Source organism: Enhydra lutris, unplaced genomic scaffold, assembly GCF_002288905.1.
Source record: "Enhydra lutris kenyoni isolate GAN:26980312 unplaced genomic scaffold, ASM228890v2 scaffoldscaffold80, whole genome shotgun sequence".
In the NCBI taxonomy this organism is placed as follows: Eukaryota; Metazoa; Chordata; class Mammalia; order Carnivora; family Mustelidae; genus Enhydra; species Enhydra lutris.
This window is the reverse complement of record NW_019154164.1, coordinates 4309405-4597762: the sequence shown is the minus strand read 5'-3', so window position 1 is coordinate 4597762 and position 288358 is coordinate 4309405. Positions and strand designations below refer to the sequence as shown.

The following is a 288358-nucleotide window of genomic DNA, read 5'->3' as shown; positions in this document are numbered from 1 at the left end:
GAATTAACCTATTGGCCACATTTCAATATAGAACCTAACACTTTTCTCATGCTAAATCTTAGAAGATCAATCTTTTCCCCAATGAAGATATCACAGATAAGGTAGAGAGATCTGTGAGCCAATGTTAGAGCCATAGTTTCAGGTTAGAAATTAGCACATCCAAGGAAGTTTCCAGGAGAAATCAGTCCAGGGACCCACCCAGTTAGGAGTCAGAGTTCTTTAGGCCATGATCTAAAACTCAATCTGAGAACCCAAAGTCAGTAAAGGGGTCAAAGCCAAGTGAAGGCTGCCATAGAATCAGTCACCAGAACAGCTCTGAGGATGGTCATTGAATAGAAAATGACAAACAAATTTTTCCTGACCAGTGAGTCCAGAAGGTAAAGGGTTGACTCTCCTTGAGGAAATCTGAAGACCAGCCATAATATGGAGGAGCCATGACGTATCAACCAAGAGATAGACATTTGCCTGTTTATCCCAACCACATGTTACAGGCCATGCCCCAATTCTGACCCTACGCCAATATGACAGAGTGAAATTACAACTACAAATATAATTTACACTAATAGACTAGAACTCTCTTTGATTAAAGTCACCAGTTTGTAATTGATATCGAAGTAATTAATTATCAAAATTAATGTCTGAAAACTGGTTACCCATTCTGATTTGTTAGTTTTTTGACAGAGGGAAGAAGTAGAAAGAGAAGAAGGAAGAGAGGATGTTCATTTTGACTTAAAATGCAGACCTTATGGTAAATTGTCATTGAATTGGTTCTTATCATTAAATACTTTTTACTTTAGGTCATTTCAATGTGCAAACAGTACTACAAGTTAAATCTCAATTAGCAGGTAGAAGAGACCTAAATTGTTTCTGGTCAGTTCAATTGAAACAGTTGACTATTTTTGTGGATATGGTCTTGTGTAAGAAGAGCCATATTTGAAATACAGTTTATAATGTAAACAAGCATGCCTCTGATTGTGCAAACAAGCTTGCAGTAGATGGAGTCTCTTTAGAATGAGGACAAATCTGCAGGCGCATGATCAAGCTGAGTGTATTTGAAAAGGTTCAGTTTCTAAATTGTCCCATCTTAATCAGATGGCCCCATAAACCAAGAGAGCAGAATTTCTGGGTCTCTGCCACAGAGGGGTCATGGTCCTGGGTTAATGAATTGGAGTCACTGATTTTCCATCATGTCTGATTCATGAGTTCTGTCTAGATTCTGTTTCAAGACTTATTCACCAAGGAGACTGTCTTCTGCTCCCACAACAAAAGAGAGAAAACCTAATGAGAACTAAGTGGAAAATAAAGAGTTGTTTCTTCTTCAGATTCATTTTGGCTCTAGAGTGAACGCACATGCTTGAGGGTGTGTTTTTGTAAACCACCCTTCCCCCCTTCTCCGAAGTTACTTAGTTGGCTTACCCCATGCTTGTGACTAAGTTGGAACAGTCTTCCTGGGTGTGCCTTTCTCTTTCTGGAGGGAGTTCAGAAGAAGCAGGATCAGATCATTTTGACCTGGAGCAGACTACGGTTGGGGTTGTTATCCCATTGTAACCTTTTGTCCTTGGGATAACAAATCTTTTGTCTTCTAAGTGCCCTCACCTTTAAGTGTCTGTAAGGATGTCAGAAGACACAGTAAGAAACAGACCTTTTTTGTTCCTGTGGGAATTATTGTTGGCTTCTCCAAAATTTGGCTATGTGTCTAGGATCCGGTTGTTATTTGCAGGGCACAGTTGAGAAAAATGTCCCAATAGACTATCTCTAAGCATATGTATATGTTGCTTCACCCACATATATCTATTTTAAGTGTAGTTCAGAGTTGGTTCCCACACTTGTTGGTCCCTGAGAGTCCTGAAGGACAGAGTATAACACTTGTACATTCAGAAAAGTTTAAGGTTCAATTCAGACTTCAAGAAGAGTTCTTTTAATGACTGTTAGTTACTCCTTTAACTGCTAGAACTGTGACCTGCTTTTTCAAATCTCTCTATAGGACTAAAAGCTCTATGCCAGGATCCCAGGCACTCTCAGACTTTTCCTTGCCTGAGTTGTTTCAATGAGAAGTCAGACTTCTTTGTTTCCAAGTTCCCATGAGCTCACTTTCTTCCTTCACTTCGCTTTGGTTTACCTTCTTTTCCTTTCTAGAAGTGGCCACGTGAACAAGTAGAGGATGGAGTTGTGTATTGTGATTGAGAGGTACCATGGGAGGTGCTACTAGAGAAAACCACACAAGGAATTCCACCGCTCAGCATTAGTGTCTCATCTACTTGCCAGGTCTGCCTTCTGAGATCCTGTCTTTCCTTGCAGTAGCTGGGCCCGACGTCCTTGTTTCTTTGCCCAACGTGGACTCTTTCTCCCTAAACCTGGTTGCAGAGTTGATAGCGATCTCCCTTGGCCCCTTGTCCCTGTGGATGTTTCTAATGATAAGCCCAATGGTTCATTGAGGGTCTAGAGCAGCCTACAGTGGGGGTTGGCAAACTCTACTTCACTGCCCAAACCTGGGCTCCTGTCTGTTTCTGTAAGCACAGTTTTTTTTGGAAGCCAGCCATACCCACTGGTTTGCATATTGTCTATGACAGCTTTTGCACTCTAATGGCAGAGGTGAGTGGTTATTATAAGAGTCAATATATAGCCTGTAGTGTCTGAGATATTTACTATCTGGTATTTTGTAGAAAAAAGTTCTCTGACCCCTACTCTAGGGGTTTAAAGGCTGATCACTACAGGAGAATGAGCACAAATAGCAAATATGGAGCCAAGTTGTAAAATTTATGACTTCTTATGTAATGGCTTCTGGTCAATTGTTTCTGACTCCTAATGTGAAAAATCCAAATCCAGATAGGCCTCAGGTGATTGTTTTTAACTTTGTGGGTGGACATTACCCTCTGCTTCATGCCTTCCCTTTCTGCTACAGAGATAGGCAGGTGCATTCAACTCTATGAAGGTCTATCTTCTTAGCCTATAGTCTCAAAATGCAATCCAGGTGAAAAATTCAGGTGCCTCCTTCATACAAAAGAGGCAATTTTTATCTCTGGGACCCCTAGACTGGGTGACACTTAGGTACACTAGGTTTCTTCTTGTTCTCTACACCTGTACCCCCAACTCCACCCAGAAACATATCTACATGGACACTCGGCTTATTTCTTAGTTGGGATTAAGATGTAAATGTGTTCTGGAAAAGATTGATGCAGCCAATAAAAATCTTGGTTTAATTCTTCTTACTAGTTTCCTACCAGAGGGCAGGACTCTAAATATCAAATGGCTGTCTGCTTCTGAGCCTAGATATTCTTTTCCCAGAGCTGAAGCTACTTAATTCCCTTTGCAGGCTTCAGCTACCTCTACTCTCAAGGACCAAAGCTAGCCTTGGTCAAGTAAGATGAATAGTCTCCTTGTCTCATACTCTGGGAAAAGACATTAGGTTAACCATGTTTTTTTTTTTTTAAAGATTTTATTTATTTATTTGACAGACAGAGATCACAATTAGGCAGAGAGGCAGGCAGAGAGAGAGGAAGGGAAGCAGGCTCCCTGCAGAGCAGAGAGCCCGACATGGGGCTCGATCCCAGGAACCTGGGATCATGACCTGAGTCAAAGGCAGAGGCTTTAACCCACTGAGCCACCCAGGCGCCCCGGTTAACCATGTTTTAAGGAAGCCCTGACCTTGTGTTCTAGCTCTTACAGCCCTGTGGCCTTATTTCCCAATTATTCATTTTGTCTTGCTTTATAATCTCATACCTCCAGTTCTACTTTGTCTGTATCTTCATGGGACAGGAATTCTGTCATAAACCCCAAACCCAATGGTTGGGGCCCTGATATCTGCCAACATATTTCCTGGATATTGACTTCTTATCTGGAATTCTAAGTGTTACCTACTTTTGGATAACAGTTGTTATATTCCATTCAGTCTGGGGGTAAACATTATTTCATTTTAGATTCCCCCAGTACCTACTGTTGGACCATTAAACAAATAATTACTGCATCCATGCTGAAGATTCCCTTTCCTATTCTTAGAAACCAATATTGATTCAATTTGGGAGTTTCTACCTCCATGATGGTTCCCCTGGTGGCTTAGAGCCTTGGAGGTCCAAGAACACCAACCTTGGCTGGGAAAAGTAGTATCATATAGTCAATGAAAGCTCATGGAAAATTTGACTGATCTGACCTTTTTGAGGCTAATGTGATTTTTATGGCTATTTTTCGTTCTCCCTTGTTTACATTCTTAGTATCATTTTCATGTACTTTTCCCAATTTGTTTTTAGCCTGTGTCTTTTTCATAAATTTGTGCACCTTGCCTCTGATGACTGAGAAATTGTGTGAAGACTGCAGTGTAATGATTTACCCTCTAGGATGTGTTACCCTGGCATGAATTGTAAGGTTTTGACTTAGAGGCCCAAGGAGGTTAAACTACAGCCCTAACCTCCCCCAGCATTTCATCATGGCATCTGGCAGAGACAGTTTGAATTAGAGAGAGAGTCCTGGATGGAGATGGATGAAAGAACACTACTTTGTTTCCTTCTCAAGAAGGACTTAGAATAATTCCTGATGGAGTATCTACTCATGAAAGCATTTGTTAAATGAATAACAGTGTGAGTTTTTAAAATGTTGGCTCAACCCATTCATTCAGTTAACATTGTCTGTAGGTTGTTAATAGTGGTTTTCCCGTGTGTGTATGTGTGTGTGTGTGTGTATACTCTTCTCTGACCAAAGTAATTCATCGTCATCCCTCTGTTTCCTCAGCACATAAACAGTGATAAAACACAGTTTGTGCAATTGAAGAGCATCTGAATTTTTCCCTAAAAGAGAAGTGTTTTAAGCAACACCAAACCTGAAAGCTCTGAGGTGGGGTAAGAGCTCATATTTATGACATTCAATAAAAGTCCTTGCTTGAAAAGAACATACCCTTCCATGAGACTTGGATGACATGAGGGTGAACTGAAGATAGTGGGAAGTTAAACACTGGCTTGGGTTTCAACACAGCTTGGGTTCATAAGTCATGGTGTGCCTGGCTTTGTCAGATGAATGAACCCTATGGCAGCAGACTGTTCCTGATGCCTATCAGCTGGGCTCTAGCTGTGGTGCAGCCAGAACTGGTGGAGGAATTTTCCTGCTGTATGCTCAGACCATGTCTCAGCTAGTTTTAGGATGCAGTGATTCTTTCTCATCTTACAGCCTTTTTGAGCTATTGATCATATTTTTATAGATGAGGAAACTCAGAATCAAAGAGATGAAGTGGCCAATTCATCAATTGCCCAGGTAAGACTTGGGACTAAACTTGAACTTGGGTTTCCTGATTCCTCAGTTCAGGGTTGTTTTTTTTTTTTTTTTTTTTTTTTGAGCTCCCCCACTTTATCATCTTGACTGTGGTGACACTAATCATTCTTCTTGGATATCTTGGCTCTATGGTCAAACCACTGGGATTAAAAGTGTCTGATGTTATAACCACTGGTTGAAAATCAGGAAATAATGGTCCATAAACCCCAATCACTTAGTTAATTATCTGACCAAAATGACTACATGTACGTGTGGACAAACAAAACAGAAGTCTTCACCTTCCTTCAAAGTATCTACCTCTCTACAAATTCTCCATGTAGGGTGAACCAATTTAGCTAATTGTGCTAGAATGTGATTTATTAGTGATAGAAGCAATCTGTTATGTTTTGTTTCCTTCAGTTTTCCTCAGAACAATTCTGAGGCCTTTGTTCTCATTAAGAGCCTACCTACCTTCTTAAGATTCTCCAATGACCTCTACTGGCACATGGATAATTAATATTTACTGTCTGCTATGTACAAGATGCTCCTCTGGGCACTGTGTGTGTATAGAAGGGAAAGTAGTTTATGAGCAACAAGATCTTACAATCCAGTTAGGGAGGCAAGGTTAATACTTAAGAGACAGACATAGAGCAATACAAGAGGTGTATAGCCAAATGCTGGTGTGGGTGCTACTGATTATGAAGAGGGACAGATATCCTTAGTCTGTGCAGTGAAAAATTTTCTGAGAATATGGGACTTGATCTAGACCTCAAAAACTTATTAGGATTTTGAATTTTTAAAAAGATTTTATTTAATTATTTGACAGAGAGAGAAAAAGAGGAGGGAGAACAAGCAGGCAGAGCAGCAGGCAGAAGGAGGGAGAAGCAGGCTCCCCACTGAGCAGAGAGCCGAACTTGGGACTCGATCCCAGGACTCAGGGATCATGACTTGAGCCAAAGGCAGATGCTTAACCGACTGAGCCACCCAGATGCCCCTTATTAGGATTTTGATAGGCAAAAATTTCCAGGTAGAGAAATAGCCTAGAAAATATAAGGGTGAGAAACATTGGAGTTGGGGCAACAATGAGATAATCAGTATAAATGGAGTAGAGAGTATGTCTGGAAGGGTAAACTCAGCCCAAACTCCTCTGCCTAATCCTCAAACCCTACATCATCTGCCCTCATGCAGTCATGCTACAATCCAATGACATTTCTTCTTCCCAAAGAATAGCCTAAAAGAACATTATCTTGATAAAGTCTAATGCCCTAGTAGTGTTACCTTCCTCCACACCCAATTGGTACCAAAACTAATTGCATTTCAAAAACTGAGTAGCAACTCCACCAAAGCCTATTAAACCAGTGTGAGCACCCAAAGAGCAGATGTAGGACATTGCTCCTTAAATGAATGTTTTGTCCTAGAATGAGCAATGTTGTTAGGGATGATAGGGAAGGTCATGGAAACAGTTTTGGGAACTTTGTATGCTGGAATTAATCGCCTTCAGTTTTGAAAGGGCCCATTTATCTTTCTCATTTACAGTAAAAATTCGGTTAAAGGGAAACGTTCCTTCTAAATAATGGCAGGAAAATACCCAGTGTTTTAGAAAATTAGCTGGCTCTTGGTAGAATTGATCCACCTCTTGAGCAAGCTGTGTGGTGTAAGGTCTGAGACATTCCCTAGTGCTCCCATTACTGTTTCAGATCTTTGTCATGCCAACTGCTTGGGGGTTTCTTCAAACAAGCCTCCTGTGCTTACTCATGAATAAGCCCTAACTCAGCTGCATGGTCTTTCACCTCAAGGTGACACATCTCACCTGTGTGTAAATGTATTTTCCCATAATTACCCCAACAGCTGCATTTTGATGATATCCCTGGGGAATAATTGTCAATGGCTAAAACAAAGTCAGCTCATCTCACCAGTGAATAATGTGCTTCCTGGATTCCACCAAGTTAAAATGAACCTCTCAGATCCTTCGTGTCTGGAATGATTTCTAGGGAAGAACGAGTGACTCAGACTGCTGACACTTTTCAGAACAAACACTTGATGACTTTGACACTTGCTCCAATGTACTTGTCTTGGGATAATCTTGTACACCATGTAAGGTGATCCAACTGTTTCCTTGTCCTTCTGTTTGCACACATCAGTGTTTGTGTTTGAATGAAAGCTCCTAGCAGGCAAGGACCATGCTCCTCAGAACTCTGCTCTTTAGAGCTCCCAAGACAGAACAAAATATCTTCCCTCATTTAAAAATGTCTGTAAAGTTGCTTGGAGAGAGATTTGGGGCAATGTGGTTGGCTGTGTCAGGCTCCAAGTTCCAGGCAGATATTGGAGTGGGTTAGCTAAATAAGAGATGAGGTCAAATGAGTAGCAAATGTCCAGATATTTCTTTTTATTAGTTTATTTGCCTAATTCTACCCATGACCAATTAGGGAAATGGTGACCTTTCTTGATGCAATTAGATGTGGATTTGGAGAGCAGTTGTGTTTCAAACACAAGTAGTCCTTATATCCAATGGCAAAATGGTATTTATGTATTTAGGCATAGGAGTTAAGCTTGCTTTTCCTCTAAAATAAGGATTCACGACTTCTTTCAGAGGAGGAATTACATGGATAGAATCTTTAATCTCTTCTGTGCCTATAGGAGTGTTGAAGATGTCCTTCTCAGGGTTCTTATCGGGTAGATATTTTGGAAACAAGTCATACGTGGGACATGTCCCTGGGAAATCCATTTTTGAAACTCTGAGACATGCATATATTATATCAATTCAATTTCACTTATTCAGGGAGGAAGTTCATTGCTGACTGGCTGAGGCAGCTTGGAAAGAATCCTTCTCTTGTCCTTTCCTGGTTACAAATTACTCAGTTGATCTGTTCATTACAACCATTCTCTTCCATTTCTGTAATTGACCTCTGGGAGTTGTGGTGTAGTAAGGCACCTAATTTGTTCATATCTTCCTGTTGCATGACCTCATAAAATCTCCTTCCACACTCACTCTGGGGTTGGTTGTGTGATTTGCTTTGGCCATTTGGGCAGTAGCACATGCAGTACAAGCAGAGACTTGAAAATTCTTCCCATGTGGGGGCTTGCTTGCTTTCACTGCCTATAAGAATCTATCAAGAACACTAGATGAAGAAGCTTGTGCCAGCCTGCTGAATAAAGTTGTATATGGAAGCCCAGTACACCCACAGCTTTGCCCCAGTCATGAGCTTACAAAATGTTAGACACATGAGTGAGGTTGTCCTTGATCATTAAGCTGTTAGTTGACTCATGACCTCATCACTATAGCATAACATAAAAGAACACAACAGAGATCACCCCAATTGCTTAGTTCAGAAGAATCATCAAAACTAGCACCAGGATGAGGCAAGTGAAGTGCCTAGGACATAAAATTTAAGGAGGCACTCACTCTCAGAATCATACAAGTACAGGGTTGACAGTTGCATGATCCCAAGAGTGAGTGGCTCCTTAAATTTTGTGCCCTAGGCACCTTGCTTGCCTTAATCTAATCCCAGTCCAGTGAGCCACCAGTAGACCCACAGAATTATGAGCCAAATAAATGCTGGTGGTTTTAAATCATGAAGGTTTTGTATGATTTGTTACACAGCAATAGATAACTGGTATATGTTGACTATTTCCAACATTCTTTTCCCCCCCTTTGTTTAGAACGACAGAATGAGCCTGCTGGGAACTGAACTGCAAATCCAATCAGGTCATTTAGCTCCTCCAGAGAAGATCCCTTGATGCAGTGGATGAACAAAAAGCTTTCCACATGAGCTATGGATCCAAGTTGTCACTTGTTCTTAGGATCCTTAGTCTAGGGGTTGATGGTGCACCATTTTCATAAAGCTGGTGTCCACTGACCTAATGGCAGGATGTAGCTCGTTCTTTTTTTTTTTTTTTTAAGATTTTACTTATTTATTTGACAGACAGAGATCACAAGTAGGCAGAAAGGCAGGCAGAGAGAGAGGAGGAAGCAGGCTCCCCGCTGGGCAGGGAGCCCGATGTGGGGCTCGATCCCAGCACCCTGGGATCATGACCTGAGCTGAAGGCAGAGGCTTTAACCCGCTGAGCCACCCAGGCGGCCCGTAGCTCGTTCTTTTTTCTTTTTTTTTTTTCTATACCTAGCTATGTCTAATGAGCCCACACCCACACCCTTAGTCTCCTCAGTAACAATCATTAACCTAAGCCATCTTGAAGGCTTTGTGCATTTAGACCCTCCCCACAGTCATCTTCTGAGGTGAAACTAAAAGAAGCTAGATTAACATGACCTAACCTCTCTTTATCCTATGAAAGAAAACCCTTTTTTGAAATAACAGCATCAATTGTTGTCTTTCAATATTTTGTCTCCTCTTAAGAAGAGGTAATATGAAGTAAGGTTTAAGGAAACATACATTCAGAGATATATTCAGTTCCTTTTATCACAATAAACTGCAAATAATCTACCCTAGATAGTACTTACTCTGTGTTATACAGAATCTTCCTCACACACATCAAATGTCAAAGAGCTGACCCCCCAGTTCCCTGTTTGTGTATTTCAAGCAGTTTGAGCAACTTCTGTGCTCTAATGGTTTTGTCCTGCTGGCAATTCATCAAGTGCTTTGCTTTTATTTCTAATTGCATTAGTGGAAGTTTCTAGTGCGTGACCACATCATACTAATTTCTGGAACTTAACATTTTCTCACCTTTTTTTTCTTAAGAAAAGGAAAATTGTGCTCTTTTCACATGGCTTTCTTCATCTTTTCCTCCTTTAGGAACTTCCCTATATCTTATAATTTCTAGATCTAACTAAAGTGCTTAAGAAATCAGGATATGTGGGGCACCTGGGTGGCTCAGTGGGTTAAGCCTCTGCCTTCAGCTCAGGTCATGATCTCAGGGTCCTGGGATCGAGTCCCGCATCAGGCCTTCTGCTCAGCAGGGAGCCTGCTTCGCCCCCCCTGCCCGCTTTCCTCTCTGCCTACTTGTGATCTCTCTCTGTCAAATAAATAAATAAAATCTTTTTTAAAAAAGAAATCAGAATCTGTGACAGACCTTTAGACATGTTGAGATGGTCTCTTTCCAATCAAGTCTTCTCTGGACCTAAAACAGCTGTCTTCCCTTGCTGCCGGTCAGGACTGGGGTTTTCTCATACATGCTCCCAAGCATCCGTGGCTCCCGGTGTATATTATGTTGTCCTGCTACATTACACTCATGGCCGCTTATTTATATCCTACAATGTAATGTAAGTTTCTCAAGGATGAGAATGCTATCTCATTTTTCTCTATCTTCAGCACAGTGCCTTACACATACTAGGTGCTCAGTAAATTCGGTAGGATTATTCTATGAAATAATGGATGAATCAAGAAATAAATAGGACCAAGAGCTGAAGCTCGAGAACCACTTTGGCCCTTTAGGGCATATAACAAAGAGTTTAAGAACAAAGGGCTTTTGAATCAGACTGGTTTCAGTCTCTAGCTCCAAATCATACTAGCCTTGTGGCCTTAGGCAACTTACTTAAGATCTTGGTGAGATGATTTTGTTGCCATCTGACAACAAAACTATGTTGCCTGGCACATAGTAAAGAGGCACTCAAAAATGGTGTCCTCTCTCAGTAGTGGGGGTAGTAGAAACAGGCATGACAGCATCTTTTGAGCTTTCCATATGAGGTCAATTTTCACTGTGCAGGGCTTAGGACCCTGAGATTGCAGGTACCAACGGGATAACTCTGCATTATGTCACCAGAAACAGTTGAAGCCATTCCCTTCAAGGTGGAGATAAACGTACAAATATCCAGGGTTAGGTATTTATTGCACTGAGAAGAATTGGTGTGCCCATAAAATGAGAATGCATTTAGTGCTTTTTATATCAAGACAGCAGAACACTTTAACACCAACAGATGAGAACGACTTTGAAGTGGTTGAGTATTGGCCTTTTAAGTCATGACCTTACTTGGTCACCCACCTACACCAGAGTAGCTGCTACTGTTCAAACATTTTAGACTTCCTTTTTGGGAAATGTCATTAGAGTTGGTTTTGAGACACATAAGAAACCAGTTTTTGTGTGTGTGTGTGGTTTTTTTTTTTTATCATTCAGTTGTAGTCACACAACCCGTGCCATGAACATACACCCTGTCATCTGTCCATGGACATTAGCACTGGCCTTTGACCTGGATTCCACAACATAGTTTCCCAAGAGCCCAGCTTCCACTGTGACAGACTTTCTAATCAGTGGGGAGAAAGGATTCTTTCTCTTGGATTTGCACAGAATGGTTCTAAGAGTGGGAAAGTGCCATCTGTTGTTTCCTAATAGACCTTGGGGTATTAAATGTGGAACAAGCCTTTAAGTATTTTTAATTTCTGCTGACCAAAAAAAGGTGATATTTCCTCCATATTAAATAGAAACACTGATTTTCTTTTTACTTCAAAAACACAATATGTTTCATCGTAACAAAAAGTAAAGTGGTGTATGAGGGGAAAAAAGAGTTATTTCCCATCTTCTTCTTCCTCCAATTTTATCCTCCTAATGTGGTCAGTATTATCAGCTTGATGTGTGCATTTCCATACTGTTCTACCTGCACAAACACATAAACACACAGGCTTCCCCCATTTTGTGGTTTGCAAAAATGAGACCACAATATATACATTATTCTAACAATCAATGTCTACTTGCCAATACCTTATGGACATTTCTCCTCTGGTCAGTACTATAGATCTAATGCATTAAAAAAAAATCTACAGAGTATTCTGTTAAATGGATGTACTTTACTTTATTTTACCATCACCTTATTGATGGATATTATGTTGTTTCTATCTTTTATGCCATTATACATAATGCTGCTTTATAGTCCATATAAGCTTGTACTTCCAATTCTACAAATTATATTCCCTGCCATGAAAATGCTGAGCTGAAGGGCATGTGTATTTAAGATTTTTTATGAACCACTGCCAGAATACAAAAAGTTTGATCAATTCACATTCCCACCAACAGTGTGTGAGGGTACTCACCAATATTGAATACTAACAATCTCTTAAGTTTTTATTTTTATACTCAAAAGTAAAAAGTATTTCCTTGCAATATTAAGTGAAGGTACTTTGCATTGTCACATGTGGCTTTGCCATATGCATTCTGGTACACTTTCTGTTGGGAATCTGAATAAGCAAGTTGAGATTTTTCTGCTATGATTCACCTGTTCATAATCTTTGCTCCTTTTCTATTACATGAGTCATCTTTTTCATATCAAGTTGTAAAAGCCTTTAAAAATAGTAGGGATATCAACTCAGCCTGTTTATGCATTGCAAATATTTTTCTCCCAGTTTGTTTCTCTACTGAAAATTTTCCATTGTCTTCTGCTTGTGAAATTCCTTTCAAGGAGCCATTTGGACATCTCTTTATGGTTGAAAAACTTTCCCTTTTAACCTAATTCTTTGTGTTGCAATTCACCTCTCTTTCCCTGGGTTCTGTGCCTCATTATTGCTCTTCATCTCCCCAAAGACAACTGAGCTGTGTCTTTTGGAGCTTTTCTCCTGACAGAATGCAGTGAATTGACTGGCCAGTTTAGTCAAGTACATCCTTTGACTTACTTTTTTTCTTTCCGTTAAGTTGACTGGTTGACTGAATTGACCTTGTTAGCCAGTCTTTTTGGCATTGTGTGTGCATGGGTACGTGTGTGCACACATGCAATAGCAGAATCACTACACAGTGGTTCCAGTTGTTGCCTTCATTTGAACTGGCCTCCCTTGGTCCATTTCCCCGGCATTGCAATCATCAGCCTCATGGTGGATATATTCTACTCCGGTTACCTCAGTGGGTAGAGAGAAGATGAGTTTGATTGAGAATTGTGTTATGATTCTTCCTCTGAGCATATAGAGCAAAACTGTGAAAAAGGTCTATTTGGTTGTTGATATCCCCCTGTCTTATCTTTCAGGGCTGTGTCTCTGGTTACTTTCCTGGCACCGTGTTCATGCTCTCTACACCTTTCTTTCTCTCCCTGTAGCCAAATATCTGTCTTATTTTCCAGCTAGGTTCTTGGCACAGTGACCGAGAGTACCACTTTTTCTGGGTGATTCTGGGTGTTGAGAGCTGAGGCAATAAGAATAAGGTGAGGTTATGGTTAAGAGATTGGTGAATGGGGAAATTACATTCCCCAGATGGATTCTTCAAGAGGCTAGTTCTGTGGGCGTGTAAAGAGGGCTTGTGGGGAGAAAATTTCAGTAGATAAATATTGCATAGAGTCAGACAGCTGGATTTAAGAGCTTCCTTGGTTGTGTGTCTACTATGTAAACTTCAGAAAGTCATTTTATCTCCCTGGGCTTCGGTCTCATCATTGATAAAATGGGGACAAGCACAACACAAAGATCGTAAGAATGGTTAGTGGATAGAATAAGCTACTGTTGGTAAGTAGTATCAGCATGAGGCCTGATATTGTAAATACTCAATTAATGTGCGCTCTTCTTATTCATAAATACGTTTTAGAAACCCTGGGTTATATAGATCACATCTCTGAATCTCTAATATGCTGATGTTCCTAGTGTATCAACATAAAAGAAGTAGAAAAAGAAGTAAATGCTTTATTAGATCATAGAACCCTATTTCTACTAACATAATTCTCAATCAACTTGTGCTCTGTGGAGAATGTTTTGGGAAATACCAATGTAGAAAGAAGGCATGATTTTGAGAAAGAACACTTGAGTTCCAGACAGCTCTCTTGTTTGTGTGATTTTGAGCAAGTCATTTAATTTCTCTGGGCCACAGGTTACCTACTTGTACAATGAGGAGTATAAGACTGTCTGTTTTTACCTGCCTTACAAGTTACAAGGAGGGAGCTTTATAAGCTCTCACCCACTATACCAACCTCAGGGACCAGGAGCAGGAGTGATTGTCCTGAAGCCAGGTGCAGAAAGAGATAAATGGAGGACTCCTTGTGTGTCAAGTTCAAGGGCATGATTAGTGAGACCTTTTGATGGCAGTGATTAGGAGTGAGGTGTGCACACAGCCTAGCTTCCTGGAACTTGCAATATGAATTGATAGACCCTCTGGAAATCAAATATATACCCAATACATACTAAGATTTTAGGGGCTGGAAACAGTCTCCAGTATTTTCTCTTCAGGGCTTTTTAAAAGGCAGGCTTTAAGAAAGGCGATACTTACCTGAAATAGCAGCCTGAGGAGGAAGATCATCTGGGGCAGAAGATCCTCCTCAGTACCCCTCAAATCAGATCTCAGAGGCAACGGTCTCCTTCCTCTACAAAGTGGAGCAGGCACAGGTTCAAATTAATTTTTCCTTTGCCTGTTGTTCCCAGACTCATGCAACCCAATGGAAAGACTATACAAGAAAACATGTGACTGACCCTTTTCTGTAACATTTTGGCTGGATGTTAAGCTTCCCTTCCTTGGATCCACCCACTCTTTCTTAATCAGTAAGTTTCAGCATTCTCCCAACTGGTCTGAAGTCTTGATGAGTATTCTGGAAAGAGCACTGGGCTGGGAGTTGAGACCTGGAGGTCCTATCTGTGCTACTGACTCACTCTGTGACATAAGGCAAGCCATGACCCCTCCTTGAACCTCAGTTTTCTCATCTGTTACACAAGGCATTTGAACCGGGGTGATCTTAAAGTTCCCTTGCAGTTCAGTCTATAGTTTCACTTGTTTGTCTATACCCTCAGATCAGAGTCACTTGCATTCCATCTTCCTGTGTGGAGCATATCCATTTAAGGCTAATTGCAGGATGTTGGAGAGCTGTCCAGGAACATATGAAGCATTGGAATATTCATTTGAAATTAATCAGACACAACCAAACATGCAGGTGGCTGCTCTTCCCCTTCGACTCCTGGCTCTTGGGATCTATCCTCCTGGAAGGTGTTCATGGTTTACAGCTGCAGAGGATAGCCTATGGATTATTGCCCAGAAGAGCAACTTCTGTGAATAGGAGGGGTGAAGGCAAGACCATTCACTGGGCTTCTTCTCTGGTGGATAGGGGTAAGAATGTTGCAGGATGGGGTACAGAACAGGAGTCAAGAAATCCAGTCCTACCAATAATAAGAACTGAGGTTACAGCCCTCATTTCTTGGCCCTTTGTCTTTCTATCTGGGAATTGGCTGGGACTGGTATCATGAAGGAGACTATCTCATGCTGGCCCACTCCAAACCTTTTCAAATATACTGATGCCTGGTATCACATAGGTCACATAGTGGTCTGGCATTTTTTCATATCTCACCAGTGCTTGAATCCCTATGGATCTCCCCCAACCCTTTTGCCTTCTGCTCTTCAGCTATATTCTACTTGAGTTTTCTCATTTGGGGGGCCTTTGCATATACTGCCTTCAAGGTGACTCACTATCTCTTGTGGGGAATCTTTTTCCCCTTCAGTACTCATCTCGAATGTTATAGTCTATGTGATATCTTCTGCTATTATTCATGACCAAGTTGATCATTCTTTCTTCTGTTTCCCTAGGACTCTGGACATTCCTCTGTTGTATACCCACTAGGCTGCAAGCTCCCTGGAGGCAAAAACTTGGGAATTGATATAATGCTAGTTTCAGTAAGAGAAAAATCCCCAAATCTCAGTCTCAATAGTTTAAGGAAGTAGTCTATTTCTCATTCATATAAAGTCCAGTTGATGTTGGTAGGGTGGGTACTAGTATTATGTATTCTGTTTCATGAAATCATTCAGGACCCAGGCTGACAGAGGTGCTAGCATCTTTAACATGTGGCTTCCAATGTCCTCTTGAGAGTCCATAACCAGCCCACTAATGGTGGAGGAGAAAGAAGAAAGAAGATCATGCACCTCGGATGCTTTTTATAGGTTAAGTTGGTTAAGTGGCACATATTAACTTCTGTTCACTTTCTGTTTGCTGGAACTCAATCATATCACCACCTCTAACTATAAAGAAGGGGAGTGTAGTCTAGTTATGTGCATGAGAAAAAGAAGGAAAGGCTTTTGGCAAACACATGGCTATCTTTAGAGACCATAATACTTTATTCACTGCGAAATCCCCAGGACTAAGCACAGTGACTGGGAGTTGGTGACTACATTGGATTGTGATTGAAATTCCACCTCTGGATCATGACTTCATGGTCTAGTGTCTTATTACCCCAATCAAGCATGGACATATAGTAGGAGCTCAATAAATATTGGCTGGTCATTATTTAAATTGCAGTATCCCAGGGGTATTTCTGCTCTAGAAGAATTTTTGTATAATTCACCTCCTAAGGACAACTCATGCTGTAGAAGATTGTGCCTCATCAGGTTGGTTATTTTGCACTTGGTCTTTGAGCCAACATTCTCCAATCACCGAATTCATCTGTTACTCAAACTTTTTGGAACCTAGGTGTCAATTCCTATCTAGCAAAAGGCAATGTCTTAAGTCCTGAGCCTCTTCCTATTTGATGGCCTGTTATTCTCTCTATTTTTTTCCCCTTTTCCACAAACATACACTCTATTTTTGCATCTTAGCTTTTTCTTGGCCAGCTCCAAGTATATTTTAGCTACTTTCTGCCCATTATTTTCATAATTGGAGGGACAGAGGTGAATGAAATGAAGGAGATGATGATATCCTAGCCAGCGTTAGTGTTATGAACACCTTATAATGCTTATCTCTGCTCTAGTCTAATCTAATCCAGCCCAGCCCAGCCCAGTCCAGAGTAGTCATTGTGCTTCAACCATCAGCACTTGGAGACACATTTTTGTGTCTCCAACAATAAATTTCTGTGTCTTCCAGCAATAAAGAGGATATTGACTAATGGTGACTGGGAAATGTGTTCTTGTCTTTCAAAATGTCCTGGCAGTTAAAGGTCCACTCAATCACATATTGTTGTTCCATAGAGACCTCTTCTCTGTGATAGAAATAGTATCTATAGTAGTCATGTAGGCCAGGAAATACCAGTACTTCTAAACAGGTCTGGAGAACCAGGGGTGCCTGGGTGGCTCAGATGTTAAGCGTCTGCCTTTGGCTCAGGTCATGATCCCAGAGTCCTGGGATCAAGCCCCATGTCAGGCTTCTTGCTCCATGGGAGCCTGCTTCTCTCTCTCCCACTCCCCCTCCCCCTGCTAGTGTTCTCTCTCTTGTTATCTTTAAAAAAAAAAAAAACAGGTCTGGAGAATCACCTGTACATGGCAAGCAGTAGCATTTGGCCAAGGAGGACACAATATTTGGGATTAGAGACTGCCTAAGGTAAGCCTGAATCAATTTTGTAATATGGTCACAGTAGCCTTTGAAAGGCCTCAGGCTCCCTTCCTTGAGTTCTTCCTCTTGCTACAAGGTGATTTTTGATGGATCCCTTGCAGGGGCTCAAAAACCTGTGTCCCTAGGATCTCTCCCCTACTCCCCTTGGCCATACCTGCTCAGGTCATTTCCACTCCTAGGAAAATGACAGTCAATGTGCTTTTCCATTTCCCCCAGATTTCCTTGTCCACCCTTTGTGACTGAGAGAAAAAAGAATCTAAAGTCTGACTCAGTGAGTAAGTAGGAGAAAAAGGGATCTAAATTCTGACTCGATGAGTAAGTAGGAGAGGTGGTTATTAGTCTCTGAAAGGCAGCTCTTTGCTTTGCCAATGCTTAATGGTAGCTCTGGCTTTCCCCAATTATTTTTTCCAGAAAAGGGTCCTTTTTCTTCCACAGAATTTGGATCACAGACAACTGGATACTGGAGCGTGATTTATTTATTTTTCTTACTTCTGCTTTAGGTAAACATATGGTAGCTTATTCAAATGACTAAGGCCCTCAGATGCAAATTTTCCTTGGCCCTCAGATAGTTCAAGGAAAATCTCTCAGGCTTTGGGCTTACTGAAGGGAAAAACCAAAAAATGACCCCCTTCTCTGACCCTTGAAGGTGAAATGACCACATACTGCTATTGAATTGGTGGAGGTCAGAGCTTTTGAGGAGAAGGAAGGTAAGTACAAAATTTTAATCTACTGAGCAATATAGCACAAATCATAGTCATTAGAGGCATTTTGGGGAGAAGAAGAACTGGAGAAGCTGAAATGTGGCTTTCTCTGAAATTTCTATCTAAAAGTTAAAAAGAAAATCCCTCTGAGTTAGGGAAGCAGAACTTGTGAGATTCAGGAGGTAGGGGTCAGAGGTTGGGAAAAGAGAGAAAAAAGAGAAGGAGAGGGAGTGGGAAGGAGAAAGAGAGAATGAGATTGAAAGAGACAGAGAGAAAGATTGAGAGAGAGAATCTAAAAACGTTGGCCCCAGACACTTTTTTCCTTTAAAAGAGGAGAGAAATGTTTATTTGGATTAACCAAGAAAACAAAAGGAAATCTAATAAACACTGTAAATTCTGTTCCCAAAGTGTTTGTGTCAAATGCCTTTCTTGTCTGTGGTATAGTAATAACGAGATTAGAGAAAAAAAAATCCTGGGGTTGTTTACTCAAAAAAAAAAAAAAAAAGAAAAGAAAAAGAAAAAAAAACCAACAACAGGGAAAGATGTTTAATTTAATCATTTGGAGAAAGAAATTGCATGAAGTTGCTTTTCTTACTCTGCTGTGAAAATCCCGTCTGAGTCACCAGAGAGTCCATAAGTCACTAAAGGAGAATGTCAGATGGATTTTGCATACACATTAATACTTTTAAGGGCAGCTTGATAGGCAGTATCATTTCTGGAGTGGGAGGCTCTGACAGCCACCCTTACAATGCTGATCTTGGAACTTAGAAAAATTGGGCGTAATCATTATATCTTCTGCTACCCTCACCCACCCCATGGTTCCCAAGAAGGCATTTCTAAGAGCTTTGGCCCCGATTCAACACTAGTTTTGATGACTTCCAGAAAAAAGAACATTGTTCAAATTTAAAAACAGGAAAGGAGAGAGAGGATCCTTATCTTAAAAGCCTACTTAGTATAGTCAAGTTCTCCTGCTTATTTACACAATGGTGGAAGCTCATATGCTAAGGAATTTCTGATCAACACCTATAGGGAGGCGAGCAGACTGAGAATACAGAAGAAATCGTATGACCCAGTCATGGGTTCAATTCCCCAATTTGCCCCAAGTCATTTAACCTCTCTGAGCTTATTTTTCCATGTTTACAATCAGGCTGATAGTAATAGTATCTGTTCCACATGACTATTGCAAGGTTTAAATGAGATAAGGATGTAAGTGTTCAATAGCTATTAGGCATAATAATTATAAAATAACTACATTCAAAATCAATCTGTACAATCCACCATGTCAACAACCTAAAGAAGAAAAATCATACGATCTTGCCAATTGATGCAGAAAAAGCATTTGACAGAATCCAACACATTTTATGGCAAAAACTTTCAGCAAGTTAAGAATAAAAGAGAATTACCTCAGCCTGATAAGGAGCATCCATGAAACAAAGCAAAACAAAAACAAATAAAGAAAGCTACACATACACATAAAAACTACAACTAACATCATAATGGTGAAAGATTGAATGCTTTCTTTCTACGATTGGAAACAAAGCAAGGATTTCTAGTATCAGCATGAAATTGCTATAGAAATATAAACATGGATGGAAATTAAGATGAACACACTAATGTTTTAGCAAGCCTTAACTTTAAACAACAAATTTTTCTTTTTCTCATTCTTGAAGCTCTCCCTTCCCTTCATTTGTTCTTCTGCAGAGTCTTTTGTTCCAAGAACTCAGTACCGATATCGATATCTTGCTGACCTCAAGGTATACTTAGTAACAAGGCTCAGATGGCTGGTGCCTGTGCCAGTCATGGGAATACCTTGAAGACATGACATACTCAGTTGGCAACAAATACCAGATTCTTGTTGAAACTGTCCAGATACTATATTGTACTGTAAAACCATTTAGCTTTTTACCCTAGTCCAGCTTGCAGTCTTGGAGATACTAGCCTGCTGTAGTAATACAGCAAAGTAATAAACTACCTTTCTTCCCTATACCAAAACTCTGTATTGGCATTATGTATTTTGGCTCTGGAGAACAGAAGTTAGTTTTCCACAATAAGCACTCTTGTTCACCATCACACTGGAAGTTCTAGCCACTGCAATAAAACAAGAAATAAAAAGCATACATATTGGGAAGGAAGAAATAAAATTGCCCTTATTTATAGATGACAGAATTGTCTTTGCAGAAAATCCCAAGTCTGCAAAAAAAACTCCATAGAACTAATAAGTGAGTTTGGAAAGGTTTCAGGATACAAAATCAACACCTATATATCAATTGCATTTCTATATACTAACAAATGAATGTGTAGAAAGTTAAATTAAAAATAAAAACTATTGGGACGCCTGGGTGGCTCAGTTGGTTAAGCGGCTGCCTTCAGCTCAGGTCATGATCCCAGCATCCTGGGATCGAGTACCACATCGGGCTCCTTGCTTATCAGGGAGCCTGCTTCTCCCTCTGCCTCTGCCTGCCATTCTGTCTGCCTGTGCTTGCTCTCTCTCCCTCTCTCTCTCTCTGACAAATAAATAAATAAAATCATAAAAAAAAATAAATAAATAAAATAAAAACTATTTACAGTCACTCCAAATAAAATTAAATACTTAGCATAAACTTAACAAAACATGTACAAATTCATATGCTAAAATTACAAAACAGTAATGAAAAAAATAAAGAAGACCTGCATAAATAGACATAGTATATTCAGGGATTGAAAGACTCAACAGAGTAAAAATGTCAATCCTCTTCAGATTTATCCATATGTTTTATGCAAATCTCATCAAAATTCCAACAAGATTTTTTTGTAGACGTAAACAAGCTTATTTTAAAATTTATATAGAAAGGTAGAGGCCCTGGAGTGGTTAAAACAATTTTTTAAAAGTGGAATAAAGTTGGAGGAATTATTCTATCCAAAATTAAGACTTTCCATATGGCCATAATAATCAAGATAGTGTGGTGCCAATGCATAGATATGTGGAATACAGACGAATGGAACAGAATAAGCAACCAACACAATTAAGCTGAATATACTGTTAACAAAGGTGCAAAAGTAGTTCATCTGAAGAATAGTCTTTTCGGCAAATGGTGCCAGAGCAACTGGACATCCATAGGCCAAAAAAACAAAAAAACAAAACAAAACAAAACAAAAAAACAAACAAAAAAAACCCACCTTGACCTAAAACTTACTCCTTATACAAAAATTAACTTAAAATGGATCATAGTCTTAAAAATAAAACATAAAACTTTTAGTGGAAAAATGGGGAAAAAATCTTTAGGATCTATGGCTAGGCAAAGTGTTCTCAGACTTGACACCAAAACATGATCCATAAAAGGGAAAATTGATTAATTGGACCTCATCAAAATTAAAAGCGTTTGTTCTATGGAAGTACACATGAAGAGAATGAAAAGACAAGGAACAGACTGGAAGAAAATAATTGTAAACCACAGTTGCCACAAAGGACTAGTGTCTAGAATATATAAAGTAGTCTTAAAAACTCAACATTAAAAAGCAGGCAATCCAATTGGAAAATGGGCAAAAGACTTGAAGAAACATTTCACCAAAGAAGAAATACAGATGTCAACTAAGTACATTAAAATATGTTCAATATCATTAGTCATAGGGCAATGCCAATTAGAACCACAATGAGATGTCACTACAAAAACCTACAAGAATTAAAAAAAAAAAACAGTGAAAAAAATAGGGGGAGGATGTGGAGAAACTGGAGCATTTGTACAGCACTGGTGAAAATGAAAAATGGTACAGCCACTCTTGAAAGCAGTTTGAAAGTTTCTTACAAAACCAAACATAAAATTACCAATGACTTACCAATTTCACTATTAGGCATTTATTCCAGGGAAATAAAAAAATTGTGTGAATATAAAAACCTGTACAAGAACCTTAATAGAACTTTTGTTTTTAGTCACCAAAAACTGAAATAATCTCAAAGGTGTTTAATTAGGTGAACGATTAAGCAAACTGTGGTGTATTCATACCATGGACTACTACTACTCAGCAATATAAAGGAATGAACTATGTGCAACAACTTGGATGAATCTCCAGGGAATTGTGCTGAATGAATAAAGCCAACCCCCCAGAGTTACATAGTATGTGATTCCATTTACATAATATTTTGAGGTGACAACTTTTAAAATGGAGGACAAATAGGAGGTTTCTGGGGGTTGAGAATATGGGGAGTGTTGAAGATAGGTATTGGGCATGGTTGTAAATAGGTACCGGGAGGGATCCTTGAAGTGTTAAAACTTGCAGTATCTCAACCCTTATACGTACGCTGAAATTGTATAGAACTTAATGCACCTGCATACACACATATACAAATATGAATGAGGGGAAATATGAATAATATTGGCTGATTGTATCAATGTCAATATCCTGGTTTTGATTTTATACTATAGGTTTTCAAGATGTTAACACTCAGGAAAACTGGGTAAAATGTACATGGGATCTCTCCACATTATTTCTTATAACTGCCTTATAACTGTAAGTCTACATTTATCTCAAAAATTTCAATTAAAAAAATTAACATTTATGAATCTTAACGTTATTATTTATTCTCTAGGATATAGTGTCACCCAAAACCACATTGCTCATTTGTTGCAGTGCTGAGGGTTGAGAGCCGATTTAAATTGGACTGTAAGTATAAAACTTAACCGTTTTATGGATGCCCATTGGGGAACTCCATAATGAAATTGTGGAGTCAAAACACTGGGTCTCAGGTTTGCCACTTATTAACTGGTGTGACCGCTAGCCAATCTGTCTCTTTTTCCTCATCATTAAAATGGAAGTTACAATTTTTTCCTTCCCAAAGAAAGAATAGGGAGGCCAAGTGTAAACAGAGAAGGATTGGCTGCCCTCTGGCACCAATTAGCTCTTGAGAGCAATAATGGAATATTCACGTCAGAATACTCCCTATGCCCCAGCCTGGCACAGTGTTTCTCCCTGGGAGTACTATGGACATTTTATGTAGTATAGTTCCATTGTGTGGGATCAGCTCACACATTGCAGAATATTTAGCATTCCTGGTTCCCACCCACTAAATTCCAGTAGTGTCATTACCATCCCCCTTCCTTGCACCAAATGTCTATATGTTTCTGGTTGCCCTTTGGGGGACATGCTCGCTCCCTAGTTGAGAACCGCAAGCAGGTATCTCACTAGTATACAGTAGGTGCCCAATAAATATTTGACTAACAGCTTGATTGATGGATTTTTTTTCTCTTGGCTATACCTTGGGCTCATCTTATCGTTGGTCTCTAGAGCTAATGTAGGTTTGTTTGCTGTGCCCTGCCCAGCACCCAGACAATTATTTGCATGGGCATAATTTCACTAAGATCTTAGCTGTGGAAATGAGTGGGTGGTTCCCAAGCCTGGACCCCCTGGGAGATGTAACTGGAAGGTGAAGGTGAGGCATTCTCCCCTGTGCATTTTAGAGTCTATGTGGGTAAATCTTGCAGAGGGCTACAAGCCCTTCACCACATTGTTGCAGGTATAGTCAACTCTCAGTTACCCTCAGATGGAATATCCAAATGACAGTGAAATAATTAGGTACAGTTAGTAGATAATGAAGCACTTCAGGTGCCCTGTTTACTAGTTTTTGCTTTTCTTTAGTGTCTCATGAGGACTAAATCTAGCCCAAAATGCTTATTTACCTCTTTCAACCCCACAAAGATATAAACTAGAAACTAAATAAGTTGAGAGAAAGAAGGACGGTTTTTTAAGAAGTTCCTGCCCTAGCCAACGCAACCTCTCCTTGTAGCCCCAAATGCTAACAAACTTCCTTAGTTGCCTTGCAGGAAAAGGAGCATATCTAGGTGGACAACAAATACACATCCAAACCACTCTCAAATCCCTCTCCTTCCTACTCCCTCACCATTTTCATTGTCTCCACCCTAACCCAAACCACAAATCTCTCTTGCTTGGACTGTTGCAGTAACCTCTGACAAGGTAAATAAGTACTCTGCTCAGTGCCTTTCAGCATTCTGACTGCAACTTTATTATTATTGTCTAATATTTGCCGTTTTTCAACTTAAAACGTCCAATGTAATACGGGTAAGGAGTGGCTAAGATTAGGAAAAGTTTAGAGAATATTCTGGACAGTTGAGATGCATTAATTATTTGTATAAAAATTGTTGTCATTAAATGTGTTATTTTCCTAATGCCTGAAACTCCTCTTATATTTTCCATATACTACTCATTAGCTTAGAAAAATCTGTGATTTTTACGTATTGCATGGAGCACTGGGTATGGTGCATAAACAATGAATGCTGGAACACTGAAAAGAAATAAAGTAAAATAAAATGGAAAAAAAAGTTGTGATTTTTAGATGGGGGAAAGAGTAACCTACAATTTCTTCAAAAAGCTAGTGTTTCTTATCTCTTTTTGTGATAGAGCATCTTTTAAGAATGTAAATGTATTCTCCCATCCTACCTGCCTTCTGGGCTATCACACTTGCTGTGTTCTTTACCTCTACAATGGACTGAATGTTTGTGCCTCCCCCCTTCTGATTTGTATGTTGAAATTTAATGTCTGAGGTGATGTATTAAGAGGTGGAGTTTTGGAACATACTTTGATCATGAGGGTGGAGCTCCTATGAGCAGGACTGGTGCTTTTATAAAAGAGACCCCACAGAGCTCCCTTGGTCCTTCCACCATAAAAGGACCTGGCAAAAAGTTGTTCAGGGAACACCTCCTCACCAGACAACAAATTTGCCAGTGCCTTTGATCTTGTACTTCCCAGCCTCCAGAACCATGGGAAATAAGTGTTTTCTGTTTATAAGCCACGCAATTTATCATATTTTTGTTATAGCAGCCTGAACAGGGTAAGACAGCTTGCAATTCACTGTGTTGAGTGCTGGAGATACAGTGGTGGTTCAGGCTGCTGAGGCCATTATGAAGTTTACAGTCTTACAGAGCAGTTAGCAAACAGTCAATCACTAATAAATATCTAATTACAAATTATCTTAAGTACCCTAAGAAAAAGGAAGAATGTTATAAGTAAGAAGGTTCTTAACCCCACTGTACATGGTTGGCTCCTTATTTTCTTTTTTTAGCTTTTCATTTGAAAATAATTTCAGATTTATGGAATATTATGCCCTTTATTCAGATTCCCCTCATGTTGCCATTTTGCCCCATTTTATCATTTGCTTCCTTTATGTTTAATTAAAAAAAATCATTGGAAACTAAGTTGTATACTTTATAGCTCTTTACCCCTAAACACTTTAGCATGTAGTTCCAAATTATTGGGATATTCTCTTATATAATCACATTACAGTTATTTTTTTAATGTGATTTCTTTCTTTCTTTCTTTGAGAGAGAGAGGGAGAGAGACAGTGCAGGAGTGGGAGGGGCAGAGAGAGAAGGAGAGAGAGAATCTCAAGCAGACTCCATGCTGAGTGTGGACCCTGATGTGGCGCTTGGTCTCAGGACCCTGAGATCACAACCTGAGCCAAAACCAAGAGTCGGGTGCTCAACCCCACAGATGACCCCACATTACAGTTAATAATCACAAGGATTTAACGTTGATGCTATTCGTTAATCTGCTCTCTGTACTCAAATTTGTCAGTTAATCCAAAAATGTCCTTTATAGGATTTTCCCTCCTTCAGTACTAGATCCAGTCTACAATCACACATTGAATTCATTGCCATGCCTCTTTGATACTCTGAAATCATTTCTCAACCTTTCTCTGTCTTTTATGATACTGACAATTTTAAAGAATGTAGGCCTCCTGTCATGGACTGAATTGTGCCCCACCCTCAACAAATTCATATATACTGAAGCCCAAACCACCAATGTGATTGTATTTGAAGATATCCTATAACAAGGTAATTAAGATTAAATGAGAGCACAAAGGCACAGCCCTAGTCCAATAGAATTAGTGTACTTATGAGAAGAGGAAGAGAATGTTCATATATGTACAATGAGTACAACAGTACTCATTGTAAGTAGTACTTACAATAGCCAAAATATGGAAACAACTTAGGTGTCCATAGATGGAAAAATGGATAAAGAAGATAGAACACACACACACACATGCACACACACAGAGGAATATTACTCAGCCACAAAAAAGAACAGAATCTTGCCATTTACAACAACATGGATGGCCCTTGGAGAACTAAGTAAAATAAGTCAGACAGAGAGAGACAAATGCCATATGATTTCACTCATATGGGGAATCTAAAAGCAAAACAAACAAATTAAAACAAAACAAACAAAATACCAAGTTCACAAATACAGAGAAAAGATTGGTGGTTCCCAGAGGGGAGTGGAGAGTGGAGCAGGGTGAAATGGGTGAAGGGGATCAAAAGGTACAAATTTCCAGGTGTAAATAAATAAGTCATGGGGACTAGAGTTAACAATACTGTATTGCATATTTGAAAGTTGCTAAAAGAACAGATCTTAAAAGTTCTCATCAAAAGAAAAGAATTTGGAACTATGTATGGTGATAATGGTCCCTAGACTTATTGTGGTGATCATTTCACAGTCTATACAAATATCAAATCATTTTGCCATACAACTGAAGTTAATATATATAATTGATTACATTATACCTCAATTTTTTAAAAAGAAGAGCCAAGATGACCTTCAACACACGAATGGATAAAGAAGATGTGGTCCATATATACAATGGAATATTACTCAGTTATCAGAAAGGATGAATACCCAACTTTTGCATCAACATGGATGGGACTGGAGAAGATTATGCTGAGTGAAATAAGTCAAGCAGAGAGAGTCAATTATCATATGGTTTCACTTATTTGTGTAGCATAAAGAATAGCATGGAGGACATTAGGAGAAGGAGGGGAAAAATGAAGGGGGAGAAACAGGAGTGGGAGACAAACCATGAGAGATTCTGGACTCCAGGAAACAAACGGAGGGTTTTAGAAGGGAGGGCAGTTGGAGGGATGGGTGAGCCTAGTGATGGGTATCAAGGAGGGCACAGATTGCATGGAGCACTGGGTGTTACATGCAAACAATGAGTCATGGAACACTACATCAAAAACTAATGTTGTACTGTATGGTGACTAACATAATATAATAAAAAAAAAAAAGAGACACCAGAGAGTTCTGTCTCTATATGAGCACAGAAGAAAGCCCAGGTGAGGTCATAGCAAGAAAGTGGCCATCTATAAGCCAGGGAGAAAGGTCTCATCAGAAATCAACCCTGATGACACCTTGATCTTGAACTTCTAGCCTCTAGATCTGTGAGGAAATAAGTGTCTGCTGTTTAAGCTGCTAAGTCTTCCTGAAGAGACTAATATACCCCCTTTCAAAAATAACATGTGCCTCATCTGGAGCCTGTTGGATATTTCCTCATAATCAAATTCAGATGTGCCAGAATACTACATAAATGATGTTGTGTCTTTAGGATACCACATATGGGGACACACAATGTTAACCTGCTCCTCATTGGTGATGATGATTTTATCACCTGATCAAAATAATGTCTGGTTTCTCCACTGTAAAGTTACTACCTTTTCCTTAGCAACAAATATGCAATCTGTGGAGACATAATTTTTTTAAGATTTTATTTATTTATTTGAGAGAGGGAGAGTTTGCATGTGAGAAAGAGCACAAGTTGGGGGGCAGAGGGAGAGGGAAAAACAGGCTCCCCGCTGACCAAGGAGTCTGACGTGGGGCTCGATTCCAGGACCCTGGGATCATGACCTGAGCTGAACGCAGATGCTTAGCTGGCTGTACCACCCTGGCACCCCTAGGGAGAGATATTTTAAGGCCACATAAATATCTTATTATTTATCATGTTTGTTCTTTCATATCCTTCAAGTCTCTACCTAATGTTAGCTCCTCAAAGATGCCTTCTTTGACCACCCTTATCTAAATTGAACCCTCCCCTTTGGCTCTCATATCACCTCTGTTTTCTTCACAGCACTCACCCTAACTTGTGATTATGTATCACTTGTGTGTTTGTTAATGGCTGTCCTCCACCACCTCGATAATTGTGTGGGTCAAGTCTTTTTGTGCTGGGAATGCAGTAGGTGCTCAATAAATATATGTCACATGAATGAATAAATGGAAGCATGCATGGTGTGGGATTTGTTAAACAGCTTAATATATCTCACTGGTGCTGCCCTTTGGAGAGAAATTCTCCTCTTGATCTTTACTAACTTTACAATCCATGTTGGGTGTGTGTGTGTGTGTGTGTGTGTGTGTGTGTGCGCGTGCGTGCGCGCGCGTGCATGCACTCACACACCAGAATCAGATGTGCACTACCTTTATGGCTCTTAGACATCATTTTCTTACTGACTTATCAGCTATTCAGCACACAAAGCTAAAAGTCAGCCCGTGTAATACATCCTGGCAGGATTTATAATTCAATAAATCCATAATCAAAGGGTGCCAGTAGCCCGTGGCAGGAGGCTGATTGATTAGCAGGCCAGATTGCACTAATAGGTGTCTTCTAGAAGAAACCTCTCCAGCTCCCAGGACATGGCTCTGGGAAACCAGATTGTTTCCTCCCCTCATTTAGAAGAATACCACCCAATCTCAGGTGCAGAATAATAAAGAGTTGACTCAAGGAATAATTGTTAAGTAGGTCAAACCTGTGGTTGGGATTTCTTTTTTGGGTAGATTTCTCCTGTCCTGTGGGGTACAAACCATCCCTTCATCCCAAGCACCAGGTGTCCTGCTGTTGTCCCCCTTCATTGTCCTCTCCAGGTGGCACCCTAAGTTCTGGACCTTCCCCCAGCACTCATTATCACTTTCTAGACAAACAGTTATGACCTTTGGCATTATCTTTAAACTGCTATATGCATAGCAACAAAGTGAGATATAGTGTGTTAAAGAGCCTGGCATAGTGCCTGCCATATAGGAGGTATTAAATAAAATGCCTCAGGACTCTGGTGCTCCCTGCTTCCAATAATAACAGCTTGCTGTGGTACAACTAATCTGAACACTATATTAATTTGATAGAAATCAATGTGCTGTCCCACCTCAGGCATTTGCACTTTGACCACCCTGTGATTCCTGGAACTGTAATACTTTAACCCCAAGGAATGAGTCTTGAGTGATAGATTCCAAGGCCCAGTGGCCAGCTGGGGCAGTAGATAATTTCATGACAGCTACCAATACCTTTGTGTTCAGAGAGTACCTTTTATGCAGTCTATTCAAAGATTAACACATATTTATTGTGGCTTCTCTGGTAGAATCTCATATTGCACACCTGTATTTGGTGTCCCTCCCAGCACTCTCTCTACCTACAGAAGAATTATGTTTCCCCCAAGCCTTTAAAATCAGGCATAAAATATGAACATTAGGGGTATGTGTTACGTGGAGAACCAGTCACTTTCCCTTTTCCATATGATGTATTGATTGGCACCGTCTAACATGGCTCCTTCTCTATCAGCTGGGATCCCAGAGTGAGGACAACTAAGATCTGCTAATGAGTAGAATTCTCCCCACTGCTCTCCCAACCTGTTTGGGACATGTAGTGTGAGCAAGAAAGAAATGTTTACTATAAGTCATTAACATTTTGAGATCGCTTCTTACTGCAGTATAATCTAGCTTATCCTAGCTTGTTTCACTGCCAGAGATGCTGGAAGAGGGACAATAAACAACTCATCCACCTTTGGTACATAACAATTGTTGAACTTGGGCTGAGAGACCAATTTGCTTTTTGCTTCAGTTCTGGTATAAATATTGAAAAAATCCAAGTCACAGAGCTCAAGGAGTGCAGGTGTGAGAGGTGGCATTCTTAAAGACAAAGCCTGTTCTGTGACTAAACACTCTCTCCCTTTGCCCTCTCTCCCTGGATAATGAGGTAGAACCTTTGAGCTGCCCCCCCAGATGTCCCAGCTCAATGGCTGTCAAGATGTTATAAAAACATATTATAAATTTTCACTTTCTCTCATCATAAACCAGTATGAGAGTGGGCATCTGTGTTGCAAGTGGAGTTTTCTGCTTTTAGTGACTTGACACTTTAGCCCTTTTGTTACAAACCCAGTTTTAATTTTTTTGAACATAGTCCAGGCACCACACATAAACCTCTGTACCCAGGGGAGGCCTATGTGGTCAGTTCCATTAGGGGCCCAAGCTTTTGATTTTTCTTTATTTTGCTTGAATTGATTACAAATGTTCCAACAAGTAGTCAGGTGATTTCCTTGTCTGGGCAGTTCAAGGGCAAGGGGGAAACCAAGCTGTTGAGGCACACATAGTAATTGATGAACTTGGAGAAAGCATATTAGTGACCACATGAGTGAAAACAGGGCACTGGTGGTCAGTGCTTTTTCTAGTTTTCAGGTTTGATATTTGCAGAGTCCTTTGGGTCCAGAAAACTGCAAGTGAAAACTAGATATTCAATAAATATTCAATGGGCACTTGTCAGTCCTCATATTACTTGATCTCTCAGTCTTTGGCATTTCACACAGTTGACCTCCCCTCCTTGAAATACCCTCTTCTCTTGGTTTCTGACACTCCTCCTGGTTCTCACCATATCTCTCTAGTTCTTCCTTGATCTCTTTTGCTGGATATTCCACCTCTGCCTAGTTGCTGAATGTTGGTATCACAGTGGTTCTATCTTTGTACCTATTCTGAATCTTCACACTGTCCCAGAACAATTTCACCCATTTCTATTACTCTATCTACTACCTCAATATCTCCAACCAAAATCGCCTCCTAGAATAACACATCTATATATCCAAATGCCTACTGAACATACTTATTTGGATGTCCCATGGGTATCTGAAAATCAACATGTCCAAAAGACTATATGATCTCCTGCTCACTCTGCTCCTTCTCCTATATGTTACTTACCTCACTGAAGGCACCATTATCTACCCAGTTGCCCAAAGAAGAACATAAATATTATTCATGATCACTCTCTCTCTCCCATCATATCTAGCTAATACCTGTATACTGATGACTGTCAAATCTCTCTATATTTATGTTCCCATTGGTTTATAACATTCAAAGAGAAGTTTCATAGGCATCTTAAAGTCAATAGTTTCCAAATATAATTCATTACTCCCCCTTCTTAGTCTATTTCATTCGCTTTAGTTCCGACCAAGCCTAAATATTATTTTCACTATACATGCCATGTGATTTTATGTCTCCATGAATTTACTTATAGGGTTTCCTCTGTCTAAAATACTCTTCTTTTCTCCATCTCATTCCATGTCCAGCACTAATGTTGTTTCTCTGTGAGGTCTTTCATAACATCCCTTAGAATACATTATCTATTCATCTGTGTTCCTTTGCCATATCATATCTGTCCCCAAACACCCACCATATTATAACACATTTATTTTTCATGTTTGTCTTTCTATTAGACTTCAAGTTTCTTGGTGGCAGAAACCATGCTTTACTAATCTTTGTTCCCCTAGTGCCTCGTAGTGTGCCTGACACAAAGTCAGCCCTCAATTCATGTTTGTGAAATAAGGGAATTTATTAAATAATATTTTACTGATATCATCTTTATTAAATAATATTTTACCAATCTGCACATTTTCTGAGGAATATGGACAAGGTTAGAGACTAAGTTGGCTTGAATGGAGACAGTGAAGAGATAGTTTCATATATTTCTTCAAGTAACTATGAATCCCTTACATTTATAAAGCCCTTTAAGCAATCAAACAATAATAAGGCACATCATTTTATGCAATCCTTATAGCAATCTTGGGAGGTGGGTAGGTAGGGTAAGAATTATCCTCTTTCAGAAGACACAAATTACTAAAAAAAATTACTAAAGGACACCTAGCCCACTTTTCTTGAGGCATTAGTACAAGGATGGTAAACTTGTTCCTCAGTTCTGTGATGGTCCAAGCTAGAGTAAATAGGCTTCATCATTATAAAGAGAAAGCATTGAATTGGATAAGAAACTAGATCCTGGATTAAGTTACCAGGAGAAGTTGTAGTTCTAGGTCCTTGAACTATTTGAGGACACATTTAGTTCCATAGGTCTCTGATGATAACAATAACTGCTAATATAGCTATGTGCAGATGCCATCTTATTTAATTCTTGCAGAAACCCTATGAGATATCTTCATTTACAAAATAAGAAAACTGAAGCTCAAGGAACTTAAGCAAATTGTCCAAGGTTACACAGCTAGTATTTAACATAGCTGGAATTCTAGGCCTATCTGATTTGAATGTTGTTCATTCTTTTCTCTGTATTTTTAATTTTTTTAAAAAATAGACTTTATTTTTTAGAGCAACTTTAGGTTCACACCAAAATTGAGTGTTAGGAACAGAGAGTTCCCATATATCTCCTTCTCCCACATACACATAGCTTCTTTCAGTATTAACTTTTTCCACCAGAGTGGTATATTTGTTATGATCAATAACTCTACATTGATGTATCATTATCACCCAAAGTCCATACTCTGTGACTTGGATTCTATGACTCTATGGCTTTGTTGTACATTCTGTGGGTTTGGATAAATGCATAATGTTATGAACACACCATTATAATATTATACAGAATAGTTCTACTGCCCAAAGAATACTCTATTCTATACCAGTTCATCCTTCACTCTCTACAGCCACTGGCAATCATGGATCCTTTTACTGTGACCACAGTTTTGCCTTTTCTAGAATGTGATATAGTTAGAATCACATGGTATGTAGTCTTTTCAGATTGGCTTCTTTCATTTAGTAATGTGCATTTGAGGCTTATCCATGTCTTTTCATGGGTTGGTCGCTCATTTCTTTTTAGTGCTAAATAATATTCTATTGTCTGGGTGTACCAGAGTTTATTTATCCGCACCATACTGAAGGGCATCTTGGTTGCTTCCTTATTTTGGTAATTATGAATAAAGTTGCTATAAGCATCTATGTGTAGGTTTTTGTGTGGATATAAGCTTTCAACCCATTTGGATAAATACCAAGAAGAATGACCAGATTGTATTGTAAGAGTATGTTTAGTTTTGTAAGAAACTGACACACTGTCTTCCAAAATGGCTGCATCATTTTGTATTCCTTTCAGCAATGGATGAGTGTTCCTGTTGATTCACATTGTTACCAGCATAAACATTTTCCAGGTTTCAACAACAACAACAACAACAACAACAACAAATTATGAAGCATGCAAAGAAACAAGAAAATATGCCCATTCATAGGAAAAATAAAGAAAATAATAGAAACTGTCCCAGAGGAGGCCCAGGCAAAAAGACTTAATAGACAAAGACCTCAAATCAACTTTTTTAAGTTTAAAGTTTGATTAAGTTTAAAGAGCTAGAGGAAATAAAAGAAAAAGCACTAAAGAAAACCAGGAGAACAATGTCTCACCAAATAGAGAATATAGATAAAGAGATAGAAATTATATAGACATGGGGAGATGGAGAGGAGAAGGGAGTTCAGGGAAATTGGAGGGGAGATGAACCATGAGAGACTATGGACTCTGAAAAACTATCTGAGGGTTTTGAAGGGGCAGGGGGTGGGAAGTTGGGTCAGCCTGGTCATGAGTATTATGGAGGGCATGTATTGCATGGAGCACTGGGTGTGGTGCATAAACAATGACTTCTGGTACACTGAAAAGAAATGAAAAATGTAGACCAAAAATTCTCATTAAAAAATAAAAAAAAAATAAAACAACCAAATCAACATTTAAGAGCTAAAAGGCTCAATAAAAGACATGAAAATTTTATTACAGGATTTCAACAGAAATTTTGAAAATACAGAAGGAATCAGCCAACTTGAAGATAGGCCAATTACGATTATCCAGTCTGAGGAAAAAATGAAGAATGACTAGAGCCTAAGAGACCTCTGGAATGCTATAAAGTATACCATGCATAATAAAAGCCCTAGAACGAAAAGATATAGAGAAATAGGCAGAAAGAATATTTAAAGAAATAAAGGCCAAAAACTTCCCAGATTTCATCAAATACATGAAGACATATATGGAAGAGTTCAGTGAACTCCAGACAGGGTAAATTCAAAGAGATCCACACTAAGATGGATTATACTCAAATATATTAGTCCCACCCCTTACCTGTGGTTTTGCTTCCTGTGGTTTTAGTTACCCATGGTCAAGTTTACTAAGGTAACAGGGAGATGATCCCCTTTCTGATGTGTTGTCAGAAGGTCAATAGTAGCCTAATGCTGTATCACAATGCCTATGCCATTCACTTCTCTCATCACATAGGCGTGTTACCATCTCATATCAACACAAGAAGGATAAGTACAGTACAATAAGATATTTTGAGAGAGAGAGAGACCACATGTGCATAACTTTTACTATAGTATATTGTTATAGTTGTTACATTTCATATCAGTAATTGTTTTTTGCACAAATGATGCTGTGACAATTGGATATCCACATGCAAAATAATGAAATTGGATCCCTACATCAAAATACATACAAAAGTAACTCAGCATAGCAGCTTAAGTACAAGAACTAAAACTTGAAAACTGTTAGAAGAAAACAAAATTTTATGACCTTAGATTTGGCAATGGATTATTAGATTATTAGATTATTAGATGACCTCCAAAGTACAAACAACAGAAGATATGAAGAAAAAGTAGATAAATTTTACTTGATAAAATTAAACATTTTTGTGCATCAAAGAACATTATCAAGAAAGTAAAAAGAGCTGATATCCAAGATCTATCAAGAACTTCTCAAACTCAATACTCAAAAAACAAATAATCCAGTCAAAAAATGGGCAGAAGACATGAACAAACACTTCTCCAAAGAAGACATACAAATGGTTAACAGACACAAGAAAAAATGCTCAACAACACTGGCCATCAGGGAAACACAAATCAAAACCATAATGAGATACCACATTACACCAGTTAGAATGGCGAAAATTAACAAAACAGAAAACAAATGTTGGTGAGGATGTGGAGAAAGGGTAACTCTCTTACACTCTTACACTGCTGGTGGGAATGCAAGCTGGTACAGCCACTCTGGAAAACAGTATGGAGGTTCCTCAAGATGTTAAAAATAGAGCTACCATATGACCCAGCAATTGCACTACTGGGTATTTACACCGAAGATAGAACTGTAGTGATCTGAAGGGGCACATGAACCCAATGTTCATAGCATCAATGTCCACAAGAGCCAAACTGTGGAAGGAGCTGAGATGCCCTTCAGCAGATGAAAAGATAAAGAAGATGTGGTATATATATACAAGGGACTATTATTCAGCCATCAGAAAGGTGCACCATTTGCATCAACATGGATGGAACTGGAAGGGATTATGCTAAGTGAAGTAAGTCAAGTAGAGAAAGACAATTACCATATGGTTTCACTCGTATGTGGAACATAGCAATAGCATGGAGGACTATAAGAGAAAGGAGTGAAATCTGAAGGGGAAGAAATCAGAGAGGGAGACAAACCATGAGAGACTATGGACCTGGGGAAACTGAGGGTTTCTGAAGAGAGTGGGTGCTGGGGTGGGGTAACATGGTGATGGGTATTAAGGAGGGCATGTGTTGTGATGAGCACTGGGTATTATACTCAACTAATGAATCGTTGAACAGTACATCAAAAACTAATGATGTGCTATACGGTGGCTAACTGAGCATTAAAAAAAACATGAAAAGACAATCTATGGAATGTTAGAAAATTTTCTAAGTCATATATCTGATGAGGGTTTAAGATCTAGAATATATGAAGAAACATATTCGAGCAACAACAAATATCCCAAACAACTCACTTAAAAACTGGGTAAAGGACTTGAATAGACATTTCTCCAAAGAAGATATACAAATGGCCAAAAACCACATGAAAAGTTAATATCATTAGCCATTAGAAAAATACAAATTGAAAACACTATGAGCTTTCTCTTCACACCTACTGAAGTCTATAATAAGAAAAAAGGAGGGAGGAATAGCAAGTGTTAACAAGACTTTGGAGAAAACTGGAACACTTTCATATTGCTAGTGGGAATGCAAAATGGTGCATCCACTGTGGAAATCAGTTTGGTTCCTTACAAAGTCCAACACAGAATTACCACATGATCCAGCAATTCCATTCCTAGGTATATATTGAAAAGAATTTATAATAGGTGTTCAAACAGTTGTACAGTTATGAATGTTCGTAAGAGCACTATTTGAAGTAGCCCAAAGGTGGAAACAACCTAAATAACCATCAACTAATGAATGGATAAGCAAAAGTGGTATACCTACACAATGCAATAGTATTCATCCATAAAAAGGAATCAAATTGATACATGCTATACCATGGATGAACCTTGAAAACATTATGTGGATTGAAAGAAGCTAGACATAAAATATCATAGATTATATGATTCCATATATATGAAATGTCCAGAATAGACAAATACATGGAGTTAGAAAGTCAATAAGTGGTTCTCAGGGGTCTGGTGGGAATAAGAGTGACTGCTTAATGGGTATGGGGTTCCCTTTAGGGTTATGAAAATATTTTGGAGCTAGAATGAGCTTATAATTGCACAACTTTGAGAATATACTAAATGTTATTTGTACACTTAAAACTGATTGGTTTTGGGCCCCTGGGTCACTCAGTTGGTTAAATATCTGCCTCAGTGTTCTGGGATCAAGCCCTGTGTCAGGCTCCCTGCTCAGTGGGGAGCCTGCTTCTTCCTCTCTCTGCCACTTCCCCTGCTCATGCTGTCTCTCTCTCTCTCTCACATAAACACATAACATCTTTTTTAAAATGATTGTTTTATGTTATGTATATTTTACCTTAAAATTTAAAAAAATACTGTAATTGACATAATAGTGATAATGTTAGTTTCTACACTATGTTTTTGAGATGTGTACACATCGATATACACAGATCTAACTCATTCATTTTATTGTATGACTATACCACAATTCATACATGTATTCCTATATTGATATATGATAAGGTTTTTTCCTTATTTTTCACTATTAAAAAATGTGCTGAAGTATACATCCTTTTACATTTTTTTCTGGTGCATATGTACCAGAGTTTCTCTAGGTTATGTATGCAGAAAAGGAATTGCTGATTTATATGGCATGCATATTTTAAAATTTTACTAGACAATGCCAAGTTGTACTTCAAAGTGGCTATACTGCCTTACATTCTCATCTTCTTTATATTACTAGATTTTTAGTATATGTGCTGCCAAAGCGAGCACTATATTACCAGATTTTTAAAGCTTTATTAATCTGGTAGGTGTTAAATGACATTCAATTTATGCTTTTTTAAAGTTTATTTTATCTGATTACAAATAAATTTGAATCTCTCTCTTCTTTCTTGCCAGATTTTCTCTCATGTGAACTACCTATTCATAACATTTGTTCATCCTTTCTTTCTATTGTGATACTTGTATTTTTCTTGTTGATCAGAAATTCTTTATATATTATGGATACTAATTTGTTTATTACATATGTTGCAGATACCTTTTCCTGTTTTTTGCTTTCCTGTTTGTTCCTGTTTTTTACATTTTATTTAGTATGCACTATTACTATATAGAAGTTTTAAATTTGATTGGTCAAATCTATCAATATTTCCTTAATCTTTGGAGTTTTTTTGTGTTTTAAGTAATCCTGAGGTCATAACAATATTCATCTTTTCATCCACTCATATTTTATTTTAATAAATTAAAATTTGTTTTTCTTTTTTAAAAGTTTTTATTTTAGTCCCAGTTAGTTAACATTAAAATTTTGTCTTTCATATGTGGATTTTAAATATATCTAGAAATTACTTCCCTGTATGGTGAAAGGAGTCTAGTTGACTTTTTCCATATGTAAAGCCAATTATCTGAATCCCATTTACAGTTTGTCCTTTCTCAGGTCTGTAAAGCCATCTGTATCATACAGAAAATTCTGGTATACACATGAATGTATTACTGGACTTTCTTTTCTGTCCTATTGATCTATTTGACTAATTCTGTGCCAAACTACTTTGGTTTTACAAAAATTCATGCTATTTTGTTGACAATGTCTTTGGTAGTCTAGGATTTTCTTGGCTGTTTTTGGACATTTATCTTTCCATACACATTTTAGAATAAATTTGTCAAGTGATACCAAAAAGTACTGTTGGAATTTTGTTTGGCATTGATTTATATTCATGGATGAGTCTTGAGAGAACTGTCATGTATCCCCTGATTTATTTAGATCCTTTATGTCTTTCAAAAAAGTTTTTTAAGATTTTGCATAGAGATGTTGTACATACATACTGTGATATATTTATTGCTAAGGTATCTATGCCCAGCATCTGATGGGCGCAAGCTGAAGGAGGAGTAATGACACAATCCTGGTTGTTGACATAAGGGTCTGCTCTGCCTGCTAATGAAGCTTAATTGTATCCTCTGATCTTGTTTTGTCTCCATCCCAGAATACAATTTTTGTCTTATGATGGATGACTGCTGGATCTTACGGACTTTATGACTTGGTGAACATGACAGAACTCAGTCAGCTTCTGAGCAGTTCTGAATACATTGTCACTTAATGTCCCATAGTTTAGCATTCCATCTCTACCAGGCTCCAGCAAAATTCTAACAGATGTTTCTCAAAATATTTAATTAATGCAGGTAGTGTGGTCTTCCTCCAGAACCTTAGAGCCATGCACTGTGGTTTTGCCATTGGAATTTGCCATAAACTTTTCCCACCATTGACAGCTCCAGTAACATAGCGTCTTTTAGCCTTGACCTGTTGCAGAGCCCAATTTTTTTTCCTAGCTCCCCTCAAAGCTAGCAGCCTTTTATGTCACCAACTGTATGGGCCACTGTGGAATGTGTTAGCTCTAGAGCTCCCCCCCAAAAAAACTATCAAGTGTTGTGCTTCCATTTCTATGATAAAGAAGGCAAGGTGCTACACATTCTCTTTTGCTATGGTGTCGTGGCCCGTGCAACAAATCGACCAGGAAACGTGAGGGTAAGAGGATGGCGAAAAGAAATTAAGAGAAAAGGGATGGGGGCAGGAGGAACACTGAGGATGATGTCCAACAGTACCAATTTTATTCCACATCTTACAAGCATTTATAAGGCAGACCACAATAGGAGGAGTAATACATCAGTACCTAGTCAGATGACCGCAAGTTTCTGTAACAAGTTTACATTAACTACAATCAAACGTCGTGATGCCAGGTAGTCTCAGCTAATGCCATTAGCAAGACAATCAACCAGGGAGTGGGTTATGGGAAGTACAGGAACAACAAGGACCAACTAAGAATTCATGACCCTGACCACATTGTTCCCTTCTGTAGGGAGAGCGTGTGGGAAGTCACGTAGGTGAGCGGACGACAGATAGCACAGACCCTTTCTCAGTGTTATTCAACTTTCCTGTCCTTAACCCCTTATCAAGGTGTCTGGACTTTAAAGGAGACACAAGTCAGGGCCTGGTTTGATCCACGACTCCAACCGTGCCGTGGCCTCCAACACTATGGAAGGGATGTCTTGGCATGTTCTTTACCACTGAACCCCTAAAAACTGTAACAAATTGACAAGTCTCCGAATCTCTCTAGGATTTGTCTTTCACAGAATGCAGTACATGTGTCCTGACAAGTCCTTGAGTGTATTAGTCTCCTCTTTGTTTATCTTGCCTAATCAGCATGATGTCCACAATGCCATATTTCTATGTGATGTCCTGAAAGGTGCGTACACTCCAAGTATCTTCAGATTGTCTTAGGACAGAGAGCAAAAGAGTTCACATAAACCTGTAAATATATATGTTTTATAAATATATGTTTTTGTCCATTCTACGTGAGTGTAATCTGTTTCTGATACTCTTTTCTGAATGGAACAGGAAAAAAAAAACACATTTTCTAAATCATTGGCCATATAATTTATACCCTGAGGCCACATTAATCTGCTCTACTAGAGATAGCTGACCAACATAGGAACTGCAATGGTAAGTGCTCAGTGCATTTGTTAATGCAGAGACTTGATAGGTTTGCTAATGTCAAATTATCCTTGTATTCCTGGATAAACCTTGTCACGATGATTGTTGTTGTGTGTTGCTACTGGGAGATTTGATTTGTACATTTTTTTTAAAATTAAGATTTTGCTTTTTTTACTTCTGTTCATGAGACTGCTCTACACTTTCCTTACTCATTTTTGTTCATTTTTGGTATCAAGGTTATACCAACTAATAAAATGAGATGGGTATCTTTCCCTCTTTTTCTATTCCATAATAGAGTTTCTAAAAGATGGGATTATCAGTTCCTTAAGGATTTAGTAAAACTCACCTACAAAAACTGTCTAGACAGATTTTTTTTTTCTGAGATATATTTTCAATTACAACTACAATTGCTTTCATGATTGTTGGTGTATTTATATTTTTCGTTTATATTTTTTATTTCTTCTTGAGTCAGTTGTGTTAGATTATATTTGTCTAGAAAAATTATCCATTCCTTCTAATCATTGGCATAAATCATTAGCATACATAGTATTATTTAATGATTAAAAACTCTCTATATGTATACATTTGTCCAATTTTACATTCCTAATATTGTCTATTTGTACCTTTTCTTTTTTCTTTATCAGTCTTACCAAATACTTGACCATTGAGGTGCCTGGGTGGCTCAGTTGTTAAGCATCTGCCTTCGGCTCAGGTCATGATCCCAAGGTCCTGGGTTTTGGCCTACATCGGGCTCCCTGCTCAGTGGGAAACCTGCTTCTCCTTCTCCCATCCCCTCTGCTTGTGTTCCCCCTCTTGCTGTGTTTCTTTCTGTCAAATGAATAAAATCTTAAAAAAAATTTTGACTATTACTTTAACCTTTGCCAAGAACCAGCTTTTTGTTTTGTTAATCATCTCGATAGTTTGTCTATTTGATATTTTATTAATTTCTGCTTTCACCTTCATTATTTTTTTCCTTCTACATTCTTTGAATTTACCAGTGGTGTGCAGGAGCAGCTCATATCAGCTAATGAGAACTAATTGTTACATTTTCAGGAAATTTGCTATCTGGTTGTTAAAAACAGCCATTTAAAAAAATTAAATTATATAAAATTACAATTAAATAAATTATATTAAAATAAAGTTAATAAACATTCAAAACTTGTCACTTCTTAATTTTACCACATTTTACTATTATTTATGCTCTTGAGATTATTTACTTCTATCATATGGGAATGAAGGAAATGCTGTATAATGGTGTGCTACTACTATGCATCTTTTCCCAGTGATGTTATATTGCCAGTTTGAAATTGGCCACAATTTAAACCACAGAAATTTGTATATGCTGTAAATCAGGGTTTGACTTACTGTGTTGGTGATCGTCTAGACTGAAAAAAAGTAATGAAGAAAATATTAATAATGCAGGTTGAAATTAAATTTGTGCTGTGTCTGTAGCTATTGCATTTCTGAATTGCACAAAATATGATGGAAATATTCTTCCAGTATTAGAAAACTATTCTCTGAGTCAGCAAATAAGTTACTCATATTACTGACGAGTGAGTGAGGTTCCTACATCAGTTTCTGTTGTTTCATTTTTGTCTTACTAACAACAGATGAAAATATCAACCAACATTCATGGTGGAACCACTCTAAAAAATCTGATTGATTAACATTTATCAGTACAGGCCTGCTTTATTCTCTTATTCTTTAACCTTCCTGAGTTGAACATTTTACTTGTTAATTTTCAGGGTTTCTTGTTTTTGTATCTTTATATTTCTTTCTAATTACCACTTTAGCCAGTGGTGTGCTGGTAAATAGACTCTGGAAAAAAAAAAAAAAGAGAGAAAGAAAAAAAAAGAGAGAAGCCCTGATTTGTAACATTTGCTGATTTTCATAGTATAAATGCTCCCACCATGGTTGATTTCAAGCAATGTAACAACTGTCTGGCAAAATTCCTGAATACTTAAAATCAAGGTTTAGGAGCTCGTATAAAGCAGTTTTAGTCAACTGCTAATAAGCTATTTGCAATAGCTTCTGATACATGGTATTTCTTCTATCAATCACTTATAAATATTGATAATTTTCAAAAATGTTTATTTGCTAACATATGAAAATTTAGAAGTGCATATTTATAGTTTTGAAGTCTATGCCTTTTTGAGGGGTTTCTTCTGGTTATTGATTTCTCATTTTATTGCATTATGGTTGATGAATGAGGTATGATATTCATATTTTGGTTTTTGATATTTTTTTGGCCTAGAATGTGTTGTTTTTGCAAGTTTCCCTTATGTGCTTAAATAGTATTTGTTTTTCATTTGGTAGATGCAGGATTTTTTTTAAAATATAGCTTTTATGTTTTATAGAAGTTTTAGGTTCACAGCAATTTAAGTAGAATGTACAGCGAGTTCCCATATACTGCCTCCTGCTGACACACACAGCCTCCCCCAACATCAACAACCTGCACCAGAGTGTTAAATTTGTTACAATCAGTGAATCAACTTTGACGCATTAGCACCCAAAGTCCATAGTTTATATTAGCGGTCACTCTTGGTGTTGCAGGTTCTATGGGTTTTGACAATGTATAATGACATGTGTTCACCATTATAGTATTGTACAGAAAAGGTTTCCTGTAATAAAAATCCCTTGAGCTCCACCTATTCATTCCTCCTTTTCCTCAATCCCCTGGCAACCACCGATCTTTTTACGGTCTCCAGAGTTTTGTCTTTTCTAGGACATTATGGTTGAAATCATACAGTATGTGGCCTTATCAGACTGGCCAATGTTTTTTATATATCTACCTAATAGCTGAATTTTACTGTGTTATTTAAATTTTATGTTCAGATCCCTGGTAACTTTTGTCTACTTTGTCAGTTCCTAAATGAGATGTGTTAAAATCTCTCATGATGATTGTAGATTTGGTTATTTCTCATTTGAGTTCTGTCAACTTTCACTTCATACATTTTGGAGCTTTATTTTTAGATGCACTGAAATTGTTTTCTTTTAGTGGATGACTATTTGTTAATCATTAAGTAATGTGTCTCTTGTCTTCATTAATGCTTTTCATCTTAAATTCCATTTTGCATATTGTGTCCTTTTCCATCCCCCCATTTTTATTTTAACTTCTCCAATTCATGATGTTTTAGTTGCATTTCGTATAGACAACATATAGCTGAATCTTTAGTATCTAATCTAAGTGTCTCTGTCCTCAAATAGGTGTTTCTAATCCATTTATATTTATTGTGACTATTGATACACTACTTTTGTGTTTTCTGGTTTCCATATCTTTCCTTCGCTTTTTCCCTTCTCTTTCATGTCACATTGTCCAAGGACATTGAGTTTTTCAGGTTAACTTTTTTTTCTATTTTTTTCTATGAGTTGGAACAGGGACCACATAATTGCTATCCTCAGGCCAGTGATTAGGTTTTCTTTCAAAGAATGTACTTTTTCCATTTCTCTGCTTTTCATCTTCCCCAGTATTATATCACATCTAACTCAGCTATACCCAGAACTTGCAACCCTGACTTTTACCTTCTTTTGAGTATTAAAATTCCAGAGTCTAAGAACTATATCTGGTTCCCTCATCCCTTTGAGACAAAAGTCTTCAAATCCTACCTACCACTTTGGGTGTTTTCTTTGTTTCTGATACAAAGATCTTGAGGTGGTGATTTCCTTTCTTCTTTTCAAGATCATGTATGTGTTTATAGTTTCATATCTGGCATTTTTACATATCTGAAATTTATTAGTTTGTAGTGCACGTGTGTATGTCTGTGTCTGTGTGTATTGGTGAGATATTGGATTACTTCCTCCATCAGCCTAGGCTTTGATCTTGACTGAAAAACAAGCCTATGCTCTTAACCACTAGACTCTACTGCCTCCCAGTGTTGTTTTTCCTCTGAGGCTTCCAGTATTATCCTTAATGCTTCTTTACATTTTATAAATAGAGACACAATTTGTGAGATGCACTTTCTCCATATAATATAAATAGACATATCTGTCACATTTGAAGTTATCAAGTATGGAAAACAAGTTAGCAAATTAATTAACCTTTGTTTATTTTCCAAATGAGCCAATTATTTCCTTCATTAGCTAACACTTTGGTTTTTTATTCAGGACCTTAATAAATGAAGACATTTCTCTCTTTTAGTTCTAAATCACCTTTCACTGGACACCAGGGGGCCAAATTGAGACAATTCCTTCTTACAAAAATAAGACCTAAAGTTTGATAAAGAAACTAAAATTTGGCTCTTAAAATTGTAGTGTAAGCAGGATTCTATATAGATATGCTGACTGTTTTTTCCTGCTATGGACATTTTGCTTTGACTAATATATTTAGAAGATTGAAGATCAACACCTGTTCCTCTAGTGGTTCTCTTTTGTACAGTGACCTTTGCCTCACCCATATAAATACACACATGGTGATTAAGCTGTCAGATATCATAGGGGACTTTTTCAGGGGTGAGGACAATGAATCACTCCTGGAATTTCTCACTTATGGTCCCCCAGATGTCTGCCATCTACCTTGCCAGCTATTTCTTTGCCCACTCTTTTATTAAGCCAGAGTCTCCAAATGGGCCACTAATAATGTGATATTTGAGGATTCTCTATCACATATAGGCTTAGACTAGATGATCTCTTACTAAGAGCCCTCCCAATTCTGGCATTTTATGGGCTCATATTTCACTGCCAGTTTCCATGATTGAGGGCAGATATCACATGATATTAAGTTTGTGCTTAAGAAAATATCAATGCTCATGTTTATTGCTACAACAGGACTTAACACAGAGCTATTTATCAGTAGAGAACTCACAGTGCCCCAGAGCTTTTCCTATTGGTGGAAGAAAAGGGAAGGAAGCTAACATTTACTGAGTTATCACATAACATGTATTGTCTCAGTTAAAACTTACTACTTATCGGGATGCCTGGGTGGCTCAGAGGATTAAAGCCTCTGCCTTCAGCTCAGGCCATGATCTCAGGGTCCTGGGCTCAAACCCCTCATCGGGCTCTCTGCTCAGTAGGGAGCCTGCTTTCCCCTCTCTCTCTGTCTGCCTCTCTGCCTACTTGTGATCTCTGTCTGTCAAATAAATAAATAAAATCTTTAAAAAAAACAAAAAAACTTACTACTTATCAAGAAGATGCTATTTCTCCCTTTTATAAGAAAATGAGATTGATAGAATGAAGATGACTTGCTCAATACTGCTTATCTAGTAAGCAGTGGAGATGAGATTTGAATCAAAGTCTTTCTGGTTTCCAAGTTCTTCCACAGCTCATGCTACCCATCTATCCATCCATCAATTTATTTCTCATAATATAGTTATTGAGCACCTACTATGTGTCAGGTAGGCACTGTGGATACAATGGGGAATAGTATAGACAAGATCCTTTCTCTCTACCAGGTTTTTTTTTTTTACAGTATTAAATTTTCTTGAATATGGTAGACCACAGGACAATAAGCAAGGCTACAGTAAGATTGAAACACATGACTTGATTGTAAAGATCCTGGAGAGCAGAAGGCAAGATCTGATTAACATTGGTCAGGAGAAGAACTAATCCTTTGATCTGTTCATCCTCTTGTTAGGACTCCCAAAATACTCCATCACATTTTGACCAAAACTAACATCAAAGTGTTATGGGAAGAGCTTAACCCTTCCCACGTATTCATGCCTTTAAGAAAATCCTAATTGTGGTATAATATACATACCATAAAATTCACCCATTTAAAATATATAACCCAATGGTTTTTAGTATATTTCCAGGGTTGCACAACTATCACCACAACCCAATTTCAGAACACTTCCATCACCTCTGAAAGAAACCATATAAACATTATCAGTCACTCTCTGTTCCTGTTGTTTTCCCCTTTCTGCTCCAGCCCCAGGAAACTATTCATCTATTGTCTGTCTCTATGGATGTGCCTATTCTGGACCTTTTACATAAATGGAATCATGCAATATGCTTTGTGACTAGCTAGTTTGACTTAGCATAATGCTTTCAACATTTGTCCACACTGTAGCATATATCAGTACTTCATTCTGTTTTATGGCCAAATAAAATTCCACTGTCTGAGTGACCACATTTTATCTATCCATTCATCAGCTGATAGACATGGGGTTATTTCCACCTATTGTGAATAATGCTGTTGTGAGCATTTGTGTACCAGTTTTGTTGGGAGAGTATTTTAATTTACAGTTTTGAGTATATGTTTAGGAGAGGAATTACTTGATTCTATATTAATTTTATGCTGAAAATATTAATGAACATCAGACTCCTTTTCCAGGGGCTCCACCATTTTACATTCCCATCCACCATGTATGAAGGTTCAAGTTCCTCCACATGCTCACCATTTCATAAGCCCATTTCAAGTAGCCTTTATAGCACTTTAAGAACAACAATGGCATTAGTAGCCAACACCTACTTTGTGTCAGATACTCTTCCAAGCACTTTACATAAATGAATTTACTGACTCTTCATAGGAACACTATGACATAGGAACTCTTATTTCAGATGAATAAATTGAGACCCAGAGAAGATAAGTAAATTGCCTAAGTTCACACAATTAAAAAGTGTCAGAGCCAAGACTTGAATCCAGGAATTTTGACCCCAAATTTGTACTCTTGACACAGAGACAACAGTCCTCTTTAGTAATAGATAATAGGTCACATTCTAAGGGTTTTATACCCATTTTCTCACTTCGTCTCACAAAATGCCAAAGAATTAGGTACTATTTTTTCACCTTCTATCCCATAGATGAAGTGACTAAGCCATAGAGAGGTTAAGTACTTACTCAAGGTCACATGGCTCATATTTGTGAAACGAAGATGTAAATCCAGATCAAGCATGCTTTGCCCCTTTGTTCTTTGGAACAGAGCTGAAGCTCAAGCAACTTTAGTGGTAAATGTAGAAAGGAAAACAATACTTATAAGTAGTCTGCACACTTAGAGATAAAAGGTGCAGGAAACAGAATCACCTTGACCCTACCGAATTCTCAGCGATGCTGGCAGATATTTGCAATTAAAAAGTAAAATTAGCTGAGAGGTTTAGGTGGAACTCAGTGACATGGGGGGTGGGCTTTTTTGGTAGATAAGTAGAACATTGTCCAAATAGGAATGCATTTCCACTGGATTGTCATCAGCTGTCGCTGGTGTTAAAGCAGAAGGAATGGTTCCCTTTGAAAATGGTTTCCAATTACACTATTGTTTTTAAAAAACTAACAGTTACAGGGGTGCCTGGATGGCTCAGTCAGTCAAGCATCCGACTCTTGATTCGGCTCAGGTCATGATCTCAGGGTCCTGAGTCCATGCCCTGCATAGAGTCTGCTTGGGATTCTTTCTTTCTCCCACTCCCTCTGCCCCTCTCCCTCCAAAAAACATTTAAAAAATCAACAGTTACATTTGATATTTTGTATTTTTCAGGTAAAAAATAAATGAAAGACTCCTTGGATAATGCGCTTGCTTTGATTAATGAAATGGTGAGAATGGATTTAGAAAAAAATTGGGAAATACTTTACAACTACAGCTGTAGACTAGAACTTTAAATCTTAACATTGATTTTTGCTTTATCAAATTAACAAAGTCTATGTGGTGGTTAAGATTATAGGCTATCATCTTTATGGATTCATTCTGGACCTTGCCACTTGTTAGCTTTAATCAAGTTACTTAATTTTTCTATCTCAGTTTCCCCATTTGTAAAATGGGCATCATAATACCTAGCACATAGACTTGTACGGAGGATTGTAATGGGTGAATATATATAAAATGCTTAAAACTGTTTCTGGCATGTAGTAAGATCTAAATAAGTGCTTCCTGCTTGTCTAGTAGTAGCTGTAGTAATAATAAAAATCATGATACAGTAATACTGAATGTTGTCAGGGAAGAGATAACATCATAAGTATTAAAATGTACCTACCCTGAATCCCCACTTTTAGATAATTATCTTAAATAAACAATTACATTTTCAATTACAAGTATGTTCACTGCAACTATGTTTACATAACGAAAAACTGGAAGCCATAAATACTGTTGGCCTGCATGTCTCAACAAGGAATAATCCGTACAACGTATGGTTGTGTGAAAAAATTCAGGCCATAAAATAGTACATTATAATTTCTTGTTTTGAAAAAGATGTGTATATTCATGCTTGAAGAAAGGCCTGGAATATCAGTTTATGAACATTAGCTTTCTCTGGGTTGTTGATCATTTTTATGCCCTCCTGGTTATTTATATTCTATTCATTTTGTTCTCAATGAGCAGGTATTATTTGTGTAATTTTAAACAGTCATTTTAAACTGTCAAAGCCTGCCAGTGTCTGATCGGCCTCACCTGGCAGTGAGCTTGGACACTAATGGTTTCAGCCCAGACTGTATATGAGGCACTTTACATTCTCCACAGCCCTCCAAGGGACAGAATCTCAATTAAAACATCAAGGTCTGCCTTCTATGACCCCTTGCTGTGTTGGTTCCACCTATGAGCTGCTGTTGATTTGCATAGATTAAAGCTCGCAGGATAGTGGCCATTGTCTTGAAAAATGGAATGTGATCAGCATGGGGGAGGGAAAGAAAGGGAAAATTTGCATTTGTTTTATCGCACCCTCTTCTTGTTAATGCTCATTCAAGACTGCTTTGACCACAGCTCAGTTGTGGTTTGGTAATTTCCATGTTTTGTTTTGTTTTGTTTTTGTTGTGATGGAGAAAACAATTTGAGCAGCAGCTTCTTTCATGAGAGAAAATCCTTAGGAAAAGAGATGTCATATAGCCGGATCACGTGCCGTTGGATGTGCCTAGGCTTAGAATGGCAGAATTTTCAAGAAAGAGCTGCCCAAGGGACACTCAGGTATTGCCTGCAACCATTATAAATCCATGCTGACATTTTGAGTGTCAGGAAGACCTTCCTCTGCCCTTCAAGGTCCTTCTAGATGGACTAAGAATCAAATAGATATGAGACAGATTAACAGGAGAACATCAGATTTAATGGTGTACTTACAGGGAATCCACACAGACAGGAAAGTCCAAAGATGGTGAGGCAACAGGAAGTTCTATGTGAGCTAAGGAGAGGGGTAAGGGTCTGAGGATACAAAAGGGTGGAGGGTGAAAGGAGTCTCTGTTAATAGCTCTCTTCCTAGCATAGACATTCCTTTCTAATGTGAATTTGAGGACCAGGAAAAGAGGTTTTCCTGCACACACTGGGTTTTGATTACTTTTAACTCAAAATAATGTTCATGCTGGAGTTCATGCCCATCTTGGGGCAACCTGTCTTCAGCTCCTCCTACACAAGAAACCAAAAGTACATGTCCTTTTTGTATTTTGCATCATTAAACCATCTTTTTTTTTCTTGTTTTCTCTTTGTAATTTTCTGGGGTTTTTTAAAGATCTTATTTGTTTATTTGTCAGAGAGAGAACACAAGCAGGAGGAGAAGCAGGCTTCCCACTGATCCGGGACCCCAATGTGGGACTGGATCCCAGGACCCCAGAATCATGACCTGAGCAGAAGGCAGATGCTTAACTGACTGAACCACACAAGCATTCTTCTTTGTAATTTTCTAAAATTTGTACATGATTTTAAAACTTGAACCCCATATTCATAATGTTAAAAGTGCTTCACCTTGGTGTATGTGCTCAGGGATTGTCCACAGTGCCATCACATGTAACAGGAATCATTGGTTTAAGCCATGCCTCCTTTCCCATAGCCATCCCTCTCATTCAGTTCATTATTTAGTCACTACCATGTTCCAGGGAACAACAGAACAACATTTTAAAACCATCTAGACTAGAGACTTTTAAAAGCCTGCTCCAGGAAAGTTGCCAGGGCATTGAAGGAACACCTAAAGGAGAGGATGGGAGGAGCAAAGCAGAAGGCCATTTCTACTCTTGAGAGCCAAGGCACAAGCCAATGGTGGGGAGAAAGGGAGAGAAACTAGGTAAAACCAGGGAAGATAGTACTAAGATAGAACTAGCTTTGAGTAAACAGGTATGTCAACAGTGGCTCTGTTTGTAACCTCCCATCTTTCCTTATGGTACCCCCTTTGTTTCTGGCACCCCTGATTTAGCTTCCACCCAGGTGCTTAGTTTTTTCTTAATCAAAGGTCTACTAATCTCACCAGAAAGAGTAACTTAAAACATCTCTAAGCACTGCATTGTAAACTGAGTTTCCCAGAGTCGCAGGGTTCTGAGATGGTACTTTGGGGGCCACTGTGGAAGATGAGTAGGGAAGGCTAAGCAGGTGGGCTTTGGGCTCCCTGGTTTTGCTAAACAGATAAATTCTATTCCTATCTGTTATACACACAGGCTGCTATGAAAAGCTCTAGCTTCTTTATTTTTTAAAGATTTATTTATTTATTTTAGAGAGAGATGGAGAGAGAGAGAGAGCATGAGAGTGAGGGCAGGGAGGGGCAGAGGGAGAAGGAGAGTGAAACTTCAGCAGCTCCTCACTGAGCTCCCAGCTTGACATGGGTCTCAATCTCACGACCCTGAGATCACGACCTGAGCTGAAATTAAGAGTCGATGCCTAACCAACTGAGCCACCCAGGGCCCTGGCCCAGCTTCTTAGGAAAAAAAAAAAAACACAACACAAAAATTAAACTAAAACTGTCACCCTAAGGTGTCACTCCTTCTGGGAGTGAATGGAGTCTAAGAGCTACAAGTTAGGATCCGGGATGAGGCAGCCTGCGTATAATTCCAATTTCATCACAGCAGTGGCCTTGGGCAGATGGCTTCGTATTCTCTGGATTTGAGATTTCAGCAATTTTCAAATACAAGAAAATCCTCGTTGCCTCCTAAGGCTGTCATGAGGATCAAATTCAGTGGTAGTATATGAAGGGCTTTGTACTATGCCTGCCATATAAAAAGGACAAGGTTAATGTTAGTTCTTACTAGCTACATTTATTAAGGTCTTCTAGAACCTTGCTACTCAAAGTGTGGTCCAGTGCTTGCTTCAGCAGCATGTGTACTAAAACTAGACCAATACAGGGAGGATCAGCACGGCTTCTGTGTAAGGATGACATTCAAATTCGTGAAGTACTCCATATGTAGAAAAAAACTAAAAAAAAGTATATAAATTGTGTGTGGTCCATAGACCAACACCACCAGCATTCTCTGGGAGCATGTTAGAAATGCAGAATCCCAGGCCCAGCTACAGACTGACATCATCAGAATCTGTACCTTCATGACATTCACAGGTGATTCTTATCCACATGACAGTTTGAGAAACACTGCTTTGGAAGACACGCCAGACTAAAAGAATCGATCTTTAATAGTGGTATTCTAGAAGCTGTTTGCAAGGTGCTGGATGTGTTTCCTGGTACCCCTTGTGTGGAAAACTTGTTCATCTGTCAAGGAGCAGCTCAAGCATTTCCTCAGTGCAGCCTGCCTGACCCACCTATCCCACCACCCACGCCCTCCTGGAACTGAACACTTCTCCCTTTGTCCTCTCCTTGACTCCGAACTGATTCTATCTCATAGTGCCAAAACACATACAGCAGAGTTGGAATGCATACCCAGCAACTCAGATGTGCAAAAATGTTCTCTAGAACTGAGCTAAACTACCCCCAGGAGCTTCCCATCCTGCTGGGTGGGGTGGGGGGGAGTGCAGACACACAATTCATTGTGTCAGTTGAAAGAATCTGCCTCTGGATGAATGCTGAGTCTTGCATATTTTAACTTCATTTTCCCTCCTCTTATAAAACTCACGGTGTCTGGGAGCAGTGGGGCTGAGGAGAATAGAGCCTTGGATCCATGCTCATTCTTGTGTGTGCTTGGTGTTTTCTGCTACAGAGTGGCTCGTCTGGAACAGTCCCTACACCCCTGTGCTCATATGTCTACTGAAGTGCAGTGGGTCCCTTCTGGTCTTTTAGGGACTTCATTGGTTGTACCTGTTGTTAAATCCAGAGTCCTAGCTGTTTGCCCCCCTTTAGTTTTGTAACCTCTTCCTTCCCAACACGGGTCCTCTGGTGGCCCACGAGGCCTCTTGGCTCCTTCAAATCTTGGATGTTCTACACACCACATGCAGGCTCTGAACAAACAGAAATGGTACATCAGGCCCCTGAACTGAGAGATCTCCCTCCCCTGTGGCTGTCCTCCCATCAGGAGGCCAGCTTGTTCCAGCACCAAGGGAAATGCAGGTCTTCTCTGAGGGGATCCACATCTTTCCAGTTTGCTCCAGCTGAGGAACACCAACCCCCCCGCCCCCACTGCTCACTGCTTTGGTGGTTTCTAACAGGTCCTTCTGGTATCTGCCCACTTGCTCCTCTCCTTGCCTACTTTAACAGTTCTATATCTCTTCATTTCCCAGGCAGGTGGAAATGTCCCTTGCATCCCAGACTGCATTCTCTTTACTCACTGTGGCTTATAGCATAATCCCATGCTTTGCTTTGAATATGTAAAGGGAGCTGCTGGTATTTGAAACTTCTTTTCTTCCCTGTAGAAACCTCACCCTCAAGATGATTATCAGTCAGAGCTTCTCCACCGTTTTGTGACCTGGCAACCCTCATTAGCTGTCTGATGGCCCCTTATGGACCCCTTCTCAGAATAATATGCTTCAGTAGATAAAATAAACTACAAAGGATTCCAATGAAAGCCAACCATACTGCAACATAGTTACAAAAATATTCTTTTAAATATTTTATTTACTTATTTGACAGACAGAGATCACAAGTAGGCAGAGAGGCAGGCAGAGGGAGAGGGGGAAGCAGGCTCCCTGCTGAGCAGAGAGCCCAACTCGGGGCTCGATCCCAGGAACCTGAGACCATGACCAGAGCTGAAGGCAGAGGCTTAAGCCACTGAACCACCCAGGTGCCCCTACAAAAATATTTTTTAAAAATCATGACAGAATAGTACCTATGCCTCTTTGTTAATGGCTTAAATGATAAGGTCTTGCGGCAGATCAAGTAACTACCACAATTTCAAACTAATCATGAGGGTAAATAATGTTTTGAGAGAACTGTGGCAGCATTATTGTGACAGGAATATGTCCGTGATAGCTACTGACAGCCAAGTCACAGGTCTGGCTAATATCAGTGTGGTCTGTTGCTGGCATCCATAATGAAAGTTAAAGCTATTTTTTGGCAGGAGATTAGTAAAAATTAAGATAGACTTTGTCCTTTGGGTACTTTATTTAGCTGGGGATCTCATGTTTAAAAAAAAAAAAAAAAGCCTTATCTATAGCCTGAAAATCCAAAGCCTAACCTGACAGTCAGAACTAAATAACGACTTCTTGTTCCAGCTGGTATCCCCCTCACCCACAGATTTGGTGACCCACAGGGCATCAAGATTTACAGAGAATGAAAGATATGTCTGGGCAACACTTTTAAAATGGCTATAGCCTTTACCCTATTTTATTGGCACGGATTTGTTTTCATATCTCCTTCACCAGGACCGTAAGTCCTGTGACAGTGGGGACTGTGTTTTAGTCATTGTTGTCTCTTAGGAGCTCACCTGACACATGGCTGGAGATCACTGTCTAACAGACTAACTAGCTTTGCTGGCAAATCTGCAGGACCTAGCAGCCTGTTTAGCCATTCTTCATTCACACTCTAACTGTTGCAAGCTCACCATCAAAGACTTGGTCACTCATCTCAATCCCAGTGCACTCCCAATACTCAGCTCTTGGTCCGTCTTCCCTTCAACGCTCATGCACAGGCAGGCACACACATCACAGGAGCTGGATGAGTCCCTTAACCAACAGCAGTTGTCACAAGACTGGTATCTCCTATTCATTCCACATATGATTATGATACCCTTACTATGCACCAGGCACAGAACACAGAGCTGGGGGATAGAGAGGCAAGTAAGCCAGACATGGTCCACACTCCTCCACCATGGAGCTTACAGTTAAGCACGGTGACCTTTGAATTGTGTTCTTCACCCTCTTGGGTTCATGGGTAATCCTCAGAGTCTGAGGTAGAGAGACAAAGCTGTCAGAGCTTCTATCTAGGTCCCCCTTCCTACTTTATCCAGAGTGACTATACTTTCTATTTTATATATTGAGGTTCACTTTTAGAAACCATTTCACAGCTAAGAAATATTTAAAAACCACTGCCCTAGTAAAGTTTTTCTCATCCTTAAAGTCTTCAGGGAAGGAGATTCTAGAAGACGAGTCCCTGTCCCCTTGGATATCCGGGCATCAGTACGTTTCTGCCTTTGATAAGGTAGGGAGAGGGGCTAAAAGGAAAGGGGCTGTGTGGCCTCTGTCCCTCTTTGTGGGCCCCAGCCACAAGACCTATAGGAAGGAGATGTAGATTTTGCGGAGAATGGAATTTCTGGAGTATTCATGCCACAGAAGCCAAGCTGATGCCTTCTCCCTGGCACCCCACTTCCTTTCTCAGCCTTTATAAGTGAGATGGCAGAGAGAATCAGGAATGCAACCTTTCCAAGGCCAAAATGTGGTTAATTCCATTGATGGCTGAAAATCAAGACCAAAATTTTTAATACAGAATGGTGCCCTTTTTAGGCTGCCTTGCTTGGATGGGGAGTGCAAATTGCAAAACATATGGGGCCAGTGGAGACTGTGTTTGGAAACATTTGAGACACGTGGTGGGAAAACATTTTCCCAAGAGCTGCTTCCTCCAGGATTGCATTATCTTGTTCTCTCCACAAGGCAAATGCGGGAACAAAGAATTTGAATTCAATTTTAAGCAATTCAAATTCTAAGCAACCTCTTCCTTCCACTGCCATCCCACCCTAAGCCTTAAAAGGTCAGACAGGGATGGTGGCCCAGTTTGAGTGGTGAGGGATGAGAGGGGTGAGGACCGGACAGAGGTGAATCATGATGGCTTACATGTTGTGTGACAAGAAGCTATTGTTTGCTCATTTTTTTCATTCATTCAACTACTTCCTGAACATCAGCTGTGTGTCAGGTACCCTGTGAGTGCTGGAGATGCAGAGACACAGACAAAGTCTGCCTTACTGGAGCAGGGGCAAGTTATAGTAGCTCTGTAAGTAAGTATTAGTTCACTCCTTTATAAAGCCAGGTTAATCGGAGTAGCTCCCTCATGGGGATGGTACAAGGAACAAAAGGAGTTAAAGCCCGGGTATGCTCAACTTAAATATTTTGTGGATTTCATATTAAAGAGAGATTTTTCTCTGTTCACTTACCTGCTTAAAAGTTTATAAATGTTCTAGGAAAAGACAGAATTTGGAATCTATCCATAGGAATTTACCTGTGAATTCGGTCAGCTACTGACCAAAGATTTACTGCCCAGCTTTGTTAGAGGGACTGAATTTCACAACTACAGCTACTTTTTCACAGTTAGTTGTTTGTTTCCTGATTAACTTTGGTCCTTGGGGGCATCCTGTCTACCCAGAAACTCAGGTCCTGGCCTTCCCCAGAAGTTACAATATTAGTGGTATTTTTCCTAAGAGTATGGATATTCTGATCCTAAGGCCTATGGGTCTTTCCTTAGAGTTCAATTTTAGGGTCTGCCTGATGAGCATTCTTGCTTTAGAGTCCCCTTTTTCTTGAGTATAAATAGGACACACCCTGAAGTCAGGCTTAGGTGAGCCCATGCAGTTGGGGGCTTATTTCTAGCCTTGGAAAGGGGAAAATTAGATTACATGCTGTGCTTAATTCGAAGACTGGCAGCGATTTTTATAAATATAAATATATATTTATATATATGTTATATATATAATAAGTATATTATATATATATGCCATATATATATATGTCATGTCATATATGTCATATATATATGTCATAGCCTTTGGTATAGCTTAATAACCTATTGAAAACAGCCACTTTGGGCTAGGGCTAAAGAGGAGTGCCCATGGGTTTGGTGAGAAGCCCAATGTAAATGCAGTAGTATGGTGTTTAAAAGCAAAGGCTCTGGAGTTGGACTGGCTGAGTTCTAAATCCCAACTTGGCTACTACTCAACTGTGTGACCTTCAAGAAAGCCATGAACTCTGAGCCTCCATTTCTTCATCTCTAAAATGGGGTAATTATAGTACCTACCTTATAAGGTTGTAAACGTAGATAAAAAGAGCCTTGCACATAGTAAGCATGGTAGATTATAGTACTGTTCGCCTATATTTCTTACCCCTTCTTGAAGTACCTCTCTCTGTGGAATGATTATACCCAGTTGAATTCGGGCATGGCCATATGGCTTACTTTGGATGATAAAAATATGAGTAAAAACAGCATGAGTCACATACAGGCAGGTATTTGAAGAGCCAGGATACGCTTTATCATATTGCCTTTACCCTGTGCTGTCAACTGCAATGCTCCAGATAGAGGCTGATCTATTAGCTTGGGTCCCAAGAGTGAAAATAATATGGAGCAGACACTCAACTGAGCCGTAATGGACACATAGCATGAATGAAAAATAACCCTTTGTGGTTAACAACTAAGATTGTGGAATTATCTGTTACTGCAACAAACCTCCTCTATTCTGACTGATGTAAGAAGGGCTAAATAAATGTTAACTCTTATTATTAAGCAGAATCTCCCTCTCTTTCATTTACATAAAATCTCAACACATTATGATACTGACAAATTTAGTAATTCAACTAGCTACCTCATTTCCACCAATGGTTTTCAAGCCTGTTTATTAACGAAGCTTTCCCTCTGAAACCAAATTAAAAATTAGTTAAATTAATTAAATTGAAATTAAATAATTTTTTTAAAAAGGAAGCTACCTTTACAAATAAAATTTTATACAGGTCTTCAATATGTTAAAACAGATAAAAGCATATTTTATTAATATAAATGTATTTGATAACCCAAACACACACTTACTTTTTATAAGGAAAAATTAATCAAGCTAACACTGTTTTGATAAACACAAACATTTGAAATTGAGAGTTGTGATGCAGTTGTATCAATCCATATCTGTAATTGGTTTTGGTTGCACAGTAGTAAGAATATTTTGACCCACAAAGATAAGTATTTGCAAACGGTAGTAGTATTTTTTTAAAGAGTTGATTTTTAGCTAATCTCCATACCCAATGTGGGGCTCAAACTCAACAACCCCAAGATCAAGAGTTGCATGCTCCACTGACTGAGCCAGCCAAGTGCCTACAAATGGTAATAGTTTTTATTCTCTTATCCAACCACATGCTGTTGAGTTACGTTATATTCTTTGATTAAACTGAATGACAAACGAAGTTTGTCTTGACTTGTACATGAAAAGTTCATTTGTACATGAAAAATCAATCTATGGAGCAGCTCAAGTTAATGCATCGTTGGCCTTCAATGTGTAAAAATTTGGCCTGTATAACATTCTTTAGTGTATGCATTGTTTTTAGTTACTTTTTTTAGTTATAAATTTTAAGCCATTTCCAAGTATCTTTAAATAATAATCAAATTAGCTGTAGAAGTCTTGGGTCATTTCTTAAGAAATGACCTTGGGAAGGAAACAAAAACATCTAATTACATCAGTATTTTCCAAGTATTGCTCATTTACATATGACCATCACTATTTTTGCTATGTGTGCAAACCACCTGTCCTATTCACTTAATACTTGTCACCTAATATTTTTCATCAAATTGACTCACTTTTTCATTAAATTGACTCATCCTAAGCAATGATATTTCTGAAATAATGAATCTGATATAATAGTTACATTTTTCTAACATGTGTTAAAATAAATACATAATTTTAGAAAAAGATTTTATTTATTTGATAGAGAGAGCACAAGTAGGGGGAGAAGCAGAGGGAGAGAGAGAAGCAGGGTCTCCTCTAAGCAGAAAGCCCAATGCAGGGCTAGATCCTAGGACCCTGGGGGCGTGACCTGAGCCAAAGGCAGACGCTTAACCGACTGAGCCATCCAGACACCACTAAATACATACATTTTTTAAACAAAAAATTTAAAGTGAGTTTGTTTACCAGCTCTAATTTTGCATTTGTTGTTCATAATAAACATCACACTTATGAGAATTGTTGAACACAGTCCAGTAATCCCTTTCAACCATGGGTTTTTTTTGTATGATTATGTGACAATTTTTACAAACAATACTTGATTTTGTATCATGTAGAAACAGCTTAACTTTCTCTGAAAAAGAACTGGACTGTGGAGCGGGAATCAGATTTTGTGTGTGGAATGGGGCATGTAACTTGTTAGGGTAACTGAGGATGCCTGCTTGGTTTCAGGCTACATACCTACAAGGAATTCACAGAGAAAGTATGTAGGTAGCAGTAATGTGACTTATTAACAGGTAGTACTTAATCCAAGAACGTAAAGATGTCTGTAAGAGTTTAAATTGTAGGTTTTTCAGATGCATATGTTGTATCCAGGGATCCAGGGATGCCATATGTAGACAAAAGAATTGTGGTGGTTCTTTGGGTTTTTATGGACAATGGCATCACTTATGAAATAATGGGTGTCATGAACAGAGGTTCAGACATGGTCCATGCTTCTCTGCCATGGAGCTTACAGGTAAGGGCAAACAGAACATGAACAGAGGCAAAAGGGCAGAAAGTATCTCTATTATATCCTGATAATAAAGTGATAATATCAATTGATGTTTCAAAACTCTTTTTCCCTGTTTCTATCAGACCCTGACAATTGACAGTCTCTATGAGCAGCTCTATGAAGGGAGTAAATGTGAACACACTGAGGAACAGAAAATCTTCAGGAAATGTTCTATGAAAGAAAAACAACAACAATCCACATTAATGTCAAAACTGTTGAGATTCTCACTGACTTATAATGTGAGTCCTTTTGGTAGAAAACCATAAACATCAGATACTTTTTTGTCCAGCTCTGTGGAGCAACAGCAGGAAACACCTGGAGAACAACTTGGAAATCCAGGGGGTGGCTGGCTATTCAGTTACCTTCTGCCTTTGTACCCTAAGACATTCTAGGTTTGACTCCACAATCTGGAAGCCTCCTGCCACATGTGATACTTGACAGAATGACATTGCAACCCAATTCTTCTTGGCCACTGAAGTCTCCCTCCATCATGGACACACGTGAATCCAGGCCGGAAGAGTCTGTGACCAAACAAAAATATTTTGCTTTGACACTCCAGATCCAAGATTCTGAACTGAGAGTCAAAGGAGAAGGTGACCTTGACCTTGTCACTTTTGCTTCTCCTGGCTTGGTCATTTTGATTTAAGTTGAAACTCTTTACCCAACTGCAGTGAGATAAGAGGTTCAGAAGGCCTTTTCATGTTTTGGTTCCAGAGGGCACTTTATCTTTCTACATATGCCATTGTTACATAGAATGAGGTTCCATGGACATTGTGGGGAGAACTCAGAAAAATAACAGCACTTCATCTCTCAAATATGGTATCAGGAGATTAATCTAAAATGTTCACTGCAGCATTTTTTGAAATAGTATAAAACTGGAGTCAGCCTAAGAAATCATTGATGGGCGAATGGTATATTCTTACAATAGAAGAGTTTAACTTAGTGCCAATGAATGCACTTTAAGTGTATGTATCAATTATGGATCAAACTTGAAAACGTATTTACACTATTATATCACTGATACAAAAGTAGTCAGCATTCAAGGCAATACTATATATTGTTTAGGGATGCATTCATATGTATACATTCATAAATTGGAAACCTTTAACAATTTATAACTGGATTAGGTAGTCACCTGGCAGGGCCCTGAGAAGAATAGGACCTGGGCTGTGTTAGTTGCCTTGTGGGGGGACAGAAGACAATTCTAGAGCAGTGGCCAGTAACATTTTCTCCCAAGGTCCTAAGGGTAAATTCAGGAAAAATTAAAATGCTTACAAATCACCTTTCCTTCCCCTTATTTGAAGTGAAGGAAGTTTTGAGTTCCAACTTAGATTAGTCCCTTTACAGAGTAAAAAAAATGCCAATGAGACCATTGGTTCTGCCAGTAAAACATTAATATACAGCCATATTTGAGAGATAGCCCCCCAGATATACCTCTCCGATATTTCATCCTGAAGTTTGATTGTAAGCATGTTACAAGGTTGAGTGGGCAAGTGAGACCTGTATTTTTGTGGGTAGCTCTTCACAGGTCTAGGGCAGGGGATTACAAACTACAGCTCATGGGCCAAAGCAGGTCATGGGCTGCTTTTGAAAATAGGATTTTATTGGGCTACAGCCATACTCATTGACATACATATTGTCTATGAGTGCTTTTGCATTGCAGTGGCAGAGTTGAGTAAGTACAGTGGTGCCCAACTGGCTCTCAAAGCCTAAAATCTTTACTCTCTGCATCTTTACAGAAAACTTATCATCCCCAAGACTAGACATGAGGGACTGACCAAGCAGGATGGAGCTGAGTGAGCCTGTGGAGGCACCAGATTCCAGGCAGGAGAAGGGAGAGGCGGAAGAAGAGCAGCTCGTGTACACTGGGTCCACTTCCCCAAATCTCCACCAACTAGCTCTACCTGAAGCTATACTGAGGTTTGTTTCAATCCATTTTTCACTGTGACTCATCCAGTTTGTCTGCCAGTGGCTACTTTTTTTCTAGTACCTTTAGATCTGTGCAAACTCAAGTCTGTTAATTAACAAACTCAGATGTTCTTTCACCTCTCAAATCTGTTCCTCTACTTGTCCATCCCATCTTGTTGATGACAATTTAATCCTTCCAATGGGTTAGGTCAAAATCCTTGCAGTCCTTCTTGACCTCTAACTTTCTTTCTTTACATCACCCATATCCAATCCATCAGCAAATTCAGTCAGCTCTACTTTTTAAGTAAATCAGTGTTTAACCACTTCTCATCTTTCTACCACTGCCTCACTGGCCCAAATCACCATACTCTCTTGCCCAGATGACTACAATTCCTTTCTAAAGGTCTTCCCACTTCCATCCTTCCTTCCTTATAGTCTATCCTTCGAACAGCAGCCAGAATGAATTTTTTTAACCAGAAATAAGATTGTGTTACTTCTTTACTGAAAACCTTCTAATGACCTCCCATCTCACCCATAATAAAATTAAAATCCTTAATTTACAAGGCACTCCACTATTTGGCCCTGCTATCTCTTCAACCACAGCTCTTATCATTTCATTCCTCCCTTGTATCAGTTCAACCACACTAGCCTCCTTGTTATTCTTCAGCTATGCCAGACCTCATAGAGCACATGATCTTCCCTCTGCCTGGAACAATCTTCCCACAGATATTCTCATGAATCTTTCTTTCACTTCCTTTAAGAAAATTTTTTTATTTAAATTCAATTTAGCTAACATATAGTGTAATACTTTTAGGGATAGAATTTAGTGATTTATCAGTTGCATATAAGACCCAGTGCTCATCACATCATGTGCCCTCCTTAGTGCCCATCACCCAATTTCCCTGTCCCCCCAACTCCCCTCCAGCAACCCTCAGTTTGTTTCCTAGAGTTGAGGGTCTCTTATGGCTTGTCTCCCTCTCTGTTTTCATCTTGTTTTATTTTTCCTTCCCTTCCCCTATGTTCATCTGTTTTGTTTCTTAAATTCCACATATGAATGAAACTGTATGATAATTGTCTTTCTCTGACTGACTTATTTTGCTTAGGATAATACCCTCTGGTTCTATTCGTATCATTGCAAATGGCAAGATCTCAGTTTTTTGATGGTTGAGTAATATTCCATTATCACATCTTCTTTATCCATTCATCTGTTGATGGACATATCTTTCCATAGTTTGGCTATTGTGGAAATTACTGCTATAAACACTGGGAGTGCATGTGCTCCTTCCAATTACTATGTATCTTTTGGATAAATACCTAATACTGTAATTGCTGAGTCATAGGGTAGCTCTATTTTTAACTTTTTGAGGAACGTCCATACTGTCTTCCAGAGTGGCTGCACCAGTTTGCATTCCCACCAACAGTGTTCCCCTTTTTCCGTGTCCTCACCAACATCTGTTGTTTCCTGTCTTGTCAATTTTAGCCATTCTGACTGGTGTGAGGTGGTATCTCATTGTGGTTTTGATTTGTATTTCCCTGATTCGAGTGATGTGGAGCATTTTTTCATTTGTCTGTTGGCCATTTGCATGTCTTCTTTGGAGAAATGTTGTTCATGTCTTCTGCCTATTTCTTAACTGAAATTTTTTTGGTTTTTTGGGTGTTGAGTTTGTAAGTTCTTTATAGATTTTGGATACTAGCCCTTTATTTGATATGTCCTATGTGAATATCTTCTCCCATCCCATATGTTGCCTTTTAGTTTTGTTGACTGTTTCCTTTGGTGTGCAAAAGGTTTGTATCCCGATCCTTCACTTTAAGCCTCTGCTCGAATATCCCCATCTCCATGAGATCTTCCCTGACCTATTAAATTTCTGAATCCCTACCACCAAGCCTGTACTTCCCATCCTTTCCAACTCTGATTTTCTTTTCTTCATAGCATTCATCATCATTTGACACTATTTAATAAATTATCTCTTTTATGGTCTATCACCCTTTATTAGGGTATAAGCTCTGTGAGGGTAAAGATGTCTGTCTGATTTGTTCACTGTTACATCTAATTGGTCTAGGACAGCTCCTGGGATATAGTAGACATTCAGAGAATTATTGCCAAATGACTTATTAGAAGCTAGGTTCTAGTGGTGACCAATGGTCCTTGAAAATCTCTTTGAAGCCTCACTGATGTAATTAACCACGTTTTTTCCAAGGTAGCTACTTGTTCTACACACCTCTAAAAATGAGCATCTAAGAAGAAAAACCTAGGACTTTACGTCTCTCAGCATAAGGCATGGTGTTCTCCTGGTCAAATGTGACGCTTTGCTCACCTTTATTCTGGAATGATCCATTAGCCCCTAGAGGGGCCCTGTCTTTCTCACTCTCCACTCTTCTTCCCTCCAAACAAGGAGGTTAGGGCATAGTTTTCTTACTTCACCTTACTCAGAGTAGTAAGGGCACTTGTTTTCTTTTTGATTCCATGGGAGAATGCCCCATCCAGTCAGCTGCCTGAGAACAGGAGCGGCAGTCAGTGACAACAGCACCACAGGCAGCTCATTAGGCTTATTAGGCCCAACAAACCCTTCAATCCCCTCCCCCCTCAAAGCTCATCTCTCATCCCCAGGCCCTCCTCCCTCTAAAGGAGCAGCCTCTTTTGTTCAGCCCAAGCCACAGTTCCTGGGGGATAAAAGAATCTGTGGCAGCTTGAATTTGAGGCCAGCATCAAGCAATGGAACAGGCTTAAAATAGCTCCATGAAGCCATAAACTCTTAATGATCCCATCTCTCAGCAGCTCTGGGACACTGGAGAAAATCCAGCTCCAAGCCCCTGTTCATTGGTTGCCAACCCCACCGACAGTGGTCTCTTTGTTCCTTATCAGCCTGGAAAATTATGCTGTGGCAAGTGGGCCCTTTCACTATTTCCTCCTTTTATAAGGCTCCTCAGAGAATGAGTAGGCCAGATGGGCACAAAGTTTACACTTGCTCTTTTCTACCTCAGAGCTGGCCTTGCTCTTCAGGGATGATTGATTTCCAGGAGGCTCTGCTCAGGAGATTCTCCAGAGGCACTTGTCTCTCTCCACTGAGCTTTTCTACCTCCGGCCTCATCGCTGCCACTTGCCTCAGAGACAGGTTAAGAAGACTGCTATCTTAGAACCCCAGGAACCAAAGGAGACATCAAGATGCCATGCTGACCGGTGTGAAGTGGTATCTCATTGTGGTTTTGATTTGCATTTTCCTGATGCCAAATGATGTGGAACATTTTTTCATGTGTCTGTAGGCCATTTGCATGTCTTCTTTGGAGAAATGTTGTTCCTGTCTTCTGCCCATTTCTTGACTGGATTATTTGCCTTTTGAGTGTTGACTTTGATAAATTTTTTATAGATTTTGGATAAAAGGTCTTTATCTAATATGTCATTTGCAAATATCTTCTCCCATTCTGTAGGTTACCTTTTAGTATTGTTGAGTGTTTCCTTTGCTGTGCAGAAGTTTTTATCTTGATGAAGTCCCAATAGTTCATTTTTGCTTTTGTTTCTCTTGCTTTTGGAGATGTGTCTAGCAAGAAGTTGCTACGACCAAGGTCAAAAACATTGCTGCTTATATTCTCCTCTAGGATTTTGATGGATTCTTGTCTCAGATTTAGGTCTTTCTTTCATTTCGAGGTTTTTTTGTGTGTATGCTATAAGAAAATGGTCCAGTTTCATTCTTCTACATGTGGCTGTCCAATTTTCCAAGATGCCACCTCACACCAATCAGAATGGCTAAAATTAGCAAGATAGGAAACAAGTGTTGAAGATGCAGAGAAAGGGGAACCCTCTTACACTGTTGGTGAGAATGCAAGCTGGTACAGCAACTCTGGAAAACAGTATGGAATTTCCTCAAGAAGTTAAAAATAGAGCTACCCTCTAACCCAGCAACTGCACTACTAGGTATTTACACCAAGGATACAGATGTAGTGACTTGAAGGGGCACCTGTACCTCAATGTTCATAGCAGCAATGTCCACAATAGCCAAATTGTGGAAAAAGCCCAGATGTCCATTGACAGATGCATGGATAAAGAAAATGTGGTTCATATATACAATAAAATATTACTCATCCATCAGAAGTGATGGATACTTACCATTTAAATCCATGTGGTTGGAACTGGAGGGTATTATGCTGAGCGAAATAAGTCCATCAGAGAAAGACAGTTACCATATGGCTTCACTCATATGTGGAATATAAGAAACAGGGAAGAGGAACATAGGGGAAGGGAGGGAAAACAGAATGGGAAGTCATCATAGAGGAGAAAAACCATGAGAGGCTCTTAACTATAAGAAACGAACTGAGGGTTGCTGGAGCAGAGGTGGGTGGGGAGAAGGGGTAATTCGGTGATGGGCATTAAGGAGGACATGTGATGTGATGAGCAATGGCTGTTATATGAAACTGATAAATTATTGAATGCTGTATCTTTTAAATTGGTTAATTGGATTTAAATTTTAAAAAAAGATGCCACGCTGACCATTCTCCTGCTTCTAGACCAAAGCAAGACAGAGGGGGTAAGAATGTTTGCTACCTAGTATTAAAAAGAAAATGTTTCAAAAATAGTGATTGGGGCACCTGGGTGGCTCAGTGGGTTAAGCCTCTGCATTTGGCTCAGGTCATGATCTCAGGGTCCTGGGATCGAACCCTGTGTTGGGCTCTCTGCTCATTGGAGAGCCTGCTTCCCCCTCTCTCTCTGCCTGCCTCCCTGCCTACTTGTGATCTCCCTCTTTCTGTGTCAAATAATAAATAAAATCTTTAAAAAAATAGAGCTTGTATAACTTACACCTGTGTTGAGCATCAAAATGATGTTTCTCTCCATGAACAAGAATTTCAAGTTCATTAGATAAGGTTGTCAATTTCACTGTCCACACTTCACAAACAAAGTCAAGTATAACGTCACTTTCAAGCATGTGAACACCTTTTTCTTTTCCCTAATGAAATTTATTATTTATTTATTTCTCCCAGCTTAATTGAGATAGAATGGACATGTAACATTGTACAAGTTTAAGGTGTACACCATAGTTATTTGATATACTTATATATTACAAAATGATCACCACAATAAATTTAGTTAACATGCATCGCCTCACAGGATTACACATTTTTTCTTCTATTTTTCTTCTATTTTATATTTTTCTTCTATTTTAAAGATCTATTTTCTCAGCAACTTTCAAATATGTAATCTAGTATTTGTTCACCGTAGTCACCATGGTGTACATTATATCCTCAGAGCTTATATTCTCTAACTGAAAGTTTTTACCCTTTGACCAACTTCACCTATTTCCTTTTGCCACCTCTGGCAACCACTAATCTCTTCTCTTTTTTGATAAGTTTGGTTTTTTTGAGATTCTACATATAACTGAGATCACACAGTATTTGTCTTTCTCTGTCTGACTTGTTTCATTTAGCATGATGCTCCCAGAGTTCATCCATGTTGTAACAAATGGCAAGATCCCCTTCTTCCTATGGTTGAATAATATTCATATGTAGATACTATATACATCACATACATGTCACATTTTGTTTATCCATCCATCTGTTGATGGGCACTTAGGTTGTTTCTATATCTTGGCTCTTGTACATCATGCTAATATGAACATCGAGGTGCAGGTATCTCTTTAGGGTAGTGATTTCATTTCCTTTAGATATATACCCAGAAATGGAATTGCCAGATCACATTGTAGTTCTATTTTTAATATTTTTTGAGGATCCTCCATACTGTTGCTCAGAGAGGCTGCACCCATTTACATTCCCACCAATGCTGCTTAAGAGTTCTCTTTTCTCCACATCCTTGCCAACACTTGTCTCTTGTCTTTTGATGACAGCCATTTGAACAGGGGTGAGGCGATACCTCATTGTTTTGATGTGCATTTCCTTGATGATGAGTGATGCAGAGCACCTTTTCAGATATCTGTTGGCCATCTGGATGTCCACTTTGGAAAAATGTCTATTCAGATCATTTGCCCATTTTAAAATTGGGTTATTTGTTTTTTGCTACTGAGTTGTATGGCTTCCTCATATATTTTGGCTATAAATCTCTTGTCAGATATATGACTTGTGAATATTTTCTCACATTCTAATTGTTGTCTCATGAGGGACCCCAAGCCAGAATCACCCAGATAAGCTTCTCCTGGACTCCTGACCCCCAGAGATTGTGATGCAATACATGTTTTTTTGCAGCCCCTAAGTTTTGGAATAATGTGTTACCTAGCAATAGATAACTAATACAGGAGTTGAACAGGCAAGGTCTCATATAGGTAATGATAAGAAGTTGTTATCTAGAGATAAGGTTGTAAGTATTGCCTCTGGTTCCTAAGTAGGGAATGTCCAAATTTGGCTGATAGTAAGGTGGGGGTATCATCCGTGTTCTGGCTCCACTTGACTTTAGGTTGGTATAGTAAATATTTGTAGTATCAATAGGAAGTCATATGGTCAAGAGGCAATAGCTTGTCTAGGCACAGGAAACTTGGAATGTGTGTGTTAGGTTTGGGGGGGCAGCACATTGTTCCAAATTTCTCAGACTTTTTTTTTAAATTCTTTTTTTCTTTATTTGAGAGAGAGAGCGCACAAGAGGGGAGAGGGTCAGAGGGAGAAGTATACACCCTGCTGAGCAGGGAGCCCAATGCGGGACTCAGGGATCATGACCTGAGCCGAAGGCAGTCGCTTAGCCAACTGAGCCACACAGGCTCCCACTTCTTAGACTTTTCAACTATTCCTTCTGGATAGTACTCAAGGCTTTGTAGATGTCTTCATCAGATAAGGCAAACATATCATCTTTTCAATAAACACATGGTTATTTTATTTCCTTTTATTTCAATTAAATAAGATGATTAAATTAATAAGAACTATGTCATTAGTAAAGCATTTCTATGAAATCTGTGTATAGCCATATAGCTCTACATCTCATATCAAGGTTCTTGCTTTAGGCCATTCTGAGATAACTTTAACATCCTTTGGGTCTGAGGGGAGATGAAAACCAAGGCACAGAACATGCAAATTACTTGCAAAGGGACACAGACCACATCCATAACCATATTGCAGAACTGAAATTCTCTCTCTACCCAGAACTCTGTTCTTATTTTCATCATTGTTATTTTCTCTGCTTCTTCTAAATTCTTTACCAAAGAGTATACTTTAAGACATGCGGATGGCCAAAAAAACACATGAAGATTCTCACCTTCACTCATCATCAGGGAAATAAGAATCAAAATGACAATAAGATAGCACCTCACACCTGTCAGAATGGCTAATATCAAAAAGACAAAACAACAAGTGTTAGTGAGGATGTGAGGAAAGGAAATCCTTTCCTTTTGGGAATGTAAATTGCTGCAGCCACTCTGCAACCTCTCTCTATTGATAAATGGATGGATAAAGAAAATGTGTTCTATCTATATCTATATCTATCACTTAGTACTCAGCTGTAAAAAAAAAAAAGAAATCTTGCCATTTGTGACAACAAGGATAGACCTAGTGAGTATTATGGTTAAGTGAAATCTATCAGATAGCAAAAGAAAAATACCATATGATTTCATTTATGTGTGAAAGGTAAAAAATAAAACAAAAGGCAAACAAAAAAGAAACAGACTCATAAAAGCAAAGAACAAACCGGTGGTTACCAGAAAGTGGGGTGTTGGGGAGGTGGGTGGAATAGGTAAAGTGGATTAAGAAATGCAAACTTCCAGTTATAAAATAAGTCACAGCAGTATAAAGTACAGCATATATAGTCAATATATATACATATATACAATAGTCAGTATATATACAGAATATAGTCAATGATATTGTAATAGTTTTGTATGATGACAGGTGGTAACTACACTTATTGCAAGCACTGCATAATGTATATAAATGTCAAATCACTATGTTGTACACCTGAAACTAATATAATATTGTATGTTAGCTATACTTCAATTAAAAGTAAATAAAGGGCGCCTGGATGGCTCAGTGGATTGAGCCACTGCCTTTGGCTCAGGTCATGATCTCAGGGTCCTGGGATCGAGTCCCGCATCGGGCTCTCTGCTCAGCGGGGAGCCTGCTTCCCTCTCTCTCTCTGCCTGCCTCTCTGTCTACTTGTGACCTCCCTCTGTCAAATAAAAAAAAAAAATTTTAAAAAAAAAAAAGTAAATAAAAAAATTCTACGTGTACCATAAACTAGTAGCAAATAAAACACAAGGTTGGTTTAATAATATAAAATCACTGTTAAAAATGATTTTAAAAATACTTTCTTCAAAAGCAATCTAAAGATTCAATGCAATCCCAACAATATTGTATGTGTGTCCATAAATAGAAAATCCCATCCTAAAATTTATATAGAATCTCAAAAGATCCCAAACAGTCAAAATAATTTTTAAAAAGACAAAGTTGGATGTCTCATACTTGATTTCAAAACTTACTACAAAGCTATGGTGATTTATCAATGTGGTACTAGAACAAGAATGGACATACAGACAAATAGCATCTAATAGCTCAGAAGTAAACCTTGGGATATGTGATCAAATGATTTTTGACAAAGGTATGAAGACCATTTAATGGGGAAAGGTTGGTCTCTTCAACTAATGGTGCTGCTAAAACTGGACATCCATATGCTGAAAAATGAAGATGAAGGTTTACCTTACACCATATACAAAAACTGAAATGTATCAAAAAACTAAACTTAAGAGCTAAAACTAGAAAACTCTTAGAAGAATACATAGGGAAAAAGCTTCATGACATTGGATATGACAATGATTTCTTGGCTATAACATCAAAAGCACAGACAACAAAAGAAAAACTAGATAAATTGGATTTCACCAAATTAAAAATTTTGTGCTACAAAGTATACTAAACAGAATAAGAAAGTAACCTATGAATAGAGAGAAAATATTTGCATATTCTATATCTGAAAAGGTGTTATTATTCAGAACATATAAAGAACATCCCCAACTTGACAACAAAAAATAAGGAACCCAACTCAAAAACAGGCAAAGGAGGGGTGCCTGGGTGGCTCCATTGGTTAAATGTCTGACTCTTGGTTTCAGCTCAGGTCATGAGATTGAGCCCTGCATCAGGCTCCACACTCAGTGTGGGGTCTGCTTGAGACTCTCCCTCCCTCTCTGTCTCCCTCTCCTGCTTGTTCTCTCTCTCCTCCTTCTCTCTTATAAATAAAACAAATCTTGGGTGCTTGGGTGGCTCAGTGGGTTAAGCCTCTGCCTTCAGCTCAGGTCATGATCTCAGGGTCCTGGGATCGAGTCCCGCATCAGGCTCTCTGCTTGACAGGGAGCCTCCTTCCTCCTCTTTCTCTCTACCTGCCTCTCTGCCTACTTGTGATCTCTGTCTGTCAAATAAATAAAATCTTTTTTAAAAAAATAAATAAAACAAATCTTAAAAAAAAACAGGAAAGGAATTCAATGGGTATTTCTCTAAAGAATTTATACAGATGTCCAATAAGCACATGAAAAGATTCCCAATATCACTAATCATTAGGGAAATGTGAGCCAAATCATAATGAGATTCCACTTCACATTTATTAGAATGGCTACTTAAAAGAAAAAAAAAAACAGAAAATGACAAGTGTTGGCAAGGATGTGGAGAGAGTGGAACCACTGTGTACTGGTGGTGAAAATGTAAAATGGCAGCCATTGTGGAAAATAGTATAGTGGTTCCTCAAAAAAAAATAGTATTATTGTATGATTCCACAATTCCACTTCTACGTATGTACCCCAAAGAATTGAAAGCAAGAATCTGATCAGATATCTGTACATCAATGTTCACAGCAGGCAAAATGTGGAAAGTGCTCAAGTGTCAATCAGTGGATGAGTGGATAAGTAAAATGTGGTAGATACATACAATGGGATTTTGTTTTCAGCCTTAAAAGAGAATGAGAATTGGACACATGTTATGAAATGGATGAACCTTGAAGACATTATACTGAGTGAAATAAACAAGACACAAAAAGACAAACGTTATTTGATTCCACTTATGTGAGGTTCCTAGAATAGTCAAATTCATAGATACCGAAAGTACGATAGTGGTTTTCAGAGGCAGGGGAGAGGAGGCAATGAAGAGTTAATTGTTTAATGAATACAGGGTTTCAGTTTAGGATAATGAAAAAGTTCTGCAGTTGGATATTGGTGATGGTTACCCAGCAATGTGAATGTACTTAATGCCACTGAAATGTATACTTAAAAAATGGCTAAAATGGTAAAATTTATGTTATGTATACTTTACCACAATAAAAAATTGTTTAAATGCTCTCTGTCTGCAAAAATATTTCCCAGCCTGCCACATTTACATTGGCTCCAGCCCAATTTCCCACTGCCCGCGATTAGACAGACTTCCTCCAAATCCCCTACTTTTGGCTCAAGTCAGTTAAATCGCCATGACACCAAGCCACTGGAAATAATTTCTTTGTAGGGATAAGTTTCCCAGAAATTGGAAAGTCCCTGGGTGATGCCACCATGAATCAGACAAAGCTCTGTACTTTCTCTTCAGGCCAAAGAATTCCTGAATGTCCCCTGACAACTCTCCCCTCCTCCTTACATTTATTTTGTTCCCCATGAAAATACTTATTACCATTTTGGGGGGGGGATTATGAATATATTTCTTCATTAAGATGCTCACAAGAATGACACGCTAGCACTGTTCTTCTGATGTGATAAAGAATATATACATCTGACGCATATCGTGGCAGGAAACAGGGTTAAGGGCTCTCAGAGCTGATACCAAGTATCTGCTGAAGACATCTCCATTCACCAGAGAGGATGTCTTCTCAGATTCCGGCATCTCTGCCCTCGCTTCCAGTCAGGTCTCCATGACTTGCCCAGACTTCTTCATTCCATCATCAGTTGACCCTCTTTTTTCTTGCCACTCTGGACTACTTCAAGACCTAGGTCAACAACCTCATGTCTAACTCGTCCAGACAGCCTCTAGAATTGTACAGCACATCCCTTTGCTGCGGAACTGCCCTGCCCCCCTCAGAGGCATGGTTGGGACTTGGGATTGTGGGGGGAATAACATCCCATCACCAAAGCAAACAGCAGGGGTATAATGGCAAATGACCCTTGGACATACACCTCACAACCTTACTGAATACCTGCTTTCTCCCTCAGTGATACATAATCCCCTGGCCAGTAGACACGTATGGAATGAATTTGGAGGGGAGGCATAATGGCTACAAAGTGAATGTTGCTGACTCCCTTCATGCCCTCTGCAAAACAGGAAGTTAGTGCCTGAAAGCTGGAACTTGATCTCCATCCTGGCTGGCTCTCCCCTGCCTTTGAATGGTGTCACCATTCAACAGGCCTCCACCTGTTGGGGCCTGAATTCATTGTTTCAAAAGAGAGATAAGATGGCTGAGGGAGAGGAGAATGGGAGGTTGGGGTAGGGTCGGGGAGTACTATATGGGTAACAGTCTGTAAAACCAAATGAAAACAATACAAACATGCAGAAACCAGATTCAGTACTAGAATCTATGCAGAGGCAGTAGCTGAAGAAACTACATGCCAATAATATCATACACAACCCAGGGGGAGAACTCAAGGCCACGTTGGCAGAGGTCACCTGGTTAGCCTAAGAACCTTTCAATGGACTGCTGAGTGGATGGTATCTGCTGCTTCAGGTGGGGGCCTTCTCTGATGGCGCAGAATGATCTCCAGGGGCTCATCACCTGCAGCCGTCATCACCAACTCAGAGATGCCTCCGTTGGGGATTTTGGTGGCCTCACTGGTTCCTTTCCGAAGGTGCTTGTAATTGCATGACTGCTGGACGAGGTCCAGTGGTTTCTTGGTGAGGTGGGTATCTGTTGGGGGTAGGCCTTTGGATTTAGAGCAGCTTCAGTCACGTCTGCAATGGCACGGGTCTCACCATCCTTCAGGGAGTGCAGCTGAGGTCAGAGCCAGAGCTCAAACCTCTGCCGACAAGAAGCAGGGCAGGACCTGAGGAGTGGAAATGGTGGAGCACATTCTTTTTATGATTTATGTGGCATTTTAGAATGTCCATACCACTTTCTGGCACAAATTCTTATATTTGATGTGAACCAACAACATGATGAAGCTGAATATTTTTAGCGCATTTTACAGATGAGAAAACAGGCTCACGGAGGTGGAACTGCTAAGCAGTGGAACTGGGACTTCTTGAACTGCAGACCTCTTTCCTGCAAGTCCTCCCAACTTGACTCTTTCAGGAGGCTGGGGCAATCCACATATTTAGAAATGAGTTCATCAGATTCTCCCCGAAACTGCTTCTCCTCCTGTGATTCCCATCTCAGTGGATGGCACTGACCTTCAGTCCAAGGCAGAAATCTTGGAGTCATCGCTGATGCCTTTCACTCTCTCACCAACCCCTCAGAAGGTGGATTCTATCTCCCAAATATTTTGTTAAGAATATTCACTTCTCTCCATCCTCACTGCCACCTGTCTAGCTCTTCTCTCATCTGGATTCCTGCAGTATCTTCCAAAGTTATTTCTTTCCCTCCAATCTTTCCTGTTGACAATCCAGTCTCTGGATCTAGAGCAATCTTTCTAAAATCAAGTCCAATCATGATTCATCCAGGGTTTTTGTTCATTTTTGTTGTCATTGCTAGTGAAGCCTTGTTTTAAAAATGGAATATTTAAATAAACCCTAATAAAGGATGGATAAAAGCAAAAGTGTCTTATTTAAGTGAGGGTCAAAGGCTGGATCCCTGAATATTCTGTCTCTTATCTTCCCTGAGGCATCAAGAGTTCTGCAGAACAGGGAAAAACAACCACTCATGCCACAAGATAAACTTCTTAGCATGGCTTAAGAAGCAAATCATGATTAGGCCTGTGTTTACCTCCATGGCGCCATTCCTCACTCCTGCTATCCTTCCCTTCTGTATTAGTCAGGATAGGCTATGTTATGTTGTGATAACAAACTAACCCCAAATCTTAGTGATATACAGTAACAGAAGTTTATTTCTCACTCAGCTACTTGCCAGTTGCAAGTCAGCAGAAACTCGGTGCCACTTCATCTTCATTCACAGACAAAGATTCATGGAGTCTCCATCACCTGGACCACTGCCTATCACCATGGCAGAGGAAGGATAGCCCAGTGGCTCTTACTCTGGCTGTGAAATGATCATACTGGAAATGACAGGCATCACTGCTGTTCACAATTCATTGACCATCCTTGGGTGCAAGGAGGGGGCAGGATTTGCTATCTTACAATGGACTCAGAACAATGGGGTGACCTGAGAACTGGAATAATTGGCAAAAATGGCTACTGTCTACCATACCTTTCTCCCCTCATTTTAAGCCACAGTGAACTACCTGTGAGTTTTTGGAATGTGCATATACTGTTCTTTTTGAGTCTCACCCACCTAATCCTTCTGGTAAGCTTCTACTTGATCTTCTAGTTTCAGTTCTAACTTATCCGCTCCTGTTTCTCCTTTCCTGTACCAGGTCAAGTGACCTTCTGTTGTGGACTCCAGCACCCTGTTCTTCCTTCCAGCATAAACCTTATCACAGTCTCTGAATGTAATTGCTTATACAATGTGACTCTTGGCCCACAAGATTGCACATTGCCTGAGGTCAGAGACTGGATCCCCAGGGCCTAGACCGCTCTCTGGCACATTGCAGAGTCTTAATAAAGGTGAAACAAGTGAACGTTTAGAACTTTGTCTCCTTGACCCTAAGCCTTGGCCCATTTGGCACACCAAGCTGCTTAGACCAGAGAAAAAAAATGAAGCTAAAACCTGCTCTCCACTGTGGGCTGAGAGAATCTGGAACAGACTGAGAAAGGAGGGTATGGCATTTGCAAGTTGAGCTTCATATATGAATTAATCCTGGGATACCACTTCCTTGGGTGTGAATGAGAGAAAAAAAATGGCTATCCCAACAGTTTTATGTTCATTAAGTGAAGCTTGCCATGGAATTTTGACTTCTTCCACAGGTTCTATTGATGAGAATCCAGCAGCAAAAAGATCCATGATTTGGGACGTAGAGTTGAAATTGATGTTCCAGATGCTTGCTGTTTGGGGTTTTAGAGTGCTCTTTGCAAATTGGATGTTAAACATCCTGACTGTGCTTGCTTTTAGTTAAGGATATAGGTGCAGAGCTCAGGGGATTTCCCTAGGAATCTTTACTAGTACTTGATTTGCCTCTTTAGTAACAGGGAGCTTACTACCAAAGGCAGCGCATAGATAGAATGACACCCATGAGAAAGTGCTAAAGCTCAATTATAATTACAGAAACACAAGTTTCAGTAAGCAGCTCTCAGATGAGTAAAAATTAAAAAGTTGATAATGTGCTGATGAGGATATGGGGATATAAGAAACCTTACATTCTGCATGATGTAGATGGGATCAGCTGTTCTGGAGAACAATTTGACACTACTCCATTCACTCAGTGAATATTTATGGCACACCATTCATGCATCAAGAACTGTTCTAGGTGCTTGGGATATAAACAGTGAATGAAGCAGACACAAATCTGTTGGACTTTTCTTGTGATAATTATAATAAGATAACAAAGATAATATACAGATATTTCATTTATTCGATAGTGATAAGTACTAAATAGAGAAACTAAAGCAGGAAAGGGAACTATAAAATGCGCCATAGGGGTTGAAATTGAAGAACGAGTGGCCTACGGAAGCTTAACATAATCACATTAAATATACACATGTCCTTTCATCCAATGGTTCTGCTCCTGAATGTGTGGGAATATCCGAAAACAAGTCCATAGGGGGTATGTATGAAGATGTTCATGGAAGTGTTATTTGTGCTGGTAGAAGTTTAGCAGAATTCCAGTGGTAATCCTTGACTTGAGAGATTGGCTAGATAAAATGTGGTGGATGTGTGCCATAGAGTATTATCCAACAGTTGGAAGTAACAGATTAAATATACACACAGCAACATGGAGTGATCTCAAAATATAATGCGGAATGAAAAAAGTAAGAAACAGAATGAAATACACAGTGTAGTACTATTTATATGGATTGAGGATATATGCACACAAAACAACAATACAGAGTTTGAAAACACAGTTTAAGAAAAAAAGTTACATGTTAAACACACTAGAATGGCCTTGGGGATGTGGCGTAAGATGAAATAAACACAACCCAACATATGGATTTGATGTTCTGAAAATCCAGATTTCTATAGCCTGAGAGTCAAGCGTCTCTAACACTATGCAATTGTGCAGACTTATCCAATTCACTTGACAGATCTGGGCTTCAGTTTCCTCTGCTATATGAGAATAATATATCCAGTGTTAGCTCCCTTCAAGGATTGTTGCAAGGCTCTGGTGTGTTAATGAACAGAAAAGGACTTCCAAAAGTTTAAAGTGAAAACACTTATCTAATATAAGCAATAGTTATTGTTGCACAGAGTGGGTGTATATTGTTTGCCTTCCCGCTATGCATTTTCATTTTGTCCCTTCCCACCTGTCCTGGGGGATTGGGGATACATGCAGTTTTGAGGCAGCAGACTATCCAGGGGAGAACACATGACCTAGGCTAAGTCACCCATTTCATCCCCTGTCCACAGTGATTATTTTGGGGTGGAGACATGATCCAAGCTGTTCTGATTGGACCTAAATCTCAAGGCATTGGCTAGGAGAACTGAGGAAAGTAAGCTACTTTCTTGTTTGATGTGAATGGGGTAGTAGATAACTCTGGAAATAGCAGCTAAGTCCCTCTTTGGACTGAGAAGGGAGACTGTACCTGAAAATAGAGCTCTAACCAAGGAAGTGGAGCTGAGAAATGGAGAGAGGGGAGCGAGAAAGCAATTGAGCAGAAAAATCTCACCCAAAGCTGGGTTTACCCTTGAACTGTACAGTGACATTGACCAATGCTTTCTCTTTTTGGGGGGTTCAGACCATTCAGATTGCGTCTTCAGTGGTTTGCAAACAGAGTCCAGTCCTAACTGATGTTGTTATTTATTTTTATCTGTTTATTTTTTTAACAAGTAGACACCAAAACCTCTTAAAATACTGCAAAGCTGTAAGCACAATGGGTGGGTCCTGAGGTTGGATGGGTACAATCTATATACCGGATGGAAATGGATTGTTCAAGGTTTTCAACAGTTCCAGACTGCAAATGATGTCAGCTGCTCCACTTTTGGATGAGGAAAAAAGATATCTGCTTTCATACATTTGTTTCCTGATCTGTCGTTGACAAGAGAAAGAATCCTGGAAATAAAATTGTTGCAGGTGCCTGATGACTCCGATTCTGTAGCCACATGTGATAAAATGGAGACTTCAGTTTGTAAAGAACGCCCCCCCGCCCCCAGAGGATCGTAGGCTTCAGAACTGAACACCACAGGGAAGCAAGAGGAGCCTCAGCCTACAATCTCCTCTGATCAGCACAACTACTTAGATTCCCAGGGCTGAGTCTGTGGAGCAAATGCTTGGGAAATAATACAGCAGCCAAAATGCTAACAAACAGAGTCTGCATTCGTCATTCAAACTGCTGCTTCCCTTCAGTACCTTTGTCTTCTTTCTAGAAAGACTGTCTTAACAACCTCCCCTCCAAACATTCTTTGCACAGTTGGTTTGTGAAGATTTTCCCAGATTGGAGGGGGCCGAGCAGGAGGGAAGAATAAGCCTCCAGAATGGCAGCACTTGTTTGTCACAAACATTATCAGACTTGTGTGCGCCGATCATGCTTACCGGGCATGATGGAGACTGTGGAAGTTTGAGACTTGGGTCACGCCCTCCTCAAACAGAGTACTTAGCAAGACAGGAAGCAGAATCACTCATCACCCTCCTCCAAAAATATGGTTCTTGCCTAATTTACTCCTACTTATCCTCAGGTCAGATATCATCTCCTCAGAGATGCCTTCTCTGGTCAAATCCCATAAAGCAAATGGTCACAGCTCCATGTAAGTCTCCTTTGTAGTTTACATTTACTTGCATGCTTTTTGGGTTAAAGTCAGTTCTCCCACTGGACTCTAGGTTCCTTAGGGCTAGAGATGGTCAAAGTCTTTAAACACATATATAACTTTCACTATGCCTCAGGCAATTTTCTCAGTAGTTTACGAATATTAAGTCATCTAATTCTCACAGCAATTCCATGAGGCATTATTATTGCCATTCACCTAGAAGAAAGTGAGACCCAGAGAGACAGAATAGCTTGCTCAAGCTCACAAAACTAAAACATGGCTTAGTCAGGATTCAAACCCAGAGAGGCTGGTTCCAGGCCATGCTGTCAACCATTACGCTCTGAGGTTTTGTTCACCATTGTGTCTCCAGAATGTACCACAATGCCTGACACGTAATCTATGCTCACTAAACATTTTTCGGATGAATTAATGGATCTTGTCACTTCTAATGCTAAGTCAGACAAACAAAAAGTTAATGTAATAATCGCACTTTGACTTATAAATCATATTCATTAAATTTACACATCATTTATAATAAAATCGTTATAATCTTTGTTTTTTTTTACATTCTTGTAGGTTTTTTTTCACTGCCTTCTACTTTAACTTTTTAAATTGAGATATAATCGACTTACAACATTATATTAGTGTCAGTGTACAGCAAAATGATTATATATATATTTATATTATATATATATATTCATTACAGTAAATCTAGTTAATGTCCATCACCAAAAATATTATAATTCGGTATTATTAACTATAGTCACCATGCTGTATATTTCTTCCTCACGACTTAATTATCTTATAACTGAAAGTTTGTACCTTTTGACCACTTTGACCCATGTCACCCACACCCACCCCCACTTTAAATTTTATTAATTTGAATCTCTTTCTATTTAGACAATTAACATGGAATTATCCTAAAATGAATTTGCTAGTACAGAAAATATTTTATAGAAAATTTCAGCTACTGGTGTAGCCAAGTAAGCTCGTGTTAGATTTGACCCTCTTGCAAATAATAGGCTAGGGTCTGGCAAACTATGGCCCATAGTCCAAGTCTAGCCAGCCACCTGTCTTTGTAGATAAAGTTTATTGGAACACAGCCACTGCAATTTGCTTATATGGTCTCTATTTCTGCTTTCAGGCTATAATGGCAGAATTGATTAGTTGTGATGAGCTATATGATCTGCAAAGCTCAAAATAGTTATTATCTGGCCCTTTATAGAAAAAGCTTGCCATCATCTGCTCTAGACAAAAAATGATGACACCAAGGCATTGGCGAGTAAACAAAGGATGTTGGCACTTGGAAAAAAGAAAAGTAGGGGATGTGTTTCCTACTTTTTATTCCTTTTAACTTGAGGGTAGGCCAAAGATGAGAGTGTGTGAGGCAGTTAATGTCCTTTTTCTAATTTTTATTTTATTTAAAAAAATTTTGAACTCCAGTAGAGTTAACATGCAGTGTTAAGTTAGTTTCAGGTGTACAATATAGTGATTCAACTATTCTATACATTACTTAGTGCTCATCATGATAATTGTACTCTTAATTCCCAACATCTATTTTACCCATCTCCAGTCCCCTTCCCTTCTGGCAACCATCAGTTCGTTCTCTATAATTAAGAGTATGTTTCTTACTTTGTCTCTTTTTTCCTTTGTTCATTTGTTTTGTTTATTAAATTCCACATATGAATGAAATTGTATGGTATTTCTCTTTCTCTGACAGACTTATTTCACTTAGCATTATACCCTCCAGATCTATCCCTGTTGTTGCAAAAGGCAGGATTTCAGTCTTTCCTATGGCTAATACTCCATATATATATATGGGATATTATAATTATACATATAATACATATATATAGATATATACATATATATGTATATGTATATCACCATCTCCTTATGCATTCACCTATTGAAGGACATTGGGACTGCTTCCATAATTTGGCTCTTATAAATAATATTGGATTTATTATTCCATAAATTGGTTATTGTAAATAATCCTGCAATAAACATAGGGGTGCATATATCCCTTTGAACTAGTGCTTTTGTATTCTTTGAGTGAATACCCAGCAGTAGAATTATTGGATTATATGGTAGCTCTATTTTTTATTTTTTGAGGAACCTCTCTACTGTTTTCCAGGGTGGCTGTACCAGTTTCCTTCCCACCAACAGTGTAAGAGGGTTCCTTTTTCTCCACATCCTTGCCAACACTTGTCGTTTCTTGTGTTGTTGATTTTAGCCATTCTAACAAGTGTAAGTTGATATTTTATTGTGGTTTTGATCTGCATTTCCCCGATGATGAATGATGTTGTACATCTTCTCATGTGTCTGTTGGCCATCTGGATGTCTTCTTTGGAGAGATGTCTATTTATCTCTTCTGCCAGTATTTTGATTGTATTATTTGGGTGGGGTGTGTGTGTGTGTGTGTGTGTGTGTGTGTGTGTGTGTTGAGCTGCATAAGTGTTTTCCTTTTTTTTTTCTTTAGAAAGAGAGAGAGAGGATCTTAAGCAGACTCCATGCCTGGATCAGAGCCTGACATAGGGCTTGATCTCACAACCATGATATAATGACCCAAGCTGAATCAGTAGTCAGACACTTAACTGACTGAGCCACCCGGGCGCCCCAGCATAAGTTTTTTTCCCCATATTTTGGATACTAACCCTTTATCAGAGATATGTCATTTGCAGCTTCTTCTCCTATTCAGTAGGTTGTCTTTTAGTTTTGTTGAATGTTTCCTTTCCTGTGGAGAAGCTTTTATTTTGATGAGGTCCCAATCGTTTATTTTTGTTTTTGTTTCCCTTGCCTCAGGAGACATTGTTAGAAAAAAGTTTCTATGGCTGATGTCAGGGAAATGACTGCCTGTGCTCTCTTCTAGGACGTTTATGGTTTCGTCTCTCACATAGAGCTCATTAAACCATTTGGGGTTTATTTTTATATATGGTGTAAGAAAGTGGTCCAGTTTCATTCTTTTGCATGTAGCTGTTCGGTTTTCCCAACATCATTTGTTGAAAAGACTGTCTTTTCCCCATTGCATATTCTTACCTCCTTTGTGGAAGGTTAATGGACCATATAATCATGGGTTTATTTCTGAGTTCTCTATTCTGTTTTATTGATCTCTGTGTCTATTCTTGTGCCAGTACCATACTGGTTTGAGTACTACAGCTTTGTAGTATATCTTAAAATCTGGGATTGCCATACCTCTAGTTTTGTTCTTTTTCATCATTGCTTTGGCTATTTGGGGTCTTTTATGGTTCTATACAAATTTAAGGGTCATTTGTTCTAGTTCTGTGAAAAACACTATTTGTATTTTGATAGGGATTGCATTAACTCTGAAGATTGCTTTGGGTAGTATGGATATTTTAACTATATTTGTTCCTCCAATCCATGAGCATGGACTATCTTTCCATTTGCTTGTGTTGTCTTCAATTTCTTTCATCAGTGTTTTATAGTATTCAGAGTTTAGGTCTCTCATCTCCTTGTTTAAGTTTATTCCTGGGTATTTTATTATTTTTGGTGCAATTGTAAATAGGATTGTTTTCTCTTTCTGCTGCTTCATTATTAGTGTATAGAAATGCAATGGATTTCTGCATATTGATTTTGTATTCTGTAACCTTACAGAATTCATTATCAGTTCTACTAGTTTTTTTGTGGAGTCTTTCATGTTTTCTCTATGTATTATCATGTCATCTTCAAATAGTGAAAGTTTTACTTTTCCTAACCAGTTGGATGCCTTCTATTACTTTTTGTTGTCTGATTGCTGTGGCTAGGACTTCCAGTACTGTGTTGAATAAAAGTGGTGGGAGTGGACATTCTATCTTGTTGCTGATCTTCGAAGAAAAGCTCCCAGTTTGTCACCATGGAGTATGATGTTAGCTGTGATATTTTCATAAATGGCCTTTGTGATGTTGAGGTATGTTCCCTCTGAACCTACTTTGTTGAGGTTTTTATCATAAATGGATGTCGTACTTTGTCAAATTCTTTTTGCGTCTATTGAAAGGATCATATAGTAATTATCCTTTCATTTATTAACATCATGTATCACAGTGCCTGATTTGTGAATATCAAACCATCCTTGCAACCCAGGAATAATTCCCACATGATCGTGGTGAAAGATTTTTTTAAAATGTATTATTGGATTAGGTTTTCTAATGTTTTGCTGAGGACTTTTGCCTCTATGTTCATCAGACATATTCTACAGTTCTCTTTCAGGGGGAGTTTCTTTGTCTGGTTTTGGTATCAAAGTAATGTTGGCCTCATAGAATGAATTTGGAAGTTTTCTTTCCTTTTCTACTTTTAGTGATACTTTGAGAAAAATAGGTATTAACTTTTCTTTAAAAATGTGGTAGAATTCACCTGTGTAGCTTTCTGGTCCTTGACTTTTGTTTGTTGGGAGTTTTTGATTACTGATTCAATTTCATTGGTAGTAATTGATCTGTTCAAATTTTGTATTTCTTCCTGATTGAATTTTGGGAGGTTATATGTTTCTAGGAATTTATCCATTTCTTCTACATTGTCCAATTTGTTTGCATATAATTTTTCATAATATTATCTTATAATCTTTTTTATTTTTGTGGTGTTCGTATTTCTCCTCATTGGCTTGATACCATTTATTTATGTCCTCTCTCTCTTTTTCTTGATGAGTCTGGCAAAGATTTTCTTGATCTTTTCAAAGAACCAGTTCCTGGTTTCATTGATCTCTTCTATTGTTTTTTAGATTCTCTTTTGTTTATTTCTGGTCTAATCTTTATTATAACCTTCCTTCTACTGGATTTTTTGTTTGTTTGTTTTTCCTTTGCTAGTTGTTTTAGGCATAAGATTAGGTTGTTTATTTGAGATTTTATTGTTTCTTGAGGTAGGCTTGTATTGCTATAAACTTCCCTCTTAGAATAGCTTTTGCTGTATCCCAAAGATTTTGGAACATCGTGTTTTCATATTCCTTTGTCTCCATGTATTTTTTAGTTTTTTTCTTTGATTTCTTGGTTGGCCCATTTATTGTTTAGTAGCACGTTATTTTACCTTGATGTTTTTGTGTTTTTTTCCCAGATTTTTTCTTGTGGCTGACTTCTAGTTTTATAGCATTGTGGTCAGAAAAGATGTATGGTATGACTTCATTCTTTTTTTTTTTTTTCTTTTTTTTTTTTTTTTAAGTTTTATTTTTTTTTTAAAACATATAATATCTTTTTATCCCCAGGGGTACAGGTCTGTGAATCGCCAGGTTTACACACTTCACAGCACTCACCATAGCACATACCCTCCCCAATGTCCATAATCCCACCCCCCCAACCCCCTCCCCCCATTAACCCTCAGTTTGTTTTGTGAGATTAAGAGTCACTTATGGTTTGTCTCCCTCCCAATCCCATCTTGTTTCATTTATTCTTCTCCTACACCCTTAACCCCCCATGTTGCATCTCCTCTCCCTCATATCAGGGAGATCATATGATAGTTGTCTTTCTCCGATTGACTTATTTCGCTAAGCATGATACCCTCTAGTTCCATCCACGTCGTCGCAAATGGCAAGATTTCATTTCTTTTGATGGCTGCATAGTATTCCATTGTGTATATATACCACATCTTCTTTATCCATTCGTCTGTTGATGGACATCTAGGTTCTTTCCATAGTTTGGCTATTGTAGACATTGCTGCTATAAACATTCGGGTGCACGTGCCCCTTCGGATCACAACGTTTGTATCTTTAGGGTAAATACCCAGTAGTGCAATTGCTGGGTCATAGGGTAGTTCTATTTTCAACATTTTGAGGAACCTCCATGCTGTTTTCCAGAGTGGTTGCACCAGCTTGCATTCCCACCAACAGTGTAGGAGGGTTCCCCTTTCTCCGCATCCTCGCCAGCATCTGTCATTTCCTGACTTGTTAATTTTAGCCATTCTGACTGGTGTGAGGTGATATCTCATTGTGGTTTTGATTTGTATTTCCCTGATGCCGAGTGATATGGAGCACTTTTTCATGTGTCTGTTGGCCATCTGGATGTCTTCTTTGCAGAAATGTCTGTTCATGTCCTCTGCCCATTTCTTGATTGGATTATTTGTTCTTTGGGTGTTGAGTTTGCTAAGTTCTTTATAAATTTTGGACACTAGCCCTTTATCTGATATGTCATTTGCAAATATCTTCTCCCATTCTGTCAGTTGTCTTTTGGTTTTGTTAACTGTTTCCTTTGCTGTGCAAAAGCTTTTGATCTTGATAAAATCCCAATAGTTCATTTTTGCCCTCGCTTCCCTTGCCTTTGGCGATGTTCCTGGTATGACTTCATTCTTTTTTAATTTGTTGAAACTTGTTTTGTGGGCTAGCATGTGATCTATTCTGAAAAATGTTCCATGTGCACTTGAAAAGAATGTGTATTCTGCTGTTTTAGGATAGAATTTTCTGCATATATCCGCTAAGTCCATATGGACCTGTGTGTCATTCAGAGCCACTGTTTTCTTGTTGATTTTCTGTCTGGAGGATCTATCCACTGGTGTAAGTGGGATGCTAAAGTCACCATACTATTATTGTATTACAATCGATAACGTCCTTTACATTTGTTATTAGCTGCCTTATGTATATGGCTGCTCCCATGTTGGGTGCATATCTTCTTGTTGGATTTTTCCCTTTATGATAATGTAGTGTCCTTCTTTGTCTCTTGTTACAGTCTTGTTTTAAAGTCTACCTGGGTGGCTCAGTGGGTTAAGCCTTTGCCTTCAGCTCAGGTCATGATCTCAGGGTCCTGAGATTGAACCCAGCATCGGGCTCTCTGCTCGGCGGGGAGCCTGCTTCCCCCCTTCTCTCTCTGCCTGCCTCTGCCTACTTGTGATCTCTGTCAAGTAAATAAATAAAATCCTAAAAAAAAGTCTATTTTGTTCAATATAAATATTGCTACCCTGGTTTCCTTTTTATTTCCATTTGCATGATAAATGCTTTTTCATCCCTTCACTTTCAACCTGCATGTGCTTTTAGGTCTGAAATGAGTCTCTTGTAAACAGAATATAGATGGATCTTGCTATTTTAAATCCATTTAATCATCTTATGCTGTGCTTTGAGCATTTAGCCCATTTACATTCAAAGTAATTTTTTCAAGTTTTTATTAAAATTCCTATTAGTTGGTGTATCTGGGTGGCTCATTCAGTTAAACATCTGCCTTCAGCTCAGGTCATGATCTCAGGGTCCTGGGATCGAGCCCTGTGTTGGGGTCCCTGCTCAGCCAGGAGTCTGTTTCTCTCTCTTCCTCTGCCCCTCCCTGCTTGGAGAGTGGAGAGTGTTGTCACTATGCTAGTTCCCACAGGGGTCCATGTATCTAGGCTGGACAGCAGGGTAGGGAAATGACACCTGCCACTTCTTTTGTTCTTGGAGAAGTCTCCCTAAGATCTCTGCCCTTCCAGCACATGTTCTGAGATTAATAAATAACTTTCTCCCCTATATCCCAGGCATTTTTCAAACTGCTGTTTCTATGCTATATCTCCATGGGGCTGTTTGTTGTGTTGTCTTTTTAAGGATCAGGTTTCAGTTTCTTATGTTCCTCGTGGCTCTCTCAGGGCCAAGCCTGCTGATTTTTAAAGTTCCAGGTATTAAGCCATGCTGATTGTAAGTACTTGTGAAATTAAGCCCCTCTAGTTTTCAAAGCCAAATGTTACAGGGATTCATCTTCCCCATGTGAGTTCTCTGTGTCTTGGGTACCTGGTGTGAGGGTCTGTTTTTCTCTCTCTGTGCTCATGGCCTCTCTCCCTCCTGAGGAAGGTCCCACTGGTCTGTTTAAGTCCCAACTGTGTCTCTGCCCTTCCTACCTCTTTTTTTTTTAAAGATTTTATTTATTTATTTGACAGAAAGAGATCACAAGTAGACAGAGAGGCAGGCAGAGAGAGAGAGGGAAGCAGGGTCCCCGCTGAGCAGAGAGCCCAACGCGGGACTTGATCCCAGGACCCTGAGATCATGACCTGAGCCAAAGGCAGCAGCTCAATCCACTGAGCCACCCAGGCGCCCCCTTCCTACCTCTTTGATGTGACCTCCCCTCTATATTTAACTGTGGGGAGTCTGTTCTGACAATCTTTGGTTCATTTTCTGGTTATTTACACTATGTGAGTGTTACCTACCTGTATCTATGGGAAGAGGAGAGCATAGGATCTTCCTACTTCACCATCTTCTCTGGCACTGTGAGGCAGTTAATATTCTGATAGAAAGTTAGCAGTCCTTCTGGCCTAAGGAATTGGAAGACAAAGGTTTTGGTAACCATAGCCACTAGGAAGTGAGGGGGGAATTCCAGAAAGGACAGCACTGGAGATAAGGAGCATTAAATTCTGCCCAAGTTTCTAGCTTACCACTGAACCATGCATATATGAGAGAGATGCAAACCAGCCCATCTAAATTGTCAGAGTTGGCCATAAAATACCAAAACAAAAATATCAATATTCTTCAGGGGAAAATATGAGAATCTCAGAGGCTGCACAACCTAACATTCCAAACATTCTGATCATAATAAAAAACTATTTAGCAAGTGAAGAAACAGGAAAATGTCACCCAGTCTCAAGAAAAAAAGATACAGGAAAACAACCAAGAGATTACCATAATGTCAGAAATAGTGGACAAGGATTATAAAACAGCTATCACAACTATGCTTAATGAAGTGAAGAAAAATATGCTTGTGATCAAAATGATAGAAAATATCAGCAGAAAACATATATTGTTATCTTTTTTATTATGTTCAGTTAGCCAACATATAGTACATCATTATCTTTAAAAACATAATGGAAATATTGGAATCAAAAAATACAACATATAAAAGTTCACTGGGTAGGCTTAATAGCAGAATGGAATGAGAGGGGAAAGAATCTGTAGACTTGAAGATAGAATAACTAGATTTATCTAATCTTAAGCAAAGAAAGAAACAATATTGGAAAAAAAAACTCTGTAAAGTTTTAGAGACTTATAGAATGACACTTACAGTTCCGACTTCAATGTCATTGGAATTTTAGAAAGAGAGAACAGAATGGAGCAACAAATTTGAATATATAATGGCTAAACATGCCCAAAATTTGTTGAAAATTCAAGAAGTTCAGTGAACCTGAAGTAGTATAAATACAAATAAAACCATGCATGGGCACGTCATAGTAATATTTCTGAAAACCAAATGTAAAATCTTGAGGTAAATATAAAATGATACCAGATAGAAACTGGGATATTCAAGAATGAAGGGTGATCAAGAAAAATGATAAATATCCATGTAAATACAATAGGGTATTCCCTCTTAGGTTTAAAAAATATGTTATGATGGTTGAAAGCAAAAATTATAACACTATTTGATGGAAACTCCAATGTATGTAAATTTAATATATATAATAATGACTACAACATACAGCAGGGAGTGCATAGGGACCCCGCTCATATGACAGTAAGCTTTCTACATTCTACTGCAAGTAATAAAATATAAATTATAACTCTATAGTTGTGAAAAATCAAAGATGTTTATTTTAATCCCTAGAGCAACCACTTGAAATTATTTAGAAATCTACTGAAAATTCAATAGGTAAGTTAAAATGTAACACTAAAAATACTCAAATGATACAAAAGAAAGCAGGAGAGGAAAAAGTATGGAAGCAAACATAAAAAGATAATAAAATTGCAGACTTAAATCCATGTACACCAATAATTAAATTAAATGTAAGTGGTCCAAAAGATAGAGATTGACAGATCACATAAAATTTAACACAAACCTCAACTGTGATGGTTAATCTTTTGTGTTTACTTGATTGGCCAGAGAGGGCCCAGATCAAACATTTATTTCTGGATGTGTCTGTGAGGGTGTTTCCACCTGAGGTTAGTCTTTGAATCCAGGGACTCAGTAAAGTAAATTGTCCTTCCCAGTGTGGGTGGACATCATCCAATCTGATAAGGGCCTGAATAGAACAAAAAATGGAGAGAGGAAGAATATTCTTTTTTTTCCCCTGCCTTATTGCTGAAGTTGGGACATTTTATTTATTTTTTTTAATTGAAGTACAGCTGACACACAAGAATCCATTAGTTTCTCGTATATAATATAGTGACTCAACAACTCTGTATGTTATGCTATGCTCACTACAAGTATAGATAAGCTTTTCCACCACAAAACACTATTAGAATACCATAGACTATATTCCTTATGCTGTTTCTTTTATCCCTCTGACTTATTCATTCCAAAACTGGAAGCCTACATTTCCCACTCTCCTTCACCCATTGTATGTCCCCCACTTCCCTCCCCTCTGGCAGCCATCAGTTTGTTCTCTGTAATTATGGGTATGTTTCTGCTTTTGTTGTTTATCCATTTGTTTTGTTTAGATTTCACATATAAGTGAAAGCATATGCTATTTGTCTTTCTCTGTCTGATTTATTTCACTTAGCCTAATACCCTCTAGGTCCATCCATGCTGTTGCAAATGACAAGATTTTATCCTTTTAAATGGCTGAGTAATATTCCTATGTGTGTGTGTGTGTATAGCACAACATCTTTATACATTCCTCTATTGATGGACACTTGGGTTGCTTCCATGTCTTGTTTATTGTAAATAATACTATAATAAACATGAGTGCATAAGTCTTTTAGAATTAGTGTATTTGTTTTCTTTTGGTAAATACACAATTACACATAACTAATGAATCATTGAACAGTACATCAAAAACTAATGATGTACTGTATGTTGTCTAGTTGAATTTAAATTAAAACAAATGAATCCTTAAAAATTAAAAAAATTAAGTGTGTGTCTAGCAAAAGAGCTTCAAATATTTGATCAAAAACTGATAAAAATAAGGAGAAATTGACAGATCCATAGTTAATGTTGAACACTTCAACACTCCTCACCCAGCAGCCAGTAGAACAATTATACAGAAAATCTGTAAGGACACAAAAGACCAGAATACATTATCAACAATTTGATCGAATTTCCACTTATAGAACACTTCACCCAACAACAGGTTAATACATCCTTTTTAAGTGCATGTGGAACATACACCAAGAGAGATCTTATTATGGAGCACAAAACAAACCTTAAGAACTTCAATAGAATAGAAATAATGCAATGACCCCAACAGAATCATGGCAAAATCCAATAACAACGATATCTAGAAAATTTCTAAATATTCAGAAATGACAGAAAATACTTCTATATAATTGATGGGTGAAAAGGAACTCTCAAGAGCAATTTTAAAAAATATTCTGAACTGAATGAGTGAAAATAAAAATACAATACATCATAGCTGTGGGATGCCATTGAAGCATCACTTAGAGGGAAATTCATGGCAGTTAATGCTTATCCTAGAAATAGGTAAGAACTAAAATCAGTAATTCCAACTTCCACTTTATGAAACTAGGAAAAGAAATAAAATTAAACCCAAAGGAAGCACAAGAATGAAATGATCAAAAAAGTAGGCCAGAAATCAATGAAATTAACAGAAAAGCATGAGAAAATCAATTAAACCAAAGCTAATTCATTGACAAGATTGATAAAATTGACAAACCTCTCACCAGATTGACCAACACAGAAAGACAGAAGACACAAATGGACAATACCAGTCATGAACAAGAGAATCTCACTACAGGACCTACAGGCAGGAAAAAGAAAATGAATACTGTAAAGGACTTTGTGCCTTTGATTCTGCAACATAGGTAAAATGGACCTTCAGTAGTCCTATATTCATTAAAGAATTGAGTATACAGTTAGTGCATAATCTAGGCTGGTCAGAGGGAATTTATTAGAAAGGATTACACTACAGAGGTGACTACTACAAGTCCTTTTGCTATTCCTCTCTTACTCAAGAACTGACATTTTGTTAACTAGCAGGTTGTACATTAAATCTTTTTTTTTTTTAAGATTTTATTTATTTGACAGAGAGAGAGAGAGAGACATCACAAGTAGGCAGAGAGGCAGGCAGAGAGAGACGGGGGAGGAAGCAGGCTTCCTGCAGAGCAGAGAGCCCGACGTGGGGCTCGATCCTAGGGCCCTGGGATCACGACCTGAGCCGAAGGCAGAGGCTTTAACCCACTGAGCCACCCAGGCGCCCCCATTAAATCTTTTTTATTGGTGAAATTAATGCCATACGTTTAGGACGAATGCTAGAAATGGGATTTTATTTGTAAAATTAAAAGTATTAAATATAGGGGCACTTGGGTGGCTCAGCTAGTTAAGCATCAGACTCGTGATTTTGGTTCAGGTCATGATCTCAGGGTTGTGAGATCGAGTCCCACGTTGGGCTTTGAGCTGGGCATGGAATCTGCTTAGGATTCTCTCTCTCCCTCTCCCCTTCCCTGCCACCACTTACACGATCTCTCTGTCTTTAAAATAAAAGTTATTCAGGGGTGCCTTGTGGGGCTGAGTTGGTTGGGCAGCTGCCTTCAGCTCAGGTCATGATCTCAGGAGTCCTGGGATTGAGGCCTGCATCAGGCTTCCTGTTCAGTAGGGAATCTGCTTCTCCTTCTCCCTCTGCCCCTCTCCCTGCTTGTGCTCTCTCTCACTCAAATAAATAAAATAAAATAAATAAATAAGTATTCAATATAAGTGGATTAGCTAAAATAGAAGACACTCCATATCTTCACATGAACAGGTTGTAAGAATACCACAAGGGTTTTATCCTATACTCCACAGAATAACACTAGTGACTCGATCCCCAATGGGCCCTGTGCTCTGCTATTAGTTTAGGAGGATTTCTGACTGTATGAAGCCAATGAGAAAACTACCTACTATATCTTCCACAAGGATGTGCTCAGAGCACTTAAAAGGACAGAGATCTGGGACTTCATCAAGCTTATAGAAGAGGTTTTATGATGAGCTGTACTTACTACAGTAATGAATAATGTCTATATGAGACAGAATTTTATTTAATTTTATTATTTTTTAACTTTTTAAAGATTTTATTTTTTTGAGAGAAAGCAAGGAAGCAAGAGAGAACGGGCATGGGGAGAGGCAGGGGAGGAGGCACCCCATTGAGCAGGGAGCCCTATGTGGGGCTGGATCCCAGGACTCCTAGATCAAGAACCAAGGGGAAAGCCGACTCTTAAATGAGGGAGACACCCAGGTGCCCTGGAGGCAGAATTTTATATAAGCCCTTGTTTTTATGGTAATCTTGTAGTGAGAATACAGAGGAGTAGCTGGAGCTCACCGCCTCAGACTTCTTTACCTGCCATCACTATATACCAAATCATACATGTACATTACCAACTGACTTAGGTCAGTATTAACTTGATATTATGCTAAGCGTTTTGTGTTCTGTAACTCATTTATTCCTAAAAGTGATGCCAGGGGACAGGAACAAGTCATATGATAAAACGGTAAGGTGAGTAAGGTAAGGCTCAGAAAGATGAAATGACTTACCCAAAATTATACACCAGGGTCAGGGACCTAGGCTGTCTGATTTATTTATTTATTTATTTATTTATTTATTTATTTATTTATGAGAGCCAGAGCAAGAGAGAGAGAGAGAACGCGCGCGTGAGCAGGGTGATGGGCAGAGTGGGTGGGAGAGGAACAAGCAGATGCTGGGCTGAGCACAGAGCCTGATGCAGGGCTCAAACTCACAGCCCTGAGATCATGACCTGAGCCAAAACCAAGAGTTGATGCTTCACCAACTCAGCCACCCATGAGCCCCCCACTACCTGATGTTTTAATCATCTCCTCGGAATATACAAAGTCGGATAGATGATATCAATAGGAATCAGCCTTCTGTGGATCTGAGGACAGGCTAAATTTACAGTCCTGGATATTAGAGGTATGGGGGCTCAGTTATAGATAGCTTAATATGGCAACCTGATGACACTTGTGGTTGAGTTTTTTTTTAATAACACCTTTATTGAGATATCATTTACATACCATAAAATTTATCCTTTTAAAGTGTGTGATTAAGTGGTTTTTAGGATATTCGGAGTTGTGTAGCACTTCTCCTTAAGCCCTGGTTGGGGAAACGGATTCTTTGGTATTTGAGACATTGGTCAAATTTTGATTAATGGCCTATTGTTCGGTCATCTCCTCTGCAAAGAGTCAAACCCTGAATGTTCCACCAGCTTCCTCCAGCCTTGGTCTTTGTGGAAGTCATTCAAAGGAGCATTTAGGGTGGTTCCCTGAAACATGAGCATTTTTCATTTTTCTTTTGTCAGCTATTAACTAGCCCTGCCCAGACCTCCTACAGAAAATACATCTGGGAGGTACACGGAAGAGGCTCCGCCCTACCCTGCGGGCACGAAAGTATCTTCAGTATGGAACTTGCAAAGAGATTCAACTTTCTGTTTCAATCATTTCTTCTGGATAAAACAGTTGTTCCTCCTTTGAGGTCACAACCAGGTTAACCAGCAATTCACTACGAATGAGGCACTCTGTCCTACACATACAGTCACTACTACTTCTAAAACATGGTTGATGTGATGGATAAAGCACAAAGCCTTCTAACCGCCTGGCTAAATTCCTAGTAGCTTTTTTTTTTTCATTATGTATTTTCTTAATTAGCAGATAGAAAAAGTACAACTACTTTCATGGGATAATCAGAGACAGTTTTGATGGACCAACGAAGTCATGTGGACTCAAGAAAGTGGAGGGACCAGTGAGTTAAATACAGAATCTTCTTCACAGGGTATCAAATTTTCAACCGTTCATCAGTCATTAACACAATGGTCTTAATTCACCAGATTGCTTCCGGGTAGCCCATGAAATAATTCCATTCTAAAAGCAGAGTGGGGTTCAGAAATGGCCCCAAGCAGGTCAAGGGGGCTAAGAAGTTTAGCATTTGGAGGGCCACGTGTGCTTGGGGGAAATCAATGCTTTTTGTATTGATGACAGTAGTCAGAGTCTGACAAATTAGTGTTTGGTTGGTACCACTCCAAAAAGCCAAACCCTAAATGTTCTTGCGTGTTGGAAGACACTTGAGGGGGAAAAAAAGACGGTGCTGAGCATCAGGGATGGGGTCTAAAATGAGGGAGAGGGATCCCAAATGTGTGATCAAGACCACATTTCTTCATCTGTTGGGAGGGCAAGGAGACGGTAGTATCTACCCCCAAATGTTAGCAGATGACTTTAGACTTCCTTTTCTTTGGAGCTTCTCTCTTCCCTTTGTTCCTTCCCAGAAACTCCTCCCCTGACACTTGCTTGCAAACCTTCCCCATCCCATCCAACCCCGAGTCCCACTTTCTATCCAAAGCCATTCAATCAGCTCAAATTTTCTTCTGTTTTTCTGGAGGGGTTCCCTCTCCAAAGTTGCCAGAATGTCTCAATATTCTTGGAGCTTGTCCTCAGTTTCCAAAACTTTAGGGCATCCCATCAGCCACAGTTCTGATTTCAAATGCACACTGACCTTTTCCTTTCAACCAAACACCCTCCCCCTTCCCCACTGCATTGCATCAGAGCCTTCTAGAGCTTGTTGTCTTGCTCCAGGCATCCCCCAGCCTGTGGCTTGGGGTTAATATCTGGTCCTTTCCAATCCCACCCCATGTGATTGTGTCTTTGTTTCAGATCCAGGAGAGTAATCACACTCAGACTGGGTCTCCACTAGCCAAAGCAAAAAAGACATTTGAGGAAACAATTGGCCTGTCCCTGCAGAAGGGGATTTTGGGTTGTCTGAAAACCGGCCGATTGCCTCAATTCTTCTCTCTACCTGACATGACCTCAGGGCCATAAGTGGCTGCTTTCCTTGGCACTAATATGGTCAGTGCACAGTGACTTCAGTTGCTTGAGAAGAGGCCATGTCCCAAGAGAGAGCTAATTTTCTTACAGTGAATTTTCTTAGAATTGCAAGAGAAAAGGCTCTTGAGAACTGGGCTGCAAACTTCATTGTCTGCCTCTCTCCAACATCTTTCTGAGGGTCACTTAGTGGCATAGGCAGGGGGGAGGGGGATGCTGAGGTCCCCAGGCTATAGTCAGGTAAACAGGTATGGTGTTCCCAGGGAATGTAAAACCATAGAACTAACTACAGATTAGTCAGACCTTTATTATCACCATTTTCCAGTACTTCTGAACGGTGGCAGTGATCAAATTAATCCCTTGGGTGGCCCTCTGTGGGTCCCTCATCCCTTCAGGAGGGTCACATCTCAGGCTGAGCTTTCAGGAAAGGCTTCAGATTCATACACCTTTCCCCCATCAATATTTCCACCTTGCGTTCCATCCCCTCAGGACTTCACTCTCAACCTTCTTAGGAATTTGGAATTTGAAGGAATTTCCTTATAGGGGAGGACATGCAGTGGGTACCCAGCTCTCCCTTCCAGGAGTACCTAGCGTGGTAAGGGGAATCACCCGCAGAATCCATGCTTCAGTCCAATGCTTATTCAAACTCTTTCGAAGCAGGGACTCCCTGTTTGCCAACAAAATATAGTGTGGGATCCCAACTCCTAAGTCTTCTTCAAGCCTCTCCTTTAATGTCATTTCCTCAGGGATTTCTTCCTTGTCCTTCCATGATAAGGAAGAGTCTTGATGACTTACACTGTCATGGCCCCCTTGGTCTTGCCCTTTCTTACCATCCTCGGGATTATTCTCTGGTAGATGATGAGCTCTGTACAGGCAAATGCCAGCTCTACCTTGTCTACTGCTAGAACCCCAGAACCAAGTGTAGTACATGGCCCTCTCTGGGTGTGCCAGACATGAGTGAATACCTGGAAGTGTTTCTGTTACTACAGCCTGTGAGTAAATGAACATTGGAAATAGCCATGTCACATGTCACACCGTGGGATTTTAGTGAAATTATGGTCAACCACCCCCCTCCAGGTTATTTTTTCAGAACAACAGGAAAGGGGTCAGTCAGGTTTTCCTACCCTGAGGTCATGTGGTGACATTTTAGAACGAATGGCCGTGGCCACCACTCCCAGATTCCGGTGGGAAGATTTCTTCCTCCTCTCCTTGGCACTAAAATCAGATTCTTGCTCTTAACTAAAGCCTGGTGGAAGTCCTGTGAGGACACCCCCTCTCCTTTTCTATACTAGGACCCGCAGAAGTCTTCTCCTTTTTGGTTACCCCAGGTTGGCACTTACTTCAAAACCAGGCTCAGGATCTACTTTCTGCCTGAAGTAAGTCAAGGACAAATGGTTCACTGAATTTTTAAAAATGGAATTTACTGTGCACTTGCTTTGTGCCTATCATGATCATGAACACAGTACATTATCTCATTTAAGTCCCACACAAACCCTTCGAAGCAGGGACTGTTCTTACCCATTTTACAGACAGAGAAGCAGAGATTGAGAGATGTAATGGCGGGAGGGGGCACCTGGTGGCTCAGTTGGTTAAGCATCTGACTCTTGATTTCAGCTCAGGTCATGATCTCATGGGTTGTGAGATTGAGCCCCGGGTCGGGGGGGTTCCATGCTTAGTGAGGAGTCTGAAAGATTCTCTCCCTCTACCCACCCCTCTCTCTAAAATAAATACATCTTAAAAGAGAGAGAGAGATGTAGGGTACAGGGAGAAAGAGAAAGAAATGTGAATTGTTTGCATATGCGAATTCCCTGTGTTCTCTTGGTTCCCTGACGGGAGTGGACTCCTCAATAGGTTTGACTCCAAACTTCTGTGATTTTATTATTAACTGTGGTGATTCTTTGAACAGAGGTGAGCCTCTTGACTACAAGACTGCAGATGGCTTGAGCCCTTCTGCAGTGTTTCCTCCCCCACCCTTCCCTCCTGATGAAGCAATCGCTCTCCTCAGATACATTCCTGAATTTCAAAATTCACTTCTAAGTGCCCCCTCTTTGGAGTAGCATATGGCCACAGCCCTGCAGTGCTATTGCACAGCCTGCATCACAGGGAGTTGTCAACAATGCTTTTAGAGGAGCAGCCCCTCCCTCCTCACCTCCCCCTGTCCCCTCCCCATGGAAGCTTGGAAGCTGCTACTTTCCACCATAAACAAACCAAAACCTGGGCATTTTAGAGAAGTAACAAGTTCAGAAGTAAAAAGGAGATGAAAATAGAGAGGGAGGCAAACCATAAGAGACTCTTAACTCTAGGAAACAAACTGAGGGTCGCTGGAGGGGGCAGGGTGGGAGGAGGGGATACCTGGGCAATGGGCAGGAAGGATGGCACGTGATGGAATGAGCCCTAGGTGTGAGATGCAATTGATGAATTACTAAATCCTACCCCTGTAACTAATAATAATAATAATAATAATAGAAGTTAAAGGAGAAAGCTGGAAAGCAGGAGGAATGACATAGGGTTATTATCAAGGGGAGGAGGTAGGGACTGTAGAGACTTAGGTGGAAACCTGTGTATGGCTTGCTTATTTGACCCTGCTTACTTCCTCTCAGCCCCTCACCCCCAACACACACACACACACACACACACACACACACACACACACACAGCCCTCCCTCCTTCTGTCTCCATTGCTGGGAGGTTTCACTGACTCCAGCCCTCTGCTTGTAATTTTATAATTGGGGAATTCATTTTGTGGGTAATAAAGAGTAATAAAGTCTTTAAAAGTGAGAAGGTATCTGAGGGTTGAGCTTCTCTCGCTCACTTCACTCCGTGTTTCCTCTCTAAGGCCCAGACAGCTGCCCTGAAGGGATTCAGGTCTGATTGTCGAGGGAGGTCCTTAATGGTGGAGCCTGGGGTGGGGAGGGGTCCTCGCTAGGGCCAGGTGGGCCTGGGTCTGGGATAGCCGGACACAAAGGGCCAAATAACAGCGCCAGACTGGAGAGAGAGTGCGTGATGAAACAGGGGGCTGTCAGTACAAACAGAGTCTCTGATATTTTGCCTCCAGCCGGTTCCTCACCCCCCTCTCCACTGCCCCACCCAGACAGGTGAAACTCCTTGCTCCCTCTTCTCCACTCCTCACCACCCACCCTTGCCCCCAGGACTGAGCTTAAGCAGGTACTAATTAGTACTATATATATAACTTGCTTATGTTCAGGGTTCAAGAGGCTTGTGTGGACTGGCCCTGGAATCTAAGCGTCAAATAAAATGATGTTTCTATAAGAAAATGTTGGATTCTAACTTGTGGGCCAACACTTCACTGCCAGATTGGGGACTGCTTAAATAACCAGGAGGCAGTTCGGAACTCTTGTCTAGATAACTTGAAGCCGGGCCTCGGGTTTCTTGTATGGTCCATTTTGCCAAAGCTCCATACACACCACATTGGAGACTAATTATTCTCTCTCTCTCTCTCTCTCTCTCTCTCTCACACACACACACACAGAGACATGGATAGAGATATAAGTATTGTAATATGCACGATGGCTATTCCAAATATTATATTGCAATATAGATAGTCTTTGTAGAAATAAACATACTATTTGTCATGCACAACATTGAAACCTTAGCAAGAATCCTTCACAGCTGTCCACAAAGGTGGACATATTGATTGAAGCGCTAAAAACAAAAAACAAAAAACAAAAAAAAAACTATATGTAAATCTGTTATCTGTGAGTTATTTTAAGAGACGCCTTATGGCAAATCATTTTTCGAGGCAAACAAGCACTTTTCCATTTACATCTGTTAGCCAACATTGTATTCGTTTTTCTTAGACCGGGTGACAGAGAAGATGTTCTGAAGGATTGCGTAGCCCCTGGATATTTAAGTAATCTCTGGACTGCTTTCTTTCTCAACCAGAGAAAGAATCTCACTAGATTGGCCATGCACTTGGCAAATACTTATTGAATGTCTGAAAGTGCTGGCCACTGGGTCTCTGGCCTCTCAGTGCTCTCTAGTCTAATCAGGGAGACTGGGGCTGAGAAATGTGATATTTTTATGCACGCAGTTGACTCTTGAACAACATGTGTTTTGAACAGTGCAGGTCTGCTTCAACATGCAAATTTGCATTGTGCAGTACTGTGGATGTATTTTCTCCTCCTTAGGCTTTTCTTAATACCGTTTCCTTTTCCCTAGCTTCCTTTGTTGTAACAATCCAGTATATCTTACATATAACATACAATCTATGTGTTAATCGACTCTTGATGTTATTGGTAAGGCTTCTGGTCAACAGTAGGCTCTTAGTAGTTAAGTTATATGCCAATTTTTGACTGTAGTGGGGGGCTGTCCCCTGTAACCCCAAGTTATTAAAGGGTCCACTGTAACTGCATGGAAAAGGTGAGTGCCCTTAATGTCCTCATCTCTAAAATAGGGCCAATAATGTGACCTACCACACAGAGGATTAAGTAAGAAAATACACATGTCAACAGATCGTACTCCAGAGACTGGCACGAGCTAAGTGCTTTGGTTGTTATTTCATAAGAGCATGGGGCAGGGCACAACCAACTGTGCCTGAAAGAGGTGGATAAGGTCTGAGATGAGCAATTTGAGTCTTAAAAGATGAGCAGGTGTTCACTGAATAGAGACATCAGAGGGAGCTGGGTGCAAAGGCACAGAAGTACTAAGGACTTCTAAGTACCAAGTTCTTGTTAGTACTTCTTAGTACTAAGGACTTTGTACTAAGTACTAAGTTCCAGGAGAATGGAGTGGGTATGGCAGGAGGATACAGTACATAAGGAGGAAGGATAAATGGTAGCAAATTAGGAAGGGAGCAGGTAATGCTCCACAGAGGAGGTGACATTTCAACTGGGTCTTGAAGGATGAGTAGGAGTCTGCCGGGCAAAGGAGAGGGAAAAACATTGTACCGGTGGAAGGGCATATACAAAAGCACAACACTGTACACGTGTATGAACAATTTGGGAGACTGTGTACTGTCACTGAAGCTCTGCATTTAAGGACTCCTGTCCCCCACGGAAAGGTTTCATGGGTATCTGAGCTTGTTTGGCTGAGCAGTGGGGTGGGCCCCCTGAAGTCAGTCTGTAGGAGGGATTCAGTGGGGAATGGAGGCTGTACACGGAACCATAAGGAAGAGGGATTAGGAGGACAATCTCACGTCAGTCTTCGAGGCTTATGCTCAGTACAGCCTCCGCGTCCTGGCAACGAAAAGGCTGGAAATGGAACTTGAAGGATTCATTTCCATGCAAAAATCCAGGAGATCCTGAGGCACAAGAAGACCCCTGCCTTGGCTCACATAATACACACTCAAGAACTATGTGTTAAACTGGTTTCATGGAAGGTGGCAACATAAAAGAACACGGGTGGGGAGAGAGAGGGGCATTCTTTCCACTTGTGCCCAGGATAAGGTGCCACTGGGGAAGACTGAGGATTCCAAAGCACCGCCACCACACCGCTTGCATGTCTAGGCCTGCAGAAGGAGCCCCCACCAGTCATATCCCAGCGGGCAGTGGTGGGGCATATCAGAAGACTTATGGTGGTGGAAGCAGTGGGTGGCCCACATGAAATGACTTCTGGGACTTCCTGGGAATCACCCGGGTGTGGAGACTACGAAGAGGAAAAGATCCTATAGGAGGAGAGAAGGACAAACACCAATAAACATGGGCCACACCTAGAAGACTAAATTGCTAGGACTGAAATTCGGATGCAGGTGATCAGGGCAAGGGAAGAGTACCAAAGGGGTCAGAGTGTCTGGTTTGAGTTCTGTGTGGTTCCCCCACGGGAGGTGGAGTAATGTGGGGATTTAGAGTCCATTGTAAGGTAAGGGTGGGGTGGAGCAGCTAATGCACACAGTACGGGGTGGGCAACTGGAGGCCAAAATTCAGACCAAGCAGTAGGTCAAGGATTTGGGGTTCCAGGCTCGGCATGGGGAAATGGTTTCCCAAGCACCTCCTACACCAGGTAACACTGCTTTCCCCATTACCTTCAGTGTTTTCCTTTCTATAGGGTCTCTCCCTTCAGTACTCAGACATGGCTACGTATCTCCCATATTCAAAACAAAAACTTTCCAGGGGTGCCTGGATGGCTCAGTTAGTTGAGCATTTACTCTTGGTTTCCACTCAGATACTGATCTTAGGGTTGTGGGATCGTGTCCCCCCCATTGGGCTCTGTGCTCAGTGGGAAGTCTACTTACCCTTTCCCTCTGCCCCTCCTCCTGCCTGTGCACACACTTTCTCTCTCTCTCTCCCTGAAATACAGATATAAATCTTTAAAAAACAAAAACAAAAAACCCCCAAAACTTTCCTTTGACCCCGTATCCTCCTCCAGCTACTTCCTTCATGTAATCTCTCCACTGTCTACAATGAAGCTTCTCCAAAGAGTGACTCTAACTACTGTCTCCAATTCCCCATCTCCCTATTCACTTCTGGCTTCTGCTCCTATTGTTCCCCCAGCACGTCACCACCAATGACTTCTGTGTTGGTCACCCCAGGGCACACTTTTGCGTCCTTATATTATCTGATACTTCAGCTTTCTTGGCTTCCGCTATAGGACACACCTAACTGCTTTAGGGGTTTGAGGCAACTTGGTTTGGATCAACATAGATGACAAAACTCTCACCTTGCTCCCTGTGCAGCAGACTGAAATTGAGGCCCTCCTGAAACCTAAGTCAGTGGCCTTCTGTCCCCAATCTCTTCAGTTGTCTGGGCCATGGCTTTCCTGAACATCCATGGTCATAAATGAACGCTCACTAATCCCTTGACATGCACTGGCTAAATTAAGCCTCACTGCAGGATTGAGGCAAAAGGCAATAGTATCATAATTATCCCTGTTTTATAGATGGGGAGAGCGACACAGCTGGGAAGTATAGAGCTGGGATTAAAAGCATAGGCAGTTTGACCGCAAAGTCCCCACTCTTAGTGACGTTGCCACAGTGGGAGAGAGAGAGAGCACTGAGCTGAGTGTGAAACAACCCCCTGATCGCCTGCTACAGGGTCCAAGGTCAACACCGACCAAGGACTCAATTACTCACACAGCATTCCTGCAGATGGTTTTTCAAAATTAACTTTTTTATTAATTTAAAAATAAAAAAATACACCGACTACATAAATAAGTACCCTATTTAGGTACATGTCTTGTGAGAAGAACGAAAGGCTAATACTGTTACGTTAAGTTTACTCTTACTTGTTTACACGAGTTAACTATAAAATGGCTACAACTGCTAAATGGTGCTTATGGTCTTTGTTGTTCCAAGTGTTTATGATACAAATAAATACACAAGAAGAACCACATCCATTCCTCTCCTAACTACAGGTGGTTTGGCCTCTTCTCCCTATGCCCTACTGCCTACACCACACCAAACACTGGAAGGTTTCGGTGTTGGCCTAGCCCAGTTCCCCAGCTCCTGCTTCACAAAGCACTTTGGAAAGGTGTGTCCCAGCCCCTGAGGGCAGAAGTCTATCTAGGGAAGCTCTCTGGGTGTTCCCTTATGGTTGAGCTTTCAGAGAACACCTGGGTGGGAAGGCTTTGGGGTGAGTCATCCCAAAGGGGAAATCACCACTTGGCCTGAGGAGCCAGTTACTTGTTTCCACACTATGGAAATGCTGCCACCTCTGGGAGGGAGGCAGCAGCTACTCAGCAGCCTCGTCCCCGGTAATGCTCTCTGGCCTCTGGGCCCTGGATGTCCTCCCTCCCTTTCCCATAGAGCATATGTATGAAGCGTTGGTCCCGTAAAGGCCTGGCCACGAGGTACCCCTGTATCTCTTTGAGAACAGACTCCTTTATGCCAGGTTGCCATAAAGATTTTTACATTTTTCCTTATTGGTGTCATCGACTATAAGGAAAACAATGCTCCTCTCTCTTATGGTCATGGAGCGGGAAATACATGATGTCTGCGTCCTCGATACTTCTGAGTACTCATTAGAGTTCATTCATGCCCAGCACAAGGGATGAAGCTAGAAGGCAGGCTTGAGATCCTTGTGGAGAATTTATAGTTTTGCCACAAAGATGATGTCTAAAGCTAGGCCTCTGAACAGATAAGTTCTGCAAATAGACTTTTTCTGAGCAGCCTTCTCCAGGATTCATGACTCAGATCCCCACTCGCTGGGTGAGATGAGAATGGCAGGAAGGTTTAGAACAAAGATCCTTGTCAGAATGTCCACTTCCCCAAATGCACAATAATTCTCCTAACTGAACAGCCAACCTTCAGAAGCTTGTGGGGACTGAGCCCCTTTGCAAAGTCAAAATGAACTCCTGTAATTGGAGAAGAAGGAAAACTGCCCCTTTAAGGAGCTTCTAGAATGTAATCATTTAACCTAAATTTTTGGACTATAGAACTCTGACCTCAAGAAAATTAGTGAATATTGAGCTATTCGTCAGTGACTCCTATTGACTTGAAAACACAGAAGGTTGCCTTGTTGACTTTCAGTCACCATTTTTTTCAACAATTATTTTTCTTCTGCGGAGTCAGTTTCGGAAGATTTTACCCAGTTCTAACTTCTTTATGGGGGCCCTGAGGGCTCAGGGAGAAAAGAGAAGTGGTATCCCTAGGGAAAAGTTATCTACAGCTTCAAAGTCAATGTGGTCATGAAATGGTGTTCTTACTCTTCATCCTGCCACCATAGTTTGTGACTTCAGCAAACACACCACTGACCCAAGGGCAGAACTTTCTGCTCGCAATTCCTTCTTTATCCTCCTGGGTACCCACAACTTCAAAGCTACTTGGGAGCCAGATGAGGGAAAGGAGGGAAGAGACTATGCAGCAATTTAGTCTCTCTGTGTGTGTGTGTGCGCGCGCACGTGCGCACCCTTGCGCGTATGCATGTGTCTGTGTCAATGAGGATGGAGAGTTAATTTTTTCTTAAAAACACAAGACATTCTAAAATTCAAAGAGTATAATATTTTCTGTGTACTACACAACTTCTACTAAGCAAATTCTCGTCTCTTCTCTTTCATTGGAGTAACTTCCTAGATAGAAACCCTAGGGTTTTGTTTACTCTTTAACCTGTAAAGAAATGTGATTCTCCCAGAAACTAGAGCAGTGCTGTGGTGTTCTATCCCTCTTCCTCCCACAAATAATTCAAGACTCTTCTAGTCTCCTGGCAGGAGGTGTCTGAGGACTGACACACCACTGCACACAGAGGAGCGAGTTATGCTGTGCATGGCGTGAATAATGAACTGCATTTGAGTCTGGGGTTTTAGGACACTGTTGACTTAAGCAAAATCAGCCCGCGCAGTCCAGCTGCAGCTTGAGTTTTCTTGCTTTACCCTCTCCAATACTGTCTGTCTCATCTAACAGTGGCCCTTTTCAGACCTCTCCAGGTATAAAACCTTGACCAAATCTTCAAGCTCTGTTCTGCACACACGACTTGAACACATCTGGCTGATCTGAGCTTCTCCTTCGGTGAAGATCTTCCACTGGCCTACAAAGCAAACACAGAGTGGCCCAGACATATAAGAGGAGGACAGAGCCAATGAGGAGTGTAACCAATCTAGCTGATCCTTACCCACTTGGTCCCCGGGGGATCAGAATACAAACGTCAGGTGGTTTCAACAGAGCAATCCCCCAAAACATGTTTCTGGGACAGATACGACAAAGGGCCATGGAGCATTCATTTCAACATGCAGGATTTGTAAGAATCCCAAGAATAATACCAAACGGCCTCAAGAGTCAAACCCAAGTATTATTCTTGGAGTTTTTGCAGTATATGTAGCATTTGAGAAATGCCCCACTATTAGATTGTGAGCTAATTAGGTGGCTCACTTGGCACCACGTCAAATAAAGCAGTACCTGTATGTTACTGAGGTTTTGCTTTTCGGGGGGCAGATACTGGTTTAGGGAACTTGATTATTTACTGCTCTTTGCTCTGTTCACACCACCTTTTGCTAACAACTGCCCACCTCTGTTTTATTCTATGCTCACATGCTGTCCTTACACCCCCTTTAACACCCCTCAGTCCCCTCCTGTGGCTATCCCTCCCATTCCCTGTTTTCTCCTCTCCCTCCACGGACGTGCCCATACTACCAGGCTGGCCTTACCAACTTGCCCCTTCCCCGATCCATCATGCTAGTTGAGCAAATATTTTTGTGTTCACACCCTGTGCTGACCACTGGTAATCACTCTAGATCATCCCTCTTCTGGACCAGTCCTTCTCTGACTCTCCTGATCCTCAAGTGTCAAGATTTTCCTTCTTCCGCTGTCACTTTGCCATGGCAAATAATCTTCGTAACAAACTGCCCACACTGGATATCCTCCTCGGTCTTTCGATTCCTGTTCTTGTGGTGTTACAACCTAGGGAACTCCTGGTCCAAGGTCAGTGAGCTTCTCTTCATCCAGAATCTATTTTCAACCTCTTTTCTTTCCCTGGCCACAGGAGATCATGTCCCTCTTTCCTTACAGACTCAATGTCTCTGTTCCCTTTCTCCCCTGGATCCTTCACTTTTCTCTGTTCTCTCCAACTCAGTGGGAAAGGAGAGAAGGGTCAGGCAAGGAACCTGCTTCCCCCAAAGTCCTGCTGTGTGCCAGGATCTGATGGTCACATGACAGAAAGTGTCAGGCCTCTTTTTCTTTGTCCCCAGGTGCTCCTGCTGGATCATCTCAGTGCCCACTTCCTTCAGTTGCACACAGCTGGAGGCACACACTGTCTACTTCCGCTATACACCCCCAAATCCTGTTGTGGACAGAGAGTTCATTTCAATCATCTTTCAAGCCCCACCCCCCACCCCAGTGCCCAGCACAGTGCTTGCTCACGGTGAAACAAAAATGCGTTCTTTGAAATTAATTGGTAATTTCAAAAGTCACATCACTGATACCAGATCCTAGTCTCTGCCCCTTTTATTCCTAACTCACATGTAAGGACTCCCAACGCTCAGACTGAATTCTCCTCCCTCCTGTTCAGTTTATCGTCTGTAAGTCTCCTACGTTAATAAACAAGTGACCTCATCAACCTTATTTCCAGCTGCCCATAGAGTAAACTCTGCTCAAATGGCCTTTAAGCATCTTCAGCTAAACATGTTCCAAGTGAAATGTATTTTCCCCCCACTACCTGCTTATTCTCTTTTGTTTCCCATTAGCGAATTAACACTATTCACCCTGTCTATAAAGTTGTTATTGTTGGGAGTCATTCCAAACTCACTTCTCTCTTTGTAGTGATGCTCACGATTTAACCTCAGAGGTGTCCCTCACAGTGACCTCTCCTTCCCTGCTGACCAACCTAATATAATGTAAGAGTTGTTTGTTGTTGTTGTTGTTTTATGGTATAAGGGCTTCCTAATTCAGAGTACCACCAACTACTTAATCACTGAGAGTTCACTTTTCACTCCACACAGTGGGCACTCCATTCTAAAAAACAGACCTGCATGCATTGCACACTTGCTTAAAACCCTCCCCTGGGGTTCTCACATCTGGAAAGCAAGTCCAACTTCTCAGCATGGCATGTTGGGCTCTTCGGAACATGGCTTCATCAAAGTATAAGTATCAGACAGATAAATCTGTCTAGCCAAGAGACATCTTCCTGAAGCACCATTTTCATCTCACTAGGCCATTTGTGAGTCTACAGAGAAGGCCACTTGCCTTCTCTGTGAACTTCTCCCTGGCTTCTTCCAGGCCCCCCCCCCACCCACGTTTCTTGTTCACTCCTGTCTGAGTCTTCTCTTAGGCTGCACCCTCTCCCTGAATGGATTTCCTGACCTGTCGCCCCATCACACCTTTCTGTTTCAAAACACACCTCCTCCCCGAAGCCTTCCTTGACTAAGCCCCTCTGGCTTCCTCGCAGATTTCCCTGAGTACTTAAGTATTTAACTCTTCAGAACTAGACTGATTCATAGAGAAGGCATTTTCATGTTCTGTCTTGCCCATTGGCATTCCCTTTGGATAGGAATTCTGGGTCTTTTATTCCTTCAGAAGTACTCCCCCCTTCCCAAGTCCCTAGCAATATCTAGTCCTCAGGCTCCATCCTGCATAGAAAGAGGGAGAGCTGCAGGTATGCCCCAGTGAGTGCCTGCATGCTTTTAAAGAAACAGGACAACTCAGGGGCAGTTCTAAAGAGCTGAACAGAGCTTTGCTGCACTGGGATGTGTTCTCTTTCTCTCTGTCTCTCATCCCCACCACCAGAGGATTGATCCTTCCAGACGGGACGTCTCCACAAATGAACCAACCAACTCCGGAATCTCGTGAGCTTTCTCTGACCCTTTGGAGACTCCAGGGTTAACAGTGTTCATTAAAGAGAGTCAGGAAACCTGAACTCAAGGAAGCTTATGCTCAGACCACGTCTGGATTTGTCTTCACCAGGTCCAAGCTTTTCAGCTCACATTCAGAGACCCCCCTCTGCTGCAAAGTCCCCCAGAGAAGAGACAGAACATCTTTCTGACATTGACCCTGAGCCTGCTGATAGTCACTGAAAATGAAAAGAGACTTTATTGGGGGCTCTGCTCCATGGAAGTCTGGAGGCATTTTCCAGGGGGAGTAAAGAAAACAGGGTTACCACTTACTCAGGGTCGTCCTGGTCACCAGCTTGAAGTGATGGAGTTCCTCAAACATCCTTTTGGAGATCTTTTCAATATGGAAGTGCTGGAGGATGCCTGGGGCCAAGTGAAAAAGTGGGGCAGGTGGTCAGGCCCTCTCTATCTGGAGCTACCACCCCCTTTTTCTGCTTGGGTTGAGCATATCATCTCATTACAGGGGCTTAGGAGTATCGAGCTGGGCTGTGTAATGTGCTTAACCAGGAACTTGGATGGCTCAAGGGTTATAATTGACTCCATCTGTTTCCTTGGCTCACTGGCCTCTCCTAGGTTCTCCAGAGAATAGAGATATTGAAGATAGTGTTGCTGACCATGGGACCCCCTCCTAGGGAAAGCCACATGAATTGAGCATGGGTGCTGGTGGTAGCCTCTACCACCAAAGGTGGAATTAGAAATTCTGCCCTTGCCCCCATGTCCAGGTAGATTATGTCCCTGCCAAACCACCGGGCTGCCCTTCTGGCCAAGCAGCAAGAGCCAGCAGTGGGACTGTAGACAGGTTGTTTGTGTAAACGGAGAAGCCATCCCTGTTCCCGAACTCACTGAAAAGCATATTTTCCTTTGGGAAATATTCAGAGCTCCTTTAGGTTTCCCTTGCAGAAAATGGGGAAAGTCAAAATAAGGGGTGGGGGTAGCAGGTACCCACAGTTTCAACTTTGCCTGAAAAGTGTTTACTGGAATAACACCCAAATGGAAAATGGCCTCGCAATGAAGGAGCAACAAGTTACCAGCCTACTTAATCCTCAAGAGGTCTAGAGAGGCCACACGTAATTGTAGCCTGGGTGTTTCTCTACTCACTAAGCACAGCCTTTGGCTGCCCAGCACTGAACAAGAGGTCACTGAGACACTACACCAGCATGCTGAAAAACATCCACATGCCTCCAGGGAGTGAGAGGTGTGGAGAAAAAATAGTGGGTCCACTGCAAGGAAAGCCAAGAGAACAGGGCTTTAGACCTAGGTGACCAATTCTAGAGGAGTTAGGGAGTTAGAGCTGGAAAACCAACATTCCTTGGTATAGTCCAAAAATAAACATGGATGAGAAACGTGTGTTCAGCATTTTTTCAGGGGTGGGGAGGAACTCACTCTTTCAGGCAAGAAAAGTTGGGAAAAGGAAGAGGAAGAAGCCCCATTAACACTCGGGCAGTTGTTTTTCAAAGAATGGTCCAAGTGCCGAATTAGAATCACTGGCTATTTGGGACACGCTGAGGTGCTACCTAAGGCCTACTGAAGTCACATCTCTTAGATGGGGCTGGGTAGCTACATTGTAGACCAGCTCCTTGTATGATGGGAAAGCAGAATACAGTTTGAGTGTTCTCGAGCCTTAGGCAGGAGAGAGCAGAAAAAGAATGTGCATTATTTCCCAACTGAAATCTTACCTCTTCACTCGGATTCCTAGAAAAGCTGACCAGACTAGATCAACACTAGCCTTGTATCTGCGGGATGGCCTGAAGAGCTATACGATCACGAGGAACACAAAGCAGCCCGCTATGGCAGTCAGTGTGAGTAATCAGGAAAAGAACTGGATGAACATAATGACTGGGATTGTCCCTTCAGTGAGACTCTAAATCTTCTTGAGGGCGGGGACAATGTTTTCAATGTGTCTTACCCCAGAGTACAGACCATGATTTCAGAGATGTAGCTTCGCACCACACAATGGATTTTCATGTTGGTTGAGCTTCATGTTGGAAAGAATGGTAGGCTATAGTCTGGTTGGTCGTGACCCTAACTGCACATTAGAATCACCTGTGGAGCCTTCAATACACTCACACCAAGGCCCCATTCCTGGCCGATCCATCAACGTCTCTGAGGGTGGGGCCCAGGCTTTTGGTATTTACAGAAACCTCTCCCAGAAGATTCTGATGTGCAGCTGGGGTGGAGAAACACTCCTCCAGCCTTTATTGGTGTGAGAAAGACAACAAAACCCTAAGGTCAATGCTTAGCTTTTTGGACAGGTCATGACAAAAGTTAAAGGCCATAATCACAGATGTGTTAGTCATGTTTCTGAGCAATCAGGAGAGCTGAGCCAAACAGAGGAAAAAGTTGAAGCAAAATTAAGGTGAGTCTTCTGCTCCTTCCCTGTTCCCCCACCCCTTACAAAAGAAATTAACAAAGAATCAATATTGTCTTGCTCACCCTTTCGGATGGTCCAAACGTGGACCTCTACCTGAGGTGGTCTCTCTGTTTCCAGGGCTATTTTTCTGGTGGTCTCCCCATCCTCCATGAACACAGATTCATACACAGGCATTGTTTCTTCTCCACAAAAGTAGCCCTTGCTGTCAAAGTTCTGGCCTGGAAGTTCTTCTGGAATCAGGAAGCAAGCAGAGGTTTTCCATGGCTTTCCAAAACCAGAAGTAAACTTCTAGGCATTCAGATATCTCGTTATTCATAACACCTCGCACTCATCAAATGTGGACAGTCAACAAGATCATTCTCACAGAGATAAAAATCCCATCCATATCTCCTCGGCTCAGTTTAGGCTGCCCTGTAACAGCCACAATGTCACAAAAGGACACATGACCTTTTAGGTAAGTCCACATGGTGACAGAATGCATAACTTCACAGAACACTGACCCACCAAGCAAACAAGATCCCCCCACTGCCACAGAGGAGCAGACCTCATGAGGAGGAAGAATGTCGCCAGGTACAAATCTCTGAGGCACTTCAGGGTGTATAGGATTTTCCAGGTTGGGTCCAGATCATGGTCTGTTTAGCTCATGTTACCAAAAGAGACCCAGGAGATGGGCTGACAGAGCACCTTGGTTAACTTCCCTGACATCACTTAGGTATACTTAGAAAACATTCATGACACTCACTTATGTGCATATACTTGCCCAAAGGATCTATCCAAATTGGCTTGACATTTCTGAATGCTCTTTGATTTGTTTGTAAGGGGAACGATAATACCGGATCAACACGAGTGCCAAAACCTAGATGTCAGATTAGTCATAAGTACACTATGCCAAATGAACGGTTGGGAGACATACACACAAAAAAACTGGTCAAATCCCTCAACTATGGATCATTTACTATATAAACTAAACTGTTGGATTTTGGCTTCCAGGCATAAAGATACCAGCCCCCTCATACTTCCTATTCTGCTCTGCCCTCCTCTTTCCTCAACTCCCAATAAACAAACAAACAAAAAACACACAGAAAGACACAAAAAACCCCCAAAACAAAACAAAACAACAAAAAAAGTTTCTCTCCTAGTTGTTTATCCTTGAGTTAAGTTTCCTTGCTGGCTTCGTGATCAGTACCCTCCTCAGCTGGGTCTTTAAAGTATACATTCAAATCAAGAACAACAAAGAGAAGGCAGGGACAGCCCCAAAACTCAGGAGTATGTGCAGAGGTTCATCTGTAAGATTCTCTGATGAAAGCACTGAGTGCCAGGTGCTTTGAATCTGTGACTACAATTAGGGAGACTCGTTGTTAGCCAAAGGGATGCATGTGAACCAGAGGTTGGAATCAAATTGCTATTGTGTGTCCCTTGCTGACCTGATTAGTTTCCCACCCCTACCATCACTTTGGCAGTGTAAGGACAAAACCAATCTTCTCTTGATGATTCCAGGTTGGACTTCTCAGTTTGCAGGTCCTCCTAGAATCAAGCTTCCTTTCTCATTTTGTCCCTTTGTCATTATTTAATTCTCAGTGGGGCCAGTCTTTTTTTGGGGATATGTTAGTAATTAAGGGATGGGTGCTAGCATTTTTCAAGTGGGAGAAGTGGGTCTCTGGGTGTACAGAGACCTCTATGTTTTTTTCACCTTTAAAATGAGAGCTGAGTTCAGTTGTTACATTTTTTGCACTGGGGGCGCCTGGATGGCTGAGTCTGCTAAGCACCCGACTCTTGATTTTGGCTCATGTCATGAACTTAGGGTCATGGGATGGAGTCCAACCACAGAGTCTGCTTGTCCCTCTCCCTCTGCTGCTCCCCCTGCTCATGCTCTCTCTCTCTCTCTCTCTCTCAAATAAATAAATAAAACCTTAAAAAAATTTTTTTTTGCATCAACTTAATACTGACTACAGCTCTAACAGCCATGGGATCTCCATGATGGCACTGTAAATACCTGTGATGTGCTAAAAGTTCTCCCAGTGTCCCAAAGAGTCGTCTTGCACCACTCCCCTCCCCAAGAGCTTAATTTACTCAGCAGAAGGGCTCTACAAACAACAAAATCCATCAGTGACTCAACCCTGGTTGGCATTTGAAAATATTAAAAGTAAACAAAGTATGACTTTCAAGCTACCCAGTGGACAACATCCTCCTCATTCCACACCCTCCACTTCAAGGGGCTTTCTGATCTTCCATTCGCTCCAGGTTCCCCTCATTTCATTTCCTTCCAAGGAAGCCTTCTATGCTTCAAGTCATTTCTGTCCATTTCTGCTTCCCTTGAGAATGCTCGTGTACCGAGATCTCCAGAACCAAGAAATTGAAAAAACATTTCCTTATGGAGGTGGAGATGACTGGTGACATATTTTTCCCAACCAGATAACTTTTAAGTCTCAACAGGGGCGTTTTCTGCTGTAAACCAAAAGGAGTGTGTAATTATGGGAATTCCAGATATTGGGGAGGTGCAGTGAGGGTGGAGAGGAGTTGGGGAGCCTTCAGGAAGTGGAAATTCTCCACAATCCTGTAGGTGGCCGCTGGTGCACAAAGCTAGGCCAGTCTCTACCAAAACAAGGGCAAGTGAGAGAAAGAAAACTCTCATCCTTTATTTTGGCCTTCAAGTATGACTGGAGGAGTCTGCAATCATTTGTCAGAATGAAACTTTTGGCCGGATCATCAGTGAATTCTATTTATCTCTCTTCCCTTCTCAACACAAATAACTGAAGTTACTGTTCTTTTTTCCAACCATCTTCTTCCCTCCTCACTCTATGTCCCTTTTTTCTCTGTCATGTGGTGTTTTCTAAGAGGCCGAGGGTGTCGTGATCTTCCCCTTTCTCATTCCTTCAGGGCTCTACTCAAATATCACTTCTTCAGAGAAGCCTCCCCTGGCCACTCTTTTGAAAGTCCCCACCCTTCCCCTTCACTGGCCCTTGATCCTGCTTGGTCTTTCTTCACAATACCCATCCCAACCTAAAATCACCTCATTGCTTGTGTTCATTGTCTTTCCTCTTCCACTAGGTTGTAAGGATGATGCTGGCAAGTGGCCTTAGTCTAGCGTGTTAATCTCTCGGAGTGTCTGTAACTGTGTCTTGCAGACGATAGGCATGTAATACATATTTCCAGATCGAATGCCCGAGTGAGTACATGTTTCCTGATGCACTGAGGTTTCTGAGGAGCTGGAGCAGGTGCCCTAGCATCTGTGGCTAGTGACTCTCAGTAGGCAAAGTGACTATCAGGCATCACTCAACTTGCAGACACACCTGTTTGCCTCACTGAGAGACTGGTACAGAGAATGGGACAAAGACTGTCTCCTGTCATGCTGCTCTGCAAGTTGCTCCACATCCCCAATTGGAGTGGCAAAGCAGCTCTTCTAGAGAGACTGGTTTGGTCAATCAGATTCTTCAACGTATTGTCTGTTGGCATTCTGGAGGGCAGTTCTTTAAATAATAACTTCTTCTTCTAATTACTCAAGTAATACATGTTGTCAAAAATTTGAAAAATGCAGATAAACCAAAAGAAGAAAATGAGAACCACCTGTGGTTCAATCATCCAAAGACAGTCATCATTAATAGTCTGCCATATGCTCTTCCAGCCTTTTAATTTGGCCTAAGTGTATTATAAACACTTTCTAAAACACAAGTGAAATCATAATGTTGTTTTTTAGCATGCTCTTTGTACTTAACCAATCTGTCACAAACATCTTTCCATGCCATTAAATCTTGGTCTATGACTATTTTTGCTGGCTGTATAATATGGCACGGTATGGCTAGACCATCATTTATTTAACCATTCTTGCTCTGTGTTCAGTTGAACTGTTCACTTCTTACTTGAATCACCGGTATCACCAAAGGCCTAAGCATAGAATGAAATGGGATTTGGTCTGAAGGGCCAAGATCAAAATTGGAATGTTATATAGTGGGGATACTCAAAAAAATATATGTTGGCTAAGTTCATGGTTGCCTGCTGATCATGAGAAATTGTGTCAGCTCAAGGAATTTAGTTCTCTGCCTACTTTGAAAAAGTTTTGGCTTTTCATCTGTGTTTACAAAACTGCACATAGGTGTAAGAAAGGATAGATAAATTCATGTGCAAGGAACAGACTTACTCATTCACACCTAGAATATTGGAGCTGGAAAGGCCCTAAGAAATCATCCGCTCTAACCCTCTTGTTTTGCAAAGGAGGAAACTGAAGCTCAGAAAGGTGCAGGGACTTTTTCTAGGTTACATAGGAAACCAGTGGCAGAGCCAAGATTAGATTGTTTGATTACCAATCCCCAATGTTGTCAATCGCAACACTACAGACTATATTTTTATCTACATCAGAGGCATTAAAGCCACTATTTAATTTGCTTTTTTTCTTATCAGTTCAATATTTTCTACTGGCCTGGAAAAGACAATGGGCTGTAAATGATCTGAATTCGAAACCTTGGTTTTATTATCAATTTGTGTGACTCAGGGCCGGTCACTCAATATGCTTCAGTTTTATCTTTAATAGAGCAATAATATCATTATAAAATTGTAGTGTTGGGATGGGAGCTTTGAGATTAATTGTTCCAAGCTTTCCATTGTACAGATGAGGCTGATGAAGGTCAGGGTAGATTTGTCACATTTCCAAGGTCACACAGCAACTTAGCTCAGGCCCAGAACCCATGCTCCTTCCACTCTACCTCACCTGTCTCCAACCCTGTCTCAAAAGGCTCATGGATGCAATTGTGTTTGATGAGTTAAACAGTGACATCAGTGACAGGTTCTACTATTCTTCTGTACAATCCTCATAAACTACTATTATGAGTAGTAGTAGTAGTACTACTACTACTACAGTTCTACTGTTCTTCTGTATAATCCTCATAATCCAATTTCTCCACAATTTAGAAAAGCCAGGCTGAAGTCTGGCACTTAGGGCTACGTGGGCCCAAAGGTGTGGTAGACACAGGCACACCCCCAGTCTATTTCTGAGTAGTAAGTTTCTTCCAAGGAACCATCTTATCAGCCCTTCAAGAGAGGGGAGGATAGGTTCATTGTTAGAGCTGGTATCATTACGATGCTGTGGCAGATTGATTAGGTTTCTGGTGCTCAAAGAACACCGAGAAAGACTCTATGGGGATCTTAGTCAACCAAAGGCAGGGCTTCCAACCAACGCACCTTTTGCCTTTTTACCTGGACACACCTTGCAGCACTTCCCATCTATTTTTTGAGGATACTTGCAGGGGTATCGATTGGGGCAGTGGATTTTCTTACACTCTTGCTTGGTGACATTACAAGTGCACAGCACACACTCCACAATGCCAAATGCTCGGAGGTTTGGGTGCCAGGACTCGCCATGGGAGTAGGTCTTTCCATTGGAAACACACACTGGAAGAGAACACAGGACTGGAAATTAAAGGCTAGGGAGCTGAAACGGGTCTGTGCTCAGAATCCAAGATCTGAACCCCTTAGGACATCAGGCATCCTTTGTCCTTTTCGTGGCTCAAAGATGTATGTTGACAGAGCAGCTTCTGTAACCAAAAACAAAAACCAAAGAAAACCCTCCAAAACAAACAAACAAAAAAAACCAGCTCAGTTCCTGTTCTCCTGTTAGTGACTATTCAGGTCCTTCAGCAGTAGCCTCTCATCCTCACAAGTGCCCGGCCCATGGTGAGCCATCAAGAAATATTTCTGAAAGTGGAAGAATGTATCAATGGATGAAAGGAGAATTCCATCTGCCCTGGGTACCTGATGAAGAAACTCTAGTAGAATTTAGCCTTAATACCAGCAATTTTACAAAAGATCTCTATGGCCCAAGTAGATAGGCTTCCTGGCATGAAAATTTCCCAGAGACGTTGGCTGCTCAGGGAGGCTAGATGCAGAAACTATTGCTCTTCCCAAAGGGCCAGTATTTCCAGATCCCGAAGCAAATCCTTCCAAAATATCCCAGGCTATGAGAGTCTGATCCACCAACACAGATGGGTATGGAGCTAATGGCACTGGCCTCCCATCTGGCATGAGAAGGAAGGCGCTAATATAAGATCTAGAGGGGAAGGATCATGAAAGAAAGAGCCTTCTGTGCCTCTAATCTTCAGCAATATCCTCTGGTCCCCACCTCACAGTGGCTGTAGAGATTCCATAGCAGTGAATCACTGCCTAGCCTAGAGATAGCCTTTGGTGGTCTCACATTTGTTGGGTGGGAAGTGAAGTCACGGGCTCCATGTTTTCTAAGGTGCCTTGGAGAGCTGTAGGCTGAGGGGCTGATGAAGGGAAGGGGCCACAGGAACAACCTCCTATGCAAACCAACGAAAACTTGTCCGGCTCCCACTGCAAGGCATGGAGATAGGCTCCAGTATAAGAACTCTACTGGGCTTAAACGGGGAGGGCTGAGAATAAGTTCTCTCCCTTTTTGAAAGTGCCGAGACATTCTGGAGATTTTAAGCCATGACTGGGACTGGGTGTGTTTCTCATTATTCCCATCACCTCATTATACCCAGGGAGACCTGTCGGCATCCCGATCAACAACATCTCTAGTGTGGGTTGTATCACTTGAGGCGGGGCTAGGCTGGGAGAAAGAGCCCCACTTGGGGCGTTTCTAGGAACTGACTGATTTGGCCGCAAGACAATGGCCTCAGAAGGATGAATCATTGGGCTATTTCTTTCTCATCAAGTCCACTGGGTCACATTTGGAAATATGGATGATGTTGGCTGCCTTTTCCTGTCCTTTGCAAGTACTGCTAGAATCCTAGGCACTCTAGCAGGTCAATCCATGCAAAGATTTCCAAGAACCTGAGAACCTAAACAAGAGAAGCTCCCAAACTTACACGGAGATAGGACAGGGAGTTGACACATGAACTGTGAGGCTCAGGGATGGGGATGGAATCATGTGACAGCAGGCCAGATGTGTTTTCTTTCTCCTGTCCCCACCCCTCCTCTCTCCACGGAAGACAGTGACCCTCCCTTCTAGACAATGTGATCAAGGTAGGCACATAGTCTGCTGGAGTCAAGTTCAAAATAGCTGAGTCCTATCACTTCTCCTCTTTGACTTAGGCAGGGGACCAAGCAGATGCGTCCCAGAGGAGCACATCTGTTAGCAGGAAAGCTAAGGAGAAGGACAAGCAGGACCTCCAGTGTTATATAACCAGCTTCCCTCTCCCCTAAACATTTCGACTAAGGGAACAATCTAGACAAGGTGAGAGCCTACACCCTAAGATGCAGGAGTGGGAGGTCAGTGCTCTAGAGGGAAATGCAGCCTTCTCCCCAACAACGAACTCTTGATATGATTTTAAATCATCCAGCTGGGGCATTGAGAGTGGGGGGTGGGCGCAAGTGATTCTCCAGTGAACTATAATAGAAAGGTCAGGAAAGAACCACTGCATCCAAATCAATGGGAGCAATGAAAAAATGTAAACCAGCTGGGCCTTTTGTAGGACACAGAATAAATCAAGGGATGAGCCTCTGCCCTAAAATGAAGAGGCCTGTGGAAATTATGGGATTTAGGATTTTCAAAGTCCATTACCCCACAGGTTTCTTTCTTTTTTTTTTTTTAAGGCTTTGAAATACTTTCAGAGTAAATGGAATCTACTGGAGACAATTTTGGATTGACAATCAAACTGCATCTTTACCCCCTACTCCCCCGCATTTCATAAATTCATATCGGAATGCCTTGGAATTTAAAAATAATACATTTCAAATCAAAGCCAGATCGATAGTAAATATTTCTAATTCTTCTAATATATCACCATTTTTTATTAAGAGTTTTATTTTGCATGTTCTTCTTTTAAGCCTGTTAGTTTCAAAAGCGATTCAATGTTTTTTATCTGTAATCTGAAATTTACATCTAACTCATAACAGATGTGATCAGCCAGCTTTGGTTTGACCAGCTTTGTTGAGATTTATAGTAGGAGCTCTTTGTAACGGATTGTTTTTCACCCGTGTTATTCAATCATTTGGTTTAATAATTTATTACTTTTAACCCGTTCAGGGAACTGGCTTTGATTTGTTTCTCCTTTAAAGGAAACAAAACATGTTTGTGGTTTCGTAAAAGGGAACCAGCTGAGCTCTTGCTCTGAAGGGCTGGTTGACATGATGCCTAAAAAAGTAAGAAGCGGTCAATTGTTTGATTGAATTTCTCTTCCCCACTCCACCCCTCGCTACTGGGGTGGGGGTGGAGGCCGGGGAGCTCTGCGCAGGAAGGTCTGGGGCCACGGACATGTGTGGGTGCCTGTTTCAGCCAGCTGGTCGGCTGAGTGGGGCTGCATGTCCATGTTAACTTGATCAGTCCTTCTGGTGCTTGGCCAGGATGTCTCTGGATTTCTTACTGGGTTACTCATTTCTAATGTCAATCGCCTCATGTGAATTAGAATTTCTAAGCGTGGGGCCTGAGAATACGTATCTTTAGCAAGGGGTCTGGGAAGAATCCCGGGTACCCTGAGGAATGAGAATCACTATTTCTAAGGTGCAGAGCTAAGAGCTTCCAAAGCGTCTGGCGCTGAGTACCTGTGAATATCGGGTGCCTAACGGGAAAACAATCTCTCCTTCCTTTAAGGATCCAATCAACTTCCCCCAAAGACCTGCAACCCCCTAGGGCAACTGCAAAAAGGCTGGGGGCCACGTCAGGTTCACTGCTTTCTTGCCTTTCGATCTAAATAAAGACAGATACACCGGAAGCAGAAACTAAACTCTTCCGGGCTGTGTTTAAGGAAATCCTGACAGTTTCTTGGAGTCGCTTGTCCACAGTCGCTTGGAGGCTTGATGATAAGTGATGCTCTTGTGACTGTCTGATATGCTTGGGACACAGTGCCCTTTCTAGTTCCAGCCCTCCATAGATGGTGGGGAGAGGGGAGGTGGGGAGGTGGAGGTAAGGCATGGAAATCCTGCTGTGGATATGGTACAGAGGGAGTGTGCTCCTTACCCTGTCCGTGCTTGTGTTTGTTGTTGATGACAATCTGCACGATGGTGCCCGATGCTTGCTGGGAATCCATAAGAGCTCCTCGGTGGCTTCTGGCCCCAGGAAAGCGGGGCAGACCACCAGCCTGTCGGCTTGGTGGAGAGTCATAGTGAGAACGTTGGTAGGAATGTCTCTGTAAAACGACAAGGACAAACTCAGTCCCCCAAAGCCACCAGACAAAAGGCAGGAAGGGACTGACACACACGGCTGCAGCCCTTTCATGAACTGTAGCAATGACCTGAGCTCTGATCCTAAATTAACTATGTGTCCACCCACACCAGTAGCCACATGAGGATATGAAGGAAGAGTAGTTTTGACGACATGCTGAGATTTCTCTCTCTCCGTCCAGGAGACTGGGTGAGCATCATTGACAAACCTCGGGGGGAGCAAACAGCCAATAAAAGGGAAATAAAGTGTTCTTCTTGTCCCCAAGAATCTCATGTGTAATAAGTAAGGTACTAGCCTGCAACACAAGGTGGGACAGAGGCCACAGGAAAAGTATCAATTGCTGTGCAAAGTAAGAAGAGAAAGAGAACTGGTTGGGGAGGGTTTGTGACCTGGGCCATGAAGGGTGGACAGAATTTTTTTTTACAGGAAGAATTGGTGGGGAATATTCCAGGCAGCCATTTCCAAGTTGAGAATATGTAGCAGAGAACATAGAGTCCATAAAAGGGAACAGTTGAAGGATAACATTCCAAAAGTGGGTTGCAGCCAGATCATGAAGCACTTGAAATGACAGGTTAATAAGGGATGAGGACTTTATTCAGTAGGTGACAGAGGAGAAGGTGTGGAAGCCTTTGAGGGTTTTTTTTTTGTAAAGCAGGGAAATAATCAGAACTGTGTTTCCAAACATTGATCCCTAATCATGTATAGGGTGGATTGGAAAGGAAGAGATGAGACCTCAGGATAGTCCAGATAAAGTGCACTGAGACTCTCAATGCAGCCAATGGCATGAGATCATAGGGCAGAGTACAGATACCCTGGACATTTTGTAGAATAACTGACAGTGTATGAGAGTACTAGGATGTTAGCCAGAGGTGAGGGTTTTGTTTTGCTGTCACTGCTAGATCTCCAGCCCGAAACAGTGGCCAGCATGTACAAGGGGCTCATTAAACACTCATCGGATGAATGAATGAATGAATGCTGTGGTCCCTAATGAATGTTTAGAGTCCTGTAGTCTAAATTATAGAACCACTGCTCTCTCTGTAAGGGTTCGATACATGATGAACCCACCAAGCTCTTACCCACCCATCTCCCAGGAGCTGAGGGAACATGAAGGCAGAGGAAGTTGGAATGAATGAAGACTAGACCCTAAAGCAAAAAGCCAAATAAATAACATTGTGTTTTTGGGGCAACTGTTGGGGTAAAGGAAGGGTGACCCACTAAAAAATCTTTTGCAGGTTGTTAGATCCTTATATTCAGTGTTAGAAATGACAGGGGATCTTGGACACACATGTTGCAAATTGAGCTTTGGGAATCATTATTATTCTATTGGTGGGGGAGGCATTGGTGGGAGAAGGGGAGAGAGAACAGGAGCTGGAGTAAGAGAAAAAGAACATAACTCTCTAAATCTAAGAAGAGTCCATGCTGGCACATCGCTAGAAAATCTCACACAAATAAGACTTTGCATCAATTTATTATCATGTACACAGATGGGATTCTCAGTGAAAATATTTTTCATTCCCACAATGGCTTATATGTCCTTTTCACTCACATTCCACAAAGACCATTACAGATTGTTCTGTCCTTTCTGGAGTCTGGCAAAGTTTTGCCAAAGGAACACAGACGACAGTTTGGCTGGTGGGTGTCCTACCGGTGATACTAAGGGGAGGGAGTTCAACGGCTAGAAATTGCAAGAGAAAAGGTCGCTGACCCAGGATAAGCAGCAAGTACAAGAAGTTCTCTGATTCATGAGGGTGAGAATGAAGTGAAAAGCTATTCTTTGGTACCAGGCCTGAGACCCTGGACATAGGGTAAGGGCAGAAAAAAAAAGATTCAAAACCCAAACAAACAAACAAACAAAACCCCTCAAGCATTTTGATAGTTTGTCAGAATCTCACCTTGTTTAAGGCTTTTGTTTTATAGACAGAGAGACCAAGGCCAGAGAGGAGCAGGGTTTTATTTAGGGTGACAGTGAAGATGGAGTTTTTGGAGATGGCAGGGGAGTAGGGACGGGGGTGGGCAGAGTGGAGAGGAAGATGAACAGGAGGAAAAAAGGAAGGAGAGATTGGGAGAGGGAATGTGTGGTCAAGCTCAGCGGGCTGCAAACATTTGGCTAAAAGCTGCTCTGAAGAAAATATTAAAGTCTGCTAAGACGAGGGTGCCTGGGTGGCTCAGAGTTTCTACTTCTGCCCCTCCCCACCTCAAAGAAATAAAACTTAAAAAAGAAAAGTTTGTGAAGAGAACAAAGTCCAGGAGTGACTGGGTGGCTCAGTTGGTTAAGCATCTGCCTTCAGCTCGAGTCCTGATCCCAGGGTCCTGGGTTTGAACTCTGCATTGGGCTCTCCGCTCAGTGGGGAGCCTGCTTCTCTCTCTCCCTCTGCCCCTCCTTGTGCTTTCCCTCTCTCCCTTTTTCTCTCTGTGAAATAAATACATAAAATCTTTAAAAAAAGATAAAAAGTCCACTACAGTGTTCACCTGGGAGTGGGGGAGGCAATGTGTGATCTGGATTTGAGGGTAATGGCTCTTTTAAAGTTGTTCTCCTAAACAAAGGAACGGAAGAGGCTTACCAGAGACCATTCTGACCTTTTTCAGGGAGAAAAAGAAAAAGACATTAACAAACTGGAGCTTATCTTCAAACTCAGCTGTGAAGAGCCTGCTTGAGAGAGCAGGTCAAGTCTAGTCAGGTAGAAGTGGCCATGTAGCTAGGCTTTGTTTTATTCTGTTCTGTATTTTGGCATTATTTGATTTCCTGACTTGAAGTGCTGATAATTCTCTCAGGCTTTTTTTTTTTTTTAAAGATTGGTCTGTCTGTCTGTCTATCTATCTTACTGAAGACCTTTCTACACACAACGTGGGGCTCAAACTCACAACCCAGAGATCAAGAGTCACAAGCTCCTCCAACTGAACTAGCCAGGCGCCCTTCTCTCAGGATTTTGAGGTGGTTCTCACACACTTTTTTTCTGATGGTTGGACAACCCCCATTACTGCAGAAAGTTCTCCAGGAATTTCTTCCTTACTTGTCCTAAGAGTGAAGGGTTATATTGGCAGAGACAGGGAAACAGGACAGTTCAGGAAAAGTCTTCGAAGTGACTTCATGGCTGTGAATCTAAAGTTATCACAAAATAAAAAGTTTAATTTAAAAAATGTCTTCAGAGAGGCACCCAGGTCGCTTAAGTTCCTGTCTTCAGCCCAGGTCATGATCCTGGGGTCCTGGGATCGAGCCCTGAATTGGGCTGCTGGCTCAGCCTTTGGCTGCCCCCCCCCTGCTTGTACTCTCCCTCTGTCAAACAAATAAATAAAACCTTTTAAAAAATGTCTTCAGAATGTGTGGTAATTCACACGGCTATAAGCCTGTTATAGCTTCATCACTGGCCCCCTGGGACCATTCCTGTCTGGGAGACACTTGGGCCAGTTTCCTTCCCAAACCATTGTTCTGACAATGTGAGTGAGACATGGATTTCTATCTGTTTCCTATTGTTTCTATCCTTAAAGCTTTCACTTTTCTAATGGTTAATCTCTGAGTAATCTTTTGGGGACAAAATCAGAGTTTGGCTGTCATCCAAAACAAAATTCTGTTTGCTTTCATGTTTTGACTTTCCACCCTGCATCTACTTCTCCCTCCCTACAACACACACACACACACACACACACACACACACACACACACACCCATGGTACCAGGACCAGTAAATGTGAATTATGATCTGGAAACCGAACAGAAACCAGTTTAGGATTTTCCAAAGGAGCCATAATTGAGCCACTGGTTCTCCTTCGTGTACACTTCATAAAACTTGGTAAAATGGATGGTTTTCAACCCACTTGCCGAAATAGAGCCATCACCTGTGTTCCTATCGAACTGAAGTTTTCCATGGTTCCCTGTAAGTAGGAATGCTCTATTAAAGTGACAGGCTACCGAATTGGCAATGTGTCGTTAAGGTTTCCTTTTTTGATCCCATTCAGACAGTTGGGCCTGCAAAGGATATCCAGAAGGAGTTCTCCCACCTTCTAATTTTTGGCTGGTCAAGAGGCAGCAATGAGTTTGAAGCACCTCTCTCTTATATGGGACAAATTCCCAAAGCACATTAACATTCATGAGAAGCCCCTCACACACATTTCACTCCACCTTCCACATCCCTTCCTTTAACACGTATTTCTTGGGTGCCTACTATGTGCCAGGTACATATTTTTCTATTACTATAGATACTATTTATTATTCAGATCACATCCCACAACATCTACCCCTTTTGGAACAAAGGAAAATATTTATTTATCATAAAGTGGAACCATATGGATATTTTGGTCTACCGGGCCCCAATGTTTGTTTCTAAAGATAGGTCAATTCCTTTGAAAATCAATAACTATTTCAAGGCATTCTGAACCTGACCTCTTTTGCTACAGGAAGTATGGGATTAAATTCAGCCCAATCTCCAGCAGTTTTGGAAGAAGGACGAGATGGAAGGACAAAGGTAGCATAAATGCTGACAAAGGCAGCATAAAATGAAGTCAAGAAGAAAGGCGCATTAATAGCCTTACCAGCAGGACCTCCGAGCTGGCCACAACACTTAACATTGGGGTCCAAGCACCCAGCTTAAGGTGTCTGAGACCCAAATTCAGGGAGAATGGCATGTGGTTGGTGGCCACGAATTTAGTCATTCTTAACATCCTCCCACAATAAAAAATGAGGGTGGATTAAAGGAGGAAATTCACAACACAGAAGATGGAGGAAATTCACAACACAGAAGATGGAGACTGGCATCATCTGTTAGGATCTGGAAGGAATCTCACTTCCTATAAAGCAGATAGAGGTAGATGGAGAAAAGCTTCTTAAAATTTTTTTTATGTTTTTATTCAAATTCCAGTGAATGAACCTACAGTGACATATGAGTTACAGGTGTACAATGTAGTGATTCCACACTTCCATACAACACCTGGCACTCATCCCCTCTTGAATCCCCACCACTTACTTTACCCATCCTCGGGATCCATATGAACCTGCAAACTGGGAAGCCCACCCCTTCTTGCAGGAGTGCTGCTTGTTTTGAGATATCCATAGTGTTGTTCTCTACCTGACCCACAGGTAGAGAAACAGAAGCAGTGTCAAAATGACAGGACCAGAGAAGAAAGCACACAGATACTGCTTCAACTTGCACAGAAGGCAGAAGCAACACTGGGAAGTTTATATTGGCCATTTTATCAGGTTCCCAAAAACACCTTCCTCACACCTTCCTTATCCTTGGGTTTGCCCCATAATTGCTCAGGCTCTGGACTTCTACACAATGCTTGTTGAGAACGAATTCCACAAGTTAAAAAAAAAACATTTAAATGTTATATACTGCAAAATTAATCGATGCTCATTGAAAAACATACGACGGAGGTACCTGGGTGGTTTAGTCATTAAGCATCTGCTTTCAGCTCAGGTCATGATCCTGGAGTTCCAGGATTGAGTCCCACATCAGGCTCTGCTTCTCCCTCTGATCCTCACCCCACTTGTGCTCTTTCTCTCAAATAAATAAAATCTTTTTTTTTTAAAGAAAAACATCCAATGATACAGAACAGATAGAGTAAAAAATCATGCTCTCTCTTTCCCCCTGCCCATTTCCACCCCTCTGAGATTACCACTCGTAATGTGTTGTTATATGATCTTCCAGATCTTTCCATAAGTATTCATTCATGCACACGCACACACTTACAATTTTTACATAAAGAAATGATAGTAGAAGTTGTATCTTGCACCTTGCTTTGTTTACATAATATATCTTGGGGATCCCTCCACTCGAGTACCCTTCAATGTTCTGCATTCTTTTTAACAACAGCACTGTGTCCCACAGATTGGGTGTGTTCAACCAAGCCCCTATTGCTTACGTTTGGGTTCCTTCCATTTGTTTTGCTCTTAGGAAAATAATATTGCATTGAATACCCTATACATTTTTTTTTTGGTACCAGGGTCCAATGAATGTCCATGTATGTACCATGAGCACCTTCATACATTTTGTACACTTTCATAAATCCTTCTATATGATAGATTCCCTGAAATGGAACATCTCCTTTTCAGATTTTAAGAAGTTTGAGGTATGGCTGTATTTTGACATATGTTTTTGAGAAAAGGATGGCATTTTGTCAATTACTTTGAAATACACAGGGACAAGAGATGCTGTTGTATACACAGAGAGGCTTTCTACGAGGTTAGCACTGACAACGGAAATGAGATACTGCAGGGTGGAGAAGGAGTATGTGACCTGCTTCCTTTTCTCTCTTGCAGCTGTGTGACTGAGAGCCTAAGGCTTAGGAAAGGCTTTATGGAGACATGTCCATGGTACCTGTGTCACACTTGACCTTAGCCAAAAGGCCGAGAAGCGATCATGGTACCTCTGCCAAAAAGATGGACAGACCTACCTTACAGTCCCACAGAAGGTCCTCACTACTGAGGACAGAGGTAGTCACTTGCTTTCCTTCCAGAAGACAGAGATTTGGCAAACCATCCCGAAAGGCTACCAAGTTTGGATCTAGACGGCGAGTACCTAAGGGTTGGGGCTGTGATTTCTTTGTGTTCACGTCTTGGCCCTAGTTACCAATTATACAGTGAACTTAAATGGCTAGAGTTTGGTGATGATGCTGTTTAATTTTCTGAGGAAAGGGAAAGAGCAGTGGTGTTAGAAATGGGCCCTTTTATGGAGTTGCTGGGATAATAGCCATGGAGAGAGGAAAGTTTGGACTGGTGCTGGGGAGGGTTGAATTATTTGAGCTATTCACACTTACTGCTTCTCTGTTGGCAGGTTGCCGGAAGATATCACCATCAGAATGTTCCCACGACAATTCTCCATCCCCTGTTTATTACAAAATAAAGACAGAGTTATACATACTTAGAAGGGAAAACCATAACCCTTGTGACCTAGCCACATTTTTGGTTCTATGATCCCAAATTTCTCCAGACATTTTAAATGTAGTTAAGATGGCCATCCTTCTGGGCACCCTGGTGTCTCAGTTGGTTGGGGGTCTGATTCTTGATTTTGGCTCAGGTCATGATCCCAGGGTCATGGGATCAAGCCCCGCATCAGGCTCCATGCTGGGTATGAAGCTTGCTTAAGAGTCTGTCTCTCTGCCACTTCCCCCATCTCTCTCTGTCTCTGTCCCTCTCTCCTTCCTGAAAAAAAAAATGGCTGTCCTTTATAAAGTGACCTGGAAAGATTTCTCTCTGGATCTGTCTCAATTTTCAAAAACAACTCTGAAGAAAGTTGTCACTTTTTAAAAATTGTATTTTTTTAAGATTTTTATTTACTTATTTGAGAGAGAGAGAGAAAGAGAGAGAGAGGGAGCAAGCACAAGCAACAGGAAGGGGCAGAGGGAGAGGGAGAAGCATGTTGTCCACTGAGCAGAGAGCCGGATGTGGGACTCGATCCCAGAACCCCAGGATCATGACCCGAGCTGAAGGCTGTCACTTAGCCAATTGAACCACCCAGGAACCCCATCCATTCACACTGTACAAAATTTGGGAAACAAAAGGGAAAATAATCACTTTCCATTGTGATATAGCCATCAGCCTCACTTTTGCTTACTTTACTCCAGTGTCAGTTCAGTATCTTGCAGTTCGTACTTAACTTGTGTTTAAACTACCCTTCTAAAATGAGAATTTCAAGGATTTGGTCTGTCATAATTTGTTAAATTCACCCTGATGTCTCTGAGAAGTTACGACCTGGTCTGAAAGTTAAGGTTAATCTGGTGGTGGCTGGAATGTTTACCTAACCAATATCCAAGTTGTACTCCTCTGTTTTTGCCCGAGATACCTTCTTCTGGGTCTGTGTGTCCATTCTCTGAAGAGTGAACACTTATCATTGCCTCATTGCCAGAGTAACTTCTTTTGGGAGGAAGATCCTACCTTTAGCCTTGAGAACAACATACCACAGACAGTGATATTCCTCAGCCAATTAAAGATCACAAACCACAGGACAATTTCCAAGGATATTACCTTGTGTTACTGATGACCAAGTGAATCGATGGGAAGAGCTGGGTCTTACTCTCAGTATCAGTTAAGACATGTATTTCACAGGATAGATAGCAGGAAATATCAGAAAGTATCAACATGAAGAATTTTCTATTTGAATTTACCCCATGAGCTTTCAAAACCCACTTGGACATAGTAACATGTTTCTGGTTCAAGGAGATTGTAGTACTGAGGGAAAATTAGGTAATATCATTGGCTCTTAGGACTTACAAAAGACCTCAAAATTCCTTTGATGGCAATGTTATAAGGTAGTGATATATAATGATGTTATGGCTTTAACCCTTCACGATTTAAAGATCATCTCATGGAAAAAAAAATTATGAATCATCAAGATGCACTTGGGAGAGAGGCACCTGGGTGGCTCAGTCAGCTAAGCATCTGCCTTCTGCTCAGGTCATGATCCTGGAGTTGCCAGATCGAGCCCCACATTGGGATCCCCACTCAGTGAGGGGTCTGCTTCTCCCTCTGGCCCTCCCCCCTCTCATGTTCTCTCAGAGCTTTGGAAATGGCTAGGAACACACTGAAGACAGCCTGCAAGGTGTGGCTGGATTAGAGAGTTCAGGTGTGAAACAAGAGAAATGGGGAAGGTGGAAAGAAAGGAGGAGGGGTGAAGAGGAAAGGGAGGCAAGGAAGGAGAGAGGGAGGGGAGGAGACTGGTCGTTGATGTAAATAAAGGTGGTAAATAATTGCTGTGTGACTTCAGAAAGAAGCCGAAGAATTCACATTTTATCCTGTAACCAATTTTTATGTAGAGGTTCCTATAGTAAAAGATGGTGATTTGTGGCAGCTTCTCTTGGTGATGGAGTGTCTCCTACCTGGGGGGCAACTGGAATCTGGGAGGCTGTTTATAGTAACATGTGACAGGCCCTGAGAATCTCTGAAATCATGGGGAAGGGGCAAATCAGACTACTTCAGATAAAAAGGCAATGATATGATCCTGATGGGAGATCTGATAAAAGAGGAGGATGGCAAAAGAGAAAAGAGTGTAAAAGGATGCTATGGTGGTGGGGGAAGGGGAGGACACCTGGGTGGTGCAGTTGGTTAAATGTCTGACTCTTGATTTCAGCTCAGGTTCTGGGGATTGAGCCCTGCATCTGTCGGGCTCCATGCTCAGAGGGGAGTTTGTTTGAGGATCCTCTCTCCCTTTCTTTCTGCCCCTTCCCTGTTCTCTCTCTCTTTCTAAAGTAAATACATAAATCTTTAAAAATATTTTTTTTAATCAAAAGATGCTAGGCTTGCAACTCTGAACAGCTGGGAAATGGCACTGCCCTTGAATTGAATGAATAGGGATGAACTCAAATGTACTTCGTCCCTTTTCACTGGCAGTGTGGCGAGTCCAAGCTTTGTCATGAGCCAGATGAAAATAGGGGACCCAAGAGAAGACTGGAAACCAGAAGAGATTCACCAGCAAATGGCAGAACAAAATGGAAAAGCCATGGAATGTGTTTTGGGGCCCAATCTAAGTAGCCCAAAGAGAATAAATGACAAAGGAAAAATGAGAGAAGAGTTCTCGTCACCAAATACGTCCTTCACAAATATAGATTTAATGGTTGGTACTGACATGGAAGGTTTACTTAGCATGACCTTTTGAGAAGTTCTATTTATTGCATTAAGGCCCTAGAGTCTTGAAAGGGCTTTTAGATAGTGTCCTGAAATACTTAGAGTCCAGGTAGAACCCTGAAGCAAGTAGTCCCTATTAAGTGAACAGAGAGGTCAGATGGCATGGGAGCAGACGGCTAATGTCCTGTAACCCAAGTTCAGAGAAATGTGTCACAACACCTAAGCATTTGCAGGCACACGTGCATGCCTCAGTTGAAATCATTTCACTTCAGTTAAAAGCTCCTGGAGCCATTACTCCCGTACATATCCTCTCAAGTAGAAATGACTACTATTTTGGTTGTCTCTGAGCTTCTGATGCCATCGAAATGGCGTTCTCTAAGCTGGAGTGTTCTATATGTAAGGAGTCATTCTTTATTATTTGAACCATAGTTAAATTGGAAGAATCTTCTTTGGCATTCACATTTTGTTCAGCTGTGACCTGGGCCAAATCCGTCTGGATTGCTGATAATAGGTCTGTCTGTTTAGCATCTTAGGTACTATAGTTTAGATATATCTCAGATTTATCTATGGGACAAAATACATCAAAAGAAAAAATTAGCAGCAGTGCCCTAAAACCTATTCTATTGTTTTTTTTTTCTCCCTGATTCGCTGGGCAAATTGTCTTGAGTGAGAGGGAACTTTTTTTTCAGCCAGGGCTTTATCTAAAAAAAAAAAAAAAAAGAAAGAAAGAAAGAAAAGAAAAAACAAAAACAAAACAAAACAAAAAAAAAAACCACACTGATTCTAATGGAGACAGATGGATTCTAGTTAATTCCGAGAAGCAACAAGATGTAATTTTAACCAATTTTTAAAACCAAAATGAAAAACAACTCTAGTGTACTGTATGTCAAACAATATTCATTTAACCTTAAAAGCCACATGTGTTGTTTATTCAAACTTCAATTATATTCTGAGTGGTACCCTATGGAGCTAAAATGGCTTGGCTTTCTGGTAATGAAAGAAATGAAGAACAAGCATTTGAAAAATGGTCAAAAGCTGGGCTACAATTCAGACTGTTTATAACTCCCATTGCTTCCATTAATCTCTGGTTAGCCTGAGTAGGTCACAGAAGTAAACCCTGTCCTCTCGAGAGGACTAAGTGTACAATGAGATTATTAGAAACCCATGAAGATAAGCCTCAGAAAGCAAAACTACGCCAGCATGTGGTCACATCTGAACCACACACAACATCATACATAACATGTCCTATAGGTCCCGATGGATCTGGGACAACCCACTTTCATGCCTTTTTCTGGCAGAGATAATTACTAAGATGGCCCTTTCACTTTCAAAAGTGTCTTGGTTTGGATGGGAAGATATGTAGTCACTCTAATCATAAGGCACATGGCAATGAAATGAATCCCCGAGACCAGGGCGGGGCGGGGACATGATCCCTGTGACAAGGGAAAGTGATCTCTATACTTTCAGAGGAACGCGTCGAAATCAGCAGAATCAGGGCAAATAGTTAAAGGGCTTTTGAGGGAAATCAGGAGAGTGTGGAGAGGAAGAAAGTGATCGTGACATCTCCACCTACTACGTGCCAGGTTCTGGGATGGACCACTTGATAGACCGGACAGAATACCCAAGCTGGAGATGAAAGACAGAGTAGAAGCAGATGACTCAATGGGGGTCCTCTGCCAAACATCTAATTCTCTAAATTCTGTTGAGAGGGAGCAGGCATGCTGAAATTTGAGTGAAGCTTTGAAGAACTCTGGTAAAAGGATTTCCCACTGGTAAACCTTTCAGCTAACAACGATATATAGTACTACAAGAAGTCCTCCAGTGTTCTGTAGATGGTCATGTGTTCTAGAAAATACTCTGCTGTCAAATAAAGCACTTTATTGTTTGGGCTGTCAATATAAGCTCTTAGCATTTTCAACAAACTATCTGCTTGAGAAACACCAAGACACAGACAAGGGGGAACTCCTGCCAAGAGTAGCTAGCCAAATCTGAAGAGGAGTACAAAAGCATTTATCCAGGAAAGTCAGAAATACATACTTTTTAAAAAGAGCATTATGGGAGTGGCCAGTGCTTATGAAAGCCAATCATGAGGGAGGCAAAAGAGAAGCTATTAGCTGGATGATACCCACAAGCCACACTCTGCTCTTTCAATAGCTATGGAGATCCAAGCTGATAGTTAGAAATGGGGTCTTTGAGTCATCCCAATAAATCTAATGGAAGCGTTACCATATCCGGCCCTGGGGAGCAGAGTTGTTACAAAGTCTGCTCCTTCCAGTAGCCTCAGAGTTCAGAGTCCCCACAGTTGCTCCACATCCCCAAGTTGAGAGGCAACAGAACAGTCATGGCTAAGAGAACAGCCCACACCAGCCAGACTGCCTGGGTCCAAAACCTGGCTCTGTCCCTTTTTGCCTGTGTGACTTTGGGCAAATGATGAACCTCTCTGAGCCTCAGTTTCCTTATTGCTAAAATGGGGACAATACAACCTAGCCCAGAGAGTGGTGGGGATGAAATGGATTAGTGTGCGCAAAGAGCTTAGAACAGGGCCTGGCCCACCAAGTGTTATTCCCCCTCTTCTTCCCATCCTTTCCCTCTGCTTCTTCCTCCTTCTCCTCAAGAGTAGCTCAACCCTGGGGAAAACCCAACTTAAGGAGTTCAATGAGCATGCATGGTAGCTATCAAGGAAAGGCTCTGGATTAAACAAACAAATGAAGCCCAGCAGTAACAAAAACATTTATGCCTTCCCGTAGGAAAGGGAATCCTTTCATTTCGAAATCATTCCATTTTGAAAGCCAGGATCTTGGATGCAGGGAAAAAAAAAAAGGCCACAAGGATGTTTTCAGCTCGTTCCTTCTGAACTGGCTAAGATTCTCTTCTAGTCATCTCCTTATTTTCCTCTTTGTCAAAGAGGCATTTGAGTTTTAACGAAATCCCTTATTTTTTCTTGGCTTAAAATGAGGACAGATATCTGCTTCATTGGGAGAGAGTGCAATTTTATGGTCCTAAAGTGGAGTGGTCAAAGTCCAAGTACCCCTCCCCGCCCCCCAAAAAAAGAGAGAGTCCTGAGCTACCACATCCATACATGGAAAAATAACAAGCGGATGGAGAAGGGAAGCTCAGAGATCTAGCAACGTTTACTGCTGGTCATCCTAGGAATGAATGGAAAGCAGTCAGTTTAAGGTCCTTCTATCCACAGATACTGCATTAGCTACCTGGCCTTATATCCAAAAAAGACCTGGATGTCTGGCGGGAGTAGGGAACATGGGGCTGGTTTTAATGGCTAAAGCCAAGGTGTAAATGGATGTAGTCATTCCAGTAATTTGCTGGAATAACTGGATCTTGGTATCCATTGTCTGCTTGCCCGGGCTATGGAGACTTGGAATTGGTAAGTTCTTAAAGTTATAATGTAGGTAATATTGAAATCTGACTTCCCCTGCCTAACATAGCTCCTTTTGCTCACATTTCTTTTTTCTCTCTTTATGCTGTCAGTTGACAATTCAGACTAAGTTCTAGAAATACTGGGGTCTAGGCTCATGAAGACTATTCCAATGAGAATAATGGACACAGGCAGTGTTTCTGGGCAGTCTTGGCACCCCCTGGAGTAATTAGAAGGACAAGGCTGAAGGAAGAGTGACTTTAACCTGTGAAGAAATACTTGCTCTGACGTGCTCGCTGGGAATTCCTTATTTTTACGGTAGAACCAGACGCCTATAGACATGAAAAATGCTCCAATCCCAGAACAGGATGGGGGCATTTATTCCGCACGGCCAGTTAAGATCTGGGTTTATTCATTTTTTAAACTCAGTATGAAAGTCAATGCTGTCTCATCCACAGTCTGAAGGGCATTCTATGAAGAAACATATTAGACATAAGAGACATGCCCAGAAGGAGCACAATGACCACCAAGGTTGGGAGTTCTGGGAGTATCAGCAAGCACGTGAAGATGAATTCTGAGCACAGGGGAGAGAGAGAGAACAAAAACAAGCTGGAAAGTTTCCATGGAAAAAGACAGCCCCTGGTGGGGATTTAGAAGAAGAGAGGAAGGCCAAGGGTGGGATATCTCTCAGATGATCCTTTCTTCATGAACATGAACGGTTCACCTAAGAACAGGGCTCATTAACAGTGGTCAAACTCTTCTGTCACTCTGAAAAGATCAGAGTGTTTCAGCACAGTTTGAAGTTTAGGGAGGAGCACAGCAACTCAAAAACCATAAACGATGGAGTTCATTTTTTTTTTTTGAGAAATGTGTCTTATTAATGATATTTCCTTCCTTATCATTATGACCCACTGATGGTAGTGTTTCTGCAGAAAATGTGGACCAAACTAAAAACAACGCTAGACCAATACATGAGTGTCTATATTTGGAGGTGCTGTTATTTTCTCCAGTTTTGTTTGATTTTGAGAACTTTGAAAACTTGGGTAGATTTTTATGATGTTAAAAATAAAATGAACTACCTTGTGCATCACTTCCCTCATGATCTCTGCGTTCCAGCCAAGATGGCATCGCAGGTGTAATTTTGCTGTTTTATTGCAAAGAGAAATCACGAGTCTTAGAAGTACAATGGCACTTCTCTTGAGTACTGACACACTGCTTTTAAACAGTTGTTTCCGTTTTCAGTTACCTCGTGGAAGTTCATAGAAATAGCTCAATTTCATGAAATGAGATTCAGTTTTCTCCTTTGGCTCTTTGCAAATGTGTTGGATAAATGAGCTTGGGTTGAGTATGTTGGGAGCTTAGTCATCTCTCTTGCCTCCATAGCTAGGACTACACATGGAGTGCTGTCAAGAGCTTTTCATGGCTCTAGCTCTTTATTTTCAATAAATCAACCACAAGAAATGCTTAACTCTGTGCTACGGGACATGGAGGAAGAAGGTGTTCCTTTTCCAGTTAAGGAAGCAAGACCCATGAAACAATGGAAAATATAAGAAAATATTTAAATGTTGGACTCTATAAACCAGACTAAGTCCTGACAGTGGTCTAAGAAGGAGCTCAAGGAGGACTCGAGTTATCGGGTCAGGCTCCTTTGAAGGGGTACAACTCAGGCTGGGCTCTTGAAAGATGGGTAGGGTCAAAATCTGAGGAAGAGAGGAAGGAAGCTATTCCAAGCTTGTGGAGGGAAGCTATTCCAAGCTTGTGAGAGCTAAGAGAGGCACATAACAGGAATGAAAGTGGGAGGGACCATGGCATATTTTAGGAAAAAGAGAATAGCCAGCCTGGAGTAGAAGGTGTGTGCGGGTTGGTGTCAGAGAAACAAGGATGAGTAGTAGGTTCAGGGAGCGTCAGCTTGCTTTATAAAGTGCCTTTAAAAACAATCTGCGGACATTGGATAATGTGCTAAGACATGGTGGGCACTGACCAACACGACCAAGTAGTTCTGTAAGAAGAAAAGCCTGGACTAGAGTAGTATGCACATGTACAATGGAGGAAGGACAGTTATAGGCACTCCTACAGCCTGAGGTGGCCAGTTTCACGGGGAAAGCAGAAGTCAAGGATCCTGGGAGTTTGAGACTGCCATTAGCTATGTCCCTAAACTTTGAGTCCCTCCTCTCTCACAGGCAGTGAAAAGGAATGTGGTGTGTGTTGAGGCTGGAGAGACAGTCCGAGGAGTCTTCTTTCACTTCCCTCACAAGGTCGACCCCTCTTCATTACTAGCTTTTCCAACCCCTTTCTCTATAGCACGTGGCACAGTTGCCATTTTGTATCTACTTGATATTTGATATTATTTGATATTATCTATTTGATAAATGTGTCTTCTGCACTACAATCCGCTAGGCGAGGTCCCCTGTTCGTTTCGTTCACCATTGTATCTCCAGCACCCACACAGCACTGGGTACTTGGTGGGTGTTCCAGAAGGGTGAAGAAGGGTGAAAGAAGGTAGGTATTTCTGCTTTTTCAGCCTATAGGGAGCAGTGGGACAAAGGTGTCCCCTGCTGGTTCTGAGCGGGTAGGCTGAGGCCATAATGGGAGGAGCTGGGCAGTGTGGTTACTCTTCTAGGATTAAGTGCCAACATGTCAAGCATGTTCTCTCTCCCCCTCTACTCCTTGCCTTAGGAGAGGTCCCTTGTTGCGTTCCCATGAATGGCTCCCACCAGGAAGTGTAAGAGTTTGGGACTCTAGAGCCAGGTTGACAAGGTTCAAATTCTAGCTCTGCCACTCACTGCCACGTATCCTTGGGCCAATCACGTAACTTCCCTACCTCAGTCTCCTTATCTGTAAAATTGGGTTAATAATTGTTCTAACTTTGTTGGGAGGATTAAATGAGGTTATCACACACATCAGTGCTTAGACCACTGCCTGCCACATACATACTACGTATGTACACTGTCTAATCAGGTTTAGCTCTTAATACAGCCAAAAGCCTACCTCCCCCCAAAACCTCTCCTTTGTCTAGAGTCCAAGTACGTAGCCTTTCCCTTTGCTTTGGCAAGATAGTCAGGAGACAGGAAACAGAAATGATAAGTGGTAGAAGGAAGCAGGAGGGGGGTGGGTTTGGGTTTGAGGCCTGCCTGCCCAGAATGTGGCAGTCGTACAAGATTTTTCTTCTGATCAAGTTTCCCTTCAGGTTCCAGTGGCTGTTTGCATGCCACTTCCAGTCCAGATGAGATTTGCTCAAGTTCCAGCAAGGACATGCCCCCTGTCAATGCCCTCTTGACCTGACTCAAGCCTCAAGGACAGGTCGAAATCCCTGAGGCTGGAGTTGAGATCCAGCCTGTGGCTAACGTTGCCACATGACCCAGGAAAAGAGACATGTACCTGTGTCTGGGAAGGTGCAGAGAGCCTGTTTCCATGCGGCCCTTTATGTGAACGTCTGCAAGCTCAGCAATCAAAAGGTTATTTCTTCTGCAGTATTTTTCCTGCAGTTAGGGTGGTCAGCATAGGGGAGAAGGGTGTCTGCATTCCCTGCTGTGTGAGTAATATGCTTATGCAAGACAGACCTTTGTAAAAACATCGTTTCAGCAGGAAAAAAAATAACGAGGTGCTTCCAAAATTAGCACTTCAAAGGACATTCAATCACATTCTACACAACTGAAAGATGTAAAGAAATTAGGGGCAGAGAGAAAAGCATCAGTTTTATGAAAGCGGAGGACTGAGCCTTCACAGGGAAAGATGAAAGCGAAGGATTTATTTCAGCTGGAGGAGAGATCGCAGAGAAAGAACTTTGCAAATTGGCAGGTGTGTGAAGGGACCGTGCATGATCAGTCGGAGCTCACTTTTATGTGTCACTTCTGAGGGCATCATAAAAGGAAAGAAATTTAAACTGTGACAAGGGTCGTGTTGAGAAGATGGCGAGTCCCAGGATCTGTTAACACAAGAGGGATGAGAAATGAAGTGCTGTGTGTGGAGATCAAGTAAAGAAAAAAAGGCAAGACTATCAGACATAGAGGAGAGCGTGCAATCATATTACCCTGGGTTAATAAATACAATAATATTATATATGAAATATAATCATTGTCTCAAATAAAGCAGTAAGTCTGTATAAGACTTTCCCCTAGGTCTCCACATCATCTCGGTTAATTTTCACAACCTTTCCATGGGTGACACTTATTATAATCTCCATTTTCAGGGCTGAAAAGAAGCAAAAAAACAAAGTTCGATGGGGACAAGCAGATCGCCCAAGGTAACATCACTAGTAGGCTGGAGCTCCATAACATCAAATCTGAGTCCTTGTGGCTTCAGGGTCTATGTCTGCTGCCCCACACATGTCTCCCAGAGGTAATAACATGTCTTTTGGCAGTTTCCTTTCTCTTACGAATTGTTCTTCAGTTTAGATTTCTTACCGTATCCTTTTCCCCAAACAAAGTAACCTCAGCCCGACAACTGGATTATAGCAACTGGATTATTATGCAAGCAACTACAAACACCTAGGCTCCGAACAGACTCTCTTACCTTCGGAGCAGACTCAAGTGACATTGGGGCAAAGATGGGTAGGGAGATGAGGAACAAAATACCCATCTTTTCTGGCTTAAATGTCATAGCTGTACTGGTGTACAGACGCACACACTGAGAAAGCGGGAGAGAAAGATCCAGGGTCTTCTTGGAGCACAAACCAAATCAGGCTGTGGCTAAATCCACATTGGCTTGTGAGGACCTCTGGAAAGAGCATAGGAAAAGGGATGAGCATACACTGGTACTCGGAACAAGGTCATTTCTTCCTTTTTTTTTTTAAGATTTTATTTATTTATTTGGCAGAGAGAGAGAGAGAGAGCGCAGGCACACGCAAGCAAAGTGAGCAGCAGGCAGAGGGAGAGGGAGAAGAAGGCTTCCAGCTGAGCAGGGAGTCCAATGTGGGGCTCGATCCCAGGACCCTGGGATCATGACCTAAGCCGAAGGCAGAGGCTTAACCAACTGAGCCACTCAGGTGCCCCAAGTTCATTTCTTCCTAGAAGAAGTATTACTTACAGTGTCCTGAAGGGCAATGGGGGAGGAAAAACCAGTTGCAGATCAGAAATGACAACGTGTAATTTCCTACTGGCCATGAACCAATGGACAGCAAGTACCACCCCTACCACAGTCTATTGGTAATTCAGAGGCAGAAAACACAGGAACAATATCTTATGTTAGTTGTATCTAATTCAAACTATAACTTTGGCAGTATTTCCAAGCTAGCAAGCATTCATTCAAAGAGTGCTTACTCTGTACCTAGAGCAGGGAGGGGGAAGAAAAGATGAACCAGGAATAGTTCCTGCCTTAAGGAGCTCAGAATTGCTGTGGAGAGTAAGACATGGGTATACATAATAAATTAAAAAAAAAAAAGGTAACAAAGTGATTAATGCTACAGGAGCAGCACCCAGTAAAGACTGAGGAGTCTCGGAAAGGAAGAAGGTTTACTCCTAACTTACAGGATTAAAAAAAACAAAACGCTTCCGGAGGAAGTGGCAGATGGGCTGGTCTTCGGATTAGCAGGATAAACAGGAATTTGGGCTGGAGAAATGAGGGATGGCAGAGGGAAGGCAGAGAAGAGAGAAAGGCCTTCCATCTAGTATTTATCATAATGCACCCAGAGGACTGCCTGTGTCAGAATCTGTGGAGGCAGTGTTTGAGCTATGTCTTGAGAAACCTGTAGGATTTCCAAAGGCAGAGATGGAAGGGAAAGGCTTTTCCAGAAAGAGGCAATGTTCTCTCCTCTAAGGTCTATCTGTACATGTACAGTTCTTAAATAGGCAGCCATTTTGTTCTCTTGACCTCCCAGTTCCTTCCTATGAAATGGCTGTCACACATTCGTCTCAGAGTTGGTTGCCCAATGGTTGGAAGTAGATACTCTGACCATTCAGAGAGTGACATTTGTTACTTTTCTATTGCTTCCAGGATTCAGACTTTTAATATGCTAAATTTAAGTGCACTAAAATCAAACAGAAACCACTATTCAGGGCTGCCTCCAGTCATCCATTTGGTCTCAGGAATGGATTCTCAAAGAGGAATCTATGGACCACCAGCCTCTGAGTGGACAGTGGGGCCTGCTGACATGCACATCCCAGGACCCTACCCCAAAGCTGCTGAATCATGCAACTGTTGTCTGAGGATCTGAAAGTTCTCCAGGTGATTTTGAAGCACACTACAGTTGGAGAAATCTTGAGGGGGTAGAGTGAAGACACAAAGACAAGAGAGCACAGGGACACTGGGAGTGGAACCCAAGGTGTGTGAATCAAAGAATGTGGGCCTAGAAAGCTAAGTTGAAGCTACTGGATAGAAGGCCTTCACTGTCTTGAGGCAGGGGTTGGTGTGTACCCCTGGCAACAGGGAGCCATTCTTTTCAGCAGCAGAGTAAAGTGGGGAAGAGCCTGGCATCTGGACTCACTAGCTACATAACCTTGAACAAGGCTATTAACTTCTCTCTGCCTCAGTTTCATCATCCATAAAATGGGAATACTCATCATACTCATCACACAGGGTCATTATGGAAGTAAATGAGTTAATGTCGATAAAGTATTTAGAACTGTGACTGGCAGGGTGCCCAGGTGGCTCAGTCGGTTGAGTGCCCAAATCTTGATTTCAGCGCAGGTCATGATCTCAGGGTCATGAGATCAAGCTCCACATTGGGCTCCACACTGAGCGTGGAGTCTGCTTAGGATTCCCTCTCTCTCCCCCTCTGCCCCTCCCCGCACCTATCCCACTTGCATGCTCACACACTCTCTCTCTCTCAAGAAAAAAAAAAAAAAACTGGCTGGCCTTAGTAAGTACAGTATGTATCAGCACAAATACTTTTTTTTTTTTTTAAAGTAAGCTCTATCCCAACATGGGGATTGAACTCATGACCCCGAGATCAAGAGTCATATGCTCTAGCAACTGAGTCAGCCAGGTGCCCCAGCACAAAGACTTCTGAGTAGAGATGTAGTATGGTTAAGGCTATCTTTCTGCAAGACGAAGCTAGCAGTAGTGTACTGGAGTCATCTACCAATCCTCTCTCAGTAAATCCTATCATTCCCCACCCCCAACTCAGTGCTTCTCAACTTTGGCTGCACATTGAAATCACCTCCCTCACCCTCCACCCCCAGCCTGAACATAAATCTATCAAGGTATTTCCAATAAGCACCCATGGTCAAAAAGCAATGCCCTAAATATATTTCAGATTTGTCTGTTTCTTATTCTGGAGTCCTCACCCTATACAAGACATGGTGCTAGGTCATTTTCCTGCATGATCTCATTGAAACCTCATAAGCACTTGGAAGTAGGTACTAACAACATTCTCCCTGTAAAGATTGTTAGAAAGGCTGAACGCACTGCTCATGATTATCCAGCTAGAAAGTAGCAGGACTGGGCTTAAAGCCAAGGCAGCCTGGTTCCAGAGGCTCCTGTCTGAACCACAATTCTCTACTGTGTCCCCAAAACAGGCACCTGCCCTCTCACATTAAGACAGGCTACTGAGCTCCCCTTCTTCCTGGCCTCTCCCCTTGCTTTGCTGCCTCCCTCTAATCAAGTGTAGATTCAATAGCCAATGAGGTCTTTTAAGACATCCACTGGTTCATGTTATGCCCTGCTCATAACTTTCCAGCGGCTTCCCAAGGTACTTAGAAACTGAATACAAACTCCAGCCCACAGCTTTGAAGGTCCTATATGGTCTGAGACCAGTTCCTTTCTCCAGCCTCATGTCCAGCCAGGGTTGACTACAATCACTACAGGCCAGCTACAGATCCTCAGATGCCTCGAATGCTCTGAGCTCTTCCTTGTGTAAGGCCCCTGAATTTTCTTTTCTTCTGCCCGGAATGCTCTCCCTTCAGGAGTTTTGCATGGATGGCTCTTTTCCATCTTCCAAGTCTCAGCATAAATGTCACTCAGAGAGGCCTTCCCAACCACCTGATCTAAATGCTGTCCTTATTTCCTATCTTATTTCCTATTTTAGTCCTTTATTTTCTTCATAGTACTGACATTGTTCCAATTTTTATTTGTTTGTTTATGATTGGCCTTCTCTGGTAGAATTTGAGCTCCATAAGAGCAAAGAAACAATCTTTGCTGCTATGCATGCCATGTACGGTTGTAGAGGGTACTGCACAAATTTGCTGCACCGAAGGGGGTGCATTCACAAGGATTTTCTGGCAAATGGTGGTAAAGTCTCTTAAGTAAAAGGATTCTCTTTGTAACTTGCATAGAGATGCAATATAGTCTGACAGTGCCTTGTATGTTTACTCTACTTGCCAGTATGTATCTAGCTTCTGGCACAGAGCTGAACTTAGAGTAGATGCTCAATAAATATGTTGATTGGATGGAAGGAAAGAAGACGAAATTAGAATACTGCTAGAGGGCAAGCCAGAAAGGAGAGGGATATAGAAGACAACTGATAGATTTAGTAATTTGAGAAGAGGAAATAAAAGAGAAATGAAAGGTGATTATTTGAGAAAACATCGGTGGTGTTGAGAGGTGTTGAGAAAACATTGGTGACATTTTGGCTATAATTTGAGAAGAAGATGCCTTCTGCCTTCCATTTTGCTTTTCCTGAGTTTGTCACTGACTGTGGGGCTTTAAAGAATCTATCTAAATTTGAGGTTTTAAAGACTTTACCTAATTTGCCCTGCACAGTCTTCAAAACGTCAGGGCTTTGCAAAGCCCGTTCTTCCTGTTAAGGTTGTGCATGGAAATGGCTTGTGTTTCACACGACAGTAACATGGAGGCCTGGCTAGAAGGGATTAAGGCAGAAGCAACACAGACACTCACTTTCTCCATAAATGATGCTCACTCTTTCTCTCCTGCCACACACCAGGGCAATTTCTTTCAGGTAGTGGCCCTTAAAATCAGTGTTTCTTTCCTCCCTTTGGTGAATGGACTTAGCTTCCCCCCAACTCTGGCTAAAATCTAAGGTGACCATGGAAAAATTCCCTTGCTTATGACACTGGGCAGGCATTTCCTTCTCCTCTAAGTCCTGCTATGCAGTATGGCAACATCCCTCTGTCTTGGGATCTGGGACACATACCTCTGCACAGCCGGCAACAGGAGTCAGGAACGGAGACTGGGAATGCACAGGTTAACTTGGGGCAAGTCTTGAGACCACAGTACACATTCCCCTCCTGCCAAGAAGAAACAGAATTAAAGGTCAGGGGGACATGGGAATAAACGTAAAGGCTTCTTAGCTTGGGACCTGGGATGAGTAGGGACTCGAAACATGGCACTCCTTCCCAGTGTTCTCCCATGGTTAGTTCTAGACACTTCCTAAATGTTATTATGTTTTATTTTCTTCTGTTTACTATTTCTTCATGCCAGAGACTATGTTACTGAAGAGTTGGCCCTCCTTGTTGGGCCTCCTCATCTAAGATGGTACAAAGCAGTCCATGTAAGGGCCACCATTGGCCTGCCAAACCCCCCAAAAGGTCTTTTTCTTCTCTTTTCTGTTCATTGTATCCTCTGGTCCCCAACACACCCCAGCTGGATATTGGGATCTCAGGGAATGCAGATCTGCATGAGAGCCACCTTTTATAATGCTCCAAACCAGGGAGATGAGCTCTCTGGGGTAATACAAAACTATACAAGATGATCTGAATGGACAGTTCCATTCAGCACAAGGCAAGGGAGAAGAGCAAAATTACCTGCTATGTCTGTCTTTACATGGTTTCCACTCCCTAAAGTTCTATGCTCCAAACATTATTCCTTAAACCTTGTTTTTTTAATATCTTATTCATTTATTTGAGAGAGAGAGAGAGAGAGAGAAAGAGAGAGAGCACGAACAGGCAGAGGGGCAGAAGGAGAGGAAGAAGCAGGCTCCCTGCTGAGCAGGGAGCCCAACACCATGGGGCTCAATGCCAGGACCCTGAGATCAGGACCTGAGCCAAATGCAGATGCTTAACCATTGAAGCCACCCAGGTGCCCCTAAACCTTTTTCTTAGAAAGATATTACTCTGGGGCTAGAAAGGTCCCTGAAAAGTCATTAGTAAGGGAAGGCCACAACCAAATTCTCCCAAACTACCGAGATACCATATTTTTACTAAAAGTTACCAAGGGAAGAGATTCTAGAACTTCCCTCTGCATGCAATCCAGTGTTTAATGCCCTTACAAGCAAAAAGTTCCTACATTGAACTTCATTCCCTCACACTTCAGTTGAAACAGCCATTTTCTTCCATTTTCTGGTTCCACCTCTTACATTTTCTGAACTGCACAATTCCATGAAGATATAATCAATATACTTTATTCCTAGTTCTTCTGACAGATTAGGTCAGAGGAATAATCATGTTTTGCTGAGAGAGTTCTCACTGCAGGGCATCAGGGGCAAACTGATTGGGAGAATACATCAGATGGGAACCAAGAGATAGCCCCATTTTTTTGTGAACTGGACTGAGTGGCCTTAGATGGCACCAATGACTTTTCTGCCCCTAGCATCCCCAAGGCTTCAAACAGTTGAGTTCTTCTGATGAAGGCTTTGCTGGGGTCACCATTGTTAAAAGAGGGACAGATCAAGACCATCAGCTCATGTTTGTGCATTTAAACAGTCCTAATGTTTTAATAAAGACCAGGATATGACTATGTCTGATTTCTTTCACATAGGTCAGGACTGTTCAGGGCTTATGAAAATCAGGGAGTCTGGATTGACAGGATTAGGATTTAAAGTAGGATTTAAATGCAATTCACCTTGGGGTGTCCTGGGTGGCTGAGTCAGTTGAGCGTTCAACTCTTGCTTTCGGCTCAGGTAATGATCACACAGTTCGTGAGATCGAGCCCTGAGTTGGGCTCCATGCTCACCGGGGAGTCGGCTTGAGATTCCTTCCTTCTCCCTCTGCCCCTGCCCCTGCTTGCTCTCTTTCTCTCTCTCTCAAATAAATCAATTAATCTTTAAAAAAAAATGCAATTCGTCTTCCTTCCAAACACCTTATAGTGTAGGCTCCAAGTACAGGTGTAAGTACAGGAGGAGCTCTGGTGTTGGGGTAGGGCTAGCAGGGACATTAAGACACCAGGTCTTACCGAACAGCTGCACTGGGTACACTGATTGGGTTGCCGGTTCTGAAAGAGCCCTTCAGCCATGAACAGCTCACCGTGTTGGTAAGTGGTCCCGTTGTACTCACACGACTTGCTGGTCACCTTATTGTTCGCCGGTGGTAGGGAATCTTCTGGGACAGGGTGGAGAAAAACCATACCAAGTATTGGCTTCACTGCAAAGAATTTCATAAATCCCAACAGCAGATGGGGCTATACCACACAGAGGGAGTTAAAAGATAATCCCTGATTCAGTGGCTGAATGGCAATGGGCATGACCATCCATCTATTCTTTCATTTGCTGAGCATTTATTGAGCACCTATTGTGTTCCAGGTACTGTGATGGACATGAGAGCGAAATCAGAGAAGGACAAGGACCCTGCATTCACAGAGCTAAGAGACCAGGCGAATGACATGTTAACTTGCCCGCAAGGACGGAGTCCTTTCAGAAGAGGAACCATCTATTATAACTGCCTTTGTAACTTTATCCCCTCTCATGTTTCATATTGCTTGGCATGTGCTTGTATGCTTATTCTGGCCTCTGGAGTCCTTGCTTTTCTTTTAATGAAATATGGTTGACATACATAGTCTTCACTTATTTTTAATTCCATCACTAAGCTCACCCTCTCCTCCCACTCTTTTCCATCTGCTGAAGTCCTGTCTGATTTTGAAGGCTCAGGAAAAGTCCCTTTTCCTCTATGAAATATTCCCTAACAGCTCCAGCCCACGACCTGGCCCTCTCCAGACATGTGATTTCTGAAATACACAATCCAGCACTTGAATGTTACTGTAACTCCCATTTGTGACTTAGAGTCACCTAGCCAAAAATTTACGAAGAGATTTCACATACGTTTTTATAAGGGAGCCTCATAACAACCCTATCAACCAAGTAAATCAGATCCTTAACTCCATTTTTCACTTGAGGATAACAAGACTCAGAGGTTGACTTTTCTGAAGTCCCAGATGTAGTAAGCAATGACCCCAAATTCCATCTTTTCCTGTCAACCTAGGTACACATGTGTATGTCCTGCTTTTTAAGGACTGGGTTGCTGCCTTATAGAGTTCCTCTTCTCTGTGATGTCTAAAGCAGGGTTGTCATGGAGCAAAATATTAATGCACCAATGCATTTGATGAGTTGATTCTAATCAATGGTCTCAAGATGTCTTTTTACACACTCACATGTGCACACACACCCAGCAATGAACAAGCCCCCAGATTAAACGCATTGTTGATGTACAAACTAACAATAGATATAAATGGGGCCTGGAAAGTGCCCTCTGTAGAATAGCAGAAAAAGAGAGTCAAGGGAGTTGTGTGTTTCATTAGGGGAAGGCTTAGACAGTTAGACCATCCTTTCTTTCCCATCAGTCAAAAGTATAATGCAAATGAGTCCATTTTATGGGTTAGTTATAACTCAATACAACCATTTAAAACAACAGAAAGATGCTCTGGTTTCTCTTGAGATCATATAAATCTTTCATTTTTTGAAAAAAGCAGAATGAAATTATTGTTAGGATATAGGTGAAAATTATGAAGGCTAATGGTAATAGCAGTAATAATAATAATAGCTCACATTTACTGAGCCCTAATTAATATACAAGGTACAATGGTGAATGCTTTTCCATACATGATTACATTGGCTTTTACTAGTACCATTCTGAAATGGACACGATTATGCCCATTTTGCTGATGGGGAAACTAAAGCTTAAGAAACTAACTGTCTTGCCCCAGGTCTCACAATTAGCGAGCTTCGGTAACACCATCTGAATTGATGTCTGACTGATTCTAGAATCTTCCATCCTTCCCACTACGAAGGAGGGTGTTAATCATATCAAACCTGTAACAAGGGAGGGACCGTTTAATTTAAAAACCAAAACCAATGGAACATGAAGGCTGAGTTGTCCCCCTAGAATGTTTTGGCCTACAATACCCAGGAAACTGATATCACATTTACTCTGGCTCCAGCAATTTGTGTAACTAACTCGATTCTATACTTTGCTATGTAACTTGACCTAGCTATGAGTAACTCATTCCTTGGGTGTTAACTAATTATTAATGACTCCTCACAGAATACAAAAGTAGTTCCTTAAAAAGAAGACTTAGGGGCACCTCAGTGGTTCCATCGGTTAAGAGTCTGACTCTTGATTTCAGCTCAGGTTATGATCTCAGGGTGCTGAGATCTAGCCCCACGCTCAGCAGAAAGTCTGCTTGAGATTCTCTCTCTCTCCCTCTGCCACTCCCCTCACTTGCATGTTCTCTCTCAAATAAATAAATCCTAAACAAAAGTAAAAAAGAAGTCTTAGTTTCTAGAGCATGTTTAACTCATACCAGTTGACCCTAAGTGCCTGCTCCGGCCCACAGGTACACACAACCAGACAGCTGCAGCTAGTACACAGGAGTAAAATTCACTGGAGAAAGGACAGGGGCAGGCCCATTCACCCCTCTGGGCTCTAATTATACAAAATCTCAGTATTTTGTGGTGAAGGAAAACTGGGATGACCTACAAAAGAATATCAACCATGACTCTTACAGGAGTTGACAGATCTTTGGAATGCCAAAAGAAAAAAAGAAGGTTGGAATTATTTTGCTACAGAAGAATGTGGATTGATTTTTGAAATGGGCCCTCTACCAAGGGATTGACGGGGAAGCAACTGCAGGGTGAGGTTTTCCAGTGGAATCATGACCTTGAGAGTCTTTCTTGCAACAGTCTTCAGAGTAGCCTGGCATAGAGTCTATTAATCTACCCAACAGGAGATGGGGAGAAAGCAAAAGAGAGAAAGACAAAACAGAATCAAAGAAAAAGAAACCAATTATGAGCATGCTTACCGCTAGTTTTACACAATACATTTATCTTAATATCTTTCCATTTACTCTTATTGCATACTTTTAATAACCCTAATAGAGTGGTGAGAGAATTACAGAAATGAGGCTATTGATATCCCAAAAGATTTGGCCCATGCCACCCAGATATTAAACAGGAAAGCCAACTCAGAAATAGTTTTCCTGTCTTGAAGTTTGTGCTCTTTTTATAGAGTGGGTGTTACACACTGACAGAGGGAAAGGAAATGAAATCCATACCTGGAAGAGAGATCTGTGTTTCCATGTTTACTGCATCCCATGCTCATTGCAGCATTATTCACAATAGCCAAGTTAAAGAAACAGCCTAAGTGTCAGTCAGTCAATGAGTAGATAAAGAAAAAGCAGTACATACATACAAGGGAATAATATTCAACCTTAAAAAAGACATCTCACCACTTACAACAAAATGACTGAACCTGGAGGACATTATGCTAAGTGAAATAAGGCAGATACAGAAAGAAAAAAAATTGTATGGTCACATTTTTTATGAAATCTAAAGACACGTTGAATACATAGAAGCAGAGTAGACTGTTTCCTTTGCTGTGCAAAAGCTTTTGATCTTTAACAAAACCAAAAGACAACTGACAGAACGGGAGAAGATATTTGCAAACAGCATATCAGATAAAGGGCTAGTATCCAAAATCTATAAAGAACTTACCAAACTCAACACCCAAAGAACAAATAATCCAATCAAGAAATGGGCAGAGGACATGAACAGATATTTCTGCAAAGAAGACATCCAGATGGCCAACAGACACATGAAAAAGTGCCCCACATCACTCGGTATCAGGGAAATACAAATCAAAACCACAATGAGATACCACCTCACACCAGTCAGAATGGCTAAAATTAACAAGTCAGGAAATGACAGATGCTGGCAAGGATGCAGAGAAAAGGGAACTCTCCTACACTGTTGGTGGGAATGCAAGTTGGTGCAAACACTCTGAAAAACAGCATGGAGGTTCCTCAAAAAGTTGAAAATAGAGCTACCCTACAACCCAGCAATCACACTACTGGGTACTTACCCTAAAGATACAAATGTAGTGATCCGAAGCGGCACATACACCCGAATGTTTATAGCAGCAATGTCCATAATAGCCAAACTATGGAAAGGACCTAGATGTCCATCAACAGATGAATGGATAAAGAAGATGGGGTATATATATACAATGGAATACTATGCAGCCATCAAAAGAAATGAAATCTTGTCATTTGCGACGACGTGGTTGGAACTAGAGGGTATTATGCTTAGCAAAATAAGTCAATCAGAGAAAGACAATTATCGTATGATCTTGCTGATACGAGGAAGTTGAGAGGCAACGTGGGGGGTTTGGGGCGTAGGAAAAGAATAAATGAAACAAGATGGGATCTGGAGGGAGACAAACCATAAGAGACTCTTAATCTCACAAAACAAACTGAGGGTTGCTGGGGGTAGGGGGGGTAGGGAGAGGGTGGTGGGGTTATGGACATTGGGGAAGGTATGTGCTATGGTAAGTGCTGTGAAGTGTGTAAACCTGGCGATTCACAGACCTGTACCCCTGGGGCTAATAATTCATTATATGTTAATGAAAAATTAAAAAATTATATTAAAAAATAGAAGCAGAGAGTAGAACAGTGGTTACACCGGGGGTGGGGGAAATGGGGGAGATGTTGGTCAAAGTGTATAAAGTTGCAGTTACATAAGATGAATACGTCTAGAGATCTAATGTATAGCATGATGAGTATAATTAATAATACTAGATTGTATCCCGGACATTTGCTAAGAGAGATTTCAGGTGTTCTCCCCACAAAGTAAATGGTAACTATGTGAGGAGATGATGCTAATTAGCTTGACTTTAATAATCATTTCAATATATATAAATATGTATATCAAATCAGTATGTTTACACCTTAGACATATATACAGTTTTTACTAAAGAAAAGATTGTTTTCTTAAACTTGGAGGTAGGATCATGGAGTCAAAAACCCCAGGGTGGGTAACAACTTTCCCTAACCTTGCCAAGTCACTTTACCCCTTTGGGCCCCAGTTTTTCTATCTAAGAATGGGGTGTATGGAATTGTTGAATCATTATATTGTACACCTGAAATTAATATAGCACTGTATGTTAATTATACTAGAATTAAACATACATATACATGAAAAAAGGCACCCCCAAACTCAGTGGATAAAAACCCCAAATCACCATAATAATAAATTAATTAAATGGGCATGGACACAAATGCTAGCTGTACAGTAAAGTCGAACAGCAAGGCCCTTCCATTCCTAATTTAGAACACAAAGTAAAGAATGCACACTCCTGGAAATAAATAAGAAATAAGTAATTAAATTGGAGAAGTGACTTGTAATCTGCAGTTTTACTGAATAAAAATGGGTAGTTGCTTCATAAAAAAAAAATGGGACATGAGACTCAAATCTCCTCTTGCATCTTTAGAATGGGCCAACTCAGCATGCAGGGTGCCACCGTAGCAAAGGAGGCCACCTGGTACTCTACCCTCTCCCTTCCTAGATTTTCCAAGGTGGCTGGGCTTCTAACCAACTATTCCTGGAACACATTTGGTGTTCCTGGCCAAATACCGGAAAAAAATCAGTCCAAGAAAAGCTGACCTCAGGGCCCCTTGTGGCAATGGTACTCTGAGGAGGAGTGGGATGAGGACATAGTGGGGTCAGCAGACAAGTGCGAAGCCATGTGACTACAGTTGTGCCGGGAAAAAAACTGTTCCTTCCATGCTCCCCCTCCTCATTAGGGATGGTCTCACATGTAGCAGAACTATGACTTCTGGGGGGCTTGGAAAAACGCTCCCCCATCCTCCATATCTCTCCCTTCCTTTGAACTCACTGGTGCCTAAAATGCCATCACTAGAAGTCCATTCCTTTGGGATAAATAGTTGCCTTTTGCAATCAGATATTTTTTTTTAAAGATTTTATTTATTTACTTGACAGAGAGATCACAAGCAGGCAGAGAGGCAGGCAGAGAGAGAGGAGGAAGCAGGCTCCCCTAGAGAGCAGAGAGCCCGATGCGGGGCTCGATCCCAGGACTCTGAGATCATGACCTGAGCCGAAGGCAGCGGCTTAACCCACTGAGCCACCCAAGCGCCCCTGCAATCAGATTTTTATAATCCCAGTATTTCTGTGAGAGGCTACACATGGTCCAGAACATCTCAGTATGAATAACTTTGCCACAAGTTTGTTTTGTTTTGTTTTGTTTTTGCTCTTCAGAGAAACTGGCAAATTTTACCAAGAAGTCTGTGGTCCTATCCCACTTCCTTTGGTACACCATTCTCTCCCCTCCTGGCACTGGCCTTCTTCCCACCCTCCAGAATCCAAAATCCTCATGCTGGCCGCTGACTTCTCTACTCTCTCTACCCTCAAATTTCTATTTTCTTAGCAGGCCACTTCTTGGCAAGTCAGGAAGGCTGCTTGTATCTCAGGAGACAAATCAGCTCCCAGTGTTTATGAGAGAAATGCAAAACTCTCCAGAGCTTCCAGGGATCAGTTGCCAATCTCCTGGACTCCAAGTCCCTCCCTTCTCTTGCCCATCACTACTGTTACTTGGGTTCCTACTTGACAATGGCTGAGCCGGGTGCTAATGTTTCCAGTCTGGTTCTCGGTCATTCTACTGGTGTGGTCCCAGCACATCTGCAGACCATGTTGGAGGTGTGGTGGAGAGGGAATTTAGAGACAACGATAGAAGGCTTGAAGTAAGAGTTTGTCTTCCCTTTAATTATGATGATACACACACACAACACAGAACCGTATAGTTCAAAGGGTTTGACCCTAGATCTCAGAAACATGAGAAGGAACAGGCCAAAGGAAGGGGCAAGGAAAGAAGTCCTGAAATAGGGTGTTGCTTGTAGGCAGTGTTTTCTGCTCTATCTCACATCAATGCAAACAAAAAGAATCAAACCTGGTCTCTGGGGTCTGCGAACATTAGGCACAAAACCCAGCTTTGGCATGTCTTTGATCTGTGACCTTGGGAAGGTTACTTGATCTCTTTGTGCCTTGGTTTCTTTGTCTTCAAAATGAGAATGTCCTCTACCTTACAAGACTATGAGGTTTAGAGATCACTTATTTAAAAAAGCCCCAAAGTATCCAGTATATAATAATGCCCACGGTAAATGGTAAGTGGTGTTGGTATAGAAATAAGGACGACAGAAGAACATAGAAGGATTTCCTTGCTTCCATGGATAACTGGACAGTTAATTAAATGGCGATTGCTTTGTGCTTATGTGTACGGTAAGTGCTTTGGGGTTAACAACAGTTAAGAGACTATTTTCCTTTTCTCTCCCCTTCTTCATTTAACATCTGCTTATGGGGGATTTGACTATACCCAGCACAAACAGGTCCTCAAGCTTACCTTGACAATAATTGGTACCTTGCTGGGTTGGAGCTGCAGAGGTAAATAAGACATGACCCCGACTTCAAGGAGAATCCTGCTTTCATTGGAGGGGCTGGCATTAAAAGATGTTAATTGCTAACATACTTAGATAACTCATAAACATTGAGGCTGGGAGGTCAGATTATAACCAATTGCCAAACTATGTCAAATGGGAAAAAATGTCACCTGCATCACGAACAATTTAGGTTAGACACTAGAAAGTAATCCTTAACCGTATTTCTCATTCCAAAATTCAGTTTGGGGCGTTTCTGTTGGAAAATAATAATTCTACTTGAAGGCCAAAGGCTAGACTAGGTGAATATTTCGAGTCCCTTCCTACCATAGAAAATCAATCCTACCAAGCTGGTCACAGTTCTCTACTCCTACTCGTGGGACAGATCCTAGCTAGGACTCTGTGTTCCCAGTCTGACCACAATGAGATGGTTCTCTCCTCCCAACACTATTCAACACCTCTGGACAGTGGGAGCTAGTACAGCACTTTCTAAAACAAGTTATTTTAAAGTGTATAAATCTGTGTCGCCTTTTGGCCTTGGCCCAGATGGGAAGAAAGCAGATGACTAAGGGTGCCATGGGAAACCACTATGCTCCTGAAGGAAGTGCTGCCATAGCAGACGGAGGGACAGCTGGGTGCTGCATAAAGCAAGGACAAAATAAATCTTGCAGAACGAATGCATCCCAAACAGTGGCTGTGTCTAGTCCCCTTCCATATAGGAACAGGTGCTCAGCCTTTGAGGCCATGTGGGTTCAGGTGAGTTGTTCTCTGGAATGCTAAGAGCAAAGGTACTGCTTCAGATGGGTCCATCAGCCACACCTGGGATGCCTACTATTTAGATTTCTTCCTTCCTTTCTTTTTTTTTTTTTTTTAAGATTTTATTTATTTATTTGACAGAGAGAGATCACAAGTAGGCAGAGAGGCAGGCAGAGAGAGAGGAAGGGAAGCAGGCTCCCCGCTGGGCAGAGAGCCCGATGTGGGCCGCGATCCCAGGACCCTGAGATCATGACCTGAGCCGAAGGCAGCGGCTTAACCCACTGAGCCACCCAGGCGCCCCTAGATTTCTTCCTCTCATTGCTCCAACCCCTCTTACCTCTCTTTTCCCTGGGCCTCTCCAAGGGGCAGCTTAACTGCACCTGCTTTCCTGGGGCAGAGACCTAAGATTTCCAGATCTTTCTCCAACTGTCCTCTATGGAAACCCAACTCTTCTCTGGCCCATCACAGTGAGGTCTTGGTAGGGAGGATTGGGACTCATCTCCTTAATTCATACCAGGGTGCCAAGGGAAGACAACTTTTGGAAACACGTTGTTTTTCTAGATAATGAAATCGTTATGTGGGCTTCTGGTGCTTTATCCATAATGAAGCTGTAGAGCATGAGGCAAGAGATACGGAACCTTCCAGAGCTTAGGGCTTATGTGGGGGAGATGACTGAATACAGCCTCCAAGGTCTGTCCTACTGGGAGGAGCGGCCTGACTTCAGTTTCCCATTTGGGTCCAAATTCCAGCTCCACTATTAATTAGTTGCCACGGATTAGCTGAGCAAATCATTTCACGTTACTGAGTCTCAGTACCCTCATCTATAAAATGGAGCTGATAACAAGATCTACCTCAAACGTTGTTGTAAAGCACCAACAAGATAATGTGCTAGCCATAGAACTGGGTGAGTATTAATGCTTAGTAAATGCTGCTATTGTTATTACTATTAGCTATAAAAGATAGAATTTCTGGAAGGCAGGAAGTAGGTTGCTAAGAGAAAAGATGTGGGGCTGCCTAATCTTTACGGCAGGTGCTTGCATTAGACTGAATGTCTATGTCCTCCCTGCCCCACAGATTCATATGTTAAAAACGTAATCTCCACTATGATGGTATTAGGAGGTGGGGCCTTTGCAGAAGACAGGAATAGACACTTTTCTGAAGAAGAAGGCGCCTGCGTGGCTCAGTCAGTTAAGCATCTGACTCTTGATTTTGACTCAGGTCATGATCTTAGAGTCATGAGACTGAACCCGACATTAGGCTCTGTGCTCAGCTTGGAATCTTCTTGAGATTCTCTCTCTCCCTCTCCCCTTCCTTGCACTCTCCTCCTCTCTCTGTCTCTCTCTCTAATAAAAAAAAATAAAATCTTAAAAAAAAAAGAAGATGGGGCACCTGGGTGGCTCAGTTGGTTAAGTGTCTGCCTTAGGCTCAGGAGCCCCCACGTTGGGCTCCCTGCTCAGCAGGGAGTCTGCTTCCTCCTCTTCCTCTTCTCCTCCCCCTGCTCATGTGTGTGATCTCTTAAATAAATAAAATCTTAAAAAAAAGAAGACCTACAGATGACTAACAGATACATGAAAAAAGGCTCAATATCACACATCATCAGGGAAATACAAATCAAAACTACAATGAGATAATTACCTCACACCAGTCAGAATGGCTAGAGTGAACAACACAGAAAACAACAGATGTTGGCGAAGATCCAGAGAAAATGGAACACTCCTACACTGTTGGTGGGAATGCAAGCTGGTGCAGCCACTCTGGAAAACAGTATGGAGGTTCCTCACAAAGTTAAAAATAGACCTACCCCATGATCTGGCAATTGCGCCACTAGGTATTTACCAAAGGATACAAAAATACTGATTCAAAGGGATACATGAACCCTGATGTTTATAGCAGCAATGTCCACAATAACCAAACTATGGAAAGAACCCCAATGTCCATCAACTGATGAAGGGATAAAGAAGTGGTACGTGTATGCAGTGGAATATTACTCAGCTACCAAAATGAACAAAATCTTCCCATTTGCAACGATGTGGATGGAGCTAGAGAATATAATGCTAAGTGAAATCAGTCAGTCAGAGACAAGTATCATATGATTTCATTCCGATGTGAAATTTCAGAAACAAAACAAAAGAGTGAGAGAGGCAAACCAAGAAACAGAGTCTTAACTACAGGGATCCTGCTGATGGTTTCCAGAAGGGAGATGGGTGGGGGTAAGGGGGAAATAGGTGATGAGGAGGAAGGAGTACACTTGTTGTGATGAGCACTAGGTGTTGTATGGAAGTGTTGAATCAGTAAATTGTATGTGTGAAGCTAATAATACACTGCATGTTAAGTAACTGGAATTTAAATACAAACTTTAAAGAGAAGACAAAAAAGGAGGTGGGGCCTTTGGGAGGGAATTAGGTCAAGATGGCAGAGCCCTCCCAAATGGGATTAGTGCCCTTATCAGAAGAGACCCGACGGAAGGGAGGTGATCTCTGTTTTCAGCATGAAGGTGGCTACCTGTAAGCCATGAACTTGGGTCTCACCAGACACCACATATGCTGGCCATTTGATCTTAGACTTTCCAGCCACCAGAACTGTGAGAACTAAATGTTTACGTTGAAGCTACTCAATCTCTGGTATTTTTGTTCCAGAGGCCCAAGCTAATACAATTGTTTTCCACTGCCCCTTAGAACTTCTCGAAAATGGCCAGATTCTGAGTGGTGACTAGAAAGTCACCTCTGAGCCATCACATTCACCAAGAATCCTCTTATGCCCATGCTCTGGGCTGACTGGCCCTTCCCGCTAAGGCAGAGCTCCCAAAGGTGGCAAGCCCACTCTGTCCCTAAACTCTCTTCCACTTTGCTCCACCAGAATGCCTGACATGGCCCCAGGTTCAAGCATTAGTCAGAAAAGGGCTTTACCTTTTCCAGAGGTTTAATGAGTTCACACTAGAGAGTACCAAAGACTGGAAAGGAGTCTCGTGATGAAGAGCACACCCATCATCACACCCACAGTGTGCTACCACTTCGCACCCACCGAGGATGGTTATCATTAAAAAAGAAATAACATCAATTGTTGGCGAGGACATGGAGAAATAAGAAGGCTCATCCACTGCTGGTGGGAGCATAACAGTATAAAGTGGTGTAAAATGGAAAACAGTCTGGCAGTTCCTCCAAGTTCAATATAGAGTTACCACCTGAACCAGTAATTTCACTGCTGGGCATGTACCCAAGAGGAGTCAAAGCTGGGACTCAGATAAGGTATGCAAATCTTCACAGCAGCGATATTCACAATGGCCAAAAAGTGAAAACAACACAAGTGTCTATCAATACATAAAACGATCAGTACATCCATAACAGTGCAATACTATTCAGTTAGAATAGATCACCCTCGAAAACATTAGGCTGAGGAATAAAGCTAGTCACATAATGTCTGTTTCTGCTTATATGAAAGGGCCAGAACAGGCAAATCCAGAGAGACAGAAAGTAGATCAGTGGATGCTAGGAGCTATGGGGAGGGGGGGTGGGGGGTGACTGCCAGTGGGTATGAGGTTTCTTTTTTTTTTTTTTTTAAAGATTTTATTTATTTATTTGAGAGAGAGAGATCACAAGTAGACAGAGAGGCAGAGAGAGAGAGAGAGAGAGAGAGAGAGAGAGAGAGGGAAGCAGGCTCCCTGCCGAGCAGAGAGCCCGATGCGGGACTCGATCCCAGGACCCTGAGATCATGACCTGAGCCGAAGGCAGCGGCTTAACCCACTGAGCCACCCAGGCGCCCCAGGTATGAGGTTTCTTTTGGGGATGAGGAAAATATTCTGGAACTGGACAGTGGTGACAGTGGTACCTTGTGATGACACTAAACCCAACTAAACCGTACACTTTAAGAGCGTAAATGGTATGTGAATTATATCTCAATAAGTTGTTAGCAATAAAACGAAACCACTAAACATCCTACAACACAGACACCAGGGCTAAGTATGGGAGTGGGGCGTGGCCTGGACAAAATGAAGGTGCTGGTCAAGGTGACAGGGAGGCAGGCAAAGAAGGAAAGGTAAACGAAAAAGGAAAGGAGAGCCCACAAGGGGGCAGGGCTGGGGTGCGGTGGGTGGCGAGCTCAATCCCAAATCTTAGTTTTGTCTGGTGTTCCGTGGCCATGCCACGGGGTACCCACCTTGGGAGACCGGGCAGGTCTGCCAGACCGCCGAGTGAAAGGAGGGGTGGGGTGATGGCAGGGAGGATTTCCCTGCTCGGAATCTTCAAGAAGACTGGGTTCAGGCCCACAACTTCTGCAAGATTAGTGGCCTCCCTACTCACGCTCCTCAGCCCAAACCCCAACACCCACCCTCCAGCCCCCGTGGGGGCCCAGGCCAGGAAATTCTTGCAGCAGATTCAGATCACTTTGCAGCTCAACACACAGACACAACACTCTGTCCCAAGCAAGAAGGTGCTGAGTGAGAAGAAACAGTCATCTGCTGGTCCAGCTGGAGAGCAGAGTGGAAGAAAGTGCTGAAAGCTCACGCCCTGGTATAATCCACGGCTTTCCTCCTCACCCGGAACCCATCTGTGGGCTGTTTTTCATCCCACTTCCCTTAATGTTTTAGCTGTTGGCAGTCAGTAGCTGACCCTGCCTGGATATGCCCTCTTATCAGACAGATGCCAGGAAGGATGGCTTGAGGAGAGGGTCTGGGCCCGAGAAGACGACGTCTCTCTGCAGCAAACATTGCTGGCAGCCTGGGCACCAGATCGGGGGGAGGGGGAGAAACATGCCTTCTTGGCTGGCTGGTACCACTGACTTGCTCCATTCAGTCTGTTTCTCTGGGCCTCAGTTTTGAGAGAACCTGCTTGCATTTGTGAGTAGGTGTAAATATTCATCAGGGGCAAGCGTTTCATTTGCTTCTACTTCACAGGGCAGGAGTCAAAATACACAAGATTACATTTTTTTGAAACGGCCCAGGGAGACAAGAAGCTATACCCAACATGGCCCATTGATGAAGATTATCTCCGGTTTACCAAGAGCATTCCATCGGAAGGCAAAAAGACAATTATCCCTGAGTCTGCTCCCGTGGTCCAAGGTCCAGAGCTTACTATAGCTCATAATGGTTTGGCCAACTCCAAAAAGGCCCCTCGGTGTGTGATTTGCCGCCTTTCAGATAGCAATTCTAGCCTTGAGGTGTCAGTCACCTGCCTGTTGACAAGCGTCCAAGGCTTGAAGCTCTATGTGGGCAGCAGCCCCGTGGCAAGGACCCAGCCCGGGGAACGAAGCACATCTCAAAGATCCATCCCCTTGGCTCAAGAGCACTCTACTTCAGACCAGTTGGGCCTTGGCCCCGCCGTGCTCCTCAGCAAATGTGCACTGGCTCACACTAGACCCCACCACCTCCCCCGGACTACACTTTGCTTCCTCATATTTTATCTAGCCCTCGCTGTTCATCCCACATGCTCTAATTTCCTGTAGCAGCTCCAAAGGTTTGTCTGTACCCTACAGTCTAACCCCTGCTAACGACGGTACTGTTTGCTAAGTGATCCAGAAGGATAAAGGAGGCAAGCCTTATGTCTTGACTTTTCTGTCTCCTGCTGGCTCCAGCCCTGGAACAGCAGAACAAAAGTTCACATAGTAATATAAGCTCACAGGTTGCGAGTCTATTATTAATTCCCTTAAGACATATATGCATCCAACCAGGAGCAAGTTTATTCTTCATTTAAGTCCCAGAGAGCCAGAGAGCTAGAAGCAGGACTCTTGAAAGGGCTTCTGAAGGGAGTTACAGAATTTTGTGTATGAGGGTATGTACATTCTACCAAGAAGAGGGTCCATGGGTTCCATCAGCTTCTCTGACCCCTAAGAGGTGCTTCTGGAGTTTAAGATAAAGGGAAGAGCCTTTGGGATTCACCTCAGCAGCACGGGAACTCTTGCCAATTCAGTCCCCGTTCTTGGGTTCCAGAGCTCCACATGCTCATTTTCAGCTTTCTGCGCGCTGTGGAAAGCTTCCCATAATCCAATCTTTAGAAGGAACCACTATGTTCTGTTCTGTCAAAATGTCTTCTGCTTTACCGAACAGCTTTATTATCAGCTCCATTATTCAGCTCATGGACCATTCCAGTCTCATTACATAAGCCTTCTGGAGTTGCCCGTGTGTATCACCATGAGGCAAGTGGAAATGGCCTCCTCTCTCAACAGATGCTGATGAAGCCCGGAGTTGCCAAAGGGACCCTCCCTGTTAAGTAGAGCCAAAGCAAGGACTCAGGCTTAATTTTACCTTGAGCCACAAAATGTGAAGGCAAAGGAAGCCTGCTAAAATCCAGTCCAACTGGGGGAAAGGGAAAACAAGTTCTTCTATTTTCAGGGGCTAACTCTCAAATCCCAAGTGTTCATCTGAATTTGGGATTATGCAGTCCAACAATAAGAAGCCCCTTCTTCAGTGGCTCTGATAAGTTGTTCTTATTCCTATGCTACTCTACTATGGATTTTTAAATTTTTTTCTAATTACCCAATGGTGTAACAAGTGGACTCATAGTTGAAATGGGAATGGGAAATCAACTAGGCCACATGACACCTAATTGTTAATGACAGGTTTTGTGGTAACATGTCACTCCCTGCCATCCCCCTCTTTCCCCTAAATAAATTAAGAACGCGTTCTGCTATTACTCCGTTAGTTCTAATCCTTTGGGAATAAGTCTTTTTTCCTTTTTTTTGAAGGTCAATGACCCTTTGAAATGAACAAATTAGTCACTACCCTCAAGCAGCATTTATAGAAACAATGTGAGGCATCTGGCTGAGACAGTGGGGAGTGTAGTCAAGCATTCCTTTGTATTGCCTACACTAGCATTTCCCAAGTCTGCTCTGCAGAGCACTCCTAGTCCGCAAGATGTCCTGTGCAAACAAAATTCTGTGCTTCAATAAAGTTGGGATAAGATTCATAGTCTAGGTTTACAATATCCCTTTCAGCCCATTGATGGATATCCCAAGTCCCATAGTAAAGGACCCTGTTTCCTTACAAACCCACATTTTCTCGAACTGAATTTAACAAAACACTTCAATATTATTTTTTCCTCGATGGAATAGCTATGAACATCCTGGGAAGACTCATAACTAGTTATTTTGAGGATCTGGATATCTGCCATCTTGTGGACACCAGACACTACTGAATTCAGGACCCTGCTCCCACTTAGTCTCTCAACCTTCGGCTAAGACCTAACGTGTTTCTCCCTAGGCAGCTGTATAGCATTTCCTAAGCCTTTCCTTTTTCCTTCCCTTTCCTTCCTTTTTTTCATTAAAGAGCCCTGTAAAACAAGAGAAAATGGCCCCTAATGAAATACTGTTAACTTGAACCATACAGTTTGGCACTTGTGACAATGGCCCAGTGACATCCTCCCTGGCTCAGGCACCAGGAAGGATGGAAGTCAAGCCCAAGAGTTTGGATTTTTCTTGTAGAGGAAAAGAAGCCAGTGAAGTGATTTCAGCAATGAAGTGAGTAGGTGAGATTAATATTTCTGAGAGGCCGGTCTAGGATGACTGGAGGAGAGACCTTAGGGTGGGAGGCAGAACATGTCAGGAGGCTAGAGAAAGGACCCATTGTTATCACATTACATACTCAGGGAAGAAAAGAGGCATTCAGTACTTGAGGATTAATTGAGAAAACGTATCCCCAAACACACGTTTGTTGTGTTTGGAAAAGTGTTAGTGGCAGGCTTCAGAAAGTGGTCCCTGGAGGCCATTGGCAGAGGCTGAGGGAAGGTGGTGGCAGACGAAGGTTCCAGGCTGCTGGAGAAAGTCGGAGTGCTCTGAGGAAAAGTCAGTCCACCTCTTCCTGGAAACCAAAAGAGGCAGTTCATCTGCCTTGTCATGGAACTACCAGAGGAAAAGACAGGGTATCCTGTTTCCCCCTCAAAGGAGACCCTTTCAGTATGGAAGCTGAAGTCCCTATTGGGCCAAGGGTAACATAGGTAAGAGTGTACAATATGGAGAATGAAAAGGAAGTGTTTAGGGAACCTATATTCAAAAGAACTGCACTCCTGCTTACCGTGGGTCGACAACTCTTCCTCAGGAAATGGATGTGTGAATGTTGAAGAAATATCAAAGATCCCTTGCAAATTTCCAGTTGGAAACTGGGATTCTTCTCTTGACAGCCAGATGTCCACAGGATGTGCCCTGCCCCCACCCCATTTTCGAGTGAAGTGATTATGGGCAATGGTGGTTGTAGGGGTCAGAGGCTAAGCAAGTAGATAAGGTTTGCTGCCATCTTTGGATTTACCAGGACTGGAAAGTTATTTACGAGATTGGATCACTGCTTTGGATCACTGATTCTCAAAAGTGCGGGGGATGGGGGTGAGTCCCTTCATTCTCAAGAGGATCAGGGTCTCTGGTGGGAGTGGTTTCAAGTTTCACACCCTGGCCCAGCCCAACTTGGGAACCACTCAGCATCACGACAGATGTCACCAATGGGAGTGTGGTATGAGCAGACACTTCAGAGGTGGAAACAGATCTACCAGCCATGGTTCCAACAACTACAGCATCAGTATCATTCACAACTGGAAATTTACTGACGCATGCTTCCCCTGATCAGGCTCTGTGTTCAGCACCATATAGGTTCGTGTGCATTAACTCTGTTCTTTGGAATGCCACCCCAGGAGGAGGTAGGTGTTGGTATTATCTCCCTTTACAGGTGAGGATGCTAAAGTAAGGAAGTGATTAAACTGGAACTGGAAGCAAGGTGGTGTCTGGCCCCGGAAGTGGAGCTACACTCTATTGCTTTCCAGATCCATGCTGCATTGTTTGAAAGCACAGCTTGGCTAAAATAGCCACCCACACAAAACCCTGTCTGATGCTCAAATTGCTTCTCTGAAGTTCCCCTGTCTGAAAAGAACACCTTGCCTCACACATGCTTGCTCTCACACACACTCTCTGGCACAGAGGAGGTCTAACAAAATATAAGGATCGAAAGGAAGCACATGACCACCTCACTCCAGCGAACCTCAAAGGGTTAGGGCCAGTGTGCAGAAGTCGGTGGGGGAGGCTACAACCCTGGGCTGTGCTTTCTTAAGAATGGTAGAAAAATTTTAAAAAAAACTGCAGTTTGATTACTTTCTTAGTCACCTGGCCAATGAAATAATCTGGGAACAGAACAGTTCCTTCCACAGAATCGGAAAATGGCATCAATGGCCAGCTCTGCTTCTCAGAGACCACCCACTCTCTACTCAAATTGTGGTGGGGGACCAGCAGCATTAGGGTCACGGGATAGCCCGTTAGAAATGCAGAATCTCAGACCCCCACCCAGCCCTATCAACTCTGCATTTGCGTTTCAACAAGAGTGCCAGTGATTTGCAGGCATGTGAAAGTTGGAGAGGTGCTGCTGCAGGGCTTCGGGTTCTAGAATCCATCTTCTTTTGAACTTTCAATAATACCCTAGAAATGGAGTCAGCTGCTCACAGGTTCATGAGGACTGAGAAGGCTTTTTCTCTTCCAGTTCTGGACATATACACGTGACATTCGTTCCACACTGCTTCATTCACTGCCCCATGGGAGCAGAAGTGCAGGCGATCTTAAAACTGTGCTCCCTGCCACACCTAATCTTTGTCTCTAACTGCCCTCTCTATGAGAAATGGCAAAATACATTTAATTAAACACCAAGATCCTGCGGGAAGTGAGGGTATGCATGCAAGGTCACCAATACTTTCAGACTACAGCAATGGTTCTCAACTGAGGGCAGTTTCCCCCAGAGGACCTACCTATCTGGCAGTGTCTGGAGACATTTTTGTTGTTGTTGTTACGAGTAGGGGATAGTGCCACAGGCTTCTAGTGGGTAAAAGTCAGGGGTGCCACTAACCAACCTCCAGTGCACAGGACAATGACTGACAACAAAGAATTCCCTGACCCCCAAAGAGGTTGAGGATCTCTGGACTGGAGGAAATCATAAAAACAAATGATCTGAACCATAAATACTCAATATAAAGCCAGGGAGAAATGGAACTTGAAAGGGCTTTTTCCATTCTGACCAAGAGCTGTGGGTTGGACCCAAAAGCTCTAGCTGCCCTCGAAAGAGTGATGTCCTCCTTTGGCTTACAGAGTTGACCCCTTCTTCAACCTGAGGTTCTTCTCCAAAACCACCAAGTAACAGCAACAGCTCCAAGGCCACGATACACACTGAAAATCTCTTTCACAAATATTACTCTTCAAACTCAACATTAAAGGAAATGGAAAAAAAAATACCTTTACCTATTTTCTTTCTACAAGAAAAGGCAAATACCATGAAATAGTTAAAAAACTCAAATAGAAAAAACATGAACCAAGAAATAACTATAAGAAATACCAACCAGGGTTAGCTGGGTGACTCAGTCATTTAAGTGTCTGCCTTTGGCTCAGGTCATGATCCTGGGGTCTTGGGATTGAGCTCCATGTCATGCTCCCTGCTCAGCAGGGATTCTGCCTCTTCCTCTCCCTCTGCTCATGCTCTCTCTCTCTCTCTCTTTCTCACTCAATCAAATAAATAAATAAACTTAAAACGTCTTTAAAAAAAAAGAAACACCAAGCCATAGAGTTAATATAATTATTGAATGTGAGCATTAAAAGGATTGAGTACCCTGGTAGCCAGGGCAAAAAGTCCCCCTTTTAATGTCTGCCTTTTAGTTTTTTTAAAGTGATTTATGACCAGTGTAGGATTCAGAAGGATTTGCCTGAGGTCACTGATCATCATTTCACTGAATGTCATTTTTTTTTTAACTTTTCTTCCACTAGGACAAACATTCCAAACCTCTGTATCAGCAAGAATATAACTACCTTCACCTACAAGTTGAGGCCATGTGAAATACAGTACAAAATATGAGATCTGGGGGGCGGTTGGCCTTTACCTTTATTTATAATACATGTCCTCTGAGGGCAACGTTATTCTCCCACTCCACCAAAGCCTGTGATGCTCTGTGAGTGGCAAGCATTTCATTACGAGCAGGGTGTTAGTCAAGACTCCAGTGGGATACTTGGCAGCTCAAGCCCTTCCTAGGAAAAGTCACCCTTGCTTAAGACAAGTATACAGTAGTATACACATGTTGTGTATACACACGTTCTTTCTCTCCACCCCATCCCTGCCCCCAACATCCAGCTACATTTCATTTCGCAGCCTCGTGTGCGGATAGTGGGGTGATTGGAATGCTCTCTAGTCAACAGAATGTGGTGAGAAATGACATACATGTCGTTGAAGCCTGACCTGCAAGCCTAGTTCACAACCCTCCCTTTTTTCCCCCTAGGCTGAGGGTCACATGCAGATGATCCCATGGAAGACTCCAAGATCCTAAAGGATGGCCAGTCCCCTACCCTGAAAAGGGCCTAGACCCCTGAATGACTATATAGAGCAGAGCCCTCCCTCCCAAAAGCCTGCCTCTGTGGTGTTTAGCCACTGAGATGTTGGGATTTGAGAGCAGTTAGCTCATCCTGACTAATTTTCTGGTCCTCACAAATACGTTCTTTCCTCCAAAACTATGGGCTATAAGTTTTGATTTGCCTAAAATATTGCATTAATATCACTCTCTACCATTCACTTTTTACCTCCCACTTCCATCTCGACAACTGCCCTCCATAGCTCTAAGGGCAGGAACCTCCTAGAGTCAATGTGCTTCAGAATTGCACTCTGATTCAAATTCCTATTAAAAGCAAACCAAAGTGAAATCAAACCCAGAAGCATGGGAAGTCCAGCTGTTCTCTGGCCTGCTGCTCAGTGACAGTCAATCCTTGGATCCAATGGCATGTAGGATCTAGTTGGAAGGCCTACCTTTATGTTCAGAGTTGGTCAACATAGCATTTTAAGGAATAAGTACTGTCCCAATACTTCTAGTTCCTAGGATATTCCCTTATGTGTCAATGTCAACTACCAGCGGGAATAAGAAAGCCAGTCAGGCTTGGACAAAGCGGCAAACCAGCCAGAAACCTAAGGGCTGGGCAAGAACGGATATGAAGACGAAACCTGAAAAAAAAAAAAAGTTCTTAGAATGTGTGGTAATAAAAAAAATAAATAAAATTAAATTAAAAGAACGTGTGATAGTCATTAGGGCTATTGATCAATATTCCTGTTCTGCTCCTTTCAGACACATGAAAAAACATTGTGCTTCCCTGTCCCCTGAAAGTCAAAACATGGCTGTGTGACTTGTTCCAGCCAATGACACATGAGCAGAAGTAATCTGTGTCACTTCTGGGCAGAAGTCTTTAAGAGCCAGGGCCAAATTTTCTTAGTTCCCTTCCCATGCCATTGGAACTAAATTCCAGATGGCAATGCTCGATCAGCCCCAGGTCCCCAGATGAGAACGATATGTGCCAATCTGAGGTGCACATGCACTTTGAAGCCACTGAGATTGTAGGTAGTGATGGCATCATAACGTAGCCTATTCTGATTGTTATAGGGTATCCGATATTTGACAAAGAATGGGCTTTCATATTCAAAATGGGAAAGATGAAATATACTCCCACAATTTTTAACATTTCTTCCCACAAAATGAATTGGGGGGAAGAGTCGTCCCTTCCTCAAAGTGATGGTCAAACACCCTAACAGGTCTTTTACCTACCAGTTTGACTCGGCCTGTTATGTCTATAAGAGGGTTCATGGGCCGAATCTGACCTGCAGTTTGTTTCTGTAAATAAAGTTTTATTAGAACGCAGACATGACTGCTCATTGACATCTTATCTATGGCTGCTTTCAACACAACAATGGAGGAGTTGTTGGAACAGAGGCCTGCAAAGCCTAAAATATCTGCTCCCTGGACCTTTACAGAAAAAAGAAAATTCCTGACCCCTGGTCTGGAAGAAGCCAACTGGAAAGAGATCCATGGAGTGTCTGGAAAAGAAATCCTTCACACTGCCACTCAGAGTAAAGAGTACGCACGCCTGGTAGTTCTGTAGCCAAGGGCACACACCAATCAAGAGTTGGTCCTAGCAGGACTGATTCAGTGCTTCAGGCCTTTTCGGAGATAGGCAGAGGGAGCCCTGCTACCAATGAATTCCAGTAAGCACATCTTTAAAGCTCTGTTGTTTACCAACCCCTCTCTCTCAGTATTAGGATGAGGACAGGATCTGAACAAAGGATATACACAGTATATTTCAGGATTAGTGAACCTGACAGTCCTCAGGATGACTCAGTGGAAAGTTGCTTAAGTGCTTGCTCAAAATGATTCACTGCCTGGAGATTCCATGGCAAATGAGATTTTTAGGCTAAACGGGGTGATATGGTCCGTCCACCTCCCTGAACTTAGCACAGAGCAAGCAGGCCGGCCCTATGCAGGGGAGCAGGCCCTCAGAGGGTGTGATGAGGGTCTCAGCCTGCTGGATGAACGTTAGCCTCTGCCGTGGCCACTGGCTGCCCTCTGGGGGGGTGGGGGTGTATATGGCGTGGCTGGAATGCTAGGAATCCTGGACGGGCTTAGCAGGGACTCCAATTGGCTTGGCCCTTCTACATGCTCCAAAGATTTTCTCCAGTGTCCTTGGCATCCAATGACTATACTTGGGCTTAAGATTTTAGGGTTGGGCGGGTCCTTGGAAGCCTTCTATCTCAATACCAGATCGCTCCTTCATTAGTGGGTACCAACAAACAGGCTGGCCATTCCTCTGCAGATGGGACGCAGGCCATTTGCTTCCTTGCCTCAGTTTGGCTCTTGGCAGGTCTGCCTGGAGGAACCAGCTGCTTGGCCACAACTCAGCCTTTGGTGGCTGTTAACAGGTTTTGCTTCAATTCAGCTATTTCTGGGTTATTGTTGGTTGGCTCTAGGTTGGGGACAAAGGCCTGGGGTGGGAAACAGAGAGAGAGGAAAAGAAAGAGGAAAATGCACAATCTTCTTGGACCTATGAGTTGAAATTTCTCCTTGTAGCCTTCGATTCGGAAGTCAGCACTGTGGACTGGCTCTCTCCTCTCAGTTTCTAAGATGACCAGTTAAGATACAGTTCCCAGGTCCTGCTAGTGGTCCCTGGAGTTCTAGGTGATTGTGTTTTGCCAGAGAAAAGTGGAGAAGGGAGAGAGTTATGGGCCTGATGTTCCTGGTTACCATCAGGTCTAGCGAATTTGGAAAGCAGATGGGTCCCAGAGCACAAGTGCTACAGGATTTTCATCGGCCTGCCAGGCATGTTCCAAAGGTTCTCTGGTCTATAAGGGAGTACCTGCATGGGCCACGGCCAAGTCCACAGAGCAGAGGCCCCACCTCCCTGGGCTAAGACTGCACAAGCACTAGCTGACTCCAACACCCTGAAGGAGAGAGAAACAGATTTTTCTTGGAAAATACAACTTGAAAAAGAACAGACACTAGGAAGGCCTAGAGAATTAATTTGTTCCATCAACATTTGATTCGTCCAGAGCCTACATTGTGCCTTGGCAAATCAGGAAATAAAGATAGACTCAGGGTCCAAATGATGTCCAAATATCAGGGCATTAATCTCTGTCATCAACAGTGAAGAGAGTGGAAAGGAAGAGGGATATTTCCTATTTTTGAAACTCATCTGCAAGGGAGATAAGGCTGAAGCACAGCCCAGGAAGCAGGGAGCCCCGGGTTCCAGGCTCACCTACTTGGAACCTATGCTGTGGTTTCAGGTAAATTATAGAGTCTTTCTCCATCTCTCCATTTGACAAATGTGAGCAGAGGGAACAGGACAAAAAAAAATCTGTTCAAGACATGGTTTTCTGTGGTTGTAGAGTATATCATTGTTGTCCTCAAGAAGTTTATGACCTAATTGCAAGACACTGAGCTGATGGGTGAAGGGACAAAATTAAAATTCAGTGCAACAGGAAAGTGTTCAGTGAAAGATACAGAGCCATGCTATCCACAACAGTAGGCGCTAATTCTGTGTGCCTGTGTGCATTTAAAATTAATGGACATTAAAGAAAATTTTCAATGCAGTTCCTCAATCACACCAGTCACATTTCAAGAGCCCAAAGGCCACATGGGCTGCCATCCTGGACAGGGCAGATAGAGACTAAGTTCCATCATCGCAGCAAGTTCTACTGGACAGCACCAGTATAGACAACCTTGAGCCAAAGATAACCAGAGAACACAGGACTTCCCCTCTGCGCCTTCTAGGTCTGGGATCATCGTGGCCATCCAGCTGTGACCGAGGCTGTCATTCCCAGATGGCTGGCTGTGCTCTGGCCCCCATTATTGCCTTACTCAGAGAACTCAGCTGCTCCACGCTTCCTCCCCTGACTCCATTCCTTTGATCTTTTCGCAGGGCCTTTAGGAAAGCCAATAGCCATCCAGTCCTTTCATGAAAAATTCCCTTTCAAACAGACCTATGAATAATCTAGACAATTCAACAATGTGTGCATCTTTTAGAGGTCCCTGGGCTATGGGCCCAAGAGGGATGGGTTGCAAAGCCTGACAAGGACCAGTTTGATTGATCCGTCAGCATTGTATTTATTATTTGTATTTATTATTTGGCCAGGATGGAGGATAAAGTCCTTACATGCTCCCTCTGCAGCACTATTAATAACATGAAAAAAAAAATTATCCCGTGTAATCCCAAAGACTGATTTCAAATCAAAACAAAGCAAATGAAGGAAAGCAAAACAAAAGAAGAGCAAGACAGGCACGAGGGCTCCCCAGGGTTATCCTCTGGCGCATGGGATGGGTGTGGGTATGAGTGCAAGGGTGGTGAGACTGTGGTTGTGAGGGTCACATGTGTGTGAGTGGGGATGGTTGGGGAGGTGGGGGGCTGGGCTGGCTTGGAGGCTTGCAGACTGAGGGCTCTTCGGCAATCCTCTGACTCAGAGGAGGAGTCTCCACTTCTGTTGGGGAGAGGAGAATTTAACTTTTTTCCAACAACCTCATGCCCCATTCCCCTGAAAGAGGGGCAGGGAGGACAGTGTCCTCACACAGATAGTGGGAAGACCTGCTATTTTAACAATCAGATTTGCTGCCCGCCCCCACCCCGCACCGGGGTGCCAGGAGAAAATGGAACGGTCTTAACTGCAAAGGGTGCAATTAAAAAAAATAAATAAATAGCCGAAGGCACACTTGCATTGAACTTGTGTCTAAGCGCGGTGTCAATCAACAAATTTCCACTGAACGCTGGACAAGCCAACCCATCTTCAAAAGAGAACACAGAAAACATTGCACGTTCAGTTTGGGGGCAGCTGGATGATCTTTATGTATCCTGTCTCAGTTTTTTTCCCCCCTTTTGCTGCTTCCCTTCTCCAGCTAAGACTTTTGTTTCTTCATCCAGCCCCTCCCAAGTTAATTTCTTTCTAATGCATCTCTCTGGCTCTGCCCCTAAGTGCTGTGGTTCTTCCATTTTGTGCTCCCACACGTGAGGACAGACCGTGGACCCGGGCCTCCAAGGCAGGTCTGCACCACCTGTGAAAGGCCAGTTTCCCACCTGCGTGTGCAAAGAGGGGAGATGAAGAAGGTAAATCCAAACATACACAGAATAACGCTATGGCTTCCCTGGAGAAAATTTACATTTTGGGAAGCCCTGTCCTAAGACATTACCCGGTGCCTGGGGCGAGGACATGGCCTAGCTAAGGCACAAATTTGAAACCAGCTGGATAGAGCCACTAAGGTTCACATCAAATCCTCGTCTCCATCCTGGCCAGCACGTTCTCCCCTCCCCAGACTGAATGGTGCGGCCCTGCACTCAAAAATAACAAAAAGAGCTGGCATTTGTTGAGAGCGGGCTATGGGCCTGGCTCGGAGCTAAGGCACTTAATCCTCGTGCAGGTCCTTCGAGGTGGGATCTATGACCCTCACACCTACTCACGCACATATCATCTCACCCGCTCAGACACGCTCCTCATGCGCTTTCACATTCATCACGAGTGTGTGTCCACCGAGTGAAGGCCCGCTGCACTATCTTCTCAGGGCTTCCCTCTTCAAAGTCCTTCCCGGAAGTCTCTCCCCGACATCTGGAATTCTATGACTCGTGAGTTACTTTACAGAAGTATGGGCCTCTCTGCTGCTGCAGGGCGAGTGCCCCTGGAAAGGGTCACCCAGCCTTGTTCTCCTCAGGTGTTAGTGACTCTCTGAGCTCTATGACAGCCGAGGGGTAGGGACAGATGTGAGGATGTGGGGAACTGAGAGAGAGGAAACGGGGTGCAAAAAGATGCCTGGGGACACTAGAGACAAACTTCATCTACCCCTGATGTTTGCAGTGGGCTGGTGTCTAACTGTAAGACATGTGAAGCCTTTGGAGACTGGGTCACCACCAACCTGACCTTTCAAGCCTCCCCCATCCCTCATGGCCCACACCCACTCCAGACCCTGTCCCACATGTGCCTTCACACATGCCCTTCCCTTCCTCTTCCTCCATCTGGAAGACCTCCATTTGTCTGTCAGAACTTAGCTTGAGTACTGACTTCTCTCTGAGGAACATGCCTCCTGGCTCTTGGAGAGTGTCTCTCTTCCTCCCCTCTCTGCCGCCCGGCCCTGTCCACACCTCCACTCAAGTACTCATCACATTGTGTTGTAGGGAACTCATTAGGCCTGTCTCCTCAACTAGCCTGTGGGTTCTCGGAGGCAGGGACTGAAACCTCAGCACCATTCATGGGACCTGGCCCAAAGCCTGTATTCAGTAAACGTTTGTGAAAGGAACGAACGAGTGAGTGAGTGAGTGGACACAAACCACCAGCTTCTGACTGGGAGGAGATTCCCTTCCCTGGGCTTCTCTGAATAAGGCTACTGTCCAGTGTTTCTCCAATTCAGACGGGACATGTCTCCGCTGTACTGTGTTCCGGCACACTGTGGAACATTTAGCATCCCTGGTTCCTGCCTACTAAATGCCAAGGACATTCCCCAATCACTGTCATGACCAAAATAGTTCCCCAAGATTTCCAAAGCTCTGGGAGAAGGGCAGGGAGGCACTGATCCTCCTGGGTTGGGAAGCGATACTATGGCGATAGTTCTCTTCTCTGATCCTGGTGGTCTGAGAGGCCCCCTGCAATAAGGTCATGCTGTGCTCCAGCCAGAACATGAATTCATAAAAGAGTAGGGACTGGAGCACCCATGGCCTGCTAACAAGAATTATGACAGCCTAATCAGCACTTGACAGTACCGAGCGAAGAAACCTCCTCAATGTAGTTTACAACAGAAGGCAGCCGGCAAGGTCAGGCCTAGCCAAAAGGAAAACAAACAAACAAAACGAAACAACCTAGTCAAGCTTTCAGGGCAGCCCAGGGATTGTTACCTTGTCTCCCAATGCATTCTGGGCCTGACCCTACGTTTCTGCTAAATGCCCACTCTGCCTTGAGAACACCAGCATTACTAAGCAGCACGCTCACTCGGGGCACCTCTGAAAAGAGAATCAGAAGGAAATAGAAAGGAAAAGCAGAGGGGCACCTAGGTGGCTCTGTTGATTAAGAGGCCAACTCTGGATTTGGGTTTCGGTTGCGATCCCGGGGTACTGGGATCAAGCCCTACATTGGAGCTTGAAGATTCTCTGCCTCTCCCTCTGCCCCTACCCCCTGTGGCTCAGTGGTAAGCCTCTGCCTTCAGCTCGGGTCATGGTCTCAGGGTCCTGGGATCCAGCCCTGCATCGGGCTCTCTGCTCAGTGGGGAGCCTGCTTCCCCCTCCCCCTCTGCCTGCCTCTCTGCCTACTTGTGATCTCTCTCTCTGTCAAATAAATAAAATCTTTGAAAAAAAATAGCAGAAATGGTGCCATTTATTTTACACCTTCTGCCAGACGCTCATTAAACCTGTCACCAATTGCCCTTAGACTCCCCACAACTTTTCCCTAAGGCTGGAGACATACAGTCAGTGCCTGCTTATGCCACTGCTGTCACTGGGATCTCTGGGAACACGTACCAAAATGCCCGAGTTTCAGGCTTTGCCCACATTCCCTATTCCTGATACAAACTGGGGACCTGGGGTTCAAATTCCTTCTTTTCCCTGCCAGACACCACCTTGCTTATACATGCACCTCTCTCACCTCTCTATACTTTCCAAAGCAATCTCCCACATCAACTTTGTCTTCACTGTCAATGTGAACCTTAGTGGAAGGGAGGAATTATCACTCTCATTTTACAAGTTAAGTAAATGGGCGCCAAGAGGTCAGTCACCCCTGTGCACGTTCCACAGTGAACTGGGGAAAAGGCAGGGTAAGACCCCATCTCCTTTCTGGCCCTGTGCCTTCCTCCCCCCATGATAGCACAAAACAGCCTCATGGGGTGGGGGGGAAGGGAATGTGGACCCCACAAAACCAAAGCTCTCCCTCCTTCCCAAATGTGGTTTTGATTCTGAAAGCCAGATGTGTCCTCTGGTCAGTGACACAGACCTGAAGCCAGATGGCTTCATGTAGATGCCTCCATACCGCCACACTACACGGTTCAGAAGACAAAGTCCCAAATGCCTGCAAATCCCTTCTGATCAATTCCAAGGGCACACCGAGAGGACAGAGAGCACACTCTTTGTCCAGGCTTCAGTACTGAACTGCTTCGGGGGTGGGGGGAGGAGAAAAGACTGGACCGGACCAAAGGAAACCAAACCCAACACCAAGGAGATCAAAATAATGTAAATAATGGAACAAAAATCACAGATCCCAAACAGTCATATGCGTAAACACAATCCTATGCTTAACTGTAACATTTAAAGGTTTTTGGGTCACTGTTTGCCTACAATCATGATCATCCAAAAGAAAATGAAATGGTAATGTCATTTAAAAATACAAGATGCTAGGAAATATAACTTCTGTTGCTAAAACATAAGTATACAGCTGAATTGGTGGCTTATAAGGCAAACAACCTTGTAACTACCATGCGGGTCAAGAAAGACAGTATTGGGAACATACTAGAAAGCCCGTTCTCTCCTCACTGGCAGTAACCACAGTCCTGAATTTTGGGACAATCATTGCCTTGTTGTTGGTGATAGTTTTATCACATGTATGTACCTCCTTAAGGAATATAGTTTAATTTTCCCTGTTTTGAACTTCATATTAATCGAAATGCATTGTACGCACTAGTATATGTACATGTGTATGGCTTTTACTCAATGTTAAGCTTGAGTTGTTCTATGTTGACTTTTAAAAGACTTCTGCTCCCGGGGCACCTGGGGCCCTGTCTTCGCCTCCGGTCATGATCCTGGGGCCCTGAGATCAAGCCCCATGTCGGGCTCCCTGCTCAGCAGGGAGTCTGCTTCTCCCTTGCCCTCTGCAACTCCTTCCTGCTTGTGCTCCCACTCTCTCGCTCATGCGCTCTCTCTCAAATAAATAAATAAAATCTTTTAAAAAAATACTTCTGGAGGCTCCCCTTATCCATGCCTAGAAGTAGAGTTGACCTTTGAACAACACTGGTTCGAACTATGAGGTCCACTTATCCACAGATATTTTTCTAATAAATATGGTAGAGCATCATACATGCATTTTCTTTTCCTTCTGATTTTTTGTTAAGTATACTCCACACCCAGCATGGAACCCAACATGGGGCTTGAACTCACATCCCTGAGATCAAAGCCTGAGCTGAGATCAAGTGCCGGACGCTTAACCGACTGAACCACTCAGGCGTCCCCTTATGATTTTCTTAATAAGTGTTTTCTTTTCTCTGGCTTCCTGTATTGCAAGAATACAGTATATAATACACGTGACACACAAATATATATCAATTGACTGTTCTGTTCTCAGTAAGGCTTCCAGGCAACAGTAGGCTCTTTGTAGTTCAGTTTTGGGGGGAGTCGAAAGTTATACACAGATTTTCAACTGTGGGGCATCAGCACCTCTAGCCCATGTTCAAGTTCATTGTTCCATGGTCAGCTGTGCTTCTTGGGGCTTGACTTTCTTATGCTAAAGCCCATTTCTGCCCACTCCCCACCTTTGGAGGTAGAAGGAGAAAGCTGATCGGCATCCTTAGGACCCATTTCTCTTTCAGAAGATAGTTGAAGTTCCTTCAGTCTTTCTTTCATGGGGCTCAGTAATTACCCTTTTTCTCCAACATTGCCTCTCAGGTTTGATGCTCTGATCCTTTAATAATCTTTCTAATAAAATCATACTGAATGGCTCCAGACGTGATTTCCCTCAGAGAGCAATCTCAGAGGACATCCTTTTGGAAAGGCACTTCTCCAAATAAAGAGAAACAGGGACACAGTTCTACCCCTATGGATTTCTCCAAAAGATGACAAAAACTGCCTGTCTTCAGCTGCTAACAGATAACATGCTCCGAAGTTCCCTAGGAAACGTTAATAAGGAATACTGCTGTCTTTCAAAACCCCAGGCCTTCACAGAGACATTACCACCAGTTCCTGCTTGTCATGGCTGTCATTGCTCGAGACTGTGTGGTCTCTGGAGTCTTCCTCAGCTGAGGAAAAGCACTCTGAAAACTGACATCTGCTAGATGCTTCTTGGTTCTCTCCTGACTTCAGCTGCTCCTCTGTACCACCAGCCACTTCTGAAATTTCTTCTCAGCCTACTTCCCCATTCGGAAAAGGAGACACACCGCAACATGGATGGACCCCGAAAACACTGCCCTAAGTGAAAATACACTTTTCCCAGGAGGGAATACACTGTATGATTCCACTTACAGGAGCTACCTGGAGCAGCTGAATTCACAGAGACAGACAAGAGAATGATGGTTGTCAGGGACTGAGGGAGGGGGAAATGCAGACTGGTTTCATGCCGATAGTTTCCATCCGGGAAGACAGAAACATCCCTGAGAGGGATAGGATGATGGATGCATAGCAACATAAATGTACATAATCCCACAACACCGTACACTTGAAAGTGGTTAAAATAGTAGGGGGGCCTGGGTGGCTTAGTCGGTTAAGTGTCCGACTCTGGATTTCAGCTCAGGTCATGATCTCAGGGTCCTGAGATAAAGGCCCAAATTGAGTTCTGTGCTCAGCAGGGGAGTCTCCTTGAGATTCTCTCTCTCTGTCTGCCTCTGCCCCCTCCCCCTACTTTTTCTCTCTCTCTCTCTCTCAAAAATAAATAAATCTTAAAAAAAAATATTTATTTATTTATTTATTTATTTATTTATAGACAGATTACAAGTAGGCAGAGAGGCAGGCAGAGAGAGGGAGGGGGAAGCAGGCTCCCTGCTGAGCAGAGAGCCCAATGCGGGGCTTGATCCCAGGACCCTGAGATCATGACCTGAGCCCAAGGCAGAGGCTTAACCCACTGAGCCACCGAGGTGCCCCCAAAATAAATAAATCTTAAAGAAGTGGTTAAAATGGTAAATTGTTATGTATATTTTACTACAACAAAATTTTTAAAGATTTATTTATTTGAGAGAGAGAGAGAGAGATTTGAGAGAGAGAGAGACAGAGAGACAGAGAGAGCAGTTGAGACCATGAGCGGGGAGGGGAAGGGGCAGAGGCAGACCCCAACACAGGGCTCAATCCCAGGACCCTGAGATCACGACCTGAACCAAAATCAGGCATCCTTCACTTAACTGACTGAGTGAACCAGGCTACGATAATTTTTTTTTAAATAAAAAGACATTAAGAAAGAAGAAAGGAAAGAAGGGAAGGAGGGAGAGAAGCAGGGAAGAGAGAGGGAAATAAGGAAAAAGCTAGGAAGCAAGTAAGCCAAATTTCCCTGCCCCTCTTTCTCAACCCCCATTTTTGTCCTATTAGAATAAAGGAATACACCATACAAAAGTGAGTGTGGACTCCGATTTGACCTTAGATCCCTGAGGGCATGATCTTGGGAATGTGAAATAAAATCAAAGCTGCAGGAATTTGCTAAAGGAAAGAAAAATCGGGCTTGCGGGGACACTTACCTTATCTTGATGTTTTAAAAATAACCTCTACTCCCAAGTTTGATGTTTTACCCTTTCTCTCCAATTAAAAAAAAAATCTAACCGATCTTCTTCCACCCTGTCCTGTCCACAATTTTATTTATCCCTTTCTTTAAAGACACAGTACATATACTTCATAGTTTCTCTCTCGTTCAGGGAGCACAACCCTAAAAACAAAACAAAACAAAACAAAAAACCTGTCTCAGCAGTCACATATCCACTGCTGAACCACTTCCCACTCTCTGGGTCTCAGCATATAGGTGGCAGATACAAGAGACAACACATCAAGACATTTATACAATAGCCTGTTTTGATGGCCAAAAATGGAGTCCTGTGAGGAGGTGGATTTTGGAACGGATTTCAATAACTGACACCCTAAGTCTGCCAGTTTCTAAAATCACTTTTAGGGAATAGCTGACGGTGTAAAACTTTAAATACAAAAATCAGATGAAAATCATTCCTATAAAGACTGTTATTTATCTTAGTGGCTGCAAATAATCTGGTAAACCTTCTGGGTTATAGTCATTTTGCATCCAAAACCCTGGAGTGAAACCCTTTGGCTCTAGGCAACAGATAGCAAGGATATTTGGTTACTTCTAGAACATATTGGTTTTACATTAACAACCCCAAAGTGAAAAACTTGAGAGCTGGCAACTCATCCTAGAAACTACTGTGTCCTCTGCCACAAATAAAGAATTTATCCTTGATATTACAGAGAGGCTTGGCGTCCCACGGGACTGTGGAAAACATAGAGGCTGACTCTTTAGCCTCCTGCTTCGACCTCCACACCCCAAAATTCCTCTGGGTGCCTAGGCTAGTGGCCTTGGGAATCTCCCCTCAACTCTCCCGCACTCTTTACCATCAAATTCTGCCCTCTAGTTCCTCCGTGCAGATGAAGTTGAAAAGGTTAATAAGAGTTAAGTCACCACTTTCAAAGACAGAAAAACTTAGCAGGGATCAAAGCCTGAATTAAGAAGATGAAACGGGGCGCCTGGGTGGTTCAGCCCATTAAGCATCTGACTCTTGAATTCAGCTCAGATCATGATCTCAGGGTTGTGAGTTCGAACCCCACATCGGGCTCCACACTGGGCTTGTGGCCTGCTTAAGATTCTCTCTCTCTCCCCCTCTGTCCCTCCCCACCTCTTTCTCTCTCTCTCTAAAATACATAAATTAAACTTTAAAAAAAAACTTAAAAAATTTAAGAAGATGAAGCTGTAACAATGATAACATTTTTGGTGTCAGGTAACTTGGCAGGGAAATGGGGAAGGAGAGGCAGAAGCTGTCGCCGCACTGGCCAGACAGGACTTGGAATTGCAGGTGACAGGAAACTGAAGTAATAATCACTCAGAAAGCATGCTCTGGTTTAAGAAGGCAGCCCTGCCACCAGGAAGAGGGCTCACTAAAGGGCATTTCCCTAAGCCTTCCCTTAAAATACCCTGGATGTGACTCTGATTTCAAACGAAGTTGAAAACAGACTAAGCTTGAAAACACTGATTTTATTTCAAACTATGTTGACTGCTTTTCCCTTTGAGAGTTTCATTTGTTTATCAGCAGAAATTCCTGGGCTAATTCCGAGAAATGCCATTCATTTCTTGCCAACAACAAGTCATGGACAATGGGTGGGGTGGGGGGGGTAGCTCCCTACGGAGGGTCCTTCTTTCTGGACAGAAGAGCCAGGGGCTCTGAATGTGGAAGGCTGCAGAAGAGGAAGGCTTTAGATGGGAGCTCTGGGAAAGCAGGGGGGCTGGCCAGACGGAACAGTATGCACATGTAACTTTAGGGCTGGTCGTGGGAAAGTGTCATGCAGACAAAGTACATTTCTGGGGTACTCATGCTCCCCATTATCAAAGACAATGTTGTATTGCTCCTGGCCCTGTGCCTATTCATAGGGTCCTCTCCTCCAGGATCTTGCCCAGCACTGCTCTCTGTAGGCAGTGCTCTTGATCTCCTTTATCAAGTCCTTCCCTGGGACCTAAGGGCAGTCCCTAGTCCATCTGCCTCAGAATGAACTAAGGTGCGTGTTTAAAGTGCAGAATACCAACTGAATCAGAATTTTTAGTGTAAGGCCTGGGAATCTGCATTTTATCAAATCTCCCAAGGTAGTCCTTTACACAAAAGTTTGAGTAACACTAGCTTGGAGTCTTGTTCTAAAAGGGTTTGATACCTTTAATGAACTCCAAACTGAGATACTCTATATACTAATAACTTATTGCTAGAATATAAATACCTTCTGTAAACTAAATGGCATAATCCATTAGACATATACTAAAAAACACTAACCCTTCAAAGTGCCTTACAGAAATAAAGCTGAATGAGTTTGAAAAATATTGCATCCCATACACTTGTCTTATAGAGTCACAATGTATATTAACATATTAAAGGTTCTGAGAAGTCCTGCATTACAAGCAAGCTATTTAACTTTCCCTCATTCATAAACTCTCACTTATCTGCCTATATCAATGTTTTCCTTAATAAACTCTATTATCATCCCATTAAACTGTGTTCTTTGCAACAAACTTTGGAAAACACTACTTTAATCCAGAGGAGTGACTATAATCATGGAGGTTTCTTTCTTCCTCTTTTCTTTCTTTCTTTCTTTCTTTCTTTCTTTCTCTCTCTCTCTCTCTCTCTCTCTCTCTTTCTTTCTTTCTTTCTTTCTTTCTTTCTTTCTTTCTTTCTTTCTTGGGAGAAACAGACACAGTGAGAGAAAGCTTGAGCAGGAAGGAAGGGGAGAAGCAGATTCTCTGCCAAGCAGGAGGAGCCCGATGCGGGCTCGATCCCAGGACCCTGGAATCATGACCTGAGCCAAAGGCAGATGCTTAAGAAACTGAGCCACCCAGGAGCTCTAATGGTGGATGTTTCTTAAATATAGAAAATAAATGAAAATTTATTTGGGACAATGGGGCTTCTCGGTATCCATCGATGAAGTGTCACCTTCTTCACCTTTATGTGGGGCCAGCATTGCTTAATGTCCATTGAAAAAAAAAATAGAGGGGTTCTACCCTATCTATGAAGCAAAGGCATAGTTTTCCTAAAAGTCTTGTTCTTACATGCTAACAGGAAATCACATTCTTTTTCTATTTATTTATATATTTATTTATTTGAAAGAAAAAGAGAGACATAGAGCATGGGAGTGGGGAGAGGAGCAGAAGGGGATGGACAGACAGACTCTGCATGAGCGCAGAGCCCAGTTTGGGGCTCAACCTCACGACCCTGAGATCATGACCTGAGCTGAAATCAAAAGTTGGATGCTTAACTGACTGAGCCACCCAGGTGCTGTACTGTTGAGTGTTCAAGGACCAAGTGTATGTGGAGAAGAATAGAAATAAAGCATGAAAGATAGTGAAAGGGTCTAAGATGTAAGAGAGCAGACAGTATAGACATGGAGGGGCTAGTGATCCACAGTGAATATTTCTGTGGATAATTCTTAATAGCTGGTGTGAGAATACAAACAATAAAATAATAAAGTACAACTCCTGCTATCTGGAGACCAATGTTCTAGAATCCTCAGGGTTTTGGATAGCTCTGGAGCCAGGAAGAGTTTTTTTAAAATGCATCAATTTTGGGGGGCAAGGAGATGGCCCCCCACTGCTCACCTTGCATACTATCATCATCATAGCTGCGGTTAAGGAGAAAGAGCATGATAGTTGGCCATGAACTTTATTGTTTAAAAGGAACTGACGCTTTTCAATAAAATCGAAGGGAGAGGTGAATAGAGAATTCAGAAAAGAACAAAAGTGAAGAGAGAGGGGCACCTGGGTGGCTCAGTCGGTCAAGGGTCTGCCTTGGGCTCAGGTTGTGATCCCAGGGTCCTGGGATCAAGCCCTGTGTGGGGCACCCCACACTGTTGGGAACCTGCTTCTCACTCTCCCTCCACCCCTACCCCATGCATGCACGCTCTCAAATAAATCAATAAAATCTTTTTAAAAAGAGAGAGAAGAGAGAACAATGGAGATCAGACACAGATGATGGCACAAGCCTCACTCAATAGCTATGAGGACGGCCATCAGCTGTAACTCAAAGAGATGAACCAAAAGACAATGGGGTGGCTCTAAACTCGGGTCAAGATTCCTCAGTCAGTTACATGCATAATTACCACACGGCTCAGAAATTCCACTCCTGGGTATATGCCCCAAATACCTAAAAACTTATGCCACAGAAAATCCTGTGGAGTGTTGTTCACAGCAACACTATTCCCAACGGCCAAAGGGTGGAAGCAACCCAAATGTCTGTGAGCTGCTGAATGAATAAACTGTGGCAGATGCACACCCTGGAATATTATGCAGCCCAAAAAAGGAGAAAAAAAAGAATGAGGTACCCATACACGCTACACCATGACTAAATCTTGAAAACATTATGCTGAGTGAAAGCAGCCAAATACAAAAGGCCATACACCATACGATTCCATTTCCGTGAAAAGTCCAGAAGAGGGTAGATCCATAGAAACAGAAAGCAGATTAGTGGTAAGCAGGGGCTGCTGGAGGAAGGGGATGCTGACAGTTTAAAGTGTTTCCTTTTGGGGTGGTGAAAAACTTCAGGAACTACATTAGTGGTGATGGTTGCACAACGTTGTGAATGTTCTTAATGTCACAGAGGCGTACACTTTAAAATCAGAAATGTTAGGTTATGTGTACTTTACCACCATAGAAATTAAAGAAATCCTCCCCCTCCCTGAACTTTTGCTCTTAAAAAAAAATCAGAGAGAGCAAAACAGGACCGTTTACTTGATTGTTGTAACAGTGGAAGTCATAGACATGGACACAGAGTCATAGAACAGGAAGAGGTACACAACATGTAGGTAGGTCAGCAACTAAAGACCAACAAGAAACAGAATTGGAGTGATTGAGTGACCAGCAACCATCACTGGGAACTGTCAAAGGCTAAATGCCATAAGCTTACCTCATCTTATAAAGGCTATTTCCACTGTGGTATAGATTTGTGTAATCCTAGCTTGTTTGGATGCATGTGGTAAATAAGAGAATGTTATTGGCATAAAGTAGAAACTGCACTGGTTCCTACATGAGTTTCTCTGCACATTAATACACTGCACCACGGAGGGACAGCAGCTAAAGGCCAAGTACGTGAACACAGCTGAAATCAGCAAACCATGAAAAAATACAGTACTCTCTCCAATTCCCATTCATCCCACATTCTCCAACTTGGCTCAGTTTGGCCATATGCTCTGCCTGTAAGTGCTTGTAACATGATTCTCTCTGATCTCTGGGCATTTTTCTCCTCTCTCTATAACTCAGCAGCTTCAACCCCTCCTTAGTCCCTCTTCCCTCAAGCTAGTGTCATCATTTAAAAAGGTGAAGTCTGTACTTATTGTAATTTTCTTTTATTTATTAGGAATCTAATGTGCCTTTTTAAATCATGCTAGTTTTTTTATTAGTGTAGTTCTTTTTTTAAAAAGATTTTATTATTTATTTTAAATAGAGAGAGCAGAGCAAGAAAGAGCACAAGTTGGGAGGAGCAGAGGAAGAGGGAGCAGCAGTTCCTTGCTGAGCAGGGAGCCAGACTCAGGTCTCCATCCCAGGACCTGGGGATCATGACCTGAGCCGAAGGCAGATGCTTAACCGACTGAGTCACCCACATGCCCTTTTATTAGGATAGTTCTTTTGTTAGTACTCTGGTTACAAAGTTGTGTAAGTTTCCAGTTATTTTCTCCGATCTCAATTGTTCCTTAAGCCTTGTTATTTTTCAGTGTCTAATTCTGCAGAACGTGAAGATTTTCAGAAATGAATATATAGTAGCCATTCTGGAAAACAGTATGAAGTTTCCTTGAAAAGTTAAAGACAGAACTACCCTACCACCCAGCAATTGTACTATTAAGTATTTACCCAAAGGCTATGAAAATACAGATTTGAAGGGGCAATATGCACCCCGATGTTTATAGCCACACTATCAACAATAGCCAAACTATAGAAAGAGCCCAAATGGCCATCAACTGATGGATGGATGAGGAAGATTTTATATATATATGTATGTGTGTATGTGTGTGTGTGTGTGTGTGTGTGTGTGTGTGTGTGTGTATCTCACACTGGAATATTACTCAGCCATAAAAAAGAATGAAATCTTGCCATTTGCAACAATGTGAATGGAGCTAGAGAATACTATGCTAAACAAAATTAGTCACAGAAAGACAAATACCATATGATTTCACCCATATGTGGAATTTAAGAAACAAAACAAACAAACATGGGAGGAAGGGAAGAGAGGCAGACCAAGAAACAGACTCTTAGCTACAGAGAACAAACTGATGGTCAACAGAGGGGAGGTCAGTGGGAGTATCAGTTAAATGGGTGATGAGGATGGAGGAGGACACTTTTGTATATGTGCTGCCGAAGACATCACAAGGAGGAAACTTTTGATAAGCATGGGGTGCTTTATGTGTTAAATCACCATATTGTACACCTGAAACTCATATTATACCATGCATTAACTAACTGGAATTTAAATAAAAATTTACAAAAAAATTCTTTAAAATTAAGAAATGCATATAGCGTATTAGAGCAAACATGTGTGTATTTGCCAGCTAGCTCACAACCCAACTTCTGTCCAGACACAAATGGCATTGGGCTTCCAGCTTCTCCCTATAGGAACGCACAGACTAGGGTGCATCACTGGAGAGGTCATTTCTTTAACCTCCCTTGAATTTAAAAGACTATGGTGAGGGGTGCCTCTCTTGGCAAAACCACACCATCACTGTCCCTTAAAACCATTTCATAGAACTAAATTTGTTCACACCTAGCCAAAAGGGAATGCTGTGGATTAGGCTGCTGGTAAGAGACCAAATCAGATATTTTGGCAATTTTATAACAGCACTTTAATGACCCAAGAATGCTGGAATACCCCCAAAGGAACCCAAATTTATGAATTCTAAGTAGCAAATTCATTAAGAATGGCCATTAAAGGGGCGCCTGGGTGGCTCAGTGGGTTAAGCCGCTGCCTTCGGCTCGGGTCATGATCTCAGAGTCCTGGGATCGAGCCCCATATCGGGCTTTCTGCTCAGCAGGGAGCCTACTTCCTCCTCTCTCTCTGCCTGCTTGTGATCTCTCTCTGTCAAATAAATAAATAAAATCTTTAAAAAAAAAAAAAGAATGGCCATTAAAAAAATCTTAGGTAGGTAGGGGAACCTAATTGGCTCAGTTGGCTGAGCATCCGACTCTTGATCTCAGCTCAGTTCTTGATCTTGGGGTCATGAGTTTGAGCCCCATGTTGGGCTCCATGCTGGATGTGGAGCCTACTTAAAAAACAACTTAGGTAATATCATGATTTAGCTCCTGGTCACTATGAGTCTTCTTTTCATAAAATTATATATAAAGAACAAAAGGAAAGCAGTCATGTTCTTTCTCTTCTCCACCCTTCTTTCACTCTGCTTCCCAAACAAAGATATGGAATTTCATTCCTATAAATCTCCCCTTATCACAACTTTAGAGGATCCTGCTCATAGACTGGGATGGATTTAGTGACCCTTCTAACTTCTGTGCAGTCTTGACTTAGCCATTAAGAATGTTCTAACCTCCATGGAGCACCAGTCTCTTTGGGCTTAGTAGAGCACCCTGTCATATGGGACCAAGACCCGACTTCTGCCATGAAACTCGAGGAAGTGCTGATAAAAAATTTTCCTTTTCTCATAATGGGAATCAGTATGGATTTATCTCTGGTAATTCTGGAAAAGTAGTCTGCAAACTTTGATTGCCATAGTTCAACAGGAGCTGTAGGAGACAACCTCAGTTACAAGTGGGAACTTTGTAAATTTTTGGAGTGGGGAGTTTAGAGAACAAAACCAGGGGAAACACAGAAGTAAATGAGGGGGGTCCTCTATCTCTTGCAATGGAAGATGAGCTCTAGGTATGTCCCACAGGATCCTCCCACTGAATCCATCTCTAACCACGTGAATGCTCCCTAAGTCAACCCTGCTATAGGACAGTATCTAGAGCCCACATCTTGGGCATATGGCTTCCTTGTCTGTTTTCTCTTTTTGATACAGAACCTGCTCATCATCTTGGCTATAGATCTCCTATTTTTAAATGAGGACATTTTCATCATGGTGCCTCCCCTTGGGTTAAGACAGAAAATCAGAGCCTCTTCCTTTGACCAAACATTCCGGTGGCCCTGAAGGCATGAGTTTCCTCATGCCTAATAATCACTGGGGTGGAAGGAGTACAGAGGAGTCATCACAGCCATTGCCCAGTCTCAAAGCAGAACTGTGACAACTCTCAGACGGGTGGATACCTTTTTACTTACAGAAATATGCTGTATAGAGGCTAAAATTCTCTTTAGTCCTTTATACTAGGATTGAACAGCCACTGTGTCCCAAAGTTCATCATTTTACCAAACTACATTCTTCTCTGCTATGATTGAAGGTTTAACCTTCAACCTGTTTACTCTTGTTTTATCTTCAATATAAAGAATAGCTGGTCTGCATTCCAGTTCAATATGGCAGGGAGAGACCAGGTGAGAACTCCTTGCTCTTTTCCCACCAAAGAGTGAGGGGAGAAATGGAAAACTCACAGTTTTATTTAAAAAAATAAGTAAATTAACAAGTGGATGAGTGAGTAAATAAATAAATACAACTTTAAAACTGCAAAATCAGGCTCAGAAACAAAAAGAAACTCCTTGAAAAATAAAACACAGAAGGAAAAATAAAGAGATAAACAGGGGCCAAAGCCATGTGGTCCACTGGCACCTGGGACTGGATACAGATAGCTGGGCAAGAACTATGGACTCCAAGTGGCTTCTCATGTAAAGGTGAGAACTAGGACCACACTCCTCACATGTAAATAGGGGCTGACATAATTCTGCCCAACTGCAGCTAAAATCCCAGTCCAAGACCATTATCAGGGACTAACACTGTACAAGAAAACAGAGGTAGAAATTGACCATCCAAGCAAGAGGGAGCCCAAGCTGAGACACTAATACATGACCTGGTTAAGAGCTAAGTGACTTACATGGCCTAGAAACAAACTTCCCCCCAAGAAGGAAGGACATATGCAAGAGAACCCCCCAATACACACACAGACAAAGAGCTTTTAAACAAAGATTTTAGAAAAGAAGGAGAAACTAACAACTAAGAAAAGCTGTCAAGAAACCAGTAAAAGTGAGAATTCATACCTGAAAAATATATAGACATGGAAACAATCTAAAATGGACTCTAAATAAATAATTCAATACCTTAAAGAAATAAAGAAAATAAGAAGATCCCAAGAAACACCGGTTTATAAAATAGCAATATAGAGATTTAAAAATGAATCTAAAAATGTGGGGGGAAATACAGTTATTGAAAATAAAAGAAGAAACAGAACAAAACAGATGGCCTAAATAGAAGGCGTGAAAAAGCTTGAGAAAGAATTCATGAATTGGAGGACAGAACTAAAGTAATATATCGTTACGGGGAGTGTACCAAGATGGAAAATACAAAGGAGGCATTTAGAGACACAGGATATAGGTGCCTGGGTGGCCATCAGCTAAGCATCTGATGCTTGGTTTCAGCTCAGGTCAGGAGATCAAGCCCCACATCAGGCTCCATGTTCAGCATGGAATCTGCTTAAGTTTCTCTCTCCCTCTCTCTCTGCCCCTCCCTGCCATGCTCCTTCTCTCTCTTTCTAAAATAGATCTTTTAAAAAAGAGAGACACAGAGGATAAATTAAATGAGCTGCAAAAACGTATACCAAAGGCAACTTTAAGAACGAGGAAAAAAGAGGGGCAAGATGTAGTTTTCAGAAAAATAATGAGTAAAACTGAAGAGAAATTAGTCCATTGGCTGAAAAAATCATGTACTAAGCAGGCTAAATGAAAATAAATTACACATCTATTTACTTCATCATGTGCACCAAAGAAAAAGAGGAAAAGTTAAAAGCTAGAAGAAGGAGAAAACAAGTTACCTACAAAGGAACTACAATCAAACAGTAGATTTCTTATCCGCAAATGGAGGAAGTCCACAGACTTATTTGTTAGTTTCTTCTAAGTGCTAAGGGCAAACAAGCATGCCCCTATAATTTTATACCCAGCCAAATTATCACTCAAGGATGGGGGCAAAATAAAGACATTTTGCATATAAGGATTAGGAAACTTTGGTACCATTGCTCACAGAAAGAACTGGCAAAAGTTATAGTTAACAAGAAGGAAAATGAACTCACAAGGAAGTCACTTTCAAGAACAAGAAGGAAAAGAAAATGAATGGTTATTTCTATACTCCATAAAATGGGGTTTCTAAGTCTTACAATTTTCTCTTTTCTGCTATTTCTGATTTCAATTCCTTTAACACTTGATTTTTCACTCAAAGGAACTGCTGGCTTATATTTTCTCTTTTTCTCAATACTTGCTTCTGTAGCTGGTATAGGTGATGGCTGTATTGCACTCTACACTCTTCCATTCTGTGCTTTGGGTCTGGGTCATGCCTCAACTTCCTCCACAGGGAACAACAATGTCTACATAGTTTAGATAAATTCCTATGGCATTAGACCACTGTTGGAGACTTCCAGGGGGTAAAGAAGTGGAAAAAATCTCCAGATTGGCCTTTTAAACCAGAAATTTCTCTCCCACCCACCAAACCCTTCCTCTGTAATCCAGTTTAAGTAGAAAAGCAAGGAAACACATATAATAATAGTCAGCCTCATTTGGGGATTTATTCCAGAAGCCAACTTTCAGTTAAATCTTATGCCACATCAGCCTCTTACATTTGAAGCATATATTATCATTACTAACATTCAAAATGATAAACGTGTGACATGACATGATCTTTTGTCATCTGGGAAAGACTCCCCCGTGTTCATCAGAGTATATATACTGAGGTAGGAAAGTATAGTTCACAAAGGTAGTGACCAAAATGGTTTGGGGGCTTCTTCATTAAATACCTCCATTCCTGTAACTAAAATGTTAACTGAATTTTCATTGAACCATATTCTTAGCCCCATTCTTAACATTGCTGCCCGGACACTTTTGGTTACTCTCTTCTAAGTTCCGAAGGTTCCTTACTATTTAAAAAAAAGCACCACCTATGCCCTAGACTAGTGGTTTTTCATGTTTTTAGGGTCATGTACACCCCCTTTACAAATATCAATAAAGCTATGGATTCTCTCTAAAGGAATTTACACATATACATAGTTACACCAGAAACAAAATAATTTTAAAGGGTTCACTGACCCCATAAAGCCCACCCACAGACTCCTACTCCAGAACGTCCATCCTAGAGGGAAATAGGATCAGCTTACAGGACTATGAGGCTTCTAATGCCCAGAACCCGAGGCTGTCACTTAGCTTTTTCTAGGACTGCTGTCCAGCCCACAGGCATTCTCTTAATCATTCCATGCTTGTATGCCTCTGGTGTGGGAGCCAGGCCCCAGTCAGATGTGAACAAAGTGTCACTGAGGGAGCCCCTGCCTCAGACAAACACCCTAGCCACAAACCCTCAAAGTAGACATCCTAACAGCCTCGTGAAACAGTCTCTGCTTGCCTTCCCCTTAGATTAGCTCTTAACAATGTGTACATAATAACTGTGCAGTCTGAAGGCGGTGACTTTTTAGCAGGCAGGCAGCTTTATATTGTCATAAACCTCACTGGTTCAGCTCCTTTGATTTATGCAATCCAAGCACTAATTGCTTGAGACACGTGCCGCCATGCTACAACTCCCCTGGTGCCCACTGCCCATGGTATGAAGAGGCTGTTTATGGCCCAAACTCTCTGGGCCACGATGCCCTTCCCCCCAACTGACAGCCACCTTCAAATGATTAAAAGCCCAATGAAAACCTGTTACTGGGTACCCAATAACTTATTAGAACCTAGAATGGGCCTTGCTTGGGCTATAAACAATATTTAGGGGCCAGCGTGGGCTGCCTGAAAGTGTCCTATTGTTATTCCTGTCTGGAAGTTTCCCTTCTGGGGAATTAGGCAGATGGAGTGGATTGGGGGGAAGGAGGGAGGAAGGCGAGCCCCAGCTGGGAAAGAAAGAGGTGATCTGGTTTACCTGGGCAGCGCGGGCAGCACAGATGAGGAATATGCACGGGGGAAAGGCAATGGAGGCTTGGACATCTGACTCGGCTGCAGAGCACATTCCCATTCTGGAAGAGAAGGCAAACTATGAAAAAAAAAATTAAGTTCTTTCAGAAGTTACCTGCACCCTTGCCGGTTTGGGGAACAGTCATGCAGAGACTTACCCAGACAGTGAATGATGCATTCCCAAGAAGCTGAAAGAAATCAGAATTTTCTTCCCTTTTCTCATCACTAGCACCTCTGCTGGGTTGGTTGATAGCTTACTGGCATATTTTTCTAAACCTGGGGTCACTCTTGCTCCAGTTTTCAAAGCCTCCCTCCAACTGTGGAAGGCCCTTCCTGGTCCACCTTTGTGGTGTTTCCACCATTTCTGGTTCTAGCCACACATCCACAGGAGCCTGGTCTAATTACAGGATCACCTGCCCAAGGCCACAGAAGGGAAGGAATAATGAGCGATGGGTCCCGTGAGCTGCTAGCCACCCCTGGGCAAGGACACATCGCTGGCACATGGGTCCTGGATTCCATATAACTCTGCCTTGGTACAGCAGGCTGGGTGCCTTCTCTCCTCACTTCCTGTTTCTGTCATAGGCTTTCTGAACACAAGCTAGGCTTTGGAATTGAGCTGATTACCTAGCATGCCTGGGTGGGATGACTGGGTCCCTGCCCAACTTACAATTAAAAGATTCCTAGCTCTGACAGCTCTCTACCATGGCTAGATCAAAGGAAAGCTTTGGAAATCAACGTTGCATTAGCATTTCCATGCATAATTCATTCCAAGCAGGAGTGACTTGTATCTATCATGCTTTTGTGGGGGAAGAGGGTGACAAAGAGGATGGGGAAAGAGAAGATGCTTACTGTCGACCCTGGGATCTTATTAACATTCTCATTGCCCCACAGACGGCAAAGCTTAGCCCCCAAGGATTAGCTCTCCATTTCCAATGTGTTGGCTCAAGAATCTGACACAACCATGTCATACCAGACAGCTAATCAGTCCCCAGATGCTCTATTTAATACCTGCCCTAGCCATTTAAAGACGCAGGCTTCTTTTATCCAAGGCTGAATAACCTTACCATAAACCTCTTTCTTTTCTCATGGAGTTTCTAGAATACGTTTTCAGAGTGTTGCATTTGGAAACACCACAAAGCCTCCTTCTTTGTCACACTCCTCAGAGCCAAGTGGTATCATCTTGAAGTGAAATCACCAAGCATATGAGAAACCACTCCTTCTGGCTGAGGCCTACACTGATGCCTCCTTAATGCCTTAAACTGAATTCTGTTCTAGACTTAACAGATGAATAAAAATAATAGCTGTAATCATAGCACAGATGAAGCTGCGGACAGCAGTTAGTATCTCTTGAATGGTGGCTGTGACCAAGCACAGTTTTTGGTGACTGAAACGCATTAGTGAATTTAATCCTTACCACAATCCTATGAAATACATAATATCATTATCCCATTTTAAAGAAAAAGAAGCTGAAGAGATCTCAGAGAATTTAGGTAACTTGTCCAGTGTAACATGGCTCCTAGGCAGCAGATCCAGGGTCAGAAATATGGTCTGCCTTGACTCCAGAGCCCAGTAGCCTTTTAACATTACTTCCTACTGCCTGAAGGTTAGGTTTCCACATTCTTCAAATTCGAAAAGTCCAATTTTTTACTTAACTGGCAAAAGAATCCGGCATGCAAGTGACTGCTTCTGTACTACCTGGGCACTCAGGAAGAGTTACAATTCTTCCACAAGGTCTCAAGTGAGAGGCTGGTCATGAAGATTCTTTCCATATGCTGGGAGTTCTCTATTCTCAAGGCCTAGTACAAGCCTTCCTTACCCAATTGGTTCTCTACCAGGGGTTCTTTTGCTCCCCAAGCAACTTTGGCCATGTCTTGGGACATTTTTGGTCATCACAACTGGGACAGGTGCTATTGGTTTCTAGAGGGCAGAGGCCAGGGGTGCTGCTAAAGATCCTACAATGTATGTGACAGCTCCCACAACAAGGAATAATCTGTTCCTGAATGTCAATAGAGCAAAGGTTGAAAAACCCTGGCCTAATACAAGATGGTAGAGGCTTATTCAGAAAGATGGACCACAGCTGTGTTCCTGGATCAAGGCCATGGAACGAAGATGAGAGCACTTCCTTTTGCCTATTGCAAAGATGACAATAAGTGTCCAAACGCCCTTCTGACTATCTAGTCAGGAGCCAAGGCCAAGCCAAGAGAACACTAATGGTCACCAGGTACAGGCCAATGTTCTGCGGCCTCAATCCTAATTACCACTACTGGCCCAGACAACATCAAATACGCTCTCCCAATGAACTGGTATATGATCTGTCCTAATCTCTTTTTTAAAGACCAGCCTTGAAAATGATCTTCAAAAATGATTTTGTCATATAACCCAGGCATTACATTGAGTTCTATTTCCCCTCTCACGCTATCAAACTATTATTCTATCTTCTCCCACCATGGCCCATATCTTTTGGCTAGGAGACCATAAATATCTGTCCATAGCAAATACCTAGAGATCCCACAAAAAATCCAGCCAAACGGCAACAAGAGGAAAAAGTCAGGAGACCTTTATTTATCCTTACAAGCTACTTCTCCCTAACTTCTTTTAGGCTTTCACCACCCCTGATTCCTGGCCATCCAGGCACTGGAAGGACCTCTTCATGCCGAGGAGCAAACTGGGTATCACACTGTACCTCTGAGCAGATGCAGTTGACACAGTAAACCAACCCATAAGGTTCCAGGTAAGGATGCCATCTCTCTCCCACTCTGTACTTCTTGTCTTGAAACACACAGTATGTCTCTGAATCTGTGAGGAAGAAGATGAAGAATATGCCTGTTAGACACCATGGACAAAGTCATAAATTCCATAGGCAATCGCACTTTCCATCTGTTTTTGTGTTACGTCAAGAGCAGAGGCATAGAGAATGTTTCCAGAACCCCTCCTATGGGCTCAGTGTTTCACATTCTGCACTTATTCAATCCTACGATAATCTGGTACAGTTAGGCAGCACTGATAGTCTTGTTTCACAGATGAGGGAAATCAAGTCACACAACCAGTAAGTAACTGACAGGAGATTAAAAACCCAGCTTTGCCCATGTGAAGCCAAGATCTGGGTTACTGCTCTGTTACAATGGTAAGATAAGGGAGCATGCTGTGTGTCCTTCTGGAAAATGCTGTGCTCCCTTGCTGAGGAAAAGCAAGCTCAGGTCTGAAATGCTGATCTAACTTTCTCAGAGCTGCCCAGAGATGGTGTAGGAGTCATGAACTAAGCATATTGTATTAAGTTCTTATAAATGGCTTTTGCCCATGCATGCTAATATCATCCAATCATGAAGCAAATGTTGGGGCACCCAACTCTTGGTCAGGCCCTCCGCTGACTGCTGGGAATAGAATGGTGAGCTAAAAGACCCCCAGTCTTTGCTCTCATTCAACTTACAGATTTTTCTTACTTAAACTACTTTCATTTTACTCAAAAGCAATGCCTCCTGCCCCTTTGATAAGGAGCAATGTTGATAGGCACAGCTTATCTTGTGCTACAATTCCTTCAGCATACTATGTTACTTGCATGTCTTTACACGTCTTATTTCTCCATTAAAGTAAAAGTTCCTCAAAATCTCAGCTTATCACACAGTTCAGCACATCGTGACCAATAAACGTAATCAATTAGCAAATGACTGGTCAATGAATTTCCAAACTATGTGATTTGCCTTTGAATCCCCTCCGCATCTCACCTACTTCCCACCACACAAGGTCAAAGCAAACTAAGACTCATCTTGTAGCAAACACATTCATTTTCTCCACTCTCCAGTGCACATTTCTCTGATGACCAAAATTTTAAAATAAAGAAAAGGCAGCTAAGCAAGAATCTGAGAGATGTATTTTTAAAAGATTTTATTTATTTATCTGAGAGAGAGAGAATGAGAGTGGGAGGGGCAGAGGGAGAATCAGACCCCCACTAAGGAGGGAGCCTGATGTAGGGCTCAATCCCAGGACTCTGGGATCATGATCCCAGCCAAAGACTGACACTTAACTGATTGAGCCACCCAGGCGCCCCAAGGGAGAAGATATTTCCAAAAAATAAAGAATTAAGATTGGGAACACTTTCTCATCATTTAAATTAGTAAGTAAAGGACCAACCAATCCAGCAGAAAAATGATCTATTCCTCCAGGACATGAATAACAATTTGGGGGAAGAAGAAATGGCAAACAGGCAATAAACATGAAAAGATGTTCAACCTCACTAGTAATCAGAGATTCAGATTAAAACTACATTAAGATCATTGTCTCAAGTCACTTACTGCTTTAAAGACCCTCAATGATTTTTTTTTTCAGCTACCTGCAAGATAAATTCCAATTTACTTTTCAAATCTTGATTTCCAACTTCTTCAGAATGATGAGCTGGGAGTCAGAAAATCTGGGTTTGAATTCCTTTTTTTTTTTATTGTGTTATGTTAGTCACCATATAGTACATCATTAGTTTTTGATGTAGTGCTCCATGATTCATGGATTGCATATAACACCCAGTGCTCCATGCAATCTGTGCCCTCCTTAATACCCACCACCAGGCTCACCCCATCCCCCACCATCCTCCCTTCTAAAACCCTCAGTTGGTTTCCCAGTATCCATGGTCTCTAATGGTTCGTCTCCCACTCTGATTTCTCCCCCTTCATTTTTCCCTTCTCCTAATGTCCTCCATGTTATTCTTTATGTTCCACAAATAAGTGAAACTCTAACCAGCTCTAGCTGTGTGACATTGGGCAAGTCATTGAAACTGTCAATCTTAAAAAATAAAATAAAATAAAAATAGGGGTGCAGGGTGGCTCAGTCAGTTAAGAAACTGACTCTTAATTTTGGCTCAGGTCATGATCTCAAGGTCATAGTATCAAGCCCCACATCGAGCTCTGCACTCAGCGTGGAGTCTGCTTAAGATTCTCTCTCTCCTTCTCCCTCAGTCTTCAAAAAACAATAATAAAAAAATTAAAACATAAAAAATAAAAATAAAAAAAATAAACTGTCAATCTTAACTTTCAATTCCTGTGAAATACAGATTTTCTATTTCTCAAGGAGAGTTTGGAGGATTAAATGAAATTCTCTGTAAATTACAGAGTACTGCAAAGGGGAACCTAGGTGGTTCAATCATTAAGCATCTGCTTTCAGATTGGGTCATGATCCCAGGGTCCTGGGATCGAGCCCCACATCAGGCTCTCTGCTCAGCAGGGAGCCTGCTTCCCTCTCTCTCTCTCTCTCTGCCTGCCTCTCTGCTCAGTGGAAAGCCTGCTTCTACCTCTCCCACTGTCCATGCTTGTGTTCCCTCTCTCTGTGTGTCTTTCTTTGTCAACTAACTAAATAAAATCTTTAAAAAAAATAAAGTATTGGGGCGCCTGGGTGGCTCAGTGGATTAAAGCCTCTGCCTTCGGCTCAGGTCATGATCCCAGGGTCCTGGGATTGAGCCCCACATCGGGCTCTCTGCTCAGCAGGGAGCCTGCTTCCCTTCCTCTCTCTGCCTGCCTCTCTGCCTACCTGCGATCTCTGTCTGTCAAATAAATAAATAAAATCTTTAAAAAAAATAAAATAAAGTACTGTAAAATGTAGAGCATTATTTTGTATCAATTATTTTCTTTTTAGAAAAGAAATACATACTTAACGTAGAAAACTGGAAAACATTCACAAAGTTCCAAAAAGAACAAAATAAAAATATAAACGTGTATATATGAAAATCATTATACACAATTCCAGCAAGAGACAACCACTTGTAATATACTGGTAACTTACAAATAGCCTGTGGGTTGAAGAAAAAAATCAAAAGGGAAATTAAAAAATAGTTTGTACTAAATGAAAATAAAAACACAGCATATCAAAACCATTGGGATTCAGCTAAAGAAGTACTTAAAGGGAAATTTTTATCACTAAAGTACCTATGTTAGAAAGGGTGGAAAGTCTCAAACCAAGAAACTAGAAAATGTAGAGCAAAATGAACCAAAAGCAAACAGAAGAAAGGAATAATAAAGAAGTCAGTGAAATTGAAGATAGAAAATCAATGGAAAAAAAAATCAGTGAGACCAAATCTGTTTTCAACAAAATCAATAAAATTGATTAACATCTTACAAAAGTAGCAAGGATAAAAAGAGAGAAGATGCAAACTCCCAATATTAGAGACAACAGAGAGCATTTTAAAGAGTAATAGCAAAGAATATTATGAATAACTTTATGCCACTTAAGTTAGCAATCTAGATGAAAGAGATGAATTCTTTGAATGACACAAATTACCAAAGCTCAATGTAGAAGATATAAATAACCTGAATATTCTTATATACATTTATTTATTTATTTATTTATTTGAGAGAGAGAGAGAGAGAGACCTCACAGAGGGAGGGGCAGAGAGAAAGAATCTAAAGCAGACTCCCTACTGAGTGCATAGCCCAACATGAGGCTCGATCTCATGACCCAGAGATCATGACCTGAGCTGAAATCGAGGGTTAGAGGCTAAATGACTAAGCCATCCAGATGCCCCTTTTATATCTTTTTTTAAAAATATTTTATTTATTTATTTGACAGAGATCACAAGTAGGCAGAAAGGCAGGCAGAGAGAGAGGAGGAAGCAGGTTCCCTGCTGAGCAGAGAGCCCGACATGGGACTCGATCCCAGGACCCTGAGATCATGACTTGAGCAGAAGGTAGACGCTTTAACCCACTGAGCCACCCAGGTGCTCCCCCCTTTTATATCTTTTAAAGAACTTGAATCTGTAGTTAAAATTTTGTCACAAAGAAAACTTCAGAGCCAGATGGCTTCACTGGTGAATTCTATCAAACATTCTACCAAACATTTCAGAAAAAAAAAATCAAGAGGAGGGATTGCTTCCCAACTAAATCATTGATGTAGGCATGACACTGACATGAAAACAAGATAAAAGTTATTACAAGGACAAAAATAGTACTATAGACCAATATCCCACCTGAACATAGATGCAAACATTCTCGATAAAATTCCAGTAAATTAAACCCAACTATATATATCTATATATGTATATCTATAGATATCTATAGATATCTATATCTATCTATCTATCTATCTATCTATCTATATCTATATATATATATATAAATGATCCATCCATGTTGATACAAAAGTTATTCATCCTTTCTGATGGAGGCATAATACTCCATAGAATATATGGACCACATCTTCTTTATCCATTTGTCCGTTGAAGGGCATCTTGGTTCTTTCCACAGTTTGGCGACCATGGCCATTGCTGCTACGAACATTGGGGTACAGATGGCCCTTCTTTTCACTACATCTGTATCTTTGGGGTAAATACCCAATAGTGCAATTGCAGGGTCATAGGGTAGCTCTATTTTAAATTTCTCAAGGAATCTCCCCACTGTTTTCCAAAGTGGCTGCACCAACTTGCATTCCCACCAACAGTGTAAGAGGGTTCACTGTTGGGAACTGGGGAATTTGGAAGGGGAGTTGAACCATGAGAGACTGTGGACTCTGAGGATCTAACTGAGGGTTTTGGAGGGGAGCGGGGTGGAAGGTTGGGTGAGCCTGGTGGTGGGTATTGTGGAGGGCACGTATTGCATGGAGCACTAGGTGTGGTGCATAAACCATGAATTCTGGAACACTAAAAAGAAATTTAAAAAATAAAAAAATAAATAAAAAGGATGATACTTTATGAGCAAGTGGGATTTATCCTGAAAGTTAAAGGTTAATTCAACATTCACAGTTCAATCAACTCAACTCACCATATCAACAAACTGGACAAGAAGAATCATATAATCATTACAAGAGATGCCAAAAAAGCATCTGACAGAATTCTACATCCATGTGTGACAGAAACTCTCAGGAAAGCAGAAAAGGACCTTCCTTAACCTAATAAGGACATTTTTTTAAAAAGCCCTACAGTTAGCATCATACTTAATGGAAGAAAACAATGCTTTCTCCCTAAGATCAGGAGTTATGGAAGGATGTCTGTTCCACCACTTTGGAGATCCTACTCAGTGAAATCAGGTAAGAAAGAGAAGGAAAAGGCTTACATATTAGAGAATAAAACACAAAACTGTTATAGATGGTATGACTGTCTACAAAGAAAAATCCCAAAGAATAGATTGAGTTACTATAAATAGTAACAGAATTTAAGCAAGATTACAGATTACAAGGCCAATATAAAAAAGACTATCACATTTATATATTCTATAAAGAACAATTACAAATTGAAATTTGAAAAAGTACCATTTGCAATAGCTCCCCCTAAACATAGAAATACCAAAGTATCTAACAAAATGTGTGCCAGATCCCTACTCAGAAACCTACAAAACAATGATAAAAGAAACAAAAGAAGGCCTTAAAAAATGGAGAGGTATGCCTTGTTTGTGGACTGGAAGTCACAATATTGTGGAAATGTCAATTCCCCCCAAAGTGACATAGATTTAATGAAACCCAAAACCAAATATTATCAGGATATTTTTGTAAAAATTCATACTCTCATTCAAAAGTTTATATGGAAAGGTAAAGTAGTAGAATAGCCAAAACAATTCTGACAAAGTAATATTTGGGAGGACATATATGGTGTGATTTCATGACTTAATGTAAAATTATATTTTTCAAGGCAATATGTTTTTGGCAAATTTTAGACAAATATATCAATAGAACAGAATGATGAGTCAAAAAATAGACCCACACTTAACACAGTCAATTGATTTTCAACAAAGGTGCAAAGACCATTCAATGAAGAAACAGTATTCTCTTCAACAAATGCTTCTGAAACATTTGTACAGTCATATACAAAACAAGAACTAAAATAAATCTGTAACTCAGACCATATACAAAAAATTAATCCAGGATGGATCATAGACTTCCGTGTAAACTTTAATATCTTTAAACATCTAGAAGAAAATGTTGAAGGCTATCTTGGTGTTATTGGGTTAGGCAAAGACTTCTGAGATATGACACCAAAACCATAATCCATAAAAGAAATTTAAAATAGGACCTTGGCAAAATTAAGAACTTCTGCCTTTGAAAGAGTGGTAAGGGATGCTTGGGTGGCTCAATCGGTTAAACGTCTGACTTTGGCTCAGGTCATGACCTCAGGGTCATGGGATCCAGTGCCATGTAGGCTCCCTGCTCAGCAGGGAATCTGCTTGTCTTTTTCTCTCTGTCCCTCCCCCTGATTGTTCTCTCTCTCTCTCTCTCTCTCTCTCAAATAAAATCTTTTAAGGGGCACCTGGGGGGCTCAGTGGGTTAAAGCCTCTGCCTTCGGCTCAGGTCATGATCCCAGGGTCCTGGGATCAAGTCCCACATCCAGCTCTCTGCTCAGCAGGGAGCCTGCTTCCCTCTCTCTCACTGCCTGCCTCTCTGCCTACTTGTGATCTGTCTCTCTGTCAAATAAATAAATAAAATCTTTTTAAAAAATCTTTTAAAAAACAGTGTAGAGAATAGAAAGTAAAGCCATGGGATGAGAGAAATTATTTACAAATCATATTTCTGATAAAAGACTTTTATCCAGAATACATAAAGAAATCTCAAAACTTGAAGATAAAGAAGAATCCAATTTTTACAAAATGGGAATATAATTTGAACAGACACTTTACCAAAGAAGGTTTACAGGTATCAAACATATAATTAACCAGCAGGAAAATGCAAATTGAAACCATTTTCATGGTTTCATCATGAAACCATCACAGTGGCTAAACTCAAAAAAACCTAACCATAATAAGTGCTGGTGAGGATGCGAAGCAACTGGAATTCCCCTTTGGTGGAAACGTAAAAGAGTACAGCCATGCTGGAAACAAGTTGACAGTTTCTTATAAAGTTATGCAGAATGTTTACTATACAACCCAACAATCTCACTCCTAGGTGTTTTTCCAAGTGAAATGAGAACATACATGCAGTTCACGAGAACTCTGGCCCTTTCATCCGCTGATGCAGGTTTAATAAAGTTGTTGGTGAAATATTATTGATCAAATGTCATTAACCTGCATGTAAATTGTCCCCAAACCCTGCTAACATCTACATCAATAAAATGTTCATCATAACTGAATAAAAAAACATATTCACACAAAAACCCGTACCTACATGTTTAGAATGGCTCTTTTCATGGTCCCCCAAACCTAAAACCACCTCAAATGTCCTCCAACTGATGAATTTATAAACATCCACACAATGGAATATTAGCAATAAAAAGAAATGAACATAGATGAATCTCAAAGGCATTATGCCAGACTCAAAGTCCCATATGATATAATTCTACTTCTTTTCATTCTGGAAAAGGCAAAACTATAAGGACAGAAAACAGATCCATAGTTACCAAGGACTGGGGTGGGGGAAGAATTTTAACTGCAAAGGGGCAGAGAGGACATCTGTTGGGTGATGGAGTCATTTTTCTATCTTGATTACAGTGGTGCTTACATGGCAGAATGCTTGTGTCAAAACTCACAAAACTGTACCCTACAGAAAGGGTGAGTTTTGTTGCATGTAAACTATACCTTAATAAAACAATTTAAAAAACAGAGAAAAGAAAAATCACATATAATCCCCCTACCAGAAGATAACCACTTTTAACATTCTAGAAAGGTCATGCCCATTTTTTTCCTTTTTCAAATTAACAGACTTTGTTTCTTACAGCTGTTTGAGGTTTACCAAAACATTAAGCAGGAAGTACAGGGTTCCCATATATCCTCTCTTGACCCCACCCCCAAATATCTTGTTATTGACATCTTCAGTTAAGTGTGGTACATTTGTTACAATTAATGGACCACTAGTGAGATATTAACATTAACTAAAGCACATGAACATGTACTTTGTTTTGCACCATGATATGTGTTATGACAAATGTATAATGATACATATCCACAAAGGAATAATTTCAGCACCCTAAATATCCCCTGTATTTTGCCTTCTCATCTCCTCCCTCTTCTGCCCCCTGTCCTGAAAATCACCGATTCCTTTTTTTTTTTTTTACTGTCTTTATAGTTTTGTCTTTTCAAGATGTCATATAGTTGGAATCATAGGGTGTGACATCTCTTTAAACTTGCTTCTTTCACTTAGAACTATGCATTTAAGGTTCCTCCCTACATTTTCATTACTTGACAGCTCATTTATTCTGTCACTGACCAATATTCTGTTATATGAACGTACAGCTTATTTATCAATTCACCTATTGGAGGACATCTTGGTGGCTTCCCATTATTGGAAATGGGGAGTAAATCTGCTATAAATGCTTGTGTGCAAGTTTCGTGTGGACATGTTTTCAACTCACTTAGATAATGCCTAGGAGTATGGCTGCTGGATCACATAGTATGGCAATGTTTAGCTTTGTAGGAAACTGCCCAATGGTCTCCCAACATGACTATACCATTTTACATTCCCACCAGCCGCCAAAGACAGTTCCTGTTGTCCACACCTTCACCAGGATTTGGTGTCCTCTGTATGTCTGGTATCAGCCATTCTAATAGGTGTGTTGATTTAATTGGTAATTTCCTAATGACATACAATGTGGAGCATCTATTCACGCACTTATTTGCCACCTGTATGTCTTCTTTGGTGAGATGTCTGGTTAACTCTTGGCCTATCTTTTAATTGCATAGGTCATTTCCTATTCTTTCTTGTGTGAGATTTAAAGGGTTCTTTGTATATTTTGGATACAAGTCCTCTATCAGATAAGTGTTTTGCAAATATTTTCCCTCAGTCTGCGGCTTGTCATTTCATGCCCTCAACAGTGTCTCTTGCAGAGCAGAAGTTTTTACTTTTAATGAAGTCCAATTTATCAATTTTTTCTTTCATGGAGCATGTTTTTTCTGTTGTATCTAAAAGCTCACTACCAAACCTGAGATCACCTAGATTTTCTCCTATGTTATCTTTTAGAAGTTTTATACTTAATGTATTTTATATTTAGACCTTTGATCCATTTTGAGTTATTTTTGTGAAAGGTTTAAGGTCAGTGTCTACATTCTTTTTTTTTTTCTTTTTTTTTTTTTTTTTTTTTGCATGGGGATGTCTTGTTGTTGTCCTGACACAATTTGTTGAAAAGATTGTCCTTTTTCCAATGAAATGTCACTGCTCCTTTCATCAGAGATCGGTTTGCCATGTTTGTGTGGGTCTTTTTCTGGGCTCTCTATTATGTTCCATTGATCTATTTATCTCTTTTTTCAACAACATGATGCTGTCATAATTATTGTAGATTTATAGCAAGTCTCAAAGTTGGGTAGTGGCAGTCCTCCAACTTTATTGTTCTTCAGTGTTGTGTTAGAAATTCCGGGTCTTTTGCCTTTTCATGGAAGCTTTAGAGTCACTTTATTTCCACGGAGTAAGTTGCTGGGATTTTGATTGGTATTATACTGAATCTATGGATCAAGTTGGACGAACTGGTATCTTGATAATATTGGGTTTTCCTATCCATGAGCATGGAATATCTTTCCATTTATTTGATTCCTTTCCTGAGAATTTTGAAGTTTTCCTTAGAGAGATCTTGTACACATTTTGCCAAATTTATACCTAAGTATTTTCATTTCTTGGTATTAATGTAAATGGAATTGTGTTTTTTAATTACAAATTCCAATTGTTCATTGCTGGTATATAAGAAAGCAATTGATTTTTATATATTAACCTTGTGTCCTTCAACCTTGCTATAATCGCTTATTAATTTGGGGAGGGGTTTTTTAAATTGATTCTTTAGGACTTTTTACAGGTAAACATGTCATCTGTAAACAAAGGTAGTTTTATTTCTTCCTTTCAAACCTTTACACCCTTTGTTTCCATTTCCCATTTTAATGCATTAGCTATGACTGCAAGTACAATGTTGAATTAGAGTAGTCAAAGGAGACATCATTGCCTTGTTCCTGATCTTAGGGGGAAAACACCTAGTTTCTCTCCATTGAGTGTGGTGTTAACTATAGTTTTTTTTTGTAGATGTTCTTTATGAAGTTGATGAAATTCCCCTCTATTTCTAGTTTGCTAGATAGTGGTGGATTTTGTCAAATGCTTCTATGCATCTAGTGCTATAATCATGTGATTTTTCTTCTTTAGCCTGTTGGTGTGATGGATTACATTAATTGATTTTTGAATGCTGGAACAGATTTGCATGCCTGGAATAAATTCTCCATCTTGTGGATTTTTCATACATTGTTGAATTTAACTTGCTAACATTTTGCTGAGGATTTTTGCATAAGAGATATTGACCTGTAGTTTTCCTTTCTTGTAATCTCTCTTCCTGGTTTTGATATCAGGGTAATGTTGGTTAGGTAGTATTCTTTCTGCTTCTATCTTCTTCCTCTTCTTCTTCTTCTTCTTCTTTTTAAAGATTTTATTTATTTATTTGACAGAGAGAGATCACAAGCAGGCAGAGAGGGAGGCAGAGAGAGAGAGGGAAGCAGGCTCCCCGCTGAGCAGAGAGCCTGATGCGGGGCTCAATCCCAGGACCCTGGAATCATGACCTGAGCCAAAGGCAGAGGCTTTAACCCACTGAGCCACCCAGGCGCCCCTGCTTCTATCTTCTAAAACAGACTGACGAGCGTCAGTATTATTTCTTCCTTAAATGTTTGGTCAAGTTCCCCAGTTTATCGTCTGGGCCTGGTACTTTCTGTTTTGGAAGATTATGAATTATTGATTCAATTTCTTTAATAGATATAAGCTATTTAGACTATTCCTTCTTTAGTGAGTTTCATTGAACTGTATCTTCTAAGGTATTGGCCCACCGTTTCTATGTCATCAAATTTGCAGACACAGAGTTGTTCATTATATTCCTTTATTATCCTTTTGATATTAATGCATCAATAGTGATGATGGCCTTTCTTCCATTTCTGATATTAGTAGTTTGTCTCTTCTCCCTTTTTTCTTAATTAACCTGGCTAGAGGTTTGTTATATGGATCTCTTCAAAGAACCAGTTTTGGTGTCATTTATTTTTCTCTATTATTTCCTTGGTTTCACTTTCATTGATTTCTGCTTTAATTTTTTAAAATTTATTTTCTTTTGATTACTTTGGATGTGATTTGCTCCTATTTTTCTGATTTCTTTTTTTTTAAAGATTATTTATTTGACAGAGAGAGAGAGGGAACACAAGCAGGGGGAGCAGCGAGGAGAAGGAGAAGCAAGCTTTCTGCTGAGCAGGGAGCCAGATGCAGGGCTCCATCCCAGGACCCTGGAATCATGACCTGAGCCGAAAGCAGACCCTTAACAGACTGAGTCACCCAGGTGCCCCTGTTTTTCTAGTTTCTTAAGGTAAAACTCAAATTATTAACATTAGATCTTTCTTTTTCTAATATACTAATACTATGCTATAAATTTCCCCTAAGCACTGCTTTTGCTGCACACTGTGAATTTTGATAAGTTCTATCTTGACTTTCATATAATTCAAAATATTTTAAAATTTCTCTTATATCTTTGACTCATATGCTATTTTTTAAAGATTTTATTTATTTATCTATTTGAGAGAGAGAGAGTACACACGCAGAGAGGAGCAGAGGTTGGGGGGATGGTGGAGAGAGAATCTGAAGTAGACTGCTTTGAAGACAGAGCCTGACACGGGGCTCAATCCCATGACCAGGAAATCATGACCTGGACCAAACCCAAGAGTCAGAAGCTCAGCTGACTGAGCCACCCAGGCACCCTGATCCATGTGCTTTTTCAAACTGTATTATTTAATCTTTAAATATTTGGGGATTTTACAGCTATCTTTCTGTTATTGAATTCTAGTTTCATTCCAGTGTGAACTAAGAGGATATTTTGCATAATGTCTATTACTTTTAATTTTGTAAGGTGTGTTTTATGACCCATGAATGTGGTCCATCTTGGTAGATGGTTCACGTGAGCTTGAGAAGAATGTGTATTCTACTGTTGTTGGATAAAATATTCTATAGAAGTCAATGAGATTTGATTGACTGATGGTGCTGGTCAGTTTAATTACATCCTTACTGGTTTTCTGTCTTCAGGACCTGTTAATTACTAATAGAGAGGTGTAAAAGTTCCAACTATAATAGTAGATTTTTCTGTTTCTCCTTGTAGCTCTAATAGTTTTTGCCTCACATACTTTGGGATACCCTGTTGGATGCATACACGTTTCCTTGCTCTGAAAGTCTCCTTTGTCTGAAATTAATCTAGCTACTCCCACTTACTTTTGATTAGTGTCAGCATGCTATAACTTTCTCTGTCCCTTTACTTCTAATCTATATGGACTTTTAAATTTTTTTAAATGACGTTATTTATTTATTTGACAGAGAGAGACACACAGCGAAAGAGGGAACACAAACAGGGGGAGTGGGAGAGGAAAAGCACGTTTCCTGCCAAGCAGGAAGCCAGATGTGGGGTTTGATCCCAGGACACTGGGATCATGACCGAGCCAAAAGCAGATGCTTAATGACTGAGCCACCCAGGCACCCCTCTGTCACGGTGTTTCTGACTTCTCACATTTCCTTTTGTTTCTTTCTTAAGAGTTTCCATCTCCCGGTTCTCATTCCCCATCTAATTTTGAATATTATCCACTTTCCCTAGTAGAGTCCTAAGCAGACTACTCACTGTTATTCCAAATTCCCAGTCCGATAATTCCCGAATATTTTCTATAACTGAATCTGGTTGATGCTTGATTTGTGTCTTCAGACTCTGTTTTTTTGCCTTTCAGCCTACCTTTTACTTTTTTGTTGAAAGTTGGACATGATGCACTGGATAAAAGTAACTAAGGTAAATAAGCTTTTAGCATGAGGTTTTATGTTAACCTACCTGGAATTTAGGCTACTTGTACTCTTTGCCGTAGCTGTGATGTCAGAGCTAAAATTTGCTCTAATGTCCTTGTTTATTTCCCTGCCTATTGTTCTGGGCTTCTCTAGATTTAATAGTGTCTGAGGTGTGTAGTTTTCTCACCTGTAATCTCCTGTTATTACACAAAGGCCCTATCAATGTCATAGTAAATTGTGGCAGGGGTTGGAGGGAGAATCATTCTATAAATCATACGATTAGTTCTCAGTCTTTTAGCGAGTCTTTGCCTCTGAGCTGTGACCTTCAAGCGTGCTAATTGCATCTGCTCTCTTCCACCTGTGTAGATAAGACAAGAAGGCTAGTGGAGTTGGGTATTTCCCTTCTTTCCAGTTCATTAGACTCTGATAAAATGCAAATCAGGGAGGCTCTGGTAAAATCATTTCCCTTGAGGGAGGGCCTTAATTTAGGAGAACAAAGAGGTTTGGGCTTATTTCAGGATACTTTTCCCCTCCTATGCCTGGAGCCGGAAGAAATTTTTCTCCAATCTTCATCCTGAGAACCTCATAAAACTCACACAAAAAAGTTTTCTCTCAAGCTAGACATACTCCTTCTCCAGCAATACCCTTGCTCCTATCAGGACTCAGAAGTGGTGATTATATTCACCAAGCTTTCCAGATTTCAGAGCAAAGAATATAAGGCAGTTTACCCTGTGACCTCAATTTTCTAACCGATTCAAGAGGAGTTGTTCCGTCAGCTTTTTTGTGTGTGACAATGGGAGGGACAACTTCTAAGCTCTTTACATGTTCAGACCAGAAACCAGTAACTCTTCCCAGTTTTTTTCTGTGCATTGTATGTATAAAAGTTTTATCACAAAATTAACAACATATAGGTCTTATGTTTTATAAGCTATATTCTAAACTTAACATATCATGGATGTTTTTGTGCCATTAAATATTCCCTTATACTTCATGCTTAGTGTCGTGATTCTAAATGAGCGCTGTGGACCCATAATTCATTAACCCATCACCTATCTGGGGGGTATTAGGTTTTTGCATTTCCTTTTCTTAAAACAAATTCCATGAAAAATACCTGTTAAATAAATTTTTATATGCAACAGGGGTTATTTTCTTAATATAAATTCTTGAAGTAGATTGATTAGTCAAAGGTTTTAAGTGCATTCAAATTCTTGACCTGTACTGTCAAACAGCCTTCCAGAAAAGCTATACTAATTTACCTTCCCATTTGCAGTAGGTGAGAATGCCCAGCACTGGATAATTCAATTGTATAAAACTTTGCCAATTTGGACACTCGGGATGCTTCCATAATGTGGCTACTTTAAGTAACTCGGAAATAAACTTATGGGTGCATGTATCCCTTTGAATTATTGTTGTTATACTATTTGGGTAAATACCCAGTAGTGTGATTACCAGATGGTAGGGTAGTTCTATTTTTAACTTTTTGAGGAACATCCATATTGTTTTCCACAATGGCTGCACCAGTTTGCATTCTCAACAACAATACATGAGGGTTCTTTTTTTCCCACATCCTTGCCAAGAGTTGTTTCTTGTGTTTTTGATTTTTGCCATTCTGACAGGTATGAGGTGCCATTGTAGATTTGATTTGTATTTTCCTGATGCCAAGTGATGCTGAGCATCATTTCATGTGTCTATTGGCCATGTAGATGTCTTCTCTGGAGAAATGTCTGTTCATGTCTTCTGCCCACTTTTTAATTAGATTATTTGTTTTTTGGGTATTCAGTTATATCAGTTCTTTATATATTTTGAAAACTAAGCCCTTATCAGATATGTCATTTGCAAATGTCTTCCCCCATTCAGTAGGTTGTCTTTAGTTTTGCTGATTGTTTCCTTCACTGTGCAGAAGATTTTTATTTGGTGTAGGTCCAAGAATTTGGATTTATTTTTAGCCATAACAAAGAATGAAATTTTGCCATTTACAACAGCATGTATGGAGCTAGAAAGTGTAATGCTAAGCAAAATAAGTCAATCAGAGAAAGACAATTACCATGTGATTTCACCAATACCTGAAATTTAAGAAACAAAACAATGAGCAAAGGGGGAAAAAAGAGAGAGCGAGTCACACCAAGAAACACTGTTACTATAGAGAAGAAACTGATGGTCACCAGAGGGGAGGTGTGTGGGGGAATGGGTGAAATGGGCGAGGGGGATTAAACGTATCATGATGAGCACAGAGTAATGTACAGAATTGTTGAATCACTATATTACATACCTGAAACTAATACTGTACCTAACTATATTGGGATTATAAATAAAAATTTAATAAAAAATAAAATAAAACTGCCAATTTGTTAGTGGAAAACAGAACCAGTCTTTTTCTTTATCAGGAAGATTGAATATATATTCAATTTTAATAAGTATTTTTATTTCCCCACTTAGGATATTACTATTTTTGATATCATTGTTGTATTAATCTATACTTTTAAGCTCAGAGTAGATGCTCAAAATCATGTGTTAACTGAAAGAACTCAGAAAATCAAAATTACTTTCTAGGCAGAACTTGTGTGCTTCTCAGCCAAGTCTTAGAAATACAATTTTCTTGGTATAGACACAAATTAAGACTCTTGATCCACAATAGTCTAGAAGGGAGTAGGAAATATTTTAAATATTTTAACAATCTCAGGATCTTTAACCGATGAGGAATGATCCTAAATTTCCCAAAACAAACATTTAAATGAGGCACCTTTTGTTACTTTCCACATGTGAGTGAAAGGGGAGTGACTGTTTTTCTACGGTAAATTTATAATCTCACTCTCAAATACCTAGGTGATTTGCATTTCAGATATATGACTTATCTAGACACTTCAGAAAGAATCTGGGTATATACTTAGACGCAAATCCATGAAGGGGGCTATTCAAGTGTCATTATTAGGCTAACATAAATAATTCTACTCGTCTAAGTCTGCAGCCACTAAGACATAAATGTAGCTAAGCTAAAAGTTAGTTTGCTGATTTAAATCCACATTGCAAAGATGGAACCTTGTGTATTATGCATTTGATTACAGATTACTGTACTTGCTTGAATTAGCTCCCTCAGACTTTGACATTAAATCTACTTACTTAAAATATGAAGTTGGATGAGCTTTCACTATCAGCTCTGCCGTCTGCATGGTCAGGTGATTTACTTCTTACCAGATGAAAAAAAATGTGATAAATCCAAGATTAAGACCCCTGAAAGACTAAGGAACCACAAAAATAAGACAAGCTGTCAAAGTGTGGGTTTCAAGTGCCTTTACATATTTTTTAAACTCACATCCAAATTACTAAAAGGTTTTAACTTGCAAGAAAAGAAACAATATACATTTATGCCACAAGGAGGGTATCCTTTACATATTGATATTAAGGAAATTGCCATCTCATTTCTGAAATATCTTTAAGGTAGGTTATTTCACAGGCACTATTATTAAATGGGTCTTTTCAAGACATCTGAGCACCCCGTATTCATGAAATCCACACATCTACCAAAAATAACTTGTTTTTTTATAGATTCCATTTCCCCCAAAGTCAGTCTCTAAAGAGTGTTGTTGGACAGCATATGCAAACTAAACAATCTGAATTTTCCTGCTCTAAATGTGGCTCAAAGTTTAACGTAGCTGGTAAACATAAAAAGTGACTAGGGCCTAAACAACAGCCAGATGAGAATGGTCATAGCATTCGCAGCAATAACAAAACAACCACTAGTATTTGCCAGGCTAGATTCTAAGGTTTCACATACACGAATTTACTAAATGCCCACAACAGCCACATAAGGTAGGTTCTATTATTAGTCCCATTTTACAGATAAGGAATCTGAGGCAGAGGAAGATTTGGCACCACACCCAAGTTGATGTGACTGGTCAGGGTATACAGCTGGGATTCAAACCTAAGTACCCTGACTTCAGACCCAAGGGCTATAACCACTAGAGGATTCTAGCTTTTCCAGCTACACAGTTGCAAGGTACACGTCACCCACTTTAAGAAACTGGAAAAGAAAAGGCTTCCGCACATTCTTGCCTAACGTGTTCTCAAGTTACTCTTCCATAAGACCTTTGAAACAGCTTTGATCACCTTCTAAAGAATCAGGTGTTGTCCACAATAAAGTCAAGTGATAACCCAACAGACTGTATAAAATGGTACAGCTGGGAGGCTTCATTCTGCATTTTTTGTACCTATCACTATGATAAAGGCACAAAGTATAAAATAATATCCACCCTTGTTTTGTTTTTTAGCACATAAGAGTGAAATCACATGATGTTTGTCTTTCTCTGTCTGACTTATTTCACTTAGTATAATATCCTCTAATTCCATCCATGTTGTTGCAAATGGCAAGATCTCATTCCTTTTTATGGATGAGTAATATTCCACTGTGTGTGCTTGTGCATGCAAGCGTGCATGTGTGTGTGTGTGTGTGTGTGTGTGTGTGTGTGTGTGTGTATCCCACATCTTCTTTATCCACACATCTACACTTGGGTTGCTTCCATATCTTGACAATTATAAATAATGCTGCAATAAACATAAAGGTACATATATCTTTTTGAGTTAATGTTACCATTTTCTTTGGATAAATATCCAGTAGTGAAATTACTGAATCATAGGGTAATTCTATTTTTAATTTTTTGAGGAAACTTCATAATTTTTGACAGTGTTTATTAAATAAATATGTTGTACAACAGAAACAAAACACTGTATGTGAATTATTCTTCAATAATTTTTAAATGGGGATGCCTGGGACGCTCAGTAGGTTAAACATCTGCCTTCAGCTCAAGTCATGATCCCAGGGTCCTGGGATTGAGTCCTGAATCAGGCTCCTTGCTCAGCAGGGAGCCTGCATCTCCCCCTGCCTGCCTCTCTCTCTCTCTCCCTCTCTGACAAACAGATAAATAAAAATCTTTATAATATAATTTTTAAAATGTGTTTACAAGACAAAAAAATAGTATCCATGCTGTTAAGGGGTTTAAAATCTAATTGCGAAGCTAGATTAGCCAAGCTGGAAGTTCTTTTTCATTCTCTAAACTTAATAATACTCGCACAGCATTTCTTCTATATTATGGTACCAGAGTTTGGCAAACTATGCTTCCTGATGAAAATCTTACTCAAACACTAACTTCTGATGGAAACATAGTCCTAACTGCAAACATAATAGTGTATCATCATCTCAACAATATAGGATTTGGCCAATTATGCCCCAGATAGAAATCCACAAACCCTTGGAACTGGAGGCAGACATGGAATGGAACAGTAATGCCACTAGAGTTACTAAACAAAGTTCTACAATTACTGACTCTAATTTTTTTTTCAAGCACGTAACAAAAGTAAACACTATAAACCTTAAGACTCGTTTTACCATGGGTGTCTGGGATTAACACAATTACCACTGGTTGCTCGATGAGTACACTGAACAATGATCAATTTTAAGAAACTATGGCAAAGTCAATTTTAGCACATGCTTAGAAGTCTGAACTTTTACAAAGTTTTTGGCATTAACCCAAGGGAGAATTTAATGAGTTGCACAGCATAATCAACCACACCTAAAGTCCCAGTATATCATCTTGGACAAGAAGCATATGTGAGCCGATTTTATTTAAACAACGATGACTCGCCAACTTTTAGAAGATATAGGCAAGACAAAGTAAGCTTATCACTTGCCAGTAGCTGACAGATACCAGCTGGAGAATGCATGGTTTACCATTAACTAATGGTATCTGTGAGCAGAACTTGCTCCCAAAGTAACTGCAACTGACATTTGAGATGGACATTCAACCTGCATTGTCATAGCTAATTTTCAAATGGTGCATTTGGCCCTAATTAAAAGTGGCGATCCCTGCTACTTTAGGGGCCCCTGTTAACAAAAATAATGATAATTAAAAGTAAACAATGGGAGCACCTGGGTGGCTCAGTCCTTAAGTGTCTGCCTTCAGCTCAGGTCATGATCCCAGTGTCCTGGGATCCAGCCCCAAATCAGGCTCCCTGCTCAGCAGGAAACCTGCTTCTCCTTCTCCCACTCTCCCTGCATTTGTTCCCTCTCTTGCTGTGCCACTCTCCGTCAAATAAATAAATAAAATCTTTAAAAAAGATAAAAGTAAAGTAAACAACAGAGATACGTGACTATGCCATTGATGTTTTGCCCAATCATTACCATCTAGCACCCAGGACTGGGTCAAAATGTCAATAACTTAATCGTCAGTCTAAAAGTAAGAAAACATTCTTTGGAACTGTTTTTGATAAGAGCTATTACTGTAGACACATCATCCTGCAAGTATGACAATAATATTTATTTTATTATAACACATACAGTCAGTGAAAAGAGCAATGAATCTTTGCTGTTCATTATATGAGTGGATAAATCAAGTACACAAGTTCCTTTTTAATTATTTTTTAAAAGGCTACTTTAGACTATAATAAAGCAGAGGGGGGGAAAAAGCGTAAATACTTCTGTCATTTATCAAACTTGAAGCCAAGTGCAGAAAGGGCAAAACAAGATATAGTAGTTACACATGAAAAAGTGTCCTATTTCTCAGGCAGTTGAGTTATTAGGATTGAAGTCTCTATCAGATTTCCTCTGGGCTTTAAGACTTCACTTCCAGGTTATGGAAGCCAGGAAAAAGCCAAAGTCTCCATCCCGCATATTCAGCTTATTACTGTGTGTCTGGGGTTAGTTACCTTATTCCTACTTAGATCATTTGCCCCAAATTAATTCAAATTCTTATATATTGAGCAGCCTCTACCATCATGGCCTTCCCACTATCTGCGCCTTGGTGGCTATTTCAATTTTCTACGAGTAGGTGGGCAAACTCAATGAGAAGAAAAGAGTCCATATTTCAAAGCATTTTGACTGCGAGTAAGGCCACACCACCGACTCAGATAAGAACTGGAGACTTCTATGAAATCTCAATTTATTGTGCTTTTCTAGCCCCCCACTAGCACAGGTAACTGGTAGTTGGTGGTATTCTCCTCAGTCCTTACTATGAGGCCACATGGAGATCCTGTCACAGAAAGGCTGCTTGGCTGGTGAGACCTGACCTGAGTATTTTTCTGGCTAAAATCATCTCTTACATGTCATCTGACACAGGACTTTGGGTAAAAATCAAAGCTCTTGTTTGAACAAACAAGTTGTTCTTCCCATCAGCACCTCGGCAGCGTAAGTCTCTGCTAAGGGACGTTTGCTTTCCATTTGGTCAAGAGCTTAAGATGTGGGGCGTCTGGGTGGCTCAGTGGGTTAAGCCTCTGCCTTCGGCTCAGGTCATGATCCCAGAGTCCTGGGATCGAGTCCCACATCGGACTCTCTGCTCAGCGGGGAGCCGGCTTCCCCCTCTCTCTCTGCCTGCCTCTCTGCCAGGTTGTGATCTCTGTCTGTCAAATAAATAAATAAAATCTTAAGAAAAAAAAGAGCTCAAGATGTGCTCTTGAACTTTATTCACAGCGGGGTCACCTTTGCATGCCCTGAGACAGATATATATATATATAAAAAAAAAATCCAGCTTTCGCTTCAAACAACTTGGGATCTATCACCATTGCAGGTGCATTTTCAAGAATCTATTGTGAATTGACAGAATAAACTAAACTGGTTATGAGGCAGGGCTTCATTTTAGTGAAATAATGTATATGTATGATACTACATATGCATAGCCGAGCATGGAAAAAAAAAACAAAACACTAGGGAGCACGAGCAGGGGGAAGGGCAGAGCTAGAAAGACAGAGACAGAGAGAGAGAGAAGCATGTCCCTGCTGAGCAGGGAGCCAGATGCGGGACTCAATCCCAGAACCCTGGGATCATGACCTGAGCCAAAGGCAGACGCTTAACCCACTGAGCCACCCAGGTGTCCCCATTTTCTTTATATTTTATGTGTCTTCTGAATGTTTAAATGAGCATCTATTTTATTTTTTTATTATTTTTTGGAGGTACCTTAGCTTTTTTATTTTGGCATCTATTTTAAGATCAGAAAAAAAAAAACATGTTAATGTAAAGCTTGCTTAGGGTGTCTAATTACTGACAATTTAGTCTATGTCTAGACCATCTGAAGTTAAAAGGATCTAGACCACACTGCCTTCACACTTACAGAAAGACTTATTGAGTTATAATTTATTACTTGCCCTCTTCTTTTACAGAGTCAATAAAGAAAGGCTATTCTTTCTTCTCTGAAACCAAGGTTACAGATGGTATCCTTGTACCACCCAAATGTGCCTTATTCAAACATCCCATGATCAATACTGCCTAAATGGGTGGGAGGTAGGAATGATATCTGTAGATGAACTGGAATTTTCTCTTGCCAGCCACTCCAGACTCCCTTTTTATTTTTTCAGAAGCACAAACCAAATTTGGAGTGGGAATGCTACAGTGCACCAAAGCAGGCGTTCAAAACATCTATGCTTCCGACTTTCTTCAGAGGTGCTCTATTTCATTTCATCTTTAAAAATGTTAGCTTGCAGCTATTCTTTCATATATAGCCTGTACCTAATCTTTTTTTAGAAGCAGCCAGGCTATAAATCTTAAAGGAATAACGCTCTTTTCAATGACCTTGGGACAGTGATAAAAGTCCAGGTGTGCTCCAAGGACCCAAAGCCAGAGCCTCATTTTCCCTCATCCCACCTCCTCAGTGCCTACTCTGGCATCCTTCACTTTGCCGTCCAGAGAACAAGAATTCTCAGCTTATAAGTAGAGAATCCTTCATTCAGAGAGCATGAATGACTCAACTGATACCACATAGCAAGCAACAGAACTGACCAGAAACCAGGTCTCCTGCCTTAAAGCACAGTCCTCTTTCCATTAGACTCTGAGGACATTCCAATCCTACTGAGAAATCAGGGAAATCTAAGAAGCATGGACACAGAGGCACATATTTTTAACCTTCCTCACAAATTTCCTTTGGCTTAGCTTCTTCAGGTTCCTGAATAACGTTCATGCTAGTCCCTTTTAACTCCCCAGTAGTATACCGCCTCTCCTAGGAATCCTGGTTACAAAGTTCTTTATTCATTCACTTGGATCACCCCTTATGTGGTAAGTGGCTGCCCTAAGCAAAGGAATGGGCTTCTATTCAAGAGTATGAACTTGCTTCCCTTAGAGAACTGCTAGAAGCAAACTAGTGTCATGAACAGAACACTGAATTTGAAGACCTGGGGTTTGGATCTAAGCTGACCCCAGAGCCTCCACTCCCAACCCCACTGGCACCCCCGACATAAAATAAAGAATCATTAAGATTGTACTTTGTGGGACACCTGGGTGGCTCAGTGGGTTATGTGGGTCATGATCTCAGGGTCCTGGGACTGAGTCCCACATCAGGTTCCCCATTTAGCAGAGAGCATGCTTCTCCCTCTCCCTCTCCCTCTGCTGCTCTTCCCGCTCATTCTCTCTCTCAAATAAATAAAATCTTTTTAAAAAAGAAGAATGTACTTTACAAAACATAAAGGTATCCAAAGTTGAGGTGTTCTCCCTTTCATCTACTTCCACCTACAAGAGCCTCTAAGACGTAAAGCAATCTACTCTTTTGCTTGCAATTCTTTCTGCCATCCAATAAAGTCCAATCAAATGTCCAAGCAAGAAGCTAGAAGAGGAAAACTCAAGCCTGTCTGGTTTGTTTGCATGACAGAAGCTCAGGGTAGGCTCCGTAACAGGTTTGTTTTCAGGCAGATATTGGAAGCTTTTCTCCTGAAGAGAAAAAATGAGTGAGATTCTAGTCTCCTGGAAGATCCAGCTAACACCTTGTCCAGCAGGAACGCACTCCACGAAATACACGGACAATCCCTCTCCCCAGAACCTTTGCCAGACCTGGCCCAGCCTGGTCCTTTGGAAATACATAACTGAATATTCCTCACAACTCACTTGTTCCACCTCACTTTAATCCATCGTTCATTAACCACGTTAGAACTGCCAAAAGAGGCAAACTCTTCAGTGTGCCTGTCCCATATTTGCATGAATTATCATGCGCTGAATGTTACGCTCCTTTGAACTTCAAAAGAGCTTCCTGGCCTTTTTGACTACAACTTCAACAACAAAGCATAATGGAGTTCCTGAAAGAACCCCCCTCCTCCCCAACCCCCTAGCCGCCTCCGCTTCGGACTTCAAACCTTGTTGCTTCTGGACAGTAACAGACTTTTCTATAAGCCACACATGGCTCTGTCATCCATTGCAATGCACCATCAGGACTCCCTAGGTTCCAGAAGCCCACTTGTCTCCTGGGAGAGCAACATAACTAACAGCTAATTGGCTACTAGCAAGTGGCAGCCCTCCCTTTCCTTGTGAAAACAGCCTTCTGCAAATATGGCTTTTTCTCCAGACCTCTGCATATACTACACCAACCGAGTGAGCCTCTTTGACCAAATGGCATGCCCCCCTCTTTCCACCCTGATGCCCAAGACAGGAGAGCGAACAGACTGCAGTGTGTGCATTGATATAGGTGCTTCTACTGAAATCAACCCATGAAGGGTCAAAACCCTTTTGTAAAATGGCATCAGGCAGCAAGGAGAGACATGACAATGTATTACCTTTACACTTCCAGGTTTCCCGGAGTTTTCCCAGATTTTTATCCCTGTCATAAAAGTCATACTTGCCAAATGTGGAAACTCCAGAATAAACAAGCACAGAGATGAACAAAAAGAAGTCATGAGCCTACCACCCACAGATAAAAAAAAATTAGCTCCCCACTGCACACTATACATGACTATAAATTTTAGATGGAATAGAGAACTATGGGTAAAACCCCACATTATGGAAGCAGTAGAAAAAAAAATATTACAGAGCGAGTGGTAAGGACCTCCCTGGGAAGAAGAAATTTTGAAGCCATAAGGGAAATAAATAACTGATCTGATGACATCAACACTTAAAACCTCCCCATGGGCAAATCCGTCTTAAAGTTTAAAGCAAAGGACAGATGGGAAAAACAGTATTTTAAATACAAAAGGTCACTAACAAGTTTCAATATAACAAAATGTTCATAAGTAAGTTCTTACCGACCACAAAGACAAGCAACCTAACTGCAAAATGGGCCAGTCACTGAAGAAATTCAATTGGATTGAAAACGAATTGCAAAGATATGCCAGTAGTAGGAAAATACCATGGCAAAGCTGTAGCATGATTCCCCCCATTAAATGGGCCACAAGATACAAAGATTAATTATACTTTTAGTAAAGGAGGTAGAGAAGGACACTCAGACAGTGGAAGTATAAATGGATGCAACGCATTCTGGAGGATAATTTGACAGTGCTCACCAAGGTGAAAACCCAACATCCACTCTGATCAAAAATACTTGCCTAATTGCCCAAAAGGTATTCATCAACACCTTAGTTTTAATAGCAAAAACTGGAAACAACCTCAATATAAACAACTAGTGACTGGTTAATTAAGCCATGGCACACTTATCCGACGGGAAACTATGCAGGCATGAGAAAGAATATGGCACGGTTATACAGCAAGGCTCTGACGTGAAGGAGGCCCCAGACACATATCTGAATAAAAGTTATAGAAAATACATGTCGTACCCCATCTTCATAAAAGAAAAAAAAAAACCAACAAACACATACGTGTGTTTTTAGGACACAGAGAAAAGAGTTTGAAAGATCACATAGCAAACTATTAGTAATGGCTACTACCCCTGGGAAGGGCATTGGTAGCTGAGGGACGAACTTTCTTTATAAAGCCCAGATACTTTCAGATCGTTTTGGACGATGAGTATTATTAATTTTAAATTTAAGAAAATTAAAAAGGACTTAATTAAGCATTTCACGGGGCTCTCAAACTTATGATATGCACTGTTTTTAATGGTAGCATGAGAGTATGTTACAAACATCGTTTATGTAACCAACCCCAAGTGGACGGGCATTTCCACTGCTTCTGACTTCTCCCTATTAGAGCTGCAGTATAAATCTCCATGCATACCTTTTATGTATGTGTGTGTGTGTGCGTCTGTGTGTATCAAGGCAACATACAGAGAGCATATGCTTTGAGATTTCCCCTTTAGTGGAGATAACTTAGCACATGTCCTCAAGACAGTTAGCTTGGGCATGGCCACACGGAATGACCCTGAACCGCTCATTCCGGGAACAACCATACCCTTAGCCTCATCATCTGACTATATCCCAGAAACAGTAGAAGAGAACTGGGGGGTCTAGGCCATCTACTATGTAATCATTTTGACACCAACAGAATATTAAAAGGGCTTGGGACAAATTCATGGGCAGGAGGGGCCTGTAAATATTTTTGAAGTCCTATTTTTCTTTGGTTTGTCAATTAAGCTCAAGATTGCGTGGACAGTAATCTTCAAGTCTTCATACCTATGGAAGACTTCCCAGAAGAGATGGTCTTCCAAGAGTTGCAAGCTTTCCCTTATCAAGCCATCAGTAAGTTTCTTCCTAAGAGAGCAAGGATCTTAGGCCCAGCTGGGTTGTAACCGGAGCTGAGGATGAATGGACAACTTTCCTATCACAGCCACTCAAAGGAGAGTTTTCTGGCAGAAGGAGGTCATTTGAGGGAAACAGGAGAGAGAGAGAGAGACTGATTCAGAGTTTCCTTGCTGAAACCTGGGCCCTGCTAGACTTCTTCTCGTGCCCTCATCACGCTAGGTATCACCACAGGTCACTTGTGCTCAGAAGCCTAATCAAAAGCACCCCTTCTCCCGGGAAGAAGACAGAGAGGAATATGAAAAGCGCAGGGGGACAGAAACACACGTCATGGTGGAATGGATTTGGCACCGTTCTCCCTGTCAGCAAGCCTCTCGCCGGCTATAGTTGACTTCCGCTGATAAAGGAGATAAATGTTTCAGTGATGGGCTTCAGATGCTGCTGCAGCTCCTACCAGGAAGATTTTCACAGTTCCTCTTCATGAATAAGTTCAGTGGAGCAGAGAATGCCCTTCTTGGCCCGTCTCCATTTTGTGCTTCTTTTGATGCAGCCAAAGAGGGGAACCCGAGCAATGGCTTTTCCTTCCAATTTAGAGCAAGCGTCCACCCCAGAGAGGCCTGCAAGTGGCCCCAAGAAGGTGAGGCTCGTACTTTCAGCAGAAAGCTCCTAACAAGAGCAGCGATGTCAACGGTTACACATCAATCTCCCAAACGTGGGTAATTATACCCCCTTCCTGCCACTCGGCTTTCTCCAATGTGTTAGCCCATCACATGGATCGCTGACTTTCTAGAAATATTCCCTGGCTTTGCGGGGACGTTTTTTCAATAAACAGCATCCAATTTGCTCACGGTCCCTGGAATCTCAATTTCCTCAAAGGATTTTTCATCTGAATCCAGTTCATGTGAAGGTTTTTTCCTTCTTCGTTTTGTGGCATAAGGAAATAGGCAGAGCCTGCCTTACTTTTTCTTTTCTTTTTTTTTTTTTCTTTTCTGTGTTATTCTTTTTCATAAACTGAAAACCTCTGCTGAAGAGTCTGAAATTTGGGAAAAAATCCAGCTCATCTGTCAGATATTTCTAGAGCTACGTAAAATGGAATGAGATTTGTACAGTTTAGAACAGGAAAAGGAAAGTAGGCTAATGTGTCATGTGTTCTAGGAGATGAAAACTATATGAAAATCAGAAAAACAGCCCTAAATTTAGTTGGCCCGATGCAGAGCTCCCATTCTTTTATCAACTCATGCATAAGTCAGTAACATTCACTTTCTTCTCTTAGAATAATTGTATGGCCACATTTGGGCTAAATCACAATCCCTACAGATTATAAGCACATTTTCAAAGAAATTACAAGAAAGTATCATGTTTTTTTAATCTCAAGACACTTACGTTTTACTTGCTCTGTTTTGCTTCCTTCTAGGAAAAGAAAGAACAGCAACAAGGAGGAGATATATTTCACACCTCCCATTTTCCACTTCTTTCTCATCTTCGCCACTGCAAAAGGCCACTCAAAACTTTCAGGGCCTGGTGTATTGAAGCGGCTGAGAAGAAAGCAGAAAAAAAAAAAGACTTAGGTCCTCGGAAACTGATGGAGATCACCCATGCCTAAACTTTTGACTCACCAGGGGGGAAAAATGCTGGAGAATTTATATTAAGTGTAAGCACTGTTTTCCTGTGTGAGAAAGAGCACTTGCCTCTCCTGTCTTGCAAAGATTGCGGGCGGGGGTCGGGTAGGATTCAAGCAAATGATCATGCATTCCTATCCAATGCTAAGGCTAAAATCCTTATAGACATATCATAGGAAAATAAAAACAAATTTTGAAATCATCCTTTCTAACAGAATTAGAGTTGATTTCTCAAGAGATTTTTCTTTAGGAGAAAAGGGAAATGGGTTTGCAAAATGGGTCCTTTGGCAACAAAGATAAAAATAATAGGCACGGGACCCAAACAATTTCTTTCTTTTTTTTTTTTTTAAAGATTTTATTTATTTATTTGACAGACAGAGATCACAAGTAGGCAGAGAGGCAGGCAGAGAGAGAGGGGGGAGCAGACTCCCCACTGAGCAGAAAGCCTGATGCGGGGCTCGATCCCAGGACCCTGAGATCATAACCTGAGCCAAAGGCAGAGGCTTTAACCCACTGAGCCACCCAGGCACCCCCAAACAATTTCTGAAATGCAAGTTAACTCATCTTAGCTTCAAGACTACTGCTACTATTAATCCTTCAGGGAGGAGGGGTAAATCGGTCAATGTTTCTCCTACATCTTCTAAGAGATCTATAAAGATCTGCAGTTTGGTTACTTTTGTTGGAAAACATGGACGTAGTTAGCAAATGGATACAATTAAACGCCTTGACGGGTCAGACATATTGCTCTCACATGAAGTCCACTGCAAAACGTTAGGGACATTAGGCCAATTTATATAGACAATGTGTTTGCACTGCACCACCATGCAGAAGACCATCAAAGCAACTGCAATTCTTTAAAGTATGAGACTTGCATTTCTTGTCTAAGGAGTGGAAATCTTAAGCTGTTTGAGCCTTAGAACACAGAAAGTTTGCTATCGCTCAGGTCTAGCCACAGGTCATTTCCATAGACTTTGGAGTTTGTAAAACCCATCCAGTGGATGGCTAGAAAACATGTAAATGTTCAAGACACTTCAAATTTCAATCTAGGGTTAACCCCAAGTGGGAACTGAGCACACTGATCGTTTCTGAAGGGCCAACCTAAATATTGAGTATAAAGGCAAGATGATCCTTCCTGCTCCTTAAACAAGGGCCAAATTTTTGTAGGACATGTTCCTAGGTCCTGAAGGTGTCGTTCTGACATCTTGGTCCCCGCTGTAAGCTTGTGGTCCAGCTTTAATCACTCAGCACATCTCTGTCCTCTGAGAGCTACCAGATCCCCTTGAAGCAAATCAACACAGCTACCCACCCCAGTGAGGTTCTATCTGAGCCTACTTTAATAAGCTTATCCCCCAAGCCTTTGAGTGAGAAAGACTTTCTAACCGCTGAAATCCAATTTATCACAATCACATATGGATTTCAGGGGGTATTTTTTGAAACCACAGTTTTCGGGTCTCCCCATGCAAGAACCAACAGGGCTGTTTTTCTTGTACAATGGTTGGGCGATTCGGTGAACAGTAGCATTGCTTCATAACTCAAGCTGGCAAGAAAACGGCTCTCAGAATTTTTTTGCTTTTCTTGGGTCCCAACTGATGTTATGAGCAAATAGAAGAGTTGGTGACGAGAGAGCAATTAATCTCTTTTGGCGTTACTGTCATCTGTGTGGCCTCCCAGGCTGTGATGGAGAACATCAGAAAATGAATCGCTTTACAAATATTCACTTTTGATTTACAAGATCTTAAGTCCTGTCTTTGTATTCTGTGCAGAAATATAAACTGAGAAGAATTCCCTCCCCAGGACTCCTCCCTGTTCAATGTCGCCTGATCCCTGTAACTTTTTCTTTTGGGGGAGGGAGGTGGTTTCAAGGCATTTGTTCGGACTGCATCGAAAAACCTAAGCAAGCATTGCTCAGCAAACATGCCGACTCTTATACTTGCAAAGAGCCAAACTGTCCTTAATTTTTCAAATTATACTTTGACCCAGTTAACTGGAGTTATTTCTGCATTAACTCTCTGCTTCACTCGGGCTGTTGTGCCATCAAACTTGCACTGACTCTCTTACAGGTTACTTAGAAAAGTAGCTCACAGACCTGTTTTGGGGGATCTAGCCCCCACCCAAGAAAGCAAGTAAGAACACAAAATCCTGCAACTAACACTGGGAGGGGGTCAGGGGGCCTTACAAAAGAACAAGAAACATGTCAGAACCTAAAGAAGTATATCCATTCAGGAACCTCTATGAAACAAGCATTCACAGAGTTCATTAGCAGCAAGCAAAGGGACTGAAGGCTCCTTGCCTGGCTGGAATCACAAGGTAATCTGGGCCATCAAGTGTCAGAAGTTGGGACCTTCTCAGAAGAGGTCTCCTGGGTAGAAGAGAACCAAAGAGACATTCCCAAAGGCTGGCTAAGGGATGAGCACGGCAGCCAGTTCTTCACTGCCCACAATGTCTCTTTAATCCTCCCGAGAGGCTTGACTGCCCTTGTAAACTCACATTTGCTGTCTTCTGTGGGTCAGCCCGGGGGGTAGTGATTCTCTCTGGGCCAAACAACAAGAAGATACTGGGGTCTCAGGCACGCACGCATCCACTGAGATCCTCTTCCCACTCCACCACCCAACAAGAAAAGCTCAGTTCACCGGTGGTGGGTGGCCACCGAAAAAATGGCAGTTCTAGCCCGGGGTGTCTCTAATCAGAGTCAGTGCTTTCACTGCTGCTGATGAGTGACAAACAATGCCTTACATTTGGCTTACAAAACACCTTGCCAGCCATCATTTGGTTTTATTCCCCACAACTCCACCTTCAAAATGGGCACCCTGGAGCCCTGAGAACTCAACTGCCCATTCTCATAGTGGCAGGGTCAGCCGGGAGGGTCTGAAAGGCAGGCTTTCCAGGCCCTAAACTCTGGGAGTACGGTGCTGCTTCCTGAGTCCAGCATCACAAGCTCTGACCCCAGTGGTCTGGGCCGGAAAATGAGACAGATGTCCAGAGGGTAGAGGAGCCTCTTGCCTCGTCTGCCCTGTTTCATTAACTTAGCACAGATTAATCACCCGCAGGTCCAGGGCACTTCAGCAAGCGAGAAAAAAGCCTCTCGGGACACAAGAAGTAACTAAGGGGACTGCAGAAGCCCTTAGGTGGCTAGCCAAGTGGCCTCCCCAGGGCGCTAGAGCCTGGAGATAAGCAGGCCCAGCAGGGAGTGGCAAGTGGTGAGTTCAAATCCAAGGTCCCTAACCTGCCCGGGTCGGGCGCCTGGGAGCCCACCTCCAACCCGGTCCCTGGCAGCTGGACCCGAGAGCAGCGAGTTGGGGTGGCAGGTCCGGGGAGAGCGGGGCGCGGGGGGGGGGCCGTTCAGGGGCGGCTGGAGCCAACAGAAGACACCCCACCTGTGCAAAAGCTGGAAAGGAAGGTAGGGGGAGCGGACATCGGGCACTGCTCACTGACCTGGCCACTGGCCTGCTCCGTCTTCCACGCGTGCACGCGCTCCGAGCTCCCCGGGGCGCTCCTCCGAGGTCTGGGGCTCGCAGGTTGTGGCGAGAGCTAGAGTGCGCGCGAGGGGGGGAGGGAGGACTCAAAAGTGGGTGGGAGGAAAAACATCACCGCCCTCACACCACGAGGGAGCAGCGGCTCGCTAAGCTCCCGGGGGCAGAGCTTAGGCGCGGGCGCGGCGGCCCGGGGCCACCTGCCCGCCCGCTGCCCGCCGCCCGCCGTCCGCTCCCCACTTGGCCGGAGAGGCCAGCCGCCCCGCGCAGGCGGGAAGTCGGCGGGCACGCAGCAGCCGCCAGCCCGCAGCCCGGTCTCCGCCCCGGCACAGCGGCTTTCCTCCTGCTCTGCGGGCCCCAAAGTTAAGAAATCGGGAGAAAGTGTGAGGCTCAGCCGGCGACTTTCCCATCACGCAGCGCCCCCACTGCACCCCCCTCCTCTGGCTAAGCCGGCGTTGGGGTCTTAAAGGGACCGCACCTCTCCTCCAGCCCCTCCTCCCCCTCAGCGCTGGAATGCACCTAGGAGCTCCCCATCCCTCGCGCGGGCGCTGGAGACCCCGGCTATCCTCTGACCTCCCTGTCTGGAAGCCCGCAACCCTTCTCCTCCTGCGCAGGGCCCCTCTGAGTGCACCTGGTCGGGTCCTGAGCCGGTGCGCGGAACGCAGGAGGAGCTGGTCTCTAAAAACTATGCCCCAGCAAGCTGCTTATCATTTCGGGGGCGTTTCCCAAATCTACACCGGGGCTAGAAAAGTGGCAAAGTGTTGGTGTCCTTACACGCGGGGGGGGGGGGGGGGGGGGGGGACATGGGTGTCTGTATGAAGGGAGAAGGGATGATTCAGAAATCTGCTTCCTCCCTGTGCGCCATGAAAAGGGCATTTACCTTTAAGGGTCTTGAAGAAAACTTGGAGTGCCCCACCACAGCCGCCACTGTTCTAGCAGTCCCTGGGATTCGGAGTTGGACCAGGAACCCAGTCTTAAAATCACAATAGCACTGCGGCTAGTGCAAAGGTGTTTATTCGATGGACAGTAGTTACAAAGAATTCTCAGAATCCTCTAAGAGCCCCAAAGTGCTGCCTTGGCAGAAAGTACCCATTTATATTTTAAGCCCATAAAGTTGGAGGAGAGCTACAGGGATTTTTTTTTTTTTAACATGGAACTGGACCATATTGATATTACTAACATCTATATATCTTTATGGCTTGCAGAGTACTTTTGTATACATCATCATTACTTTTTAACCCCTTACGACCAACTTTGAACTATCTGTGGCCTCAAGTGTCAGAGTCAGTAGGGATCTTCTGGACCATGGAGCTCAACATCTTCATGTCACAGAAGAGGAAATGGATGGGGTGGAGGGAAGTGATATGTCCAAGGCCATGCAGCTAGTAAATGACAGATTTGAGATTCCATGTCAGGGTTTCCTGACTTTCAACCCACTATTCTCTGATTGTTAACCTCCAGCCTAGAGAAGAGGAAATGGATGCTCAGGGAAATTGTAGCTTGCCCCAAAATCATATATCAGGAAAGTAAAACCAGAAAAATTGTCCCTGGAAATTACCTCCTTTTTCCTTTCTTCAGAAGTGTTAATATCATCCAATTAACCCCTGCATTTGCTGGAGATGTTTATTTCACTGTTAACAAAGGAAAAAGGGCCCTTTCTAAAGTGTTGCCTTCAGGGTCCAAAATGTCTAGCTCCATCCCGCTGTTTGGGTAGCCATACATTGCCACATGCATTCAATTTGTGCCGTAGTATATTAGTTTGAACTTGCTGATTTGTTGCCTTATAACTGTTCTCATGCCATTTAGTGTGCTGATGTTTTGTCTCACGAGACTCTGAGTTCTTCAAGGCAAGGACTGGTTGTTCAATTTCCTTTGTATCTGTGTTCCCCAACTCCCATCGTCACTGCCAACATGCCTAGAGAGTATATATTCAGGAAAATGGGTTTCAGGAACTACAAACATGGATCCTAATATGGAAAATCAGTAGACTCACTGAAATTTATAACTCGTCTGTTTGGCTACAACCACTCACTCCCTGTGCTTGATGTAATATTCTGATTACAGTGTAATAAACCATCCCAAAACCTAGTGGCTTAAAAGCTTAAAACAATTTTTTATAAAAAGCTTAAAACAATGTATTGTGATCAAATGGTTCTTTTCAACTGGGCAGTTTTTGCTCAGGATCTCTTCTACGCTTAGAAACTATATAAGAAAGCTAACAGAATTTTCTGAAAGGTTCTTCATTCGTGTAAATGCTGGTGGTCCTTGTATTAGTTGGTCTTGATTTCTGAATTGCAAACTCCAATTTGAGTGAGTCAAACCTAGACTTCCTATCAGGTCTTATTTAAACTAAACCAAGGATTATTTTCATGCCTTATTTTTTCCTATTAAATGGGGTTTAGAGCACAGATCATGTCATACTCCCTTCTTAAACTTTTTTATTTGAAGATAATTGTAGATTTACAATTGTAATAATTCGGAGGAATCCCAAATACCCTTCACCCCCCTCAATGGTAACATCATGCATAGCTGTAGTACAATATCTAGACAACCCATCCACCTTATTCCAATTTTATCAGTTTTACACCACCCATTTGCCTGTGTGTATAGTTCTATGAAATTTTATCATGTGTTGGTTCATGTGGCCACTGCCACAGTCAGAATACTAAATAATGCCAGCACCATCAAGATTCCCAGTGTTCCTCTTTTACTGTCCCTCCTAGTTTCTCTCCCCATCTACTCACTGGCAACCTCTAAGCTGTCCTCCATCTCTGTAATCTTGTCATTTGTGAGTATGAGAAATCTAGTTTCTCTGCATTCTTGTCAACTTTTATTGTTGCCATTATTTTTTAATTTTAGCCTTTCCAATAGGTATATAGAGACATCTCATTGTGGTTGCATTTCACATTTTCTTAATATCTAATGGTATCTCCCGTTTTTTCATTTATTTATTTGACATTTATGTATCCTCTTCAGAGAATTGTCTTTTTGTTGCATTTTGCACATTTTTTCGTTGGAATGTTCTCTCACAGTTGAATTTTGAAAGTTCTTTATATATTCTAGATACTAGTTCTTTCTTGCATACATGATGTGAAAGTATTTCCCGGTCTACAGTTTCTCTTCTCATTCTCCTCCAGTGGGCTTTCAGAGAACAGGTTTTAATTTCAATGAGGTTCAATTTATCAGTTTTTCTTTTTATGAAATTGTGTTTTGATGTGAAGTCTAAGAACTCTTTGCACAGCCCTACATCTCAAACAAAAATATTTTTCTTCTAGAAGTGTTATCGTTTTAAGTTTTACATTTTAAAAAAAAGTTTTATCCTTTAATCACTACACTCAACATGGAACTCGAACTCACAACCCCCAGATCAAGAGGTGCATGCCCTTCTGCCTGAGCCAGCCAGGTGCCCCTTAAGTTTTACATTTAAATCTATGATCTTTTTTGTGTTAATTTTTACACAGGTGTGAGACTTAGATCAAGGTTCACTTTTTTGCCTATGGATATCCAATTGCTCCAGCATGATTTGTTGAAAAATATCTTCCTGCCATTGAATTACTTTTATACCTTAGTCAAACATCAGTTTGGCATATTGGTTTGGCTTTATTTCTGGTTTCTCTATTCTGTTCCATTAATCTATGCATCTGTGTTCCACCAACAACACATGGCCTTAATTATCATAGTCACATAGAGGCTTTAATATCAACTAGAGTGGTTCCTCCCACTTTTTTCTTCTTTGTGAAGACTGTTTTAGCTCTTCTGAGTCCTGTACCCTCCTGTATAATTTTAGAATAAGCTTATCTATGTCTATAAAAATGTGCTCATATTTGGATCAAAATTGCATTATATTCATAGATGAATTCGGTTAGAACTGACAACTTCCATGTGTTCCATCTTTCCAATCCATGGACACAGTATGTCTCTCCATTTCTTAGGTCTTCTTTGATTTCATCCATCATGCTTTGTAGTTTCGAGCATATAGACCCTATACATGTTTTGTTTGGTTCATACCTACCTATTTTATTTTCTTTGGAGCAATCAGAAATGTTATTGTGGTTTTTAAAAATTTCTTGATTGAAGTAGAGTTGACAGAAAATGTCACATTATTTTCAGGTGTATAATATAATGTTATTGTGTTTTGATTTTGGTTTCCAGCATTTGTTGCTAGTGTATGTTAATGCAATTGCCTGTCTCTTGTGTCACAGTACTGTGTATTGCAGAACTTGTATTCTTCTGATTTTTTTCTAGCTTTATTGAGATATGATTGACATATAACACTGTATACGTTTAAGGCGGGCAACATGAGAATTTGATATATTTATATATTGTGAAGTGATTATCATAATAATGTTAACACATCTGTCCACTCACATAATTACAAATTTTTATATGTGGCAAGAACATTTAAGAGCTCTCTTAGCAACTTTCAACTATATCATATGATATTATTAAGTAGAGTCACCATGATGTACAATACACCATCAGAACTTGTTCATCTTATAATTGGAAGTTTGTACCCTTTAACCAACATCTCCCCATTTCCACCACCCCTCAGTCCCTGGCAACCACCATTCTACTCTGTGTCTGAGTTTGGCTTTTTTTTTTTTTTCTAGATTCCACATAGAATTGAGATCATACAGCATTTGTCTTTCTCTCTCTGACTTATATCACTTAGCATAATGCTCTCAAGGTCCATCTGTGTTGTCACAAATGGCAAAAATGAATGTGAAAGTAGACATACTGAGAATGCGGAATACTGAACACTGTTTTGATAATACAAATTTTAGCCTTTTAAATGCTTCTTGTTCCATTTGAACTTGGAAAAGTCAAGTTATTTGATTACCTTTCCAAACAATGGTAAGACCCATAAAGATTGATGAGGAGTGTATTATGGTATAGGTTTGTGTCTTTATACAGAAAATCAGACTGACCTTGAGTTTGTATTAATCGGATACTTGATTCAATATTTAAAAGGGGACAAATCACTGTATAGACCGTTTAGGGCCCTGAAGCTATATTTTAATATGAACCTCTTTATTACTTGCCTATGTGCTTGTGTGTTACTAAATTTTTGTCTCTTTATTGTATTTTCTTCCTGCTTGTCATTTCTAAAAAGTACAATAATACAGAATTTGTTGTCATTGGTGTGGTTCATCTGATATTTCCAGCTTTCCTCCTTTCAGGTTCATGGTTCAACTTTATCCCTCTTTCCTATTCTGGGTTGAGTTGGTCATCTGATTTGCTTTGGCCATTGAAATCAACAAAAATGATGTGTCGCTTCTGGGTAGAAACTTTAAGAACCAATCCATCATGTACCCCATTCCCTTCTTACCACCGCAGGAATCCTGAATACATATATTCAAATGAGGCCTGAATTTTTGAATGACTAAGATGAATATAGCCCACAGCAGACTCATTTTGGATATCCAAAGTGAGTAGTAAATGGAACTTTATGTTGGGTACCTGGGTGGCTCAGTCGGTTAACCATCTGCCTTTGGCTCAGGTTGTGATCCGAGGGTCCTGGGATCGGGTCCTGCATCAGGCTCCCTGCTCCTCGGGGAGCCAGCTTCTCCCTCTGCCTCTGCTACTCTCTCTCATGAATAAATAAATAAATAATTTTTTTTTAAAAAATGGAACTTCGTGAATTAAGCTTCTGGGATTGAAGGTTACTTATTTTTTCAGCATAATCTGGTCAATTCTGACTGATTTCATCAATAAAAACAATTCTGTTTCCTAGAACTTTATGAAAACCACAGAAGTGAACAGAGAGAGTAGCTTATAGAATTTCAGAAACCAAGTTAATAGAAGCAGTTTTTTTTTTTTTTTGGTTCAGTGTATTCTTCCTAGTTAAGCTGTCATTTTCCATTTATGCTTATATCCCACAAAGAGAACCCGAGGTTTTTTTTTTTTTAATTTGTGCTTTGTACTGTATCTGACAGTGTTTTGATAGAAATGATTTTCCTTTTAAGTGATTTTAACATATTTGTGGAAATATTTTAAGAAACACATAGGTTTATCATAAAGGCCGTCAAAAAGGCAAGTTTTGGCTTTTAGAAAATTTTGTGGAAAATATTTATTTTAAAACCCAAGGTAAGGGGCATATGGGTGGCTCAGTCAGTTAAACATCTGCCTTCGGCTCAGGTCATGATCCCAGGGTCCTGGGATCGAGCCCCAAGTTGGGCTCTCTGCTCAGCAGGGAGCCTGCTTCTTCCTCTCCCTGCCCGTCCTCCTGCTTATGTTCTCTCTCTCTCTCTCTCTCTGTCAAATAGATAAATAAAATCTTACAAATATAAAATAAAACCCAAGGTAAGTTCATCTCAGTGTGCAGGATGATAGTAAATATCCAAAAAAATGAAAGGTGGTACATTCCTTCATCCAAAATTATAGGGTGCCCACAGTTACCATGAATGAGTCAAAAGGACAGAGAATAACATACACCCACTTCTGATCGAAGATTTGTTTCATATCATTTAACTGCATTTTTGAGTAGTCTTACAAAGGTGTGTAAAACTTGTTAATCAGACATGCCATTAAAACAAACTGGAGTTATAATGTGTCCAAGTGTTATATTGTGCATAGAAAAATGCAACCCAGAGGGATAGAAACTGCCTTTCTGGAAGCTCTATTGCTATGGAACCTTAATTGCTTTCAACTGCCTTGGATGAGATAACTTACTGTAGGACCCCCCAGGTTCCCACAGTTCGCTAGAACAACCAGGAACATCCCAGGATATCTGTCTTTATTTTAAAGCAGGGTAGGAGAGCTATCCACTAGTATTTTCTCAGGAGAATGAACAGAAGTGACTATTTCATTTTCTTGACCACAGCATCTAGCCCTCCTTGGGGAGATGGCACAATGCACTCAATCAAGAACCAAAGCTTTAGAATCAAGGGTACCTGAATTTGAGTCCCACCAAGTCACATACCTTTTTGGAGTCTGCCTCCTTATGTGTCAAAAAGGGAGGCCAAGAACGTTGCCATGGAGATTCAGTGCCTGACACAATGCCTGACATACAGTAGGCACTCATTGTTTCCATCCTTACTCTTCCCTCCCCACCCCCATCCACTGAGTCCAAATATGAGAGTTATTCCCCATTCACTAAAGTCCTTTATTAGCTACTCAAGCTTCAGTTTGCCTGTCTTTAGAAGAGAGTGAGGATAAAAACAGGAAAAGAAAACCAATAATTAGCCCAAATTCCCACCCCATTCTAGGCAGGGACTGAGTTGGAGAGTAGGGTGCCAACATGCCTTCCAGTGGAAGAGTTAAGAAGCTGATGCCAAAATGGAAGACACACTTGCCTCACACACACAGGTGCATGAGCACCAGGCATTGTCGTAAAACGTGCCAGCAAAATATCGTCAAATGTTAGATGCACATTTGGGCCTGACATCCTCTTCTCTAGCTTCATGGCACATGGACTAGAAAACAAGACACAAGTCCAAGTGGAATCACAAAAAGCCACCTGGATAGTCTCAGATCCAAAATTCCCTTGTTCTTTCAGTTCACGAGGAACGCATGCTTGCTTTTCGTTCAGTTAGGATACTGGCCACTCAGCATCAGAGCTCTAACCCACAGAATATGAGCAGGAAACAGAGGGTCCAGGGAGCTAAAATGGCAAACTGCTGACCCCCAGGTGGAGGAGAGCCAGCTGGCAGGTTTTGCCTGGATTGAAGAGGGATTTTCTTAAAATTTTTTTCAAAATCTGAATTGGTTCCAAATTACCTTTAATTTTCATCATTTGGAGATTTCACACAAAAACTTCGATTTCTGGTTCCTCTTAAAAAATTAAAACTGCTGGCAACATGGGGTTGACCTCCCTGCCCTCTAACATAGGCTAGAATTAGAGTATTGCATGCTACTCTTACCAACATAGGTGCTCACCAATTTTCACGGTCCCCATGGCTCCAGTGTTCCTCTTGTTACCGGAAGGCCTGTCCTAGTCACTCAGATGACCTTTCTAGGCCCTCAAGGCACTTGGGTTTGAGCCCCACTGTACACTGTACAGGGATAACTGGGTAACAACTGGCTCCCTGGGGAGGAAAAAAAATCCTGATTTGTAGCAATTTCTGATTTCTGATATGTAAATATCCCCAACATGGCCGATCTCAAACTACTGAAGGGTTTTCCTTGAGTGTGGAGTCAGTGAGAGATGTGCCCAATGGTGCCTCGCAAGCTTGTGAGTGCTGGCGCCGGAACACCACTGGCTGGGATCCACTCAGGAAAGCTTCAGTGGGTAAATGGGATGGTCAGGAACTGAAGCCAGGAGCTCTTGTTCACAGGCTGAGTCAGAAATCAACCAGAAAGAGTCAGATTCAACACCTGACATGGAACCCATCATTAAGTCAACACTACTTCCTTGTTCCCTACCTCTTTTTAAAAATCCCATGGGCCAGTTATGCAGGGTTTGGGCATGGGTGATCTGGGAGGGAGGTGTGGGCTGATGAAGGGTTGACGCTAGCCTGATGAGGTCAGATGACAAAATACAGGCCCCCTTGACAGGACTGCGGAGTCCTTCTTGTCAACTGAATACTGGACTCCTTTTCTCTTTAGGGGAAGGAGCTGGAGGGAGGGGACCAGGGAAAGCAGTGAGCTGCCAGTTTAGAAGCCACATTGGGAGTGAAATGAAAATAGGCTGGGAATTACATCCCGAAAGCTCTTCTCACCCTAGAAATGCAGGGCTGCTGACCTCACGTAGATACGCAGCTGGCAAAGACCACAAGCAGGGACCTCATCCTCTCCCATTCCATACTGGAAAATGACTGAGTATGTATACAATAGTACCCTTGAAGATGAAAATTGTAAGGCATCTTAGAGACAATTTAGTCGTAATCTGATTAATTTACAAAGGGAGAAACTCAGGCCCCGGACTTGGGGAGGTGGGAGCGGGTTCGTGTGTAAGTGACTGTACTGGGTCTGGAAGCCAGGTTTTCTGCCAGCCAGTCTAGGGCTTTTCCTTCTACCCCATACTGTCTCTCAAGGAGTTAATAAGGAAAAGATTCAGTCCACCAACTGCTTGTATTTGCCAAACCAGCAACATGAATAATATTTTTTGACTGAATCAACTGTCTGTTTAGGCATCGTGTAGACAGAGTCGAACACTCATCTCCGGTTTTCTCTGTGTTTAGATGATTTTAAAACCTAGCAAGGAATCTGCACGTCCAGAGAGTTTTGCCAAGACAATCTGAAAATCTAAACAGCCACTCGCACATTGGCCCTATACCCGAGTGTCCACACCTTTTCCCCCCTTTTCATATTGGAGACAATATGATGTTCTTGACATAAGAGGAGGAGCAGCAGAACCAGGCTTGATCCTTAAACTGAGAACTAGGACTCTCAGCTCTAATTCTGTCTCTGCCTCAGAGAGATGGTATCCCAGCCTCCCGCCTCCTATGGGCCTCAGTTTTCTCATCTGTAAAATGCAAGAGCAGGACTCTCTGATCTCTCAGACTCCTTCAAATTCAAGCATTCCTTGTCAGATCATATTCCAGGTGCCTATTCACTCGGCCTATTGGTCCCTTCCAACCTGTGTTTCTCTGGCTGCAGGGCATTCTAGAACCCAAGTGTCAGAGACATCGCTGAGACTCTGGAAGCCGGAAAGACTTGGTAGTTGGAGCAGTTAACTTACACAGACAGCCCCAAATGTCTGTTCTCATTAGGGACCCCTCCTCTCGCTGCTTTTGAATTTCCTCAGTAACCTCTCAGTCATAAAAGCTGCCTGTAATCGGGGGGGAAAAATCTCCAAGAATCATATCTTTAAAAATAAAAAGCCGAAACCCAAATGAACCTTTTACTAGATTATGGGCTCCAGTGCTTATTCCTCAAGGGACTCTTGTGAAATCAGAGACAAAACCTCAAGAACAATCAGACAAAGAGAAATGTCAAACTAAGGTTTGGGTTTATTTAATTTTATTGTTTTCAATTCCAGCATGAGTTGGGGGAGGGTTTAAAGAACACAGAGAAACCCACTCCCAGCTACAAAGTCCGAGTTCTCAACCATGTTTTTCTGTCACTTAGAGTTCAGCTTTCCCCAATATTAATGGAACTTTAACCAAACAAGAGTTTCTTTTATGCTTTCGGCCCCCACTCCCTACTTGCTAAGTCCTGTGCAAACTTGCAGCAGTTTCCAAGCACACGGCTGTGAAATTAGCAGGGCTGGACTAATGCCAGTACAAACCAATTTATTGGGGTCCTGAAATTAACTAAAACCTAGAAAGCTTGATTAATTATGGCACAGCACAGCAAGGAGCATTGGCGGGGGTGGCGGGCATCAGGCCAGAGCATACACTCGGCGACTCTGTCCTGCCCCTCGATTTGCACTACATGCAAAAAGGAGTTCCTTCTGTGGACAGGGCTGTGTCCCCTCTTACTACTTCTCCATCCATAACAAAAACGCCATATTTTTTGAGTCCAGAAGGGAAAATGGTAGTTAGCAGGTCTTAGCTACCTATGTAATCAGCCAATCCCATAATAGTAGTTCTTGGGATTAATTTCATTTAATTTAATTATCATCTTCAGACAGCCCATTTGACAAGCTTGACTTTTTTTTTTTCCCCCTGAAACAGCATGGGGTGAATATGCCTTTGAAGAATCACTTCAAGATCCAGTACTCCTGCAGTTTCTCTGAACGCCTCACCACATAAGGTAAGAAGGAGAGTGACGACACGGCAAATCATTGGGGTTTAAAAAAATGTTGGTGTCCATGGAGCAAGCTTTTTTCCCTTCAGTTCCTATTGCAAACAATGCTAGATCCATCCTTCCCACAAAAAGGACGCCCCATCTCAAAAGTAGCAAGCACAATGTCTAAAGGCTCCTGTCTTGCTTGCCAGGTGAAGCCCTTGAAGGCCAAGGAAGGGGCGGCAAGGAACCTTCTCAGCCTTGGGAACAATGAACGCATTGCTGTCAACTGATCACTTGCCAGCAGATTGGGGTTTCACGCTTCTGCCCAGCTGTCTTGAAACCCTGGCGTGGGCACAGTTGTCTACCACGTGGGCTTCTAGAGGGCCAACTCTGGCTGGTACCCACCCCTCACCATCCCCAAACCCCTGGTGAGGCCTGGATCTAATGCCCTACCTGAGTACACCCATGCTGACATTTCATAGTTGGCTCTGGTACAGCTGTACTGTTGTTGGAGGGTTGAAACCCTTCTTCGTCGCTGGGTAAACTGCCGCCGTCCCACGAGTCCCCCAGAGTCCCCTGCAGCCTCCACCACTCCTGGGACCCCAGGACTCTCCAAAGGGTTAAGAGCTAGAATCACAGAATGCTTTCAGTGCCCAGCGCTCGTGGGCCTTCTGGCATCTTCTCCAATTGGTTATTTGCCCATACTGGGCCAAAAACTGACCACTTTGGCTATCACCTGAAGTACATCACAAAATGGTATCTCTGTTGCTGGTGGTGGTGGTGGGAAGAAACTGAAGGAAAGAAAGCATCACATGATCTTCAGGAGTAAAACAATGGTGTGTTTCACTTCTAAGGGGAGCCCTGAAGCCAGGAGCGTCACCATTGCTGCCAGCTCCCCGGGTAGAGAGTGAGGAAGCTGCTGTTGCTGCTGTTTTTCTCCCTGAGCTTCCTTCAGGACGTGCTGGTTCCAAGGGACTGGGATCTGCCCAGGCTTTTGTATTCAAACCCAGATGGGGAAAGGCGGGTGACCGGACACAGAAGAACGAAGTGAACCTCAACACAATTCTGGCAAGTTGTATGAGTCCGGGCAGTGGGGTGAAAGACCTCAGAAATTGACTTTAGGAGACCAGGCCGTGGTCCTGGTACTCTCCTTTGCTAGCTGTGTGCCCCCAGACAAGTTCCTTTACTTCTCTGGGTCTTGACATCTTCGCCGATACCATCAAAGGACTGAGGTACATGATCTCAGGGGTCCCTTCTCATTTTGGGATTCTGTGGACTTGTGATTCATTCTTTAAAACTGGGCCACTATCAGGGCACCTGGGTAGCTCTGTCAGTTAAGCGTTTTCCTGTGGTTCAGGTCATGATCCTGGAAATCTGGGATCGAGCTCTGCTTTGGGTTCCCTGCTCAGTGGGGAGTCTGCTTCTTCCTCTTCTGCTGCCCCTCTCTCCTCTCCCTTCTCCCGTCTCTCTCTCTCACTCACTCTTTCTCTCAAATAAATAAATAATATATTTTAAAAAATACTCAGACTGCTATTATTTATTAGGTACTCATTGCATGTTGGGCATAATACTGAGCATGCTTACACGTCTTTTATTTTAGCCTTAGAACTACCGTATGAGGCAGGCACTATTACTTTACTATTATCCCATCTTTTAAAAGTCAGGAAGCTCACACAGCTCATAACTCGAGACTCAGACCCATGTTTACCTGAATTTAAGGCCTGTGCTCTGAACCCTTCACTGTCCCATCCAGTCGTGTGTCCATGTGTTCACGATGGTAGGCTACGTGTCTACACATGGCTTGGTATAATCACTGCTTCTCTTCCTTTTCCCCATCCCCCCTGACAGTGAATCCCTTGGCTCCCCTCTCCCCAGATTCCTAGATCACCAGATCTGTGCTCACCATGTCTCATTCTACCCACCTCACCATCTTCATGTTGTTTCACAGGCAAATAAATAAGATAGGCAGGGGGGCAAAAGTAATGCACAGACTCCTAAAATAATAAATAGAACCACCGTCCCTCTTTAGAGGTTGCTGTAGGAGAGGAAGGCTGTCTGACTGTATTCATGACCCTAGAAATTGTTCACAAGCAGAGACAGCCAAGCCAATAATATTTAGAAAAATAACAAAAATGGACTGTATTTAGCTCTGTAGACGAATCCTGCTGGTTATTCATGGTTAAATATTAACATCTCAGCTGTTTCTGGCCATCTGAGTGACAAGCTATAGATTTGGATAAATGAGCCTCTACGAACCCAATTTGGCTCTAAATGTTTTAGAAGAAAATAAGAGTTATCTTCACATTAACAGTTAGTGAAACCAGAGAATATTTGTTGCATCTAGTGCATTTGAAGTCCAAAGAAGCCCATAGGAAAGTTCAGTTATAGATGGTTGGAGCTGAAAAGGTAGGTGTAGACATCATGTCTTTCCCTTGCATTATAGATGAGAAACCAGAGGCCAGAGAAGGAAAAACACACTTCCAAGGTCATGCGTTGAACTACTGACAAGGTCAGAGCTTGACCTAAGCTCTAGCCACTACTCTTATTTTACATAAATGAAACGGAGGCCCAGAGATTTGCCAAAGTTCACACAGCCAGTTATGGCACAAAGACCAGGCTAATCTATATGCTTTGCTGCCGTATCTCATATTCCCAGGTCGCCATTGGGGTTGACTGGACACTGTATCCATGCAGGTGTTGCATATCCTAGGCCACAAGCTCAGTTGTGTAAGAAATTTTCTTAAATCTTCCACAATGCAACCTAATGTCTGTGTCAAGTCTTCCTTCAAACCCTTGGTAGAGTATCAATCTTAGGCACTTCTGTTTCTCCCAGTCATTTTGGGTCCCTCCCCTTCCTCTGGAGCTGTATCTAAGTTCTGAGGTGCTTCCAGAGTTTGCCCCAAATGGGTTTGGGGAGATGCGGGTGTGGGGTCGGTGGGTGAGATACCAAAATTTGCTCACATGTGATGCCTTCTGCTTGGTCCTTGGCTGTACATTCAAGTGAGTCACTGTTGCATTGTCCCTTCTTCCCTGCATGGGGCCCCTCCATGTCCTGCTCTCTCTTAACCTCCATGCTCCTTGAGCCCATGGATGACAGCATTGTCCTCTCCATCCCTTTGGAGCTTCAGGAAATTCACTGGAGCTTCCTGAGACCCATCTGTAGTCATTCCTTCTGATCCGACATACCTCTGGGCTGTGGGTAATTACTTCTGTGTCCTTCACAAACTCACAAAATCAGTCTCCTCTAGGGTTCCCTAAACTAGTTGGGGAGGCTACATTTCCTCCTGCTTCCAGAACTTGTCTTAGTGAAGTGTCAGATCCAGAACCTCCACTCAGGGCTCCTCACTGTCTCCCTGACTCCCCCATTTGGAAGAAATGGATTCATCATAATCCTTGTTTCAAGATACACCCTCATCATTAGTCCACACATGAACCCCCTTTAATTTAACTAGTTGTTTATCTTTAATAATTATGATAGACACTCAAAACGACCCATTCAAAGCACAAGCTAGAAAGTTAGAAGCTTAACAATAACCTACATCTAACCATGTGTTCCACCTCCATCCTACCCCTTCCTCCCCCTTCTCCCCCTCCTGAAGTACCATTATACTGAGTCCCATGCTTATCACTCCTTGCTTTCTTTTTATATCATTTTATTGCATCTATATATCTTACAAAAAGTCATTTTTAAAGTCATGGTTACTTTTAATTTTATTAAAGGGGTATCACGTCTTTCAGGACTTCATTTTCTTCACCTAGTATAATATTGTTAACTTCATCAACATTGTGTATGACTCTAGATCATTCATTTTGATGGCTGTACAATATTCTACCCTGTGAAGATATCACAGTTTATTTATCCAGGCTTACACTGATGGGTACTTGAACTCTAAAAGCCAACAACTAACTCTTTTCTTTCTTTCTCCCATTACTTACATTGTGATGTCCCTACTCTGAGGCAATGGATGCTGACTCTGAATGAATCTGCCTGAGTGTGGGAAGGGAAATGGAATAAAAGGAAATGCCTAGAAGGATATCACCCATTGGTTAATAAATCAAGAATTACACAGATACGAACTCAAAGGTTTTCTTTTTTAATTTTAAAAATTTTATTTTTGTTTTTAAAGAGAGAGAAACAGAAAGATAGCATGTTTATAAGGGAGGGTGGGGGAAGGGGAGGGGCAGAGGCAGAGGGAGAGAGAGAGAGAGAAGAGTCTGACATGGAGCTCAGTCTCACAACTCTGAATTCATGACTTGAGCCAAAATCGAGAGTTAGACAACCAACTGAGCCACCCAGGTGCCCCTCTTAGGTTTTTAACTAGTAAAACCTTAAGCATGACACTCCTTGGTCAACAGAAGCTCTCTGAGAAGGAGGGGAGGCTTGAGATGGCTCCCTGCAGCTGAGCCAGGTACAACTTGAATAGCCAAAGGAATGTTCAAAAGGAAAACCAAAGCCAGTGGCATCATGATTCCGGACTCCAAGCTTTATTACAAAGCTCTAATCATCAAGACAGTATGGTACTGGCACAAAAACAAGCATGTAGATCCATGGAACAGAACAGGGAACCAAGAAATGGACCCTCAACTCTATGATCAAGCAATCTTCTACAAAGCAGGAAAGAATATCCAATGGAAAAAAGACAGTCTTTTCAACAAATGGTGTTGGGAAAATTGGACAGCCACATGCAGAAGAATGAAATGGGATGATTTCCTTACAATATACACAAAAGTAAACTCAAAATGGACAAGAGACCTAAATATGAGACAGGAATCCATCAAAATCCTAGAAGAGAACACAGGCAGCAACCTCTCTGACCTTGCCACAACAACTTCTTGTTAGACACGTCTCCAGAGACAAGGGAAAAAAAAGCAAAAATGAACTGCTGGGACTTCATCGAGATAAAAAGCTTTTGCACAGCAAAGGAAACCATCAACAAAACCAAAAAGCAACCTACAGAATGGGAGAAGATATCTGCAAATGTCTTATCAGATAAAGGGCTAGTATCCAAGATCTATAAATAATTTATCAAACTCAATATCCCAAAAAACAAAAATCCAAGTCAAGAAGAGGGCAGAAGACATGAACAGACATTTCTCCAAAGAAGACATCCAGATGGCCAAGAGACACATGAAAAAATGCTCAACATCACTCAGCATCAGGAAAATACAAATCAAAACTACAAGGAGATACCACATCACACCTGTCAGAATGGCTAAAATTAACAACATGGGGAACAACAAATGTTGGCGAGGATGCAGAGAAAGGCGAACATTCTTACACTGTTGGTGGGAATGCAAACTGGTACAGCTTCTCTGGAAAACAGTAAGGAGGTTCCTCAAAAAGTTAAAAATAGAACTATCCTACAACCCAGCAATTGCACTACTGGTTATTTACCCAAACCACTACTTCAAAGGGATAAATGCACCTTGACATTTATAGCAGCATTATCTACAATAGCCAAATTATGGAAATAAGCCAAGAGTCCATCGACTGAGAAGATGTGGTATATATATATATATATATATATATATATACACACACACACACACACACACACACACATATGTATACATATATGTATATGAGAAAATGTGGTATATATATACATATATATGTATGAGAAGATGTGGTATATATATATATATATACATATATATATGATGAGAAGACGTGGTATATACCACATCTTCTCAGTCAATGGACTCTTTCTCTCTCTCTCCATAGTTATATATATATATATGTGTATATATATATATATATATATATATATACACACATATGTATATATAACTCAGCCATGAAAAAGGAATGAAATATTGCCATTTGCAACGACATGGATGGAGTTAGAGGCTATTATGCTAAGCAAAATAGGTCACTCAGAGAAGGCAAATACCATATGATTTCATTCCTATGTGGAATTTAAGAAATAAAACAAAAGAGAGAGAGAGAGAGAGAAACCAAGAAACAGACTCTTAACTCTAGAGAATAAACTGATGTGTTACCAGAGGGGAGGTGGGTGAGAAAATGGGGGAAATAGGTGATGGAAATTAAGGAGGGCACTTGTGATGAACACTGGGTGTCACATGGAAGTGTTGAATCTGTATATTTTATACCCAAAACTAATATTACACTATCTGTTAACTAACTGGAATTTAAATAAAAACTTAAAGAAAAGATGGGGAAAAAAGAGTGATAGAAATACACCCAAATATATCTGTAATTACAATAAATATAAATGCCTACAATTTCACTTTAAGAAAAAAAAAAAAAGAAAGAGGGACACCTGTGTGTCTCAGTCATTTGAGCAGCCGGCTCTTGATTTTGGCTCAGGTCATGATCTCAAGGTCCTGGGATTGAGCCCCCTATCAGGCTCCATGTTCAGTGGGGTGTCTGTTTGAGGATTCTTTCTCTCCTTTCTCTCTCTCCCTCTGCCCCCCCTTGATGTGCTCTCTCTCTCTCGCTCTCTCTCTCAAATAAATAAATAAATCTTAAAAAGAGAGAGAGAGAACATTTCAAGGGACTTGTTTTGTAGGAACATTGTCTCTTCAGTAAAAATACAATATATCATTTTAGCCTCTTTTCTCCTCCTCTTTATCCTCATGGTTTTGCTCAAAAGACAGGATAAGTGGGGTGGAGAAAGTTTAAGAAAGAATGTGGTTCCTGGCTCAGCATGACCATTAGTATTCCTCTAGTCATGTTTTAGATTATCTCACCATTTCCTCAAGAACATGGGCTCTGCTCAAATTACAGCACCATTAGTGCCAATGCAATCCCAATCTAGATTTCTTAACATATTTCCCTTTCTCTGTCACAATCCTGTACCTCATGATACTGACAAGTGCCACTTAGAGGCAGCATGCTGGGATTGAGGAATTTTACTGGAGATTCTGGGTGTGAAGGGTGTTGTTAAGAAGAAAGAAGGTGGTTTACATAGTTAACAAAATTATTTAACGATGGGGTTTGCCTTGAGAATCTTCTCCCCTTTCAATCCATAAATTTATGACTTACGAACTTTGATTTAGGGAAAAGATCAGGCGGCGTGTTGGCAGGTGGGAGAGTATGTGATACTCACTGTTTATCTTCTTGAGTCAGTGGGCAGCTTTCTACTCCTTTAACTTCCAATGTCAATACAAAGCTTGTTCTTCAGACTGATGCCATGTGCTTACAGCACCAAGAAACATTTGCTGGCAGCTAGGTAGGTGTTTCAAAGGAGAAAGCGAGGTTGAAAGTTATTTTTGGATACTGTGTTTTTTCCTTGATTCACCTCCTCCACTGCCAACCCACAAGGGAATTACATAAAGTAGAGGGGAATATAAAAATATGGTAATAATAATGGTAAACCATATGTGTGTGTGTGTGTGTGTGTGTGTGTGTGTGTGTATCTCCAAGTGAAGGTTTATTTAGGTTACTGTACCTTGCAATTATATTCTAACACAGTTTTCATTTAGGAATAATTTCATATTTACAGAAAAGTTGGAAAAACTATATGGAGGGCTCTCATATACCTTTCACCCAGTTACATCTCACGTTAGCATCTCACATAACTATAGCACACTTTTCAAAATGAAAGATTAACACCTGGTACATTAGTATTAACAAAACTCTGGGCTTTATTCAGATTTCACCAGTTTTTCTAACATCCTTTTTTCCATCCCAGGCTTAACCCAGAATATAACACTGTATTTAGGGAATTATCCTTCAAATGGGGAGAACCAAACAAAATAGACATTTGAGAAAAGGCCCTTAATGCCCAAAGCAAATTCCTTATTAGATTTTGCAGTTGCATTATGAGTTTTGGAGGGAATGACAAGATGGAAGGGAAGGTGGTGGGAGTTTGGGATGACAAATACATTTCAATTTAAGGAGGCTTTTAGAAGATTCCAATAATTTTGGATGTTTTTGTTAGAAGAGCTTTTTCTTTTCATGAGGCTCACCATGATGGATGGCTTCAGGAAAATGTGTAAAGCAGTGAGGGCAGAAGGAAGCACTGTGGTATCATGAAAGTTTCAGACCCTCAGTGAGAAATTTGGGTTCCAGCCTAAACACAATCGTTCATCATTTATGTGACCTGAAATTCACTAACCAGTTCTCTCCCTCTGTTTTCTTATCACTAAAATGAAAACAGAGTTTTACTTAACCTCATTCATCTCAAGGACTTGTTTGGAGGAGCAAAGGCGATAATGTCCTTTGGGGGAAGAGTGGACGAGAAGCGACTCATATGCAAGGTCCACTTACTCATAAAAATAAGAAGGTGATTGTGTGAAAATCAGAGTCAGCTGACTTTCCATCAAGACCCATTCTCAAAGTTGAAGCTTAGTGTTCTTGGTTTTGTACAAAATGTTTCTAGCTTTCTACATGTTCTTTGTGCTTCAGTGACAAATCGATCCGGACCTACTGAGGCTCAGATGTTTCCATTTCTAAAAGCATGATATCAGATTTTTTAAAAAATGAAAAGAAAAAAGTGCAAATTCGGGCTTTGTCTACATGTAACCCAAGGAACCTAGTGAGAAGTGAAAAATTAAACCGACCAGATGTTTCAACTGTGTAATCAAGCTGAGTTCTAAGTGATTTTTTCATTGCATTGTCTAGATACCCTAGGAGCTGGGCATAACGAAGGCAGCTTCAGAAGCAATTTTATATCAATTTTTGCATTTGTGTACTGGTTGTATTTTAACACAGTGAACGGACACTAAGAATTCCCAGTGAAAATGAACTCCACCTACCCCTCTCCTATTCTCAACATATATTTGATGTTATATAGATTTCAGTTTAATTTAAAAAATCACAATTATCAAAACCCATTTGATCCTTCTCTGTACTTTCTCGGTCTTATCTCTTTTCCTGAAATGTTCGAGATTTCATTCATTTTTCAGCTGCTTCAGAAGCGTAAATACAAAAGCTAACGATAAGGTGTGCCTGGGTGGCTCAGTCACTTAAGCATCTGCCTTCAGCTCAGGTCATGATCCTGGGGTCCTGGGATCAAACCCCTTGTCAGGCTCCCTGCTCAGATGGGTGCATTCTTCTCCCTCCCCTTCCCATTTGTGCTCTTTCTCGCTATCTTAGTCTCTCTCAAATAAATAAATAAAATCTTTTTAAAATTACTCTTTTACTTTGGAAGCATAAATACGAAAGCTAACTATAAGGGATGGCTGGGTGGCTCAGTGGGTTAAGTGTCTGCCTTCAGCTCAGTTCATAATCCCAGGGTGCTGGGATAGAATTCTGCATCAGGCTCATTGGGGAGCCTGCTTCTCGGTCTGCCTGCCACTTCCCCTGCTTGCTCAGTTTCCACACCCCCCACTGACAAATAAATAAATAAATAAATTAAAAAAAAAAAAAAAGCTATATGATCCTAATCACTCCCCTGCCCTCTGATGCTCTCGAATGGTGCATTTGGTGTCTTTGTTGTAGTTCTTAAGTGCAAAAGAAAACAATCTGTGGATGGGCTCTAGGTACATGTTAAGAAGCAGATGAACCTGGTTCAGATTCAAATTCACTCATGTATTAAATAAACATTTATGCAGCATCTAATATTTATTAGGCTTTAAAGTTCTTTAAAACCCAAACCAAAAATAATAACAAATAATAATTTAGAAAACCAAAATCAATGAGTGATGGTGATTGAAATAATGATAATTGTAATAGTAATATGTGCCACACACATATCGAGCTAAGCCCGATTTATCTCATTTACTCATCATGGCAACCTCAGGAGCAGGGTGCTATTTTTTTAATCCCCATTTTATGGATGAGAAAATTAAGTCTTAAAAGGGCTAAGTAATCACTGAGTCAAGGTCGTATAATGATGAAGCTAAGATTTGAATCCAGATCATTGGTAAAGTTTCTGCATTGTTCACTATTTCACATATAAAATTCAAGCACTTGGCTTTCAATGAATCAGTCAGCATACCTAGTTCCAGTTCGGAAGATGTTCATTCAACCTGGCATTGAAGTGAACTCCTAAGACCCTAATGGTTTTGAACTTCCTTGAGTACTTAGTTTCTTCATGCTCGCAAAGCCTGTGTTTTGTGTATGATAGGGGGCGGTTTTAATTAAGAAATCAATTTATTTCATAGTTAGGAGGCTCTTCAATTTGGGTTTTTTTTAGTTGGGTCTTTTTCTTAATTTAAGTTTTTTACTTTATTGGGGCAAGAACACTTAGCATGAGACCTGTCTTCTTAACAGATTTTTAAGTCTATAGTAGCAATACTGTTAACTATAGGCACAATGTACTGCAGATTTCTGGAACTTTCTCATCTTGTGTTACTGAAATATTATACCTATTGATTCCTTCTCCTCTGCTTCTGTGAGTTTGACTATTTCTAATACCTTATATATGTGGACTCAGGCAAAGCCTGCTTTGACCCATTTTGCAGATAAACTGAACACTTCAAAGATGTGTCTCACTTGAGGTACATTTGTCTCTATAAGAAACTGAACCTCAGGAAAGTTAAGTGCTTGTCCAAAGACATACAACTTGTAAATACAGACTGTCACACTCTAGCACCCAGGCCTTTAACCGTTTTGATAACTGCCTTGATCCAAAATTGCAATGAGATCCTAGGTTTGAGCTAGTTCATTCTGTAATAATCAAATGTTATCACTAAATAAGTTAGCCTCTACTTTCGTTCATTAATCCTTTCCACAAGTATTTATTGGGCACCACCTACATGCCAAACATTGTCACAGGCTCTGCGGAATATCAGCTAACCAAAGAGAATGGAAGGGACAAAAATTGCCCTTACAGAGTACGCATTTTTGTGGGGGTTGGAGAGAAAGATAAGCAAAATATAGAATATGTTAGCTTGCAGTATAGACTATGTTAGATGAAGCAGAGGGAGGTAAGGAGTATATATTATGAAGGTGGGGATGGACTTTGCAATTCTGGAATAGGGTGACCTCACTGAGAAGGAGACATTGGAAAGGACCAACGAAGTAAGCCATGTGGATATCTGGAAGAGAAGTGTTCCTAGTAGAAGGAACAACAATTTCAAAGGCCCTAAGGTGGGATGGCGCCAGGTGTGGTCAACAAACAGCATGGAGAGCAGGGTGGCTGGAGGGGATGGAATGAGGAAGAGAGTGGTAAAGAGATGGGGTTAGAGAGGTAACAGGGCCAGATCACATAGGACTTTGAAGGTCACGGTTGGGATGCTGGTTTTAACTCTAGGGGAGATGGTGAACAGTTGGGGGATTTTGACCAGAGTTGTGTCATCTAACTTGCATTTTAATAGGATTACTCTAGTTGCTACATTGAGAATAGACTTAAGGTACCTGGAGCAGAAGAAAGATTATCAACTAGAAGTTCTATTGTAATCACCCATATAAGATATGCTGGTGAATTGGGCCAGGGTGGCAGAGTACTGAGAAGAGGTCAGATTCTCAATAAACTTTGGAGGTAGAGTCAACATAATTTTCTGATAGATCAGATAAAAACTCCAATCTTAACAAAGGAATAGAGTTGCCATCTACTGAGATGGGAAAGATGGCAGTAGAAGCAGGTTTGGTAGAGGTAGATCAGGAGCTGAGTTTTGGACATGTTAATGTTTAAAATACCTAACAGACAGCAAGGGGCGCCCGGGTGGCTCAGTCCGTTAGACATTCGACACTTGACATCGGCTCAGGTCGTGATTTCTGGATCTAGCCCCGTGCGGAGTTCTGCACCTGCCATGCCACTTGCTTAAGAGTCTCTCTCTTCCTCTGCCCCTCCTGCGCTTCATTCTCACGTGTGCATACTCTCCCTTTCAGTATCTCTCTCTCAAAAAAAAAAAAAAAAACACTCAAATGCCTCTTTAAATATAATATTATAAATATTAAGACCTGAATGTGATCCTTTAAGGACTGGATGTACATAGAAGAAGAGGTACTAGGACTGAGCCCTGGATACTCCAACATTTAGAGTACAGGAAGATGAGGACAAATTAGCAAAGGAGACTGAGAAGAAGTGGCTATAGAGGTAAGAGGCTGAAGAAGTGAATGTAGAATCTTAGAAGCAGAGTGAAGAAAGTATTTCAAGGAGTGAGTGATCAGCTGTGAAAACGTATGCCGATGGGTCCAATAGGTTGAAGACTTAGAACTGATCCTTGGACTACTCATGTGGATGTCACTCATGACCTTGATAAGAGCATCTTTGGAGAAGTGGTGGAAAACCAACACTTGATGAAAGTAGGTTCACGAGACAGTAGGAAGAAGGAAGTGGGGAACTTAGAGTATGGAGAATCCTTTTCAGGAGTGGAGTCGAGAAGTGTTTTTCAGTTTAAAGATGGGGGTAGTAAGATGTTTTTATGTTATTGGGAAAGATCTAGTAGAGAGAAATTTCTTCATATCCTCATCCATCAGGTGTTTATTAACCTGTGACAAACATACCAACCCATGAGCAGTGGTTCTGAAGCTTTGTCACATGTTACAATTACTTGGGGGAGCTTCTCTTTTTAAAATCTCAATGCCCAGATCAATTAAATCAGAATTTCTATAGTTGGGGCTCTTCGATCTGTGCGTGAGTGTGTGCATACATGTGTGTGTGTGAGTGTGTGTGTAAAGTTATTATTATTATTATTATTATTGGCCAGGCCCCCTGTCTGATGATTCAAGGAGCACCAGAGAAGTCATTTGTCCCATCTAGCTTTTTTCCCACCTTTTAGATCCTTAGGGTTAAAGCCCTGTCCTGTTCATTTGCAAAGAGGGCAAAATACTATGCCATCATCATTCAATAACATCTTGGAGGAGATTTTCCAGATGTTTGTCAGTGCCATACAGGACCTGGAAGGGATGAGAAGGCACAAATCATTTTTGCTCGGGGAGAGAAATCTGCATTTCTCATTCCTTTGATTCTACATCATGATAATAGTTGTTCTTTTTGACTCGTAAGCGTCCTTTGCTTTTCACTTGTCATTGCAAGAATACAGCATACGCTGGGGGAGCAGCAGGCCTTCTCTCAGCTACAGTGCCTTCTCACAGTTCAGAGTTGGAGGTTGAGGCTTGAGGTCTCTGCCCTTTGCCCCTTGCCACTGGGAGCGTGGATGTACTAGTAGATACAGAGTCCCACAATGTCCTCTGAAGAAGCCACATTCAAGACAGAGGAACCGAGTATCACCTGAGAGGTCTAAACCAGGCGCCGTGGAAGCAAGGAAGAAGGAGCCATTCATTCCGACAGGGATTAATTCGTTCACATATTAATTCAAGAAATGTTTACTGAACACTTATTAGGTGCTAGGTACTGTTCTAGGCACTTGGAATACATCAATGAACAAAACGTGCCTTTGTAGAGCTTATTCCAATCGATGGAAGGCTGAAGATAAATAATAAACACCATTAGTGTGTTAAAGTAAATATTTCTCTTCCAATTTGCACCATCCCCCACATCTGTACTCTCTGCCAAGTGACTCTGTTATTTCTCCTACTAGAGACAGAGTATATTACTAGTTTATATGAGCCCATTAATGTTGATTTTGAGCACAAGACTTGCATTAGCCATTGGCATGTTGGTGGTGATGTGAACAGAGTTGAAATGTGCCTGTACTGTTGGCCTCACTTTCTTGTGCTCCTGCCGCAGGCTTGAGAAGGATATGGCCCCAGTCACCTCCTGATCCAAAGGAGATGAGAGGCAAATGGAGGAGAACCAGATCTGAATTGCGACTTGGAGCCAACCAACAGGCCACCCAGAGATACTGGAGAAGAAATATTTGGTAATGGTAATGGAGAAGAAATACTTGTTTTTTGAAGCCTTTGAGATTTGGGATAGTCCATTAACACAGAATTATTTTGTCAGTATTTGACTTACATAGCAAATTATATATTGTATCAGCATGAGCACACACTCACATACTATATATATTTGGAAAACATACACATATGGAAAAATACAGTAAAAGTGTAAGGGAAACCAGGAGTGCTCAGGTCAAGGAGTGACATGCCATATTAAATGGAATGATCAGTGTGACATGAGCAGAGTGAGGGATGGGGAAAGTACTATACGGGCTAATGACTAGGTTGAGACCATATCATGCTGGGCCTTGCAGGCCACTGAAATGTCGTTGATAGCTGTTTCTCTAAGGAGCCCAATTTCCCACGCAAAATTGTTATCTCACTATCACTCTCTGAGCACTAAAATTGTTTCTTGCTACTGGAGTAATTATTGTGTCTTTGGTTTAAGTAAAATGCCCTATCAGGTTATGCTGACCATTCCAATTCATACTCAGGATGATGTAGGACTTTATTAGCCTCTTTTTACCCTTCATCTCTATCCCCCTTCTCCCACACTGGAAATACTTTCTCAAGGATAGCAGTGTTTAGATAATTAGAGTATTACTCATTTACCCATCTTCTTTATTCCACATTATGTTCAAAACTGAACTGTACAGATATTTTTGGCCCAGCAATTTCACATTTAGGTATTTATTCCTAGAGGAGTGGTCCTCTATGGTCATAAAGCAGCAACTAACAGGATATTCTTTGTGGTGTACTTTGTCAAAGAGGGAGAAGAGTGGGAAAATGTCCATCAGTAGGGTAATGGGCAAAAAATTTCTAGATGTTGCCACAGTTATTTTATGAGCAGGGTAAAATTGTACAAATTTGTAGATATATTCAGGACATTAATAAAGGGGAAAAGTGACTTGTAGAATAATAATGATGGCTAGCATTTATTGAAGGCTTGTTATGTGCTAGACATTATCCCAGGCTTTTTATACATATTAATTGATTATTACCATCATTTCAACCCTACCTATGAGGTAGGTAATATCATTATCCCCATTTTACAGGTGATAAAACTGAGGCACAGAATGTTTAAGAAAATTCTCTAAGGACACATAGTAAGTGCTAAGATGGGGATTTGAATTAAGGCAATTTGACTCTAGAACTTATCATGTTAATCTCCATATTATACCACCTATCTCATTACATAACTAAAGCCCTCCCAAATTTTGTATTAGTTTATATGTACATGCACTTTATTTCAAAGAGAATGATCTGGAAGGATGTGTTTCAAACTGATAATAGTGACTTATGCAGTAAGTTATATATCATATGATTATTGTGGGGCAGAGGAGTGAGATGATGTCAGCCAAGAGACACCTTAACTCATTTATGTGATTTGAAATATTAATAAGGAAAATAAAGAATATAGCTATGTGTTATTTCTGTAACTTAAAATATTTTCAAAAGAAGTTATTGAGTTCTATTTCTGATAATGGCCAATATAGCACCTGCCAGACCAACCCTCCTGAAGATAAAAAATGTAAACTCTGGACAAAATTTGAAAATCAACTCCTTTAAGAGACAGAAAAGCAACAGAAAACAGGCAGATTCTGGAGTGCAGTCAACACTTAGTCAAAGAGAATGGCATATGGCAAGTTTCCTTTTTTTCCCACAGTATCTTGGCCAAGGACAGGCCCTTGTCCTTGCCATGTGGAGGCAGCTAATGCTCCGATAGCAAACTGACAATTTTTCTGGATTGAGTAACCATAGAATAGGATTTGGGGCAACCATAGCTGCTAGGGAGTGAAGGAAAACTCTGAGAAAGGAAATCAGCAAAGAAGAGAAGGTATGAATTCTGTCTATAAATTCTTCCCAAATCTTTGTTGACCACTGAACTTTGGAGGTGCAGAGTGGACTCCAAGAAGTTCAGCTAAGGATAAAACCATTGATCTGAGATCAAGCTGTCACCCAGGAATCAGAGATGGCAGTTTAAGTCCAACAAATTTAGCTGCCTAAAACAAAAATATCAACACTCCCCAGGGAAATACAACACTACCCAGAGTTCCCACAATGTAATCTTCATGAAGTCCATGTTACAGTCCAAAACTTATGTGATAGGGAAAGTATCAGGAAACGATGTCCCAGTCTGTAAAGAACAAACATTTAATGAAGAGCAACTCTGACATGATTCATGTTGGAATTAGCAAGGGTTTTCTAAGCTGCTATTATAATTATATTGCTTACTAATGTTGTAGGTAAATGTGCTCAATGAAGGAAGATACCTAAAATGAATGTGAATATTGGGAAACTTTGCAGAGAAATAGAAACTATAGAAAGGAAAGAGTTGAGGGGAACCTGGGTGGCTCAGTCAGTTGAGCGTGTCTCTCTCTCTCTCTCTTTCTCTCTCTTTTTTAAGATTTTATTTATGCATTTGACAGAGAGAGAGAGCACAAGTTGGGGGAGGTGCAGAGGGAGAGGGAGAAGCAGCCTTCCGGCTAAGCAAGGAGCCCAATGTGGGGCTCAATATCTCAGGACCCTGGGATCATGACCTGAGCTGAAGGCAGACATTTAACTGACTGAGCTACCCACACATCCCTAGGGTCTGACTCTTCATTTCCACTAGGGTCATGATCTCAGGGTTGTGAAATCAAGCCCCGCGTCAGGCTCCATGCTGGACATGGAGTCTGCTTAGGATTCTGTCTCCCCCTTTGCCCCTCTCCCCCAACGCACATGAGTTTGTTCTCTCTCTCACACACACAAAAATGAAACAAATGAAAATTTTCACAATGAAAAATATAATATCTGAAATTTAAAAAAATACCAAATGGACTTCATAGCAAAATGTTGATGACAAAATGAGGGTATGGACTTGAAGGCAAATCCATAGAATTGATCCATTCTGAAGAAAAAAGAAAAAATAGGGGAAAAAAACCCTAAGACTAATATGTATCCTCAAGGAACTGTGGGGCAATATCAAAAGTCTTAATTCATGTGCAACTGAAGTTCCAGAAGGAAAGGAGAAAGGAAGCAACTGAAGCAGAAGAAAAACTTTCTGAAGAAATAATGCCTGAAAATATTCCAAATTTGATGGAAGATGCACACTTAAAAAATTTTTTTTCCTATTATATTTTATTTTATTTTTTATTTTTTATAAACATATAATATATTTTTATCCCCAGGGGTACAGGTCTGTGAATCACCAGGTTTACACACTTCACAGCACTCACCATAGCACATACCCTCCCCAATGTCTATAACTCCACACCCCTGTCCCAACCCCCCTCCCCCCAGCAACCCTCAGTTTGTTTTGTGGGATTAAGAGTCACTTATGGTTTCTCTCCCTCCCAATCCCATCTTGTTTCATTTATTCTTCTCCTACCCCCTTAACCCCCCATGTTGCAGGAAGATGCACATTTACAGATTCAGGAACCTCAGTGAATCCCAAGCAGGATAAATACAAAGAAAGCCACACTTAGGCAAATCACAGTCAAAATTATGAAAACCAAAAAAGAAAAGAGAAAATGAGACATTATGCAGGGGAACAATGATTGAAATAATGCAGAAATGACCTAAATGTTGGAATTAGTAGGGAAAAAAAAAAGAAATGCAGAAAACAGTGGAGTAATATCTTTAAAGTGCTGTAAAGTAAAAAACAAACAACAAAACACCTCTTAACCTAGAATTCTGTATCAGAGAAATCCATCAAAAATGAAATTGAGGGGCACCTGGGTGGCTCAGTGGATTAAAGCCTCTGCCTTCAGCTCAGGTCATGATCCCAGGGTCCTGAGATCGAGCCCCGTATTGGGCTCTCTGCTCAGTGGGGAGCCTGCTTCCTCCTCTCTCTCTCTCTCTGCCTGCCTCTCCGTCTACTTGTGATCTCTCTCTCTCTCTGTCAAATACATAAAATCTTTAAAAAAATGAAATTGAAATGAAAATGGCTTTACATAGAAAAAAAATAGGAGATTTTGTGTCCAGTAAATCTGTACAACAAAACATGAGAAAGGGAGTTATTCAGGCTGAAAGAAAATGATGCCAGATGAAAACTGGAATCTTCAGGAACAGAAACTATCTAAAATGGTTACATATCCAGTAAATAGAAAAAAACTATTTTTCTCTGAATTTCTTTAAAATACATATAACCTTTTAAAGCAAAGATTATAACATTATCACATTGGATTTAAAGTGTACAGAGATATGAGGCACCTGAGTGGCTCAGTCATTTAAGGCTCTGACTCTTGATTTTGGCTCAGGTCATGATCTCAGGATTGTGCTATCGGGCCCCCACACAGGGCTCTGCCCTGTGTATGAAGTCTCCTTAGGAATCTCTCTCCCTCTCCCTCTGCCCCCCCAACTCACATATGTGCATTCTCTCTCTTCCTAAAAATTTTAAAAAATAAATTGTACATAGATATAATGTCTCTGACAGCTATAGCACACAGATAGGAAGGGAGGTAAATTGACTTAAACAGCTCAGAGAGTTCTATATTTTATGTGAGAAGGTAAGAGATGAACTCTAGGTAGATGAAGAAAAGTAAAGGATATATATTGTAATCTCTTGAACAACCACTTAAAGTGTAACACAAGGAAAATATAACAACTAAAATGTTAATGGTTAGATTTTAATTTAGAATGGAATTGCAAAAATATTCAATTCTCCTCTGGCATTTGGTAGAAATGTACAAGCTAATTCTAAAATTTATTTCAAAACAAAGAATATAGATATCTAAAGCAAGCTTGAAAAAAACGAAGTCAGAAAACGTGCTTTACTTGACTTCAGTGCTTACAGTAAAACCACCGTAATCTAGACCGTATGGTATTGACATAAGGATTGACACATAGAGCAATGGAAGAAAATTATAAAACCCAGAAATAGACCCACACTTATATGGTTTTTTTAAAAAGATTTTTTTAAAAGGTTTTATATATATATATATATATATATATATATATATATATATTTTTTTTTTTTTTTTTTTTTTTTTTGACAGAGAGAGACACAGCAAGAGAGGGAACACAAGCAGGGGGAGCGGGAGAGGGAGGACAGTCTCCCCACGAAGCAGGGAGCCCAATGCGGGAGCTTGATCCCAGGATCCTGGGATCATAACCCGAGCCAAAGGCAGATGCCCAATGACTGAGCCACCCAAGCACCCCTGGTCACTTGATTTTTGACAAAAGTGCCACACAATCCAATAGGGAAAATAGTCTTTTCAATAAATGATGCTATAAAACTGGATAATCTAAACAAGAAAAAAGTGACCTTCATCCCTGTCTCAAATCATACAAAAAATTAATTTAAGCAGGATCATATACCTAATTTAAAGCTTAAGCCATAAATCTTTTAGAAGAAAACACAAGAGCATATGTCTATCACCTGGGGGTAGGTGAAGGTTTCTTAGATAGGACACAGGGGAGGGGCAAGATGGCAGAGAAGTAGGAGACCTTGTTTCAACCAGTCCCCTAAAGTGAGCTAATTATCTACAAGAACACTCTGAACAACAACAACAAAAAAGGATAGGACACAGAAAAGAATAATCATATAATAAAAATACTGATAAATTAGACCACCAAAATTAAAATCAGCTCTTTATCAAAAGACGCCATTAAGAAAATAAATACATTAACCACATAATAGGAGAAAATACTCACAAAGCATATATCTAATAAAGGACTAGTATTCAGGATATATAGAAACAAATAATCTAGTTAAAATGGACAAAATATCTCAGCAGAATTTTCACAAAATAAGATACGTTAATGGCCAATAAATGCATGAATATGTACTCAAAATCATTAGTCATTAGGGAATTGCAAAATAAATTCATAATGAAATACCACCACACATTCAAAAGGATGGCTAAAATTAAACAGAATAACAACACCAAATATTAGCAAGCATGTGGAACAACTGGAACTTGCACAGATTTTTGCTGGGAGTGTAAAATGGTATAATTACTTTGGAAAAATATCTTGCAGTTATTTATAAAAGGAAATATACAGCAACCCTAATACCTAAAAATTCTATTCCTTGGTATTCCCAAGAGAATGAGAAATTCCCAAGAGAAATTAAATCATTTGTCCATATGAAAACTTGTATATAAATGCTCATAGCATCTTTATTTATAATATCTCCAAATTGAAAACAGTTCACGTGTCCATTAATAAGTGAATGGGTTAAAAGAAATAATCATGGTATAATCATACAACGGAACGTATCTACTCAGCAATAGAAAGGAATGAATTACTAATACAACGACATGTGAATCTTAAAAATATTATGCTGAATTAAAGAATCTTTACATAAACAAGTATGAACTGTATGGTTCCGTTTATAGAAATTTCTAGAACAGGCAAGATTAATCTATGGTAAGAAAAAAAAAAAAAGAACAGTGGTTGCCTGAGGCAGGGCTTAGGGTAGGGACTGACGACTGTAAAGGGACACGAGGAATTTTCTGAGGTGATGGTGGTGGTGTGTATGTGGAAAGGGGTTTGGGTTACATATGTTTATTAATTTTGCATAACTCACTGGTGTTTCAATCAAGATTTGTGCATCTCATTTTATGTGACTTCAACCTCAAAAGAAAAATGTGCCATAAACAAATTCTGAACTCTAGCTCATGATAGGCATGATAAAGTATTCAGGGAAAAGTTTATTGTCTGCCATTTACTTTGCCATGTATCAAAATGATAAGATGATGAATGTGCATAGAGGGAAGGGGAGGTGAAGTGCATGGTAATGACAAGTACAGTAAAACGTAAACTGTAGAATCTAGGTATTTGGTTTCTGGGTGTTCACTATGAAATTCTTTCAACTTTTCTGTATGTTTTAAAATACTGATAACAAAATGTTGGAAAACAAAAATGATGGTTGTTATGATCATCTAGAAGTATATTTTTCTCCCCACATCTCTTCCTGTGTCTGACTTCCCCATTCTCACCCATATTTAGCATTTGATTTGCCCTCTCCAATTTTGTTCTCTGGGTTATAGTTTGTCTCCTCACACTTTTTATGCACCCCCACCCCCCAGATACTCTAACTCCCATTTCCACCACAACTCCATTTCATACTGCCCTCTGATAAGGGATGCAGTCTGCTTGTCCATTGGACTTCTTCAATGGCCTTGTGCCAACTGATTGAACCTCCCATCTCAGGACCCAGAATACCTCTCTGACTCCCACTGAAAAGGATTAGCTTCTAGGCTCATCATTTACAGAGCTCTAAGCTCACAGAACAGGGGGAATTACAGGTAGACACACAAAGGTATCCAGCTGGGCTTGCACAGTTGAACATGGCCTTCTATGGAGTTTTTGTCTTACCTTTCCTTCGGATCCAATGTGATGACCTCAGTTTATTGCAAAGACAGTTTGCACAAAAAGTGGGGCCCAGGCAGTGTCATCAAGGCTTTCCCTGACAGGATATATTTGTTTGGAAAACAAGAAGTCCAGAGATCTTAGAAGAAGTCCAACTGGCTTGATCACTGGTACACATTCTAGTTAGTTTCTCGAGTAAAGATTGTGAGCTAAGCTTAAAAGGAAATAGGTCTCCAAATCCTCCAGACGTAGATGTCAGGATCTCTAGCCCAGTGGTTCTCACCCTTGACTGCACATTACCCAGGCACTGATATTTTTAAAGTCTCCCCAGATGATTCTAGTGTGTAGGCCCAGCAAGACAGATAATTAAATCAGGATTCACTGGCATAGCCATACCAGTTGGGATAATATTGAGGATGCTTTCAGTGATGTTGGTAAATACCATGAGACACAAGTGTCCTGGACACCTCCTCTTTTCCAGCCAGAACCCCCAGACTTCCCTACAGTCAGTAACTAAATGGTTAATGCCTGGCCCAGCAGGAGTCCTCCAGAACCCTGCTTCAGCAGTTAGCCAGATTCCATTCCCATTAGTCAGTGCCCAGCACTGTACCCATTATTAAATATTTTGAATACCACTTCTGCAGCCAGCGTTGAAAGCCACTGATCTAGTCAATTCTGACAGGCCTCTGAGTATTTCATCTGTACCTCACCAAATAGCCAGTTTGATTACATTTCTATGTTTCTGTGCACATAACTAGGCTTGTGACCTTAAGCAAGTCATTTCCCGGCTCCAAATCCCATCTGAAAAATTACACGGCTGAAATAGATCCTTTTAAAGCATGCTTCCAACCCTGAATCGTGGGATACTGTGATTCTGTGAATCATGAATTAGGCAAAGCTTAAAAAAAAAAATGCTCCAAGAGAAGGGAGAGCCAAATGGAACCAGCCTTTCATAAGCCGATCCAAACCAGCCAAAGAACCCCACCCCCCGCAGTGTGTGTTAATTTATGTGGCTCTTCTTAGGAGGCACGAATCCTCCATGAAGCTACACTCCCACCCACCAAGTTATATGGGCTTCGAACCTGAAGCATAAAGATGAATTCTCCCTAACTGAGGCCAAAGATGCCAATGGTACTAGAACTGCTTATGAAATTAGCCCCGTCCACTTTGAAAGGATGGCCTCACCATTTCCATTTACAGCTCCTTGCAGTAGTGACTTCCACAAAGACGTGACATACTGCAGGAAGACATTATCCACTTTACTTGTCCCATGTTTATTTGCCATTGGCTTCATTGAGTAACACTTGTTTGTGAATTAGAGGGAAGAAAGGAGTCAGTTGGTCTTTATTGGTCTCTTCAGACATTTAAACAGCTTCAAGCTGTCCTCTCTCCCAGTCTATGCCTCTTTTGGCCAAGTGTTCCTTTAGCTTTTTAGTCACAAAGCAATTCTCAGTTCCATGGCTATTCAAGCACAGCTCACTTTATCTGGATCTTTTCGCTTTTCTCTTGATCTTTCCCAAGGCAAGTTTTCCAAGTGGTAACTGGAACCATGTTTACAACAGTCTCAAGTGAGATGGTAAGTTGGCAATTAGGTAGTTCATGCAGTCATTGTAGATGGCTGGAATATAGCCAAGATCACTTGTGTATACTGACAAGTAAACAGCATACTTCCTGAATCACTTCAATTTGCACAGCGAAGGTGAGCCTGATCTACACTCATGACTCTGAAATGTACCTTTCTAGAACAGGTATTTTTGCCCCATGTCTTGGGCCAATACCTTTCAAAGGAGTAAGCTCAACTTCTGTTGTACTGTGAAACTTCAGTGTAAAACTCCGAGCCTTCATCTCTGTGTGCCCCCCAATTACCCTATCCCAAAGCACATGGTGGTCCTCCATGCCCCACTACTGAATTGTCCCGCATCCCTGAAGCCAGATACCAACAATCGAAGATGAGACTATTATATAACAGTGCAAGGAGGTATATGATCTATTACCCAGTCAGAGCAGAGGGGACTGAATTAGAATGGAAGGAAGGATCTGGACCCACTTATCAACAAGAGGCCTGGTTGGGCTGGGCTGCTCCTTGGCAAATGCTTGTGAAGAGCTGGCCAGATAGGTCTTTGACCTCCCTGCCTTTACTTCATTCTGGGACTAGATCCTCTTCTCCACATGAAATTCTCTCCCTCACAGCATGTATCAGAAATTTCCAGTGTGCTCTGTACAAACACCACCTGTAACAGAGCCACCTGCCATACTATTTAAAATGTGATTCCTGAGTCCTATCAAGGCAAAGGGAGACAGCCTAAAAATCAAAGAACTACTGCTCTTTATGTTGAGCAAATGACTTCGTTTACCTGAACTTTATTTTTTCAATTAACAAATGGGCAACTGCCTTCCTATTTTACAGGGCTGCTCAGAAAGCATTTCCACTTATATAATCCATCATTTTCAGTTTAGTGTATCTAAACATAGAGTCTTCCTTGTGTCTCTCACTTGCTTCCTTGTGTCTACTTTTCTGTGTACATCAGGGACACCACCATACTCTCAGGATCTCAGAATCAAACCTCAAAGTCCACAACAAAGAATTAGGATGAATCCATTGTTTGTTTCTATTTTCTTTATGGCTGAATTTTTTTTTCCAAGAGAAGGAAAGGGTGGTAGGTTAAAGCTTGCTTTGTTATCATTGCATAGACATTATCACACCATCAACTTAAAAAAAAGATTTTATTTATTTATTTGAAGGAGAGAGAGTGAGTGAGAAAGAGCGAGCATGAGTGAGGGGAGAGTCAGAGGGAGAAGCAGACTCCCCACTGAGCAGGGGCCCTCATGTAGGGCTTGATCCCACAACCCCCAAGACCACAACCTGAGACAAAGACAGACACTTAACGGACTGAACCACCTAGGTGCCCCAGAGCATCATCTTTTGAAAACACAATCTCCAAGCCCTTATCAGAAAGACACCCTTAGAAGGAAATTTGAAGGGTTCTGCAGAAATTCTTTTGCAAGAATTAAACATCTTTGTAAGGTACCGGTTGGATGTACCAAATAACTACTCTTCCTTTGGGTTAGTTTCAACCTGACCCATGAAATGTCTCCTCCCATTTGGAGTCTCAGCAACCACTCAATATATAGCTGAAGCCTCTCTTGGTTGAAGTCAAAGTCCAAAAGTTCCCACCTTCATTACATAGCAATTGACTTTCACTATTACTAATTGAAAGCTTGTATTTAGGGGCACTATTTATTTGAGAGAGAGAGAGAGAAAGAAAGCACGCACAAGCAGGGGGAACAGCAGGCAGAGGCAGGGAGAGAAGCAGTCTCCCTGCTGAGCAGGGAACCCAGCTCGGGTCTTGGTCCCAGGACCCCAGGATCATGACCTGATCCAAAGGCAGACACTTAACCAGGTACCCCTGGAACTTCATATTTTTAAACCTATGAGGAATTGGTATGTGTACATGGGGGAGCAAGTTCAGGAACCAGGGGGAGGGTAAGAAAGAAAGAAAGCCTGGAGGAAGAGTCAATACTTAAATAAGCTCAAAAATCAAGAGAAGGGGAAGAAAGAAGAATAAGAGGAAATAAGAGCAAAAAATAAAGAGAATAATAGGGTCTAGACACATACATACACACACTAATGGACTTAGAATCAAGATAGAAAAAGAAAGAATGATATAAGGAAAAATGAAGAAGGGAGATTGAAAGGCAGTGAAAAAGATGTAAATAAGAGCAGAAAGACAGTAAATACCATTAATTGAGGGCCTACCCTTTGCTGGACACTGTGCTTTATAGGGATTATCTAATTTACTCCCCCCACCAGTCAACCCATGAGATGGGCATTGACAGGCCCATATTCTACAGATGAAAAAGATGAGCTTCAGAGAACTTGAGAGACTTACATGAAGTCACACAGCTTGATAAACTGAAATTTGGCCCCAGATCTGAATGACCCCAAAGGTTGGGAGCTTAACCAGTGGGTTCACTGCCTCGCATAAAAAGCCATGAGAAGAACAAAGAAAAGAGATGGGGAAGGGAGCTGAAATCCTCACACCTGTCCAGGCCAACTGGGTAGCATATGTGGGGGGAGGAGGTTTCTGGGCTTTGTCAAAGGCAGTGCAACTCAGCTCCCACTGATTATTGTCTTGTAGAAATGGGTATCAGGTTTACCAGATACTGTTTTTCAAGTAAAGCTTGAAATTCAGATTTTTTAAAAAAGGAAATCTCATGATTATTTGATGTTAGCAAAAACTACATAAGGAAAAAACTACCTTGTAGGCTAAGCAAAACCCAATCATGGGCCGAATTTGGCTCATCTGCCACCAATTTCCAACCTCTGATTAAAAATAGCAGATAGAGTTTGCAGACCAAAAAGGAAGAAGAGAGAAATAAAGAATCGGTGAGCAAGAAAGAGAGGAAAAGAGAAAGCAGAGGAAAATGAGAAAGATTTAAAAAAGAAGCAACCAGGGGCACCTGGCTGGCTCAGTGCGATAAGCTTCAGGCCCTTGGTTTGGGCTCAGGCCATGATTCTCAGGGTTGTGGGAGGGAGATCCACAGCAGCTCCACACTCAGTACAGAGTCAGCTTGAGATTCTCTATCTCCCTCTCCCTCTGCCCCTCCCCACCTCAGATAGATAGATGGATATGGATAGATAGATAGATAGATAGATAATAACTTAAAAAAAAAAGAAGCAACAAAAAATAAAGGATCAAAAAAAAAGCAAAAAAAAAAAAAAAAAGAGGGTGATGAGGAGGGCACTGTGGGAAGCCCAAGAAGTAGAGGGATAGCAGAAGTCTGGCAGAGAAAAGATACGAACACAGACCAGAAGAAAGATGGGATGCGGGGAAAAAGATGCAGGGAGGACACGAGAGAAGTGTGAATGAGCACTCAGATGAGAGGGGAAGAAGGACATACAGAAGAGGTTAGAACCTACCCAGAAATCTTGGGGGAACCTGGGCCAGTTAGTGGCTAGGGAGAGGTGCGGGTGATGGGAGACGGTCAAGCCACCCCATGGGTTAGGAGAGCTCTCTCTCACTGAGAGGTGGAGCTGTTCCCTCAGGAAGCAATTGTTCCCCCTCCCAGGACATAAGGGAGTGACAGGAGTAGTAGCAGCAAAAGGTGAGGCCCCTCAGGGTGGTCCACGGGCCCTACAGAATATTCCACAGAATAGATGCTGCAGTCTCCAGTCTGGGCCCCACGTGTCTCCCACAGGATGTTTTATTGGGTCAAACAGTCGCCAGACCTCAAAAGGTTAGAAAGGATTTCAAAGATAATTCCTGCATAAAACTCCATCATTAAATTTTAACCCCACGCCTCCCCAAATGATAGTTTTTAGTATCACCCAGGGGCTTCGCAGAGAGCCAGACTGACAGGAGCCATTTCTGGGGACTAGATTCTCCACATGTATGTTAAAATATGTATTTTAACAACCGAACGGGTTTCTCAGATTGTGATTTATCTTCAGTGTTTACACTGCACAAAATTACACTTTAAACTACAACATTTGCACTAATTTGTTCCTATCTGTTCACAAAGAGTTATTGATGAAGGTACTTTTGGATTGAGGCAGAATTTCAGAAGCTTCACCATTAACTAATGTCATAGGATTTTTGATCAAGACCAGAGACTGCTGTGCCAATTAAAGGTTTGACTGATGGCCATCTTAATTCTAATTTAAACTTTCCACTGCTGACAGCTATGCTCTACAATATATTTCTGCTAATAATGAGGTGATTTCCAGGTTTATATAAAAAAATAATTCATAGTACAGTACAGGTAGTGGGTATGGGGATGAGCCAGAACTTCACGGTTGTGTGATGAGTATCTTCTTTTTGTCACATCATTGTACACTCTACATCAAGAAGCTCACTAGATTATAAGTCTGGAAGTCTAAAATTGAAACCTTTTATGAGTATGATGCCCCAGATTGAATATCCTCCATTTCTTGTCCCCCACCTCCATGCCTTTTGGAGGATTATTTACTTTTTTAATAGTGGACCCTTAGAAATAAAAAGCTTCAAACAAATCTTGATCCATGGGATCATAGACACTAGAATGGGGTGATGGGCTTAGGGTCCTTCAAAAAACATCATGGCATGGCTACGTAGTCTTGAGGCACATCCTAGCTCTTGCCCAAATCTAAATTACGGGGCCTGAGAGAATGACTGGCCCTTTTAGTGATCTTTCTTTAAAATTATGAAATGATTTAAAAATCTGAGCTTATAGATACAGAGAACTGATGAGTGGTTGTGAGGGGCAGGAGGTCAGGGCTAGGTGAAATGCAGGAAGGGGGTCCAAAGGTACAAATTTCCAGTTATAAAATACATACCTCATGGGAATGTAATGTACAACATGGTGACTATAGTTATAATACTGTGTTGCATATTTGAGAGTTGCCAAGAGAGTAGATCTTAAAAGTTCTCCTTACAAGAAAAAAACTTTTCTGAGGATATGTGGGTACGGGAATTAACTAGGTTCATTGTGGTGATCTTTTTACGTATACACAAATATTGAATCCTTACATTGCATACCTAAAACTAATATAACACTTTTATTAATTATATCTCAATTTAAAAAAATAAATACAAATTGGGAAAAAAAGATGAAATATTTCAAACATACTGTTATAAATGACTGCCCCATCTAACAGCTTAAAACAATCCTGATTTTATGCCCATGGAATCACTGGGTCAGAAATATTGGAAAGGCACCACGGGTAGAGCTGTCTCTGCTCCTTTGGTCACTCCACTGGGAAAACTTGAAGGCCATATCAATGACTTGATACCCAGGGTGGGACTCGTCAGAAGTCTTGTTCACCCACATGCCAGGTGCCTAGAGGGACTCAAAGACTAGAAATCCTATATGTGGCCTGTCCACACGACTGGTTTCCTCACTGTCCAGTTGCTTTAGGGTGGTCAAAATTCTCACATGGTGGCTCAGGGCTCCAAGAGTGAGTGTCCTAGCAAGCACAGTGAAAACAGAAATCACCTTTCCTCATCTGGCCTCAGAATTCATAGTGTCACTCCCAAAACACCCTATGGGGGTACAAGTGAGCTTACAAGATCCAGAAAGAATCCTAAAACTTGTATGGAACTGCAAAAAGATCTCAAAGAGCCAAAGCAATCTGGAGAAAGAACAGAGTTGGAGGCATCACACTTCCTGACTGTAAAGCATATTATGAAGCTATGGTAATCAAAACGGTTTGGTATTGGCACTAAAAACAGACACCTAGACCAATAGAACAGAAGAGAGACCCCAAAAATAAACCCATACGTATATGGTTATTCTGTGACAAGGGCACCAAGAATACACAATAGAAAAAGGACAGTCTCTTCACTAAATCATATTGGGGAAGCTGGACAGCCACATGAAAAAGAATGAAATAGGACCTATATACCACTTGCAAAAATCAACTCAAAATGAGTTAAAGGCTTTTAAATATAAGACTGAAAACACAAAATTCCCAGAAGAAAACCTAGAAGAAAACTCTCTGACATTTGGATATGACACCAAAAGCAGAAGTAACAAAAGTAAAAATAGAGAACTGGACCCATGTCAAACTGAAACGCTTCTGCCCAGCAAAGGAAACAAGCAATAGAACAAAGGGGCAACTTATGGAATGAGAGATAATATTTCCAAACCATATACCTGAGAAGAGAGAAATATCCAAAATACATAAAGAACTCATTCAAATCAACAGCCAAAATTAATCGGATTCAAAGGGAGGCAATGGACCTGAATAGATATTTTCCCAAAGAAGACATGCAGATAGCCAACAGGTACATGAAAAAAGGCTCAACATCACACATCAGGGAAATACAAATCACACCTGTCAGAGTGGCATTAGCAAAAGAGACAAGAAATAACAAGAGTTGGTAAGAGTGTGGAGAAAAGGGAACTCTCAAGCCCTGTTGGAGGGAATATCAACTGGTGCAGCCACTAAAGAAAACAGTATGGAGGTTCCTCAAAAAATTAAAAATAGAACTACCTTTGTGCGGGGTGCCTGGGTGGCTCAGTCGGTTAAAGTGGCTGCCTTTGGCTCAGGTCATGAACCCAGGGTCCTGGGATCAAGCCCTACATGGGGTCCCAGCTCAGCGGAGAGCGTGCTTGTCCCTCTCCCTCTGCCTTCCACTTTGCCTACTTGTGTTCTCTCTCTCTCTCTCTCTCTCTCTCTGTCAAATAAATAAATATAATCTTTAAAAAAAAAAAAGAACTATTCCCATGAGATAGCACTTCCATTTCTGGGTATATATCCAAAGGAAGCAAAATCAGTTTCTCAAAGAGATATCTGTACACCTATGTTTATTGCAGATTTATTCACAATAGCCAAAGAATGGAAACTGCCTTAGTGTCTGTTGTTAAAAGAATGCATAAAGAAAAATCTCTCTCTCCCATGACCCAGCAATTGCACTACTGGGTATTTACCCCAAAGATACAAATGTAGTTAGTTATCCAAAGGGGCACCTGCACCCCCATGTTTATAGCAGCAATGTCCACAATAGCCAAACTATGTAAAGACTCCAAATATCCTTTGACAGATGAATGATAAAGAAGATGTGGTGTGTGTATGTGTATATGTATGTGTGTGTGTGTGTGTGTATATATATATATGCACAAACAGTGGAATATTATGCAGCTATCAAAAATGAAACCTTGCCATTTGCAATGACGTGGATGGAACTAGAGGGTATTATGCTAAATGAAATAAGTCAATCAGAGAAAGACAAGTATCATTTGATCTCTCTGATAGGCAGAATTTAAGAAACAAGGCAGAGGATCATAGGGGAAGAGAGGGAAAAAAATGAAAAAAGATAAAACGAGAGAGGGAGACAAACCATAAGAGACTCTTAATCTTAGGAAACAAACTGAGGGTTGCTGGAGGGGAGAGGGATGGAAGGATGGGGTGGCTGGGTGATGGGCTTGGGGAAGGTATGTGTTGTGGTAGGCGGTGGGTGTTTTGTAAGATAGATGACTCACAGACCTGTACCCCTGAAACAGATAATGTATTCTATGTTAATTTAAAAAATAATAATTAAAAAATAAGAAAGGATTTATAGCAAATATAAGTAGATGTTCATGGGAAACACTTAAAATGCAAACCAGGAAATTGCAAACGTCCAACTATAGACTTTCTCTGTGTCACCCAAACACTTGCCAATATTCAACAGTGGGTAAATGTCAGATTAACAAATTTTCTTGTTAAAAAAGAGTAGAGAGGGCACCTGGGTGGCTCATTTGGTTAGGCAACTGCCTTTGGCTCAGGTCATGATCCTGGGGTCCTGAGATCAAGACCCACATCGGATTCCCTGCTCTATGGAGAGTTTTCTTCTCCCTCTCCTGCCACTCCCCTTGCTTGTGCTTGCTCTCCCTTTGTGTCAAATAAATAAATAAAATCTTTTTTAAAAAGAGTAGAAAGAAGAAAATGTACCTAAGGATTGGATTAAGAGTGCTATAAAAATAAACTTTCTTTTTATTTAAAAAAATAAAACTCTCTCTGTCTCTCAATGGAATATTGTTTAGCCATGAAAAGGGAAATCCCAACATCTATGACAACATGGATGCAATTGGAGGACATTATGCTAAGTAAAATAAGCAGACAGAGAAAAACATATGGATTTGCTGAGAGAAGTGACCTTAAGTGTTCTCACAACACACACACACACACACACACACACACACACACACACACAAATGGTAACTATGTGAGGTGATGGATGTGTTAATTTGATTGTGGTCATCATGTCACAATGTATCTGTAGATCAAATCATTACCTTTGTACGCTTGAGCTGTATACAATGTCATTGGTCAATTATACTTCTATAAAGCCAGTGGTTGGTGGGGGGAATACCAACAATAAAAAATTCAGCAACAGGGGACAGAGACCCCACCTATGTATAGGAAAAGTGTCAATGATTGTGCGGCCAAGTTTTAAGACCACCACACATATAAAAATATAGGGAGTAATACAAAACACCCAAGTGTCCCACGAACCAAAATGTATGCACCGATATTCTTGCTAGGTTTATTTCAGATGATTTTTTTAAGCCAATGAAATGTGCATTTTAAAGAAAGGAGACGGCATATTGAGTTGCCTGGTTCAGTATCTGCATGCTTCTTATCCAGAATTCTCCAGAAGAAGGAGGAGGAGGGGTAGGAAGAAGAGGGAGAAGAGGAAGTGGGGAGAAGGAGGAAGAGAAGGAGGAGGGAGGAGGAGAATTATGACAGGTATCATTTTTTTATCTTTTGCTAGGTGCAAGGCACTGTACTTTTATGTAGGTTCCTCTCAACAACCCCTTCAAGTGGATATTATCACTATCCTCAGTTAACAAATAAGCGGTGGGGAGCCTGAGGCTTAGAGAGGCAAGTTGCCCAAGAACACAAAGCTGAGGGTTCTAGTCAATTCTACAAATATTTATTGAGAACCTCCTGTATGTCAAGCCAGATATGGCTCCTTGCCTTATTTATAAAATTTATAATCTAGAGGGAGTCAAGGCATAACAGTAAAGACTGTAGAAAATATTATGAGAGAAATAGAATAATGTCTTAGGGAAGCCAGGAGCACCAAGAATAGAGTCAATAAATCGAACCCAAGCAGCCTAGTTCTAGAATTTGCATGCTCAACCCTTGTACTATACACAGCCAAATTCTTTAGTTTGGCTTGCTCTTTGAGACCTAATAAAGTTAGGTCTGTGGCATGTAGCATCCTTGCCTCTAACCACTAGATGGATGTATCTCCTCCCTTTTGCCTTCATATAAATTACTTTTGCCAGCAGTCATGGCTTCATGCATATTTAGTTTGTTTTTTGTCTAGATTGTTTCCTGGTAGAACTCTCTTGGCAGTAAGCAGGCTTGTCACAGGGAGATTCTCTAAGGCAGACATGTTTAGGCTATCTTTAATAAAATAAAGTGGCCTCCCCCCATAATTAACAAGGTTGAGCATCTACTTAAACCTTACAATTCCTCAAGCCCTGATTCATCCATTCTGTATTACAAAGGTACAAGGCTGCTTTTATCACTCTGTAAAATAATCATTGAATGATTTTCTTGGAAACTCTAAAAGCCGGGAGGGAAAATTAAGTGGTTTGGGCCATTTGGGGATATAATTAGATCTTCCAGGACCATTTGAATAGGTTATGTTGCCTGAGGACTTAGGAGAAAAAAAACGTTGATGTTTTCACCCAAGTTGAACTCATGCATGTGATACACATATTTGCAAGATTCCCCATTATTTGCTAGTCCAGGTTTGCACTTTGTCTTGCAATTTAATTTTATGCCATTCACATGGTGGGTCTTAATGAAAACGTCACACTTTTTTTTATGTCTTTCGAAATAATGACACAGGAAATGAGTTAGGTGCCCCTATGTGGCAAGCAAATAAATTAGAACAAATCCAGCAAAGACTCTTTCTTTTCCTGCACCTGCTCTGTCCCTAGTTTCCCGGGGCTTAATAGAAGGAAAAAAAAAACAAAACACCAAAGGTCCCGACTTCTCAGATTGACCAATCTTATTGACTCAGAGTGGGTTTTTCTTTTTAAGCTTTGAAAATTTGAGATAGAATTCACATAGCATAAAATGTACCCAATTCAGTGGTTTTAAGTATATTCGCAGAGCTGTGCAACCATCCCCATTATATAATTCCAGAACAATTTCATCACCCCCAAAAGAAATCCTCACACATTCCATTCCCACCCACCTCACCCCCTGGCAACCACTAATCTACTTTGTCTCTAGAGATTTGCCTCTTCTGGACATTTCACATAATGGGACCAGGAATATTTTGCCTCTTTTCCCCTTCACCCTTCTTCCTCTCTGATTCCCTGCAAAGTCAGTCTCTTAGAGTGCTAGAACAGCCATGTAGGATAATTGTAATTATATTATTATTTTAAAATTATTTTATAATTATTATTTAACTAATATATAATTATATTTATATAACTTTATCTATTACATATAATATATAATAGTTTTATATAAAAATACAGCATGCAGATATACAATTCATAAAAGAATATAAAAATACATAAAATAATATATGAAATAATATGCATAAGAGGAGCTGTGCTCATAGTTTTACTAACATTAACTCTTAGAGAGAGAGAGAGAGAGAGAGTAGGCAGAGGGGCAGAGGGAGAGAATCTCAGACAGACTCCACACTGGGCACGGAGCCCGACTTGGGGCTCGATCTCACCACCCCGGGATCATAACCTGAGCAGAAACAAGAGTCCATCACTTAATCCACCGAGCCAGCCAGGCACGCCTTACATTAACTCTTGATAAAATAACGGAAGGAGGTAGGTATTATTACTATCCTTCCCATTTTACAGAGGATCAGCCGGAGGCATAGAAAGAATGAGGGACTTTGACGCAGCTAGCCAATGCCAGAGCTGGGATCTGTATGGTGTTCTGTGCCAGGGGCAGGAGGTAGAGGGGGCAGGCAGGGTGCTGAAAGAGAAGATTGGCTTCCTGTCCTAGCGAGCTGGGAAAGGAACAAGATCTGTCACACACAGGCACCTGCGCACGCGCGTACGCCATTTCCAAGCGACAGCGTCAGGCCGCGGTTTTCAAGCATCAGCGTGCCTCAGAATCACGGGGAGGTTTACCACAACACAAATCGGCCTCCAGAATTTCCAGTTCAGTGGGTCCCGGATAGGGCCAGAGAAACGCTCTTTCTAGCAAGTTCACGGCGCCGGTCCTGATACTGCCGACCAGGAACCTCACAGGGAGACTGCGTCTTCCAACACAGCTGTCACAGAGCACATCTGCTGCTGGAGCTGCCGGAAGTACAGTGACTCACACTTAGGAAAAGTATGAGCCATGCGGTGATGTCTGTGTTGCAGGAGGAGCTGGTTTACCTGAAGGAGGTGGCGAAAGGGAGCCCATCAGGGGACCAGTAGCATTAAGTCTCTCCCCTGCTTACAACTTTGCAGTGTTTGCCTGCCTTTGGCTCCAGGGCACCCGAGGTCCTTCACCTCCTGGCCCCTGTGGGCCTCTCCAGACTCACCGTCTGGACCTCTCCGCTCCTCCACTTTACAATCCCACAATCCCGAGCGGCTCTGAGTTCCCAGCCTTCCACCTGCTTCATCCCTGTGGCTGTCTCCCCTGCCTGAAAGGTCCCCACTCACGTCCTCCTTGCTCCTGAGCCAGATTACCTGGATTCAAATCCCAGCTCTGCCATTTACTGACCAAGTGATCTTGGGCCAGTTGATGAGCTCTGTGTCCTCATCTGTGAAATGGGAATAGTAATAGTCCCTTCTTCACAGGGCTGTTAGAAAGATTAAGTGAGGTGACATTTTTTGGGTTAAGTTTCTATTTTCATTCCAGTGTCCTTAACAGACAGTGTGATATTAGTTTCAGGCCTATAATACAGTGGCTCAGGAGAGAAGGCAGCATATGAAGAAGCTCTTACCACAGTGCTCAGTACTTAGGGGAGGCTCCGTAAATGTTTGCAAAGGTCATTTTCACTTGCCACCATGGGACTGTAAGAAGCAAAGAGATCGTTCCTTCGCCAGGTAAGCTCAGGATGCCTTTATCTCAGGAAGTCATTGGGAGGACTCGATGTTTTATCTATTGGTTCCTGCTTGTGACTTGATTCTCGCGTCCCTTGACTTGACCTTTCCCTACCCCTTGCACCTCCTTCTCTTACTATGCTCAACAGCTCCCACCTAGTTTCCCAGCACTCACTACACTGTTAATAAGCTTTCTGCTCAGTCCGTTTCCTCTGCCTGAAATCCCCTCCCCTCCATTCTTTCCTGGACCATACCGGCCCATTCATCAAGACTCAGCTTTTGCTGCCACCAGATCCAGGACTCCCCTGAGCCGCTGGATTGAAATGGATGTCCTATCCTGTGCTCACCCCATCACAGTGCTTAGGATATTGTCATATAGGGTTTTGTCGTTGTTGTTGTTTAGACATCAGTCTCCCCTTAGACCGTGCCTTTCTTTAGAGCCAAGCCTTTTTGGCTTCAGCATTGTACCCCTGGCACCTAGCGTGACAGAGTATCGGCGCTTATTACAGAATATGGGCTCAGCAACTATACAAACCCCATAGAGGACATCCAGCTGTACCCAGACAGGCTTAAGATTATTGTTAAAATGTCCACAAGTGGCCAAAGACAAGTTACCTTTCCTGAAAGTACAGCGTGGAAAACATCTGGGCATTCTTCCGGCGGCAGAGACAATGGTTAACTTGACCTATGATTCATGGGGGAGAAAAAAAATTGGCATTAAACCAAACTGGCCTCTCTGACTACTCAAAACCTTGAGAAGGCTGCCACCTTGTGACCGGAATTCAGAAATGCTGGAGAATGCGACCCGCCACTCTCCACCAAGACTGACCCCTACACAGAGCCAAGATAAATGGCCAGTTTCTCGGGGCAAGGCAGGTGTGTGATGTGCATTTTCACCCGATAGATCTCGTTAATTGGGAACAATCAAGATCTGGGTATCTCATTTGGTAGTCACATCAAGTCCTATGAATGTGGTTGGTTGCTGATGAAGCGGGGAGTTTTCCAGGAGAGTCCAGATGGAAACTGTTTGGGTCTCCCGGCCACAATCAGTGTCAGATAACATACCTTATTTTTTTCAAATGAAAGCACGGTTGCCAAAGAGCTGCTTTCAGGTCTTATGCAATCTGATTGGCTGCACAAAGCAGTGAAGGAATAAGACACCATTAAATTTGACTCAAGTAATTTGATTGGCTGTCATATGTGTTAAAGAAACATATCCAAATGTATGCATGAGAGTCTGCAGTCATCCTGGAGCTGTGTATACTTTTTCTATGAACCCTGAAACATTTTAAAAATATGTCACCCTTGGAATCATCCTGAACCTGTTCTAAGAAATATTATAATCTACCACATATGTGTAGCCGAATGTGTACTGCATTTGGAGTCAAACAGACTTAGGTTGGTATTGCTGTTCGCTTACTAGTTGTGTGACCTTGGGCAAATTTCTTAGCTTCTCTGTGCCTCAGTGTCTTCATCTGCAAAGTGCTAGTGAAAATGATCCCCATCTCATTCAGTTTTGTGAGTATTAAAGAAGGCATACATAATAATGAACTTAAAACCTCACGATTTACAGTTTGCAACTACTTGCATTTCTAACAAATAATTTCCGTGACTCCCTTACTACCCTGAAATGAAAAAGGAAACTCTTAGACAGTATAATGTACCCACCCTACACATAATTTTATGTATCTGTGTATGTGTGTGTGCATGTGTGAATGTGTATACGAGACAGAGAAAGGCCTAGCTGTAGTGCAAAGGAGAAATAAAAGTATTTGTGATTAATCGTGAGTCCATCTGTGGAGAGGTTGAGGCCATACTATGCTAGAAGACCTAAGGCAACAGGCATGAACTTGCAGGAAACTCCAGGAAAACAAATGCTACAAATGCACACCCATACGGGGGCATTGATTTAATTACTACAAGCAATGTTACTGTTGGCCACGGGGTCTTCAAAACTGTGTAACAACTCTTGGAAGAGTTCTGAGCAAAACAACATACAATTTTCCTTCCGTTTACATGGTGGTCATAGTCCTAGAAATTTCGTCCTCAAAATTTCAGCATATACTAAGACTAGGCCAAAAACAAACAAACAAACAAACAAACAAAACTTTGTGTCAATGTGCAAGGCAGAGTGAAGTTCTAGGCACACATCATTACAAACAGATTTTTTTTTTTTACCTACATAAATAACTGTGTGGGGTGGGGTATTCAAAACTTGGGCAGAATACAGGGCATTCTTCACCGTATAAGACCATTCGGCATATTGGGAAGGTCAAGCCTTCCACCCACTAAATGTCAGTAGAGTGCCCCTGTGTGGAAACTGATCCCTGCCTTATACACCACTTGCATTCTGGAAAAACCCTGATACAGACACCAAGCTTCAAGGGTGAAACTGAGAGGCCTGATATACATTACAGGGCTAGTCTGGAAGAGGATAATTGGGGGATGAAGGCTCAGCTGTGGGTAGGATGTGGAGAAGGGTCTTAAAACCCGCAGATTTAGAGTCATGAGCCTGGATGAGCCCTGCAGGGAAAAGGGCACAGTGGGGTTCAAGGGGTCTGGGGAGGGGAGAGCGGCACTGGGAGAGGACAGTTATTTAGACACTGATGATCGGACAAAGTCTGGGAGTCACTGCTGGGTGGGCAGCCAGGGCCAGGATCAGGGCCTAAGCCAAAATGAAGCCTCTGGAAAGGCAGCAAAACAGGAAGCGTAAAGAGGTACAACAACCAGAATTGAAACAGCAGGAAGAACAAGGGAAGAGGGTCTGAGAACAGTTTGTCTTCCGTCCAGCTGATTAAAAGCACGGACTTGGAGGCAGACAGTTCTGGGTCCAAATCCCGGCCCTGCTATTTACTGAGTGACTTGAGGATAATTCCTTCAACTCTCAGAGGCTCACATTCCCTCATCTCTAAAGCGAGCATACTGATCAGCGCCTGCTTCCTCACTCGCCTGGTGCGCGTGTCATGAACGCCAGCTGTTATTATTACCTTCCCCTGCCAACCTGCTCTTCCTTCTGTGCCCGAACCTCACCGAGTGGCCTCATCATCCACCTGCTCAGCCACCCAAGCCAGATGATTATCTTTGAAGAAGTCTGGAAATGGGCTCTGACCTCCTCTTCCTCACGCCTCAAAATCCCGCTGATTTTGCCTTAGAAATTTCTTTGGAATCTGCAACTTGTCCTCCATCCCCACTGCTGGGCTTTCTATTTCAATTCCTGATGAAGACCCCCCCATCACCTGTTTTTGGAGCCCATCTGGGGAGCATGGCTATACCTGGGGGGGCAGGGACAACTAGTTCTGGGATTCTGCTCCAGTGAAGTCTTGGTGCCTGGGTGGCGATAGGTGGGACATTGATCCTGAATGGGTGGGAGGAAATGAAACACAACAGAGAGGCCCCTGGGTGGCTCAGTCAGTTACACATGCGACTCTTGGTTTCAGCTTGGGGTTGGGATCTCTGGATCATGGGAATGGCCGGATGTTGGGCTCCGCAGTAGGCATGGAGTCCGCTTGGGATTCTCTCTCTCGCTCTCCCTTTGCCCCTCCGTCCACTTGCATTCTCTCTCTCTCTCTCTCTAAAGTAAATAAATTTTAAAAAGAAAAAACAGAGGAGACTACGGACTAAAACTTAAAAGAGAAGCCCAGGGAATGGTCAGAGGTATTGCATAACAGAGCAGGCTCAAGCGGTGACTAAGGTCACGGACTGCGGGGTCAGGCTTCCTGGGTCTAAATTCAGACTCTGCTTCTTGCCAGCTATTTGACCTTGGGCAAGTGACTTTATCTCTCAGTGCCTCAGTTCCCTCATCTCTAAACTGGAAATTAAAATAGTACCTATGTCAGAGTTGCTGTAAAGATTCCATAGTTTATTATATGCAAATAGCTTAGAAGGGTGCTTGGTACATAGCCATTGTGAAAAGTATTTGTTAGAAGACTGAGAAATTTAAGGGAGAGTTAAGCCTGGGCTGTGAACAAAGTGTGGGGCCAGGATGGTATTTCTGATGGGTAATGGTGGCCCCACACAGGGCAACAGCAGCCAGCTGGCTGTTGCAATAGGCTCTATGGCGCTCTTGCCACTACTCCCCCCCCCCCCCCCCCACCAACTTCAGCCCTCCTAAGGGCAGCCTTTTTCAGGTTAGTGTGACAGAAGGCTACAGCCCTCGGCAGTGCACCTTCCTTCCAAACGAATTGCTTGCTCCCTGGGGCTTAGCAGCAGCAGGACAGCAAGTGCAGAGAACTAAAACAGTGCCCAATGGAAAGCAGGAATTGCTGTATATCCTGAAGGGCCCTGGAGGGATCCTTTTCCAGATTAGTGGATTCCTTTCTCACCTGACTCCATGCCAATGATCCAGACAGGGAGAGAGAGGCCAAGGAACCCTCCGTTTCTATAATGCTCATTTAGCAGTGTAAGTACCTCCGCAGCAGGTCCGGAGACAGCTGAACCACAGATGGGAGTACAGGAGTGATCACAATGACGCCCAGAGACAGAGGGTCTCATAGGATCTGGAGCAGCCGCTGTCTGAAAAGCTGAGATGTGGTGCAAACGGCAGGCCGTTATCAGACACAGAAACTGTCTGCAACATGTATAAAATGGCGGACTTGGTTTTGGTCCTGCTCCTGAATTTGATCAGGGATGTACCTGATGTGGAAGTCCAACTTTGCACTGCCCTGAGTTCCCTAGGGGTTCATCCAAGAGGTGGGGAAATACTGGAATGGTGAAGGGTTCCATATGGTCACGGAAGTGATATGGCAGAATCCTGGCAGACCTAGAGTTCTCAATTTTACTTTCTACAGAGTACTGGGTCCCTGCTGGTGGGGTTAGGGGGACAGGTAGCTGGGTTGATGAAGCTTGGCCAGGACTTCGTGCAGGAATGGTTATAGAGGCAACTGCTGGCAAAATCCTGAGATGTATAGGCTGAAAGAGGCAGGGTGAAGCTGAGAGGTAAGGTTTGTGGGCAGCATTATATCTGCCCAGAACATTCCCATAGTGGACTCTTCTGTGTGCCTAAGGGGTTGTTCATGTTCCGAATCACATTTTGGGGTCTGCTCATGTCGGGGTTGCCTTGAGCCATGTGCATTGGCTGGGGAAGGGTCCCCAGAGTTCTCCAAAGCCCCTTAGCCTGCCAGGAGTCTGGAAGTTGTTACCAGACGTCCTGGGTTTTGCCAGGGTCCAACTCACTGTGACTGGAGGTGGGGTGGGGGAGATTGGGGTTCAGTTAGGGTCTAGAGCAGGATTTATTTTTTATGTAGTTACCCTTTTATCAGAAAGCAGTGCTGGGCTTCTTGATGGGCAGGCTGACTAAATGCACATAAGAGGCACGGAAAATGTTTAACTTCAATGACCTTATCCAGAACTCTGCAATCAAGAAACCTAGAAATAAGTCACTGGAAATTCAGCAAAATCACATACACTTCAGTTTAATTTTCAGTTTCATATGAGGGGGACACCTAGTCTTTTCAGTGTTCTCAGGCTTTTGAGGGTTCTAGTGGGGCCATGCGAACAGACACCCCAATCTCAGAACAGTGACTGTTACCGAGATGGGTTCCTTTGGAGCGGAGTCCCCTCCTGGCCACCAACTCGTACAATGGCGCCATCTGGTGGTGTATGCTTGTACTGTGGCGTTTTCAACCTAAGCAGAGCTGTTCCAGCCTCCTGGGAGAGGAAGGGTGGGCTCCTGCAGCAAAGGTGAGGGCTGGCTTCATGATATGACAGCTTCTACCTACGTTTCTGTTTTATCCTGCTTGTAGTTTAAGCATTCCAGAAACCCAGTCTTCCCAGCGTAGGCCCCAAATGCAGACCATCCCTCCAGTTTCTTGGGCTAGAGCTAGAGAGAACTCCTAAGAGCTAGGATTCTTGACTCCGGGGCACATGGAGACCTTAGGAAGATCCATGAAGCGGACAGAACCCATTTTTAGAAGCACGTTTTTAAATGAATCAAACAAGCTAAGTAGGAATAAAAGGGAAACACGTTATATTGAAGCACAGTTCTCAAAATATTAAAAGTGAATTTGTGGTAGAGCAATTTATGCGCCGCTTGATCACAAGTGAAATGACAAGATCTAGTGGCAAGTCTCATTACTGCCATCATTCTGTAGCAGCGACGAGCTTGGAGATGGGTGCGGCTGTTTCAATGTGATATGCAACCATCTGTGACTTCTACTGATGACAAAGTCAGAGGTACTGCTTAGACCACTGTGGGCTGTTGCTTATGCTTATAACTGGAGGAAATGGTACACTGAATGGAAGGAAACTGAAGTTAGAACTTAGTCAAGACAAGGATGTGCTTTTCTGCATCCGAGTTTCCATATCCTCTCTGCAGATAAACCCCATCGGTGGAGGCTGGGCTCGGGAGCCCTGCATTAGAGCATCTCTGGGCCAGTGGGGGCTGGAAATGGCAGCTCTGGTTAACCCCTCTGAGACAAGCTCTAGGGGAGCCCTGTCAGGACATGCCTAGAAGATCCTGAGAGGGAACTGACAGGCTGCTAGAACAGCGCCCCCTCTCTGCTTCCTGCTCCCCTGTGCTCAGGCTTTTGTACAAAGAGGAATTGCAGGGGTGAGGAGGGGGAAGGGGGGTCAGGAACGGTAGTAATTCTCAGGATTTTCTTTTTTTTCTGAGACCATTTCCTCTTCTCTCCAGAGGGTGGCGTAGAGGCAGGGCTGGAGATCCCTTGGCAGCCGCACCCCGAGGCGTCATCACCCACAGAGGAGCAGCTCTGGCCAATCTGTGGCTGACTTAGCTGCCAGAATGAGCACCTGCCAAGAACAATCGGCCTTTTCCTGTCCCCAGACAGCAGGTGATGGCTCTGCGGAGCAGTCCTGAGTTGGAGGCAACCTGTTGGAGACTCTCCACCCCTCAGAGTCTGGAGACCAAGGATGGCCCTGCCAGAAGAGGAAAAAGCAGCTGCAGTTGAGGTTTGGTCCTGCAGGATGAGAGGAAGAGGGGGCGTTCTTCCGGAGACGTGCCAGACCACGAAACCTGGAGGGCCATCCAAGGCAGATTCCTTCGGAGAAGAATAAAGGTGGGATGCTAGAAAGATGCAGTCTCAAACCAAAGTTTAAGGTCCAGGGATTGCCCAAGAAGCCAAGCAAGGGACCTGAACAGCCAGAGGGTCACCCAGAGTAATTCTGTGTGAATTCAGCAGTATGAAACCTGAGGCTTTTAGACTCATTTAAGTGCTCCTCCTGTCCAAGAAAGACACACAGCAAGGCGTATGAGCATGCAGGTACCGAAGCCACACTGCCCAGCGTGTGTCCCAGCCCTGCTTCTTACCAGCTGTGTGGTCTTGGGGAAGTTGTTTAACCTCTCTGCTCCTCTCCTGCTTTATCTATAAAATGGGGATGAAAATAATACCCAACTTCCTAGGTTACTGCGAAAGTTAAAATTAGGCAAGGCAGGTAATGTGCCTGAGACAGTGCCTGGCAGACAGTATGAATTCAGTACATATTATCTTTTGTTATAATATCCTGCCAAAGGCAGGAGGGCTGTGTAGTTAAACATGTAGGCTCTGGCCTCCGAGAAAGTTAGGTCCTAGCACTCCGCCATGCATTTTCTGTGCAATTTTAGGGAAACTTCTCATTCTTTCCGAGCCTCAGTTTCCTTATCTGTGAGATGGGAATAATACTACCTAACGTCCCAGGATCATTGTGAGGATTACATGAGATACTAGGTGTAAAGTGACTTGATATAAACGTAGGACTCGCTCAGTGTTAACTTGAAGTATTGAACTGTGGATTGCAGACAGGTTGATTCCAAGAGTGGCCCCCAAAGTCCGTACTTGATTAAAAGAAATTGGAAGAAAACACAAAATATTATTGATAGCGGTTTCCTTTAGTAGGAATGACTAGGGATAAGGGGTAGGAGGTGAGAAAGAAGTCCCTACAATGAATTTTGTGCTTTAACCTTCTTGTATTTTTTTTTAATTACCCTGTGTGAGTTACAAAATTCAAGAAATACTAAAGGGTGTCAATAATTATGGACCATCTGTGATCACTTTATACCTTTTTGTATTAAGGGGGAAAGACCATGAATTAGGACCTATGGCCAGAGAATTTGGTGCTGAGGACTGAGATGCAGCCCTCTTCAGAAGGCAGTGTGGTAGCGACCAGTCTTGAAGACATCTGGGTGCAAAGGAAGATATGGGTAGTCTTTGTGTGGATGTGGACGATAACCACTGTTTTTGTGGCCCAGAAATGGCATTGGTCTATTAGAATGTTCAAAGTAGTAAATTTCAAATGATGGGCTGTGGATCAGCTGCTGCAAAATCTAGAGGTCCTAGTTGAACCTCCCCAGGACCCTCGGGATTGGAGTTTCTGGGGGTTTGGCCCAGGGACCTGTATTTATAAGTAGCTCTCCAGATCTTTGTGAGGCAGAGTAACTTGTGAGATCCACTGATGTAAAAGTTAAGAGTGGAAGCTTTTATTTCAGACAGATCTGAGCTCAAACCCCAGTCCAGCTACTCCTTAGCTGTGTTGAAGCCCCTACCCCTAACTGGTGTCATTGCCAAATTGCTTCTTGGGTCCCAGGATCCCCTGTTACATATCCCCGGCCCAACAGCACATGCTCAGTTGTATAGCTGCCTCTTACCCAACTGCAGGCAGAAGAAAGTCCTCTTCTGTGTGTGTAACTGTTTCCCTCTCCCCCCTTACTGCACATGTACAGTAATGTCAGGTGGACAGCCATTTTTCCTCCTTTCCTCCCCTGTCATGAAAGAGCTGCCAATCCTCCTCCCCAAACGTGGCTGCTGTGTTTGAAATTTGCCCCTCTGACCAACCAGGGAGCTGATAATGTTTACTTGGTTATTGCTTTCTCCAGCTCATGCCCTTGTAGCAATCTCTACTCAAGCGTACACATACACCCAGGGGCACAAGCTTCTCTAGGTCTCAAGGTGTAGGGAACAGTATGAAGGGGGATAATAAGAGTGCTCAGTTAATGAGATTGGTGGGATTATTGCATGAAATAATGTATATAAAATGCCTAGCACCATTCCTAGCTACTGTAATTAGATTATGTGCAGGATCCCATTTCTTCTCTCTGGGCCTGTCTCCACATTCCCAGTGCCATGAAAGGGAAGTTAGGGTCATGATCTCTGAGATTCTTCTCGGCTCCACCATTTTAGAATTCTCCATGAGGAATTGTCCCAAGAACAACTTTGAGTTGGCCTTAGGGAAGCTGCTGAGACAGGCAACAGATGCTTCAGAGTAGAGTGTTGAAGAATGAGTAAGATTCAGCCTGCATATACTGCTGTCAGAGCAGCTCTTACTCAAGTGACCAAAAGTTGGCCCCCGTGCAAACCTTGCTTACACTTTGCAGCTACTTAACTGCATTCTCTTCCCCATGATCCCAACCTACACAATGGCCCTGATTCCCAAAAGCAGTTCTCTCAAGCATCCTTTCCAAGCAAGGCCTCACACACAGATGCAGATATCCCTTTTACCTTTTCTATCTCCTGGATGTGCCTTAACAAAGGACAGGTTAGAGCTGTTTTATCAGTTCAGCTAACTAGACTAGCCAATGGCTTCTAAACCGTAATTTGCCTAAGAACCACCCGAGGGATGGCTCAACTCATGGATTCTCAGGCTCCAGCACAGAACTTACTCAACCAGTATCCTCAGGGGTAGGGTCTGCATACTGATACCAGGCATCACAAAGTGTGGTCAGTCCACAGAACACCTGCATCAGAATTACCTGGACTGCTTGCTTAAAATGAAGATTCCTAGATTGGGCCCCAGATTCTTGGGCTTAGGGATGGTTATGTGGTTGGACCAGAGCAGTGATTCTCAAAGTGCTCCCCCCACATTCCCCACAGCATTGTATCATCTGAGAACTTGTCAGAAATGCACAACCTTGGGCCCTAGCTCAAACCTACTGAATCAAGAACTCTAGGTGTGGAGCTTGATCATTTGGGCTTTTTCCAGCCTGATCATCAGTGCTCCATGTGATTCTAATTCAGATTCAAGTTTGAGAGTCCCTGTGCTAGGGCATCACCACCTCCTCATTCCATCCATGAAGTGCCATATCATTGTGATGCTGAGCTCTCACTGGTCGCTGCTGGCCATAGAAGTCAGTTACTGCTGCCTCCCGATGAGATTCCAACAGAGTTAGACATTTTCTGGGCTGCTTCTTCTCAGGAATTCTCTTATGCCAGACTGGTCACTGTAGCAATGGGTGAATGAATCATGGGTGAGCCAAGTCAGGGTGTGCAAGGATTATGTAGAGGGGTCTAGGCTTCAAACATTTTTGGAGACCTGGAGTCAGAGAAAGCCTCATCTTTACTTTTTTTTAGAAAATTTATTTATTTATTTTAGGAGAGAGAGAAAGCACAAGCAGGAGGGGCAGAGAGAGGGGGAGAGAGAGAGAGAATCTCATGCAGACTTCACACTTCACGCAGAGCCTAACGTGCAGCTGAATCTCACAAACTTGAGTTTATGACCTGAGCTGAAACAAAGAGTTGGATACTTAACCGACTGAGCCACCAGGCTCCCCTCTCATCTCTTCTTATAGAGGTCATCCATTTAAGCTGGGAAAATGGACAAGATCCCCGGTGATACTTATCACCTCCCCCCGCCCCAAGAATCTTTTATGCCTTTGCTGGTTCAGGAATCTTGCCATGTTATATCTGAGAATGCCATGTCCACCCTCAAGCACACATGGCTTAGTTCATCATCTGGGTTTTCAAATTGCATCTTAGATGATATTTCATAATTATTGGTTTTACATGCCACTTACACTTTCTATATGCCGAGAACTACAGTAAGGGCTTTACATAGATTGTGTCATTAAAATTCTTACATCAGCCCTATAAGTCATGCAAGAAATTGAGGCTCAGAGAAACTTGCCCAAGGTGACACTGCTAACAAGTGGCAGCACTGAGATTTAAAACTGGGCTCATCTGACTCCAAAGCTCATGCTCTGAACTATTCATTCATTCACTCCATCATTCATTAATTTATTAATTCCCATATTTGTTATATCCCTTCATACTATGGTACAGAACAGACACAGTCTGGTTCTTAGGTGGGCAGCAGTTAGCATGATCAAAACAGATAAAAATCCCTCCTGTCGTGGAATTTTCACTCTAACACAGGAGGTGGACAATCAGCTAGAAGAGGCGTATAGGATGTAAGATCATTTTAAGTGCCAAAGGGAAAATAATTAAGCAGAGCAGCAGTGATCTGATGTGTCTGTAGGTAAAAAGCAGGTGGCTAGGAAAGGTCTCATTGAGAAAGTGACATTTCAGCAATGGCCAGAAGGAAGTGGTGGAACAGCCCAGGAGCTTTCCTGCAGAAGCACTGCCCTAGGGGACAGGGAGTGAAAGAAAGCTGAGGTGTGGGGAGAGCTGATAAGTTACAAGAATAAGGACATAGACATCATGACTGCAGCAGAGTGGATGCAGGGGAGAGTGATAGCCAATGAAGTCAAGGGAAGTAACTGAGGGCCCAGACCATTTAGAGCTTCCAGGACTTTGTCTTTTACTCTGTGAGAGACTAAGAAATACCATCTGAATGCCATTATTTGAATTGCCCTGGCTGCTGTGCAAGGATAAACTGAGGGGGAATATAGGCAGAAGGAGAGAAAACAATAAGGAAGCTATTGAAACAATTCAGGTGAAAGAGGATGGAGTTGGAAAGCAGCCTGGCACTTCCTCAAAAGACTAACGTCAGACTTAGCACATGACCCAACAATTCCACTCCTACATGGACTCCCAAGAGAAATGAAAGTGTATGTTCACACAAAAACTTTTACCTGAATGTTTGTAACAGTGTAATTCACAACGGTCAAAAAGTGGAAACAACCCTGATGTCATCAACTGTTGAATGGATGCAATTTTTTTTTCAGAGAGAGAGAGTAGGAGAGGTTGGGGGAGGGGCAAAGAGAGAAGGAGAGAGAATCTTAAGCCGACTGACTCCATGCCCAGCACGGAGCCAAATGTGAGGCTCGATCTCATGACCATGAGATCATGACCCAAGCCAAAATCAAGAGTTGGACGCTTAACCAACAGAGCCACCAGTTGCCCCTGACTGTTGAATGGATAAACAAAATGTGGTCTAGCTATATTAGAATATGGTGGAATATTACTCAGGCATGAAAAGAATTCAAGTACGAATTCATGGTGTATATGGTGAATCTTGAAAATATTTTGCTAAATAAGAGAAGCCAATCACAAAAGACCACATAGTGTATCACTGTATGTGAAAGTTCAGAACAAGCAAATCCATAAACATGGAAATTAGATGAGTGGTTGTTTAAGGCCATGGGAGGTGGGGGGATAGGCAAATAGGTGGGTGATAGCCAAAGGGTACAGGATTTCTTTTGGGGTTAATAAAAATGTTCTAAAATTGATGTTGGTTATGGTTAACTAACCACTGGACACATTTAAAAAATTGAAATCTGTACTTTTAGGGTGTGAATTGTTTAGTCTATGGATTGTATCTCAATAAAGCTGTTTTAAAAATGGAAGATAATGGAGGTTTGGACCATGACGAAAATAGTAGAGGTGGTGAGAAATAATTTGACTGTGGATATACTTTGAGGGCAGAGTAGGCAGGGTTGGCTGATATGCTGGATGTGGGGTGAAAAAGAGCAGAATCAAAGGTGAGCCTAAGGTTTTTTTTGCATGAGCAACTTGAAAGTTGCCATTAATCGATATGGGGAAACATATGGGAGGATCAGTTTTTTAGGGAGAGAGATTGAGTTCTATTTTGGACATATTAAGTTTGAGATGCTCTTTAGACATCCAAGTAAATAGTCAAGGAAGTGATTAGAAATGTGAATCTGGTGCTGACAAGAAAGGTCCAGGCTGCAGACATGAATTTGAGAGTCAATAGCACAGAGACAGAATTAGAAGCTAATATAGGGGTGCCTGGATAGCTCAGTTGGTTAGGCATCTGTGTTCCTCTTGAGTCATGATCCCAGGGTCCTCGGATAGAGCCCCATGTCATGTTCCCTGCTCCTTGGGGAAACTGCTTCTCCCTCTGCCACTCCACCTATTTGTGTGCTCTCTCTCTCTATGTCAAATATATAAATAAAATCTCAAAAAAGAAAAGAAGCTACTATAATGGATGATTTCACCAAAGTATGAGTGTAATGATGTCATCTTGTCTCCCATGTATTTGGGGCTTTCTGTAGTCACCCCAGAACTGCCTACACCAGCATCTCATGGGAGAGCACATCTTGGGAGTTTATCAGTATGTTCTTGAAGAAACCAATTGGTTATAGTCTCATGGATGAGACTTTGGACTGAAAGGTGTGGGTATGTCATTGGGACATTGTGTATTTCAAAGAAATCATCAAATAATGTAATTATCTCTAAGAAAGTCCAAAAAGTCTGTCTTCCATTCATTTCCTCCCTGATTGAGATGGGATCATGTGCTCCCCAGTGGGTTCAGGACTGTAAATACACAGCCTTCTAAGTTGATTGGGAACTCTGGAGCTGAGCAAAAAAAGTTGTGATCTTGTCATCACTGCATTGATTTTCGAAGAATTTTAGCACACCCTCCTCTTTTTCATAAAAAGTACTAGGATTTGGTGAGGGAAAGTAGAGAGTCTCATTCATAGATTTACTTTAATTATTCCAAAACCATAGGTCTGTGATTGCCCAGATGCTGTACTACCTTAGAAAGAATGGGTATAACACCTTATCTCCAGGCAGAGGGAAGGGCTGTGGAGCTTACCGCTGCTATTCCAAGGAGGTCGCTGGGTAACTGCATTTCTACCTGGCTAAGTAGACTCTGACCACCATGGGGGACTTGTGTGCACAGCCCACAGCAAAAAGCTGAAGGTCCACAAGCCTAGGATCTGTTAGTGACAATGACTTCTGGTTAGGAAAAGTCAATTAGCAAAAGCAGAGTTGCTGGATTAAGGATAGTTCTAGATGCTCAACATGTTCTCTAAACCATATGCTTCTTGAGGACAGGAACTGAGTCTTAGTCATTTTCATATCTGTGAGCTTCCACTCTCAGAGTGCTGGGGTGAACCCAGCCTAGGGCATGTTAGCCAAGTAAGCCAGTGCTAGGGTGTCATGTAGAGCAGAAGACACTACCTCTCTCACCCTGAGACAGCCAGGAATATAAAGGGCCAAAACAGAGAATAAAAACCTATAGAATACAAAAGGTAAAACCAAGAAAATCAAGTACAGACTTCAGTCACCAAGGGTAAGAATGGAACCAAAACCAAGAAATAGCATCCAAAGTCAAAATAGTACTGACTTGGCAAACTTGAGCCAACCATACTGTCCAATCCAAGCCCCCAGGACACCACCATCTGGGTCTGTCACATCTTCTCTCCACCTCTTAACCATCTGGGGAAGAATACCAGATTCAATGATAACTCTATAATATGGAAGAAAAAGCATAGGAACTCACTTGCCATCCCAACGATGCATGAAAACTCCGTAAGTTCTTCCACTAGAACCAAAACAGAGTCTGTACCTTTCATGAGTGGTTCATGAACAAGGTAGTAAGGATCACTGAGCATCTTTGCTTTACAAGAAAGGACCAAGAACCTTCCATTTTTCAATGTATTTGTACCTACACCTTGTACACCTGGTGCTGAAGAGGAACCAGGTAAGTAAAGGCAAGTAGCACATTTTGATAAGGATTCTGATAAAGGATGCTGATATAGGGTGCTAAAGCATGGGATTGGACAGACCCAGAGGAAGGTCTGATCACTTCTTGGGGATGCCTGGATGCTTCACTGGGTCTTAATCTAAGTTTTGAAAAACAAGTAAACGCCCTACAGGCGGTGGGGGCAATATGAATAGAGGTACAATGGTATGGCCCTTGAGGGGAGCTGTAAGGAGTTCAACATAGCCTGAGAGTCTAGAGATGGAGGTCAAATCACACAGCTTGTAACCTTCCTTCCATTGCTATGTTGTGAAATCGATTTGGTGCATTATGAACAACATTTTATTAAATGATATGGACTGTAAGAGAATAGAAAACACAACACACTGCCCATAGTTAAATTTATAGGTTTTTTTTTGTGAAAAAAATTTAGGTTACTTATATCCATATTTATACAGGTGGATACTGGATTGTAGTGTAAAATGTATTCTGTACTGTGGGTCACAGTAAAAAATGTTGGAAAGCCACTGTCACAGTACAGCTTGTCAACCTTGCTAACATGTTTAGACATTTTCCAATAGGCCATGGCAAGCTGCTGAAGGATTTTAAGCAAGATAATGACATGATCCAATTTGTGTTTCTTCAAAGGTTTAGCCACCTTAGATCAAATTAGCCATGGAAAAGGTGTTAGAACCAAATTAAGTGTAGATTGACAGCTGATCTTTTCAAAATTAAATGTTCAAGCTCATTTAATCTATGTTTCATAAGGGAGACACTTCAAATTGTACTCATTCATTTATTGGAAAAAACATTTGGAGAGCTTAGCATGTGTCAGGCACTGGGCTAGGCCCTGAGGATACATACAATGGTGAACAAAAATCGCCCCCTCTTTCCTGGAGCTCAATTTAGTGAAAGAAATAGTAAATGAACAAACCCAACTGAGTGGGATTAAGTGCCACAGGGAAGGTTACAGGGTGCTATGAGAGAGAAGAATGGAGAGGGGGTAGCGGGGAGAATAGTGATTTACTCTGTGGGGTCAAGTTTAGGCTCTGAGGAGGTAATCTTTAAACTGAGTCATGCGGATCCTGGGTGGCTCAGTTGGTTAGGCATCTGGCTTTGGCTCAGCTCATGATCCTAGGGTCCTGGGATCAAGACCTGATCTCCTGGGCTCCCTGCTCAGTGGGGAGCCTGCTTCTCCCCCTCCTCACTGCTCATGCTCTCTCTTGCTATCTCTGTTTCTGTCTCTGTCTCTCTCTCTCAAATAAATAAATAAAACCTTAAAAAAATAAACTGAGTCATTAAGGATGAATAGGGATTAGAAGTGAAGTATTTAGGGGAAGTGGCATCTTGGGAAAAAAATGACAAGTGCAAAGACCTCGTTGTTGTTTTTACCTGGAGGAAAAAAGAAAAGAAAAACAAAACAAAATGAAACGAAAAGAAAAGAAAGAAGAAAAGGAAAGGAAAAAATAAGTATGGCCTGTCCAAGGACAGAAAGGAGACTACTGGAATCAGAGTATGATGATCAAAAGTAGGACCAGGGAAGGACAGCTTGTGGGACTTGAAGCAGGTGATAGGCAGGATAGAAGCTGGAAGAATTGGCTTGCGTTTCAATACTTCCCACGGCCTTTGGCATGGGTATCCTGAGAGCAGTTAAAGTGATTCATGTGTAAAGAACACCATTCAGTCTTTACAGATTTCTGCTCCAGGTGGAATGAGCCATCATTCCCTTGGAATTTGCCCAGTAGAAGGTTCTAAAGTGTCCCCGAAGATCCAGAGCTTCAAGTGTTCCCCCTGCAAGTTGTTAAGTCATGCCATCCACTGCCCAACTCTGAGGGCACTGTTTAGGTTCTTTGATTATTTCTGGGTGTCAATTTCTAGAGCTTTCCTTGAACCCAGAAACACTTGCATAGTAAACTCATGCTTAACTCTCTTATGCTCCAGGATGCAGTGGTCTAAGAACACACCAACATCAGGTGGCCTTGGTGGTCAAACAGCTTTGACTCCAAAAGAAGCTTCCCAGAGAAATAAGCATGGTGGGGGAGGTCATTAAGTGCTTTTGAACAGGGTTGCTCTCACTGCAATATGTAATTCTTTTATCTGCCTAGGGTCAGGTGATAACAAAAGTGGACAGGATAATAGGGGTGGATGCAAAAGGTCAGGATACAGATAGGGTCCTTTGTTGTTTGATGAGTCTGGTTACCTAGGGAACCATGATGAACAAATAAAGATTGAACCTACTATCCAAGAAATCCCATGGAATGAGTGTTGTCTTAGGTGAGTGGAAGTCCATAAAGGCTGACACATACTACTTTAACTCTGGCAATGTGGCCAAATAAATCTTGGCTAAGGAATTAGAATTCAGAGCTTCTAAATAAGTACCTGTCATGATTGGTCGAAAAGGAGGGAGAGTTGAGAATGTCATCCAACTAGACAATAACATTCTGCCCAGGTAGTGGTGTAGAATACTGGTTATTTGTTGATGGAGAACAGCTGAGTATTACAAAGATCAAAAGGCATGGTTGTATACTAAGACCAGCTGGGAGATTCTTATAGGCTCTCCCTTCCATGTCGACTTTCCTAACACAGATGAGATTATAGGCAACAATATTAGAATCAAGGCAGTCCTGGAAGAGGCAGAGTTTTGAAGGATTTTTTAAAGTTTCATTTAAATTCTAATTAGTTAATATATAGTATAATATTGGTTTCAGGACTAGAATGCAGTGATTCATCACTTACATATAATACCCAGTGCTCATCGTAACAAGTGTCCTCCTTAATACCCATCACCCATTTAGTCCATCCCCCACTCATCTCCCTCCATCAACTATCAGTTTGTTCTCTATTGTTAAGAATTTCTTATGGTTTGTTTCCCTCTCTCTTTTTCTTCAAGAGACCATTGGATTTCTATACACTAACAATGGACAATCTAAAAAGGAAATTAAGAAAACAGTTATATTTACAGTACCACCAGAAAGGACAAAATGCTTAGAAATAAATTTAACCATATAAGAGCAAGACTTGTACAGTCAAAAGTATAAGATATTGCTAAAAGAAATGAAAGATCTAAATAAATGAAAAGACATCATGTGTTCATGTATTGGAAGACAATATTGTTAAGATGTCAATACTCTCCAAAAGTGATATACAGACTCAATACCATCCCTGTCAAAATCCCAATAGTTTTTTTGTTTTTCAGAAATGGAAAAGCTGATCCTCCAATTCATATGAACTTCTAAGGGGCCCCAAATAGCCAAACAATCTTGAAAAAAAAAAAAGAACAAAGTAGGTGAGCACACACTTCTTTATTTGCAACTTACTGCAAAGCTATAGTAAATCAAACCAGTGTGGTACTGGCATGAGGAAGACATATAGATCAATGGGATAGAATTGAGAATCCAGAGACAAATTCATACATCTATGGTCAATTGATTTTTCTGTATTGGTGCCACATCATACAATGGGGGAAGTGTAATCTTCAACAAATAGCAGTGGGACAACTGAAGACTAAAGAATGTCATGTACAAAAGCATGAAGTGGGTCTTTATCTTATACTATACACAAACATCAATTCAAAATGTATCAAAGACCTAAATATAAGAGCTAAAACTATAAAACTCTTAGAAGAGAACACAGGGATAAACACTCATGTCCTTGGGTTTGGTAATGTTTTCTGAGATTAGACACCAAAATCACAAGCAATGAAAAAAATAGATAAACTGGATTTCATCAAAATTAACACTTTTGTGCAAAAAACATACTATCGACAGAGTGAAAGAAGAGCTACAGAATGGGAGAGAGTATTTGTAAATTACATCTGACTAGAGTCTTTTATGCAGAATATAGAAAGAACTCTTACAACCCCCCCCAAAAAGCAACTCATTTTTTTAAAATAAAAACAGAGATGGGGATTAAGGAGGGCACTTATGATGATGAGCACTGGGTGAGGTAGGGAAGAGTTGAATCACTTTATTGTACACTTGAAACTAATATTACACTGTGTGTTAACCAAATGGTATTTAAATAATTTTTTTTTAAAAATGAAGAGACTTTTAACTCTAGGAAACAAACTGAGGGTTGATGGGGATGAGTTGGGGGCTGGGGTGCTGGGTGATGGGCATCAAGGAGGGCACTTGAAGTAATGAGCACTGGTGTCGTATGCAACTTATGAATCACTAAATTCCACCTCTGAAAGTAGTAATACATTATATGCTAATTTAAAAATGAAGTTCTTACAACTAGAAAACAAAATAAAATAGAAGATGGACAAAGGATTTGGATCAACATTTCTCTAAAGATGTTAAACAAATGGCCAAAAATGAAAGGTTGTTCAACAGCAGTAGTTATTAGAGAAATGCAAATCACAACCATGATAAGATACTACTTCACACCCACTAAGTGGCTATAATTTTTAAAATAATGAACAGAAAACAAGAAGTATTGGTGAGGATGTTGAAATAATTGGAATCCTCATTCATTGCTGGTGGGAATATAAAATAGCATAGCTGCTGCGGAAACTGTTGGATGGCTCCTCAATAAATTAAGTGTAGAATGACCATGACTCAGTAATTCCACTTTCAAAGGAATTGAAAATAGGTACCTTACAAATACTTGTCCACAAATGGTAATAGTAACACTATCTACAATGGCCAAAAGGTGGAAGCAGCCCCAGTGGTCATCAACAAATGGATAGATAAACAAATTGTGGTATATCCATACACTGCAATATTATTCAGCTTTAAAAAGGAATGAAGTACTAATCCCTGCTGCATGGCTGAACCTTTAAAACAGTGTGAAAGAAGGGAGTTACAAAAGGACACATATTTTGTGATTACATTTCTATGAAATATCTAGAATAAACAAATTAATATAAACAGAAAACAGTTTAGAGTTAGCCAAAAGCTAAGGGAGGAGGGAATGGGGAGTGATTGCTTAATAGGTGTGGAGGTTTTGTTTGGGGTGATGAAAATGTTCTGGAACTAGGTAGTGATGATAGTTTCACATCATTATGAGTACACTTAAGGCCATTTTCAAATGGTTAATGGGGTAAAGTTTTGGCACATTTTACCATAATAAAAATAGAAATAAAAAGGAGGGAGCACTGAGCCTTCATTTGTGGAGGTGGAGTGCTTTATGACTTCCCCAATACATCACCATACTACTACCAACAATGGCAATAATAATGGTAGTAATAATACTAGCAATTGTTAAAATTAGACTAATAGCTCGCATTTATTGAGGGTTTATTATGTACCAGAAACTATGCTAAGCACTTTCCTGTGACTCATGTAATCCTCCCACCAACTCTGTTCCTACATTCACCTCACGCAAAGAGAAAGAATCAGAGGATAAGTAATTTGCTGAAAGTGGTGACAAATGGAAGGTTTGAATCTGAATCCAGATCTGTCTGATTGCAGAGGCTTCACTCTCACTTCTAAATAGCAGGGCATTAAGCCAAATGACCAGTAGGATCCTAAGTGAGTTATAGAATTAGTTCATACGATTCTTGGAACAACATTATGACAGCAGCCTCTCATAATTATTATCCCTATTTTACAGAAGGAAATTGAGGCAGATTGTGTTACATAGATAATGAGGGACAGAGCCAAGATTCAAACTCTGGTCTAATCCACCTCCAAACTTCTGTGCTGAACCATCAAGCAATATAGTACCTGTTGCCCACATTACAGAAAACCTAGATCTTTGGCCTTGGAGGGGGATATGGATAGTTGATAGGCACCTGAGCTCCAGAAACAGGTCAGTGTTCATAGTAAAAATGCTTCTTGGGTTCTGCACCTAGGATGGACAGATGGGATAGAGCTAAGGAGAAGGGCTAACAATAGAAAAGCAAGAACATGGTGTTTCCGGGAAGTGGCTGAAAGTTGTGGGTTTCCAGCACTAAAACCCCAAAGGACTGAGGGGAAAGGTAGATACTGGATAAAATATTGTTTTCACTGTTGATCCCGGAAAACATTTGAAAGCTACTATCATCAAAGGCCTTGGAAGCTGTGTTAACTCATTTTGACATTCCCACATAAGAAAGGGTGAGCTATTAATAGATATAAGCAGAGTGGTAGGTAATCCAATTTGTGTTTCATTAAAAGTTTTACCATATTTGATAAAAATTAGACAAGAAAAATGTCTTTTGATGTGCTCCCCTACATTCTTCCTTGATATGGCCGTCTTGTGGTTCACAGGCTTGGCCATCAAGAGTTATTTGTCATTGTTATTCCCTTATAAGGTGGCTGGAGGAATAGGTCATTAATTTACAGCTAGTAGAAATGGAAGCCATGCTCTAGGTACATGCAGAAGACATGAAGAGACAAGCACAGACTCTCATCTCAGTGAGTGCTGACAGAAGCCACACAAGGTCCCTGGTTCTGGTGGGGCAAATTCTGGTATCCTTGAATATGTGTGTGAGTGCCATCTTCTCTCTATGCCTAGGCAAGATGCTGGGACAAAAATGCTTGTCACCTATGTTTTTAAGAGGTGTAGTCTTCAGCTGGTAACTGGAAGTGGTAATATCTAGTGCTGCAAGGTAACTAAACACAAATTGTTCTGGATGAAAGCTGGAACTCAAGACACATGGGTAGCAAGAAGAGGGGCAGAGACAAGAGGTTTGCAGAATTGGGAAGAAGGCAAACCTGGAAGAATTTTTCTTCACTCATTCAGTAGCAGCTTTACATGCAGTGCATATGGCCTTGGGTAGAGTCACGCTGGCTACATTTAGAGGGGACATGATATTAAGGGTAGCTGGGGTGTGTCTGACTCCCCTCCTCTGCTGCCGACCTCACTTGGCATGTGGCAGGGACAGAAGAGTTAAGAGTAGGGCTTCTGGAGTCAAATGAATTTGGTTGGCATCCTAGCTCTGTGTGTGTCTATCAGTATGATCTTGACAAGCCACTAAACTTTAGTGAACTTTACATGTCTCATCTATAAAATGACAACAATGATAGTATTTCAGAGTTTTTCAAACATTAAGTAGATAATGAACATATGTTTAGCACAATGCCTGATACATAATAATAACTCCATAAGTTTAACTCTTCCTCTCCCACTTTTGTTCTTCCCCATTGTGATTGTTGCATTGAATGGAGTCCAGGGGAAGTTACTTGAAATACTGTCCTAAGGAAATTCCAGATTAAAGCTATGGATAGAGTCCATAATCAAATTTCTAATCTACATGGGTCTAAACCAAGCTGGAGAGTGAAAGTATGAATTTGAGGGAGATCAAAACTGAATGAGCAAGAGATGTTATAGAGCTGGAGGAAGGGGTAGCATGTGGGGAGGAGGGAAAGACCTGGAGTAATTACTACGTCAGAATGCAGGTGACTTTAGTGGATTTTCATCCAGGTCCCATGACCACTGAAATGGTTCTTCTGGAAGCATTAAAACAGGTGACAACAGAGCAAACACTATTCCCTTCCAAATTCATTGACAAGTGGTGAATTCTGGGATTTTCCTACCTTTGTCTTATGAAGACCTATTGCTGACCAAAAGTGAGAGGTAAATTCCCAAGACAAGTCCTTTGGCTGTTACCCTCCCATCAGGGCAGGCATAGACCTAGCCTTACTATCAACATGAGCCTTCTACCTGTTCTATGACATTCTCATCTCTTTCAGCCTAGGTCATCTGGGAGGACCACTCAAGTGCTGAATGGAAGATGAGATCTTAGTGGGTCAGGTGTAGCAGGGAACATGAGGGTCGATGTTCACCAAAGGGCTTGGAGTCAGAGAGATGCTGGTGTCAGAGAGCTCCAGGGCTGATGACAGAGATCTTAAACATTCCCAGGGAGTGATCCCTGAGCTTCTGTAGTGCATATATGCCTAGAGGCAACCCAGACATTGTCTTCCATATCAAGTTTCCCATTAACTTTCCTCCACCCTGTGCCCAGTACCAGTAAGTCTATCTTTTGGATTGGTCTTTGGCTCACCAGAAGGTGCCTTAGGGGGTTTTCTTGGCATCCTGTAGCTCCCCCAGGGTGCAAACTGGCAGCAAGGATGTCCATGATACTAAAAGTGGAAAAAAATAGTGAGGCGAAGGCTACAGTTGCTATGAAATGAGGTGTTTGCAAAGCAGAAGTACAGTGAGATGTTACAGGCAATTTCTGCTATGGCGGAGTAGGTGGTTTGGTCATGTGGCTGGTAGGCGGTATAGCAGCAGGGAAATTCTTCTAGCATTGGGCTGATTAAACTTTTTGACTCAGTGTGTAGGTGGATGGTACACAGATGGATGAAGCTGGGCCAGATGGCTGGGAAGTCCACAGAGGCAGGGGATCTTGTAAGATAAATAAGATGGTGGTGGACTCTGCCTACCTTTACATCTTCATTTTGAACCAGTCTCCCAATTCACCATACTGTTTTTTCTTTCTGTTTCTGAAACCAAGGCACTTTCCTGCCATTGGGCCTTGGTATTTGCTCTTCCTTCTGCCTTCATGTCCCTTGAACAGCTTGTTTCTTTTTGTCTTTCCAATCTTACCTTCTGGAAGAAGTCTTTCCTGATTACATCGTCTAGAGTTAACTCTTACCAATGACTTTGTTTCATATTATTTCATTAATTTTCTTGGTGGAATTTATCAACATCTGCAGATTGGATTGATTGATTTAGCTATCTCTTTACTTGTTATTGTCTCCTCTTTCCCAGACTATTACACCTTGTGGTCAAGGACCTTATTGCTCCTTTTCAATACCATTTCCACAATATTCAGAATACTAGGCAATCAATACATATTTATTGAGCAAATAAATGAATGGATGCTATTGATGGAGTCAGGAGATAAACATGAAACTTTTTGTTAAGATACCTACTGCCATCACAAGGATGGCTTTTTAACTATGGAGAAAGGCCAGAATGGGAATGAATTTGAATGTGGTGGTGTCCCAGGATCATACTGGTATCAGGAGTGGATGATACTTGTCTTAAGGTTGCCTGGACTTACCTCTGACCTGGATACAGGTGTCAGAGTTCACAGTGTTCTGGAGAGGGTTCAGGATTTCCATAGGCCCCATGCTTAAGGATTGGGATGAGCCACAAACATTTGGACAGCTGGAATAGTGTCAGGAAGTGGGAACCACCAAAGGCCAAGTATGAGTGACTCTGAATCTCAATGAGGGGCCACTCTACATAGTCAATTTTTTGTGACTCCTGCTAAACCACTTCTGCTAGTTGTGGCTGGGTCTTGACAACAAAATTCCTTGTTACCTAAATCTCCTTGGGTGAAGTTGCCTTCCCATCTCATAGTACTCCAGATTCTAGGATCCCTTTAGGAATTCTGGCTGCTTAGGATATAGCAGATGGCATGCTCTAACCACTTGAGTAACGTGACACATGGCAGCTAGATTGTAAACCTTTAAGAGCTCTAAGCACAGAAATTTATATACTTTGCATCTATAATTGAAAATACAAACAATGCTAAACTGTAAATAGGCATTAGAGAAGTGCAAAGTTATTTTTCTTGAGATGCTATTTTGGTGCTTTGTTTAGTATCAGAAGTTTTCCAAATATAGTCCTTAGTTTATTGGAACCTCTGCCTTGCTGGTATCCTAAGTTCATATCTCATGTGCCCAGGAGGTAAACCAGCAGTAAGAAGCCACTGTGTGTAAGTTGTTTTAGACTTTCACAATCTGAGTATTCTGTCACCAAACACTGAGACCCTTGAGGATGTGACAACATAATTCTTAAAGAGTTTTGATGGTTAGTAGATTTCTTTTGCAAGGACATTGATGATGTCCACAATGAGCCTCCTAGAGAATCAGACAGGGAAAATGGACACTGGTACTGAGATTTTTCTGTGATAGAATGGTCACCTATTGATACTGATGGAATCAGCTTCACTAGGGTATGTATGGTCTAGTTGGATAGCCCAGAACATGCACAGAGGTGAACAGAGCCTTTATGGCCATGACTATGATCAAAGATTGAGGAACCCATTCCCCTTAGATAAAGGTCCACAATTAGCAATGTCAGGACAGAGAAATGATAGATAAATGCTCAGAAGAATTGGGTAAACTTCAAGCATTTATAAACAACCTTGATTGACCAAAGGGGATGCTATACCTGGATGGGTCTGTACTGTTGGACTGAACATGTCTCTGGTGGGAGAGAGCAGCACTGCTGTAGATCAGAAAACAGGGACTAGTGGTGTCTTAGTAAATGTCTAATAACTAGCTTTCCTGAAGGAAAAGCCCCAATTTGTTGCATTTGCTCATTTTCATGTTATAAGTATTCTGACTATGGCCAATTTTGAGTCATCGTACTTCAAGCTACCAACATGGCATCAGTACACGTGGAGTTAGGAAGCAATAGGCTGTAGCACGCTATTATAATCTATTTCTACCATACAGATACACTAGCCATATACAACCTTCAGAGCACAGATGGTGGAAAATGTTATGAAATAATTAGAAAGTGGTAAGTTTTGAGTATTTATTACCTTTGTGTTTAAGTATTTTAGCTGAAAGTTAGTATGATTCAGTTTTTAATGCTGACTATTCTCACAGCCAATTTGCGACATTCCTAAAACTCCAACAGTGGCTCTCATAAGCAAGTACAAGGCAGCTCTAGCACACTACTGGACAAGACCCTCTGGAAAACATACATACCTGCTTTCCCCAGCCTTTGGACACACATACTTCACTGTTGCCAATGAGTGATATGTGAGAGCAGCTGATTTTAATGTGTGTTTGATGGGGAATATTGACAGCTATACTGGAAAATGCAGGTCACCTTTTAATGGGTTCTATCCTTGGGTATGCCAGATTTGAAATTCAGGGAGTGGGATTTGGGATCTGTACCCTTGAGATCATCTCAGAACTGTGTTCGTGAGGAAAAATCATTTCATAACAGCCCTAAGCCAGGAACTGAAACTCACTACCAGAACAGAAATGCATTGCTCAGAAAAGATCTTCCTGAATACAAGTGCCAAGCACATGTTGGCTCTGTTGAGGGGTCAACTGTCATGCTATAGCAGGAGACTTGTTAACTTTATTGTGTTAGTAGGCAACTATGTAGTCATATAGTGCTTAATGTAGTGGTTAACAGCATAACATCTAGAGATTGATGGTCTGGGTCTGCCTTTTGATTCTACTAACTGCAGGCTTTGTGACCTCAAGGAAGTTACTTAACCTTCTTATGCCTCAGTGTCTTCTTCATCTGTAAAATGGTGGTATAGTAGTACCCATTTTAGGGTTGATATGAGAAGTAAATTAGTTAACATATGTAAAACACCTAGAATAGTGATTAGTATATAGTAAGTACTATGTGAGCATGTGTTATTATTTTTGTTATCTGCCAGTCAAGAGACCAATTATATAATATGTACCACATTCCCTGCAAACCTAGAACAGAATGTCTTTCATGCAAAATAGGACTACCACTCTCAATCACCAGTGATTTTGTACAGGAGTGGGAGTTTTGGCAACAAAGGCTCAGGGTTGGATACTGAAACTCCATAGCTCTGATGCTGGTTTGTCACTTGGCAGGGTTTCTATGTATACCACTGCCACAGCCCTCATCTGGCAAATGCAAATAGAAACCCCAAGAAGCCAGATGGACTCTAAAACTTGTCTGATACACTGCTTCTGGCAAGTTGAGCCTGAGGGATTATTATAGTTCTGATCAGAGGGAAGTTCCTTATACCTAGACAGGCCAAAGGGATGGGATGCTTCTTGTCCTTTGATATGATCATTTCAAATCAAAAAGCAGTTCCCTGAAGCAACTACCTCAAAAATTGTAGGTTCAGAGAAAAGTATCTTTTCCAGACCATAAAACCAACTAAGATTTAAAGTCAAAGTTAGGGAGGTAAAGTACAAGCAATGGTTTGCTGGTCATTGTGTAACTGGCCCTTTGGGGGAGGTGGGGCTCTGATTTGTAGTTTTTTTTTTTTAATTTTCATGGTATAAATATGCCTATTGTGGGTAATTTAAAGACACAAATGTGACATCACTAAATGTAGAGTTGAAGAGATATGTGCACCCTATTGAATACCTGGCTCCACTCAATAATAAAGTAGTCTGAAAATAGCCAAGTAGAAGAGAGATTCAGAGCTGGTGGTAAAACATAGACTTGTTCCCAAGTTCTAAGACAGGGAACTGCAGTAGTATGGCCATGCAAGAAGTTTTATTTTTATTTTTATTTTTATTTTATAAAAGATTGTATTTATTTGTTTGCTAGAAAGAGAGAGCGGGAGAGAGAAAGCAAAAGTACAAGCAGGTGGAGAGGCAGGCAGAGTTGGGAAAAGCAGGCTCCCCACTAAGCAAGGAGCCTGATGTGGGACTTGATCCTAGAACCCTGGGATCATGACTTGAGCCAAAGGCAGTTGCTTAACTGACTGAGCCACCCAGGCATTCCTGCAAGAAGCTTTCAAAGGACATAGCAACAGAGTGGGCAATTACCTTTTCCACAACACATCCTGTTTTCTGCCTTAGGTCATTGGGCCAGTTGAGCAGCAACCCAGAAGAAAAGAATGGTAAAAATGTGCAGGGGAGCAGTATAGAAATGCTATAAAGCTGACCATCTCTTTTAAGGGCTTCAGGTAGCCATCCTTCAGTTGGAGATACAGACAATGGGAAAGATCCTTTGGACTCAGAAACTGGACAATGTTCCTCTTGTTTTCACCATTGGCCTGCCAGAGGGGGAGCCTAGAAGTTCTATTGGTTAGTTTATATATCCTTTAGGTTCTGGCCAGCAATTGGAGTTACAGAAGTGCTAAATTGAAAGAACTAA

At 41.5% G+C, this 288358-nt stretch overlaps 1 protein-coding gene across 6 annotated transcripts; it reads right to left on the bottom strand.

Annotated features, from left to right (window-relative positions):
• Positions 1–99622: 99622 nt before the first annotated feature.
• LOC111160958 (chordin like 1) lies at positions 99623–216066 on the bottom strand. Of its 6 annotated transcripts, none has more exons than XM_022524360.1 (12): positions 215939–216066; positions 212271–212422; positions 185554–185666; positions 182839–182932; positions 140200–140345; positions 138224–138317; positions 123020–123087; positions 116066–116234; positions 112330–112539; positions 107220–107387; positions 105060–105149; positions 99623–101992 (listed from the first exon to the last, which is right to left on the bottom strand). In XM_022524360.1, exons 2-12 carry the CDS (start codon positions 212365–212367, stop codon positions 101862–101864), a joined length of 1380 nt encoding a protein of 459 aa, XP_022380068.1. In that variant the 5' UTR covers positions 212368–212422; positions 215939–216066; the 3' UTR covers positions 99623–101861. The 6 variants fall into 6 exon arrangements, with proteins under 6 accessions (XP_022380068.1, XP_022380070.1, XP_022380069.1 ...); XM_022524362.1 differs by having other exon boundaries at positions 112345–112539; XM_022524361.1 differs by having other exon boundaries at positions 140200–140342.
• Between the last annotated feature and the right edge of the window lie 72292 nt (positions 216067–288358).

Coding starts and splice junctions, on each gene's coding strand:
- LOC111160958 (XM_022524360.1), bottom strand. CDS start 212,367: ATGAGAAAGAAGTGGAAAATGGGAGGTGTGAAATATATCTCCTCCTTG. Junction 185,667..212,270: donor CAAAACAGAGCAAGTAAAAC/GTAAGTGTCTTG, acceptor TCTTCCTCACAG/ATTCAGAGACATACTGTGTG. Junction 123,088..138,223: donor CTGTTGCCGGCTGTGCAGAG/GTATGTGTCCCA, acceptor TGTAATAAACAG/GGGATGGAGAATTGTCGTGG.